Source organism: Canis lupus, chromosome 9 (genome assembly GCF_048164855.1).
Source record: "Canis lupus baileyi chromosome 9, mCanLup2.hap1, whole genome shotgun sequence".
NCBI classification, from domain to species: domain Eukaryota; kingdom Metazoa; phylum Chordata; class Mammalia; order Carnivora; family Canidae; genus Canis; species Canis lupus.
In genome coordinates this window covers 56,123,441-56,404,453 of record NC_132846.1, presented here as the reverse complement: position 1 = coordinate 56,404,453, position 281,013 = coordinate 56,123,441, and the positions used below count along the sequence as shown (strand labels likewise).

Here is a 281,013-nt window from a genome sequence, read left to right as displayed (position 1 = left end):
ATCTATATAAACTTATATACTTAAGGCTATATATATGTATATATGGCTTATATATATATTTAAGGCTATATATGTATATATAAGGCTTATATATATAAGGCTACATATATAAGTTTCAGTGTATATATATATATATGATCAATTCATATATATATGAACATAATGATTCAGTGTGTGTATATGTGTGTGTATATATATATATATATATATATATAAAATAAGGCTAGTTAACATCTGTAACACACATAGTTACAATTTTCTTCTTATGAGAAGTTTTAAGATCTATCCTCTTAGCAACCTTCAAGTATATAACACCGTAGGGGCGCCTGGGTGGCTCAGTCAGTTAAGCATTTCAGCTTAGGTCATGATCTTGGGGTTGTGAGATTGAGCCCTGCGTGGGGCCGTGAATCAAGCTCCTCACTCATTTGGTATCTGTTTGAAATTTCCTCTGCCACTCCCCCACTCACACCTCTCTTTCTTTCTCAAATAAATAAATAAATAAATAAATAAAATCTTTTTAAAAACTCAACTATATGATACAGTATTATTAACTATAGTCACCATGCTTTACATTACATCCCTAGGGCTTACTTATTTTCTAACTGGAAGTGTGTACCTTTTGACCATTTTCACTCATTTTGCTTACTTCTTGCTCTTCATCTCTAATAATTACCAATCTGTTCTCCATATCTGAGTTCTTTTTCTCTGTTTTGTTTTAAATTTCACATATAAATGAAATCATATGGTATTTATCTTTTTGTGTCTTATATCACTATGGTGCCCTCAATGTCCACCCATGTTCTTGCAAATATATGTATATAACATTTTATTTATCCATTCACTCACTCACACATCCATGGGCACTTAGATTGTTTCTGTATCTTGACTATTGTAAATAACGCTGCGGTGAACATGGGAGTACAAATATCTTTTTGACTTAGTGTCTTCATTTTCTTTGAAGAAACACCCAGAAGTGGAATTGCTGATCATAGGGCATTTCTGTTTTAATTTTTTTTTGAGGAAACTCTGTACTGTTTTCCATAGTGGCTATAACACTTTACATTCCAACAGTGTATAGACAAGGGTTCCCTTTTCTCCACATCCTTGCCAACACCTATTCTTCTTGTCTTTTTGATAATAGCCATTCCAATAGGAGTGAGGAAACATCTCATTGAGGTTTTGATTTGCATTTCCCTGATGATTAGTGATGTTAAGCGTATTTTCATGTACTTGTTGGCAATGTGTGTGTCTTTTTACAACCAAATGGGCATAAAGGAGCTTTTTAAAAATATATAAAGTTAAAAAGGAAGAGATAACAAAGCACATAGTTGTGGTTTAATTGGTAGTATTTCACCTTTTAGCAATGCATAAAATAATAATGTGTCTTATACAGGCATAATTTGAAGATATTTCAGGTATGATTGCAGACCACTGCAAGAAAGCAAATGTCACAATAAAGTAAGTCAAATAAGTTTTTGATTTGTTTCCCAGCATATATAAAAGTCATGTTACACTATACTGTAGTCCATTAAGTGTACAATAGTACTGTCTCAAAAAACAATATATATACCTTAATGAAAAATATCTTACTACTAAAAAAATCTGAGCTTTCAATGAATTGTAATCACTGATCACATATCACCATAACAAATGCAATAGTAATGAATACGTTGGAAATATTGTGAGAATTACTAAAATATGCACATATACAAATACTATTGAAAAAAATGATCCCAAAAGACTTACTCCATGCAGAGGCTCTACAAACCTTTAACTTGTAAAAAACAATCCCTGCAAAGCACAATAAAATGAGGTATGCCTGTAATTGATGATATTACACAATTGATGGAATATGCTAAATCCATTATTTCCTCTCTCTTAGGCCATCCACCCTCTAACTTCAACATTGGCCCGTTTTTGCATCCTCCATCAACCCTTTCTAGTTACTGCAGTTGCTTTTTCCCCCCACTTCCTGATCATACATAGAATTATCTGTCCTATCCATGAAGGTTGTGTGTTATATTTGATTTGGCACACTGTGGCTTACTGTCTTGCATGATTCTTATTTCAAGAATCATGGAATGTAAAAAAAAAAAAAAAGAAAGGATCATAGAACCAATTTAGTGTAACTGTTTAATTTACAAAGACATTGAGATCAATGGAGTTTAAGTGTTGGTGACAGGTCTGAGACTGTGTGACCATCTCTCATAAGCTAAATGTAATCCCAAAATTAGATGTGATTCTGAGCTTACAAGAGCTTACAAGGATCTGGTAGTATGTTCCTGTTTTCTCAAAGCATGTTATTTCAAATATACCAAACCTTCTATGTCCTTGAAGGATGTTTCATTGTGCCAGCTATTGTGCCTCCCCTACTATCTAGCTGTTTACTAAATGCTTGTTTGGTTGAATTACATTGAATGCTCGTTTGGTTGAATTAAACTATCAAAGAAGTTTAAAATGTCTTTAAAATGACAGGCATGGGTGAAGTTTGCAATACCTCAAACCCTGAACAGCCTTATTTTAGTTGTCAGGCTTCTCAGGCTGTGTGCTTTCCCCCCACTCCCAAAAAAGTGAATGACAGAGAACCAAGAAGCATAACAAATGAGCTCCTCTAGCCCATTCTGAATGAAAATGCCAAGATTCTCAGTGGATGTTCATAGACATCAGATTCTCTTGATAAGAAAATTGCAACATTGTAACTTGTTCAAGCATTACAGTCCAATCAATGCCCTCCTTGTTTTGAGAGGAAAAAAGATAATAAAGTTTTTGAAGGATGCAGAGGACCATTAGTAGTGACTAATTATAAAAAGATAAAAAAGAATGGCAAAAAAACAGTGATTAAAAAAACACTAAGGGGAAAAATACTGGGATCCCTTGTGATCTGCATAACTATTCTTTTGAGAATGAATTTTTAAAAATAAATAATATTTTCAAACTAAGATACCAAAAAGGACAAAAGAAATTAGTTTCCTCCAACCCTGCTCCAACCTGAGTGAAGGTTAATTCGGTGTTAAGAGTCAAATTGGGGATCCCTAGGTGGCTCAGCAGTCTAGCGCCTGCCTTCAGTCCAGGGCATGGTCCTGGAGTCCCGGGATTGAGTCCCACATTGGGCTCCCTGCATGGAGTTTGCTTCTCCCTCTGCCTGTGTCTCTGCCTCTGTCTCTCTGAGTCTCTCCTGAATAAATAAATAAAATCTTAAAAAAAAAAAAAAAAAAAAAGCCAAGTCATGGTTTGAGTTTAATTCTCCTAAAAGTAGAAGCAATGGCATTATATGTAGTGATACATTTTTTATATGAATTTCTTTTTTAAAAAATATTTAATTTATTCATGAGAGACAGAAGCAGAGACACAGGCAGAGGGAGAAGCAGGCTTCTCGCAAGGGGCCTGATGTGGGACTTGATCCCAAGACTGGGATCACACCCTAAGCCAAAGGCAGACGCTCAGCCGCTGAGCCACTCAGGCGTCCCTTGCAGTGACACATTTCTAAGGGAATTGCCTAACTTGAAACACTAAAATTTGGCATTAAGGACAGAATCTTGAAAGAGGACTAGTCTTCCTCAAAGGAGTCCATGAACATAGTAAGATTTTAGAAGGTCTCTCTCACCAACCAGAAAAGGATGCACCCATGCTTTGAAATTTGTTCAGGTTGAATAAGGAAAGTTAAGTGAAAATGCAAACGTACCAGGCCATAGTTAATACTAATCAATTATATACCATTAGGATCTCAGAGTGATTTCATTCATCAGATGTTGTTGTAAAGAGATAACTAAATAATGACACCATTCTCCAGGATATACTCAATGGATATAATCTCTTAGGAGAGGAATGAGTGAATGGTGGTGAGGCCAAGGGAAGAAATGTGAATCAGTAAGAGTAATTTAAGGCATCAGGAGATCTTGGGCTGACCTAATAAGTGTCAAAAGACATATGCTAAAAGGCTTCTTCATCTACATTCAGTCTTCTAAAGCATGAGACAAACAAGAAAACCAGGATAGGTATAATATTGATGGGAGGGGTGGAGCTGGAGGGAGAGGGGGAAGGAAGCAAGAAGGAGGGATAGGAGGCAGAAAGCTGGAGAGTTTAATTCTCTCTTTAGGATGCTATGAGTCCATGATCTTACCTACTGGCTTTATTGAATTAAACTAACTAACTGGAAAGCCATTTTATTCTCTCTTGGGTAATACTTTCTAATATTCAGTTAATTTAAAAAAATCTGTCTGTAAAAATACTAAAAGATTTCTGTGGTTTAGCTTTTTAAACCCATGAGCAATCGATCGATCGATCTATCTATATACACATAAAACCAAATACTGCACTTATGCAACAGGCTAAGTTGTTAAACCATCACAGATCATTCAGAAACACTGAAGGCTCGTTTCTTGTTGGATTACTCTGTACTAGGCACTTATCAGTATTCTAAGCACCATACAAATATTAACTCATGCATTCCTCACAATAAGCCCATGAGAAAGTTCTTCTCATTATATAGGTGAGGAAGCTATGGTACAAAAATATTAAATTACTTGCCCAAATGAGGAATAGATAATAAACCATGGAGCCAGGACTTTAACTCAAGGAATCAAAGACAGAGAGCCACATTCTTGACCACTGGGCTCCTCTGCCTCATGATCAACACTTGCCATTCCCACCACCCACTCAGAGCTTCTAATGACTCTCTTTATATAGACTAGATCTTTTAGGATTCAGAGATTTGCAAATGTTGTCCCTCTTCCTGGAAAATTTCCCCCCCGTGATGGTTAATTTTATATGTCAAGTTGACTGGCTTAAGGGATGCCCAGATAGTGGGAGGGTGTCTATGAAGATGTTTCTGGGAGAGATTAGAAGTTGATTCAGCAAGCTAATAAAGAGATCCACTCTTAGCAATGTGGACAGGCAACATCCAATCTATTGGGGGTCCAAATAAAACTGAAAAGCAAAGGAAGTGTGAATTCTTTCTCTCTTCTTGAGCCGAGACATCTGAGTTTCTGATGCTCAGGCCTTTGGACTCTGGGAATTATACCAGTGATTCCACGGTTCTCAGTCCTTTGATCTCAGACTGGAGTTATGCCATTTCTTAGACATTTGGACTCAGGCTGAAATTACACCACTGGCTTTTCAGTTCTCCAGTTTGCAGATAGCAGATTGTGGGACTTCTCAGTTTCTATAACTGCCTGAGACAATTCCTATTATAAATCTCTTCTTATCTATAATATGTATAAATATCTGGTGAGAGGAAGAGAGAAAGAGAGAGAGAGAAAGAGATGGGCTCTGTTTTTCTGGAGAACTCTAATACATAATCTTTCTCTGTTTGGTAAAACTCTGACCAGACTTCAAGTCATAGCTCAAATGCCCTTTCTTCTCTGTAGGCAGTCTTCCCTGATCCCTACTGCACCCCCACCAAATAGAGTTAGGAGTTCTTTCCCCTCCCAACTTCCCAAATTACTGGCATTGGCTTATATTTCTGGCTCTTCTATACCAGAGTCCATCCAGTTGACGTTAAACAATTATCTTTTTTAACTTTATCACTTGTATCTAGCACACTGCCTCTCAAAGAAAGAAGTACAGAGAATATTTGCTAGGATTCCATAGTCAGCATATCAACTCAATCACCTGGTTTGATGACACCTATTTTGCAACATAAAGGCTTATCCATTCCACCATTAGAGTTTGTCTTCACATTATTGGTGTGCTTTGAAATATGTGGCATCCATCATGAAAGCTTCCGGTAATTTTTCAAGAACATGAAACCTTATAACCTATAGGATAAGAAGTGTAGGAAATGTTTTTACTACTTCAAACTCAAATCATCAGGCCACTGCACCTCTCTGTTTGAAGTACTAAAAATTATTTATGCTAATTCAATTCATTTGGTTCTAATGGTCAGTCATGAGTTTTTCTGTAAAATCAATGGACAATTCCAAATTTCACAGCAATTTTTGTTCTCCTAAAAATTTTAAGAACTAAAGGTTGGGCTTAAAAGAAGTTATTTGGCTTCCTTGTCCCTATTATATTTATTATGCAACCCAGTGGGAGTAGGGACCTGGTCAGGGAGGTACGTTATTTCCCACTTATCTATTGTTTTTTATGTGTTTGTAGCTGATTTTTCATGCTACCTAGGGGGAAGGAAAGGGGAGTAGTCAGATTTGGGTAGTATTCTCATCCCATTTACCATAGCTATTATTATTATAAAGAGGTTCAAAAATCAGAAGAGAGAAAAAAGTTCATTCAATCAAACATGCCTAGAGAGACTTGGAAGAGGAGTTAATAACTTTCTAATAACTTAGAAAGGCTTTAAGCGATTGTGTATATAGAAAGAGGAGAAGACATTCCGAGTGATGGGAAGAGTAGCATAAGCAAAGCTGTGAAGAAGAAAAGTTTGAGAAATATTTGGGACATATGACTTGGTCTCTTTGACTTGACTGTAGGATACAATTATAATAGAGGAGTGAAATTGGAAGGAATGTTGGAATTATATTATATTATGAAAGGAGTTATAAGACAGAATGAGGAATTTTATTTGATTCTTGAGGACACAAGGAATAAGATACTGTCTTTTCATCCTGGGCTACTAGAACAAAATATCATAGACTGAGTAGCTTCAACAACAAACATTCATCTCACAGTTCTGGAGGCTGGAAAGTCCAAGATCAAGGAGTGGTCAGATTCTATGTCTGTGCGGGTCCTCTTCTTGGTTGGCAGATAGCAATTATCTTAGTGTATCCCGTCTATGGTAAAGAAAGAGATCATCTCTTCAGTATCTTTTATTTAAAGGCACTAATCCCATCATGAAGGCTCCACCCTCACAACCTAATTGCCTCCCCAAGGCCCCACTCCTAATAGCATCAAGTTGGGAATCAGGGCTGTGACATGAATTTTGGGAGGGCACAACATTTAACCCATAGTAGTGATTTTACCAAGCCAAACTTTAAAAGAATTAAACTGATAGAAATGACTAAGATGAATTCAAGTCAGAGGAGACACTAGAGGTGACAATATCAGAATATTAGATAGGAAACTAAAATTTTGTTCTTACATAAGTGACCTCAATTAGCATGACACAAGAGGATTAATGGGAAAACACAGCTTAATGTAATGACTAAACAACTGAAATAATGTGACTATCACCTAGCATTTGTTATTTGTCAGACATCAAGCTCAACATTTTTATATACTTTACACATTGAAACCTCATACTTTATCAGGGTATAATAATAATACCAATAATGGTATTGATCACTAAAAATTATATGATGCTTAATAAATGGAGACATCCTAAACACTTCAAATAAATCCTGAAAACAACCTTAAAAGAGAGGAAATATCAGTGTTTCCATTTTATAGTTTACAAAAGTGAGGTACAAAGAAAGTTAGGTAGTTTTAATCTCTGTTTCATAGATGAAGAATCATGGTTGAATAGATGAAATGATTCATCCAAGAGCAACCATTTAGCAAGCGATAGCTCAATAATTTGAATAGCAGTCTAATTTTAGAGCTGTTCTCTTTCTTTCTGTACAGAAAAATAGGTATTATAGAAAGTTAAGCAGGTACTCATCTTTACTATCATTTTAATATACTTTCACATATATCTCTGTGCATAACTAAATACATTGCTTAAAAGTCCTGGCTTCTGTAACACAGACTTGAAAACATAAGTGGCTTCAACAAGCTAGCAGTTTATTTTTCATACAAGACTGGCATAACCCACTCATGGCTGATACCATGATACCAGTCTTAAAATATTGTCAGAGACCCAGTTAGCTTTCATTTTGTTGCTCTGCTAGTCTGAACAGAAGGATTATTAAATCTGAGATGTTACTCTGTTTCCATCCATAACCCTTGCCAGTCAACCAATAGGCAAGTGGAAAGATTAAGGCATATATTCTTTGAAGACATTTCAGAAATTACACATATACTTCCATTTTACCCCATAATCAGAATTTAAGTAACACCCTTACATCTGGTTACAAGGGAGACCAGGAAATGTCTTTAGAGAGGCTTCCCTTTTCAAGGAAAAGGGTGTAGGTAAAAACTAGGAGCTTTTGCTACATTTTCTTTCATTAATTCAATGTTTAGCTTATCCCCACTGCTTCTAATTTAATTATTAGTTCTGTAATAACCTTGTTTCATCTCTAATTTGCTTCCTTAGCTATGCAATCTCACTTTTCATCTCTGTTTTAGTTTTCTCGGTCTGCTGTAACAAATTACTATAAACTTGGTGGCTTAAAATAACAGAAACTAATTCTCTGGCAGTTCCAGAGGCCAGAAGTCTGAAATCAAGTTCTTAGTAAGATTGGTTCCTTCTGGAGAGTCTGAGAGAGAATCCATTCCATGCCTCTCCCCTGGCTTCTGCTGGCAACTGGCAATCCTCAGATGTCTTGGCTTATAGTTGCATATGCCTCACTTTTGCCTTCATCTTCACATGGCCTTCTCTCTCGATTCTCGATAGCTGCTTCTCCTGTGTCTCTGTCATCTCTTATAAGGAACTGGTCATTTGATTTAGGGTCCACCAAAATCCAGAGTAATCCCATCTGAGATCTTTATCTTGTCATCTCTGTAATAACCCTTATTCCAAATAAGGCCACATTCTGAGGGTCTAGGTGAACATATCTTTGGGAGCCACAACTCAGCACATTATAATATCATTTTGTTGTTTTGTTACCTTTTTGGTTTTTGTGTTTATTAAGTTTATGTTTCCATTAAGTTTTCCTATGGCATAAATCATTCGTTGGAAATTTTTACTTTAATTATTGCATTTTATGTTATTTTAGATTGCATTGTTCATATAAGTTCTCATGCTATTTTTCTTCCTCTCCCCCACCTTTCTCTTTTGGCTGTCGATGGGACTATTTTTCTTTCAACTTTTTCTTTTCTTTTTTGATGGTGGGGAAACAGACATAATTTGCATGGTTACTATGTGATTCTTTTTTCCATCTTCATCTTATAATTCTTTGTCTGGACTTTCTGTTAGTTTTGACATGACATGGATGGTTTTTCTTTCTCTTCCTAAAAATCAGAATAGGAGCCTGTTGTTCCTTCTCCAAGTATTTAATATTTTGTCATTATTTAAGTAATCTGAGAACAACATGGAGGAGGATAAAATAACAAAGTTGTATATACCAATAAAGTTGTATAAATTACTTGACAGAATATTTGGCCTCTCTCCTCTCTTGTGAAGTGTTACAAAGGTCAGGTACCAGGGTTTTCATCCACTGGGAGGAAGGTGAATTCTGATTATCCTTTGCTTATGCTCTAGGCCATTTTTTCCAGTTCAGATCAAGGAGTCTTCTCTTCCATCATAGCACTAGCATCTTTATGGATTTTCGACTTCAAAATTGTTCTAGAAACTCATGCCTATTTTTCCTATACACCCAGGAAGTGCTCCAGCAGAACTCTGTCGTCCACAGGTACAATGGGCATCACCTAGGGATAGAGTTTGATTTGCCTCTCTGCTGCCTCCAAGATCAGCATCTTGAAGCAGCAGGCATTTTCATGTGGTTCTTGCTGATTACATGGCACTTCACATAGGATTTCCATCAAGACTTGGTCCTGCAGGAAGACCCAGGCACAGGTGGCCTTTTAGGATTCCTAAGAACTCAGATCAGACCCAGGCCACTGCCTGCAGGAAGCCTTCCCTAACCAGACTTCCAACTTGGGTTAACCTGGAGGACTGACCCCCTTGGTGTGAGGCTTCTGTACCTTGTTTGACTCCCCTAAGGGGCCAGATGGAGGAAATGCAGAAAATCCACTAAGTTTGCTTTCTCAGGCTTAGTGGCACTTGTTAAGAATTCATAGCAGTTACCATAATGGCTTGTGGGTCAAAACAATGTGCCTAAATTCCGTACCAAAGTCCTAAACCTGTCTCTATCTCTATCCTTTTCTGTCTGTCTTGATATATATGTATGTACATGTGATCTACGTGTGGTTGTACTCCTTTCTTTGATTGCTGAGGATGATTTAACATTTAAAAAAATGTTTATGTTTATTTCATCAGGTATTATGAGAATACTTTGATTTGACATCACTATATGATCTATTGCCCTAGCTCCTTCTCTTAGTTCATGTTTGCTGGTCATGATTCAGAGGGAGAAGAAATAACTGGAATCAAATGGATGATTTCCTTAACAGTTCATTATAAACCTCAAAGTAATCAAAATGCCTTTCTAGAGTTGAGTTCACCTCCTTTGATGTACATATATTTTCCCAGAAAACATTCATTGGTACTATTTTCTGAGACCAAGTCATGGTGTAAAAGAAACTGGTGAGTTCAAAGTTCCTAATATCAGTGCATGTTTACAATGAACTTTCTCTAGATATTAATTTAACATTTTTTTCTGCCAAATGTAAGGTCAAAAAATAATATTTCTGGCAGGCTTAAAACATAATATATTCTTAATGCTGAATATGAGTGAAGCTATAGAGTTATCAAAGTTATGTCGCTGCCTTAGATCACAGGCACTTATGGTATAACAAAAACTATTTCAAGGAAACTTAAGGAAATGTGACTAACTATACAGATTACACACCAAATTGGCCAAGTAAAAATATGGTAAGTTAATAAATATGCTTTAAAATATATATAAAGTAAATAACTTCACTTTACAAGGATAAAGGATGTCGCCAACTCTTCAATAACATATAGCCTAAAGCATAATATCATAAAGTATGCAGAAGATAAGGGAAGAAAAATTATGACAAGTTTGACTTTCAACTGAAACTCAATGGTTTTGAAATTGCAAGGGTGCAGAAGTCATCAACACATGTTTAAGGAAGAGAATTTGAACATTATGTGGGTCAGCATTTGGTTACGCAAAATGGGAATGGAAGGCACCCAGCCTTTAGCCTACCTAAGAACGTCAAACTTTGCATTTACTTAGATCACCATTCCCACATTATCAAAGTATATTGATTCTTTCCTAGTCCTTGAAGAATATCTTAAAATACAAATATATGAAAATAATGTGCATACAGCTTCTTGCTGAAGTTCTGCATTTTTCTTGGGCACTGATATCTAACTCAGAATTGCAGCTCATTTAATTACAGGCACCTCAAATGTCCTCAGATTCTCTAGTCTTGAAAGGGCAAAGATAATGAACTCACTCAAACTAAAAAGTGAGGGTCTGTAAATGGTAAACCTTCTAAAGCAGCACAGAGTCAAAGAAAATCTTAACCCCAGGAATAAACTAGAAGTTTGGAGTCAATTAGGACAGTAAGAAGATCTCAATCTATTAAAACACACACAATTTCAAGGGTGCCTGGGGAGGTCGGTTGGTTATGCATCTGTCTTCGGCTCAGGTCATAATCTCGCCAGGTTTTGGGATTGAGCCCTGCATTGGTCTGTGGGGCTCTCTGCTCAGTGGGGAGGCTGCTTCTCCCTCTCCCTCTGTCTCTGCCCCTCTGCTTGTGTGCTCTCTCGCTCACTCTCTCTCAAATGAATAAATAAAAACCTCCTTTTTAAAAATACACAATTTTAAAGATATTATTCTTTCCCCCTCCCCTTAAAAAAAAAAAAAAGATTGGACTAGACACTGTTTCTCTATGGGGCCTTTGTTCTTGAGACCTTAGAACTAAGTCTGGGGAACAGAGCAGGGTAGTGGGTAAGAACCTGGGTTACAGTGTTTGATACACTGGGTCAAATGCAGGGCACACGACTAAATAACCAGATGTCCTTGGTTAATCGGCTCCCCTGGAACTGTTTCCTTGGAGGTAAACTGATACTGTAATATTATCTGCCTCTTGGACTTGTTGTAAGGATAACATTTGGCAGATAAAGTTAGGTGTTTTGTGTGGAGCCAGACACATACTAAGTGCTCTATAAGAATCAGCTGTTATTTTCATTAAGCTATTTAAATCATTCACTCCTGCATCTTTGAGACATAGGTGCTTGGTAGCTTTTGCTTATGGTGAGGTTTCCACCATGTTATCTTAATGAGAACATACTGGCTCTCAGTGGGTAGTTCTAAAGACTTAAGAATAGTTTTAAAAACTATGAAAGCCAACTGTGTCAAACACCCAAACACAATTGGCTTCTGCAATAAACACCGTGACAATTTAGACATTACTGAGGGGATGCAAAAAAGAGTTAATCTGGAAATAAGTTATTTTTTTTTCTTTTCGGAAATAAGTTTTAATAATAGAATTCTTCAGAGTTACTGCATCACTTTTTCTTTTGTATTCTAAATAATCCTTTATTCTACTTTTGCTATTTGCACGTATTAATTAAGCAAAGATGGCAACTCAGGATTTAATGATAAGTTAATAAGCAAGGTTATTGGGCAGGAAAAATATGCAGAGAAATCAATTACGGAAGATTCTGGATTTCTATAGGTTGGGAAATAGCAAACATGAATCTATGAAGGCAATCTGATTCAGTATTTGTCAGGAAAATAAATTCTGGGTGGAAAATTGGGGCCAGGAACTTTAGTTACAAGGAGATGCTAAGAAAGGAAAAGCCACGGCAGAGTTAGATTAAAAGAAGAAATAATGATTCTAGAGGACTGCACTTCCTCCTTGGAAGGGATTTACTGAGCACTATTTCCCTCAGGGTATCTACTGTAGAGTGCTTCCTGAACAGAGCCATCCTTAACAGAACTCTGAATGCATGAGTGCACCTGCTACTCTTGCCGCTCCCCACAGTCTGTTCAGCCTGCCACAGTTCTCTGACTAGCCCAGGCTCTCCAGTTCCAAGGGACCCATTTGCAATGAGTTAAGGAGCAGGGCTATGCTACTTAGGAAGTGTTGGCTTTGTAACCAAAGGACAAAAGTGAACACATAAAGGAAAAACATGAATACAAAAAAAAAAAAAAATCATTTCAATAGTGAGTATCAGTTTCCAGGTTGCAAAACAAGGTAACTGTTGGTTTGCAATCATCTGGGGGAGCCTCTTGGGTAATATATGAAACTGGCCTCCATGAAACAGCCCCCACTTATGTAGAGGAAGAAGTTGGCCACTGCAGGTTGGTAAGTGGCAGTTTTCATAAGCAAAGGGAGCTTATATTATATACAAGCATGTCTTGGGTGGCAGCAAGATAACTGGATCCCCACATCCACCTTCTTAAACATTTTTAAAGAGGCCCTAATGGGGTCAGTCATGTATACCATGCAGCTATTTTTAACACCACATTATTATCTCAAGGCCATGTCCTCGGAGAAGCCTTTGTGAGAGGGATAGTCAAGTGAAACTCACATTCCCAGGATAGGAGAGTGGCTGAGGAGCTTCTGATTGGCTGCTCCAGCTGACAGGACAATCTGAGGTTGTGTCTTTTCAATGACCTCTCCACTAACAACACAGAAAGAACGAAGAAGGAAAGTGTTATTTTGGTATTCCTTCTATCCCCTTGTTTACTTTCTTCTGATTATAATTACCAATATATATCAGAGATATTACAACTGTTGGATTTTCTGTAACAACATGATTTGGGAGAAGGTGACTTTTCTCACAATGATGAAATTCTCATCAGAAACAACAGGCCCAGATAGAGGGAAGAGAGAGGCCACCTCTAGTAACAGCCAGTGAGTTAAACAGCACAGCTCCTAGCTTGAGTGCTCTGTGCTGTTTTGCATAAGGATAGATGAAAGAATAAGTAAGAACCACTGTATCCCTATTATAAGAAAAAGCCTCGCCTCTTGAAAAAAAAAAAAGGAAAATAGGGATCCCTGGGTGGCGCAGCGGTTTAGCGCCTGCCTTTGGCCCAGGGCGTGATCCTGGAGACCCGGGATCGAATCCCACGTCAGGCTCCCAGTGCATGGAGCCTGCTTCTCCCTCTGCCTGTGTCTCTGCCTCTTTCTGTCTGTCTCTCTCTCTGTGACTATCATAAATAAATAAAAATTAAAAAAAAATAAAAATAAAGATTTTATTAAAAAAAAAAGGAAAATATTCAGACAATGAATGTGCTCTGAGATTTTTAGGTTTTTAACCTAAAAGGACACTTTTGTTCATGGAATTCCTGAAGGCAGCTTTGTTTTGCTGCAATGGGTCTGAAACTCTCCTGTTCTAGTACCTTTTTTAATCTTTGAAAACATTGTTTATGTCATATGATTTTTTACCACAGCAGGGCAGTCTCTACTCTGATCTTTTCCACTTCTTTGTATATTTTCAAAGTTTAGATTACAAGGAAAGAAATTGGATCAACTTTATAGTAATTTAAGTGGATTATTATATTTTATTTAACTCTTCCTGTTGCACTTAATAGCAATGACTGTAAGATCTCTGTAGTGTAGGTTACTTGGAGGATGGTACTTTCTTTCCTTCCTCTCCTCTCTTTCTTTCAATCTTCATCATTGTTCAACACATATTTATTGAGATTTTTTGTAGTCCACATGCCATCCTAGGTGTTGATAATGCAAAGTTGAATATATTAATGATTTCTGGCTATGAAAAAATTCCATATGCTCTTTAAGAAGACAACATCAAAAAAAAAAAAAGACAACATCATGCAACATTAGTAGTAAGCATCTGGTATTAGGGAGATAGGGTAAAAATAATGAGCACATAGCCCAGCTAGGAGGTTAGGAAGAACTTTTTGGAGGAACTATGTCATATTTAATTCTTAAAACTTGAGTAACAGGTAGTCAGGTAGCTAAGATGTGTATGGGGATATTTGAATTACTATCGACAATACAGTGATATGACTAGTTACCTGAAAAACTACAAACAATGTAATACTCTTAGACTGCAAAATTTTATCAAAGGAAAGACAATGTGTGAGTATAGAGTTAGGAAGGCCAAGCTAAGAGCTAGGCATACTTACTATGTTAAGGCTTTTGAATTTTATGTTATATGATATGGAGTGTCAGGGTAATGTTTTAAAAGTGCCTTAATAAAAAAATAATAAATACCTAAATAAATAAAAGTGCCTTAATATCACTGGGTGGCTCAGTCGATTGAGCGATTGACTCTTGATTTTGGCTCAGGTCATGATCTCAGGATAGTGAGATCAAGCTCTGTGTTGGGCTTTGTGCTGAGCATGGAATCTGCTGGCAATTCTCTCTCTTTCCCTCTCCCTCTGTCCCTCCCCTGCTCATATTGTCTCTCTCTAATAAATAAATAAAATCTCTTAAAAAATTCTTTTAAAGTGCCTTAATATACAAAAGTATATCTTTGTGTTAGCCTCACACACTAATGCTTTTTCATTAAGAAAATACACAGTCTCTGAATTTAAGAAGGCTCTCTATTGATATTTTCCAAACTGATAAAGTGAGCAAGTAGTGTCCAAGTGATATTACTAAATTGGTATTGACAGCCCCTAATGGGATAGGCAGCTTCTAAGATAGATCCCAAAGACTCCTACCTACTGATATTCATGCCTTTGTGTAATTCCCTCCACTTGAGTATGCACTGAACTTAGTATTTTGCTTCTAATCAATACAATATGGCAAAAGTGATGAGGTAACACTTCCAAGAATAAATAGATTATAAAAGACTGTGACTTTTACATTGCTGGCATTCTTTCTCTTCCCATCTTATTTATTAGTTCTGTTGAAATCAAAATTCATGTCGTGAGCTTTCCTATGGAGAGACCTACAGGGCAAGGAGCAGAGGGAAGCCTGTGGCTAACAGCTAGCAAAGAAGTAAGAGTCTCAGTCCAACAGCCCCGGGAGTAAGCTGGGAAGTAGTTCTATTCCCATTGACTCTTTAGATGATGGCATCTCTGCCTAACACCCTGATGGAAGACTTGTTAGAGACCCAGCAAACCCAGCTTAGTCATATCAGACTCTAGCCCCAGACATATGGTGAGATAATAAATGTGTATTGTTTGAAGCTGCTCCATTTTGGGGGTAATTTGTTATACAGCAATAGATAACAAATCAGCGACAAACATCTTCCTGTCTCAGCTAACAATGTTCAAAGCTCTAACACAATAGCTTTATTCTCTTGGGTTGTATGTCATTTATCCATGCTAAGATTCAGAAATGAAGACATTAGTAGTGAACAAAATGGGGAGGAATTAAGAGCACCCTAGTCCTTAACATTTTCCTGGACCACCAATGGTTGCTTATCTGTGAAGAACCTAAATATCTTCACCATTGAAGAAAGGAAAAATGTGGCTCTCAGCTACCTGTCATCTGACTGGGCATTGTCTCACAAAGGCCAGTCTCTTTTGAGAGCATATTACCAAGAATTACCAAGCTTTCCATGTGAATTAATGGTTAAATATCACAGGCTTGTTTTGTATATGCCTTGCTATAAATGAGGTTGTGTTTGACATACATAGAGAAAGGGGCCAGAAAAAAAGATAGAGATGACATTTTCAGCCAAATATTTAGCAGGGCCATTTTAGACTGTCTTCTTTGAAACTTTTCTACTTAAATGTACCTACCTATCCCTCTGGGCATTTATTCACTTGTCTATTTTTGCATTTATATATTTTGTGAATATCTAATAGCTAATAGGGGTGCCTGAATTCAATCATTTGAGTGTCGGGCTCTTGTTTTTGGCTCAAGTCATGATCTAAGGGTTGTGAGATCAAGCCCCAAGTCGCGCTCTGTGCTCAGCATGCAGTTGGCTTGAGATTCTTTCCCCCTTCCTCTCCCTCCTCTTCCACTCTTCCCTCTGCTCTAAATAAATAAATAAATAAATAAATAAGTAAATAAATAAATAAATATATTTTTAAAATACCTAATGAATGAAAATACTGTCCCAGATACTATGCCAAGTGCTTTTCACATGTTAACTTGACTTAGTCCTTACTACCCTTTTGAGATCTAGGTGATTTTCAGAAATTCTGAATTGGTCTTGGGCAAAGCCAGAATATCTACATTTCTAACAATCTCCCTAGGTGATTTTGATGCCCATTTAATTTTGAGGATTTTTATATTATGCTGTAAGTTTAAAGTATCGATATGGAACATACCTTTTTAGAGGCAAATATGATTAGTTTGGATGTTTATTTAACACTGTTATGTTTATTAACACTGTTTATTAACACTGTTCAGTGAACATTTGTAAAAAGCACCAAGATAGGAGTGTACCGATTTAGTAACAGAGTGTTCAACTAAACAGGCAAAGAATTAGTTGTGGTTGATGATGACTAATGGAATTAGTGTTAGTGACAAAGAAAATCAGAGACAGCATATTACATCCAACTCCCAACTCTTCAGGGGAAGAAAAGAACAAACTAAATATTCCAGCTTATGAAAAATAATTTGCTACTTTTCAAATATCACATATTTGATATTTGATAGAACTTCAAGAAGTTCTATTTTTCCTCCATTAAATGTATTTATTTTCTTTAGCATGGGTCAATGATTCTGTTTAACTTCACAAATATTTATCAAGAAGTTAGTTAGTTAGGGCAGCCTGGCTACTCAGGAAAAACTATGGAGAAACATCCCTGGCTTTCAGCAGCTTATAGTCTAACAGGAATGCAGGAAGACAAACAAGTAAATATTACAATATGGAAGAATATCAGAAAGAAGTTAAAAGTTCAGAGGTGTGTAGCTCTATCAGAGGAAAAACAAAATCAGAAATAATGCTTACCTTCCCAATTTGTTCTTTTTTCCCTAAGATCTTATTTATTTATTTATTTATTTATTTATTTATTTATTTATTTAAGACAGAGACACAGGCAGAGAGAGAAGCAGGCTTCATGCAGGGAGCCCGACCTGGGACTCGATCCCGGGACTCCAGGATCATGCCCTGCACCAAAGGCAGCGCTAACCACTGAGCCACCAGGGCTGCCCCCAATTTGTTCTTAGAACACAAACTTTACAATCATTCAAACAAATTTCTTCATCATAATCTTTACCATTCCAAACCCTGTTTCTTTTGGGTTGATGCCGAATGCTAAAAAATCGCACATAACCTTCTGTAACTGATTTCTTGTGTAGACAAGAGTTAAGAAAAGTCAAGAAAAAAAAATGCATATGTTGTTCTGTGCACCAAAACAGGACTGGAGGGTTATCAGGGACATTTAAATTTCTCTCTCAGATGACTGAGAGAGTGCAACCAGCTGCACTCAAATTGCATTGAAAATAGATACTTTGCAAATTCTCATCTAAATGAAAGTTTAAATTACCAAAAGCAGTCTGACCGGTTATCTTTGACTAAAGTGGTTTACGATTTGCATATAAACTTCATTTCTTTTTCTAATTATGCTGAATAAAATGCATTCATTTTCTCTGTGATTACAGGCCAGCCCTGCCAAACACCTGTGACTGCCACAAATCCTAATTTGATATTTATTTACTTCAAAGCAATCTTATTATCTAAATGATTTAAAGCATCAAAGGCCTTAATTATTGATAGTCAGTTTGATAGGGTTAGCTTCCGTGTCCTTGGGTGGGGGTTTCTGATTGGCTCTTTCCTTTTTAAGCATTACTTGGCTGCAAGAGGCCATATGATTCTGCTATTAAGGGTACTGGAAATCACATTCTTATTTAATTGGAACTAGATTTAGACAGTTTCAAAGAGCCAAGATTGACAGCTGCAATCTGTAGGCTTCCAGGTAAAATTTTTTAAATCCCGTTTACACTTAGTCTTCAAAATAAGCATTGTATATTATATGTATTCCCCAACTCTATGGAGAAAAGGAACAACTTTCTATTTCTCTGAAATTTTAGGATCAATCCAGGATCAGTGGGAAAAACAGGATAATGTAAATGACATCCCATAAGCAAAAAGCAGGTATTGACAAGGAAGTCATTGATGGCTGGCTATTGTTTCAAAGCAACATCATTTCTATGCCTGGAATTTACAGAAATGGAAGAGATGAGAAGAGTTAAATATAAACCTTTGCAAAATTTTACAACTTTCCAATACGTCCTGTGTATCAATGTCACATAGCTAGTTCACCAATTTCTAAGCAACATTTTATTAGAAATTGATTGAGCTAATTGAAGCTTTGAGTGGAGTTTCAAAACACTTACCAGAGTTTCTTAAAGTGTGGACCCTTTCAGAGATTCCACGATGTCAAAACTATTTCCATATTAATAGTAAAATTCTCTTGCCTTGGGGTGCCTAAGTGGCTCAGCAGGTTAAGCATCTGACTCTTGATATCAGCCTAGGTCTGGATCCAGAATCCTGAGGTCAAGACCATGTTGGACTCCCAATAAAAAATAAATAAATAAATAAATAAATAATTTAAAAGTTATGTAAAGATAAATAAGAATGTTTTAAACTTTACAATTATGAAAAATAAAAACTCTAAAAATTAACTAATTAAAAAAAATCATTTGTCTTTTTCACTATCATTCTCTTAAAAGTGTATGAAGGAAAAAAAAAAAAGTGTATGAAGGAGTATTTCAGAGGCTACACATTACATGTGATATTGCAACAGAGTGATTACAGAAACCAGTATGAGAATCCAGTTGTTTTCCGTTAAGCCAATTGTTAGAAATTCACAAAAATGTAAAAATAATACCACTCTTCCAACAAATTAGTTTTCTTTTTTAAAGATTTTTTTAATTTAGTCATGAGACACAGAGAGAGAGAGAGCCAAAGACATAGGCAGAGGGAGAAGCAGGCTCCCTCCAGGGAGCCTGATGTGGGACTCCATCCAAGGACCCTGGGATCATGACCTGATCCAAAGGGCAGACGCTCAACCACCGAGCCATCCAGGCATTCCACAAATTAGTTTTCTTATAGATATTATAGATATTTTAATAAAAATATGGTATTATATTACCATGCAATAGGTTTATTACTTCTTTTAAAAATAGGTTAAATACATATTTTTAAATATCATATCATTTTAATATGGCAAATATTAATAAACATAATTCATAAAAATGATAGCTTTTTTAAAAAAGATTTTATTTATTTATTCATGAGAGACACAGAGAGAGAGAGGCAGAGACATAGGCGGAGGGAGCCTGATGCGGGACTCAATTCCTGGACTCCGGGATCACGCCCCAAACTGAAAGCAGATGCTCAACCACGGAGCCACCCAGGCATCCCTAAATGACAGCTTTTGAGTGATTGACACTTCAGTAGTTTTTAAGAGTGTAAAGAAGTCCTAAGACTAAAGTTTCTGAGAAACCCTGATTTATGTAAATGAATAAATTATACATCTTTTTAAGATTTTTCATCACCCTCATGTTCTTTGACCAAATTCTTAATTAAAGCTCTCTGTTTACTCTGCTTTGTACAGCTCCAGTAAGAAACAATGAGGATATAGCTTTCAGAAGCATGCAATCTGGTGTTAGAATGCTACTTGCAAAAGATAGTTCTAATGAAACTGATATGCTGTTCAGTTGCTGTGGTAACAGAGATGATTAATATGACAAAGCTCAGCTTGGAGGAGTCAGATGGGACTTGATGGACAATGTCTGGCTTATAGGATTTAACCAACATTAAACCTCTGCTCCTTCCTTTCTTCCTATCATCCTCTCCTCCCCACTTCCCAACCCACTTGGTACGGATCCCCTTAAAAGACTATTGATAGCTCATGTATGACTCCACCCATTAGCCTTGGATAAGTACTTCCAGCATTTCTTCCTGAAAAGCAAACTTTTAATGAAGCAAAGGCATAGGCAGGGGGACACTGGAGCAGGGCAGGACAGTGAAGGCTTACATATCCTGCTCTAGATAAAAGCAGCATCGTCTTAGTGACCACTAAATCAATCTAAATGGCCATGTGCTTAAATCATATTGGCAAAGAAAGGGAGAGGAAAAAAGATTATAATGCTCTTAGGATTTGCAATAGTTGTCAGGCAAATGGTCTGTGGGTTCTTCCTATAGCCCCTGCCAGATCAATGCAATGCTTTATTTATGCTTGCTTTAAGCTATCACTTGTCAGGGGTGATCGCTTGTTGTGTGCTTCAGAACAGAGGTAACATGAACACAATGTGACACTCAATTAACCACATGTGTCAATCAGGAGAAAGCCAATGGATCCACTTTGTCAGCAACCACACTCTGTGTGTGTGTGTGTGTATGAGAGACAGAGCCCTTTCATTACTAGCACTTCCTGGAGGCTTCTTGTTTCTAGGCATCGCCCAGATCAATTCTGTAGACCTGAACTAATGTTTCAGTACGGAAATCTAAAAGGTGAACCACAGGATTTCATTTATCTTCTCTGCTTGTTACATTGCTCAGGCCACAATACAGTGCTGAGAGAGGTACGCAAAATAACTCCTCCTTTTCTCTTCTGCCTTAAACTCGGATTTCTCACCCTTTTAACTGAGTGTAATGATGACATTGATTAGTGGAAGGTAGTGCTTTTTCTTGGGCTCAGTCGAACTCCCAGCCCCCAGCTCCTACTTCTTTTCCTCTGGCCAAGATTGGGACATTACTGCATTGGGTAGACTCAGCCTGGTAAAATGAGATATTTTTAAACTTTTTTTTTTTTTTTTTTTTACATTTTCTTAAATCCCTATCTCCAAGGAGCTGGAAGGAAACCCCAGATGCTATCTTGATCTCTGTTCGCTCAAAAACAATTTTTTGTTAAACAAATGAATGAATCTTAGCACATTTTACAAAAACACAAGTAAAAAAATAAGGACTTTAAATCTCCAGGAACAAAACTTTCATTACATTTAGAAAAAAAAAAAATGTGTTGGCTATTATAATGCATTATTTAGCCCACTTTATACCATTTTCCCACTTGTAGGGATATATAGGTGATACAGATATAGATATATAGATATGGATATATCTATATATCCATATATATATATGGATATATGTTCACTTTTCTAAGTTGAAGACTTTCTCTTTGATTTCTGATTTACTTCCTGAAATAAGACTGAAGAGGTTGGTCTGCCTTCACATTTATACAAGTAAATTATAATTCAAGATTATAAGAATTAACATGCATTAATAAAAGGCAGTACATTGTATAATGATAAGGAGAAAGCACTTCTCTCACTAAAGGTTAATAAAGCAGAAGACATCACAGGATCTAGCAGCTGGAAAGTGTTTCCATGTAGAAGGTACCCTGTGGTAGTAAAACCAAGAATGAAGGATCTAAGACTACTTTTGTTTGAACCCCTACTCTGCCATGTATGATGCGTGTGGCCTCAAACAACTTATTTAGATTCTCTGTGCCTCAATTTTACATTTATAGAATGGAGATAATGCCATTACTGACTTTGGGGGTCACTGTGATTAGCATATGAGTGATTGCATTTAAAACACTTATAACAGTGGAAGAACCATTCTAAGTGATATATGTTTTCATTCTTCTTACTACTCTATCCTTTCTGAAATAACCTGTCATCCAAGGACTACTAGCCTCCAGTATCTTATTAACTCTAATTTTATTGCTCATCATTTTTCAACATATGGTCTTTTGATTTGGAGTTGAAGTGCTTGTCTTTGTAAACTCCACCCATTGTCTCAGTTTCATCTTTTTGTAGTATCCAGTGCAAATAGATAGCTTCTTCTACCTGGTAAGCTTTCAGCCACTTAACTCTAATAATCAGGTCACCACTTAGGCTTCACTTGTCTGAATTAATCATAGGCATATTTGACTTTGAGCTCATAATGATCTGGAACTAAGTTTCCCAAGATCATAGACATGGAATGTGGACACTTGTTTTTTATTTAAGCTTGTCTATTCCTTGGTTTCTTCATTCATAAAATGGGATAATATTACCAACCTCATAGTTTTTATCTTGATAATTCAATGTGCTAACCCATAAAAAATGCATATTATACCCCCTTGAGGAAGTGGGGCATAACTCCCCATCCTTTAAGTATAAATTGCACATAGTAACTTCTTTCCAAAGACTACAATATGAAAAGAGGAAAAATAAGTAAATTTACAGTGGAGAAAATCTAACAAACCCCACCGTGGCAATGTAATCAAGGTTAACATCAACAGTGATAGCTAATATAGATGGTGTTATCCTTAATATGATGTGGTGAGTATGGTACTTCTGTGGTCTTCCTCCCCAAAACCCATAGTCCCAGTCTATTTGTGGGAAAAAACATCAGACAATCCCAATGGAGGGTAATTCTACAAAATACCTGACCAGTATTCCTCAAAACCATCAAAGTCCTCAAAATTAAGGCAAGTACAAAAAACTGACACATAGACGCTTAAAAAGACACGATGAATAGATGTAATATAGTACTCTGGTATCTTAAGACAAAAAAAATAGATTATTAGGTAAAAACTAAAGAAATGTAAATGAAATATGGACTTTAGTTAATAGTAATATATTGGTATTGGTTCATTAGTTGTGAAAAAATTATATTAACATATGATCTAAACAATAGAGGAAACTAGATGCAAGGTATAAGAAAATTCTTTGTGCTTTCTTTGCAACTTTTCTATAAATCTAACACTATTCTAAAATTAAAAATGGAAAACTGGTATATAACAGTGCCTGAACATAGTAAAAACTCAATATGCACTATTATTATTACATTTTTATTAGACCCATTCTCATGTGACATGGATTCCACTTTAGATATAACAAATCTTGAGGAGTGTGTGCATGTGGGCAGGGGGAAGGGACTTGTTTGTGAAAGGGAGGCTTATCCACAGTCATTGACCAGGATTTCAGGTCTTTGCATTGATATGGATCCAAAAGATAATTCTTGATTCGGTATTGTACTCCCCTAGCAAATATTATTATTTAATAATTTTTTTTTCTGGGAGGTCACTTGACTATCCTCTAAGTATTCTGAATCAAAATCTGATGCTCTAAATGAGCGGTGGGATAATAAAATTTTATATTAATGTATTAGTATGAATTTTGGCTCAATGTTGTGTCAAAATTAAAGGTGTACAGTTGACCTTAGAGGTAGAGTTTGAAATGACTGGCATTTGCTCGGCTATAGGCAGCTTGCCGTCATTGAATACCTGGCTGCGATTAATAAGTGCTGGGTTTATATGCAGCTAGCTTCATAAGTAGAGTTCTTCAGGGCTCTCCTGGTAAAGCAGCCTGCGGTAAAAAGATATCCATGCCACCTGATGCTATTGCCCTTACATCTTCTGAAGCTCTCGCATAAATTTATTGTACTTCCTAGGACCTGACAATATAGATCTAGGTCTTCACAGCCTAGATTTTGTCACTTTTTGATGGACAAAAATTCTCACATTTTTTTCTTTGTCATGTGAATACTGATCCCTAGTCTGGAATAAAGGGAAGTATATCCCTGTGCTTTCTCTTTTGGAATTATTTTGTTTTCACTCAATAAAGGCAAACATTATGGAGGCAAATTGTTTCCTGAAAATCTGTAAATTTAGTGACTTCTGCATAGTTATTCTCAGTACTTGTGTTTTTTTTCTTTTCTTTTTTCTTTTTTTAATTTTTTTAAATAAATTTATTTTTTATTGGTGTTCAATTTACCAACATACAGAATAACACCCAATGCTCATCCCGTCAAGTGCCCCCCTCAGTGCCCGTCACCCATTCACCCCCACCCCGGGCCCTCCTCCCCTTCCACCACCCCTAGTTCGTTTCCCAGAGTTAGGAGTCTTTATGTTCTGTCTCCCTTTCTGATATTTCCTACCCATTTCTTCTCCCTTCCCTTCTATTCCCTTTCACTATTATTTATATTCCCCAAATGAATGAGAACATATAATATTTGTCCTTCTCCGATTGACTTACTTCACTCAGCATAATACCCTCCAGTTCCATCCACGTTGAAGCAATTGGTGGGTATTTGTCGTTTCTAATGGCTGAGTAATATTCCATTGTATACATAAACCACATCTTCTTTATCCATTCATCTTTCGATGGACACCGAGCCTCCTTCCACAGTTTGGCTATTGTGGACATTGCTGCTATAAACATCGGGGTGCAGGTGTCCCGGCGATTCATTGCATCTGTATCTTTGGGGTAAATCCCCAGCAGTGCAATTGCTGGCACATAGGGCAGGTCTATTTTTAACTCTTTGAGGAACCTCCACACAGTTTTCCAGAGTGGCTGCACCAGTTCACATTCTCACCAACAGTGTAGGAGGGTTCCCTTTTCTCCGCATCCTCTCCAACATTTGTGGTTTCCTGCCTTGTTAATTTTCCCCATTTTCACTGGTATGAGGTGGTATCTCATTGTGGTTTTGATTGTATTTCCCTGATGGCAAGTGATGCAGAGCATTTTCTCATGTGCATGTTGGCCATGTCTATGTCTTCCTCTGTGAGATTTCTCTTCATGTCTTTTGCCCATTTCATGATTGGATTGTTTGTTTCTTTGCTGTTGAGTTTAATAAGTTCTTTATAGATCTTGGAAACTAGCCCTTTATCTGATATGTCATTTGCAAATATCTTCTCCCATTCTGTAGGTTGTCTTTGAGTTTTGTTGACTGTATCCTTTGCTGTGCAAAAGCTTCTTATCTTGATGAAGTCCCAATAGTTCATTTTTGCTTTTGTTTCTTTTGCCTTCGTGGATGTATCTTGCAAGAAGTTACTGTGGCCGAGTTCAAAAAGGGTGTTGCCTGTGTTGTCCTCTAGGATTTTGATGGAATCTTGTCTCACATTTAGATCTTTCATCCATTTTGAGTTTATCTTTGTGTATGGTGAAAGAGAGTGGTCTAGTTTCATTCTTCTGCATGTGGATGTCCAATTTTCCCAGCACCATTTATTGAAGAGACTGTCTTTCTTCCAATGGATAGTCTTTCCTCCTTTATCGAATATTAGTTGACCATAAAGTTCAGGGTCCACTTCTGGATTCTCTATTCTGTTCCATTGAGCTATGTCTCTGTTTTTGTGCCAGTACCACACTGTCTTGATGACCACAGCTTTGTAGTACAACCTGAAATCTGGCATTGTGATGCCCCCAGACATGGTTTTCTTTTTTAAAATTCCCCTGGCTTTTCGGGGTCTTTTCTTATTCCACATAAATCTTAAAATAATTTGTTCTAACTCTCTGAAGAAAGTCCATGGTATTTTGATAGGGATTGCATTAAACGTGTACATTGCCCTGGGTAACATTGACATTTTCACAATATTAATTCTGCCAATCCACGAGCATGGAATATTTTTCCATCTCTTTGTGTTTTCCTCAATTTCTTTCAGAAGTGTTCTATAGTTTTTAGGGTATAGATCCTTTACCTCTTTGGTTAGGTTTATTCCTAGGTATCTTATGCTTTTGGGTGCAATTGTAAATGGGATTGACTCATTAATTTCTCTTTCTTCAGTCTCATTGTTAGTGTATAGAAATGCCACTGACTTCTGGGCATTGATTTTGTATCCTGCCACGCTACCAAATTGCTGTATGAGTTCTAGCAATCTTGGGGTGGAGGCTTTTGGGTTTTCTACGTAGAGTATCATGTCATCGGTGAAGAGGGAGAGTTTGACTTCTTCTTTGCCAATTTGAATGCCTTTAAAGTCTTTTTGTTGTCTGATTGCTGAGGCTAGGACTTCCAGTACTATGTTGAATAGCAGTGGTGAGAGTGGACATCCCTGTCTTGTTCCTGATCTTAGGGGAAAGGCTCCCAGTGCTTCCCCATTGAGAATGATATTTGTTGTGGGTTATTTGTAGATGGCTTTTAAGATGTTGAGGAATGTTCCCTCTATCCCTACACTCTGAAGAGTTTTGATCAGGAATGGATGCTGTATTTTGTCAAATGCTTTCTCTGCATCTAATGAGAGGATCATATGGTTCTTGGTTTTTCTCTTGCTGATATGATGAATCACATTGATTGCTTTACGATTGTTGAACCAGCCTTGTGTCCCGGGGATAAATCCTACTTGGTCATGGTGAATAATTTTCTTAATGTATTGTTGGATCCTATTGGCTAGTATCTTGTTGAGAATTTTTGCATCCATGTTCATCAGGGATATTGGTCTGTAATTCTCCTTTTTGGTGGGGTCTTTATCTGATTTTGGAATTAAGGTGATGCTGGCCTCATAGAACAAATTTGGAAGTATTCCATCTCCTTCTATCTTTCCAAACAGCTTTAGTAGAATAGGTATGGTTTCTTCTTTAAAAGTTTGATAGAATTCCCCGGGGAACCCATCTGGTCCTGGACTTTTGTGTCTTGGGAGGTTTTTGATGACTGCTTCAATTTCCTCCCTGGTTATTGGCCTGTTCAGGTTTTCTATTTCTTCCTGTTCCAGTTTTGGTAGTTTGTGACTTTCCAGGAATGCGTCCATTTCTTCTAGATTGCCTAATTTTTTGGCATATAGCTGTTCATAATATGTTTTTAAAATCGTTTGTATTTCCTTGGTGTTGGTAGTGATCTCTCCTTTCTCATTCATGATTTTATTAATTTGAGTCTTCTCTCTCTTCGTTTTAATAAGGCTGGCTAATGGTTTATCTATCTTATTAATTCTTTCAAAGAACCAACTCCTGGTTCTGTTGATCTGTTCCACAGTTCTTCTGGTTTCGATTTTGTTGAGTTCTGCTCAAATCTTTATTAACTCTCTTCTTCTGCTGGGTGTAGGATCTATTTGCTGTTTTTTCTCTAGCTCCTTTATGTGTAAGGTTAGCTTTTGTATTTGAGTTCTTTCCAGTTTTTGAATGGATGTTCGTATTGCGGTGTATTTCCCCCTTAGGACTGCTTTTGCTGCATCCCAAAGATTTTGAATGGTTGTATCTTCATTCTCATTAGTTTCCATGAATCTTTTTAATTCTTCCTTAATTTCCTGGTTGACCCTTTCATCTTTTAGCAGGATGGTCCTTAACCTCCATGTGTTTGAGGTCCTTCCAAACTTCTTGTTGTGATTTAGTTCTAATTTCAAGGCATTATGGTCTGAGAATATGCAGGGGACGATCCCAATCTTTTGGTATCGGTTCAGACCCGATTTGTGACCCAATATGTGGTCTATTCTGGAGAAAGTTCCATGTGCACTTGAGAAGAATGTGTATTCAGTTGAGTTTGGATGTAAAGTTCTGTAGATATCTGTGAAATCCATCTGGTCCAGTGTATCATTTAAAGCTCTCGTTTCTTTGGAGATGTTGTGCTTAGAAGACCTATCGAGTATAGAAAGAGCTAGATTGAAGTCACCAAGTATAAGTATATTATTATCTAAGTATTTCTTCACTTTGGTTATTAATTGATTGATATATTTGGCAGCTCCCACATTCGGGGCATATATATTGAGGATTGTTAAGTCCTCTTGTTGGATAGATCCTTTAAGTATGATATAGTGTCCCTCTTCATCTCTCACTACAGTCTTCAGGGTAAATTTTAGTTTATCTGATATAAGGATGGCTACCCCTGCTTTCTTTTGAGGACCATTCGGATGGTAAATGGTTCTCCAACCTTTTATTTTCAGGCTGTAGGTGTCCTTCTGTCTAAAATGAGTCTCTTGTAGACAGCAAATAGATGGGTCCAGCTTTTTTATCCAGTCTGAAACCCTGCGCCTTTTGATGGGGTCATTAAGCCCGTTCACGTTCAGAGTTACTATTGAAAGATATGAGTTTAGTGTCACCATGATATCTATTCAGTCCTTGTTTTTGTGGATTGTTCCACTGGACTTCTTCTTAAAGGGGAATTTTAAGAGTCCCCCTTAAAATTTCTTGCAGAGCTGGTTTGGAGGTCACGTATTCTTTCAGTTCCTGCCTGTCTTGTAAGCTCTTTATCTCTCCTTCCATTCTGAATGAGACCCTTGCTGGATAAAGTATTCTTGGTTGCATGTTCTTCTCATTTAGGACCCTGAATATATCCTACCAGCCCTTTCTGGCCTGCCAGGTCTCTGTGGAGAGGTCTGCTGTTACCCTAATACTCCTCCCCATAAAAGTCAGGGATTTCTTGTTTCTTGCTGCTTTAAGGATCTTTTCTTTATCTTTGGAATTTGCAAGCTTAATTATTAAATGTCAGGTGTTGAATGGTTTTTATTGATATTAGGGGGGGGGGGAATCTCTCTATTTCCTGGATCTGAATGCCTGTTTCCCTTCCCAGATTAGGAAAGTTTTCAGCTAGGATTTGTTCAAATACATATTCTGGCCCTCTGTCCCTTTCAGCGCCCTCAGGAACCCCAATTAAATGTAGGTTTTTCTTCCTCAGGCTGTCGTTTATTTTTTTATTTTTATTTTTTTAATTTTTATTTATTTATGATAGTCACAGAGAGAGAGAGAGAGAGGCAGAGGCATAGGCAGAGGGAGAAGCAGGCTCCATGCACCGGGAGCCCGACCTGGGATTCGATCCCAGGTCTCCAGGATGGCCCCCTGGGCCAAAGGCAGGCGCCAAACCGCTGCGCCACCCAGGGATCCCGCTGTCATTTATTTCCCTTAATCTATCTTCATGGTCTTTTAATTGTTTGTCTCTTTTTTCCTCAGTTTCCCTCTTTGCCATCAACTTGTCTTCTATGTCACTCCCTCGTTCTTCCACCTCGTTAACCCTCATTGTTAGGACTTCTAGTTTGGATTGCATCTCATTCAATTGATTTTTTTTTTATTCAATTGATTTTTAATTTCTGCCTGATTGGATCTAAATTCTGCAGTCATGAAGTCTCTTGAGTCCTTTATGCTTTTTTCTAGAGGCACCAGTAGCTGTATGATAGTGCTTCTGAATTGGCTTTCTGACATTGAATTGTAATCCAGATTTTGTAACTCTGTGGGAGAGAGGACGTTTTCTGATTCTTTCTTTTGAGGTGAGGTTTTCCTTCTAGTCATTTTGCTCAGTGCAGAGTGGCTAAAAACAAGTTGTATTGGGAAAAGGAGAAAAAGAGAGGAGAGAAAGAAGGAAAGAAAAGAGAAAAAGAAAAAAGAAAAAAGGAAGAAAAAAAGGAAAAAAAGAAGAAAAAGAGAAAGAAAAAGAAAGAAAAGGAAAAAAAGGGGGTAGGGAAGCAATCAGAAATCAAAAAAAAAAAAAAAAAAACCACTGGGGAGTGAGGAGTATCTTCTGTTTCTGTATACTTTAAGCCCTTGACTTTCCCTGGAACTTGTCCGTCTAGCTGGTCTTCTGGGGGAGGGGCCTGTTGTGCCGATTTTCAGGTGTTAGCACTTGGGGGAGCTGCTCTGCCCCCTGCCTGGTGCAGGGCTCAGCGGGGGTTGTTTACCCCGTGAGGCCCCAGGAGGAACAACCCCAGTGGCAGCGGCCAGCTCCCCAGCCCTGGAGTCAGCTCCCGCAGTAACTACAGGGCTCTCTGTCTGCAGGGCCTGGAGGCTCTGGGGCGAGGCGCTGACTTGCTCAGCTCGGGGCAGGAGCGTCCTCGCTGTCCTGGGCCCTCCCGGCCTCTGCCTGTCCTGGGGGGAGGCCGGATCCTAGGCTATGTCCCGGCACCCAGTGCTCCAGGGCCTGCGCTGTTGGATTCCGCTCCCGCCCCGCAGCCCCCTCCTCACGGAGCCTCTTCCTCCGCCCGAGCCCCCCCACGAGCTGCTCCCGCCCCTGCGAGCTGCTCCGGTCCCGCCGTGCGCGCTGCAGCCCTTAGGGAGCTCGGCGCACTCTCCCGGGGCGCAGGTGTCTGTTAGTGTCCCAGGGAGCCCGAGGGCATCCCCGCCCTCCTGGGGTCCTACTCCAACTCCCTGGAGCCTCTTTCCGCCTGGGAAGGTTGGTGCAGCTCCTGCTCTTCCGGGACGGGGCTCTCCTGTCCTGGGGACACTCGCCCCGGCCTCAGCCCGGCTCCTCGCGGGGCCCCTCACCCTTGGAGCCCTTTTGTTTATTTCTTTTTTTCCCGTCTTCCTACCTTGATAGAACCCTGAACTCTTCTCACTGTAGCATTCCAGCTGTTCTCTCTTTAAATCTCAGGCCGAATTCGTAGATTTTCAGGATAATTTGAAGGTTATCTAGGTAAGTTGGTGGGGACAGGTGACTTGGGGACCCTACTCTTCTGCCATCTCGCCCTTCCTCCCTCTACTTGTGTTTTTTCTTTGATACTTTAGTTTCTCTCTTGAAATGTGGCAATATTACTACATCACACACAAAAAAGAACTATGATGTCTTTTCCATTTTACAAATGGATTCATGTTGTTTTGACAGGTTTCTCACAGATGCTGATGGTGTATTTACCATCTGAGGATGTGAGGATGTATAATTCTCATCAACCCCATTTTACAGTGGTACTTGTGGTTTCTCATTAGGTTGTGTGCCCGTCTTAAGAGGTGTTCTAGTATTCCAAATAAGGTACATGAACGAGAACATAGCCATCTAGGGGCAGTGACCCAGATTACAGGGTGAGCAATTACCTTAATTTACCATAATTCCTCACTTGCATTAATGTATAACCAATTATATATTGTATCTTTTTTCCCCCAGTAGAGTGTCTCCAGCTTGTGTCTCACATATTCCATAATAACCACTGGCAGGTCCAGCCACACCTGTGTTTGTGAAATCAAGCTATATATCATGGATGATAAAATATCTGACAGAAATTCTCCAAGGTTTTTTAGTCTCTGGAAATTGGTACAGAAGAGCTACTTAGTATTCCACTTTTTAAGTGGAATACATTTTGAACATGCTGGAAGCACAAAATTACTAGTTCTCGAAAAGCTCATAGCAGACTGTGGCGTCAAATCTGTGACTAGAAGGACCAGGAGGTGGTGCCAGGCTGTAGGAAGTACGAAGGGTAGGAAGCATTTTAGGGAGAGGCTACTCGCTGCTTTGTGGAGAAGGCAGTATATGTTTGAGGAATGAAATTTTGAACTGATGATAAGAACAGTAGAGAGTCTCTGTCCTTATGTTACAAGAGTGAACTTCAGGAGAGGGCTGGAAAAGGCTAGGTGGATGATGTTTTATGGCAAGTAATGGCATTGCAGGTGAGCATCAACTGTACATGAAAAACTGCCCATTGGAAACTCAAGGTTATCTTTAAAAAGAATCATGACTGTTCTCACCAAATGTAACACTTTTATTGGCTCCAGGAGGAAACTTTTGCTCAAAAACATTTCCTCTGAAATTCCAACATTAGAGATTTATGCACGTGTCTTAAGAAGCTCGATTTTTAAAATGTCAGTTCTACTTGAGGTTAAGGAGAGCTATAATTCATCCATGGTTTGGTGTGGAGTCCCGTGATAGAGATGCTTTTTTTCTCTTTATGGCTTAATCATACCAATTATGATTGGAAAATGGGAAATTCCATGGGAGGGTAAATGGAAAGGTCACCCTTCCTCTTTGAATTATCAGAAAAGGGATCTGTGCAAAGAACAGGCCATTTCAAGAGGTTACCGAAGGATACCTAGTGAAGAGAGGTAGCTGATTAGAATAATACATGTGAACTCGGTCCTTTCACTAGATCTCTGGCCAAGTATCAATAATTCAGTTTTCTTTTGTCTTCAAATCTTATCAAGATTTCAAAGTTTTTTTTAGATAGATGACTTCCTTTTAATTGGCAAGTCAATATTATATTTAATATAGTCTCTTTATTCCTATAAGAGTGACCTACCTACCCATAAGAAAGACACCATTTGCTGCTAATTAGTATATCAGTAGCATCTTACTGGCAGCATATTATATACTCTAGATAAGAAAGCAAGAAAAAAAAAAAACGTTTATTTCCAGTTTTCTTGTTCATTCACAAGGAGTTACCAGTAACTTTTTATTTGATAACCGGGAATTTCTGAGGATAGAGGGACAAGAGAGTGAAAATGTGACAAATTAATAATCCTAGTGGAAAGACGAATGGTTTGAAATTTAGACAAACCTGAGTTTGAATCTCAGCTCCTGAAAGTAATATTTAGTAAACTCTATGAACCTCATTTCTCACATTAATTAAACTTGAATAATACCGATTTTATAAGGCTGTTGTGAGGAATAAATATAGAAAAATAGAGTCAATCACAGTAGCCTGTATATATTAGGTGATCCACTAATTATAACTAATATAATTACAATAATGTAATAGTGATGTGATTTAAAATGCTATTCAACACTGCCCAATTCTAAGAGTGAAAAGACAGAAGAACAACAGATTTCTGAAAGAGAGGATGTAAACATACTAGTGAATCCTTATAGAGAGTTTCCTGTGGTCAAAAAGTGATTTTACTGTATATTAATTAAGACCTCCCATGTATCAATTTATTGAATTATCAGAATAACCCCATTAAATAGAGGGACTATAATCACTCACCTATAACTAAGGGAACTAAGACATTAATAAGTTAATTTTATCAATGTTAAAGAAAGAAAGAAAAGAAAATATCCACTAAGTAGCAAAACTAGTATTTGAGCCAAAACAATCTGGTTCAATACAGAGCTCTTAAGACGTTGTTCAATAATGCCTCTGTCATATATTAAATTCCCTGCTCATACTCCAAAATTATCTTTATTCTGCATTATATTAACATTAAAACTAATGCAATCATACTATAATTTGTCACTTTGTACATACCCTTGTGGAAAGTATCAAAAGTTAATTTAATTAATTAGTGAGGATACTTGAAATTATGGCACATTTTTATTTAGATTATGCATGACTCAAAACACAGAGATGGCTGATGACTGTTAACCCAATATATATTGCAAACATGTTGAGGAGATCTTTAATGCACACCATCCATTTCTTTTATGTGTGCAATCTTCCTTGTGACAATTAATTATTATTAATTCAGCATATATAACAAGAACAATGAATTGTCTTTGTCCACAGGCAGATGAGAAACTTCACTTCTAAATGAGTGCTTTCCCCTTTCCTCAAAATACCCACTTTTTAAAGCCAGATGGTTATTTCCTCAAGGGTAATTTTCTTCGTTGCTTCTTATTTTATTTTTTAAGAAGCCTACAAGTCTGAGATATAGTTATTACTTTTAGTATTCTCAATGGTAGCAACATTTCCTTTTTATATTTAGAGATAGATACATAGATAGATACATAGATAGATAGATACATAGATAGATGATAGTGTTGGAGGAGGTCATTGAGAAGACATGACTGCTGGTTGGCCTGCAAGCTAGAGCCAGACGATTAGAGGCTTCTCACCCCACTCTCTGCCCTTGGAATTTATGTTCTGCCCACCATTCCCCTAGCCAGGCTGTTGCCAAGGATGCAGCCTTAAGAGAGCAATGTGTTATGAGAGACCGTCTGGATTGAATACATGACTGAGTACCATTAAGCGATCTGTTAAAAAAAAAAAAAAAAAAAAGGTGTCTATGTAAACTTTTAAGATTCTGGCAGGCAGTATGGAGATATATTCATCCTTGTGCCCTCCCAAGACAAGCCTGATATATAAATTCATTAAACTTGCCACCTACCAATCTGGAGTGGCCTGCCTCTTCAGTCTCTCCTAGCCTTCCATGTATGGGGGCCAGTTTGCAAGCCAACAGACAGATAGATAGATATGTGTATGTATACCATTATTTATTATATTTAATTATGATTATCTAGAGTTATATATACTTATATATCCATATATCTATGTCCATAGACCTTTATCTATCTACCTATCCCTCCGTCCATCTTTTTTTCATCCTACATGGCTCAGGTCTTTCTTGTCGGAAGAAAGGTTTGGATGAGATACTGACATAACTTCTGTAGTACTTGTGAATAGTAGATGGATAATCCATGTTTTTAATCATTGTAAAGCACCATATGATGTATTGATGTGCCGTTCCCCTCATATTAGATTCCTAGTGTTTTATATGGATGCTCCTTATCCTCTTCCTCCTCCCCTTCTTCCTCCTCTTTCTCTTAGTATTTATTCTTTTTTATTGCTTTGGATAGGATTTGCCATATAATGCTCGATAAAGCATTTTAACACATTCCCACCTTATTTCAAATCTTAGGGGTAAAGTGTTCAGTCTTCCACCATAAACTATGATATCAACTGCAAGTTGTTTGTAGGCGCCCTTTATCAGATTAAAGCAGTTTGCTGTATTTCAACTATGCTGAAAAATTTTTATTGCAAAAAGATATTGAATTTTGTCAAGTACTTTTTGTATATCTATTGAGGGTTCTCTCTATTTAATCATGTGTACACAAATTACACTAATTATTAGTGAATTTCTGAGAAAATTCCACTTGATTCTAATGCATTATATTTTTCTATTGTTGGATTCAATTTACTGATATTGTATTAAGCCACTTTCTATCTGTATTCATGTGCACTTTCTATCTGTATTCATGTACCCTCCTGGTACACAAAGAGCTTATTACATTCAGTCAGTTTCCAGGGGACTCCTCTGAAGATTGCTAGAGTCCCTTTTCTGTGCAGATCTCTTCTCTCTGATATCCTGTAAGGCTCATTCCATTTTCTTATGCATCCCTGAATTCGAATCTCAGTTTCCTCTGTCAGACAAGACCCTGATTTCTTTTTGGGCTCCAATGTCTCTGCTTAGAAAGTGAATTCCAGACAGAATCTCAGGTGAATATGGAGCTCATCTTATGTATTTCTCTTCTTTTAAGGATCATGGCCCTCCACTTTATAAATGGTTTCTAAATACATTTGTCCAGCTCTATAGCAGCTTGCAGTGGGGGGCTTAACTGGGGTAACCATTGCTGACTCTTGGCAAGCTAGTGATCTCTTACAAACATTTAAGAGCTGATAGAAAAATCCCTCTATTCCACAAAGAAAGTTCAGTTAAAGAACATCTTTTAAAATCCCTTGATTGTGTCTTTATTCATTTCCATTGACTTAAACTACTAGAAGATATTTCTCTAGTTTGTGTTTGTAATTTTATGCACACCCACATGCCATATCTCTACAAAACCCTAGTTTTTGTTTGTTTTTGTTTATATTATTCTTAATACATGATAAAGATAAAAATTAGTGGATTTTTGAGTGGAGAAGATAACTTCATACTTTTATTGGTTACTCAAGAATTTCTCTGTACTACTATGATGTATAAAATAAACTGGGAAAGACTCATATTCATTTTTACTGTAAATTCATATTAATCTTACTCTCCAAACATTTATTTTAGAGCAGTATATATTGCTTAAATGCCAAAACATGTATGTAAAAATTAGAGTTAACTAAAACTCGCTTTCTATTTTACACAGTGCATACATGGTAAGTTGAAATGCTGGCAGTAGCAAAACAGAGAACTGGATGAGCTAAAAGAAAAGAACAAGCTTAGGTCATATCTGATGATTAAGTTATTTCACATGTAGTCAATTTAAAATTTTTGTTTTCTTATTCTGATCTTGCTTTAGAGGCAAACACCAGAATTGGGTCAGAAGTGATTTTTTTGTTGTAAATTATTCTGGTGTTGAAATCCTAGCTCTACAGACATGTATATCCCAAAGGTGCTATATTATTACTGTGAAGTTAACTTAAAATATAGTAGCTCTCTATCAAAATACCAACTGAGAAAAATATGAGGCATCCCTATTAAAAACACAATACTTATATAGTTGAACCCTGTGGATTACCTAACTTTTGCTGTTTAGGAAGATATTTTATTCAGAATGCCAGTGTAATTTATAAGCATATGCTTGCAAAAACAGATGCTAATGTAAAATATTTAGGACATTAAAATTAAATATTTCATGCCTTGACATAGGACTAAGCACTTTCGTGTCAATATTTACGTTATTTGTAGTTAAATGTATGTTTTCCCATATGTTCAAAAAGAAAAAATAGCAGGCATCAATTTTTCTCTTCACAGGTTTATAACACAGCAGGTTGCTGCTTAAATAAAACATGATGAAAGTGGTCTTCTATAAAGTTTTTTTAGTTTAATTTCAATGAAAACACCACACGTGTGAGTTATAATTTGGAAAATACAAAAAGTATAAAGAAAAGTATCAATGCTACTCATAGAGACCAATCTATCACTCATACTTTCTCTTTGTTTGAAAATTGAAGATAAGACCAGACCAGTAAAACTAGGCCTATTATCACTGACTTTTTGATTGCTATCTAAAAGCAGCTATTAATAAAGTTTTAATTTTTTTTCCGATTTCCAGTGTATTTTGTGTATTTGTAGATGGATGTGTATATGTAGGTAAATTTACATGGTTGTTATCTTATTATTTGTTGGGTTTCTGAGGGGTTAGAGAGGACCTAATAAATAGCATTCTTTTTTAAAACCCAAAGGTACACAAATTAGGAAAAATAACGAAGTGTTAAATGCTGACCAAATTTCACTGTTATTTCTGATAAAGCCAAAGATGGCAGGTACAGCTTAGTACAAGAGCAAAATGCATAGAGTATATAAAGCCCCTATATATAGGCAGGTGTACACAGGATTAGGCAGGCGTGACCACAGGTGAAGCTCGCCCAGGTTGCACTTAAGATATTAAGAAACAACATCGAGGAGAGCTCATTCTGACAGGTAGCTTGTTCCTAAGAGAAATAGGGAGTTACCATGGCAAACTTTGTTTTTCCAAATCTACTCTTCCCCATGGAGCAATCAGATAAGTGACTGTACCTGTCCTGAGCCAGCATAAGTAGGGAAAGAAAGGCCAGGAATGTTACACTATTGAGCTTTATTCATACGAATGGAATTATTAGGAGTAGAGAATACACATTCTCCCCCAACACTCTACATGTTTATGTATATATTGATTATCTTTTGTATTTTTCTTTGATTAGAGACCTTAAAAAGAAGGTTCAGAATAACCTTGTCTGTAAGAGATAACTAGGTTGGCAATGATGTTCAATTCATTCTGTTTAAGTGGAGATATGGTGGAGTGAAGGTTTCCTAGTTGTTTGGACATGGGCAAGCTACCCAAACTGTTGAGTGTCTCCTTCAATTATGAAATAAGGATATTAACACCAAATTCATTGAGTTGAAAGAAAGATAAAATAAAATGAGGCACATTGAAACATAGTAAATACTTAATAAGATTTTTAGTTCGTTAGGATTATAAACAAATTGTTTTTCAAGTTTAGTTCAAGCTATTATGGACTCCTTGAGGCTTTAATACGCATTTCAACATACTTAGCAAAATATTCATATAATAAGCAGTAAGCATAATATTCATTAAAGTAAGCAGGTTGTTTTCTAACTATATAAATATTATGGTGTGAAAGAATTATATGATCAATCGAGTAAATACAAATATTTATACTATTTATTTCAATTTTTAAAAACAAAATAGATAGGCTATTTTATTAATCTGATTAAATTTAACAGGTAGTTTTGATTTTTTTAATGGGATATCTTTTGTGACATGGAACCAAAAATTCTTTTAGAGCAGTTGACCAGTATCCATTTTTGATGTGTAGCTTCAGGATCAGCTCTGGAGAATGTATTCATCCTTAACTTGCGAAATGGGTCTTGATCTCATATTTCTCAATGACCAAAAATGTAATTTCCCTTGGTGTTTTAGAGCCCTGGATAGAGGTGTTAATGAAAGCATGCAAGTAGCAGACATGCAAGAACACTTATTTGAATACAGTTAATTATGGCAGCACTTCACTCTTGTTCCATAGAGTGAAATATTGCCAACTCCTAAGCTTACAAGTTGACATAAATATGACCCATTATAGGGATCCCTGGGTGGCGCAGCGGTTTAGCGCCTGCCTTTGGCCCAGGGCGCGATCCTGGAGACCCAGGATCAAATCCCACGTCGGGCTCCCGGTGCATGGAGCCTGCTTCTCCCTCTGCCTGTGTCTCTGCCTCTCTCTGTGTGTGTGTGTGTGTGTGACTATCATAAAAAAAAAAAAATATGACCCATTATAGAATGTTTGGGAATTTGGGATGGGGTGTATGTTTATTTCATATTTCTCTGAACACCCAGGGAAATGTTAATAGGCCAAGTTATTTCCTAAGTGTATTGTTAATTTATTGAATAAGCATTCTTTGATTTTCATTCATTTATTCATCGAATATTTTGTTCAAAAAATATATATTGATCACCTGTTAAGTATCAGACATTCTGTTCTGTTCTTTAGGTGGTAGAAACACAAAGATGATTATCTTTCTCCCCTTGACTACAAAGAACTCATAATCTTCTGGGGTTTTTTTCTCTCTCTCTCTTTTTTTTTTTAATAAGAAATTTCCCCTTTTTTGGAAAGAGAGGGCCTCATATATTTATTTGATTTTATTTTACGAATCATACCTTATATCATTTACTACTTCCTGACACATTTCCATTCAGATGATGCATTTACTCTAAGCAACACAAACCTGTATTTGCATCTTTGACAGCAAAGGAGAGACTGACTAATGGAATTGATGCTTGGTTTGAATAATGTAGGATGTTGTGACAATGACAGTAGCAACGAATCTTAAATAATAGGCCCTACCTGGTGCAATTTAAAAATATGCACACTATTGTCTTAGCTGCAAATATGTTGGATTTCATTGCTGCTTCTGCAGTGCAGCTGAGTGTAATCCATCTCAATGACAGTTGACAAGAGAAACTAATTTCTCTTAAAAGCACCTCCCAATTACTCTCTTTCTTTCTTTCTTTTTTTTTTTTTTTTAACTAAGCACTAAGCAGTCTGAGGTATTTGAGCACAAACTCTTTCCTATGTCTTTTCTCTTTGTACAAGGAGGAAATTGAGTAATATGGCTAGTATTAGGTGTTCCTTCTCTGGCTTGCAAACAGTAACTTCCTATAGTAAGTGACCTGTGGACACTTGATCATATCAAACTTTTGGGTAGATGTGATATACATTGCTAATGAGAATGATTTAAAGGAAACAGATTTATATACCAACTTCCTTTTCACTTAAAACAAATGTATCTTGGAAGGAAAAAAGGAGGGAAGGGAGAGATGGAAAAGGGAAGTGAGGGAAAAAAGAAACAAAATATTTCTTCTCTATCCTGAAAGCAAAATCTCAGAACAAAGTGGAAAAATCATCCTTACTCATGTATATATTCACAAAAGCTGTCCAAAAAATTAAAAAGAAAACAGCCAAGTTTAGTAGCATGCAATATTAGAAAGGTCTGAAGTATACGTACTATATAAGTGGTAATCATATAGTGGTAGTACCCATAAAGATAAAATATGCTTCATCTCAAGTGTCATTGCTTGAAATTTAAATACTGAGAGAATGAGTGCTCCCAGAAAATTAGCAGTCTTAAATATTACTCAACAGACTGCATATATCATTTCAATATCATTTCATTTTGTATATTCATCCAAATTTATATCTATCTTTCCTTGAGAAAGTTATAATTAATTTTGTAACTTACATATAGAATTTGGGTGATCTTTTCCTTCAACTCACAGTGATTTAGCATTAGGGATGAGACTGATGGTATTTTAATGAAGAAAAGAGAATAATAAAAGACTTTAAAAGAAAATGACTTGTTTTGGTAATGAGACATGATATTATTTTGATGAAGATTAAGAGAGTTGGAGCCCATGTAAGGAAAAAAATTCCCAGAGCATATAAAAGGACAGACAACCATAACAAAAGATGAATAAAAGAAAGTGTGCTACTATAATAGCTTATACACAAGAATATGAGATTTTTTCATAGCACAATTCTAAAAATATAAATAACATCACAATATATTTGAAACAGAATACAGATAAAAGTATTAAAACACGTGAGGCATATTCCAAAGGAGATGTTAAAAAAACAACAAAAACATTTAGAATAGCTGATGAACTATATTAGAGGACCTTTGATCCCCTCCCTCAAAACAAAGATATAGCTGATGAAGGGACTTTAAATTTGAGAGAGAATTTTAAATGATTTATTTGAAATGAGCCAAGCTGGAAATCTCTCTTCCTGTCCTGCTCTACCCACAAGGAGGGGGAGGCTGGTTGCTACCTCCAAATTCCAAAACAAGGTAGAAGACTTCTAGGAAATTATTCAAAAACTATATGTAGAAAGATGTGTGGGTGAATTAGGAGTCTCTTCCATTCAAAAAGGAGTGCAGCATTGGAGGTAATCCCTCTTTAACTAAATTAAGAGACTTCCAGGAGAGCATATGCAGCTTTATGTGCACTCCTGAAGTCTGAGGAACACAAAGACTGGAGGATCTAAGAGTCCTAGATAGCTACTTTGCAAGGACAGTGAAGGAGAGATTGTTGAGCTAATTATAACATGTTCTCCAACATTAGCACAAAAGTGGACCGACTGTAGGCCAACAATGAGAGAAAACTTCCATAAGTCATTTTAGGTCTTGTTCAAAAGCCATTCTAGAAGAACAGTAGGCTTTAGTCAGGAAAACACAGAGGTGACATTAAATCTTAGTGATGAAAATGGAGGGACCAGCAGAAGTAGAGGTACATTTAGTTCCTTAGAAGGACAGCAAGTGAGTAATTCCTCTAAAGAATAGGGACATACTCTGAAGAGCCTACAAAAGTGAGTCAGATTTAAGTATCTGCCAAACCCAGAGATAACCAGTCAATCCCCACTAGTCTCCACTGGAGAAGTTTCCTTGATCCCTTACTTCTTCTCTTGTCATTGATCTAGATACTGATGGAAAGGAACAGAAGAACTATAGAGGGAAAAGAGAAAGACAGGTAAGTAATCTGGGATGGAGGGATTAAAAAATGTAAACTGCTGCTTTCTGCCAAATTTCAAGATTCCTTCCAGATTTAAATTAGGAAAGAAAAAAAAGCCACATTGACTTTAAATCAAATTTGGATCTTAATTATCTTCTGAGAATGGATTTTTTTATTACTTGAGATTGTGTTTTAAGACTTAAAGTAACCATAGACTGGTTTGGTGGGGGCTTCTTGTTTTTATCTAAGGGCAAGGAAAAAATTTGCCCTCTGTAGGCATTTAAAATGGAAGAAAACAGTAAAAGGTTCCTCAAAAAATTTAAAATAGTAATACTATATGACTTAGCAACTTTGCTTCTCGGTATTTATCCAAAGAAAATGACAACCTTAACTCAAAAAGATATAAGCACCTCCATGTTCATTGAAGCATTATTTACAACAGCCAAAATAGGGAAATAACCTAAGTGATAGATGAATGGATAAAGAAATTGTGGTATATGTATATATACACACACAACAATATTATTCAGGCATAAAGGTATGAAATCTTGCCATTTGCCACAACATGAATAGACCTTCAGGGTATTATGCTATGTGAAATAAGCCAGAAAAAGACAAATATTGTATGGTGTGTTTTATATATGGAATTTAACTTATGGGTATAGAAAACAGATTTGTAGTTGCCAGAGATGGGGGGATGGAGGATGGAAAAAATGAGTGAACTAAAACGTTTTTTTTAAAAGATATTTTATTTGAGAGAGAGGGAGAGTTTGTGTGTACTTGCAGAGGTGGACAGACGGGCAGAGGGAGAGAATTTTCAAGCAGAAACTTTGCTGAGTGTGGATCCAGATGTGGGGCTAGATCCCGCCACCCTGAGATCGTGACCTGAGCTGATATCAAGAGTAGGATGCTTAACCGACTTAGCCATCCAGACAGCCCTGTTTTTGTTCTTGATTTAGTTTAAATCAATTGAATTTTTTTTAAAAAAAGTGTGGCATATACACATGGAATAAGGTTTGTCACAGATAAATAATTTTTTTAAGCATCAGACTCTTGGTTTCAGCTCAGGTATGAGATTGAGGCCCAAGTCAACTACATGTTGTGTAGAGTCTACTTGAGATTCTCTCTCCCTTTCCCGTCCCTCCCCCACCCTCTAAGATAAATAAATAAATTTTTAAAGAAACATTAAAAATCTTTCATAGTTTCATCAACTAGAAATAATTATTGTAATCATTTTAGCATATTTCCTTCCAGTCTATTTTCTCTGTTGAAATTTTATGTATTTTGTATTCTAAATTGTATGTATTATATAATAATATATTATGAATTTGCGTGCTTACTATAAAGAATTCACATACAGAAATGAATAAAGGAAAAACTAATACTTCCTATCTTCACAACTTATAATAGTTACAAAAATAACTATAGTGAAAAGTTAATATTATCTATTATACATACATTATATATAATATGATCTATTATATATGCTATATATAATAAAAAATGCTTATATATAATATATAATATAATATATAATATATTATATTATATATATCAAGATGAATATATTCTACATTTTATATCGTATATATTATATATAATAATATATTATCAAGATGATATGTATTATCTAATATATATTATCTGTATACTCACTGATGATATTTTTACTGAATTGTTTATACTATACATTCTCTTCTGTAATTTGTTTTTTTTACATAATAATGTATCTAGACATCTTTCAAAGTCCAAATATGTTTGTCTACTCCATTCTAAAAATGGCATATAGTATTCTAATGCATAAACATACTGTACTTTATCTTAATCCCTACTAATAAAGATTTGTAGTTTCTAATTTTTTGAAAAGAAGAAATGGCAGATTAAAATGTATTACACTGTTAGGAGTTTACATATTATTTCAATGAATGACAGTGATCATAAATTATTGAGATTTTTCCATTCTAAACCTGCACCTTGGTCATGGATCTTTCCTTCTCTTTATGTTGTAAAGTCACAGCTACATCTTCTACTTTGTATACAGTAGACTTGCCATTGTTGGTTTTGAAGAGCTTTTTAATTAGCAATGATTTAGTTTCTGAAATAGGAAAACTCTTCCATAGTTATCCCCAAAACCCAAATCTGTGGGTTCTCCTTGAAAGCACACTGATTTTATTCAAATATATGGTGGTACATTTTTGTTCTGACCTTAACAAATTCTATTGTGCTACCACATCCTATCTTCTTCATCAGTAGTGGAAATATTGTTCTCCTTCCAAACATAAATTATTTTGCCCCTAATAAACAATATATATGGATAAACAAAAATCAAGAATACTATCTCATAATAATGGTAACACCAAGTTGATCGAAGAAATACCAGGAAAAAGTTTACATATTCCAGGCAGTATGTATATTGACTGTTACCTAGTAGTTTGTGACATCACTAAATGATTTCTAATTATTTTAGGAAGAAGAAATTCTGATAAGCTCTCTAGAAACCTAATCAGATTAAGAGCAATGGCCTTTTCTAAATAAGTAATGTACTTAATAGCCTAACGTAACCAACAATAAAAGCTCAGAAAGAAATATACCCCCAATTTTAGATTCCTAGTTTGCAATTGGTTCTTCTCACTAATGGACAATTTTTTCTAAAGCATTAAAATGTTTATTTGCAAAATACACAATTGTTGCAAATCACTGTGAGTCCTCTGGGAATATATTTTAGTTCAAGTGCATTAAGTATCTAGAAGCTATTCTGTTCTAAATTTGTTATGGAACAAGACCTTCTGGGAAAAATGAAATAAACATGTGGATTGCTAAGTATTTCCATGCACTTTTCCGATAAAGGTACAAAACAAATGATATATTATTTGTGTGCCCTTTAAATGAAGAGGGACTTGGCCATGAAGGTGGCTCCCATGAAATGACATAAATTTCCGGAAGTACTTGATGTATATGCGAATGGTGACCAGGTAAGTGTGGCTAGACATTAAAAGAAGCCTTAAAATAAAATGCCTGCATGTTGGAGATTTCCTTATTTATTGATTTAATTCCTGAGGTTGTCGATTTAATTCCTCATCTTTCTTCTTACTTTGAATTTTGAATTAGAACAGATTTATCCCCTTCTTCTCATTCAAAACCAAAATAGGTGAAAAACATCAAGATGTCTTTAGTTTACCCACCATCCTTAGAGCACTGAGACTGAGGGACCTATTTGGCCATTGTTTAATATGTGGCACATACAACCCTACCCGGGGAAATGAGAACCAATCAGGGACCTATTTAACATATCCCCACTGCCAGAGAGCATATATAATGCACCTAATAAAACCAGAAAAGCAATTAATAATAGAGAAAGGGCCTGTACAAACATATGAAAAGGGAAAGAGAAAAGTGACTGAAACAGAAATTAACTAACGGGGAGTCTTTCCAAAATTTAATTTAATTTTATTCAATTCGGCTTCCTTGGTTGTGGCATTGTACAGTCCAAGAGTTCTTTCTGCAGAAATGTCTGGTCTCCTCATCGAGGCTAAGTTGTCCCATTTCTCTCTGTAAATCAATTCTGTCATTTGTTTTTGCCAGTCCCTGCATTTGCCAGGATTAGCTCTTTTTCGATTTTAGCTCTTACACTTTCATTTTTGAAGCATATCTGCCAGGGATTTTATTTATGAAGTGGTACACAAGAATGAGAGGCCAGGCAGAGAGACGGCACAGCATCAGGAGTGTTTGGCAGGAGAGAAGGAGGGGAATGCAATGGTGGATGGGCAAGTGGTGCGGCCCCAGGTTGAGTGAGTGAAATGAAAAGATTTCTGTCAAGGACTCTGGAGAGGCAGTATGGTACTTTAGTCACGAGAAATATTGGTGTTTCAATGTAAAACAATGAGTCAAATGAAATTGAAGTATGAGACAAAGAGCCAAACAGAGCAAGAATTCATTAAAGAACTGGTACCTGGGCCAAGCAAGGGGGTCTCCCTAGGGCCAGGCCATCTCGTTTATGAGAATATTAGCCAGAGTTTGAAACAGGGCAGGATCCAAGAGTGCTATGGTGAAATTCAGAAGACGTTACTAACCAAAACACAAGGTTCTTTTCTTTTCTTTTTCTTTTTTTTCTTTTCTTTTCTTTTCTTTTCTTTTCTTTTCTTTCTTTTCTTTTCTTTTCTTTTCTTTTTCTTTTCTTTTTTCTTTTCTTTTCTTTCTTTTCTTTTCTTTTCTTTTCTTTTCTTTTCTTTTCTTTTCTTTCTTTCCTTTTCTTTTCTTTTCTTTTCTTTTCTTTTCTTTTCTTTTCTTTTCTTTCTTTCTCTTCCCCTTTCCCTTCCCTCTCCTTCCCTTTTCTCCTCCTCCTCCTCCTCCTCCTCCCCCTCCTCCTCCTCCTCCTTCTTCCTTTCATCCCAGGTAATCCTCACTTGGGACTATTTTGCCTTCCAGATGACATTTGGCAAATATCTGAAGATATTGTTGGTTATCACATGGACCCAACTCAAAATGTAAATAGTGCTGGAACTAAGAACCCCAGCATTTTGCCTAATCTTGACTAATTCTGAAAATGCAGTTCATTGCTTCCATCCAATTATGTTCTCATTTTTTTTTCTTTCCTCTGCTATTCACCACATTTTCAAATCTAACAAAAAAGAGAAAATTATGAATGCATATGGAAAATAAAGTTAAGGAGATTAGAGACAATAAAAAATAAAAAAGACTGATTTCATTTTCCCTTCATTTTGCTTTACCCAAAGATCTAACTCAATTGAAAAGAGAGATGGTACAAAGGGTGTTAAATTAAAACACACACACATACACACACACACACACACACACACACACATAAAAAGTAACTAGAAGTTTAGAAAATACCACATCAGAAAAATTTTCTTCAAAGAATAATCTGAAAAAAATTACCAAGTTTATAGATTTTACATTTTGGAGATTCAGGAAGATTCTGCCCTCAAAGATAAAACGATTCAAATCCTAGGCCTACCAGTTAATTATCACGTGCTTTTTCTATAAATCTAAATTATCTTAGGTATTGAAAGAGATTGCAAATAGTCCCTCTTGGGGTTGGGGAATGATTTGCAATATTACATGCAATGTTCTAACAAACCCTATACCTGACCCAGAGTAGGCCTTAGAACTGCAAAAACTTGCAGCACAAAATGACTCCATCTACATTTCTGAACCAAGAGACTTAACCAAACTTTAGCATGGCTTCTAGAAGTATAAGGCCAGGTTCCTAGAATGACCTCAGACTTCCCTTAAAATCTCTACCTAAGAAATTTCAACATTGCTGGGTGAATTTGCAGTTTGTTCCAACCAAAACCTGGTAATAGGTGGCTAGGGCCTGGAACGCCCTCTTAGGCAAATTTGTTTAGAAGACTTGCATTGATAAATCCCTTTCTGTCCTTTTGATACAGATCTCCTACCACCCAGCACTGTCTTCCCAAGGACCTAGAGGTAGTCTCTGAAATGCAAACATTCAGGAGATAGCTCTGGTTGGGGAGTAAGGACCCAACTTCAGTGGGCACATTGCTCTAACTTAACAACTACCTTCATCAAAAGACAGGAGACGTCTGTTCCTCCTTTGGATAAGTACCAATTAGCAAACCCAGATGACTGCCTGACTCACGTAGACCCAATCCCCCTCAGTGTCCCTGTGCCTTTCCTTTAGCACACCCCAGCATTTAAAAAGTCTTGTGCCCTTCGTTTTGGTGAAGCTGAGCTCATATACTCTGGACTCTCTTCTCAACTGCAATAGTTATCACCAAATAAAATCTGCCTTTACCACCTTTTACTGCTGTCCAGGTTTGTTTCTCTTGGATAGCCCTTATAAGCAACAACAGCAACCATAGTAGGAACTGTTCAAGTGTGGTGGTTTCCTAAAAATACCACTGGCAGAATAATGAAAAGGATAATGAGATATCTGTGAATGGAAATTTTCTTATAGAATACTGTTCTGACTGTTCCTTTTAGAAAAGAATGAAAAACTCCATTAGTTAGGCTCAGGCTAGATATTGTGGACACTTGTTTTAGAATATATTGTCCATCAAAGATAACTCTGTCCTGGTTACCATGATTGGATCAGAAAAACATTTTATGAAAAGTAAGCAGAATGACAAAAGCCAATTCCTAAAGTGATACAAGCTGATATGATTCCATTTATGCAATTTTTTTGAAATGACAAAATCATAGAAATAGAGCACAAATTAGTTGTTGCCTTTAATTAAGGAAGGGGTGGAAGGCTGGCAAGAAATGGGAGGGATTTTTGTTTTGTTGGAAATGTTCTGTATTGCTCTATTAATGTCAATATCCTTGTGGTGATATTGTATTACAGTTTTGCAGGATGTTACCAGGGGAGCAAAGTAGGTATTGGAATGACGATGGGATGACTGTATTATTTCTTACAATTGCACTTGAATCTACACTTATAACTCAATATAAAAGTCAAAAATTATGGTAAAATAAAGATTTTTAGACCAAAAAAATTTAGTGTTTAAATATTAGTTGAACACTAGTTTTTCCAAATTAAAAAAATCAATTAAGTCTATGATGATTTATAGATAACATTCCTCCACAACTAGATCTTAGGAACAACTTAGTCAATGAATTAATAGCTCTCTGATTCAGCAGAAATCTTTAGGGATCAGTTAGATACAAACAGGAACAGGAAACAAGTGGGAAACAGGGTTGAAACCTCAGTCAGAAGTGGGTTTTCCCACTGATAATTTAAAACTTAGTTAACTCAGTAATTTTCCACATGACAACAAGGAAGGGAACCAAATACAGGGGACCCAAATAGCCAAGCCACAATCTAAAGAGGCCATAAATATCACACTCAATCTCAGTTGCGTCTATTCAAAAGAAGAAAATAGATGAATCTTAAGAGTGGCCTACTTGGAAGCGGTGGTGGAAGAAGAGATTATACATACTCTTTTCTTCCACCTCTGCCTTTTTATTCCAAAATATCTAAACTTATAGACTTGATCTTAGAAAGAATTTGTTATAAGGATTGGTCACTTTAAGCAGTACGGTTATATTAGGAGGAGTTTAAAAGTCTAGTTCAGAACCCACTTTGAAAATTATTTTTATTCAATATACTACGATAATCACTTATCATACCCAAAACTTTCTGAAATCTAGACACTTAGGAGGGGCAGCCTGGATGGCAGAGGAAGGGCAGATCTATGAGTCATAGTTGTTCCACCTCACTAGTAGTTTGCTTTAAGACTTTGAATCTTTACTGACCTACTGAGAAGAGCAAACTGTTCTTGACTGGAACATTCTTATTTTTCAAAGTATAGGAATTTGAAGATTAGTGTTGAGGCCACTGGAATAGGAATGGAGACCTAAACATAAAATTGCAACTATGCACTTGCTAAAGACTTCTAAGAGCTAGATCATTTCTATTTTCATCTTCATATTCTTCTATGATTTTTATTATAGGACTGCTTTCCAGAAAGGGAGTGAAGCAAAGAAACAATTATAGACTGTATAAAATTAAGTCTCCTTTTATTTTTTTAAAGATTTTATTTATTTATTTATTTATTCATGATAGAGAGAGAGAGAGAACTCGGAAGCTAAGCAGGGTCGGGCCTGGTTAGTACTTGGAAGGGAGAGAGAAAGAGAGAGAGAGAGGCAGAGACACAGGCAGAGGGAGAAGCAGGCTCCATGTCAGGAGCCGGACGCGGGACTCAATCCCCGGACTCCAGGATCGCGCCCTGGGCCAAACGCAGGCGCCAAATCGCTGAGCCACCCAGGGATCCCCAAGTCCCCTTTTAAAATAGAATAAAATAGAATAGAATAAGTACAATCTCATGCCAAAGATTAGAGTTCATTAAGGGATTACATAGATTAAGGGATGACATATGGTCATCTATATTTCCTCAGCTCTGCTAGATTTTAAAATAATTCAGTAAACCGGATTTTTTTTCAGTAAACCAGTTTGTATTATTCTCTGAATACATTAATGCATACCTAGTGGTTAATAATTAAAAAATTATTTTTAAATATGCTACCTCATTGGATCCTCAATTCTTTGACAATAGCCAGAATTATATGTGTGATCAAACCACTGTTAATACTCTCCATTACAGATTAAGGATGTTCAACTTTGTCTAATGGTGTGGAGAGGCTTAGTAAGAAAAGAATCAAGAATTAAAGAGATTGTATAGGATAGAAACCCCTGGTACTTTGAGCGATTGGGGGAGGGGAGACGATTAAAGACCTGTTCAGAGTGAACTAAGACAGGAATGACAGATGAAACAATTGAAGCAGCTGATATAGACAAGCCGTTTATGAAGCTCTTCTCTAAAGGAGAGCAGAATAATAGTGGAAAGCAAGTAAAAGACATGGAAACTAAGTAAGGGAATATTATTGCATTTTGAATGCTGATGGGAATGATAAAGTAGAGGGAAATTTGCAGAGGTGGAAGGATTAACTGGAAAACCCCTGGGAGAAGTAGACTTTAGCTAAATTATGAGTTCTCATTGCATATGTGGACATGGCGTCTGTGCTGAGGAGTTCAAGATCCTATAGAGTATGAGCAAAAGTAGAGAAAGAGAAGATTCTAGGGCTTTTCAGAGCTAGTAGGAGCTGAGCAATCAGATTTATTAAAGGAAATTTCTCTCACCAAGCTTAGTCTCCTCTTAGAACGTTGCTTTTCCATATAACAAAATCCTTCAGTCCAGTTAAAATGTTTTGGGAAGTTGATATAGTGGTGCACAGGATCCATTTAGTAAGAGGAGGGAGGAGGAGATTCTACTGGCCTGGCATTTTGACAGTGGTATAACCTAGGTTTGCCCTTCCCTGCTCAGTGTTGACTAACTGGGCGCTTTGAGGGGAGAGTGGAAGGTGTGCATGAGGAGTTCAGGAAAAACAGCCCCAAATCTTCACCAGGGTTAGGGAGCAGAACACGGACATTTGGTTAAACACTATGCAATCTGAATTTCTTGTCCAGAATTCAGCTTATCATGTTAGTAACATCCCCAAAGGCATTTAAAGTTAAAATGTTATAGATACTATTGGGCTCTACACCATCATTATGCATGAGAGTTTTCAACGGACCTAATACCTGTAGCACAATATTAGAAACGGACCTGTGGAAAATGATGTTCCGTAAAATGAGGAATATGCTTGCCCTATTCATTTCCCAGTATTCAAATATTATCCATTCAGTTTACAACTTTAACCCTTATGTCAACTGGTACCTACTCAACTTTTGGCAATTTCTATATAATCAGTTAGGAATTACTTCCATAATGTATAAAAACCCAAATCTCTTCCCAAATATTCTTTATTTCCTTTCCAAGACTTATGATTTTATGGTCAAGGATCAGCAACAACCTATGCTACATTTGCTGTCTCTCTCATCCCTGTAGTGAAGGTATCACCCGTTTCATCACGTTATACAAAATTATACACACTTCAAAACTCCCCTGGTTTTAGGGACAGTACTGTGTCTTTGAGGAAGAGCAGGGCAGGATAAGCCATATGTGAAATCACCCTCCTTGTGCTCACTGGAGTTTTCTCTACATTTTCTTCCTCCCTACTTCCTCTATTATTCTCTTAGTATCCTCCATCCTTCCCTGAATGCCCCACATCCTGCATGTTCTTCTCATTTGTGCATTGTAATTGTCCTCACTCAGAAATCTAAGTGTAAGTTGACTCACCCCAAACAGGCTTATTATGCTATTTTCTCAATAAAGAAGACATTTTCAAGGCACTTGGGTGGCTCAGTGGTTGAGCATCTGGCTTGGGCTCAGGTCGTGATCCCACGGTCCTGGGATCGAGTCCAGCATCAGGCTCCCCCAAGAAGCCTACTTCTCCCTCTGCCTATGTCTCTGCATCTCTCTGTCTCTCATGAATAAATAAACAAAATCTTTAAAAAATGAATAAAGAAGACATTTTCATATTCACCTCCAAGACCATAGAACTTTCCGTCTTGTTACTCAACTATTACGAAGAGACTATCCTCAGTGTCTTCAGTTGCTATAATTCCTTTATAGATGTGTAGCTATTTTCAGGTCAAATGTAACCCAAATATTCAGGAAAAGGAATGGATCATATGACTCTGTCTTTTTCTTCCTCTGAAGCAATATGCTTCATACCATCTTTCCACAGGTAGAGAACACAATGACTATTCAAATCTCAGACTGGAAATTCCAAGTGAGGAGTCTGACTGGCCTGCCCAGATCAGAGGTGCATGCTGGGTCTCATTCTGAGCAGTCTAGGGGATGGGTTACATTGGCTGGCTGGTCCTAGCTCATTTATCACATCTGTGTAGCCATGGGACATTGGGTACCATGACTGACCTCTTGACTAGAACACAAGACATGGGGAAAAAATCAAGTGGTGAAAAGAAATATCATTGGTAGAAAAGAATGATAAAGAATGATAATAGGTTTCTCGTGCTATCCAAAAGTAGAATGTACCTATGAAAACTTTCGTAAACAGACACGATGTAAAGCAAAGAAGACATTACCATTAATTTACATGGAAAACATTTTGAGCATTCCCAGATCCCAAAAATAGCCTCTTTTAGATTTTTCTGATACCTTAGGACACATCTTGCTAACTCATGCACAAAATAAATCAAGATAAAGCACAGATGCTCACAGACACACTTCAAAGCTCTGGCAGCTTGCTGCTGAGATGCTGATGTAGTTCCCAGAAGGAGCCTGATGGTGCCACTCTTGCTGCTGGGGGTGCGCGCTGCCTCTATCACAGCTCACTGTAAAACAAAGCTTAAAACTACTTTTGGTTTTTGTGTTTTCTCGTAAGATCAAAAATCCTCTCTGGATTCTCTTTTGATTAGCGAAAACAGGTTATGATGCAGGTCTTTTGTAAAAGCAAAGTGGCATAACACCAATTTCTAAAAAATGGAGGGTGCCAATAGATAAAAGGTATAGTTACCACAGTTAATACAGTGAAGGAAATTTACCCTCATTTACAAAATTTACAAAAGAGGCTAGAACTTGCTAAAGTACTAAAAACATTTTATATGTGTAAATGTAAAGAAAGATATACATATATATGCACTTTATCTTCTATTTATTTTATATGTATACATGTATGTGTATATATTACTTATATACTATATATCCATATAACCTACTATTCATATGTATTATGTACATGTGTTTATACTTTCTAATGCATAAATATATGTTTCTCTACTTAAACATTTGAAAATTCTAAAAACCCTAAGGCACTTCCAAAGAGAAGTATAAAAAAACCTTGAGCAGATACTTGCCATTTCTAACTATTCTGCAGTCCTCTGAAACAAGTTACTCACACAGCTCTATGTCTTTGAGCACTTCTAGAAAATCCCATTAAAGAACATTGTTCCCTCTTATAACCCTTTGGCTGCGAATAATTGTAATAGGGAGAATGACCTGTGTGTGCATTTCTTACTTATGATGGCATATGTGAAAGTCAGAGGAGCAAGGACCACGTCCTCTGTGTTCAAACCTTTACTTTCATTATTCTTAGTATTATCTTTAGCAAAGAATAGCTCTTGCAGGAGTCATATTCCTGCCTTTAGCCAGGGGCAAGTAGAGATTTTGAGATTAGCAGCTGAGATAATACATGATAGTTAGTTCTTTACCTGGGTTGGTTTATGTAAGACTGAATAATGATGGCAGTTGCTGTATTAAGTGCTTTGGGGCAAAGCCGAGGTCATTACTTAGGGCATGAATACTACTGGACAAATCCCAGCATGCTCTTTGTCTGATTAATCCAGGTGTGTGTGTGTGTGTGTTGCTTTGTCTGCTTTATATGAACCGTAAGATTCGTTTGGAAGGGAAGCAAAAGGTAGAAGAAATTATAGAAGGGAAGGATGCAGTTTGAAAGTGGAAAGTTGAATTAAGCATCGAATTGCCTTTCATTTTATTCAATTATTTGTTCATTTAATCATTGTTTTATTAAATTTACTTTATTAATTGTACCACTTAGTGAAGTTTTGCTCAGTAGCAGCTAATGTACACAGTGATGGAAAAATATTGCTAAATAGATAACATTGGCTGTTCCCTTCTTGTCCTCCTGTTTGGCTCCTGGGTACCAGTTAGGTCTTTTATGTCACAGCTGGTGAAGGTGCTTTGCCATCCTCTCTGGGCCACTCTGTAGTTCCAGCTACCAAAAGTGATACGCCAATGCTGGGAGTCCCAAAACCTGACACTGTAGTGCTTCTATTAGGTGTATCATCTGGTAAATATATTTATGAATATAATGAGAAAGATTGGCAGTTAGGACATGTGGCCCTTAGAGACATGGGGTAATGTATTTCATAGATATATTCTTGAAATGCCTTTTCCTATTGGGGTTGAGTTTTGGGGTCTAGTCTCTGCTTCCCAGCGGTAGGAAGGGATACATTGATTAAAAAGAAATAAAACTAAGTGCTATGATCTTAGTTTTTAAGGAAAACAAAAAATCCATTTTCCTTTAAAATAAAAAAGGGGGCATCTGTCTTTGATTTTTCATTGCTAACTTAATGCTAATACCCACATCACACTCAAAGTGACCCTGGCAGATGTTTGATAATGAGTCTGCTTAGAAATTCATCCCAGAAAGTGAAGTCTGCAGGGGAAATCCAAGACTCTAGCATGTAGGAACTAGCTTCAAATAAGCCCAAAGCCTGATTGCACACTTGCACTTGTGCCGAGGTTTCCATGGGCCAGTTACTAAAAATATGAGTAATTGAGAGCCAGATACTTCCCCGGTGCCAGTCTTACCACAGGGACCAATATAAACTGTGCCCTTTATTGAGTGCGTGATACAATTAAAGACGATATTGAATCTAAGGAAACCATGGCTAAATAACTTTCTCTTCATAAATTAGTTTGAAAATCTTTTACATAAAATGAATGGCAATTTTTAAAATTTAACAGCAAAGCATCGGAGAGACAGGGAATTGGACAGGCTGGTTGTTTGTAGTCACACATGGATGTAAACAAGTATATAAAATAATAGTAGTAATAATAATAATACAATGAGCCTGTGGCAAGCATTTCTGTAGAGTTTTTGAATGTCAAGGACATTTTGCATATGTTTTTCAAATCGTCATGTGTTTATTGAACCTATGACTCTTTTTTGGTTCTCTTTGCAACAAACACCCTACTGTACCAAAGTCAGAAAACAAGGAGCAAATAATTAGGGTTCAGGCAAGGCTGAGTCCATCATGAACCGGCAGAGATTGCTCTGAAATGGCCCACTCACTCTCCCATGGTTTGCATGAGCACTAGAGCCACACACAGGTAGTAGTGAGAATGAGAGTTCTCAAGTCAGATCAGCTGGGCTTTGTTCCCAATTTAATCACCACCACCTTTAGTCTATTATTTACCTTCTCCAAGTCTCCATTTCCTCAAATGTGAGATGGGAAATATAATCACATTTCCCTCCAAAGCTTTTTGCAAGGATTTACTAATTGAGGAAAATAAAGCATTTGGCCCAATGCCTGGCATACTGCAAGCTCTCTACAAGTGTTAGTGGTTGCTATTATCATAGACACATATATTGCATTCTTGTAAATGAAAGAAATCTTTCCACATCCACATATTGTCTCTGGGATTTGCTCAGATGGGAAGGATGCTTTCTTAGAAATGAGAACCACAGTATATCTTAAAAAAAAAAAAAAAAAAAAGTAGGAGACTGTTTGAAACCCAGGATAGATGAGCTTATTGTTTTTTTGTTTTTTTTTTTTATTTATTCATGATAGACATAGAGAGAGAGAGAGGCAGAGACACAGGGAGAGGGAGAAGCAGGCTCCATGCAGGGAGCCCGACGCGGGACTCGATCCCGGGACTCGAGGATTGCGCTCTGAGGTCAAAGGCAGGCACCAAACCGCTGAGCCACCCAGGGATCCCCGAGCTTATTGTTTTGCGTAGTACTTTAGCAAGTCTTAAAATATACACTGTTGTTCTGGAGCGTGGTAGAAGAAGTAAGCTAAAATACACTAATAATGAAAAACAAGGATTATATTTTTTTTTAGAAATGGAGGTGGAGGGCAGCACCGGTGGCTCAGCGGTTTAGTGCCTGCCTTTGGCCCTGGGGCGTGATCCTGGCATCCTGGGATCGAGTCCCACGTCGGGCCCCCTGCATGGAGCCTGCTTCTCCCTCTACCTGTGTCTCTGCCTCTCTCTCCGTCTCTCATGAATGAATAAATAAAATTTAAAAAAAAGAAAGAAATAGAGGTGGAGACAGTGATGTTGATGCAGGAAGAAATGGGAGGAGAAGAAAGATAAAAGAAGGATCCAATTAGACAACTGGAAAGAATTTCCAATAACTTATTGGCAAGTAGAAGGCTAAACAGAACAAACGACAGTATGAGTTTGTCATATTAGACAAGACTGAGGGGGGCACCTGGGAGGCTCAGTTAGGCCTCTGATTCTTGATTTCAGCTCAGGTCATGATCTCGGGGTCCTAAGATTGAGCCCTCCTTTGGCTACATGCTCAGTGGGGACTCTCCTCTCCTTCTGTCTCCCCCCAACCCCTGGCTCTCTCTCTCAATAAATAAATCAATCTTAAAAAAAAAAAAAAAAAAGGAAAAAACAGTTACTTCGGGATGGGGATTTTTGAGACTGTTACCTTTTTTGGATTGCTTATAAGTCTCAGTAAAAATCTGTTTCATGAACCAACCGTGTGTTAGCATGCGTTGTGCAAAAGCAGGGAGCAGAGGCAGCCAGTGGGGGAAGGCAGTGGTGTGGGGAGGAAGGAAAGCAGAAGCCACTGGAGGCTTCCCAACAATTAAGGACAGAAACCCATGGGGCCAGCTGCTGCAAACATGCACGCCCATCGGAGCAGGGTCTGAATGTCCAGGGTGTACAGAATACAGAAATCACAGGAAATAATGACCCCAGAAGACCAGAGGAGGCGGAGACATCTGAGTTACATGCTCGTAAGGTACACACACCCATTAAAGCATGCATCTCACATATCACATTTTTCATACAATTCTCACACAATTTTCATACAAATTTTTATGTCTGTTGTTTTCTATTTAGTTTGATCAATTCATTAGTCCTTTATGATACCAATTTAAGAAAGCAGAAACATTAGGAGGCAGAAAAATGTATTTGTTTCCCAAAGTTGTTTGTTCCCTCTGGATTTAAAGGAACACAATGGCCAGAGTTTCATGTTGCATTCTATTTTTCTTTTTTTCTAGACTTTATCTTACTCTCCTTTGCTATGGTATCAACCCTTCTCTACAGATGTGTGTTGTGACATTTAAGAGCTAGTGGCACTGTGGATGAATAGGCAGGAGAGAATGAAGCAGCTCAGCATCTCCCCTTCCTCTCCTTTCTCTCCCCAGGAGCCTACTCACTGAGCAATCAGTTGTGCCTGTGCTCAAGCAGACCTCCAACTGGATCTCTAACTCGGCTTTCACAGCAGCTGCCCACGTGCCTGGTTTCTAGAGACTTCTGATTCTTCATAGGCTAATAGTTAAAGGCCCCACAGAGTTTCCTACAAAATGCTAATCTCATTTATATTAAATAAAGCAACTCAATCTGAGGCTTTTTAGAGGTCGAAGCTACAGCTTTCATCAGATGGACTTAATCTATAGGATACTGTCACTGAAGTGCTTGAATTATTTTGCTCTAGAAACCATGAAATGGTGCACACTCTTAGTGTTATTATCTTTATTAAATTATACCATATTTCACTGTTGCTAGCACTAAAGTAGTCCATAATCTGCATCAGATAATTTGCCGGTAGGGATTATTTTCACTACAACCCTGTGAGGTATAAACTCATATTTGCCCCATTTTAGGGATGATGAAACTAAGGCTAGCAGGTATGATATTTTCTAAACACTGTGTCACGGGAAGGTGGCATAATCCAATTCAGAACCTGTGCTCTCGGGGTGCCTGGGTGGCTCAGTGGTTGAGCGTCTGCCTTTGCCTCGGGTTGTGATGCTGGAGTGCCTGGATGGAGTCCCACATTGAGCTCCCTGCAGGAAGCCTGCTTCTCCCTCTGCCTGTGTCTCTACCTCTCTTTCTCTCTGTGTCTCTCATGAATAAATAAATAAATCTTAAAAAAAAAAAAAAAAAGAACCCGTGCTCTTTACCACTATTCTGAGCTTGCAGAGCCTAGCTGAACAGTAATGTCACCTGTCAATTCCATTCCACTCTGTGCTTGTAGAAGTTGCCTCCAGAGAGAAAGTGTCACCTTCATTCCTGGGGCCCAGATGCAGTACCTTGCACCTCCATTCTTGCCTAAGATCAGAGAAGAGGGAGGAGGTGGAAGCCAAAAAGCCCCACATGCAATTTCATCCATCTGATATGCCAGACCAGCCTGTATTGCGTGTCACTCCACATCAGGCAGAAAGCGAGGTCGAATTAAATCCGTCTGTCAAGACACCCAGATTTGCAGCAAGTAGAGATGCTCTTTACTCTTTATGTGAAAGCTCTGATTGAAAAGACAAAAAGAATTTAATCACTCACTCCACATTGCTGCTCTGGTAGTTCCAAAGTTTTTGACTTGCCTTCTCCCTTTGCCTGCCCCCCTTTCTTTGGAAAACCAATGTGCACTGTTTTGTTTGGGATAAGCCTCCCCCCCCTCCCCCAGCTAAGCTTCAATAATTGGATTACTCACACACTGTGTGAGTAGCTCTTATAAGTCAGCCGTTTATGGAGCTGAGCAAACAGACAGGTGCTGGACCAGAAAGGGCACACTTTTCCAGGGTTGGCTCAGAGTCCTCACGATGCTTTAAAGTTTGATGGTCTGAAGCTGAAATGCCAGTGCAACCTGCAGGTGATCAAAAAGGACAGTCCAGGGGTGCCAGTCACTCGGGTAGAGGGACCCAGAACCAGAGGGCAAACAAGCAGTTGGAGGACTTGTGGGTTTTTGCCTGAATCTCTCTGAATATCCAGTGAGATTAAGGTCAGGAGATTATAGAAATACATTACCAGAGGCAAAGCAGCCTCCTCTTAGCACAATGGACTCAAATGAATGCCCTGGTTTGGGCGACCTTGGTAAAATCTAAGGGTGTAAATAACTATTTGTCACAAGTCATTAACCGGCTATGTTGTTGAACTAAAAGAAATGGAAGTAGGGGCCATTCATTCCAACCGAGACTTTTCTGTCTGGGACGAAGTGGGAACCCCTGAAAAGCTGTTGACCTAGATGAATCCAAAAATGTAGTGAGTCTCTCCATTACCGCACATGGAAACGCACACAATTCTTAAAGGGTCCCTGCTCCCTATCTAGATGTCACTGCAGTTATTGAAGTAGAAGATAAGACATGCTGGGTTTGTGCATCTCAGGTGGATTCAGGACATCTCTTAAAGAAGTTTTCACCCTGTATTGCATTGCAATTATATATTGCTTTCCCCCTCCATGAGACGATGATATGAATTCCTCTTACACGTGGCTGCTTCTTTTATCCATCTTATCTCCCTAGTGTCTGATGTTGTTTTGTAGACAAAGTACTGAGTAAATACTGTGTATTAAATGACACGAAAATGACGATCATATTGGGGGCATCTTTTTCAAAAGGGCCTTACACGGGTAGTCTCCAATCCTTAACAGCAACCCTTCAAAATAGCTGTTTTCTGCATTTTACAAAACAAGGAAATTTAAGCTAACACATTTTTAAGCGGGGTATGGAAGGCTACATAGCTCATGAGAGGCATAAGAGAGAAGTCAGTCTGAGGTCATAACAAGAGTTATTCCAGGAGAAAGTTAGAATGATGAAGAAAGAAAGGAAAAAGTGTCCAAAAACGTTCATTCGCTAGAAACCCCTGTTGTGGCCGTCTGCAAAAACATTTAACCTTGACTGCCTTGGTTGTATTTCTGTAAAATGTGAGAATTACCCATCGCCTACAGGTGACAGCTAAATTAGATAATCTCCTGAGGCCATTTCAGCTATAGAAAAACAAATTTTGACCATTGCTATTTTTGGATTAACATGAAGTATTAACTTAAAACAATATTGCAATGCCTTTCATTTTCCAAGTAAGAGAATTATATTGTGGCATAAACATGCTGTAAACCGCTCAGTTTGTTCTCTTGTCTAACTATTTTAAACACATTTAGCTGAGACTTGGAATTCTTTAAGGGAGCACCAGGTGACTCAAGAGATCTGAAGCAGGTGGACAAAAGCTCTGGAAAGCCTGCTTTCTTGAATGCATTCTTCTTGTTGGCAATTAAATATCAGTGAAGGCAGAGGCTTGAGAATGACCAAGTTGAAATGACATATAAGCCGGTGTTCAGATTCCCATTTTCTTGGTACAGAATCATGGTGTTTTGAGCAAGGACCAAATAAAAACAGAGGAGAGCTAGTGAAAGGAGCTTATTTTTCTTTCTTTTAGGAGACAGGCAGATTTTAGGCAAGATTTTAGGCAATCACTAAAGGCAGGGGTCAGGGAAGAGGTGAGGCACAGAGCTCAGTGGAAATTGCCTTCAGGATCAGATCTGTTGAAGAGAAGCGATGAGAAGAATGTAGCTCAGAACTCATTAGAACACTGAGGTCTGGTCTTTCCCGTTGAATGACTGGGCTCTCCCTAATGGCTCCATTCCTCACTCCTCTTTTTACTCTCCTTTGAAACCCTTGCAATCTCTCTTCCACTCCTACCATTCTAATGAGAATTCTGTCTTCAAAATTACTCTAATAATTGTAGTTGAAAACTGCAACATGTCCTGTAGGGCAAAGCATTTATACTGCTCTGTGTTCCCCAGTAAACATATAAATATTTGTTAAATAAATGAGTTTAAAAATGGAGGAAGTAGACACAGAACAATGCAACAAATGCCAAAGTGCTACAGAATGAGTTTACTTCCCAGCATCTACATTTTTGAAACAGAAGCCACATGGAGGGATTCTAGGGCTCCAGGAAGCTAGAGACTATGCTATCACTGCCCAAAAAGCTTAAAATCAAGTTATGGTTACAAGGCCATTGACCTCTTCTTTCCTTGCTTATTCAGAATCCGATGAAGATAGGTCTTCTGCACACTTGGCTATAAGTGCAGGATGCAGACTGGGGGAGAAGAATGAAGTTGGATGCAGAACTAAACCTATGAGTGGGAAGGAGATGTGGTGTCACAGTTTTGCATGGTGCCAGGCTGTGTTCCACAAAGAGCCATACCAGTTCAGAAGGTCAGGAACCCTCCTGTGTCTTGTGAGTCGCACTATCTGCAGCACCGAGCATGTAAGTGGATATCACATAAATATTGGGTGATTGATTAAAAGAATTAGTATATGCATGAATGCAACTGGAAGTATTTATTCTAGGACAAATGACACACACACACACACCCTTCCACACACACACAAAACCTAGAGTGAGAACATCTTTAAATTATGGTTTGAATCTGAATAGAGGCTAATCAGTGCAAAAATAAATGAAAAGTGATATAACAAATTTAGGCCGTGATTGCATGGTCTACATTTCCAAGGAAGGCCCTGATATTCATCAGACAAATGTGGCCTCAGGCTTGAAAGTAAATGCCAAAGTAAGCCAAGGTGTGCCATAGATTTTACTGGCCTCCTCTGTCCTTTTCCCAGAGGAGTAAAATATATAGACTTATGTTTTCTCAGTTTTAACTTTAGGGCTGACATCCATCACTGCTCTTAGATGGCTTACGGAGAGGAACTCTGTAAAGGCACACCATCCCTTTTCTCTTTCCTCCTCCTTGCCTGTGCTTTGCACTTTTGTAAGTCATTTTGGTCAAGGTGTGATAGATCCTAGTTTGGCTCAATCATCAATGAGACGGCGCTAAATAAGTCATCCACAGGACTGTCCCCAAGCCCTGCCATCTCCCTCCCTCTCCTCACATATGGGAATGACTATGGAGGGATTTATGTGGAGATGCCTTTGGGCTTCACAATCAGCACTAAAGTGTACATTCGCAATGTAGGATTTGTCCAACATTATCAAAATTCACCCACCCTGACAAAATATGGCTTCTACTTCTGACTGAAGTTTATTTTAATTCTAAGAGTATAAATAGAAAATGAACAGAAAAAGAGCCAAGATTTTCTTTCTTTCTTTCTTTTTAGAAGAGGCTTACAGCTCTGATACTAATCAGTGTTTGATAAACAGAGATGGCAGTGGAAAAAGGATCAAATGACGGATGTAAAATCCATCATTAACACACAACCATGTGAGATTATTCACTTTCTCATCCTGTCCTAAAAGTGTCCAAGTAAACCCTGGGCTTGTGAGTAAGAGTGATTGTTGATGAGTAATAGGAAACAATTAGGAAAGGCTTTTCTCCAAAAAAGAAGAAAAAAAAAAAAGGAAAAGCTTTTTTCCCCCTTTTCTTACTTCTCCATTTGTGAGTTGGAAACACTGTCCATGACAACCCATAAGCATTCCATCAGATTCCTTACTAATATAACCTGATTTTATTCATTATAGCAATCTACTCAGCCCCACCATCCCTCACAGCAAGGCAGACCATTAGATGTCCAATGAGATGAACTGGAACTTCTTGGAAAAACTTTCTCTTTTCTAATAAAAACATTCAGATGTAGGTGGAACCTATCTTCCCTCTTATACTTACTTTAAACATGAACATGATGACTGAAGTTGTGATAATGACATGGCAAGAGAGTGTCATCAACATGGTAAGCATGGCAGAAAGCTCCAGATGACATCACTGTATGTCCGAAATCAACACCAGTCAATGTCTACCTCTTATCACTTCAGGAAAAATAAACAAATAAACAAAAGAAACAGAAAACTTGTTTGCCTAAGCCATAATTTATCTGTTACCTACAAAATAATACAAACTAAGTGAAAGATAAGGTATGATTCCTGACAATGGCACTGAACTTGGAATAGTCAATAATACAGTTCTTTAAAATGGCACATGGCTATGAATTTCATGCCACAAGTTCAGGTGTGCAAATAATACAATTTCTGTCTTATTCCACTAGCAGACTAAAAATTAACTTAGCCTTTCCCAGTTTTCCTCCCAATCAGGTTTTTTGCAGTTTCAGAGTCCCATGCTATGCCAAGGTATAGGATCAAGGAGTAAGGGAAGCTCCCTGAGTTCTCATTCACACAAATGGATTGGAAATGTCATTGGGCCCTTCAACATGGCCTCAAATCCAGGGAGTTCGGCTGCTTCTTTACCCACTGAAGGTCCAAGAATTTCTGTGAGATGGCCTATGATTCTATTTCCCTAGATTTATACCACCTTTGTTCCTTTTCAGAGTCTTGACATGTGCCTGGTGGTGTTTCTAAGAAGCAAGGTGTTTAATGCCAGTTTTTTTTTTCATTTGAAACCCACAGAGCTCTACCAGCCTCCTGCTCTCCCTCTCCATTTCTTTCCCTCCTTCTCTCTCACTGTCCCCGGGGAAGACGTTTCCAGTTGGTAGAAATCCTTCTCCTTTCCTGTATCATCAAGGGCCTCTCTCTATGTCTAAGAATCTCATTCTTTCTTCCTTGTACCTCATCGATGGAAACATGACTCTCAGTTTTCTTAACCAGTTAGGCTTTAGAAATAAAGCCAAAGGATTATGTGCTCCTCTGGTTTCTATTCTTGCCTCATCCCTCCCCTAGGGTGATGAAGCTTGGATTGAACACACTGTCTGAATAGACAACAGAACATGAAGATATGGAGAGGAATTAAAGCAATAACAGCAACAAAAGGATTGTTATTTAATAGGTGAAGATATGGTGGGAGGTGGAGGGTGGGTTATACTTCCTAATGGTGCCGAGCATCTAAGCATTTTTTTGTGTGTGTGTGTGAGTGTCTAAGCATTTCTAAGCTGGTCCAAACAAACTCTAAAATAGCCAATCCCCAGGTGGTTTGTATACCTAAGGTTGTCTATCATGCAGCATTTGGGGCTATTGATGGGACAGTAGCAAATATGAAGAATAGGATAAAAGCCTTATTTAAGGAATTAGGATGTATTCTTCTAATTAGTTAGCATTTTGGTAAGTCAAAATATGCCCATCCCTATCTTAGACTCTTAAGAGTAGGGGTAGGTGGTAACAGTGAGAAGATGAAAAAATAGTGAATAACCCAGCCCCTGTTTTGATTTTTCAACTTCCATACAAAATGAAACAGCTTGAAGATAATACAAAACAACTTTTGATCATGTAAGGCAATCGATTTTTACTGATTTGTATGTGTGCCTGTGTCTACACACAGAATTTAAATATTTCGTAGTTTGCAGCTCATGCTATATAGATCCAAATTCCTCCCCTTCTTTCCATCTTGAGTACCAACACTCTAAACTAGACCATGATTCTCTCTTCTTTTAGTTACTGCAACAACCTTCCTCCCTCAATATGATAATTTCTAGATTTAAATTCTAAAACACTTTCATCATATTGAAACCAGAATGTTCTATTGAAAACATGGATCTAAAAAGTATCACCTGCCTACATAATTCTCCTCAAAAACATTCTCATAGCTCTTACCATGAAGTCTGAATGTCTTCAGGGGTCTGCAAGGCCATTCTCACCATCTGCCATCCCCAACCTGCTGCATTCCACAGTTTTCACATGGCACCCTATTGTTCCTTCTAGGTGTATTCCTCTAGGCCTCCATAAGCCTCCCACTTGCTGTTTCCTCTTTGGCATTTTAATCTTAATCATTTTCCCATCTCAGCTAGAACTGACCTCACCTGAAGAATGGAATATTTTGTGGCCTCCCCAGCATCCATCCCTCTTACCTTCTTCCCCAGACTCAAATCTGGTGAAGCATTGCTTTTGTTCAAATGTCCACCTTGATCCTACAGGACCCACATGCCTCCCTGGAAGACCCCTCCAAGCTCCTGACGTGGCCTGATCTTAAAACAGCCATACTATCTGTCTTTCCAGTGAATGATGTGGGAAGCTAGGCTTAAGTGGATTATTCACAGTATTCTCTTAGCCAAGGATATTGTTTTAGAGGCAGGCATATTACTTAATTGGGGCTAATGAAAACAATGTGAAATTTGTGAAAGATATCCGAGAATTTTTTTTTCTTCCTTTTAAAGAAATAAGCATTGAAATAGATACTTCTTTCTTCCTCTCCATGTTCATTGTAGGCACAAAGCTACAAGTTGCCACAGTCATTTACCCCCGCATGAGGATAATGCTGTCACCCAGAAGGGGAACAAATAACTGAGTGTGGAAGAAAGAAATGGAAAAGCATCCATCGAGTTAAGCTAACCCTGAACTCTACCTGTACTTTGGACTTGCAATTATAGGCTCTGTATTAGTTTCCCAGGGCTGCCGTAACAAATTACCACACACTGTGTGGCTTAATACAACAGAAAGAGTGAATTTCCCAGTTCAAGAGGCCAGAAGTCCCAAATCAAGGTGTCAGCCAGGTTGATTCCTTCTGAGGGCTTTATGGGACAATCTGTTCCTTGCCTCTCTTGCTTCCAGTGACTGCCTGCATCCTTGATGTTCACTGGCTTGTTGCTGTAACCCTCCAGTCTCTGCTGCCATTTTCATGCAGACTTCTTTACCTCATGTGTATCTCCGGGGGGGTCTTGTCTCCAAATCTTTCCCTCTTTATAAGGACATCAATTATTGGATTTAGGGCCCATCCTCATCTGGCCATGATCTCATCTTAATTTGTTTAACTTGGTTACATCTGCAAAAATCCTGTTTCCAAAGAAGGTTCATAGATACAGGACTTAGGACTTCAACATTTATTTTTCAGGGACACAATTAAACCCACATAAACCAACATATTTCTTATTTTTTTTAAAAGAGTCATTTTTTTTTTTTAGAGAAGGAGAAAGAGATAGAGAGAGAGAGAGTGTGTGTGTGCACGCGTGTATGTGTGAATAGGGGTGAGGGACAGAGGGAGAGGGAGAGAGAGAATCCCAAGCAGGCCCCATGCCCAGTATTGAGCCCATCGTGGAGCTCATCTCACAACACTGAAACCATGGCCTGAGCCAAAATCAAGAGGCAGCCACTCCACTGATTGAGCCACCCAGGCACCTTATTTCTTATTTTTAAAAACATTTTCCATCATGGTTTCTATTATTTGCAGCTGAAGGTATCCTAGTCAGTACTCTTCTCCTGACCTTGCCTTCCAAATTTTGGGCACCCTTTCTTATTCTTGCAAAATCTGGCTTACTTCATCCCTGAACTTCATTCATCGTGCTCTGGTTGCTTTTGAATTGTTTTTCATTAGTCCTTGCAAACAGCTAACTCCCTTTGCCTGTCTCAACACTTAGCAGGGAACCTGACACATATTTTGTACTCTCTAAATATTTGTTAAATGAATAAATTAAATAGAATTTGAGGAATATATGAAAGTAGGAGATACTTTTAAATCGTCCAAAATATTACTACCAATGTAGAAATACTGCAGACATATTTTTGTAAATCTTCCTAGCATTTTATGTAAAGGTTTTTCATTCCATAATTACCATACCGATATATAAAATTGTGTGCCCTGTTTTTTTCACTGTATATAACAAACATTTTTCTATGTTATTACAATCTTCACAATTTTTTTAAATAGTCATGCAAATTCTACTGAATGATTATACAAGAATGTACATGAACATTCCCTGAGGATGGGGCATTTGGTATATTTTTGTCCTTTTTAAGATTTTCTTAAATTTATCATAATTTATACATAAATATTTTTCTAATAGCTAAGACTATTTCCTTAGCATTAATATAAAACTTGGTTAAATTAAAGCTTAACGCTCCTGAAGGGATGTAGGAATTCAGAGAAAGGAGAGGTCTATTTTATGAACTGGAAAAATTAGGAAGTTCTCAAGAAGCTGAAGGAAAGCAAGCAGACCATGGACACTCAAGAAGAGTGAAGCAGAGAGAGTGAGAGCCTGGCTTCCCTCCTTATAGCCTCATTTCTCCCTGTGGGATATGACTTTCATATGTCAGGCATGGTGTCAGAACTCTGGCTTCCTAGGTCTTATCTGGCTCCCAAGAAATCAAAAAGGGACAAACTCAGGTGTAAGACATAATGACAGAATGTACTACAATTTTCTCTTCCCAGCATCCCTTCGTTGAGTGAATTTACAATAACATACATACTTAGCTTACTCTGGGGACATAATCACAAGTAACCTACAAATAAGCCATTGAAATGCCATCCTAAATAAGGGGGCTTTGGTGAGACAATTCATAGACAGAAACTGACATTCTCATAATAAAGTTATCAAGTGGATTAAATACAAAACAGTGGAGTTTGGGCTTTTTCTCTAAGGAAGAGCAGAAAATAAAACAAAAGCCTCACTTGATAGCATTATTTATTCCTAAACATTTCAAATGTTTGTATTTTCAACTACACTGTCTGCTTTCCATCTGTAAACCAGTCATGGCTGTTAAGGAGTGCTACAGAGGAGTGAATTCAGTACTAGAGTGGAAAGTGGTTCTAGTCTGAGCTCTGCTATTTCCCTGCTTTGTGATTTAGAACAAAACATATTGCAGCTTCTTTCCCCCAGGATTTGCAGAGCCCTATCCCCCATTCACAGATTGAAATGATTGGACATGATAATTCTTTAGATGCATTGCCCTCTAAGAATCTTTGGTTCCAAGCATGCATGATGTAAAGCTAGACAACAAACTTAAATTTGTTGACTATTGATTATATCCTGGCAGTGAGTTAATAAACCATAGCTCCAAAGAGTTAATTTTGAAGAGTAAACTTTCATTCAATTCACCCAAAGAGCCTGGGCTGTTGGCAGGCAGATAAATGAAAGCTGAAATTGTTTACAAGAAAAAAATCCAGACTCCTTGAAAGTTTTCCACGGTTTATCCTAAAGAAAAAAGAGTCTTTCTGTAATCCATAGATTTCTTCCATAATGGAGATAATTTGGACCCAACTGTATATGATCACATTGCATCCGTCAGAAGTAAAATGTTAAGGAAGCTTTTGCAAATACTTCTTACGAATATCATAGAAATTAAAAGGCGATTGGCACCATGGCAATGGAGAGCAAAAAGGAAAGCAATGATATTGTATTAATCAATAAATTGTCCCCCCATTCACACATAGTCTGAGCTCTACTGACTTTACTGTACTGAACTGAAGCATTTTACTGTGAGATTTTTGTTCTACCTCTAAGACTTTAAGGGAAAATGGACTCCAAGATTATTACTGTTCTAAAAAAAGAGGACACCAGGAGTGAAGTTGCTATATTTCCAGAGTCTGCATTGGCAGATGGCTTGCTATGTGTATATTGCCATATATTTTTAGTTCTTTCTTCTTGAGTCTTTCAGTGATGAATTTTAGAGAACTGAATGTTACAAATGAGCCTAACATTTCTGAAAGAGTGATGTTTCTAACACTTTACAGATATTGAGGGCCCTGAGGACCTCAATAGCATCCAACTAAAAAATGTTGGTAATTATTTTAGATAGCCGGTTATGATTTAGGATCCTGGAAAATGCTAATATTGGTTCTATAGGCCATCAGGTAGACTCTAGAATTTTATTAAGAAGTTAATTGTTAGTGGGGGAAAAAGTTAGATGTCAGCAGTTAACTGTCCTTTATCTGCTGTTGTTCAGCAGATGCTATGCTCTATTCTGTGACTAACCCCAATTCTGCGCCCTCCCCTTGCACTGCAAAAGTTTATATATTAGTGAGCTAAATAGAGCCAAGGCCAGCCCTTGGAGGAAATAGGGAGACCTGGGTTCTAATTGCAAAATAAGTACTTGCAAGTAGTTAGCAAATTCTTCAACATTTCTGGACCTCAGTCTCCTGATAAGCAAAGTGGGGACACTGACAATCTCATGTGGTTTCTATGAGGATTGTAAAGCAATGTATATGTAGCATCTAGCACCATGTCAAGAAGCATATCCAAGAAGCAAGGCCGTGTCTGAGTCCCTGCCCAAGGCTTTTTCCTCTATTCTTCATTATAATGTCTGAAGTTTAGCGAACTCAGTCACAAGCAAGGTCACATGACCAATGATGATCATAAACAGGACAAATTCAGTGAGAGATCTTTAAGTTCATTGATCTTATGACTTAATCTTACATATAAAACTGAGGCAGAAATGCAGTTTGTTGAAATGAAATGCAGATTTCTATATTGGGATCTGTAACTGGATCCACTTAGTATGTAGGGAATAGCCAACCAAGGAAATGGAGTATAATTGTTTGACTGTGGAGCAGTTGCTAACCACTCTCCTCCAGTGACAGTCTGGATTTTTCTCTCAGTTACATTGGAGTTTGGGTCATAACAACTTGCTGTAGAATAGTCCATCTTCAAGAATAAAAAGCAAATACAAAACTAAAAAGCAGAGCAAAACAAACATTCAAAGTAAAGCATAACCTCACTTGATCCTACATCCCCTCCGGCTACTAACTACTTTCTCATTTCCTCTTTATAACAAAATCCCCCAACAGAACTATAAATACTTGCTACTTTGCCTCTTCATCTTTCACTTTCAATTAATATTTTATCCCAAATAATTCAACAAAACAAGGCAGAGCCCATCAAGATGGGGAGGACATTACCAGGATTGAGATAAAAATCCTCAGACTTCGATATTGAAACAAGATGTACTGGTGAAATGGCCAGGTTCCAACCAAATGATTTGTTTGCTATTAGGAACAGTGGACACATACCCTGGAACACCGACCTTATATTTACTTTAAATACTCTCTGTTATAAGATTTATAAATATAAGAAACTCTACCTAATAATATTTGAGAGAAAAATTGTTGTAAAATACACATGTAATGTACTGCATGCATATCTTCTGTACATGATTCAAGCTAATAATCCCCAAATCAGTGGATGCTCTTCCAATGATTTTTCTCCTCCCAATTATGCAATCCTAGCCCAATAAACAATAGGAGGAAAATGACAATTAAGTCATGCTTACATTCACTGTACTATGAATTCTGTATTAAATAATAAGAATTGATCAATTTGGTGAGATTAGTATAAATCAGCTCTTCTAGCAACTTGCATTTTAACGTAGGAGAATCAGGGTGCTGGAGCTAAATGCTCACTTGGTAGAGACTTGGCATTCAAGATCAAATTCAATCCAAAAGTGTCTCATTTTCCCACAACTGCTTCTAATTCCATTGCCTATTAGCAGCTGAAACCAGTTTAGCTCCCTAGAAATAGAAGAAGGGGGTAGGTAGGAAGCACGAGATAAACAGCTCTGCCTACTGCATAATATCACACCTTTAAATTATGAAAATTCTAAGGATAATGAAAGTGTTAGAAGGCTTTAAAAATGCAGGTCACATGGAATGACAAGAGAGTATTAGTTGAAAAAATTGTCACATTACTTGTTATTTATATATAAGATCAGATATAAAATCATGTGTTGAAAGGGTATGGGATTCTGTTTGCATTTTGAATAGCTCATACCATAAACACTGCACTAAACCTAGAAGGAAACTGTCCAACTGCCATTTACTTTCAGCCGGAGATATCTGAGGTGGAGACAAGTACTTAGCTTTGAGAACATGCTTCAAAACCATACCACCAGGTGCTTGCATGTCTCTTCCCTGAGCATGCCCACTGTCCTCAGCTAATAAGGTATAGGAGGAAGATACTATTAAGTATGAGGCTCAGAACTCCATACTGTGGGTTCTCAGACCAGACACAATTTCTTGCCAGATCACTTTGGTCTTAAAGGTAGGAGCCAAAGATTTTAAATCCTTCCCTTGAACTTTCCCACATGACGTACAAGACTCTCCTAATTGAGGTTTTAAATCCATAGAATCTCTGTGCTGACTTCCAGGCTTCCCCTATGTAGAGCTAGTATACTATGGGAATTAGAAGTACCATGTAATTGCCCTGCACAACAGAGATAGAAGGCCACTTGTTCTTTTCACCTGAGATCTGGAGACCATGAGGAGCTTCTAGATGAGGCTAGTTGGGACTGTCAATAATTATTCAGTTACGACTGCGAAATTTTGCATAGATGAGGACTGTCTTTTGCCTGTCTTCTTGAAACTTTTCCCTATTTATTTCCCGTACATAGTAACACCTATTTTAGTGCTGCCCAAGATTATTTCCAGTGTTAAACACAACTTTTGAAATATTAGAGTTCTTTCTAGAGCCTATAAGATTAGAACACATTGCTAAAACATTACATATGATATAACATTTCAACTTCGTGACATAGAAGAGGTCTAAAGAGAGAGAGCACCACAATTAGGTTTCTTCCCTCTGCTATGAACTGAATTATTTCCTCCCAAAATTTATGCTGAAGCCCTAACACTCAACGTGATCCTTTGAGAGGATGAAGCCTTTAAGGAGATACTTGAAGTTAGGGATCCCTGGGTGGCGCAGCGGTTTGGCGCCTGCCTTTGGCCCAGGGCACGATCCTGGAGACCCGGGATCGAATCCCACGTCGGGCTCCCGGTGCATGGAGCCTGCTTCTCCCTCTGCCTGTGTCTCTGCCTCTCTCTCTCTCTCTGTGACTATAATAAATAAATAAAAATTAAAAAAAAAAAAAACAGTTTAAATAAAAAAAAAAAAAAAAAAGGAGTACCTGAAGTTAGATAAGATCATAGGGATGGAGCCCTGATCCACTATGATCAGTGTCCTTGTAAGAAGAGACACTAGGCTGTTTGCTTCCTTGCTCTGCCTTGTGAGGACATGGCCAGAAAGGGGCCATCTGCAAGCCAGGAGAAGAGGCCTCAGAAGACTCTGAATTGGGCTGCACCATGATCTTTGACTCTGGAGCTTCTAGATCTGTGAGAAGATAAATGCCTATTGTATAACACTCCCAGTTTGTGGTATTTTGTTATGTCAGCCCCAGGCAGACCATGTATTCTCTCTCAACATTCATTGTTAGATGCCAAACATTATTTTTGATGGTTAAGACCTTCACTGGTATTTGCATAAATTTATGTAATTGCCCATTAATTGGGCTTCCTCTAAAGTCTCTGCTTCCAATCTGTAACTAACATCTGCTCTAATTTGTATCTCTTGTCACCTGCAGACCCTTCGTCTCCCAGGCACTTCAACTTAAAGATATGGAGACAAACATGTAGAATCTGATTATCATCAGATTTCAATCCTTTTTCAAACAAATATATGAGTCAAGGTCTTCTGTTTATCAAAGATTTACATGGTGCTGCATAGCCTGAAGAAATAGTTGGGTTTTTTAAAGGATTTATTTATTTATTTGTGTGTGTTTGTACGTGCATGTAAAAGAGAGAGACAGAGTACACAAGCTGGGGGAGGGACATAGGAAAAGGGAGAGAATCCCAAGCAAACTCTATGCTGAGTATGGAGTCTGATGCAAGGTTCAATCCCTAACCCTGAGATCATGACTTGAGAATCAAAACCAAGAGTCAGATGCTTAAGTGACTGAGCCACCCAGGTGCCTCAACCTGTAGAAATATTTGAATTCACTTAACTAGACATGCAAAGTTTGCCCCATCTTTCTTCAGCCTACATTTCCATATGGCCAGTGTATCTCTATCCCACAATCACACACTCTAAAACATAATAACATCTACTTTCCTACCTTTATTCCTTTGCTCAACTGTGCCATTCAGTGTTGATGTTCTTGGCTCCACAACGGATACAATATCTATATTGTTTCTCCTTTCAACTTAATTTTAAAATTTTGGAGAAAAGAGATCATCGGCCTTAAATAGATACAGATAGAGATAATCCACAAATAGTTATAAAAACAACTAGGGCAAGAAACCAATATATGAGGCACATATACACACACATCTGTATAAAAGAACAGTTAGTTAAATTAGAAAGAAGATGAAGAAGAAGAAAAGGAGAAAGAAGAGAAAGAGGAAAAAAAGAAGAAAATGAAGTAGAAGAAAGAGGTGGAAGGGGGAGAAGAGGAAAGGAGAAGGAGGTGGAGGAAGAGGGAGAGGAGGAAGGGTAGAAGGAGATGGAGTAGAAAAGGAGAAGTACATGGAGGAGGAGGGAAAAGGGGGAAGTATTTAGGACAGAAAAAAAAAAAAAAAAAAAGCCTTACCAGACCAAGGATTTTTACTAATTACTCATGAAGATTTGGAAATATCTCATGAAAACATCATGGGAAATGAAAATCAAACTATTACTACATCATAAGCATAAAGGCAGATACAGAGAAACTGTTATATAATTCACAATTCAAAATATTATTTTAAGTCATTCTGCAAAAAAACATTTCTTAGAAAGTTACAAATAAAACAGAAAGACTCTTCCAGCTTTTCCTAATGGTAGATTTAGGGGCCCAAGGAAACCATGTATGACAACCTGAATGAAGAGGTTGACCCTCTCACACTTTCAGTGCTCAGACCAAAGAGAAAATTTATTTTATCCAGGCACGGATTGTTCTTCTAAGAAGGGAGAGTGAAAGAAGATCCCTTCTTATTCCACTAGGTTAGTGGCACTTTTTCTTATCAACACAACACAGCCAAAGGCTGTGGATTTAGAGTCATCTTGGGAGCAGTTTACAGATGAGAATAAGGAGCAAATTTTAAGGCTGCCAAAGTTTTCTGAGTGTTAATATCCAATCAACGCCAGGACCAGGAGGAGGCAACCAGACGTCTCTGGCCGTCAGAAGGGTATAAAGAGATCTTGAACGTAGCTGAGCTGCCCTTCATCTCCTTCTGGAAAAGAGAATTCAATGACAATCTTTGTGCTTTTGCTATTGCAGTGGATGGGTGTGGGCTTTCATGGTTTTCCTGTCTTAGCAATGTGAAGTGCAGTGATACACAGAGTTTTTGTTTGTTTGGTCTTGTCTTTTGAGTGCTCTACTTAACCAAAACAAAAGCAAAATAGTTACTCTGCCCAATCATTTAATTTCATGTATCAAATAATCAATTTTTCTTCTTCTCCCATGAAGAATACTGTATATTAGTATTTCCCCTGGTGACCACAAAAGCCAGGTATCTACTTTCAGGGATGCAGACAGCAAACATTTCATAGTTTTCCAGTGTCATTTCAGATGATGATGATGGCATTTGATAAGATTTTCCAGTAATTTGACAAACTGCCTTTGATAATTAAATCTAACCAATATGCAATATGAATTTTTAATCAGACTTACGACCTTACTAATAGTTTCAGCCACTTCTAGCTAATGAAATCAGTCTTCTCCCTTTGACAATTTCCTGCATCTGCATCCATAACCTCAAGCTTGGACAGCATCCTCCATGCAGCAAACACACCTTTTGGAAGAAATTCACTTTAGTTGTGCATCTGATCTTAATTGGCCAGACATCCGTGGAGGACACACTTAGCACTGATCATTGAAGAGAAGGGGAGATTAGACCATTTACAAGCAAAGTAGAAGGAATAGATGATCGCTTCCCCTACTTGAGATAAGGAAACTATATGATATATTATCATGTAAAATGAATTAGAGCAGAACCTAATAATCTTTCCCAAATGATTGATCACACAGTTTGATTAAAACTAGCATGTCTGTGTTGGCCAATATTCTGAGCTGTTTCATCAACATTCTTTTTTGGAATGATATCCAGTGAAAGTACTGTATCTCCCTCCTTTGGAGTAAATCATACCTACCTCTTAATGACTCATAGCCATTGTGGGAATGACAGACTTATTTCTACCCTGGCTGCCATTTTTTACCTATGGTTTAAGTAGGCTGTCATATAAGACATATTTTCAAAGTAGCCTAAAAGGCTTTTCTGGGTTACAAAATAATAATTTCCTCACCGACTATCAAGGTGACCAAAATGTCACTGCCCATCCAGCGGACAATTCATTCTTCATTCATTCATCAAACAGTACTAAGTACCTAGTATATGCCAAGCCCAGCTAGGATTAGAAAAAACAAACAAACAGAAAATGAAAATAAAACATAAAAACAGAGACAAAAAATAGTGCTTTTGGTTTCAAAGCTCCAAATCTAGTATGAGAAGTGAGAAAATATGCGTAACCAAAATACAGTGAAAAAAGGGCTTTGATACACATAAGAGGGGGTGGGATTACAGCATCATTAAGGACTTTTTACTTGAAATTGCAGTCTTTTTTTCTTTATAAGAATCTTAAAAAAAAAGTTGTTACTAGCTTTTGGGAGAGATGATGCATTATTAGATGGACATTCACCACCTAATACTTCATACAAAAAAATCATATTCTAATAGTGATTGAAAAATCCACATTTTATCCTGATGATGTTTTCAACTAACTGTGGAACACTAAACATTTCAGTGTATATAAATAATATGTGTTCTTCATATATATATATATGAATATATGACATCTGTCTATCTATCTAGAAAGCCCTATTGTGGCCTTATCATTCTTATAATTCATGTAAAATATGGATAAGAAGAAAAACAAAATAACGATAGAGTGAGAAAAACCAGATTTTTCTTCTCAACTTTATTTCAAATGGAAATACTTTGGCATAGTATTTAGTTACCCTGGTATCAAGTCTTTTCTTGCAGTGCTGTAAGAATTTATGAAGATATGTAAAGTATCCAGTGTCCAGTATAGGGTCTATCACCTCACTTGTCATCAACTTATGGCTCCTCCTCCTCTCTCCCACACTTGCACACACATGCCTTATCCATCTCCCCCTTATAGCTGAGTGAGGTCACTTCATAGATAAGATCCAAGATAGTGAGCACATGCTTTGTTGGAATGAACTGAGTTAGAATCAGGGGAATCTCTAGACATGAAGAGGGGGTTGGCCAAGGAAAGTCTAGTGACTCTGAGCAGTCAAGAATCACACCAAGTTAAGATGTAGTTCAGATATGAAGAGAGAAAGAAATGGAGTTTGCAAGATTTATCAAACTATATTTGTCATCTTATAATTTTGAAGTTTGTTTCACTTGATAACAAGTGCATATTTATTGTCTTTTCTGTGTCCATTGGTCTTCTAGGCATTAGAAATGGAGAATGTAAAACAATTCCCCCAAAAGTTTTAATTATGTAAATTGACCATTTCACTCATGACTAACAATGGGTTTTATATTCTTCATGAACAGTTCATCATGTGTACAATAAAAAAAAATAGGTGTTCTTGTGTCTATGTAACAAAGTAAGGATTGAACAAAATTGCCATTGCAACATTAATTTTATGTACAGAAGAGTTCTACGTGTACGCATGAGATTATAGATGTGAATATATATAAACACACACAGTTATTTTTACCTTCTTATCAAGATAAATCTTACATAGTAAAGTGTACTGTTAAACTTACCGCTTGATAATTTTTTTACATCTGTATATCCTGTATAATCATCACTCAGACCAAGGTATAAAATATTTCCATTTATAATAGTGTTTTATCTCTTATTAGTTGTCTTTACTATTTTTCATTTTAGGGAGGGCAACTTGATTCTTAACCCTCTGTATTCTTCTGTAATAATAAAAATGCAAAAACCCTGAGATATTCAAAGAAAAACCTCTGTTGCTTAACAACCTAAAATAGGAAACTGCAGAAAACTCTATGTTCTATTCAAGCTCAGTTATTCAGAATACTAACAGTGGCATTTGTAAAAATAGTAGAATAAAATTCTAGAGTTTAGACCAAAATCTGCCAATTACTGCCTATGGCACTAGACAAGTATTCTTTTTGTGTGTCTCAGTTTCATAACCTGTAAAATAATGAAATAATAATCCTTAGCTTATATACCTTACAGGAAAATTGTAATGATCAAATGATAAAATGCATATGGCAATCCATTTTAAATTGCAAAGGACTATAACAAACTGTACTACCTGTTTTCTCAGACAAACTAGTTTGGAACATTTTGAATTTAATAAATCAGTCTGATTTATTCCCAAAGGAAATAGTTCCTATCTCTTGATTGGGAACCTATTGAAGTTTTTTCTAATAATCAACTGTTTATACTTCATTTGCCCTTATTCAGTTTCATCCTGTTAACAAATATCTTCCTTCTAAATTCTTTCCCCTTGGGTATTTATGCTTCTCTGGCTTTTCTGCCACAGCAGTGATTATCTGTGATATAGTAGAAGGAAATTTTAGTGGAGTAATAAGACCATGATTATTGAGACTCATTCAGAGGTGTCTTGCGAAAAGAACTAGTAAGCATTTTGCAATATACAGATGAAAGTCCTATGAAATGCAAAGTTGATTGTAAAAATCACTCATCCTTTCAAACTTAAAACTTTTAAATAGGACACATTTGAATTATGAAAAATATTATTTGATACAAATGCCATTTATGGTAATTTTATACAAATCTCTGTTTGAATCCATACACATTTATTTTCCAAAAAACATTCTTGTTTTCATTTTTTTCTATACACTACACATGCTGAGGTAGAGGACTAAACTTTACAAATTGTATAAGCATGCCTCAAAAAAAAAAAAAAAACCTTCTGAGTATGGGGGGAAAATGCTTAGGTACTGAAAAAATGAGAATCAATATCCAAATCAAATTATCTTGTTCTTCACTCAAATAGAGTATTTTTCTTTCATTTTCTGAAAGAAAAATGAACAGAAGGTAGAAACGTGTGTTATTTTGGAAGTCCAGCTGCTTCAGATAGCAAAGGTTTATTATCATATTGTAAGGTGAACAAAAATAAGCTGGGTGCTCATCCTCAATACTTCAGTGAAAATTCTTTACTATACTCATTATTTTTCTGGGAAATCCAAACATCCTGAACCATTTGGTCAATGTAGCATTTGAAAGAAATCTAACTAATGAAAAAAGAGCTTCCCCTTTTTAATAATAACCCTTATAACCCTTATAAACATTAAACGCCAAAGAATGAGAAATTCTCTACACAGACGTGTAGGATAACCCAAGTCTGAGTGTTAACAGCCACTTACTACATATAAAAAATCGACAACATGAATGGACCTTGAACACATTATGCTAAGCAAGATAAGCCAGATAGAGAAAGACAAGTACTGCATGATATGATTTATATGTGTAAATCTAAAAACATCAAACATGCAAAAAACCTATCCAAATCCAAAAAAAACCCAAGACTAAAACAGTGGTTACTAGAAGATGGGTTGGGAGTATATGATTGATGGTGTTTGAGAGTACAGACTCCTGGAGCACTTGGGTGGCTCAGTCAGGTGAGTCTCTGACTCTGGATTTCAGCTCAGGTCATGATCTCAGGTCTTGAGATCAAGCCATGCCTTAGGCACCATGCTGGGTATAAAGCCTACTTCACATGAGCTCTCTCCTTTCCCATTCTTCTGCCCCTCCCCACTGGCTCTCTCTCTCTCTCTCTCTCTCTCAAAAAATAAATAAATTCATAAAAGAGGACAAACGTCATCAGTGCTAAAACAGCCATAGAGACAATGTACAATTTATTGAACACAATCATATGTGCTATAAGTATGTAATGTGATCAATAGCATTACAAAGGCAACTATATTACAATATACAAATGTATGAAAGTAACACAACATACACCTTCAGTTTACAAATTGTTATATGGCAGATTTAGTGATAAACAAATGATTAAGCCAAAAATGATCTGAGGCTTACTTGTCTCCTACCATGTCAACCAGGATGCTTTCTGCTGCAAGTGACCAAATGCTAACTAACTAAAGGAGGCTCTAGCAAGTGTGTGTGTATGTGTGTGTGTGTGTGTGTGTGTGTGTGTGTGTTGTTTGTTTGTTTTTGTTGCAAGCTGTACAAGCCTGAAACATTCTCCCTTGTCCCAGCAAGGGAGCAAAAGCAGAAATTATCACGAGGGAGGCTGATGTCAGGGACGGACAAGAGCCCAGAGCAGAGCTTTGCCAGTACTTTTATTCACTCAGGGTTTGTGACAGAATTAGAAGTACGTGTTGGAATCAGCTATCATTAACAGAAGTGCAGTTTCATTCAACAAGTAAGTGACAATAATTTCTCAGGGATTACAATCCGTGACATCAGAACTGGTGAGGCATATATTCTAGTTATAGATCAAATCATACTGATTTTGTTTTGACTCTTGCTAAACTTGGGTGTTTTCGCCCTGGGAGATAATTTTCCATCTCCAAGGCAGTTTTCCACCACCCTATGCCTTTGTAACCCACTTATGCAAACGCATGGCATTCTTAAAGCTATCTCCCACAGTTTTTACATAACAAGAAATCTAAAGGGAAGAGCCTCAGAGTTCTTTCTGTGCTCAGATCTATTTTCATCACTGAGTGCCCTGACTCCTCCTATCTTCGTGCTCTCCATCCTCCTTGTGCTGTCAGAGTCAACTGTTTGAATCAGAAGATGGCTGTAACAGTGTAGGCATCTCATTCTCACAGAAAAACTGGGAACAATGGGTTGCACTATCTTATTGGCCATCTCTCCCCCCTTTTTTTTAATCAGAAGGAGAATCATGCCCACACAATTCCATTAAATGAGATTATATGTTCATCCCTAGTCTCAAGGCAGCCTGGGTAAGAGTCTATTATTCTCAGCCATTATGGTCCAAAGTAGGCTCTGCTGGCAAGGTTAAAAGGAGAAAGAGATGGCTATAGGGTTGACAACCAGCAGTATCTGTCTACCACAATCATGGAGGCTCAATCAGGTCGCATGATAGCTACATCATTTAGTTTAATATCTTGAACAAAGTAAATATATTGAAAAGTATGACCTTATTCATTTGGGACTTTGGAACTACTTTGGGACCTTATAATGTAAGAATTTCATTTGTCTCATTTTTTATAAATATCTGGTTCATACCTAAAGGTATATAATAGATTACATATTGGAGAACAGTATAGATTATGCCTATTCTCGAAACTGAAAGAACCCTACGATTGCCAATTTTACAAATCACCAATGCATTTGACCAGATGACTAGTTCAACTTTTTTGATATTCAGTGAATTCATTGACCTATTAATCAAGCACATCATCCTCTGGTACATATAAAATACATGTCCAATATAACTATCTAGGCAATGGTAATTATTAAGTTTTTTTTTATTTGTTAGGTTTAATAAATCTATAATCATAATTTCTGGAATCACGATTAAGGCCCTTATCCCTGACTTCTCACATTTGATATTTTTCCCCTACTATCATAGGATATTCAGGATTTAGGTCTGTTCCTGTTCATCACAGTATCCTGTCAAGTCATCTTGACAAAATACTCTGACAAATTTTAGTAATTCTTTAACCCTGAATCTAAATGAACTTTTTGGAACCATGTGTGCCCTCTCCCACATCTAAGATTTGATATGAATCCTTGAAGACTTATAAATTTTAGATATGAGATTTCCTTCAATCATTTCTTGTGTGAGATATTTGATGTTGGCTTTAATCTCTTACTTTAGACTAAGGGAGGAGATCAGTCTTTTTAGTGCTTTGGTAATCTGATGTCTAAAGAGGGGAAAAAAATGCTTTCTTGCTTATATCACATACAATTTAACTAACAAAATGAAAAGTAAGTAGCAGAAACTTTGTTCTGGAAAAGAATTGCTTCATCTGATTTGAAATCTGTTTCATAAGTTAGTAAGGCATGGGGTGTTAATTTAGTAGTGTTATATTTAAATATGTTACAATGTAAAATTAGATCAAATGAAATGTTCAATTCTCTTGTTAATATGGTATTGGTTTAAATTTCTGGTATTTTTTTCTCTTATTGACATCAGTAAAAATTTAGATAAGTGCTTTACTTATAGGAGGAATGGTATTTACTGGTATCAATTGCATTTGTCAACTAACACTGTTCATTTCTCTACAGCTGATTCTCAAAATTTAACCTGTTTTGCAATGCTTATGAAATTCAAGTCATATAAACCTTCAATTCATGAAAGATTTACTGAACAGGGACCCCTGGGTGGCTCAATGGTTGAGGTCTGCCTTGGGCTCAGGTCATGATCCTGGGGTCCCGGGATCGAGTCCCACATCCAGCTCCTTGCACGGAACCTGCTTCTCCCTCTGCCTATGTCTCTGCCTCTCTCTCTCAGTCTGTGTGTGTTTTTCATGAATAAATAAATAAAATATTTTTTTAAAAAAAGAATATATAGATGGAATAATAGAGTAATAAGGGGAAAATATGGGCACAATAGGATTTTAAAAAGTATAAAAATAAAAGTTTCAAAAATGGTTTAAGCATTTCATTTGGAATTTTATTTTGAAGAGAAAATGCTAAAGTCTCATTTCTAAGGGTGAGATTTCTAAGGGTGGGAAAATATGACAAGTTTTAGAAGCATATCTATTTGGTTTTACATCAAAATATCTGAACAGCTAATAAAGTTTTACTTATTACCTGGATATTTGCTTACCTGCAAATACAACTTTAACCATTAACTTTATAAACTTCATGGCTATAATGCAGTGATATTTTTATTATATTCTCCAATCTTTTTATTCTCCTTTCAGAATAATATTGAAATTCACATCTAAAACATAATGTTCAGGGATCCCTGGGTGGCTCAGCAGTTTAGCGCCTGCCTTTGGCCCAGGGCGCGAGCCTAGAGTCCGGGATAGAGTCCCATGTCGGGTTCCCAGCATGGAGCCTGCTTCTCCCTCCACCTGTGCCTCTGCCTCTCTCTCTATGTCTATCATAAATAAAAAATAAAAAATAAAACATAATGTTCATTTATCCAACAATGGAAGGATAATACTCATTATTTCATGATATAAACATTGTACTGACCCATATTAAATGTATCTCCAACTTTAAGATAATAAAGTAAAAACACCTGACCAAAAAGTCACTATTTTTGTAATGTCAGCATTGTCTGATTATGAAACAACCAAAAAGCAAGAATGAAGGCATATTTGCTTGCTAGGAATAATGAGACATTATAAATCTATTATAACTTTCTTAAAAAGTTCCAAACCTAAATATTTTCTTACCTTGCAATATACATGAGCTATATGATTTTCTACTATTTTGTCATATGGAGAAATTAACTTAACAATAATGCTAGAGATATGATCATATATATGAAACCATGTACTCATATGGCAAGACTGGATGATGTTGTAGAAAGAAAACAAAACAATATATTTTGGCTATGTCTTTGTAAATGTGTCTTATTTATTAGTGATCATACACACTGTTAAGGCCAAACTGTTAAATCTTTCACCTAGAGAATACACAAAACTTATGTATTGAAAAATCTATTTTGCAATAGGCACTATTATGGATATTCAGAATACAGTATGCACAAAATCTGCAAATTCTTCCTCATCAAAGTGAAAAAAAGATTAAAAATATATATAGGTAAAAAAATAACAGGAAAAAATCAGTTAATGGCAGAAGTTATGAACAAAACTAAAGGCCCTCAAAAATGTCAGTCTGAGGAAGTGATATTTGAGTTCAGATGTAAAGTATGAAAAAGAACCAATCACCTTAACAGCGGAGGTTGGAGGCAGAGGTGGGGAGGGAAGGCATGTTGTCAAGAGATGCAACAGTAAGTGCAAAACTGACTCTGGGGATTTATTATAACAGAGGGGAGAGATGTTTGGTGGGAATCATGAGTAAGAGAAATGTATGTGTTCAGGTTAGAAGTTGGAGGGAATAGTAAGAAAACTGGAATTTATTATAATGTCATTAAGAAGGTATTTAAAAACTAGACACCAAGTAGTAATATGATCTGGTATATAGAGGTTACTCAATTAAACTCTGCTGGGGACGTGGGAAGGATACAATTAAAACTTTCCTCTTTTATGTTATGTTGATGCTTTATTTTATATTTTAAGTAACTAAGTGAACTCTACCTGTGATTATACTAAGTATGATAGGACCAATTACTTTTCATGCCAACATTTGGTCAGGATTCTCATGGAATAACTGATCTGAAATATTTATGAAAACATTCTTATTAACATTCAATGATAAGGTTGGATTCACTTAAGCATTCACATTAGAGTCTTAAAATTTAACAAAATTTTCATTTTTTTGAAAAATGATTCCTACCATTTATGGGTATCATAATTTCTGAAGGGTTGCTCAAAGAATTTCAAAATCTGGCAGTGGTAAAAGCTGCCCATGGCACAAAAGCAACCAAGAGAAACTAGAAATGTTATTTAATATATTTGAATTGAAGAAATATAATAACTTGGTCTCCTTTAAATTCTTCTTTTGTGTTATTTTTTTGTTTCTAACAACAACAGAAACCAAGAAATGAATTTTATGCTATAGAGAGACATGGCAGGCTCAGGATTTCATTCAAATAATAAAAAGGTATACCACATCCAAAGCATTGCGTTAATAGAATTTGTAAAAAATGTCTGCTTTATCGATTAATGTTACATTTGGTGTCCCTTCCCTTGGTGAAGTCATCCTCATTTGTTACCCAGAGTAGTTTATGCCTTGCCACTCCAATAAGCTAAAATCAGCTCTTAGATTCTGCAGATCTAATTCCAGGATGGATATTTGGAGGACTTTGACGATAATCATTTCCAGAGTACCTGAGAGAGTGTGATGGCCACAGCACGTGTGGATTATCTTTATTTTACACAAAGGACTACGATCCCTGCCATACTAGCCCTCCATTCCCCACAGCTGTGGCCACTTGTGTCCCATACATAGGTCAAAAGCCAACTCAGGCTCTGAAATTAATCTTCTCCTAATCCAGGGGAATTTAAACTCTAATAAATAAAATCGGAGCAGGCTGGAGTACTTCTTACCTAGAGACCAAGATCCATTAATTCAAAAAAATTTTTTGCTTATTCCTGCGATTGGACTTTGACCTTCTACTTAGTTCTAATAACAACATATTTTTTGTTCCAATAAAGGAATTTATCTTCTTGAAAAGTTGCCAGAATCTCAGTTATGTCAACAGATCTCTCTGATTACCAAACTCTCTCCTTTTCATGTATTCCCCTCCCCCTTGGTAAATGACTTTTTTTTCACTAATAAAATGAAGCATCTGAAAGTCTACAGGTAAAATCTTTATAAACATTGCTTCCTAAGAGAATATGTTCACTCTGGCCAAGTTATATGTTCTAGAAGTTCTTAGGTCATTCTCAGATGGATGCTCGGCTTGAAGATTATTTTCTACATGAAAGGAGAATGTTATACTTGGCAAGGGCTTACCAATATACACAGGATGTGGAAGGAAAACATTAGTACAACTGGGGAGCAACACCTGGAGGAGAAGTGGCTCTTGCACGCTCTAACAGAGACTACAGCTGCTGCTTGAGTGACTTCAAAAAATCCAGGGAATGGAGGAGAGAATGACGTAACATTCAGCCATGTCTCTATGGAGGAACATATCATACAGGATTTGTTCCAAACCACCTGAACAAATAGGCTCCAGGTAGGCTTATCTATTTGCATCAAAGTATAGGGAAAAAATTTAACACCAAGGCTGCCAAAATAAATAAATAAATAAATTTCTGAGAAGGTTTTCCTAATGATAATGTGGAAGAATGAAGATTTAGAGATGTTGGCTCCACAGAACATACTGAGCTCTAAGGTGAAGGAATATTTTACAAGTACCTGCTTCATTAGAGGGATGTTCCTTCCTTCCTTTTTGTCACACTTGTCACTTTTCCCCTTACCTGATCCCCTTCCCTCCTTATTCTGATGCCCTGAAGATGACTGATAATTAACTGACAGGAAGCATACAGTGGCCATATTTTAGATTGATTTGTGTATCTGCATTAATGGAGTCTCATTAAAAGCCCTAATCAGGACACAGATTCTTTCTTTCTTTTTTTTTTAATATTTTATTTATTCATTTGAGACAGAGAGATACAGAGAGAGAGAGAGAGAGAGAGAGAGAGAGCATGAGCAGGGGGAGAGGCAGAGGCAGAGGGAGAAGCAGACTCCCAGCTGAGCAGGGAGCTCGACCATGTGGGGCCCAATCCCAAAACCAGGAGATCATGACCAGAGCTGAAGGCAGATACTTAACTGACTGAGCCACCCAGGTGTCCCAGGCACAGATTCTTTATTCAGTCTTTTCTCTCACTGCCTCACATTCCCTTTTACTCTTGTATCTACCCCGAATATCTTTGAGGGTGTGTCCCACTTCAAGTATCTGCAATTAGCCAGGCCTGTAAAGAGACTCACAGAGATACAGATATTAGAACTCAGAAGACAGTCGTGGAAGTTTGTAAACATGAGCAGAAAAAAATTGAGTCTTTAAAGCGTTTGAAGTGACATTCGAGTCAGCCTCCATTACAGGTTAATTTTGATCTCTGATAATTTACGTCTTAAGACAGCATATTAAATCAGATCCATTGTTCTTTTCTTTCTAATTGCTGTTATGAACTTTGTATTCAGCTCTGTATTCTCCATACCTCATATAGTAACTGGGTCATAGTAAACTTATTAAGTACCAAATAGAATGAAATTGAAATACGCATTATTTTCGAAATATATTTCTTTCATTTATTTCATCTTCAATAATAAAAAATATATTTTGTAGCAGTTCATAAGGAGCTTGCATTCTGTAGCAAGCTCAAGTCTGAATTACAGACTTGAGTTCATTTTTGTCTAGGCAATTTGGACATCTTTTTCTTTCCCAGCCTCCCTCCCTCATATAATGCACTAAAAAAAACCCAATTCTTTTTAAATCCCCCTTTATTTATTTTTTAAACAAATGATGAGGGAGCAAAAGGAAAGCTGAGGGCAAAAACAAGCTATGCCCTCGCAACCCCCACGCCCCAAGGTGGGATATGTGTGACATTCCTCAGGCACTCCTGGCTGCCCAAAAAATAAAGGAAAGGGAAAAACAAACGGCTGATAGAGGATCACAGTCATGCAGGACAGGAGTCTTCATCAGTTTGCAACTGTCTTAATGATTCAGAAGAAAAAAAGCAATCTCCAGAAACCTATAGGCTCAATTTCCTGGAGCCCTAATATCCCCCTCCCCTCCACAGGATAGAAAATCTTATATAATCAGTCACTCCTCACCATTCCACTGCAGCTTTTCTGCCCACGGGTCCTGTCCCCATGCTATAATAAAAACACCCTTTGGTACCAAAAACGTCTCAAGAATTCTTTCTTGGGTGTTGGCTCTGAACCCCACCACTTCAAACTACATCACATAGACATACTAAGGGAGAGTTCAGTGTTCATAGAGCTTGAGAGAAATAATACCTATTATTTTTTGAGAATGATAAATAAAAGGCAAAAAAAAATGTGAAAGAATAATCAAGGTAAAAATTGCACCCTATGGGGGCACTGGGTGGCTCAGTGGTTGAACATCTGCCTTTGGCTCAGGCTCTGATCCCAGGGTCCTGGGATGGAGTCTTGCATCGGGATCCCCGCGGGGAACCTGCCTCTCCCTCCACCTATGTCTCACCTCTCTCTCTCAGTATGTCCCTCATCAATACACAAATAAAATCTTAAAAAACAAAACAAAACAAGAAACAACTGCACCCTATGTATTTGGAAAGACTACATACAGAGATGATCCCTTGACCATTTGTGATCCAGAGGTACAGTCTAGTTCCTACAGGGACATATAGGACATGAGCATATGACAGGAGCACATGGAAACACATTTTAAATTGCCACAAAGGATGACTTAGTATTGGAACTGCAGCTTGCCAAGAGCACCACTCAGCATAAGAGGGGAGACGGATTTGGGCAGGAGAAGGGAATCATCTCCCTTCTCCTGGGGAGATGGCTATTCCAGGCAGAGGGACAGCATCCACAAAAGCTTTTGTGGCTTTTGTTTGATTTATTTTATTTTATTTTATTTTATTTATTTTATTTTATTTTATTTGTTTAGTTTAGTTTAGTTTTTTATTTTATTTTTAAGAATGACCTAAGAACTAAATGCCTTGCATATTCAGAAAAATGCAGCCAGCTCTGTGGAGCTAACTTTTGCAATACCAAGCACCAAGCACAGCAGTAGAGGCCGAGTAGAAAGTCGGGTCTAATAGTGATTGCTTATTTGATTTTTAGCCCTGGAAAGGCAGCCTCAAAAATCCCAGAACTCCGTGGGGCCTGCCCTCTGAATCGGACCACACTTATACATAGAGGGCTGCCCACACTGCCTGTTTCCAGAAATCTTACCCAAACCTTTCCTTCTTTGTCATCCTGCATTTTGCTTTAAGTACAAGCATTAGAGATCAGCAGAGCGTCTTCCTTAAAATAAACAATAGCAGCAACAAAACACTTTCCAGAGAGTCATGTATTGAATTTACCAGCCCATCAATCAGACCTCTTTCCAATCTAACAAAGGAACGGAGGAGAGGAATGATTTTAGAAGCTGGGGCACTGGCTCCAAAAGGCAGTCGTGGGTAGGTGGCAGAGAACTAGTGAACTGGAAATGCCAGGCTGCGTTCATGCAGAAAAGCGGGCACAGGAGCCTTGGACAAAGGGGCATAAGTAGTCAGGGAGATGGGTGGACATGGGAGGGAGGATGGGGATCCACCAACAGGTGAGGTTGAAGGTGGCCACAAAATACAAAGTGATGCAGTAAGCATCTATTATTCGTGCTGATGCGGAGCCTTGTGAAAATGTCTGCATATTTTACAAAAGTGCGTGGGACAGAGCTATGGATGATGCTCTCAGATGATGTGCTCTCTTAACGCAGAAAAACATGGGGAGACCTCAAAGCCGAGATGGTACATTACTGAATTTCCACTTTGGTATTATGTTTTTGTTTTTGTTTTTTTCCCCCTGCATTTTACCTTGCCTTCTCTGTTGTGTGAGACACATGAACACTTTCAGGACTAGGCCTTGTGCTGCTTTCCAAAGAGGCACCTTGGAGCAGTGACTATGGGTATTACGGTCCGCCTGCTGTTTCTCAGCTGTATGACCTTCATCAGGTAGGTTAAGCATTTTTGCCTCAGTTTTTTTCATTTGTAAAGCGGGAACCATAGCAGGTACCTTCCTCGTAAGGTTGTTGGAAGGGTAAATGGTTTTAATACTTACAAAGTCTTTGGAGAGTGTCTGACATGTAATAGGGGCTATAGATGTGTTAGATGTTACTATTTTACCCAGAAATTGCAAAACTAAAAGGAGCCACATGAGCAAAGCTAGCAGCATTCTTATGTGACTCTTACAGAAACAATTTAAAAAAGAAAAATGAGTTTACTTTTTAAAAATTTCTAGCTACTTTTAAATGTTATACATGCCCCCAATCCAGTAACTCACATAATAACTTTTTAAAAGATGATGCTAGGCCACTCAAGCCTTAGCTTAATGCTGTGCTGCTCTACACATCAGTGCAAGCAAAACCAAAAAAATAAAAGCAAACAAACAAATAAAAATCGGATCATGGCTCCATTACAGACTTCTACTCTGTTCGAAAGTAAGTTCATAGCATAACCATCGTTAACTCTGTTCAGGTGACAGTGGATGTCTTATTATTGATTTTTATTTTCTATTATATTGAATTCTACCCCAGGAGAATCATTATACCTTTACCTCCTAGCAGGAAAAACTCTCATCCCACTGTGACTCAGGAGGCCACAGATGAGTCTAGGACATCTGTCCTGCATTTGTCAATTTGCTCAACTGATCTTGTGTTGTGAGGGAATTCTGATAGAAATGGCTTGAATTGTCGGCCTTTCCACCCACCCAAACTGAAGCAGTCAGCACTCATCATCTGCAAAGTACAGTAATCCCCTCTTTCTCCACTTATCTGCAGGGGATATGTTCCAAGACCACCAGAGGATGCCTGAAATGAGGCAGTACCCAACACTATGTCCATGTGTTTTTTTTTTTCTTTTAAATGCATACCTATAATAAAATTTAATTTATAAATTAGGTACAGTAGAGACGCTGGATGGCTCAGTGGTTGAGCATCTGCCTTTGGCTCAAGTCGTGATCTTGGGATCAAGTCCCACATCAGGTTCCCCATGGGGAGCCTGCTTCTCCCTCAGCCTATGTCTCTGCCTCTCTCTGTGTCTCTCATGACTCAGTAAAAATAGTAAACAAAGTAAATAAAGATTTTATTTATTTATTCATGAGAGACACAGAGAGAGGCAGAGACATAGGCTGAGGGAGAAGCAGGCTCCTTTCACGGAGCCTGATGCGGGACTCGATCCTGGATCCTGGATCCTGGAATCACGGAATCATGCCCTGAGCTAAAGGCAGACACTCAACCGCCAAACCACCCAGGTGTCCCAAATAAAATCTTTAAAAAATAAAAATAAATAAGTTAGGTACAGTAAAAGATAAACAACAACCATTAATAATAAAATCGAACAAATATAACGACATACTGTAATAAATGTCTCTCTCACAGTACCTTATTGTGTTATCGTCATCCTTCTTGTGATGATGTGAGATGATATAATGCCTATGTGATGAGATGAAGTGAAGGGAATAATGTAGACACTGTGACGTAGTGTTAAGCTACTATTGACCTTCTAACCATGACTCAAAAGACGTGTCATCTGCTTTCTAACTGCAACAGACAGCAGGTAATTGAAACCACAAATGTGAAACTGTGGGTAAGGAGGGACTACTGTACATCTACTTCCCTCATCTATAAAATGAGAAGTCCTATTACATGATCCCATAGATCTCTTTCAACACCAGAACTCCATAATTCCATGCTCAGAGAACCATTTGCTTAGATGTGAGTGGAGAAGATCAAACTTTTGCAGAAGAGGGGCTGACTTAGCTGTATTTTTTTATATTCAAAAGTTTTCACAGTTGAGTCCTCAAAACTTTTACTTGTCCCAAAAACTTCGAATAATTTCTTAGACTTCTCTCTTAATTCTCCTCCCATTGCACAGTGTCAGTGATTCTAGTTTTTTACTGATTGAACTATTATTATCATAAAGATACTGCATACACCTTATACGAGCAAATGAAATTAAAGTGTATACAAGAATAGATTTTCTCTCTAAATCCAGAAACATTTGTTTCTTGGATATCCTTGCAGAAATTTTCCATTTATTTTAAACACACACACAGATACACATACACATATGTTCTTTAGATACTATTTAATACTTTTGTTATTAATTTGAATTAGCAATATGTCTTAAAAATCTTCCTATGTAACTACATAGCATCTATCACATTCTTTTAAATAGTGCTCTATGTTTTATTATTCTTAGTTTTCTGTGTGTGGGTAGTTTTTATTTTTATTTATTTTTATTTTCTTCTTCAGAAGACTTCAATGACTTTTTTATATAGAGGAGTTTGAAAATTTATTATGCAATTACTCATATTGCAATTACTGAATGAAATATATGTAGAATTTAATTTGAATGAAGATGGACACAATACCCTCCAACATCGTACAAATTTATATACTCACAATCACACATTTGGCAAGCCTTATGCTATCAGACTAATTTTTCCAATCTGACAGTATAAAAGTTATTTCATTGCCATTTAATTTGAGGTTCTTTAATATTGAATAGATTCTTTAACCCTGAAGTCAATAGATCAATTATAATATTTCTCAGAATTGATTGTTCTGGATTGGCTTCCCAAAGTATCCAGTGGAATTTACAATATGAAAGTTCATATCTATCATGAGTTCTGGAAAGTTTTCTTAGATTATAACTACAGTCTACGGCCATACCACCCTGAATGCGCCCGATCTCGTCTGATCTCGGAAGCTAAGCAGGGTCGGGCCTGGTTAGTACTTGGATGGGAGATTATAACTACAAATACCTGCTGCGTTGTGTTGCTTGAGTTTTTTTCAGTGAGTTTTTTTCCCTGCCTTATTGAGATATATAGTTGACAAATAACATTGTATAAATCTAAAGCTTCAATGTCATGATTTTGTATATGTATATACTACAAAATGATGACCACAATAAGCATAGTTAATGCATCCTTGACCTCACATAGTTACCTCGTGTGTGTGATGAGAACATTGAAGATTTAACTTCTTAGTAATTTCAATCATATGATATAGTATTGGTAACCATTGTCACCATGCTGTACATTAGATCCCTAGAATTTCCTTTTTTTTTATTTCAGTAATTTTTAAGTTTAGGTGTTCTTTCTTTTTAATTTATGCTGAAGGCATGATTACTTTTGTCTGTTTTCATTTGTTTTCTTGTTTTTTTTTTTCTACTACAAAAGTATTTTGGACTCACTGAGCTGCACATAGACAAAGAACCCAATGGAGAAATTATCACTTGCTCACTAAAAGATATTTCAAACTTAGAAAATCCATAGAGGTATTTGTAACTCAAAATTAGTCCCTAAGTATGGCATGGTTAGCACTCACAAAATTAAATCCTTAGTTTCTAGACTGGAAATGAATTGAGACCAAGTTATTAAGGATCATGCTGCTGATGACAAAATGTAAATAACCCCCTGTCACGAAATGCTCCCCACTAGGAATTACCAGGAAAGGACTCCTGGGTGAGATTATTTGTAACCTCAAACATATTTTTTGTTTTGTTTTGTTTTGTTTTGTTTTGTTTTGTTTTGTTTTTCTGGACTAGCCAACAACAAAAGTAAAGCATGTCTAGTCACAGGACATTATTCTAGCCCACATGAAGACTACCAGCAATAGTAAAAGATGTAGAAGTATTTATAAACCAAACCAAACCAAAAAAACAAAACAACAAAACAGAGCCTGTTTCAAGATGTTCATGCTCTTTGCCTAACCAGTTTACTAACTTGGGCTCCAACTTCCTCTCTGTCCTAAACTACTGGTATGAGGACGCTTGGGTGGTTCAGCAGTTGGGCTCCTGCCTTGGGCCCAGAGTGTGATCCTGGAGTCCCAGGATTGATTCTCACATTGGGCTCCCTGCATGGAGCCTGCTTCTTTCTCTGCCTGTGTCTCCACCTCTCTCTCTCAGGGTCTCTCATTAATAAATAAATAAAATTTAGAAAAATAAACTATTGGTATGAATTCTGCTAACATGGCCTCTTAGTGCTGGGCATCTTACCTTCTGATTCACTCATCTGCCACTTTCCCTATTTCAGCATTTCTGGGTTCAGGGACACATCCAAGGATTAAAGAAAATCATCCCAACTCATGACCAAGTTTTAATTTTTTAAGAGGATGATATATTCATATTTTATCACAAAAGCTTGTCTTCCTTCACCGTGCGCTCTCCCCCTTTCATTGCCACAATTCACAGGGATGGAATACCACTATGGAGCAGGTGACATAGAACAAGAGGCCTTGCTAGGTCCAGCGAACAACAGTGCCCATTGTCATTTTCCAGAAAACTGAGGTTAAGAAAATGTTCTCTATAGCAAACGGTCTCAGGAACACGACCAGTGCAGCCCAGATTTACGTCTTCTTTCCCAGTAGCCACAGGGACTTCTTTCCCACAGTTTTGAAGAGGTTCATTAAGTGTCACAATCCTTCTAAACTATCACGTAAACCCCTCATTATATTCCTGATAACTCCTCTAACCCTTACAGTACAAGCACCTCTAAGGCTACACCTAAAGTAAAACCAAATTCAACAGCACTTACCGGTACGGAAGGAGAATTATCCCAAGAAGGAGCAGTATCTTTTAAAGACAGAGAGTGAATGTTCTGGGCGCTGGCAAATGTTCTCTTTCTAACCCTGTAGGTCAGGCTGCTCTGGAGGCCACACGTGCTGCAACCTTTTTCACTGGGAAATGTGCCTCGCTAAGGGAAATGCACTGGTAGACACAGAGAATACTTGTACACTTGCATTGAAACTCCCTGCAGAGGTTGCTTCTCATTTGGACACAGTTTATGCTTGGCTACTAGTAAAACTCAGTTTATCCACATTTCCACTAAACTTTACTAGCTGCACGTCCCTTGGAAGGATTTACATGAGCCCCTTCACATGTGAATTCTGGATGCCCAGAGAACCTTTAAAACTTTTCATGTCATTAATCAGAGCATGTAGGTTGATATGTTTTGTCAAGGTACTTTTTAAAGATATTTTATTTATTTATTCTGTGAGAGAGTGAGTGAGCAGCAATGAGCATGGAGCCAGACGTGGAACTCGATCTTATGCCCAGGAGATCATGACCTGAGCAGAAACCAAGAGTCTCAAGCTTAACTGAGGGCGCCACCCAGGTGCCCCAAGCTACTTTCTTATCTGGATTTAATTTAATTTTAGGGGAAGATTTTGGCCAATCGGCCACAAGCAGAAGAAGAAGAAAAAAAAGTGAAAAGGTGAGGGAGAGTACAGGGCTCTGTAAAAGGTAAAGACCAAGAAAATTAATATCACAAAGCTTTCAGGTTGCTATATTTTATTACTCTGCTACTCTAAGTATACAGGGTAAGCAAGAGTTATCATTTTGTGTCAAACTTCGGTTCATCTTTTCCCAGACTCTATCTCTGTGAGAAACGTTGCCAGAGAGATAAACTTACTCATCTTCAATTTATCTCAGAACTGAGTACAGTCTTGTATTTCTTACATTAATGCAACCAAAAATTGACAGATGTGTTCAGCCACTACTGATTCTTGATAATTGAATGAATGTGTTAATGAAGTAACATACACATGGCAGTCACTGTTTCTGAGCTTAGCATTTCTTGAACTTCAAAGGGATTATTTTCTAGTATTTAAGGATTTCCATTCAGTGTCGTCTCAAAAATATCGATCAATTTCCCTTTTTTCTTGTACTTCCTCAAATGTTTTTACAACCTCTCTACATACACATAGTATACCCTCCAAGAGGAAATTGTTTGGATTTTGAGATACCTGGAATGAAATGAAATATGACTGTTGAAATTGAAAATCCTATTACTATCCCTAAAAAAATTCCAAAATTAATCATTTCTTACTATTGTATTTGTATTTTATTTCAGAATAAGGTTTCAATTAAATATCTTCCAAAGACCCCTTCGGATAGCTATGAAATCTCCTCCCAACGGAATAACTCTCCACCTTTACTGTTTGCCAACAGTCTTTGAAGAAGGCTAGCATATTTTCAGTTTGTTTTAAAAGTAGGAGGTAAAGTTCTCTTGTTGATCTTTCCAGTATAATTCCATGCCATGTTAAAATGTCATCTTCTTGCATTCATTAAACCGTGAGTTATTTTATGCTGGAAAGGGGAGTGCAGATAGGCTGCTTGGAAAGATCTTTAGCTATGCAGCTGTGTTTCCCATTTTCTGCCCCCTAATCTATCAGAGAAGGAAGAATGCTTTTTTAGAAAGGAAACTTGTTGGGGCTTCTAAATTTAAGAGAAGATTAAGGAAACTTTCAGAGTCACCAGCAACTTGGTGCACAAGTTACTCCCTCACATAAACAAGAGCTTCATTTTGATTGCATTTGGAAGATTATATTTGTTTAAGGTCAGAAGGCACTTTTGACATTAGCAAATATTTTCAGGGAGAGCTCCAACTGATTTGCGTCTTGAGAAAAACATCTAATTGCCAACTGGTAACAATCTAGATGGATGGTATAGCATGACTGCCATTGAATGACTTATGCTTTCCCATGTAAACATCAGTGATGTCCCGATTGACAGGCTTGCCTTGACAATTGATCATAAAAAGATGCTCACTCTTGGCAGGGGAAGAGGTAAAACATCTGGTTTAATAGCTGTTGATGCACCAGCAGGGATGTCAATCATCTTAAGATTGAATTGTTTGGATTTGATGCTAAGTGGAAATTTGCGGATCTGATTATTAAAATGGCAAAGCAATCCTTTATAATGGCCACAGGGATAAACATCATTTGGAAAATAGGGCAAAAGCCAAAGTTTTAACAATGTGTAGTTGTTCAGAAACTCAATCCACTTTCTTCAAAGTGAGAGGTAAGTAGTCTTTTTTTTTTGCCCCCCAAAATGATTCCCAGCCCATGAAAAATAACTTTTTAAATGTGATGCACATTAGTGGGCCTTATATCCAGAGCTTGAGTTTAAAGGAAATTTTTATTTGGAGATCTTTACAAGGACCTGAAAAGCAAATAACCACTTTGACATAGCGTTGTAAATTAACATTCAAGCCATCCAAGCAAAATAATTAGAAGAGGTGTGTAGTAACGGTGCTAATTTGAATGTTTAGGCAGAAGTAGAGCTGTGACAGTTGCACTTTGCTCTTTAGCTGCATTTAATTTTGTTTTACACACATGTAAACATGTCATAAAGAATGCATCAAGATAAGTAGGAGTAGTCATATTGGAAAGACATATTTAAAAATTCCAGCAACTTCAACCGGACAGTTTTTTGAGGTAAATGAGCAAACTTTTCTCCTAAATTCAGATTCATGTATTGCTAGTACCAATAGTACCAGTTCTTAAAATTCTGCGTATATGTGTGTGTTTCAGAGAATTCTAATCCCAATATATTAAGTACATTTGATATACAGAATTTCTCCCTAAGTTAACAGATACCTACACAAGCATATTATCTTTTCTTGTGGGAAAACATACAAAGATGTTAGATTTCTCATAATTTTCAAAAGCCTCAAGATGGTCTAGAGATAGTCCTTATTATGATAATTCTCCACGAGGTTTCCCCCCTTCTCCCAATAAGCTGTCTCTTTTGAGGCCCTAATATCACTCAGTGATTCATTCAGTAATTCACCAAACTAGCATCATTTATTCAGTAGCCACTGTGGCACACCCTGGGCTACACAATAAAGGGGAACTAGTTAAAGGCAGAATTTTTTTCCCCTTTTGATTCACTTTTCCATCCCTAACATCAAGAAAACTGCTTGGCAGATGGTAGATGCTCAAAAGAATAATAGCTGAATGAAAGAATTAACAAAGAATGGGTAATTAATATAGGATGCCTGTCTCCAGGAGGTTCTATCTTATTTGTGTTTACAAGAGAAATAAAATAATTGGAGACATTTGTAGTCTCTGTTCATATAATTAAAGACATAAGGAATTTACATTGCCTAACTAGTTGAAAGGTGAAAATCCATGACTCTAATATTTAATCCCTTAACATAATAAACTAGATATCATTTTACACTTTTATCACATACTTTGCTATTCCTATTCTGATATGCAAAAATGGCGCTTGTGCTATTAATTAAATATTAGCTGTGTTTAGAGACATGTATACGATATATTTCAGAACAGAGACTGGCAAAACTTTTCTTAAAGAACCGTATAGTAAATATTTTAGGTTTTGGAAATCATGAGATCTTTGAGGGAACTCAACTCTGTCATTGTACTAGGCAAGCAGCCATAGGCAATATATAAATGAATGAATGTAATTCTGTTCCAGTAAAACTCTATTCACAGAAATAGGTGAAGGACAAGATTTGGTTCATGGACTGTGGTTTTGATCATCCTTGTTTTATTTTTTAATTTTTATTTTTTTTCATCCTTGTTTTAGAAAGTGAAAAAAAGCAATTTCCAGAGAACTTCTCTATGAAAAATTGGCACATAAATAATACTTCTGGATTAAGTGAGTTAAAATATCTCTCTTTAGACTTGTCATGAATGCCCTAGCCACACTGAAGAAAGACTCATATTAAGTTGACATCACTTCCCATAATTACTCCCCAGGATTATTCTTAGTACCTCCTCATTTTGTTTTATGTTACAATTTTCTTCTTAATTTTATTATGTGCTTTTCAGCATCTCTATTGCCTTTTAGGTAAAACTCAGATATCTCTAATCCTTCAATAATACCATAGAAATACAATTTCAGTTCTGCATTATGTATCTTAAGTGTTTTAACCGCTTTTGAAATGGAAACCAAACAAAATCAGGATTTTTCACTATAATTTTAGCACATAGTGACTTCTCCTTATTAGCACTCTCTCCTTTGGATTTGAGCCAGAACAGTTAGCACGTTGTTCTTCAGACATGGAACTGGAGTCTAAGAAGTTCAGGATACCCTGCCATGGTTAGGCCCAGCCCATCAATGCAGGGCTTTCCAGTGGGATCAGGCTGCTTCTTCCCCAGGAGCTTGGAAGCCCCACTATTTTGCATGTCTCTCTAAAAAATTTATATAAAAAAGTCTTGCAAGCTCTATTTCCATTTAATTAATTTTTTCCCTAGAGAATTATTTTCCTTTCTTTTCCTTTTTCTTTTTCTTTTTCTCTTTCTGTCTGTCTGTCTATAGAACTACTCTCTCTACATAAGAAAGCATCTGAGTATGTGGAAGAAAGAGCTCTCACAGAAGCTCTGGCACATGTCCAAACCTTGAGAACTGCCCCAAGTAGAAGATATATCGAATATCGATATTACCAAAATGGAACTAAAAAAGAAAAAATAAAAAGTAGAAAAGAATATCTGTAAAGTAGGTAACCATTTACCCTCTCTTCCCCAAAGTGTAATAATAACCCTAATCCACTGCCCTTTTTTCTTAAAGTCCAATTGCCCCTCCCCTACCAACCTTGGGCCTCTATAATAGTAAGTGCTTTTTAGTAGAATACTCCAGCATCTCATTAATTTCAATCTGGAATTAGCTAAAAAATTATAACTAACATTAATCTGAAAGTTTGTTTTTTGCTTCTGTCATGGATAACTCTACTCCCCAGTTTAAAGCTTATGCTTGATGCCTTTTGTATTGTTCTTGAAAGACACCAATGCTCCTCACTGCAGTGTAAGAAGGTGATAGAAAAGTGGAACAAAGTTGAGAAGTTTCCATAAGAGGGATTATAACAGTTGAGTTTATAGGAGGGAAGAATTATATGTGCAGCCAAAAAGGAAATCTTTAGAATTTACAGTCAAAAGAATGAAAGAGAATTAGTGGTACTTATATGATCTTTGAAGAAATCTTTGGTTTAAGAAACTAGTTTTTGCCTTGATAGTTATACTGGAATTAATCCCAGGACAAAAAAAATAGATCTATGATTGTGGTGTCATAGTGTCATTGATCTGGGTCTTTATTTTGCTTTGCTGCTTACTAATTAGTTGTGTGGTTATGAGGAAAACACATAATTTACCTCATATTTTTGTATAAATGACATAATATTTACTTATGATGTTTCTTATGAGCACAAAATATGATACTGTAACTTAAGGATTTTGTCAAGCAAAATTAATGAATAGAAATTAGAAATAAATGTTTGCTCTTTATATGTAGAGCACACAACAGCATTTTCAAGTAGTGTTAATCTTAAACCTAGGGCTTTGTTAAAATTTATCAGAGGCTTCTAGATGGTATTGAAGAGATGAAGAGTCAGGAATCAGGGCCCCCAGCCCTCAACCAAAGTAGCTCAGTGTTTGTTTTATATTTTGGGTTTTTTAGTAACAATTTGATCCCAAAAGGGTGTCTATTTACTTAAAAACTTGAAAACCACTTAAATAAAAAAAATAATTCAGTTATGATTTAGAAGATCCATACTGCAGTCACAGGTTTGGAACTTCTCAGCTATGTGACCTAAAAAGTTAAACAAATCTATCTAAAAATGGGTGTCTATTTACCCATGGTAATTTTGTAATAATTTATTCTTAGTTTGCTATGGATGCAATTTTTCCTAATTTTAAAGGCTAATTTGATTATCCCCTACAGTTCTGGGCTCAAATTTTTAGTAGCCGTTTTGTCTATTTTCTTTGGCAGTCTCTTCTTTGTTCAAAGTAAATCTGCATTTCTGAAGCTCCATGTGTTCTCACATTAAACACATACACAGTCACAGAAAAACAGATAGCTTTAACCTTATTTACCAACTAACAGTTTGGTAATATACTTTATTACCCCCTGAGGAAGGTCTTTAAGAAAGTATCAAATTATTTGAAGAGTATATTGATTAAGTACAAGTAAGAGTATATTGATTAAGAAATTAATTGTAATGAAAGTATTATAAAGTCAATTAATTCATGTCAAAAATAGTTATTTTATTCAACATGAGGTATATTTGCTGAGACAGACCTTATACCTTAATCTTAAGAAGCAGGGGCAGCAGGCACTTGAGTTCCATAAAACACAAATGTGTTTAGATCACCATTTAAAAAAATGCATTGTTTCTGAGTGAAATGCATAAGCCCTATATGCAGAGAACAGTGTGTTCTCTTCTAGGCAGATGGTATTGAGTTTTACCATGAATTTGAAACAAATGCTAAAAAACAGTGAATCTGATAATCACCAGGAAGACTACCTCAAGATTTTTTTCTCTGATTGATTTCTTTTTTGCAAATAATAAAATTGATAACTGTTGACATTGAGTACTTATTATGAACTAGTCACTATGTTTGGCTAATAGACATCAATGATCTCACTTAATCCACATAACATCTCTGTCAAATGGATATTAATACTATTATTTTGCAGATGAGGAAATAAGTTGGAGGCAGTTGAATGGTCTCTCATCTAGGAAGAGGTGGAAATGGATATGGGGCTCCATCACCCCACTTCCAGAGCCTATACAAGAACTCCTCTGACATTTAATTGTTTTATAACCAGCAACTTGACAGAGTGGGACACATCACATCAAGGAGTTCATTTTATTCAACATCAGGGAGTTACACTTCTTACAAGTAGATGTCTCCTGGGTAAGGGACTGCAATCCCTCCACTGGCGCTGTGAAACATTGGTGGTCATGACTGAAGGTTTGCTGGCAAAGTTGTTGCTGCATCCAGCCAGAGCATTCCAGAGCTGACGGATGTGTCTGTGACAGACTATCGTTCCTTCAGAGTTGATTTCACTCCAGTGGGGTGCGTGTTATGTCTGTGACTTGAAAAAGTATTCCATGTATTGCATGGATAATTCAAGGGATGGAGGCCACTTTATTTTACTGTGTTCCTCCTATAAAAGGGAGACATTTTTTTGAGCCCTCAATACAAAAAAAAAAAAAAAATGTGCATTTCCTGAGCAGCAACTGGCAGTGTATGTGTGTGCATGTGTCTGGGTCTGTGATGGTGTAATGAGAATATATATGTGTAAATGAGAATATATATGGATGTGTAAAAGTGAGTGAGAATGTGTGAGCACGTGGACTGGAGAATGTGTGTGTGACTCTGTGTTCTTAAGTGCATGCATGGTCAATCTTAAATTACGCTTTTTTCTTGGATTTGGCGACTAAGGTGCTCTGAATTAAATTTTTGTTTCAATTCTAGTAACTGCACTAATGTGGTGTCTATTTCATAAGCTAATTTTACCTTTTACTTTATCTTACAGTACTGCTATTGTTTATTCTATTTGTCTTGATTTCTTTATCTACCTTTCTCTTTTGGTGTTGCATGCATTTCCGTAGTGGAGCTCACTTTTTTTTTTTTTTTTTTTTTAATCTCAGGGTAAAAAGTCAACTTATAAGTAAATAAATTCCTTGAGACACAATATTCTCTTTAAAATGAGAATTAAAAAATCCTCTTTGGAACAACTGAGGGAAGTGTAAGAGTGTTTAAACTATTAAGCTTTATTCTACTATAAGGAATTATTGTTTCACAGTTCCTGGATACATTACCTTATGCTATTTACAACTTTAGGATGCTTTCCTGAGGTAGAGCCTTTATTCAGTACTATAAAATAAATATTTATTGGTACTGCATGCCAGGTACTGTTCCAAGCACTTAATATGTATTAACTTATTTGAATTCCACATAACCCTACTGGGCAGGTACTACTATTACTCCCATTTTACAAATAGGGAAACTGAGCACAGATAATTTACATTAATTTGTTTAATTTTAAAGAACTAAACTTGATGAAGTCATAATTTAAGACCAGTGTTATCAGCTTCTTTGTATTACTTTGGCACATGTGCTTGTTATTTGAAGAGTAGATATTATCTTTTCCTTTTCCTAGAGTTATTTTATTCTTACTATGTTAATTATTTTATTCATTTATTGTAAGATTACAATTTTCAAGAGTTTAAGGCCAAAGATGTAAATGATATTCAAATATGCCATCATAAGGCTGCTATTTTAAGTATCCATTAATTAGACATAATATTTTCAAATACAACATTTTCCTTCTTTTCACCAAAGACACCTACCTAATTTTAAAGGCTGAAATAAAATGCACCTCAAGTGGCATCTACTAGAATATTTAGAGCCACGATATTTGTACAAGTGCAAACACAAATGCCCATAAGCAAAATCATTAAAATGTGATATATTCACGTTGTAGAATACAAGGCAGCATAAAACTGATCTACAACTACACACAAAAATATGAATGTACTTCACAAATACAATGTTGTGAGAAAGAAACCAGACAAAACAGTATGTGTAATGTCGTTCAACTTCTCTGAAGGACAAAATAGGTAATATTAGAGGTCAAGATAATAGCCACCTTTGAATTATTTAATGGAAAGGAGCATGAGGAAAGCTTGTGGGTTCTGGTAACATTCTGTTTCTTAATCTGAGTGCTAGTTTCAAGGGGGCATTCTTCCTTTTTGTATTAAGGCATTAATTTTTTAGAGAAGTTTTAGGCCCATGGCAAAATTGAGAAGGTGTAGAAATTTCTCCACATATCTCTTGCCCCCACACTCGTGTAGCTTCTCCCAATTATCAACATCCACTACTGGGGTGGTACATCTGTTGCAACTGATGAATCTACATTGGCACATCATAATCGTCCATAGTCTGTAGTTCACCTTAGGGTTCACTCTTGGTGTCGTGCATTCTGTGGATTGGACAAATGTATATTGACATGTATCAATCACTAGAGTATCATAGAGAGTATTTTCAATGCCCTAAAAATGCCCTGTGTTCCATCTTTTTGTTCCTCTACTTCTATAACCCCTGGCAACAACTGATCTTTTTACAATCTCTATAGTTTTGCCTCCAGAATATCATATAGGTCGAATCACATAGTGTGTAGCCTTTTCAAATCAGTTTATTTCACGTAGTAATGTGCACTTAAGCTTCCTCCATGGCTTTTCATGACTTGATAGGAAATTTCTTTTAGCACTGGATAGTATTCTTGGATGTAACACAGTTTATTTAGACATTTACCTACTGAAGAACATTTTGGTTGCTTCTAAGTTTTGGCAAATGTAAATAAAGCTGCTATAAACATCCTTGTCCTGGACTTTGCTTAGGTATGTTTTCAATTCTTGAAAAAATACCAAGGAGAGTGAGTGGAGTATTTGGTATATTTAGCTTATATTTAATTGCTTTTTTTTTTAGGATTTTATTTATTTATTTATTTATTTATTTATTTATTCATGAGAGATACAGAGAGAGATGCAGACACATATGCAGAGGGAGAAGCAGGCTCCCTGTGGGGAGCCTGATGCTAGACTCAATCCCAGAACCCCTGGATCAAGCCATGAGCCAAAGGCAGATGCTCAACCACTGAGCCACCCAGGTGCCCCTCAAGTATATTTAGTTTTTATAAGAAACTGCCAAACTCTCTTTCAGATCGGCTGTACACTTTTCCATCGCCTTTAGCAATGAATGAGAATTCCTGTTGTTCCACATACACACTAGCATCTGGTATTGTCAGTGTTCCAGATTTTGACCATTTTATTAGGTCTGTTGTGCCGTCTTGATGTTTTAACTGGCATTTTCCTGATGAGATATCCTGTTGAGCATCTTTTCCTGAGCTTATTTGCCATCTATCCATTTTCTTGTTGAGGTATCTGTTAATGCCTTTGATCCATTCTTTTATTGGATTGTTTGTTTTCTTACTATTGGGTTTTAAGAGGTCTTTGTATTTTTTGGATAACAGTTCTTTATCAGATGCGTCTTTTTGAAACATTTCCTCCCAGTCTGTGTTTGTCTTCATATTCTTTTGAAAGTATCTTTGACAGAGCAGAAACTTTTAATTTTAATGAAGCCTAGTTTATCAGTTATTTCTTTCCTGGATTGTGGTGTTAGTGTTGTACCCAAAAATCATCACTGCACTCAAGGTCATCTAGGTCTTTCCTAAGTTATCCTCTGGCAATTTTATAATTTTGCATTTCACAATTAGGTCTATGACTCATTTTGAGTTAATTTGGGGGAAGGATATAATATCTGTGTCTGTATGTATGTACATATATATGTATGTACGTGTGTGGCTATCAAATTGTTCTAGCACTATTTGTTGAAAAGAGTATCTTTGACCCATTGTATTACCTATATTCCTTTGTTAAGGGACTATTTGTCAATTGACTATATCTGCATGGATCTGTTACTGGAGCTATATTCTATTCCATTGCTCTATTATTTCACCAATATTCTACTATTCTGATTACTAACACTTTATAAAGCCATGATTTTAAGTAGCATTAGTCCTGTGACTTTGTTCTCTTCCTTACGTAATGCGTTGGTTATCCTGAGTCTTTTGTTCCTCCATATAACCTTTAGAAATGGATTGTCAAATTCAGGAAATAATTTGCTTGATTTCTTGGGATTTTTATTGGGATTGTGTTGAATCTATAAATCAAGTTGGGAATAACCAACATCTTGACAATATTGAATCTTCCTATCTATGAACATTAAATATCTCTCCATTTACTTTTTCTTTGATTTCACTTATCACAGTTTTATAGTTTTCCTCACATAGGTATTGTACATATTTTGTTAGATTTATACTTGAATTTTTCATTTCTAGGAGGTGCTAATGTAAATGGTATTGTGTATTTAATTTCAAATTTCGTTTGTTCGTTGTTAGCATATAGAAAGCAATTGACTTTTGTATATTAACTTTGTAAACTGCAACCTGCTATAACAGCTTGTAGTTCCATATATTTGTTGATTCTTTCAGATTTTCTACGTAGATAACCATGTCATCTATAAATAAAAAGTTTTATTTCTTCATTCCCGATCCACATACTTTTATTTCCTCTTCTTGTCTTCTTGCATTAGCTAGAAGTGCCAGTATGATGTTGAAAAGGAGCGGTGAGAGGGGAGACCTTTGCCTTGTACCTGATTAGTGGGGAAGGTTTTGGTTTCTTTCATTAAGTATAATGTTAGCTGTGGGTTATTTGTAGATATTCTTTATCAAATTGAGGATGTTATCCTCTATTCTTGGTTTACTGAAAGTTTGAAAAAAACAGTGCTTATAAGCACTGGATTTTGACAATTTTTCTGTGTTATTGATGGATTACATTAATTGATTTTTAAATGTTGAACCGGCCTCACATATCTATGGTAAATCCCACATGGCTTTTGTATACAATTGTTTTATACATTGTTTGATTCAATTTGCTAACATTTTACTGAGGATTTTTGCATCTATGTACATGAGAAATGTTGGTCTGTAGTATTTTTTTTCTTTTTTTCTTTTAATGTCCTTGTCTAGTTTGGATATTGGGATATTAGAGCTTCCCTCATAGAATGAGTTAGGAAAGATTCCATTTGCTTCTATCCTCTGAAAGAAATTATAAAGTTATCTATATATACTGATGTAAAAAGATATTCCTTAGAAATAAATAGGTTGCAGAAGAAGATGCATGGGATTGCATGTGTTATGATCCAATTTGTGTTATAAATAGATTTTTTAATATATATTTCCAACTCTCCCTTTAAAAATGTATTTTGAAGTGGTTATACTCTCCAGCTCTTTTTTTGAGTACTCTGAAAATCTGTACCTTGGGGTGTCTGGGTGCCTCAGCTTGTCAAATATCTGACTTTTGATTTTAGCTCAGACCATGATCTCAGGGTCATGACATTGAGCCCTGTTTCTGTCTCCACACTCAGCATAAAGTCTGCTTAAGATTCTATCTCTCCCTCTCCTTCTCCTTCTGCCACTTCCCCTGCTTGCTCACTCTCTCTTTCCTAAATAAATAAATAAATAAATAAATAAATAAATAAATAAATAAATTCTTAAAAAAAAATCTGTACCTTCTCCACTCCTTGGTAGGTAATGCATACATGTGGACAATGACTTTTAAACACTCAAAGATATTAATTATTTCTGTGTTAATCTTTTCTCCTCTCCCCCATTTAGGACCTTCTTCAATCTGGAAGCCCGCAATGGAGAGGGAAGATGGGGTCCTACTGGATCTGTCTTTCACTCTGCTTACTTGTTTCCTTATTTTTAGCTGTCTGTTCTTTTCCAGATTCACTAAGGAGGTTGGGAAAGGATAGATGAAATGGAATGAGCTATAAAGCACAATGGGCCTGGGAGGTGGTTAAATGTGGTTCTTCCTTAAGTCCTGAGCATCATGTGATGTCCTGCAATGTTTATTACTGGAGTCACCTGGAGTCTTAGAAAATCTTAATTTTATCAGACCCTCAGGGCCCCCTAGGTGATTCTCTCATTTATGTGTTCATCATTGCCAAAATAATCTCTTTTCTAATATCCTGACATTCTTTCCACTTTCTCCATCTTTGTGTATTCTTCAGGTGAATTATGGGGTTTAAAAGTCATATCCTATTCTTCTGTGTTCTGTAATATAGTTCATATATGTACTGTGATCTTTGGGATTCTACAACATTAAGTTTAACATCTTGGTCTCTATTTTGTGAGCAACTCATCAGAAATGAAGCAGAGATAACATAATACTAGTATCATCTGGTAAACATCTAAGCATATATACACTCCACTACAAAACTTTGTGGTTACATTCTTGATACTGGTTACTTGAGTAACATTGCATAGAGTCTGCAGCACCACGGAAAACTTTTACTTACTTACTTACTTACTTATTTATTTATTTATTTATTTATTTATTTATTTTAAAGATTTTATTTATTTATTCATGAGAGACACAGAGAGAGAGGCAGAGACACACAGAGAGAGAGAAGCAGGCTCCCTGTGGAGCCTGAGCAGAACTCGATTCCAAGACCCCAGGATCATCACAAACTGAGCCAAAGGCAGATGCTCAACCATTGAGCCACCCAGGTGCCCTTTACTTTTTCAAATACCATTTTGGACACTTTACACTATATTTGCACCTTGAGCATCAGTTACTATAAACATCATCATCTTCGTCATCAATTGTATTTTAAAAATAAAAATAAATGAATAAAAATATGCAGCCTTTCTAACAGTTCCTATGCTTTGAGTCTCAGAATTATGCTATTGTTAAGATCTACACCCTCTACTTGTTTGGTGAAGAACAGCTGTGCTGTATAATATATTCCTCTGATCTTCCTGCTTTTATTCTTCAGGGAACCCTTGGGCAAATGACTACTGACAGTAATTCTCTCTTCCTCTTTTGGAAAAGGACCATAACTCAGCCTCTATTGAAAATTTTGTCTTCTTCACCTGTTATTTTCATTCAGCCAATTCTAACAATTGCCCTCCTCATTTTGTTCACTCTGAGATACTTCAGCCATTCTGTAATCACTCTATAGGTTAGACATTGATTGAGACTCACAAGGATTCAGTGTTACTCAGGATTTTCACAATTCAGGAATGTATGTCAAAGGTCATGAGACCCAGCATGATGATCATAATAGTAATAGACTTCTGTTTCAAGCACTGTTCGAAGCACTTTATTTATACAATTCATTTAATCCTCACAGCAGACCTATAAGGAAATAATTAAAATATTTTCATTTCACAGAAGAGAACTGAGGCACAGAGTGATGAAATACTTTGCCCAAGGTCATAGTATTAGTGGAGGAAGTGATTTCCAGCTGGTACTTAGGCAGTCTTGCTATGGAATATTTGCTTTTCACACTGAGGCTATACTCTCCTCAATATAGGGGACATTTTGTGAATCTGCTTGTCCTAACAGTAGAGAGACATGTAATGAGTATTTAAGTAAATGTCACTGAAGGTTAGCATACCTCTATGATCAATATTTTCCTCAACTTGTATGTGTAAATATGACAAGGTGAAAAAAACAAACTAATCAGTAATAAGTAGCATTTTCCAGCTCAAAGGTTATATCTCTTTTGGGATAGAATGAATAATTTCAAAGCACATGACCAACAGCGCATATAGATTTAATTTTTTTTTTTTTTTTTTTTAGTTTTTAAATTCTGCAAAGCAAGTACATTTAATTTCCTCTCAGGTTTTATGTTATATCAGTTAAACAGCTGAAACAATGTTTCATGAGAGTATTATTTCAACTGAGAACATCTGCAGTGAACTGGAACATCTTTTTTTCTCCAAGAGTTCATGTAAAGCTTACAAGAGGAATCCAACACTTTGTTCCATATCTGTAAAATATTTCTGTATTATTTAATGGCTTTCATGTATACCTCTAGTTTTAGTAATAATCTGGTTGGAAAAATGTCCTCAAAACTTTGGCATCATTACAGATAGGATATTATTTAAATAGCTGATGCTTAGGAAATACCTTTTTAAGTACTTTTATCTTGGTCATGTTTCAAATTTTCCGTAAATAAGCAAAATTATCCTGTGATGGTTTTCTTGCCTTTATATGTCATTGATTCGTTTTTTGCTTTATTACTGAGCTCAACACTGTTCAAACAAATGCCATTGAGTAAATTGATAACTTCATCTAAATCCAGTTTTATTTCTCTTGACTATTTTAGCTATCTCATGTTTTCTATCTGACTGATTCGTGGCATAGTTAAAGGCTGGCTTTGGAGCCAAATATTTTTCTCTTGTTGCCTGTCTTGGAGAATTCATTTATTATCTCTCAGTGTTAGTTTCCTCATTCATAACATGGAGGAAAAATTCTACCTTGCAAGGTTATTTTAATGATCAGAAATTTTTTATTTCAAATGTACTTCACAGCACCAATATATAGTAGGAATCAACTGGTAAAAACTATCATTAGTTACACTATCACAATCATCATTATCATCATTATCATCACATCGGGTTCAAACTAATTTCTTCATTATAATATAAACACAAGAGTCTTTTATTCCATGAAAAAATGATGTAAAAAGAGCTATTTCCATGCTAGATTTCAAAACATGGATGCCTTATCATTTCAAAAGTTGAGAGCAATAGTCCATACCTTACTATAAGCTCCATACTGTAAGAGTCAAGTAATACCCAATAAAATCAGAGAAAATGGCCAAAATAAATTGATACTGAACTTAAAATATTAAGAAACTAATTTGGCAACAGATAGCTATTTGATTCTTTTAATTTCATCTGATTTCATGTTGTCATGACATTAATAAAACATCATCTGTATGACAGCTTGTGTTTAGTTCCTATTAAGATGATTTATGTGATATAAGAACAACCCTGAAGACTACAGCTAAAGGTGAGATTTGATTATTCTTTTAGTTGCAGAGTGAACATGAAAATATTGTGCAGGTTAATTTTATATAGATGCAATTGACTTGACTATTAGAGTTATAAGATGCAAGAATGAAGCTAGAATATTTTATTTAGCATTTTGAGGCCCCTTGGGGACATTTAAGTTTTCCATGTTCACACAGATTCAGTTCATGATGATCTAAGTCCTCAGACTCTATATTTCTTTGGCATCTTTCCTTTAGTGCATTTTTATGTGAATGATTATTTCTGAGAAAACACGTTTTATATTTCAAAATATCCTAAATTGAGATATCCAGATTTGGTTATAGGTGTGTATATTAATGATTTTTTTTTAAAAAGACTTATTTATTTCAGAGAGAGAGAGAGAGAATAAGCACAAGAGGGGAGAAGGGTAGGGAGAGGGGGAGAGGGAGAAAGAGAGAGTGGGATGGGGAGCCACCAAGGGGCTCAATCTTACAACCCTGAGATCATGACCTGAGACAAAATCAACAGTCAATCACTTAACTGACTGAGCTACTAAGGTGCCCCTATTAATAATTATTTTAAGTTTGAAACTAAATTATTTTAATAATTAATATTAAATTAAATTAAATTATTTACCTATTTGTGTGGTTAGATATCTGTAATCTAAAATGAATACTGACTATCACAATAGTATTAAATACTTCACAAAACACTCTTGAGTTAAAGTGAAGGATCTTGAAGTAAAAACAAAACAAAACAAAACAAAATCCTTTTATCTCTTTAGAATCTAAAAATCACTTCTTCTTACTTTCCTGTTCTACTGGTTAGAATCTGAATGACATTATAAAATATTACTTTTATCTTTTTTTGTTTGTTTTTAATCTTTTTAATATTATGACCATTAAACTATTTCTTCTACAAATTAGTATATATTTATTGACTAAAAAAGAAATTGTCTAGTGATTAGAGGATTATGTTCTTCTAAAACATTAGATTGTATGTCAAAAACTTACAAGATGAAATTACAACCAGAACACAGACAATTGTAAAAGGCATTACTAGGGTTTTGTGATTCACTTTTGGAAACACTGGGTAAATATTTTATTTTAAAGGAAAATTATACTTCTAGTTACAGGCATATCATGATCTCTTTAAGCAAAATATTCAAGGCAATGATTATGATTTTTAAAATTATTTACAATAACTATCTTTTAAAATAATTTATCTGGTTAAATTTGCTATTTCTTTAAGGCAATATCAGCATAATGCCAAATTTAACATGAAACAAAATCATGAACTAATAATAATTATTTTCCCCTTCCTCAGGAAAAAAATAAATGATTATTATCTATTTTTAACATATTCTTTTAAAAAATTAGGTATGTTAGGAGAATATCCATTTAAGTGAAATTTTGTGTGTGGAATATCTGCTAGTTCTATATTATTTCCATTATTAGAGATACCGCAAATAGTTCCAATTATTTCACAATATTGTGGCATTTCATTATCTTAAACCCTATATTTCTATACTCTGTGTTTACCAGATAGGTTTATCTCAGAGAATAATGGCACTATCTCTTACAAATACAAATTGTCACATAGACATGCATAGATTGTAGAGCCGAGTGAAAAGGATGATCAGAAATGGGGAAAAAAAATTCTTCTCTCATTCTTAATAGTGCTGTAAAAGAAGAAAGCCATGAACAATTTTTTTTTTTGATCCATTTTTTTTCTTCCTAACTTGGAAACTTTAAATGAAAACTTATAGCTGGAAGTCAACTTAATAATATGGTTGAGAGATATTTCTTGGCCTTTCTTAAATGAAAATAATATAATAATTAATAAATTTTCATATAGTCTTAAAGATTTCAACATAGTTATTTTTTTTTCTTCTTCATAAGGCCTTAATCCCAAACTATCGAAGTCACTATCTTTGCTCTGTGGCCCTTTCATCTTTTTTAAAAAATTAATTTGGTCATTTTGGGATTCTGGGAATCTTTTTATTTTAATTGCATGTTCTATTGTTAAGCCTTTACTTTCATTTATAACAAACTACTCTTTTTTAATAACACAAGGAAGGCTCTGAGGAGCAAGAGACTGATTGGCTCATTACTGCTGGTTGAAAAGCACTGTGATGCACAGATTTCTCAGACAAGGGCAGATGATTTTTCTATAAAACCTCAACCTTTCATGTTCTACACTCAACTTTCAGAAGAATAGATAGGAAAAAAATTCCACGATCCCCAAACAAATAGCAGAGACGAGTTTGTAGAGGAAAGCACTCATTATTTTGTCTGCTCCTATTGTTTATTTCAATGAAAAGAATGAAAGCAACTCTGAAAAGAACTTAGAATTGTATGTAGAAAACAGAACTGAAGCCAGAAGAATGGATAATTTTTATTGACTTTTGACATGCACTGTCAAAAGTCCCTGCTTTAGTGGGACTAATTATCTCAGAAGTTTAGAACTTGGCACACTGAGGTTAAGAGATTGACATCTAAGTTGGTCACCTAACTTTGTTCTTGAACCACAGGGTAAACTTCGAACTCTTGCCAAGAAATATTAACTATGACATCATTTGGGAGCTAAAACAGCCTCTTTTATTTTTCCATGAAGTCTAGACAGGTTAAGTTACTTGCCTCAATTCTTAAGTTAATTCGGGACAGAGTGAGGTCTAGAACAATGGTCTGTTGTTATTACATAGAACCTCACTTACTTCACTCAAAGGACCAGAAAGGATTGAGTGAGTGAGTGAGTGAGTGAGTGAGTGGAGAGAGTGAGAGAGAGAGAAAGAGAGAAATCTAGAAGGTCCCTGTCAAGTTAGCAGGATAGTAATAGTTATTCATTTATTCATTAATTGGAAATGTCTATGAAGTTCCTATAACCAGCTATACAGTGTGATAGGTGTTCAGAACAAAGAAATAAATCTCTGACTTGAGAAGATCTTAAATGATCAGTTGCTATCAGATGAGAGGGATTTTGTGATGGATTTATTTATGAGAAGAGTATAGTTAAGTTTCTTTTGAAGAGTTCTTGCTGATGCCCACGTTGAGAATTCTTAGTAGTTTGTCTATGTGGGGCCTACTGCGTAGATCATCAGCCTGTAGATGTACCTCTCTGGAGTAGAAGAAAAACAGTTGAGCACTTTGTTTCTATATTTTTCAGACTCTTTAGGGAATTTAACATTGCTGTTACAATGTTATAGACAAAGAGTTTAAGTAAATAATGTCATCAAATGTGTAAGTGGTAAAATCATAAGTAGAACCCAGATAATCTGATCACTGGCTCTGTGCTATTCCTCTGACACTATTCTGATATAAGAGTGATGTTAATGTCTCCCAATGTGCTTTCTTCTTTTTAAATAAAATCAAAATATATTTTAGTGAATTAGAGCTATATGATTCAATAATATTATCCATTTATTTAGAGCATATTTTACCAAGTTTCTGTGCTAAGTATTTTATAATAATTATCTAACTTAATTATTAAAATGATCCCGGAAATACACATAAATTATTCACCTGACTGTTCAGGGATTTCAGACTTAGAGAGACTATGCAACTTACTAGTTCCCTGGTTTTGACCACTGGTAGAGTTAAGGTTTAAATTTTGATCAATTCACTGCCAAAGACCATGCTCAGGAAAAAAAATGCAATTATTTTAGCTCTTTCAGGTATAAACCACTAGTGTTGTCTGTAAATGTCATGCCAGTGTAAAACATTGCAAAACACCACACTACACATTTTCTTTCACACAAAAGACCAACTGAGTAGAGCAAGTAAGTTATTAAATGAAGCGAACAAAGAACAGAGTGGAAGATGAAAAATGAATTCACAACTTCAGTAGTCAAGAAAGCTATGTCAGAAAAGACAGAAGACAGGCAAGGAAGAAGACAGAAAAGCTATGTCAAATGGCTGGGGATGCTTTTGCTCATGTGTAGTGAGAGGATTTAGCTACAAACTATGTTCACTCTGGAATAGAACACATCTGGGAAGACATTGAACTTATTTCCACATATTTAACTTATTTCTATATTTTACTGCTCAATAATAAAAAAATAACTTTGCAGTACCTTGAAAATAAAAGGCAAGTCTATAGAATAATGAGGTTGTCAAAAGGACTTCACTCCTCTACAGCGAATCAGGAAAATCCAGTGTTAGTGTTGTTGACATGTTCTGAGGATTTGTTACTTTTGACAAAGAATTTTATTTTGTCATATGGTATCACAAGCAGAGAGCTTATAGAGCAGCACAGCTCCCAAATCATTCTTCTTCTTTAAGTGTCTAGTCTAGTCACCCAGAAAACATGGCCCATAAATTATCGTTGTTAAAATTTATAACCTAAATATTTTATATTCTGACTGAAAAGTAAGCCTAAGTCCTGGAGACATATAACTTTTATGTCTGTAGCTCTGGTCTCTTTGCCAATAATGGTTCATTCACATTTTGTTTCATGTTGGTATATCTGCTCAGAACCTTACATATAGAGAAAAGAAGACTTTCTAACATTTAACACCTGTTTGAAGCCAAAGAGGGGCAAGATACAAGTAATTAGATTCCAGTTTATATTTCCACAAACATTTTGACAGATAGTAATACATATCTCCCTCTATTTAACCTGTTATCCAGGGTATTTGGTGATGTGGCAACATAATGACAAGACTTTCAATGCAGGTATCTGCTCATTGTTAGAACAAGGAAAATGAAAAAGATCACACTTAGCCTCAATCCTGGCATTAACTTCTACTTGTTGCACAGATAAAGGACACCATCTTACCATGATACCCCCAACTTCTCTATACACATACACATACACACATAATTCTTAAACAAGGACAATACAAAAGTATAATGAATCAGTAAAAATCTACTTGGAGTACCTAGGACATGGAACTGACCTGAAATATAATAATAACAACAAAAAGAAAAAAATCAGTAATTATCATATTTCCATCCATGAATGCTATTAAATATTTTATAAACATGTCTCGTATGTTCTTTGTGACATCCTCACATGGGCACTATTTATATCCTCAATTTAAGCAATTTAAGCAATTTATCACTTGTCAAGTCTCTGGCAGTGGCATATCCAGATTGAAATTCAAAGTTGACTATTTCCAATTCCATGTTCTTCCATTCCATACCATTTTGCCTTTAGGAATGCCAGTATGCTAATAGGGACTATAATGTCACCATATTAGGAAGTGAAGAAAGGCATTGATGAGCTACAACCACAGAGGAAACTCATGGTGAAAGAGTAATAAAATGGTGACTTAAAGATTTTTGGAAAGATTTAACATTAAGCAACTTCAGTGTATGAAAGAAACTAATGAGTCATGAAAAGGAAGGGGCAAAGCTCTCTTCGAAATATCTTTAAAGACTATTTATTTATTTGAGAGAGACAGAGCCATGGTGGAAGGGTAAAAGGAGAGGGATAGAGAGAATATCAAGCAGACTCTGTGCTGAATATGGAGTCAGATGATGGACTTAATCTCAGAATTCTGAGATCATGACCTGATTTGAAAGCAAGAGTTGGATGTTCAATTGACTGAGCCACCTAGGTGCCCCTAAAACATCTTGATCACTAATTTTTAAGAGACATTTCCTGATATTAAAAGCAGTAGATAAAGTAGATCATCAACAGTTGAATAACACAGTGCAACTGGTGAGGCGGAATGAGGAGTATTCAATGAACTATCAAACCCAACACACTTAAGGATAAAGCCATATTTGACAATGTGAAGATGTGTGACTGTTTTCTCATAAAGTGCATACGTCTTATAGATAGCATGATAGAGATCTAAATTCTAGGGTAAATGTCTCAGTAGTATTTAGACTTGGGATTTTATATATTATTGTTAATAATTGCTGCAATTTGAGAGATTAGAACTCTGGAGCAGGAGGAAAAGTACTAAGCTGATAATAGAACAGAGTGGATTGCTTGTCTAAATTAGGAGAGGAAAGGATGCTCAGAAATAATCAGGGATCCAAGTGGTGTTATGAGATGTAAGAGAAGTCATAGCAGAGAGGGAATGGTGGACATTGGCCAAGGCACAATTCAGGTCCAGAAAGACAATGACTCGGGCCCATGGAACTTGAGAATTCAGAGGTAATAATGCTCTCAAAGAGAACAGTTTTGTTATGAAGACAAAGGCCAGAATGCAAGGTGTGATAGGGAGATAAGGAAAGACAAATTCCATGTGCAAGAAACTATTCAATAAATTTTAGGTAAAAACAAATGTTATAAATAATGGAAGATATATACACATAGATAGATATAGATATAAATATAGATATAGATATATGATATCCAGGAAGAGGAGAGAGGAGGGGAAGAGAGTAGAGGGAGAGAAAGAGAGAGAGAGAAAGGGCATAATGGAGCAAGGATCAATTGCTAAATTATGAATCATAAAAGGATATTTGAACCCTTCATATGAAAAACTGAAATGACTATTGCATAATCAGGAGTCTGAATTCTTTTCACAAACTAAGTGGATCTTATTCTTGTTACCTCTCAGAGCATCGATAATGCACAAACTGTGATAATGCCTACTATTTGTCATGCCTTGCTGAATCATCAGACCTGGTGCCCCTGACAAGATATAGGATGTCTATACAAGGGTACTAGACATCAGGGCTTGCCTGGAGTGGAAAGAATATCTGAATATGACAACTATCTTTTAGTCTTTCACCATCTTTTTTTTTTTTTCCTACTGTAACAGTTCTAAGTGCTTCAGGGTACTCTTAGATGAGACCAAAAAACGAAACTGATACTTTGAAAATCTTCTATCCTTAGTGATGGCCACATGATCACCAGCCACAAGAGAAAGTAGAATTGGAAAAAAAAAAAAAACCCAAAAACAAAAAACCTGATTAGTATTCCAGGAACAAGAAATAAACTGCACTGGAAGGCAGAAAAGGGACTGGGAATATGAACCTATGGATGGTGTCCAGATTTAATTTGTTCCATTTTACAAGTTAAATCATGATCTTCCTAATGACCAGCTCCCTAGGCAGATACACAGATGTATAGCCATTAACGACTGACAGGATCTGGGATGACTTTTTAGCCTCAGCTTAGGCTGTTAGTGCCATAATATTTGAAGCCACACGGCAGGCTGCTAAACACAAAGCCTGAACTTCATTTTTATTGCCTATATTCTATTTTGAAAAAAGTTGAGGGAGTACAGGGCCAGACATTAAATGAAAAATCTGTGATGACAGATGTAAGAACCTTTACAACCTTCTGAGTTGTAAACTACCTCATTCATTTATTCTTCTCAACGGCTTTTTGAGATCTGTAGCTTCCACTCCGTTTTTGGAATTAAGCAAACAGGAGTATATCCATGATAATCCCTCATGTGAGTTCTTCCCTTGAGCTTCTAGTTGTTCTTTGTTCTTCCTTACAGCTTCACCTTCTTTTCTGGCTCCTTAAGTGTTGCCATGCCACAGGAGGCCTCTTCGGTCCTCTCTCATTCTAACTTCCCTGGTGAAGCTCCTAGTTCTAGGGTTCAAATTCCACAAATATGCCAATAACTCCTAAATCAGATCAGCTGAGATCTAGACATTTCTACATAGTATATAGCTCAAAGATTTAACATCAAAAGTTAATTTGTTATATATATCCCAAAGCTAGCTCCTTCCTCCTCCTGTATTCCTATCATTACTGCAATCTACCTGGTTTCTACATTTTTTACTTCTCTCTCTCTCCATCAGGCCCTTCTGCCAATTAATCTAAGACCTGTTGATTCTTATCTAAATATTTCACAAGTCCATCGCCACTTCCTTGTTCTGGATCACTATTGTCCTTTCCTTGTACTGTTGCTCCAGCAGGAGTCCCTGCCTCTGATTCATTTCCTACACTGACATCAAAAGAGCCTTCCTGACATGCATATCTTATCAGGTCATGTTTTTGCTTGTAAGTTTTCAGAAAATTCTGACTAGGTTCCCCATTGATTCAAAGCTGGTCAGTGTCATATGCAAGGCCCTTCATGATGTGACTCTTGCTTCCCTCATCAGCTTCATTTATTTCCACTTGCAATGCTCTCTCTCTCTCACTTTAACACACCCTAAATTCTATTCCCAACTGAACATACTATGCTCTTGGCACCTCTAAGTGAGAACATCTGTTACTCCCTATGTCAAGGTGATCTTTTCTCTATTTCTGCCCTGGATTAATAAATACCACTTACCCTTCAGGATCCAGCTCTACCATTTCTTCCACCTTGAAGCCTTCCCTGAGTGATTCCTCTACAAGCCTCCATGGCATGCAACTCTATTGCAGGCAGCACTTAAAACCCAGAAGCACTCTGATTTTCTCTCTATTTTTCTTTCTTTGTGCACTTTTGAGAGCACAAGAACAAAACCAGTAAGTTGCAGAATCAGAATTCAAATCTAGTTCTGCTCTCTCTCTCCATTGGGCCATACTGCTTGAAAGTCATCCCATGGTGTGTGGCAATCTAGCCTCCTAACTAACTTCCTTGTAAGTTTTAGTTGTAAGGGGTCAGAAATTTCCATGCATACTTGTTCTTACTTCATCATATATTTATTAAATCTTTCATCACCGGAATCACCAAAATAATATGGATGATTATGGTACTCTACCAACTTTCCCCATTTGAACTGATACACATGCACCTTGCTTTGTGCTCATCTCAGCCTATCAATAACCAATGCTGTAGTTTGACTGGACCTTGTGGTTCTTATTATGATTGCCAAATATCCTTAAGCAATAAACATCAGGAAAATTTGAAAAAAAAAGGGGGGGGGAATGGTTTTATTATTCACCAATCCTGGAAAGCACATGGCACACCTGCTGCCACACAGTGAGGTCATGGGTAGAGAAAGAGAGAGAAAGCTTGGGCCTGCAATTGTTTTAATTTGGGTAGAAGGCGGAGGCCTAGGATTTTAGAGGCTCACTCTTTATTGGTGAATTCAAAACATAACAGCAGAAATTTAGATCATGGGAAGAGGAAAAACAGGAAGCCCAGAGACAGTTGCCAAAATCAGCCAAGATTTCTAAAACAAAGGAGCCTGGTGTGGAGGGGGTTTGGCTAGCTCTTTATCTAGTCCGTGGCTGGCAATGTGTTTATTTGAGATAGCCATCTTTGAAGTGGAAGCCTTTTTGAAATGGACACCTTGACAATCAAAGCTTAAGTTAGGCACTTGCATTACAATAAAAGAAAACACATCTGTCAGGGCTTACACTAAAACTATTAGGTTTAAGGAGACTTTAGGACACTAGTTCTCAAATTTGGCTGCATATTGAAATTGCCCCAGGAGTTTTAAAAAATACCAATACCTGGATTCTATCCTCTGAAGGTTTGATTTATTTGTTATGGGGTACTGCCTAGGCATCAGGATTTTTTCAAAGCCTATGAGATCATTCGAACATGCAGTGTTGTTTGAGAACCACTGCCTCTGAAAAGATCTAGCTTACTGGCTCTTCTCAAAAGTGAAGCAAGTATAGAGAGCTTAAGGACTAACTTGAGGTTAAATGATACAGATCATATGAGTAATTAGTCACATGTGATTGATTCCTGATTTGAAGATTGGCTGCCCATGCAGTTAAAATTAGGTAGGATTTTGGGACTCTGTCCCCACTGCAATGATGTTATATTGTAGGAAAGGGAAAAGCCATCTCTTTTCTAAGATATCTCCGCCCTCTTCTGAGGGCTAATAAAACATCAATACCCTCCATCTGTTTCATGCTTGTGATAAATATGTTCAGATCTATTTCATCAAGTATGTCCTTTATTAAGTACTTCATTAGGTACTTTCAGATTATATAGTTTTTCTACAATTTTGAGACAATTTATTGATCTAACTTTTAAAAAAATATAATCAGCAAGCAGTGAGTTAGAGTTTTGGGCTAATAAATATTATTTAAAAGGTATGTAGGAAATCTCAGTCTAGACATGTACATAATTCATGGGATTAAGAGGAGGGGCTTTGGGATCAGCCAGTGTTGAGTTTAAGTGTTGCCCCTGCACACGAGTTTAATAGTGTTGGGCAAGTCACTTGACTTTTCTGAATCAGTTTCCATAAGGAGGATAGTAACCATGCTGTCTATGGTGATAAATATCAGCTCCTATGAATTTATTGTTGCAGGATTTCTTTTCCTTCGGTGCCTGTGGTTCTTGGTCAAGCCTCTTCGACGAATTAAGAGGTAGACCAGATGAAGAGTGGTGGGCAGCAAAGCAACGTTTGTTGAGTGATAGTAGTACAGAGTTCCCAAAGAGGGAGGGACCAAAGAGAGAGTTGCTACTTTAGTTTCTAAGTCTAGGGTTTTTAAGGGCTTGTTGGTGGGCTGCTTTAATCTGATTAACCTTCCATGCACTTGTCACCCAACCAGGGTTTTGTCCACACATTCATCTACCTATCACAGAGTTGTCCATGTGGGAAAGGGTGGAAGGCTCCTTCCAGGGTGGTGTAAAATCCTTTTAAGGAGGTTTTCTCTTAGGGCAGGGGCCCCTTGGCCCTGCCGACTGTCTTAAGACTATTATTCTTCATTAGTATTATACATATGTGAGTGGCATGTTGGTGATACAAAGAGGGAGTGGTCACTATGATTTGGCAGCAGTACTCAGAAAAGGTTTTATGAAGGAAAGTACAAGATGAGTTGAGTTTAATGGAGGAATTGGTATTCTGCAGGGTACGTATTCCATATTTTCCTAAGTGAAGACACTAAGACTAGAGAAGTTAAGTCCCGTATATAAAGTCAACATATTCAAGGTGTTAGAGGTGAGCTCTAATTAGACTCAGTCCTCTCTCCACAATGTTCTTGTTTATTTAGGCTTAACACTCAGAATGTGGCACAGATCTCCTTACATCCAACTTCCCCTTAACATTAAAATTACTAGCTAGACAGCACTCTTTCCCAATTTGGGCTAAACATTTTTTACAAACCAAGGACATCTAAGTGGTGCCAACTCTCCTGGTTGAAACTTCAAGTAATGAGGCTCCAAGGAATTGGGAGTAACCCTTGGAAACAAAATAGAAACAAGACTGAAATGCCAATTAATAAAAAATACACTAAATAAATACATATTAAATATACACTAAAATATACACTAATAAAACATACCCTCTGAGAGAGGGCAACAAGTATGGTTGCCTGAGGCATGTTTTTTAACTCTGAAGAACATGTCTTTCTTCTCCCCAGAGTCTGAGAGCCAAAACATCATCTTCCTCTGTGATGGAGAACTTGGCTGGGTTTTCATGCTTCTGGTAGTGCAAACTTGACAAATGTTGAGGGAAGCCACAGCAAAGATGTGACCTAGGCAATCTGAGGCTCCTCACACCCTTCCCTGTCTTTGGAATGTGCATTCTGCTTGCCTTCTCCATTCCCAGAAGCTGCCCTGAGGACATGGCTTTGAGATAGTGATGTGGTTAAGACTATCTAGACAGTACATATGATTAAATCTAGTGAAGGCCTCTATATAAACTTTTAAGATTTGGTGGGCAGGTGTGGAGATCTACTTGTCTTTCAATGACCCAAGACAAACTTTGTATGTAAGTTCCCTTCCCCATTAAGCCTGCCACCTACCAATCTGGAGTGGCTTGCCTCTTTCTTGGGTCTCTCCCTGTCTTCTATGTTCAGGGGCTAGTTTCAGGTTACATCTGGTGAGCTCCCAAGGAACTTGTGAACCAACTGACACTTCTCAGTCTTCCTGTCACAATTCCTTTATCTTCACAATGGATGGATAGCAGCTATTTTGTAGGGTCAGCACGAAGTTTGACTACAATAAAGCATGCAAAATATTTTGTAAACTATAAAGTTTTGTACTGGTATCGATATTCCTACTCTTACCTGAAGTACAATGACTGACTGTTCCAGGGTAGATTGAAAGCTGTAAATATTTTCTCAGAGCAAACATTTCTGCTGCAGGGAAACTGGCATTTTGCTTCATTTTCCACCCTGCACTTGTATTGGAAGTAGTTAATGGTAAATCCTTGGTCGTGTGAGGTGATGGATGATTACCTAATTAAGAAGGCATTCCCTTCATTCTTTCTAATCTATCTGAAAAAAACATTATCTGCTTGATTTTATGCTCAAATTCATTGTTTCAGGGTATATGGGAAGCTAGTAAAAAAAACAAAACAGATGGGAAATAGTGAGGGGGCCAACCAAAAGTATTTTGGAAATCTTTAAAAAGATCTAGGAAGTAGAAGAGATTTCTAATGGGATCCTGGGCTCCAATTTTCTGTTCTCAATTAGTTAATGCATTTCACTCTTTCATCAATTACAGCCCATAAAATGCCTGCTATTATTTCCCACCAGGTCTGCTTTTCCTCTCATGCAATAGGATCCCAGAGGGGAGAATAAAACAAACAAAAAAATAGTGTTTCTCAGAAACAGGATGGATGTGCTCTGAGAAGTACCACTGGTAGCAAACAATCCCCTTCGTAGGGGAAAAAAGAATTCCCTACATCTTTAGAATCTTAGAATAACTTGTAAATCAGCTGATAGGAGAGGGCCTTAAGGGGAGACCAAATAGGTTTATCATTTCATTGCCCATCATTTTTCTTGCTTAGTAATGTCCATCTCACTAGATAACCCTTCTTAATCCTTTGCTTTGATTTTTAAAATGTCTTAAAATGTATGTTAAATTTACAAGTTAAGAATCTAAACACATTAATTTGCATGGAAAAAGAGTAAGGCACTAAAAAATACTATCCTGAGACATGCACTTTCTTGCCTTAATAGCCAAGTTTTTTTATAATGGTATTTTTATAGTATCTTATAAAGGTATGTTTATAAGGTATGTTTGTTTGTTTGTTTGTTTATTCATGAGAGACAGAGAGAGAGGCAGAGACACAGGGAGAGGGAGAAGCGGGCTCCCTTTTTAGGAGCCTGATGCAGGACTGGATCCCAGGACCGCGGGATCATGACCTGAGGCAAAGGCAGATGCTCAACCACTGAACCACCCAGATGCCCCGATAGCCAAGTTTTAAGTCAAATACAAGTAAGCAACTAAGTAGGGACTATGTGAATGCTTTTAATTTAAGGACCCACCAGGGATCTGGGTTGTTTTGGAGAATACAAATGAATGTATATTCATAATCTTCATAATTTTCCCTGCCTTCAACAACTCAGAAATGCCCTATGCTTAAATGGAATTAATAAAATATCAAAATATTAAGAGATTTATAGCTACCCTTTTAATAGATGAGGAAACCAAGGTCAAATTAAGTGATCTGTTTGTTTGGCTTAAATAACCAGTTAGGGATGCTCATGTGGACTATAGTAAAAGCCTTTGGCTTTCATTATATTCGCATGTTAAATTACCAGAATATAGAACTACATATATATATATATTTTTTTTTTTTTTCCCCATAATACCTTAAACCTGGCCCACAAAGTTTATTTGGAACAAAGAAAAAGAAAGTTGTTTCTATTGCTGGCACAATTCATTGTTTCTCAATTGAAATTCAGCTTCTAAAAGTATAGTAAGGGGAACAATTGGGATATGAGGGAATGATGAACTCCAAGGGGTAATTATATAGAGATTTATTTGAATCTTTCACTTTTCCATTTCTACTGATTCTGATTCTAGATAAATATATCTGTGATCAGACCACAGAAGCGTCTGGTTACAGTACTTTCTAAGCCCACATGACAGCTACTCTCCCGGTCTACCTGGAGTCTAACCACTGGTTTGGGGATATATAAATTTATTCTCTTGATAGCTATTTCCTCAATTGCTTTCAGTCCACAGATGTCTCATTTCAAATAATGATTGGTTTTATTTTTTTATTTTTTAAAGATTTTTATTTATTTATTCTTGAGAGACAGAGAGAGGCTGAGACATAGGCAAAGGGAGAAGCAGGCTCCATGCAGGGAGCCCAATGTGGGACCCAATCCCAGGACCCTGGGATCATGCACTGACACGAAGGCAGATGCTCAACCTCTGAGCCACCCAGGCTTCCCACTGATTGGCTTTATTATATGAAATGTGTGGGGTGAGCAAAAGACGACTGACTGAGCATTTTTTTCCTTTTTTTTTTTTTTTTTTTTTCAGTCAGGCAATGACTCAAGATGAGTGATTCCTTCACAGTATGCCACTTACAATCCTATCATGATGAACTGGTTTGCCAGAAAGAGAAGATAGAGAAGGAAAAGGAGAACAAGAGGAAGAAGAGGAAGGGGAAAGGAAAGGAGAAGAGGAAGGAGGAGGAAAGAATTACCCTATCTCATTTTCACCTCCAGTGGAACACTTAAGACAGAAGTCACTCATTTTAGTTCTCGCATTAGTTACAGTAAACATAGAATAATTAAAAAAAAATCTAGTGCAATACCTTACATTGCTAAGGTTAGTTATTGATACGGGAGAGCTTGGCTCTTATCTCATGGAGTCGAAGAATGAATCTCGCAGACACAGGAGAGTGAGTAAAGGGATAGAAGTTTATTAAGCAGTAAAGATACAGAGAAAGCTCTCAGGAGTGAGAGGGGTCCTGACAGTGTTGCCACTGAGGGCTTGTAGGGTTGGTCTTTTATTGAGAGCCTAATCAGGGAACCTAAATCCTTTTTAACAATATCTATTGACATCACCATTGAGTAAGGATTAGTGATAACATCTCTAATGGCTTAATTCCTTTTTAGAGTCTGATGACTTTTTATTGGTCACAGATGACTGCCATAAAAAAGATGCCCTCCCTGCCCACACCTAGAGCAGGGTGCTCTGGCTTGTTCCCTTATCTCTGGTTTCCATACACCTCTGCATTTTGGGGATTTTTGTGAGCCTGCTTCCATGGCCCCCTACCTAGCCCAGCCTAGCCCATTGGTCCCTAACTCATTATTACCTTTTAAATCCAGGCATAGGACTGAGCTCTGTATACAGAATATACATACAATTTTCTAGAATTATTATTTTTAAAGCACACGTCATCTGAGTTTTTTCAGTCTCACAATGCCCTGTGTGTTTTTCTTCTCCCTCACTGTCTTTGCTGCCCCGTTGCCTTCAGTTCAGCCTTCTTATTTTTTAACTCCCAGTCTTAGCACACAATGCCCCTTTCGTGAGCCACATGGGACCCTCAGTTCTAATCTTTTCATTTTGCACTTGGCCTATCATCTCCACGCACAGGAATTGAACAGTTCTGGATCTTCCCCTTTTGCTGTTTCCCATTCCCTCCTAAACTACATCACTGCCATCTTTCTTCACTCACTCTGCACCAATTGGCTTTTGTACTGATAAGGCTGAGCATGTGCTGGGGGACATTAATCACAAAGGCATACGATTTCTTAATGGCTTCAACTTTATACTGTACCCTCAAGTTATTTGTCCAAATTTGGCCCAAATTTCTCTAATACTTACAGGGAATAGAGATAAGAGACTTATCTTTAAAAATATATTTTACTATATGCCATTTAAAATCTTAAATTCCTGGGACACCTGGGTGGCTCAGCTGTTGAGCATCTGCCTCTGGCTCAGGGCGTGATCCCGGAGTCTGGGGATGGAGTCCTGCATCTGGCTCCCTGCAAGAAGCCTGCTTCTCCCTCTGCCTATGTCTCTGTCTCTGTCTCTGTCTCTCTCTCTCTCTCTCTCTGTCTCTCATGAATAAATAAATAAATAAATAAATTTAATTTAATTTAAAAACTAAAAAAAAAAATTCTTAAATTCCCTAATTTCATTAAATCATATGTTTCTGCTACTTTTCCTCTTTTCTTCTGGATTATTTCAGATAGGTTCCATTCTTCTCATCACAGACCATCATTTCTGTGTAAATAGGAATTATCTCCATATGTATTTATCTCTGTATGTGTAGCCCTGTCTTCGCATACTATAACACAATAATTTTCCAAATTTACTCCTCTAAGCTGTATAACTGTAAATTTTGCTAAGCAGAACTTGATTTCCTAGCTGTCCTGGTACTGCTGTAATTTTGCTAAGTGACTTTAGACAAGCCATCTAAATATATGTGTTTTCACGTGTCTCTTTCACATTGAAGACTTGATGCATATGAAAGCTCTTTACAAATGTAAATTTATAGTCTTATAAATGCCAATTCTGAATCATCTCCTCCACAGTGCTTTCTGGGGCAATCTCGATACCCTTCAGTATTTTTTGAAGGACAGGCTTTGAAGGCTGATAAATCTCTATCTAAACAGTAAACATCTGGTCCTAAGAGATTCTTCTTCAGAAGTTGAAGTGGGAAACTGAAAATCAGGCAGTTTGTGGCAGGACAGGAAGCAAAATAATCATGAAGTAAACATACACCAAAGAGTCCACCATTTACCATTAGTGAAAAAATTAGTGGAAAAATTATTTTTCCAAAAAATTAGAAAACCAAAGTTATAATTAGATGCTATAAAGAAGGATATGATAAAGGCAACTAAAAATGAGAAAATTTAGAAAAAAAATGCATCAAGATAGTAGCTCCTTTAAGTTCAAGGTTTTGTGCTGGGTTGTTTCTATTTGCTTTTTCAAACATACATTTCAAATTCTACTGACCTAAGTTGTTCCCAGGGACATTATCTATCTGTGGCTGGCACCACCCAGGCTGCTTTGCCTTTGGCTTCTGATTGAGCATCATCATGGCAGGTGTGGGTGGGAGATTGAATGGAGATAAAGAGAGATACAGGGGGTTATATTCCCTAAACTTCCCCTCGGCAAAGCTGCAGGGGGGGCAGTGCTACAAAGGACGATGGCCTCAGATGGGAAGCACGTTGCTAAGCCACAGATCTTGCTGGACTTTAGTAGTCACTCCCTCCCTTTGCTCTTTTAGGCCTATGGGTGGCCATGGCTTCCTTCTCTTTCTAACCCCATGCTGTGTCACCATCCTCCGTCAGTTTTTCTTAACCTCTTCACATTTGTGTTAATATTGCCTTCAAAAAATCCTTCTTAACCAACATTTTAAAATATGTCATCTCTTTCTATCCTGAATCCTGCTGAAACCGGTCTTAACAGAGTGGATTTGTAGCTACTCATTGCCAAGACACCTTGGATATTGAATCTTTAGTTTTAGGCCTTGTGAAGTTCACTTTCTTGCCCATATTTTGCAACTCCTCATCAATCCAGTACAGTTTGGCTTTGCCTGCACTTCTCCAGTGACTCTGGCAATGTCAAGGTGTCCAAAGACCTCTTTGTTGCCAACTTCAATGGGCAGTTCTTAGTCCTCATCTGACTCGACTCAGCAGGCATACTCACCACCACTCTTTCTTGATTGTCCTTCTCTCCCGCAGATTTTTCTGAATTGTTACTGTTACCAAAATGACACATGTTATATAATTTTATAAGTTTTACATATAATAGTAGACTCTTGCATTACCTTTCCCCTTTCCCAATTCCCATTTTTCTAGAAACAATGTCTTTCAACTCTTTTCAAACTACCTTTCCCCAAGCCATAGCCTAGTATTTTTCTCCTAATTTCTAAATATGTTTAAAATATTTTTGCTTGACATTTTTTGTTTTAGAATAATCAACTTCCTGTTGAAGATGCTACTACAATAATTTCTTACATCACTCCCACACATTTACACACATGAATTGCTTTTTTCCTTTCTGCTTAATAAAGTTATACTATAATTGTTAGTTGAATCACTATGCCCCTCTCTAATGATTATGGCTAAGTAAATATAAATGATTCATGCAGTGTATTTTTAAAATATTTTTGTCACATTTTTTATTTGCTTTTGTTTTTTCTGGACTCATTCTTAATGTACTGTAATAAATAAAATTTCCTGTCATTAATTTTAAGCACTTTTTTTTCTTGGTGGTTTTCTTTCTAGAGATTCTCATTCTCTTTCAGTATGGTTGCTCAAAGGACATCATCTTGAGATATTTCTTTGCCATCATCCTGGAAATTCTTTTCCCCTTTCCCATATGTGAGATCCTCAATTATCTAGATACCATTTCCATTTTTAGTACATTCTAGATGTGATTTCCACTTTCTTAATTTTCTCCTTTATCTTAGTGAAGTATATTCCCCAGTAGATTTCTGGAAAATGGTGCATATGAGGAAAGTTTTTTGAGATCTTGCACATTGTACAGCATCTTTAGGTATAGAATTCTGGTTGAAAAGTATTTATCCCCAGACTTTTGATAGCCTTGTTTCATTTTCCAACTTCCTGTGGTGCTATTGAGCAGTTTGATACTTTTATGATTCTGTGTCCTTTGTATACAAGTCTTTTCCTTTTCCTGAGATTACATAGGATCATCATGTTGTCCCATAAGCTTCATAATAGCATATGATTTGGGATGAGTCTTTTAATCCATTACACTGGCAATTGGTGTATAGGGTGACCAACTCTTTCCAGTGTGCCTGGCACTATTATTGGTTAAAACTAAGGTCCCTCACCCTAAGGACTCCCTGGTTTTAGGCAAACCAGGACGTTGGGTCACTTTACTGATGAGTCCTCTCTATTCACAACATCATGAATTTCAGTCATGGGAAGTTTTCTTAAGCTACTTAGTGATTATCTCCTTTTTTCTTTTAATTTTTTTCAGACTCAACATTTTTTAGATGCTCAGTCTCTGGACTGAGAAGATGGCTAATTATATCTCTTCTAGTTACCATATTTTCCTTTCTTCCATAAGTTTTCTACTCCCACTTTTGTATTTAATTTTATGTCTGTTATTTTACTTTTATTTCACAAGCTTTATTCTTTCTGAATATTTGCATTTTCTATAACAATCTATCCCTGTTTAATAAATGTTATTTTCTCTTCTGTCTGTATAGATTTTCTACTGCCTTTGACATACTTTATTCTGAGTACTTAATATTTGACATTTACCTTACATATTTGGTAATCATTCAATGTCTGTCATATCTAAAACTGATACACTAAAATTCTCTTAAGAAGATACATGGGCTGGTTCAGTGAAGATTATTTGGCTGGACTCTTCTTGGGGACTTCCAATTGTCAGTTATCTGAAGGTTCTTTCTGTTGAAGTTATTGGTTTCCCCAGAAGAATTTTTCAACTCCTTCCTGGACAGTGTAAGCCTTGATGCCACGTTCTTGGAGCTGAGTAAAAGAAACTCAGGGCTGTCACTATTTCATATGTAGACTTTCACATTATCTTCGTTTATGAGTATGGTTTCCTCCCATTTCTCTGGGGTCCTGAGTTGATAATTTCTTAGGTTAACCAATCTCTTTAGAGAGTAAATCCCTAATGTTCTGTGATGGTGAAGGACATTCAATTACTAGTCTGAGGTTAATGAGGAAAGGGATTTAGGAGTTCAAATCTTTCTTATACAAATTTTCAAACAGTACTTTTATCTACAGCACAATCTATATTTCCATTTTCAGAAGTACCTTACCTTTGATTTTTGAACATTTGTGGTATTTTGTGTTGTAAATCATCTTTCAATCTACCTACCCTAATAGCTTTCCATATGTCTCTTTGATCCAATTTAACCCACCATCATGTCTCTAGAAAATCAAATCAGATGTCTCACTTGAGAACCCTTCATTGGCTTCCCAGAACACTTAGAAGAAAATCCAAATTATCACATAATATAAAAAATCCTACATGATCTAGCTTTTGCTTATTGCAAACCTCATTTTGTAGAATGTGCCCTTTTACTCACTTAGTCTAATTACATCATTATTATGCCAAGCTCTTTCCTGACACAAAGCCTTTGCATATTGTGTTCCCACTCTGGAACACTCTTCCAACAAGTACATGAATATATACACACATAGTACAGACACACAGCCCACACACATGCACTTTGCACATGACTAGAGCCTGCTCGTCTTTCATGACTCAACTTCAGTGTCACCTGTTCAGCAAAATCTTTTGTGACCACTTGTTCTGAATATTTCATCCATCTGTAATTCCTACTTTAACCCTTTGCTTAGTTCCTCTTTAGCACTTCCCTCAATTTCTAATTATTCTCCTTATTTCTTTCAGGAATACAGTACAGGGGTATTTTCATGAATAATTTAAATATGTGATGTAATTTTGCATTATTAGGCAAACTGCATTAATCTTCCTGACCAGTATGTACATCAGATTATTTTCAGAAATTGCATTGGCTCATATTACTCAGATGCCATTATTTTCGGGCAATATATTGCAGTACATTTACAGGTTACTGGGAGGCATTTTTATAAATACAAACTAAACCACACTTGTCAAAATAAAAGAACCAAGTGTGATGAGAGTTGACAGTTGAGATTAGATATTCCCTTCACTTGAGCAGTCAGAATATTAACCTCAGGGGGTTAAAACTGGCACAGAGAGATAACTGGAAGATATAAAACCACAAGAAGTAGGGTAAACAAAGAGCATTTCCTGAATTCAAGTAATCTAGAATACATTTCTCATATACAAAATGAGAGAGGTAATGAAATTGATCCAAAATAAAAGGCAACATCAATGAGCTAGAATAAAATGACATCACTGTTTTTCTTGTAAAAGAAAGCTTGCATTATTACATTTTGGCAATTATAAGATAGTATTAGGTGCTATAATATCAATATGCTTAGGGTCCATAGAGGACTATACAGGAAGGAGACACAAATGTAATAAGAAGAAAGCAGGAGCCATCAGAAGATAAGATTATGTTCTGTAGTCTAGGTTTGGAAAGAACCTTAGAAAGATCAAATCTAATGTCAATCTTTTCTCAAATGAGGCATATGAAGTCTAAATAGTTGGAATGAATTACTCAATTTCTTTTTTAAAAAATTTTTTTTGAATTTTTTTGAATTATTCAATTCAAACAGAAACAGAAGTTGGAAGAGGGCTTGATATCCCAGGTGCCTAATTTAAAACTCTCAGGCAGTCCGGGTGGCTTGGCGGTTTGGTGCCACCTTCAGCCCAGGGTGTGGTCCTGGAGACCCCGGATGGAGTCCCACGTTGGGCTCCCTGCATGGCGCCTGCTTCTCCCTCTGCCTGTGTCTCTGCCTCTCTCTCTCTCTCTCTCTCTCTACTTCTCATGAATAAATAAATAAAATCTTAAAAAAAATAATAAAAATAGAACTCTCCCTATTTACCATGAATTAACACTTCCATTGTTTCTGTTACAGGTTGTAGTATGTCCCCTTAAAAGATATGTTTAAATCCATGGTATCTGTGAATGTGACCTTATTTGAAAATAGCATCTTTGCAGAAGTAGTTAAAATGAGGTCATCCGAGGTTAGGGTAGGCACTCAATCTGATGACTGGTATCTTTGTAAGAGAAAGGAAGGAGATTTACATAAAGACTCAGGGGAGACACAGAAGAAAGAAGGCCATGTGATGAAAGAAACTGAGGTTGGAGTGATGTGCCTACAAACCAAGGACTACTGAGGTTCCCTGACAACCACCAGAAGCAAGAAATTGGCAAGGAAGCTTTTCCCCTTACAGCCTTTATAGGAATCTTGGCCCTGCCGGTACCATCATTTCAGACTTTAAGCTTCCAGAACTGTGTAAGAATAAATTTATGCTCTTTGAAGCCACCCAGTCTATAGTAATTTGTTACAGCCACCCTAATAAGTGAACACACTGTCCATCAGTAATAGGCAAATCTAACCAATCATATTCAGTGAAAGATTATCCCAATTTCCTCCACTGTGTCCTGCCAACAAGACAGAATCACATGCCCCACTGATGCGTGCACTCCCAGTAATTACTCAACTGTGATTTTTCTGTTTATTTCTCTGATTATCCAATCAGCTCATCTGCTATGAGAGCAAGGATAATGGTTTGTTTGTTTTTACCATTTGCGATGGTTAATTTTATGTATCAACTTCACTAGGCTAAAAGATGTCCAGATAGCTGGTACAATATTTTTTCTGGGTGTGTCTGGGAGGGTGTTTCTGGAAGAGTTTGTGTTTGAATTGGTACTGAATAAAGAAGATTGCCCTCACCATCGTGAGCAGGCATTGTCCAATCCATTCTACGAGCAGGCACACATAGAACAAAAAGGTGGAGGAAAGGTGAGTTTGCTTTCTGCCTGAGCCGAGACATTCATCTTTTCTTGCCCTGGGACATGGATGCTCCTGGTTCCTGGGCTTTTGGTCTTGAACCAGAATTTATGTCATCCATTCCCTAGTTCTTGGGCCTTCAGACTCAGATTGGGACTTACTCCATTGCCTCCTCTAGTTCTCAGGTTTGGACTGGAACTATACCACTGGCTTTCCTGGGCTTCCAATTTGCAGAAAGCAGATCATGGGGCTTCTCAGCTTCTATAATTGCATGAGCCTATCCTTGGTAATCTCTTCCTATATACCTCTATATATCTTATTTTGTTTTTCTTAAGAACACTGACTAGCATCCTATTGTTTTCCTAGAGTCCAGCAGAGTGTTATGCTCACGATTGGCAATCAATAAATATTTATTAAATCAAAAAGAAAAATTAAAGTGAACAAAAGATATGGACAGGAACTTGAACAAGGAAAATGTATAAATGGTGAGTAAATCCAGGAACAAGTGCTCAATAGCATTAGTCACTAGGAAAATGTAAATTAAAATCACAAGATACCAGTAATTACCTACCAGAAAGTTAAAGTTTAAAAAGATGGACAACAACAAATGTAGGGATCCCTGGGTGGCGCAGCGGTTTAGCGCCTGCCTTTGGCCCAGGGCGCGATCCTGGAGACCCAGGATCGAATCCCACGTCAGGCTCCCGGTGCATGGAGCCTGCTTCTCCCTCTGCCTGTGTCTCTGCCTCTCTCTCTCTCTCTGTGACTATCATAAATAAATAAAAATTAAAAAAAAAAAAAAAAAGAATCTACAGAATTCAGAATGCTCTCTTCTTGGTGAGAGTGTGAAATGTTAAAAACCATTTTGTAAAAAGGTCTGGCTGTTTCTTATAAAACTAAATATATTTCAATCCTGTGATCCAACAATTTCACTCTTATGTATTTATCATCCCTGCCTTTACCTGCCCAAGAGGGAATATATTTCCACAAAATACTTGTATAGAAGTATCCATATAAACTTTATTAATACAGTCAAAACATAAATAGAATAGGTTTCTATCAATAAGAATGATAAACAAATTGCAATACATTCATTTAATAAAACTCATTACTCAGCAATGCAAAGAAATGAATTATTGACCCACACAACATAGATGTATCTCAAGAATATTATTTTGATTAAAATAACTCTTAAAAATAAATAAAAAAAATAAAATAAAATAAAATAACTCTTAAGCAAAAGAGTCCTTCGTTATGATACTATCTGTACAAAGTTCTAGAATAGGTTTAACTATGTTGACATAAATCAAATCCATTGCTTCCTTTGAGGATATGGGTGTGGGAATTTCTGGAGAGGGATATAAGGAAACTTTCTGGATTTCAAGAGGGAATTGGTTTACACAGGTGTATGCTTCTGTCAAAGCTCAATGATATAACTTATGTATTTCATTGTATATAAATTTTACACCAGGAAAAATGAACTATGAACTACAAACTATAAATACTGATTATGCATTTACATGAATAGATTAGTGATATCTGAAATTTAAATTTCATCAGTTAATATTAATATTATTAGGAAGGTAAATGGATGAATAGATACATGATAATACAAATAGAATGAATGTAAATTGTTGAAAGTGGAAAGTATGTATATGGGTCTTCATGGTCAATTCTGTAGATTTAAGCATTTTTATAATAAGATGTTAGTGAAAACTCCATAAAATATAAAAGAACTAAAAATGAGTGAATCAAATTATAACTTAAAAAACAATGTGGATTGGCAAAATAAAACTAAATATAATATTCAAAAAGTCATAAGTACTGTGATATAAGTCTAATGTAGGGAATCAGACTTTATTGTTGAAAAGCCTCAGGCTGGACTAGAACCCAAGACAAACACTATTTAGCCCAAAGCTTTGGTGGTAGGGTTTGGGACGAAACAACCACATTGCCTGACTTAAAAATCTTCTTTGTTAGAACTTGGGCTATCTATCCATCTCCTTCAGCTAGCACTCAAAACCAGCAGACAATAATAGATGGCTTTGCTTTAGCTGAATTCTAAGTGAAAATAATTCTAGCTGCAAGAAAAATACATCTCTGCCCTATTAGGCTTGTCTTCAGCCCTGCCTAGGAGAATTTGGCTGTGGTATAGGAAGGGCAGTCCTGTGGCTTGAAGGCTCCTGTCTGAAGTGAAAGATCCCTCTGCCTTTGAATTGGAAGCTCGCTGCTACTACCTATAGAGAAAGAGTAAAAGAAAGACGAATAACTACTTTCTAAGAAGGAAGAGCCTGTGTGAAATACTAATCATCTGGGGAGACTTCCTGCTCTCTGAAACCCTGCTCCCTTTGGTATATGTTGGTTGTGCAGAGACTGAGATTGTAGGACTTGTGAGGGGCCTGTATTAGGTCTAAGACTTTAGCTATTGAAGTTGGGAACAACCACCTGTTTCCGAATCCCATTCCTTTTCTCACAAAAGAAAAAGGAGAAAAACACCCTTATCTGGTTTCTGCATTCAACTGTTCCTGGTGGAGAAGAGGTGGAGAGAAACATATAATCTTTAGCACAATTCTTTAATCACATAATAGAAAATGGCTCATGAACATTTGCAGAAGTATTTGCAAAATAAACAAACAAAAACTTCTCTCAGAGTTATAACCAATTTTCAAGTTGACTTTTTTTTAAGAACTCCGAGAATGCCTAACCAAGCAATCAGCTATAAAGGAAGGTTAATAAACCTTTGGATTCAAACTCCAAAATCCCAAATTTACATCCTGGCTCTGATGTTTAGCAGTTTTGTTATCTTAGGCAGGTTATTTCTAGTGAAGTCAGGTTTTTGTTTTTAAGCCTTATTTTGAAAATATAATGTCTGTCTAATTTGGGATATTAAATTTGCAAGTAGTTCAACTTAAACTGGCTTACACATGGGATGCCTGGGTGGCTCAGTGGTTGAGAGTATGCCTTCAGCTCAGAGCGTGATCCCAGAGTCCTGGGATTGAGTCCCATGTTGGGCTCTCTGCATGGAGCCTGCTTCTCCTTCTGCCTGTGTCTCTGCCTCTCTTTCTCTCTCTCTCTCTCTTTATCTGTGTCTCTCAAGAATAAATAAATAAAATCTTTAAAAAAATTGGCTTACACGCAAAAGGAATTTATTAACTCTTAATATTGAAAAGTCCACATTCAGGGCTTTAGCCAATGACTCAAATCATAGGAAGAGGACATTATTTTACTCTGTTTCATGCCTCTTCTTCTTGGTTTTGGCTTCTTTCTCAGCAAACTTTTGCTATCTTGGTCCAACATAGTTTTCAAAAAAGGAATGAAAGAAAAGAAAGTGGTGACAATAACAACGATGAGCATCATGATAATGACACAGTAGGGAAATCTAAGATCAAACATAGTAAATGCAATACCAGACATGATGCCCTCCTGCTTTTCTCCATTACTTTAATCATATCTGCCGGGGAAGCAGACATTGTGGGACCTGCCTTCCCTCTTCAGATTTGCCCAGGAGCAACTTAGGCTTGAAATATTCACTGATAAGGGGATGTCAGACTTTTTCTTGGCCTCTGATTCTGCTTCCTTCTTAGAAGGAAGTTCTAGGTATACAATGAACTTCTTTGTATTCCTTAAGTATGTGATTCATATGGCAACTGGTCAGTTCTACCATTATATTTGCATGCTCTGCTTTCCTCAATTGCAGGAAGGGAGTCCTGTCTTCACAGTAGTAAGAGACGGGTAGGTATAGTCTATCATCCTGCATTCACTATCTGGAGGGAGCCATCGACCATGAGAAACCACCACACACTACAGATACTGATCTTGCTGCATCTCTTCTCTTCTCTCTGAGTAAACTGTTGTCCCAACCTGTTCCTAAGTGTTGAGTCCTCTTTGGTGACTCCCAATCCATGTACAGTATTGGGTAGAGGTCTGTGAGCTCCTATATCTGGAGGTTGACATTGTTATGATCTTTGCCATCCTTCATGGGGTGGGAATCCTTACTTGGGATTAGTTGCTAGATCCTCCTGCTTGACAATATCCAACCCAGAAAAGCATTTTTTTCAGTAGTTCAGGAGAAGAGAAAACAAGCTTTTTCCTCAGAGTCCTTTGAAAAATCTACACAAGAAGTCCTTGCGCCCAAATGAATCCAGTGCCTGAATCAGTAAGTGGGGCCACATGGATGAAGATTTTTAGTGACATATGGTGCTGGTGTTAATAAAATCATCTTGGCTTAATGTGAGAAAAGAAATTCAGTACAAAAATTGAAGTAACCTTACTAAGAGGAAGAGGAAATGGATCCTAATCGTCCCAAAGAGATAATATCCATGACAAAGTCAAATGATTGTGAAGCTCATGAGATAATGGATCTGAATACATTTCATCAACATAGAACCACCTGTATTTTAAAGTAATGTGTCCTTGAAACCAAAGAACAAAATAAATTAATGGGTCTTGCTAAACAAGTCGTGCTGCAGTAAAAAAGCAGTGTTCTTAGATTCCATTCTTTTTTCCTTAAAAATGGAAATATTTGAGGCAATTAGAGCACTTGAGAGTGGCTTGATTATCTTTGAACTACTTCAAGAGTGTTTTGATTTGTTTTCCACTAAATCGTTGTCCTCAAGGCAGACACAGATCTTCAGGTGGGGGACATCCTGTGCTAAAGCCTAGAAGACAAGCCCTGACTTCAGAGGTGCCAGTGTACTTAGCCTGAGTGATATAGTTCTGATAAATGCTGCTAAAGCAGAATGTCACATACATCTGTAGCAACCTTTGGGGAATTCTTGAAGTAGGCATGGTTGCATGGAAACCATGCAAAATGGAAACCCATTTTTAATATTCTGTTTGCTGCTCAGGATCCAGGGTCTCTCATTCTTTCCCTTAGTCTTTACCGGGGGTCAGCAAACTTTCTTTGTTAAAGAGCCAGACAGTGTTCTTTTGATTCATATAGAATAAAAAGAAGCAAACAAGAAAAAACAACCTTGTGGACCAAATGGTTTCAGACAGACTATTTTAAAGAGATGTTAATATCCCTGAACATGTCTCATGCAAAATATACTCAAAGGTGTGTACCCAGAAGTAGACAGGTTGGATCACAGGCTATGGGTATTGTCAATTGAAGTAGATTGTTTCAACAATTTACACTTTATTTGCAGTATAGAAGAATTCCCATTCTCCATAACGGACATTTAGCTCCTTTGCTCCATATTCTAAGTAATACCTAGAGTGTTAGACTTTGTAGTTTCAATAATATGATAGGTGTGAAATTATGACTTTTTGTAACTTTATTATTAGGCATTCCTTGGTTGCAATGAGGTTGAACAACCTTCATATGCTTATTGTGTTTCTTTACTTCTTTTTTTGAAGTGCCCAAACAAGTTATTTGCCCATTTTTAAAAAAAGATTTTATTTATTTATTCATGAGAGAGAGAGAGAGAGAGAGAGAGAGAGAGAAAGGCAGAGACACAGGCAGAGGAAAAAACAGGCTCCATGTAGGGAGCCTGATGTGGGACTCGATCCTGGAACTCCAGGATCATGTCCTGAGCCAAAGGCAAATGCTAAACCACTAAGCCACCCAGGGATCCCCTATTTTCCCATTTTACTATTGGATTTCTCAGGTTAAAAAAATAATTTTTATTATATGTTTATTTTGCACATGATTTATAAGTGATTCATGTATATCACTTATAAATATATGTAAATATGCCCATACACACACACTAGAGGTAAATGTTTAGACATACAAATGCATTTACAGATGGTAGTGCAAACATTATTCACATTTGGATAGGGATAATGAATATTAATTTTCTCTTACCTCTGTAATTCACTTGCATGATAATGGGCATTAATATTTTAAAACAAATGGATAAGCCATTATTCAACTCCCCCATATGTAGATTTTATAAATCTACCCTTAAGTCAACCCCAAGATGTTGTGATTGAATTTTTTAATATCCTATCCATTCCTATCATCTTTTTCTCCTTGATAGTCTTCAGCACATTACTCATCTATTCTCCGGATCAACAATATCCATTTACAAATTCTTTCAGATGAGAAGCAACTTTATTAGAACTAATAAAGGTCACAGAATGTCAAGCTGGAAGAAAACCTAGAGCCAGCCTCCTCCCTTGACACAGAACCCTGAAGCTGAGTGTGTGTGTGTGTGTGTGTGTGTGATGTATGTGGTGTATGTGTGCAAGAGGGTGGGGATGGTGTCAGAGAGTTGCCTGAAGCAGCAAAGTTACTTATGGTCAGAGACAGAAAGGAATTAGTCTTTTTTTTTTTTTTTTAATGCTCATGTCTCTTCACATCTCTTGAAAACATTTTTCTTATGATAGCAGAATATGAGAGAGAGAGAGAGACAGAGACAGAGACAGAGAGACTGGGTAGTAAAGAAGAATGGAGGAAGCCTGTCTTCCTATCTACCATGTGGTAGTGTGGCCACACCTGGTATTTCTGTCAAATCAGTCATAGCCATATGTCCTGGAAAATTACTATTTCCAGAAAAGAGGGAAGGACTCAACAAAATTCCCATTAAGAATTTTTTTTTTTTCCTTTTCACCAATCGAGTCTAATTCTCTCATGACTTTTCCTGGTTAATAGGCTGACATCACCTTGAGATCCTTCATCTCTGCCTCAGACATTCAGGGCTCTGCCAGGTAATGGGGAACATAGGATAGGAAGTGGGGCCAGTTTTAGGGCACTCAGCTTCTGTTTCTCACTTTCCAATATAGCCTTATTGTGGCATCCTTAATGCCACTCAGAAATGCAACTTTATTGGGAAAAGGTGTTGCCATGTTTGCAGAGTAAAGCGAAAACATTCCTTGGACACCAGTGCAATTTTAGAATGTCCAAAAATATTCACACCTCCGGAAAGACCCATTCTTCTCTGTCCTATTAAAGCCACATGTTTCAGTCCCTGGAATGTTCTCTGTGACTTTGATTATCTAAGGTAAAACTTTGATCATCTAAGGTAAAGGCAAGTCCCACGTCGCGGAGGAAATTCAGTATGCTCTTATGATAGAGCGAATTTCTCTGTCTCAGAGTGGTGCACGTTTCCACAGAAATGCATAATGTGATTGAAAATAATGGGCAGAAAAAAAAAAGAAAAGAATGGGCAGAAATAAGCTATTTGATGATTCATCATGATGACTGGTATAATAGCAGAGCCCTAAAAGACCTTTAGAAGCTAAATCAATCTGATGAACTGTGGATAGCAACTTCTTAAAAATATATATGCAAAATATGTCTTAATACAATAATAGTTATGTGAATTTAATACAGTAATAACTGTTATAAGTTACATGTGTAAATTATATATAATATAAATGCATATATAAACTATACAAATTATGTATAAAATACTATATAAATTATATTCGTATAAATCATACATTTATATATAAATTGTATATATATATGTGTTTTAATCTTTACACTAACCTTATGAAGTAGTAATTATTATCATGATTTTATAGCTTAGGAAATAAGGCACAGAAAGGTTAATAAATTGCTCAAGGTCAAGTAATTTGTAACCTAACTCTAGAGTCTGCACTGCTGGACATTTCTCTAAAATCCCTCTTTAATAGGAAATAGAAAAGAAGTGTAAGGCCTTTAAAATTTTGGTTTGGGGATAATCTGGGGAAAATTATGTTGGATTTATAATGTATTCAAAATAAATGGCCACGCTTTTCTTCTGGAAGCAAAGTGTTTTAAGTAGTTGAGTACCTCAGGTCTATTTTCTTTATATTTTCATACCTCTCATTCTGACAAATGCAATATGTTTGCCATTGAAGGACAGATAGACTATATTTGATGTCAGAAGTCTAGCTCTGACACTAACTTTCCGGGTCATGTTAGTGGTTTTAGGTAGTCAATATTCTAGTCTGCAAAATAAAGGTCCTTTCTGGTTCTTGAATTTGAGATTATCCATGGATAATTTGCATAAAGCCCTCACTGCGTGTCAAGCAGAATGTTAAGGTGGAAGTCCTAGATCATGGTGCTAGCAGATTAAGTGTCTGCTGAGGGCTTTCTTCCTGATTCATGGACAAGTCTTCTTGTTGTGTCCTCACATGGTGGAAAAGAGCAAGAGGGCTCTCTGGGATCTCTGTCAGGAACTATGATGTCTGTTCATGAGGGCTCCACTCTCCTAAAGGCCCCATCTCCTAGTACCATTATATTGGGGGTTAGGATTTCCTTCTTTTTTTCCAGTTTTATTGAAGTATAATTAATAAAATGTTACTATATTTAAAGTGTACAACCTGATGATTTGATATAAGTATGCATTGTAAAAGGATTTCCCCATGTATTAATTAACACACCCATTACCTCATAAATCTAATTATACAAAACAGTATTATCAACTTATTTTTTAGTAGATTCCACATATAAGTGATATCATGCAGTATTTGTCTTTCTCTGGCTTATTTCACTTAGCATAAGGTCTTGCATGTTTATCCATGTTGTTGCAAATGGCAGGATTTCCTTATTTTTTAAGGCTGAATTAATACAAATATAAATATTATATATAATATATAGTATATATCACATTTTCTTACTCATATATCTATCAACAGACATTTAGGTTGTTTCCACATTTTGATCATTTTGAATAATGCTTCAGTGAACATGGAAGAAAAGATCTCTCTTCAATATAACAATTTTGTTTGCTTTGGACAAATAGAAGTGAGAAAACTGGATCGTGTGGTAGTTATATTTTTAATTTCTTGGGGAACCACCTCATTGTTGTCCATAGTGGTTGTACCAGTTTACATCCCCATCAACAGGGTACATGGGTTCCCTTTTCTCCACAGTGTAGCCAACGTTTATTATCTCTTGTCTTTTCGATAATAGATATCTTAACAGGTATGAAGTAATACCTCGTTGTGGTTTTGCTTTGGATTTCCCTGATGATTAGTGATATTAAGCACCTTTTCATGTATCTGTTGGCCATCTGTATGCCTTCCTTAGAGAAATATCTAATCAGATGCTTTGCCAACTTTTAAAATTGGGTTATTTGTTGGCTTTTGTTTGTTTAGCTATTGCATTATGTAAATCACCTGCATATTTTGGATGTTAATCCCTTATCAGATATATGATTTGCCTTTATTTTCTCCCATTCCATAGGTTACTCTCCCAGAGCTTTGTGATTTGGGAGCCAGTCCCCTGGGGCTGGTGGGGGCAGCCTTAACAGCTGGGGTGCTACATGCCTGGATGTGCATCTTCTAGGGAAAAGCTGGAGACTTATAAGTTAGAGAGAGCCAGAGGGAGAAGGCAGGGGAAGTATCTAGATCTTTCAGATTCTAGGATGATCCCAGTCAGCACCTAGATGCATACTAATTAGAAGCTGGACTCTAGAGGAGCAGCCAGTAAAGTATGCAGTCAAAATCCTGATGGGGAAAAACTTAGGAGATGGGCATATTTTTCTGCTTCCTCTGTGCTAAACCAGCATAGATTGGGTGAGGGGATAGTGGCTGGGTGTGCTACCCAGGCCTGCATAACAATTGCTCCTTTGTTTGCTATAGTCCTGTGGGATTCATAAATACAAGCTCCAATTGGCTGTCAGATCTAGGTGATTTGGGGTCCTGTTTCTTGGGTGGCAGCTTTAAACACTGGGGCTCTGCATTGTGATCCAACACTCCACTCTTCAGGGAAGTGCTGAGGATTAGGGCTCTCTCTCCTTTGTATGGCACTGTGCCCAAGGCTCAGTTTATGTCAAGAGTGTGTCCTAGCCTTTCCTAAGGCTAATGATGTGGTCATTTTCTTAAAACCCAATGCATAGGAGTCACCCATCTAGTTCCTGGATTTCTTTCAAAGGAAATTGATCTGGGTAGCTGTATAGTCAATGCATCTGTAGGAGGAGGCAAATCCAGAAGCTTCCTAAGTCACCATCTTGGGTAACATCTCTGGTGGTAGGATTTGAATGTGTAAAATGTAGGAAGACATAACTGTTTAGTCTATTGCTAATATCTCTTCTCTGTGCTAAGTTTACCTTGCTATTATTGTCCTTGAAGTCATTCAAGACTATTACTTTTTTTAGACAGGATGTTGGTGGCAATATGTTCATAATAGGAGAAGCACATACTTGGATGGAACCTTGATTTTGTTTTTAAAAGTCTTACACTAATTATAACCCCTCTGGTGGCTTTGTTATTCTCATCCTTACTTATAGGCTCCATCACTTTATCATCCTCCCATATGTCATTATTTTGTGCATAAAAATCAATGAGGCTTGAAAGGGTGACTGGTGGAGATTTCTCTCTTAATGGACTCTGCTTTGTACCAGGAATGGCAGCTTGGATGTACAGAATATGCCCACAGGGCATTTTATTTGCAAATGTTGTCACTTTGTTCTCTTTCCATTTCCCCAAAAGTGCTTGGAGAGTTTCAGCTGAAGCTGTGTGTATAGCTGTCATCCCTAGTGCCCCTGCCTTGCCCTTTTCAGATGCTCCATTTGGTTTTGCAGCATTTGTCATACAGCCACTTAGCTGTCTGCCACAGTCTTTGGATATCTGCCCTCGTGTAGTCTCTAAGATTTAGTATCACCAAGTATCATGGTGCAAGTTGCATGAGAATTATTGAGGTAAGCTACAAAGATAAATAACATATAGGCCATGCCCCACAAGGCTCTAACCTTCCATTAGGAAAGATGGACAGAAATGTAAATAACAAGAGAAGATTCAGTAAAATAGAATGCCCCAGGATAGTACAGGCAAGTGGAAGCAATCCACTTCTATATTCCAAATTGGATCACTGAGGCTATACAATACAGAATCCACTCTAAAATCTTAGCACCTTTGGGTTTGATTTTCTCATGTGGAAAGAACCCAATGGTGTCTAGATTCCCTCTCACACCTCAAGTTCTCATGTCTTTGCAAACCAATACACCTTCCAGAGGCTGTGTTTCTCCATTCATAAAATGGAATTTTAATTACCTAGCTCAGGGTTCGCTTATCATAGGTAATCAGTAAGTGGTGGATATCTTTGTAATTTTATGCATTGTATGGCTAGACTTGCTGGTAAGATTTAAGGGACTAGGTGCAGGGTTTCTTGGCCTCCATAAATTCCATTGTTCTTATTGTATTATATGTGTTTCCTTGGAATCACCAAAACTCAAGATTTTAAGGACTTATCACTACAATGCTAGTGAGATGATGCTATGTGCTTTTGGTTGATAGGAATAGTGATACCTTGAACCTGAAAACTAGTATCTCTGTTATCAGTTGTCATTAAGTGGAGAAAATAAACTAAAGCTTCTTGTTCAAGCTAGGAAAGAAAAGAAAGAAAGAAAGAAAGAAAGAAAGAAAGAAAGAAAGAAAGAAAGAAAGAAAGAAAGAAAGAAAGAAAGAAAAGAAAGAAAGAAAGAGGTGTGTGTGTGTGTAGGAGACTTGGAAACTTTAACTTGGTCAGTAAAGTGAGAAAAATAGGAGCAAAATTCCTCACAAACAACAACCCCTAACCAACTTTGCTATTGGTATTAATCCAAGGGTCACACACTCCAATGCCTATGGTGGGCCAGGAATGATCACTTAAGGGAGAGAAATCCATAATGTGAAGATCTAGGAGATTCACGGAGGTAGATCTAAAGGGAACAGTAGAGTAGCTTTCATTTCTGAGAATTTTTCACTATGTGGGAATGAGTTCCCAATGCTACCTGATATTTGTTTGTTTGGTGGTTTCTAAAAGAAGTTGGAAATCAGGATACTTATAAGAAGTTTCCAAATATTTATCTATTTTGAAGATTTTTATTTATTTATTTGACACAGAAAGAGAGAGCACAAGCAGGGACAGTGGGAGCCAGAGGGAGAGGGAGAAGCAGACAGAAGGAGAGGGAGAGAGAGAAACAGACTCCTGAATGAGCAGGGAGCCCCAGAGAGGGGCTCCATTCCAGGACCCTGGGGATCATGACCTGAGCTGAAGGCAGACACTTAACTGAGCCACCCAGGCTCCCCATCCTAATTTTTAAATGTTGGAAATTATTAAATGATTAAAAAATCAATACCATAGTTTATACCTAATGAAATGTATACATTTGCAGTAACTTTGCCCGGAGTGTTGTCAGGCAGGCACCTCTGAATTCAGTTTTCAGGCATGTTACATGGAAGCAACACTGACTAGGGGAGGAAAAGGAAGGTGATGGGGTAAGGAGAAGGAATCTCTTCAATCTAAATCACTGAGGAACACCAGGGACTTTCAGCCACCCTTCCCCCAACATGGAATGATCCTAAACCATTAACACTTCACTGTGTACTGTGTACTGCTTACAGTGCCTGTGCAGAACATCTTGCATACACAATCCTATCTCTCACCAGAGATGCTCAGAGGAAGGCTGAAGGACACTCTCTAGCCAAAAGACATGACACCCGGAATTGTCTTTAGAATTGTCTAATTCAATTCACTCTTTACTAAACTGAGTTTCAGAGAGGTTAAGAGATTCAGTTGTTTAATTGCAAAGCAGGTACAATAACTCACACTTCTTAATTTTGCCTGGAGGGAGCCCATAGCTTCTTGATTCAGATTTATTTATAAACTACCCACTTCTCCAAATCGGAGATCACAAAGTCAATCCTGTTGGTGTTGTTAAAATCACAATAGCTCGTAGGCTCATCTTCAGGGGTTTCACCACATGGGTAGAGGCTAGCAGCACTGATAAAATGGCTCTGGATGGAGCAGCAATGATTTAGAGCTTCACTGTAGCCTTTGATCACTGGCACACTTTGGCCTGCTGTGAATTCCACCGATGGAGTTTTCTCAGGGAGCTGTATAACTTTCTAGCTCATGGAGTTGAAATAAATCTCTTGTAAACCCAGTTATTTTGCTCTCCTGCCCACTTCTTTATTAAGCACAGGTTGCAAGGCCCTTTGGAAGCTATTCCCCAACCAAGTTTTGTGTGCAGTACGCCACTGCCCTCTGCTGGTGGGACTATCTTCGTGCTGTGTTTAGACCACATTTACCTCTTAAAGGGTAAGTTACAGGCAAAGTCTTGATCCTTCCTGCTCCAGGACATTCAAGTAAAGGAATTAAATTTGGTAAGTGACTTTCACTGTTTTCTGTGCTGACGCTACCATATCCTCTGCAAAACTGGGGAAAGGTGTGTGTGTGTGTGTGTGTGTGTAGGGGAGACATCAAGGTTCAAGGTTCTAGGAACAGAAATTAAAGCAAAAGACGGGTTAAATTATGCCAGTTGCTCTTCCACAACTAAGGGGGGGAAAGTTCTCTGAAATACTCACTGGTTTGTTTCAAGTAGAGCTGGTTCTCAGTCCCAGACTTTATACTTCATATGTAGTTAATGTGATCTATTCTGGCTTGAAATATTAAAGACTTTATATTTTCTAACCGGTTGGGTATGTCAGTTGCCTTCCTTTTGAAATAGTGGCTCATGAATAGTCAAATGTGCTCTCTCCTGCTTTCCATTAATGCTAAGCTGGAGGGGAGTAGGGGTTTTTATCTATATTTATAGCATATGGAATCATACACCAGAAAAGCTATGAGCATGAATTTGGCAGGGAAGAGAGGATATCTCTGTCATCATAACCAGGGTCTCAGCAGTTTCTAGGTTATTAATGTGCCTCAAAAATTTGTAGGAGCTGCATATGTATTGAGGCAGTGAACATTTTTCCACCAGCTGTGTGTATTCCTCTAATTCTGGGTTCAACCAGTTTTCAACACATAGTGAAAGAAAAGTAAATATTCTTACATCTGGCCTCTTGCCATGTGGCAAAACTCAGACTTGAAAAATGTATCAGAAGCCAAAAGAAATGCTTGACTTATTCGGGAGAAAGACTATTTTCCTCAACAAGGTTATTTAAATGTGCTAGTTAGATGGATGCCAGGATTCTATTTTTTTTTTCACAAAATTTTACACAAATCCTTGTATTTCTAGACTGATACAAATGAGTCTATGTGACTACAAAGATATCCCCCCACAAACATTCAAAATACCACTTGATAATAAAATCAGAACTCAAAGATATCTCAAAAATAATAGTTTATTTTACAAGTATTCTTATTATCATTTTGGTCTAGTCACCTATCTGTAATCCATCATCTGTCTAATAATTAGGTAGATTATAGATATGTCCATTTTGAATCTCATAGTATTCAACAGGTTAGAGAAGTTGGAAATAACCAAGGTATATTAAGTCTCTCCTGCTTTAAAAACATTCTGTTAAATTTATGACAGAAATGATTTTAAAAAAGCTAAATTTCTATTCTACAGGTGAAAAAATAGTTATTATCCAGCTTTCAAGTATTGAATGTATAATTCTTAGTTCGACAACTTCTCTGAAAATATTTCATTGTTTCAAACGTTTCAAATGAATCATGTCTGTGTCTTTCTGTGCGTTGATGGTTGCCTTAGTCATTTATTCTTTTTTTATTTTATTTTTATTTTTTTATTCTTTTTTTTAAACAGCTTTATTGAGATATATTTCATATACTATATATTTCACTTGCTAAACTTGTAGAATTCAATTAATTTTAGTATTTCATGGAGTTGTGCAACTATCAGCAAAATCTAACTTTGGAAACATTTTGTCATCCCAAAGAGAGATCTCATTCAAATTAGCAATCACCTCCCTACCTTCTCCCCTTCTGCTCCCCTATTCCCAGCTGAGGGAATTAATAATCTACTATCTGTTTCCATGTATTTGCCTTTTCCGGACATTTCATATACATGGAATCATACCATATGTGGTCTTTGTGCCTGGCTTGTTTTACTTAAGCACAATGTTTTTGAGGTTAACTTATGTTGTAGCATATCAGTACTTGACTATTTTTTATGGATGAATAATATTTCATTGTATTTATATATTTTATTTATTCATCAATTAGATAATGGACATTTGGGTTATTTCATTTTTTGGCTATTATGAACAATGCTGCTATGAGCATTCATGTACAAGTTTTATATTTCTCTTGAGTATATACTTGGGAGTAAAATTGCTTGGTCATATGGTAACTCTATGTTTAACTTTTTAAGGAAATGCCAAATGTTTTCTAAAGCAGCTCCACCATTTTATATTCCTTCCAGTAATGTGTGAGAGTTCCAATTTCTCCACATCATTTCCAACATTGCCATTATCTATCTCTTTTATTATTACTTTCCTAGTGGATATGAAGTGGTATCTCATAGTTTTAACTTGCATTTCCCTCTTGGCTAATGCTACTAAACATCTTTTCATATGGTTACTGGCCATTTGTGTATCTTTTTTGGAGAATGACTATTTAGATCCTTTGCCAAATGTTTAATTGGGCTATATATCTCTTAATTATTGAATTTTAAGAGTAGTTTATATATATTCTAGGTACTAATTCTTTACCAGTTATATAATTTGCAAATATTTTCTCCCATTTTGTTAGTTTATCTTTTTACTTTCTTGGTATGATTTGCAACAAAAAAGATTTCAGTTTTAATGAAGTCCAAATTATCTAATTTTTCTTTTGTTTCTTGTACTTTTGGTGTATAGAGGATATTATCTAAACCAATGTCACAAAGATTTACTTCTTTCTATATATGTTTTTAAATAGGCTCCATACCCAATGTGGTGCTTGAACGCACAATCCCAAGATGAAGAGTCTTATGCTTTACTGGTTGAGCCAGCCAGGTGCTCCTACTTCTATATTTTTTAGGATGTTGTTTGTTTGTTTAGTTTTAAGAGTGGTTTTTTTGTTGTTGTTGTTTGTTTTTAGTTTTAGCTCTTACATTTAGGTCTGTGATCCATTCTGAGTTAATTTTTGGATATAATGTAAAGAAGTCATCCAACTCCATTCCTTTGTATGTTGTTTAGCACGATTTGTTGAAAAAAAAATTTCTCCAAGTTAATTCTTATGGTATCAGTGCTGAAAATAATAGGCTATAAATGTAGGGATTTATTTCTGGACACCCCCCCCAATCTGTTCCATCGATCTATATATCTATCCTTATGTTAGCACCATACTGTCTTGATTATATTTTACAGTAAGTTTCAAAATTGGGAAGCATGTGTCCTCAACTCTGTTCGTTTTTAGGTGTCAAAAGTATGTTTCTTAATTGGATAACTTTACTGACAATATTTATGCTTTAAAGTGTTGAAAGGGTGGAATGATCAAGTGTTGTGGATGTTTCTTCCTATGCATTTGTAGCTGCCTTAGTGATTTCCATCTTGTTCTTTTGAATGAAATAAATTACTAGTTTTAATATTATGTCCCACAAATTTTACTATGCGATTTGAAACAGACTTGAATAATTTTAAAAAGAATTTATCTTTTTAAGTTGTATTAATTTTGTTTCCAGAGCCTTTCCCAAGACAGAAACATATTGTGTCGGCTTCTCGGGTCCAGCTGGGCAAAGATCCAGGATTTTAGCTATAAGTTTTTAGCTGGCTCAGGTCAGTAGCCACATGTTGGAAGCTGGGGTCCTCTATATGAGAGGAAAAAAAATGAAAGGTGTCTAGGAAGAAAAGAAGTGAGTACCAGTATAACCAGAAAGGAAAAACAGCAAGTCGAGATAAATTAAATCCATAGTTTTTTTTTTTTTTTTTAATTTTTCCTTTCTAGAGAAGCATTAAGTTTGATTTTTAGAACTGTATGATGAAATAAAATTTTGGTGAAAAATTCTAATCAGTTTACTTATAGTAAAGAGGAAGATATAGGTTCTAATAAAATCTAGAATAAACACATAATTTTCAAGGAAGATTTTTGACTATTTACTCCAAAGTGCTACATTTGAAGATAAGCAAGAAGATGAGAAAGAGACCTTGACCAGAATTGTCCAAACAGCAAGTATCCAAGTCAGTCCTAAAACCAAGATCTCTTGGCTCCTAAGTCTGACTTCATCCTTCAGAAGAACACATTATAATAAACATGACTTACGTTTAAGAAGAAAAATTGAGGGAGGGTAGAAAGGAATATCAGAGGAACACTACAACGTAATACAAATTTTGTATTTCTAGATTTTCTGTATGTGGCACAGAATGACACTAGTATTCCATGAAAGTTCTTAAGTCTCCTGAGGGAAACATAGGTTGCCTTCATATAAGTCTTCAATCAGATTCAGCCTATATACAGGAACTTGAACGTAGAAAGGCAATTGCTTACATATAAGCTATGTGTACATTCAGACTCTAAATGGTCAATTCTGCCATTTGTGGGACTGCAATCACTGTGAAACTGCCAGGATCTACTAGAGAAAGCGTGGAATTCCCCATTTCTTCTTTTCCCATATATGCAGTTAGGTTCCTGATTTATTATGATATAAACACTAGTTCAAGTTCCATAGATAGTGACAGGAGAATATTTTGTAACCTAATCTTGCTCTAAACAGATGTAAGAGACTTCCTTAGTCCTTCAAACTAGAACTTTAAGTAATTCCACTGTATATGTTCCTGATTGTTTTCATCTTGTCAGAATATAGATCCTTTACCTTATACCAGTATCTGAAATCACCTTTTATTACCACTACTGGACTTGAACCACATTGTTTTGGGAAAGGCTGACCTCACCCTATTGCAAAGGTATAGATGTGACCTTGATCTTGCTAAACTATTGTTATGCATTCCCAACTGAGCAATTGGTCCATGATTTTGGTAGCTAGAGTGAACAATAATGGTACCTTTTCTTACCCAATGGACTTAAAATCCTAATGGAAGTCAGCTTGGAGTTATTCATTCTCTTACCATTATGAAATGGTAGAGAACCTGAGTGAGGATTATGCCAACACAGAGAGAAACAGAGGCAAAATAACAAGAACAGGTTCTGTGTTTGAATCTGGTTAAGCTAGTCTGGGTTGGGTTTCCTGTCACTTGCAATCAAAAGAGTCCTATAAATATATTACTGAATGTGAAACTGTGACTCCCAGAGGAGAGAGTAAAGGAGGAAAAGAGAGAGTAGGGGGAAGAATTCCTAGATCATCTTGAATTAAAAACAAAAAATATGAAACACAATTTCAAAAATACACTGGAAGAAATAGCAATGTTAGACTGAAATAAATGATCCTGGAATTCACAAGGCAAATTGCTAGAATGATCTTTATAAGGCTCTTTTGAAGAGTTTGGTTCATGAAGGAACAAGGTAAATGGCTGCTCCAATAAAACAAAAAGAAAGGGTAAATAACCAAAGGAAGTCCTTTACGAAAGGACTTTCTAATCAAGAACAATATGCTTAATACCTCCATTTCTCATAATTTTCCATTCTTTTGTATAGGTTTAACCTTTCTTTGCCTCTTTGGAGATTAGTGGGGGAAAAAAGAATAAGAATGTAAGAAGCTTAATTAAGGCTCTTTGCAAATGAGCTTAATCAAAGAGGTTAAGTTTATTTTCTTATCATTCAGTCTTCATGTACACTGTGGCTTTTTTGAAAGGACAGGAAGACATGCATTTTTTAAAAAAAATTCCTTAAAATGCATTAATTCATTGGCTTGTACTTTCCAAGCCTGAAAATATCTCTGAGATGATTTTGAAAAGAAGTTATCAAAGGCAAATATTTTTCTTCTTTCCCCAAATTCTCAAAACAGAAATTTGTCTCTTCACATCTCTGTAAGTACTGCTTATGAAGAAGCCTCTTGAGGGGAAAAGGGGAACAAATGAGAACTGAATTTGGCTAACAAGATTAAATTATAATTAGGAAATGTGTTTCAGAAAGTCCAAGGTCATCAGCCTCCCCCACACTGCTCTCTCAGGCTTTGCTTTTGCACCCAGCTCTCCGACTATTGAAATGGTGTTGCATAGGAAGCCCAAGGACTTGGTGACATCTTATCAGCTTTTTCTTCCTTTTTGAGGCTTTCAGTATTTCTCCACCTTGGATGTTAGCAATTGATTCTTGCCTGAGAAGTGTTCCCGCACCTTCATAGCATCTTCTCAATTCTCACTCCTACCCCCAGTGTACTTGCTTCTTAGTATTAGTTGAGATGGGCTGCTTTCTTTCTTAAGATCATGATTTTCCCATGTTCTCCCATCTTTCTTCCTGCTTGAATTCAATTTCCTATTAATGAAGCAAATGACTTCTTTTGGTCCAAGACCCTTGCTCTGTGTACCCGATTGGGAGAGGAAGAATAGATATTACGGAGGAACTACAATGCATAATATGCTTTATAATCATGAAAAAAAATGAAAAAGATAGAAAAAGACAATTGATGATAAGAGGAAACATCTTTGTGTGTTTCCTTAAGTGGAAGAATGATGGTAGGTTATCTGCCTTCAAGGATCCTTTTCTTCTGATATAATGAAATAACAATTTTGTTTGAGCAATGGGTCCTTCACAAGGATTCAACTTCTGAGACTTCCCTGAAGCTATGGTAGACATAGGCCTCAGTTCTGACCAATGGGATGTTAACAAAGGCAAACCCCTTTGACACTTTACCTTTTACTATTCTCATTTTTTCTTCCCTGCGTTAAGGACATGATTCATAGGATTCAAAAAATTATCTTGTGATGTTGAGAAAGAAATCATAGGATATTGTTGGTTAAGAAAAACTACCTGGACTGCTAACCACAAACCTTTTGACACATGAGAAAAATACCTCCCCCGCCCCCGATTGTGTATGCCACTGAGTATTAGAGGTATATAAATATAAACTGAATATGTTTGTGTATGTGGAGATATGTGCTTGTGTGTGCATAATAAATTATAATGCAAACTCTACTCCCAAGTCAAGGAATAATTTTTTAAAACGTAGCACAAAGATTCATAAATGGATATACCAACATTTATTTAACCAGTGCTCTCTGGCAAATGTTTAGACTTCCACATCTCAAAGAGCAGCAATGTTATTCACCTGGGAGATTTTACATATATAAAATCTCTCTTTATATATGTATTAAATATATATATGTATATATAATGTATGTATGTATATATGTGTATATATATGTATATGTGTGTATATATGACTGTGTGTGTATCATTCTGTGGGGTTAGTGTGGGGGCATTTCTGACATTTAATGGATGAAGGAAATCAGTATTAAATCTCCTGCAATGCACAAGCCAGGCACATAAATAAAATGTATCCACAAATGCCAATATTACCCTGTTAAGAATCATCAGTATAGGTGGTTACTTTTTGAATATTATAAGTAATGTAAAATGTGTTAATTTTACACAAGCAACTAATGATTTTCTTAGTGGAAATTACCTAGAAGTAAAAAATACTAGGTCCAAGTTCAGTTATTTTAAGATTTTAAGAAGATGAATGTATCTATGTATAATTTTTTTCATACTGTCTTTCAGAAAATCTGAGCCAATTAGAGTTCCAAATTATTTATTTACATTTTGCTAATACAAGTAAATTTGGCTTTTAACAATAGAAGTTGCTTAACATTGAGTTAACCTGTCCTTAAAGTGGGTCATCTCTGCCCTCAGGTGTGTGCCATTGCTGCTGTGTAAACTAAGATTAAGACTTCTGGTGAAGGCATGGGTGTGGGGGATACTAATCTCATTTCTTAAAATATTTTGCTCCTTTTCTCCTAGAAGCAGTGAAGTCATTCTCCCAAAGATTGTAACAGTGAAAATGCAAGAACACTTGCATAGACCTTTCTAAAATTACATATTCCATGCTTAAGTGACCCTAGGAGGTATTTTCATTATTTTAATTTTAGAGATGAGGAAATGGGGATATTAAGACTTGCTTGACGAAGGAAGGAAGGAAGGAAGGAAGGAAGGAAGGAAGGAAGGAAGGAAGGAAGGAAGGAAGGGTCTTCTTAGAAATTGCTGTTATAAAATGAGCCCAAACATGCTCATTTCTGAATGAAACATGCAAATTTCTGAATAACAAAATTGTCCTATAAAGTGATTAATAAATCACAGTGGTTTTGCTGTGTGACTCCAAGGCTTAAAAAATGTATTCTATATATAATTTAGGAAATAGAAAACACTTTAACCAAGGAATTTAACATCATGATCTACAGTTAACAACTATTAACATTTTGGGGTGTTTCACCTGTGTGTGAGTGTTTGTGTCTGTGTATTTGTGTATATATTTTTATACAAATCAAAATAAATATGTACTATGATGTATGGCATAGTCACCCTTTTACTGCTTGTGTTCAGCACAGGAGGTCCTCAGTATATCTGCTGAATGCTGGGCTTGAAGGAAGAATGTCATGGTTCTTTTAGATTTTGTGTCCATCCATCTGTACAACATCGAGATCAGTCTTCCTAAGTGCTGAGTAGCCGCTTGCCTTACACTGCAAAATATTCCTTCTCTTTTATGGATGAAAATACTCAGGTTCACAAAGTTAAATGGTTTTCTCTATGTTACACTGTGAATAAATTGCAGAAATAAAACTTGAGTCTGGAGGGCACCTGGGTGGCTCAGTGGTTGAGCTTCTGTCTGTGGCTCAGGTCATGATCTTGGGGTCCTGGGATCAGGTCCCATAGGAGCCTGTTTCTCCCTCTTTCTAGGTCCCTGCCTCTCTCTCTGTGTGTCTCTAGTGAATAAATAAATAAAACCTTTAAAAAAATAGACAAGTCTGGACCTCCGTATTTTAAGTTTTATGTTTTTACCTTTTATGTTCAGTACTCCTCTAGATACATCACAGTTGCTTCAAATTCCTTTTTTTTTTTTTTTTTTTGGTTAGAATTACATTAAGAAGTAAAATACAACTTATATTTGTGGACTTAATACTACAATAAAAATGAATGCCATATATATATATATGTATATATATATATATACAGTTAGACTAATTTGTTTTCTCACATCAAATTTAATAACCTTCTTATAGATGTATACATTGTAATTGCTTGGTTACCATGAAACTATGTGGATTTTTGTCTATAACCATATATATTTCTGAGTAGTTATATCATATGCAGATGGAATGAAGCCTGACTTTTAGATGATATATTGTGTTGGGAGAGAATGTTGTAATGGTAAAATTTATATACAAAGTATCTCTTAGTGCTATCCACACTTGGGAATACTAATTGTGCCTTTAGAAATAATGCTGCAATAATGTGGTTTACTTGGATACAAAATTAGGAGCCTTAACATGGTGTTCCTGTAATTTGTGTATCTCCTTGCCAGTATTATCTTTTTGTTTGCAATTTATGATTTTTCAAAGTATTATATTGTTTCCTTTATTTTTAATGCTTGCCCTAAATGGCATAATTGCTGACAGGAAGAACGGGAGTAGAGTACAAATCCATTTTCCCATACTGCTCCTCACTGACCTAAAAACTTCTAGCCTGGCTGCTCATCACTACCTCTTCAGCCTTTCAAATTTCATCCCTGGCTTCTACAGCTGACTTGTGTCATAGCATGTTAATTTCTTAAACACAAATCTAAAGTAGGTGCATTTGTCTTCTCCATTTGACCTAGGAACAGTGAGAGGATATTAAACAGGATTGATGAAGAAGAAATTGCCCCTAGTTTACTGCGGGAAAATAAGAAGGAGGAACCAAAATCCAGGCCTTTCAGAGGAAACAATTCAAACTATTGCAAAAACTAAATGAGTCACCAACTTTGCGTTCAACTGAATATTGGAAGAAATGAGTAGCAACCATGTTTTCTGAACCCCTAAGGAGCTTTTGGACTCAACCCCTAAGAAAAAAATACAAAGGAGATTCATAAAGACTCATTTTTAAGTGCTCACATAAGAAATATAGATAGGATATTTGGAAAGAGTTTGAAGAAGGGAGCAATCAGTAAAATTTAGAAAGACACATGATTTGATTAGGTCTAAGAGTATTTTTGTATACCATACATTGTCACATAGCCACACTTTCCTAGGCCAGAACAGTCTCAAATCAGAATTTTTTTTCCTTTTCTTCTGTTGATAAGAATGAAAAAAATCCCCAGGCCTTGCCTTATTCTGGTGCATCCAACCACAGGGAACACACTGAGCTGCTTCCTGTGTGGATCTCTCTGACTTACTCTTAGCGATATCCACATAGAGACCTACATAAGGAGCTCTAGCCAGAGCTTCCCTCCATCCTCACAGGGAGGTGAGCACTAACTGGGGGTGTGGCACACATATGTCCTGCTAGCAGCTAGTCATGGGTTTATATATGGGAGAGTCAGGGTAACTCTCCCAAATGTGTGAACATGAACACATTTGTTGCTTCAGCTTTCAGCTCTGTGATTTTCAGTGCTATAGTCCTTGCCTTTTACAGCTTATTGATAAATGTTAGGCCCTCCTGTTCCCGCCTAAGGTAGCTTCCAGACTATGTGACTTCTGTAAGTCATACTGGACGAAGGAAGCATCAGTCCATACCCTATGAAGTACTAACTCAATTTTCTTTTTCTATGAAGTCTGGAAAGCCACATTTTTATGAGTTGCAAGCTAGGAAGCTTACTTACAACAATCCTCGTTCTAAAGTAAACTCATATTCAGGTAAGGAAAACATTGCTACAATTGCAACGTTGTTATTCTTACCACTTGTGTCAGGGACCTTAGAACAATTTGGTTTGCATAAACATGGTACACTCTTTGGCCAATAAAATAAAACTAACACTCCCTTTAGCCAAATGCAAATTGTTAGGATTAACAACCAGGGAATCAAACCACAGAAGTGAATGTAGCAGCTGAGAATCCAGGAAATACTGATTATATAGCTTAATGAGGCATAAAAGATATAATTTAAGACTTTATAATCATATTAATTTTAAAAAAAATCTTTAGCTGACATATTTGATTTTTCCAATATGTGGTCCCCTACACAAAGTCTGGAATAAGTGACTGCTTCTTCTAGTGGGAAGCAACACACCAGATCCCTCCAGTGTATCTGCTTGTGAGAACTGGACCTGTAACAGCAGCCCATGCCAGAGTAAGGGGCTAGCCCCAAATCCCAATCCTTAGCAATTTTAACAACCAATAGTTCCTTACTACTTCCTATTTGCCAAGCATTGACTGTTATACCTCTTCTACAGTTAAACTCAATTATTGTGAACAATATCCATTCATAAATTTGAGAAGTTTCTGAAGGTTAAAATGAGAGTATATAAGACAAGTTCAGGGGTACCTGAGTGGCTCAGTGTTTGGGTATCTGCCTTTGGCTCAGGCTGTGATCCCAGGGTCCTGAGATGGAGTACCGCATCAGGCTCCTAAATAGGGAGCCTCTGCCTATGTCTCTGCCTCTCTCTGTGTCTCTCATGAATAAATAAATAAAATCTTAAAAAGAAAAAAAAGAGTTCACTCAACTCTAGGAAGGATAAAATTGTTGTACTGAAGAAATCAGGCACTGGACTGAAATAAATATTAAGGAAACATATTTTACATAGTGGATTTATTTTTAATGTTAGGAAAAGAACAGACAATCCAACACTGGACTAGAGAATTAGGATGTAATTAATAAGATTAAGATTACCTTTAAAGTCTGCATAAAGACCTGAGCCTACAAAGGTTGGGAATCTATCATCACCAGGCTTTCTCTTTAAATGGGGAGAAACGGACAGCTCAGGAGTACACAGTGTTTGTATCACTGAATATGGGCCAGGTTTAATATAGTGGTGCCCTGGATAATTGGAAACAATCCTAGTTTGTAAATCATCTTAATCCGGTTGAATCTAAATGAAATATATTTATCTGCATTATATAGGAAGCTAATACAAAATGAAGAGTCCATAAAGTTGGAAATTAAACTCATAAAATGAATTCCAAAGCAAGCATATTACCCAAATTAATAAGAATTTAAAATGCTCTGAATCTGCTAGGGGTAAAAATAATCCATACCAGCCATTTTTGAACTCGTGTTGATATTGTACCAGTGACATTATTTTACTGATCCTGCACTGTTGAAAAGGCGGAAAGACAAAGACCTCTTTCTTTCATGTTGCCTTGGATAATGCACAAATGTGAAGATTTCCAATACCAGCAACTAAGATATTGAATTATATGACATGTATTCTATACATCAGGTTCTATTCTGAAAGCCTGGCATAAGTAAACTCATTTAATATTTAAAACATCATTAGTTTTGTTTCAGATGATGGAATATGCCAGGGGACCATGAGCAGTGCTGCATCAGCCTATAGTGATAGCCCTTAGGTATTTTCCTTTTGGCAATGTTTGCTTCATTTATGAGAAATCAGATTTGATATACTGTCACTAGGAGAGCATGATACCGTAAGGCTTAATCTATTTTACTGTGAGATATTGTTTATCATTTACAAAAGATGAGGAGGGAAAGCATGATATGATTTCAGTTATATATATATATATATATATATATATATATATATATATATATATATCTCCTTCTTTTTTCTAAAAAAAGAAAAAAAAAAGGATAGTGATGAGATTGTATCTATAGGGTTAAATGATGAATGGTCCTCTCTTAGTCCACCTGCTCAAAGATGATGGGTAGATAAAATGGTCAGGGGAATTCTGGTTCTGTTCAGGTCTTTGAAATAGTTCAAGGAAAGGTAACCCATTTAAAGATTTGCTAAAAACAATTATAGGTAATAACTAATTATTAACTGTTATTTTAGTCATATAATAAAGGATTAGTTGAATAGTCTTTTGAATAGTGTCTTTTGTAGATTTCTGAGCCATTATTTCACTTCCTTAAAAAAAGCACTTATTCATATGGCACCTGGAGAGGAGTTGAGAGTTTCCAAATCCTTATAAAAATTCCTCTAGGGCAAAAATTTAGGCAACAGGACTAAATGTTAATTCCAAGTCAAAATATGGTGCTTGTTCCATCAAAGAGCAACTAAATTCAAATAAACCACACACTCTCTAATTAACAAAAATTTAAAACTATTTTTCTGACATCTGAAGAGATATGGACTCCTCAGACTATTTATATTAGAAATGAGAGAAGTGCTTATCAGTTGTTCTTGATGGTGGTATGAAATCTTAATGTGTAACTGTCAGTGGAGACCCATTTAGTTATTACAAAATATTTCCCCCAATGCATCCTACAAGTATTTACACAAAGAAGTCATCTCTTTTACCTTTGCTTGGTTGAAATACAGCCAATAAATTACTGATTAATGAAGGGAAGTCCAACATTTTAATAATTTTAACGTTAGCTTAAAATGACCAAAATTGTAGCGATAACTTCATGAGTCTTATCTCAACAGACTTCTTTCTGGTGCCTTAAGAAAACTGAAGGAATGGAGAAAATATCTAGCTGGAATAAAGTTTTCTTTTCTCCTCCTTCTCCTCCTTCCCCCCTCCACCTCTTCCTCTCCTTTTTGCTACAATCGAGTCAGATAGGAAAGCAGAATCTACAGCCTTCCCGGCCAGTGGTAGCATGCTACTGCAGAAATGCAGGAGACAATCTTTCTAGACAAGGCAGTTGAGAAGAAGGGAGTGATCGGAAGGGGGGTTGGTTTGGCATGCACGGTGCACTTTGGGAATGTTATTGTGCATGGAACAGCTTCCTGTGGAAAACTATTGCCCAGAAGAAAAGATGTTTTTGGTTTTCATAAGCCAAAGATGTACCGGAGTATAGAGGGCTGCTGTATTTGCAGAGCTAAGTCTTCCAGTTCTAGATTCACTGACAGTAAATGCTATGAAAAGGACTTCCAGAGCTGTTTTGGGTTGCATGAGATTCATTCAGGAGACACTTGTAATGCCCATGTCCTGCTTGTGAAAAGATGGAAGAAATTGCCAGCAGGATGGAAAGAAAGAAAGAAAGAAAGAAAGAAAGAAAGAAAGAAAGAAAGAAAGAAAGAAAGAAAGAAAGAAGAAAGAAAGAAAGAAAGAAAGAAAGAAAGAAAGAAAGAAAGAAAGAAAGAAAGAAAGAAAGGAAGGAAGAAAGGAAGAAAGAGAAAGAAAAGAAAGAAAGAAAAAAAGAAAGAAAGAAAGAAAGAAAGAAAGAAAGAAAGAAAGAAAAGAAAGAAAGAGAGAAAGAGAGAAAGAGAGAAAGAGAGAGAGAGAGAGAGAAAGAGAGAAAGAGAGAAAGAGAGAAAGAGAGAAAGAGAGAAAGAGGGAAAGAGAGAAAGAGAGAAGGAAAGAAAGAAAACTGGAATCACGTGGTAGGACCACGTGGTCCTGCAAGGGCAGGACCCAGTCTGAAGACTACACTGAAACCAAAGAAAGTGAAAACTCTATCTGGAAACAGAATAAAAACTCACCAGATCAGTAAACTACAGAAGGAATTTAAGTGTCACAATGCTGATGCTCATAGTACCACCTCAAGGGCCTCCTCAGCTCAATCTCCTTGTTGGAGTAACCAGTGAGATGATGGCTCAGACACAGATGGCCTCTGGCTCTAACACAATGCCAGTTTTTCCCTTTTTAGATCTCACATACTAGAACAGACAGAAAATGTGTTGTGGGATTATCTATAAAGGCCATCTGGGGAAAGTCCTCATTGACACACATCTATTCAAGCTTGGCTGCAGCAATAAGAGAAAGCAGCTGCTGAGAAACGGGAGGAGCAGGGACCAGAGCCTTTGCCCATCTCCACTCAGGAGTGGTGACTGAAGTTTAGGTAGAAAGGGCACAAAAATGATTTAAATTTTGGAAAAAAACCAAAGCAACAAAACCCTCCTATTTTTAACTTGCATACCTGCTATTCTGCCAAAAGACAATTTCTAGAAGAGTTTTGAATGGGGTTTTTTTCTCCTCCAGTTCCACAAACTCTGAAGCCAGTGTCTAACTTACTAGAAGAAAAAAAGAAATGTACATAATATTTAAGATACTGAATGTTTCACAGGAAAGCTGAATTCTGCTCTAATGTGCTTTATAAGTCTTTTTTTTTTTTCTAATCCCCTTCTAATGAATGAAACTAGGGGAATTTCAGGGAACAGAGATGGGATTTGTTGTATGATAAACATATGTAGTTTTAGTCTTTCTATAGTGAGAAGCAGTGGTTGGGGCATTTTTTTAAGGTGGCTGGGTATACTTGTTTTCCTTCATGACAATAAATTTGTCGTGACTCAGTAACATGGACTTTCCCCTAGAGGTAGTTGTTAATAATTCTGAAAAAATAAGGTCTTGCCAAAGTTCTGATGATTCAAACCTATATACTATATACTACTGAATACAAGGCAGGACGGACTAAACTCTGGTGCAAATACCATGAAGGGGTAGTCTCTAAATATACAGAGAGGTAACCTGACTATATATGTGTTGCATCCCATGTCACCTCTCTCCACATTGATATTTGATAAAAGCTTTTAATCTATATTGAAACTTCTAAAGAAGAATGCAAGCTCCTCTGGGGAAATGTCAAGTTTTAAGATGAGCAGTTACCACATGGTAGAGATCACGTTCTATTAAAAAGGTTAAATTATCTGAAAAAATGTGCAAGTCTTCAGGATGTCATACAAAGAAATAAAAGTTAATGCTTCTTGGGGCACATTCCTTAGAGGGCTTGCCTAGTGTGTAAATAGTTGACTTTTGTTTGTGTTACATGACTGGAGACTTCAAAAATCTGCACAATTCAGCTTTAGCTCTGGATTAATTCAGTTGACTTTTGTGAACGTTTTATTTGTGTCGAGTGGTTGGCTTGTTTTAACCTATTAGGATTTCTTTTTTTTTTTTTTTTTGTCGTTGTTTTTCCACTCTGTATTAAAATAAAATTCTACTAAAAGGGAAAAAAAAGTCAGATAATATCCAATGGTAAATATATTGGCAGACCCTTATTTAAAATTCAATTCTTAAAAATAGAATTGTGAAGAAGTTAAATGCTCTTGACTTCCTGGTCTAGAATACTATTTATGAGATGCCAGTGACTCTTTTTAGAAAATGGGGATATAAATTTTATTGCTTGTCAGGACTGGTAATTATTATAAGACCTAGTATTTTTGATTTGCTAAAAATAAAATTCAAAGATTTATTCATTTAAAAAAATATTCAACTCATATGAAGGTGAAGGTCCGAGTTTGCAACTGGGCATCCCAATTCCGAAGCAGTTATTTAATTAATTTATTTTTTTTTTAGATTTATTTCTTTATTTGAGAGAGAGAGAGAGAGAGAGAGCAAGTGAGAGAGTGTGAGAGAAAACATGAGCAGAGGCAGGAAAGCAGGAAGCCTGATTCAGGGCTTGATCCCAGGACTTGGAGATCATGACCTGAGCTGAAGGCAGATACTTAATTGACTGAGCCACCCAGGCACCCCTAAAATTACATTTTAATCTCCTCTTATGTTTTATTGTTTTTGATGTCACCGTTGACCTCTTTTTGTGTGTTCCTTAATTGATTATTACAATTAGTTATTTTTACTACTTTTGTTTTTTAACCTTTGTATTAGCTTTATAAGTAATTTATCTACTTTTACTGTGCATTTACTTTTATCGGTGAGATTTATATTATTATATAATTTCTTGTTATTAATTAATGCCCTTTCTTTTCATTGTAAAACTTTAACGTTTCTCATAAGGCCAATTTAGAGAAGATGAACTCCTTTAGTTTTTTGGTATTATTTTTTAAAAGATTTTATTTATTTATTCATGAGAGACACACACACACAGAGAGGCAGAGACACAGGCAGAGGGAGAAGCAGGCTCCATGCAGGGAGCCTGATGTGGGACTTGATCCCCAGTCTCCAGGATCATGCCCTGGGCTGAAGGCAGGTGCTAAACCGCTGAGCCACCCAGGGATCTCCTTCTTTAGTTTTTTCTTAACTGGAAAATTACATCACTGTTCAGTTGTGAATGATAATCTGTCTGGATAGAATAAACTTGGTTGGGAGTTTTTTCTTTATTTTCTGTCCTTTGACTGTATTGAGCTACTCCCTTATAGCTTACAATTTTTTTCACAGAAAAATATGCAGATAGTTTTATGGGGATTCTTCTGTATATAACAATTTATTCTTCTCTTGTTTTTCAGGTACTATCTTTAACTTTTGACATTTTAATTATAATGTGTGTTGATGTGAATCTTTGGGGTTCTTTATTTGAAACTCCCTGGGATTCCTGGCTTTGGATGCCTGTTTCCTTCTCCAGGTTAGTGATATTTTATTTCTTCAAATATATATATTTTTAACTTTCTCTCTCTCTGCTCTTTCTGGGACCCCTATAATAGGAATGTCATTCTGCTTGATGTTATCCAATAGATCCTTAAGCTATCTTCACTTTAAAAAATATATATTTTTAAATTTTTCTGGTCTGTTGGGTGAGTTTCACTGCCCTGTCTTGTAACTCACTGATCCTTTCTTCTGTTTCATCTAATATGCATTTGAACAACTCTAATGTATTTTTTGGTGCAGTTATTGTATTCTCCAGCTCCATGACTTCTGTTTGGTATTTTCTTATATTTTCTTTTTTGTTGATGTTCTCATGGTGTTCATCCTTTCTTTTCTTAAGTTTGGTGAGCATGTTTATGACTATTACTCTGAACTATTTATTAGGTAAATTACTTATTTCTAGTTCATTAAGATTTTTTTTTCTTGAGAGTTTATATTTTTTCTTTCATTTGGAATATATTCCACTGTTTTCTCATTTTGCTTGACTCTCTGTATGCTTCTTTCTGTTAGATGAAATAATCACTTCTCTGAGTCCTGAAGGAGTGACCTTATGTAGGAGATAAACTGCCCTAGCTCATGGTTGTCTCTTGTACCTTTGTTATTTAAGCAGGTTGATTTTTTGATAGGTTGCAGGTATTGAGGGTATGCCAAGATTGCCAGGATTCCAAAGGAGTCTCAGTCAGCACCTAGTTTCAGGGTGATATGAAGTCAAGACTCTCAGGCAGTCTTTTTAAATTATGCAAATAAACGCAGTCCCATGGAACTGCAATTTAAAACCCTGCTCTCCTTGAGACCAGGTGGTCAGAAGATGTCTCCTGGGCAGCAGTAGCAATAGTTGGGGCTTCAGACAAATGTATGAACTCTTTACTGGGAGGTACTGGTGAGTTGTACTGAAGCTAAGGGAGAGCACAAAGATGGTATTTTCCAGCTTACAATCCCGGAGAACAACTCTTTAATCTTTAGCTATGTGGAAAATCTGAAGTCTGCCTCCCACGTTACAGTTCCAGGAAAAACTAATTGTCCTTTTACACAGAAAGACTTGGGATATGTGTCAGTCTACTGTGTCATGCCCAGTGGGTGGTAGACTGCCAAGAATTATCTCTCTGATTGTTACAGTCCCCCTGGGACCCATGAATGCAAGTCCTCTTAGCCACAGAGCCAGTGATCAAGAAGCATCCTCTGTGTAGACTTTATGTGCCTGCTGCTTTAGAGAGATAGTGGGAGAGCACAGGGCTAGGGCACACTTGCCATCTTTAGCAGAGTCATTGGAGTGTGCAAGACCAGGGTACATTTGCTGGTACTATTAAGGTTGAGGGAGAACACAAAAATGTTGTCTACCAGCATCTGCATCCTTAGAGTTTCAACAGGTCCCTGTTCCTCCAGCAGATGCTTTGAGGTTATCAGATGTATCTCCACGTACTCTATGGGTGCTTTTCAAAGTCCTATCTTTGTATTGGCCCCCATGGTGAGTGAGTTTGTGCGAGGCTCCTTTAAGGAAAAGTATCTAGGTTCCCTGCAGCCCTTTGTTTTGCCTAGACGTGAGTTCCATTGTTTTTTAAAACCAGACATTTTGGGACTTATTTCTCATCGAAGGCCTCAAAGAGTTGGGGTGCATGATGTGGAGCACAGACTCCTTGCTCCTCAGAGAGAAGCTGTGGATTTTTGAGATCCTTACTGATCGTAGGTTGTCATGCCAGAGTGGTCTTTGTAGTGAGACTGAACCTCTGCCTCTCCTACCATCTCAATGTGGTTCTTTTTTTTTCTGTTTGTTTTGAAGGAGCTGTTTAGCTCATTTTCAAGTCATTTTGCAGAGGGAATTAATTTTTCATATGTAGCTATAGATGTGATGTGTTCATGGAATGAATTGACTTTAGAATTTCCTACACCACCATCTTGGACCACCCCTCTGTTACTTTTAATTGGATATTACACATTTTATATCTTATCCTCTTAGGAACTAGATTTTTTAAAATTCTTATTAGTATACTTGAGTTTTGTTCTGAAGTATAGTTATGTTACATGGAAGTAGTTTGATCTGGCTAGAAAAGATGGTCTTACTCTTAACGTTTGTTAAGAGGGACTAGAGTTATCATCACTCTAAGACTATTTTCCCCCAGGACTGAGACAAAAAGAATATGTGGGTTCTATCCAGTGCCCCATGAATCATGAGGTCTTCTAGTCCAGCTGGTGAAATTAATAGTATTCCAGGAATTATGTGAAAGCTAGGCATTTTTTTCCTGCTAAGACTTCCAGGTGGCTCTTTTCTCAGCCTGGTGTAATTTTCTCACATGCAAGTATTGATCAGTATCAGCTGAAAACTCAAGTGGAATGTTGCCTATTTCCAGACTTCTGTCTCTGTTTAGCATTGTGTGGTATGGTTGGATATACATACATCAATTGTCAAAGATTCTTTTTTTCTCAGTAGGGTAATTCCTACAGAGCAACTAACTTAGGATTTAGTATGCTAAAAAATGACTATTTTTAATATGCTATAGTATTTACAGCACATAAACCATCATCGTAGCTCTTAAAATATTGCAACAATGATATCTGCTTACCTGCTCCATAAGCTGCACATCTCATCAGCCACCATCATAACACAACTTTCACCTTAAAAAAAAAAAAGACACTGTATTTCCCCATTATCCTCTTTGTTCAGGTTTACTTAAAAAATTTATTTTGAAAAGCTGTCAGTTGCTTTAAATCTAGCAATACAAAATTAAGAAGCCGCCATCAGACACCTACATTTCAGGGATTTTATAATTTGGGTTAAGAAAGGGAAATGTATTAATATTCCTTCTTTATTTTTTTCTTCAATTATAAATGCAAACATGCCTCTTGTGACAAGTGACAAGTGGTGTAAAATGTATTTCTCTACCCTCAACCTCCCCAGGCTAAAATAAACCAAGTACTCTTATAATGGATATATTTAGTCTGTTATCCTTACACTGTTAAGTTGTAACTATAACAACAACAGAATCCTTCAGAATCCTATGATGTCACCTTTCTTCTGCAACCAGATCCTTTCTGTCTCTAAAAAGCACTTTTGGACCTAGCCATCCAACATGTTGTGCAAACATGCAGGTGATATATATATATATATATATATATATATATATATATATATTTATTTATTTATCTATCTATCCTCTGAATGTATGGCTTTGGTGGCAAGAGTCTACCTTGATTGAAATAAAGAAAATTTGCCCTCAGCAAAGCCATTAAACTTCTAGCTATACATAGAAACTCAAGACTTGAACCTTGATCTTAGAAGCCATGTTTGAAGCTTAAAAACAATACAGAAAGTCTTTGATTTCTATCTCAATTGTGAGAACTGAAGAAGTCCATTAGTAATAATTCCTGCACTAAGCAAGAAAAGCAGTCACTCTGCAGTGTTTAAATGTTAGAAAAAGAGGTGAATAAGAGGACATGGGATAAAATTTAAGTGAAAAAGAAGATCCTCAAAATTCAGATGTTCTCAGACCCATAAAAGCTCTGTGATGGGGCAGCCCCGGTGGTCAGCTGCCTTGGGCCCAGGGTGTGATCCTGGAGAATCGGGATCAAGTCCCACGTCAGGTTCCCTGCATGGAGCCTGCTTCTCCCTCTGTCTGTGTCTCCGCCTTTCTTTGTGTGTGTGTGTCTCTCATGAATAAATAAATAAAATCTTAAAAAAAAACAAAAAAACTCCGATGCTGCAGAATATAATATTCTTTTTAATTCTCTAACCTATGGTGACTGAAACTTATGAGAATGAGAAATAGATCTTGATTCTTTTCCTGCCACAATCTGGGTCTATCTTAGTGACATATCTATTTTCAAAAATGTAATTTCTAATATAACAGCCATCAGAAAACAATCCATGCCAGCATGTCTCAATAGGTCTCAAGAATCATTTTCTGAGATGTTTCCTGGTTAAAAAAAAAAAAAAAAAATCATTGTCAGAAAGGCTTTGGATCATCTGAATGCTAGATAATTTTCTAAAGACATAAAATGCACATTATCAAATACTGAAAGATCTTAGAGAAGTCAACCTCTATTTAACTCTACAATTTTAAATCCTTTTAACCAAAATTATATTTTTCCTATAATGTGTAACTACTATTATTGGACATTCAGGGAATGTTGCCTCAAGTCCTTCTCAGTAAAACCATTTCTTTGTATTGTTTTGTTGTGTTTAGTGTTTAATTAAAAGGAAGCTGAGAGCAAGAGGGAGGTATAGCTTGAGAGGCACTGGTTGGGCTTGAAGGACTCTTGGCTTATTATACTCAAGGCTGCCACTGCTTGACTCATTCACAATCCCCCTGCAGGCCCCTCTGGCCAGGAAGCTGAGGACTTCAGTCCCTGTCACAGCACTGACTTCACTCAGTGATATTCATATCAATAGATTGAGAAGTTTCTGACTCTGAATTATCCCATATCTGCCCCATCTAATTTCTGAGTTTAAAAAAAAGTCAAATATCTCTCTGACAATAATATTGTAGATTCCAATATGTGTTGTCAGGGAACTTGTGGGAAATTTAACCTCTTCCTAAATTTTTAAAAATATGATCTTATGTGGCTTCTATAATGAGAAAGTATAATCTCCTATTTCAGGATATGTGGAAGAGAGGATAATCTATATTCTTAGATTTGTGACTCAAGAAAAAAGTTGTATAGGAAAAAGATATGGGAGAGAAAAAATATAAGATAAAAATGACATACTGAACCTAAATTTTTGAATTTGAGTATCTTGAATGGGACCTGTGCAGATTTTATTCAGGGCTTGATGTCTTCACATAGGTGTTCTAAAGAGCTCAACCTCAACCAGTCCAAAACTGAACTTGTATTTTTCCTGTAAATACTTTGTTTCAAACAGAGGTTCATTCCTTACGGAATAGTACCATGATTTAGCTAACTGAATATGCCAGAACCATAAAGCAGATCCTTAAAACTTTCTTCTTCATGTTCATGCCTCACATCTAGTCCAACACAAAATTTGTGACTATAGCCTACTATGTATCTCATAAACATATCCATGCCTGAAGTATTTATTAACACGTCTTTTGAGTGACTACAAAGTGTCTGCCATTGTAATAGATGCAGAATATACAATTCTTTTTTAAAAATTTTATTTAAATTAAATTAAGTAACATATAATGTACTTCTTGGTTTCAGAGGTAGAGGTCAGTGATTTATCAGTCTTATATAATACCCAGTGCTCATTACATCACATGCCCTCCCCAGTATTCATCACCCAGTTACCCTGTCCCCCCACCCTACTCCCATCCAGTGACCCTCAGTTTATTTTTTATGATTAAGAGTCTCTTATGGTTTGTCTCTCTTTCTGATTTTGTCTTGTTTTATTTTTTTCCTCTTTTCCCCTGTGTACCTGTTTTGATTTTAAATTGCATATGTGAGTGAGATCATATGATAATTATCTTTCTCTGATTGACTTATTTCACTTAGCATAATATCCTCTAGTTCCATCCACGTTGCTGCAAATGACAAGATTTCTTTTCCTTTCCTTTTTGTTTCTTTCTTTTTTTTTTTTTTTTGATGGCTGTAGTATTCCATTGTATATATATAGCACATCATCTTTATCCACTCATCTGTTGATGGACATCTGGGTTCTTGCCATAGTTTGGATATTGTAGACATTGCTGCATAAACATTTGGGTGCAGATGCCCCTTTGGATCACTATGTTTGTATCTTAGGGGTAAATACTGAGTAATGCAATTGCTGGGTCATAGGGTTAGCTCTATTTTCTACTTTTTGAGGAACCTCCACGCTGTTTTACCAGAGTGGCTGCACAAGCTTGCATTCCCACCAACAGTGCAGGAGGGTTCCCCTTTCTCCACATTCTCACCAATATTTGTCATTTCCTTTTTTTTTTTTTTAAGATTTTATTTATTTATTCATGAGAGACACAAAGAGAGAGGCAGAGACAAAGGCAGAGGGAGAAGCAGGCTCCTCACAGGGTGCTCGATGTGGGACTTGATCTCCAGACCCCGGGATCACACCCTGAGCCAAAGGTAGATGCTCAACTGCTGAGCCACCCAGGTGTCCCTGTCATTTCCTGACTTGTTAATTTTAGCCATTCTGACTGGTGTGATTTCTCATTGTGGTTTTGATTTGTATTTCCCTGAGGCCGAATAATGTTGAACATTTTTCATGTGTCTGTTGGCCACTTGCATGTCTTCTTTGGAGAAATGTCTGTTCATATCTTCAGCCCATTTCGTGATTAGATTATTTTTGGCGTGTTGTGTTTGATGAGTTCTTTATAGATTTTGGATACTAACCCTTTATCTGATTTGTCATTTGCAAATACTTACTCCCATTCTGTAGGTGGCCTTTGGTTTTGTCAACTGTTTCTTTGCTGTGCAAAACCTTTTTATCTTGATGCAATCATTTTTATCCGTTTTCCTTGCCTTTGGAGACATCTCTAGTAAGAAGTTGCTACAGCCGAGGTCAAAGAGGTTGCTGCTTTTGTTCTCCTCTAGGATTTTAATAGATTACTGTCTCACATTTAGGTCTTTCATCTATTTTGAGTCTACTTTTTGTGTATGGTATGAGGAAATGGTGCAGTTTCATTCTTCTGCAAGTGACTGTCCAGTTTTCCCAACACCATTTGTTGAAGAGACTGTCTTTTTTCCATTAGATGTTTTTTCCTGCTTTGTCAAAGATTAGTTGACCATAGAGTTGAGGGTCCATTTCTGGGTTCTCTATGCTTTGGTTTATATGTCTCTTTTTGTGCCAGTACCATACTATTTTGATGATTATAGCTTTGTATTAGACCTTGAAGTCTGGAATTATGATGCCATCAGTTTTGGTTTTCTTTTTCAACAATCCTTTGGCTCTTCAGGGTTTTTTTTGGTTGCATACAAATTTTAGGATTATGTGTTCCAACTCTGCAAAATAAGTTGATGGTATTTTGATAGGGATTGCAATGAATGTATAGATTGCTCTATGTAGTACAGACATTTTAATAATATTTGTTTTTCCAATCCATGAACATGGAACATTTTTCCATTTATTTGTGTCTTCCTCAGTTTCTTTCATGAATGAATGTTCTATAGTTTTCTGAGTACAGATCTTTTGTCTCTTTGGCTAAGTTTATTCTTAGGTATCTTATGATTTTGGGTGTGACTGTAAATGGGCTTGACTCCTTAAAATCTCATTCTTATGTCTCATTATTAGTGTATAGAAATGCAACTGATTTCTGTGTATTGGTTTTATATCCTGCCACTTTGCTGAATTCCTGTATGATTTCTAGCAACTTAAGGGTTGAGTTTTTAGGTTTTCCACATAGAGTATCATGTCATTTGCAAAGAGTGAGAGTTTGCCTTCTTTGCTGATATATGCCTTTTATTTCTTGTTGTTGTCTGATTGCTGAGGCTAGGACTGCTAATATTATGTTGAAAATCAGTGGTGAGAGGAGACATCCTTTCTGTGTTCCTGACCTTATGGGAAAGGCTCTCAATGTTTCCCCATTGAGAATGGTCAGAATATACAGTTCTAAACCAAACAGAGTTTCTGCAATCATGAGTGTCCATTTTAGTGAAGCAGAAGTCAGGATAGTAAGCAAATATAAACATATATAAACCGAAGAAAAGTGCTAGTGAAAAACTAAAGTATAATACATATGATAAAGAATGACCACTACACAGGCTCATATAGCAGTAGTCTTCAACCTGTAAATTAGAAGGAAATTAAATCAATTTAGCAGGTCAAGGATAGTATATTAATATATGTGTACAGGCATGTGTTTTGTGTTTAATTTGCAATTGTGTTCTGAATCATTTTTTAAAAAAATATAATTCCTTCCATGAGGAATCAGTAAAACAAAACCAAAAATTGAAAAGAAAAAGACTATATTGAACAGTAATGAGTGAAAAATGCCAACATGTGGGAGAAGAACATTCAGGAAATGGAACAATTTTGTGTAAAGATACTGATACTGTAAAGTGTGTCCTTGGAACATTCAAGATCTTGACAGAGCTATAGTGCATTGAGAGAAGATGAAGAGATGAGAGGATATGTGGTTGGAGAGACAAGCAGGAGATAGATCATGAGGGTCTTGAGGCCAGAGGAAGGTCTTAAGATTTTACTCCAAGTAAGTTGAAAGTCATTAAAGGTTTTGAACAAAAGAATGTCACAGTCTTACTCTGTGACATAATATTCTGGCTTACATATGGGGAATAGATGTAGAAGAGACTGTCTTTTTTCCATTGGATGTTTTTTTCCTGAGAACTGGCTTGAGACATGATTATATTAAAGTAAAAGCAAAGACCAGCCTTGAAAATTCCCTGAAAAGACAAAACCAGTTTAGTTACACAAATGAAGCTTAATTTAGCTTATTCTGCAAGGCTTACTTGACGGGTCATTTTTTGCTTATGTCTCAGAAAATCATAAGTAAAACTTAACTGTTTTCAAAGGTTGATATGAGGTAGGCATTGACCAATTTTTATCATTTAATATAATACTAATATTATATCAATCATTGTGAAGAATAGTCACTGCTTTCTTACTATATAAGATGTTTTATAATAATACACCCCTGAGCATCACTCTGTTTTGATTAAACAAAACAACGGTGTATACACTGGTCTTTTTGATGTATGCACAATAAAATTTTACTAATTAACACTTCAGTGAGTCATTGGTTTTATTCTGTAAGTATGAACTTTAGATAATGGTATTTATACAAAAATTAAGAAGCCATTTGATTCTAGTCACATGTTTAAAACATCAACAAGAAAGATTTGCTAATGGATTGGATATGGAAGAGAAGTAAAGGACACCAAGAAAATTTGACCAAAAGTTAGGAGAATGAAGTTTCTATTTACTGAATAACTCTATGAAAGGGCAATTTTATAAGCAATGGGGGAGATTAATGATCAATTGAGAGTAGGTTTTGCATTGATGATTGGGCACATGGACTTAGTATTCAGGAAAGTGATTTTCTGGAAGTCGTCAACAACAATAATAACAACAACAACAAAATAGGTGGTATTTGAAGTCTTGATAATGACCAAGAAGCATGAGAAAGTGTTTGGCAGAGAAGGAAAGAATAGGAAAGGGAACAGAAGAAAAAGGAAAGGGAAAAAAGAAAAAGATCTAAGGATTGATCCTTGAGGTAATCTAATATTTAAAGGTTTGGAAAAGGAGTCAAAAGATCAGCCAATAACAGAAAACAAGACAAAATGAATTGCAGAAACCAAGAAAAAGTAGTATTTTGGGAAATTTCATTCAATTTTTCCAAATGCTGATAGGTCAAATAAGAATGGATTATTTTTAGCGTGAAAACTATTGGTGACTTTGATAGCTATCAGAATATATTGGTGGGAATTAAAGTAGCTGAAGAGAAAAAGGAAGATGGATAGTAAGCAGACTTCTTCTAAAGCTTTGCTAATGAAGGGATCCCATAAATGGAAGGACTGATGGCTAATGGAGGGCGTGGAAAGGAGATTTAAAGAACAGATAAAGGAATTAGCCTTGGGTAGGAAGAGGCAAAGAATACTGCTATTGACTCATGTAATTTAAAAGGTGATGATGGAAGTGGGTACATGTTTCTTTTTTCTTTTCTTTTTTAAAAAATCTTCTCAGTGAAATATAAATCATGGTCATCAGGGTACATGAAAAGGAACAAGGGGGTGATGGAGGTTTAAGAATTACTTATTGGGTTTTTAAATCCTCAATCAGTGTCCACTCTTGTTCCTCATTAAAGTCTTTTCTTCCAATTAAAAAAAAGTCACTCTGATAATGGTACTAGGTAGCTTAAAAACCTAAAAGAGCTCCCCTTTGTTCTTTAAATACATCTACAGTATTTAATTGCCTACAAGCCCCTTCATGAATTGGCTTCATTCCCCTGTCCAGAGACATCTCCTACTTCTTATCCCTGCTTAGGTTTCAAGATAGACTGATTCTGGAATATGATGCACTACTTTTTACCAAGGCCTTTGCAAATGCTACTGCTTAAGCTTAGGAAGCTCTTTAGTCTCAATTGTGCCTAATGAATGTACTCATCCTCTTTAGCTCAATACAAATGTTACTTTCTTGGGAAGTTCAGTTGGGAAGTTCAGAACTTGGGAAGTTCTGAGCACCACCACTACCTTCCCACTTCCGAGACTAGATTAGATCCATCTGTTTTATTCCTTGTTGGCTATTTAAAAAAGAAAAAGATTTTATTTATTTATTCATGAGAGACACAGAGCAAAAGAGGCAAAGACATAGGAAGAGGGAGAAGCAGGCTCCCTTTGGGGAGCCCAATGCGGGACTTGATCCCAGTTACCCCAAGGATCCCAGGATCCCAGGATCACAACTTGAACCAAAGGCAGACGCTAAACCACTGAGCCACCCAGGTGCCCCTCCTCGTTGGTTATTTTGTTTTTTTACCTTTAGTCCTCAACAATTTAAAATTACCTACTTTTCTCAAGAAATGTTTATCATTTCCTGTGGTTCTGTGGGAGCACTGTCCATGTGTCTTGTATTCAACTCTGAAGTCTCCAGTTAGCCTGATATACAGCATTTCTCTTTGTCATTTGAGTTATAAACTGACTGAGAAATAAGACAAAGGACCAAGCCTTACAGAGGAAAATATCACCCATATCATTGGTAAAGATTGAGTTGAAGGACATGGCTTATATCTATAGGCATATGAGCCCTTTAAAACCTACCCCCAAAACAAGGCAACCTCACCCAATCACGGTGGATCTCTCGCCCTCCCTCCCAACACACATACATACACACAGAAACAAAAAGAAACAAAACTTCATGGAGCAAGTCACTCCCAGGTATAATGGAAGAGGAAGAGTCTAAACTATATATACTCATTTTTTCATTCCAGAATCACTAATCAGATTAACTTACTGCTCCTCTTTTGAAAGGAATCATTAAGAGAGGAAGGACCTCCCTTAATGTGGAAGGAAATATCATGAGTAGAGAATCAATATTCCATATCAACATTCACCAATGAATCACTAGATTTTACCCAAATCAGTATTTTGTTCATAGTTTACCAGCAATATAACTTGCATGATTACTGAATCCATGAAAATCAATTTTTGGCTTTCTGGTTTTCAATTTTTACTCATTTTCAAAGTCTTTTTGACATCCTCAAACCCTAAGTCCATTTGTACAATCATCCCAGTCCATATTGATTTGTACTCTCTCGTAACTTAGAACAAAGATGAAAAACTGTTGCCCAAGTGCCGAATCTGACCAACCACTTGTTTTTGCAAATACAGCTTTATCAGAGGACAGCCATGCTTACTGGCTTATGTATTGTTTATGGCTTCTTTTGGACTATTCTTGCAGAGTTGAGCAGTTACAATAGAGATAGTGTGGCCAGCAAAGCCTAAAACAATTAATCTCTGCCCCTTAACAGAAAGAGTGTGCTGACATTTGCTTTGATTCCATAAAGCTGCCTAGACATGCACTTTTAACTCTTCTTTGTTAAGCATCACTATTCATGTAGCTGAGAGATTCAAACAAATAGAGAAGTTTTCTTTTTATAACTTTGTTTATGATAATGTTCTATCCAATTGTGTTCTTAGTAATAATATCCATGCCAATATCTCTAAAGGTACCTTTTTCAAAGAAATTTAAAAATAGCAAAACAATAAAAGTGTATTTCAGTACACCTATTCACCTAATTATCTCATTCTATAACAGGTAAGGTGAGTATCTGTAGTTTCTGTTGTAATACACCATATTATTATTTTTTTAATAAAAAATTATCTTGGAATCATTGTTTAAGCCACAGATCATTAATAGTAATACTGGACTTACAAAGTATCTCAGTGCTTTGAAAGGATGTAAATGGGAGTTGCAAACTCAGAAAAAAATAAATAATAGCTAACATTATAAAGCACTTAGAATATTCCAGGTAATTATCTAAGTGTTATCTCAGTTAATACATATAAAAAAAACACACTGTAGTTACCCACATTAAAGATAAAGATAAAGAAACATGCCCAGGACTATACAATCACTCGGTAACAAAGCTGGGAATTAAACATCTTATACCAGAGGCTCTCAGACTTTCTTTGTTCCTAGAGCCCTTGGTGTTCAACTAATTTTTTCATAGTGTCCTTGGTCAGAAGAAATGGAATACACAGTTTTGTTAAGTAGCCATGTACAAGATTTTTACTAAGTATATCCTATGAATTTAGTAGCTACTTAAGAAATAATAAACATAAATTGAAAAAAAAATACTCCATTCTTACATAATTACAATTACCTACTAATAGGTGGTGTACTCCTGTTGAGCATTACCTAGCTTTCCAAAGCTGAGAATCTGGTAGGATACTGCAACGCTAATTTCTGCTCTACATTGATTTTCAGAGAGTGCTTAATTTTTATCTCAGCAACTTCAAAAAAGTTCACAAAGTTATAGTTTCACAAGAAAGGAAGTAGTTCGATATGATCTTGAAATTGTAAATAACCTGGAGCTAACAGTGCTTGTGTGTCCAGAAGATATTGCTGTGTTTCTTTGGGAATTTTAAAATATCCCACGGTGATCTGTGAATTCACCACAGCCCCCGAGGACGCATTAGAGCATAGTTTGGGAACCACAATCTTACATTGTTTTATAGCCTCATGTAAAGTGCTCTCTGCAAAGAACAGAGTATTGAATATCAGGGATCCCAAGGACTAAACACATAGTTCTTACTTTCAGATTATACAGGAAGCTAAGAGTGTGTCTGACAGACACAATAAAAATGGGAAAATGATGGGAATGGTGCATGATAAGGAGCAGAAGCTTGGAAGTAAGTCCTAAATTTGCAGTGAGGCTCTTAATTATACTACTGCTGCTCTAAGCACAAATACGTGTCAATTCTTGCCACGTTTCAGAGGCATAAAAAATATTTATGTTAATAAAGGTAAATAATAAGGGTCAAATAAATGGTAGAGGCTATCAATGATATCCTGCCATTTCCACCTTGATAATAATTCATAAATTCATTTCACTTTGTGCCTTTCCACCATGGTTATTTAACTCAAACACATTACTTTTTGCTCATGTGGGGATGGAATTCTGGGGTCCTAGGAACATAGTTTTTATTACAAGACTACTGAAAATACATTCTGCAGACTACTGTCAGTTTGAAAAAAGTTTGTTACACTGGTCTGTGACAAGATAAGGGCATAAATTGATTTAAGAGTTTAGACACATAAAAAAAAGAGTTTACACACTTTTGTAGCAATTTGGTGAACTAATTTAATTTCTGTTGAATAGTAAAAAAAATGGGGGGGTGACATTTTATATGTTAGCTTTTCAGATTTAATTTCCCCTAGTAATTCATTTTTATTATATTTTACAAAGTGTGTGTACATGGAAGATTGAAAATTAGAGGGCACAACAAAAATGGGTTTTTCACCACAGATAGTTTGAGAAGCACTGGCCTAAAGGAGTATATTGGGTAAGCAAAGTTTTCTGGCCCTGTGGACTTCTGACCTCATTGGAAGGATCATGACTGGGAGAGGATGAGATAAGTGTCCTCTAAAGCAGTGGGCCCTTGGGACGCCTGGGTGGTTCAGCGGTTAGGCTTCTGCGTTCGGCTCAGGGCGTGATCCTGGAGTCTTGGGATCGAGTCCCACATCAGGCTTCCTGCATGGAGCCTGCTTCTCCCTCTGCCTGTGTCTCTGCCTCTGTGTGTCTCTCATGAGTAAATAAACAAAATCTTAAAAAAAAAAACAAAAAACAAAATAGCAGTGGCCCATGATAGGGCCCCAGACACCCAGGCATAAGGGCTGCACATTTTATGATCATTAACCTCTGATGGGTAACATGATACAACAAAACTCATTTCTGTCTTCTCAGCAACAAGTACTATAACTTGTGCCTTAATGGCACTACATAAATCATATGTAAATGAATAAACAAATACAATGATGAGAGCACTGATGATGATGATGATGATGACGACATTTTCTATAATTTAATTGTGCACTGTGCCAGGAGCTGCATAAAACATTTCATCTAAATTATTTCTGATCTTCACCAGAACTACCGGGATAAGTATTAGGTCCTCCACTGAGAGATGAAATCTCCATTTCACAATTATGAAGAGAGTATGCACTTTTGAAAGAAGGCCTGGGAAAGTAGAAGGTAGCTTTATTGAAAAGAAATATGATTTGAACTGAGTTTTAAAAGATGAACAGAGCTGTTGGAGGCAGAGAGAAAGAAACATCCTGGCCTAAGTAGAGAGAATTGTACCAACCAAAGAATGTAAAGCACAAGGCATACTCAGGGTAAGATGGATAAGAAATACATGAAGAGTCTAGATATAAGATACCAGAGACTGAGGGAGCTTGTGATCTAAGAGAGGATGTTCACTTAAAATTATTCAGATTTATTTTTAAAAAGCAGAGCAAAACAAACAAAAACAAAAACCAAGAGAAACAAATGTCACTTAACCAAAACTCTTACAGGCTTCATGTCACGCTGGTTTTCTGAATTGTTATATCACCTCCGAATGGAATGGGCTTTCCTTACCTCTGATCTGTATCTTTTACATTGTCCTGTTCAAATTCCCTACGCAAAATCTACCACTACTTGATATGCTTTGACGTGGTATTTTCTTGTGCATATATTTATTTAGTTTTGCCATTTTCTACTTGCTAGGCTTTAAATGCAGCAAAATCAATGTTCTTATCTTTTGAATTAATGAATACCTGGTACCTAAAGATAGATCTATCACATGTTTAAAGTATCAACTGTTTTTCTACATAACAAACTAATACTTACCAACAAATAATAAGTGGTTTAACATAGTATTATATTATTAAGATCATCATGACTTAGGGGGTGGAATGGGCAGTTATTCTGCTGGCTTCGCACAGGCTTACTCCCGTGGCTGTGCTTAGGAGGAAAGTTACCCAAGTTGCAAGTCCAAAATGACCTCACTCATGCATGGCAATTGGTACTGAACTGTCAGCTAAGATGCTGCATACATCCTCCACATGGCCTCTCATCCTCCAGTGAGTTAGACTGGTTTCTTTATGTGGTATTCTCTGGGCCACACTCCAAGATGGTGATAAAAGAATCTGTGAAGCTCCTAAAGCACAGCCTTAGAAGTTGTGCAGTATCACTTCTGCTGCAAGAATTGATCAAAGCAGGTTATGTCACAAGCCCAGATTCAAGGGATGGGTAAACCATCTCTACTTTTTAATGGAAGGGGCTGCAAAATATTGTAGCCATGTTTTTAAATCAACCGCAGTGGAGGTTTGATAGGAATGCATTATCTGAACAAATAAATGATGTGATTAAAGGCATAGCCAAGAAATAATATAGCAAATTCTTTAGCTTATAAGCAATGGGTAGTCATGTGGATTCTTGAATATGAAATGACATGATCAAAGTGAAGTTTTAGGAAGATTAATCTGCCTATCGCTGAAAGAGGAAATAAATTGGGGAGAAACTAGATGCAGGAAAGTCATTTGAAGCCTGCCATGATAAAGCAAAAGTAATGAAATAAGGAACTTGAAGATTCATCATAAATTCTACTCCTATTTCTCATTTATTTACTTGGTTTACAGCAATGTATGAGCATGCACTATGCTAAATGATTGCTTGCCTAGGGACAGATGCTTGGGACCTGCCAGTATATGGCAGGAGAATAAAATGCATCCGAAAAAGAATTAGGATGACACTGATATCTGAGTGGCTCCAGCCAATTGTCCACATATCTACAGGTTTATTTTAATTTATTGGCAACTCAAGGTAGTTTGAATAACTCAAGGTAGGATGTGAGATCTGTTCTTCTCAGAAAAAAACTTCCTTGGGATATATTTTTTTTAACTCCTGAAAACATTATATTTGGATGTGGCACTTTGTATGCTAAAGTTAACTTAAACCCTGATGGCCATTTACTTAGAACTCACTGATAGTAAAGAAATCGAAATATTAACACATAACAGCATTTCAGTTTTCCTTGGAGATATCTGAGTTCTGTGTCTACTCCAGTTGCTGAAAAATGAAGAAGCTCATATATTTCAAAGTATTTTCATTCTGGATGGTTGTGCTTGTCAGTACTTCTCCTGTTCAAAGATAGATTTGAAAAGCACCCCATTTTTAGGCATGTTTTCCTCTAGGAAAAAACTATTATTTTCTTTCTTAGAAAGGCAATAGGGAAAGAATTCAAGCTTAACAGAAATCAAGTTATCAGTTTATCTGGAGAATGCTGCCTTTTATATACCTCACCATAAAAAAAAAAAAAAAAAAAAAGAGGAATTGATTGAAATGTACCTGATTCCTATGCAAAAACATTATGTTTTGGAGTTTGAAAATGTATGTCATTTTAAAAATTTGTCTCAATGCACAATTAACAGAAAATAAAATCTCAACTGTAATATATTGAGCAGCAGCCTAACAATTAAAACACTTTATATAATTATGAACTCTTCAATGCCTAAAACATAACAAACAACAATGGAGATTTTCAATAAACTTTCACTAAATCAGCTCTCAAAAATAAAGGTCCTTAAATTCATAAGTATAAGAATGAGAAGTTGGCTTACCTTTTATGTATTACTCACAATGAAATTCAATTATAGCTCTAATTTGTTCTAAGTATTTTTGTTTTAAGTAGACTTTGACCTTCTGTAATAAAAAATAATGATTCAGGATTTAGATCTTATTTTTTTCCATAATTCCAACTGCCAATTATTCTACTTTACCTGGTTGAATGGGAGAGTTTTTTTGTTTTTATTGTTGTTGCCTTTTAATTATTTTTCCAGAGACCTTTAGGCCAGTGTATCTATAAGTTTGGGTGGTCAAAATCTGTATTGAAATCATCACTGCTTCTACTTCAAACATACAAAATCAGCACCTCCAATTTGTGACTTTTGATCTTTATTTTTAATAAATTATTTAGGTGACTATTTTAAACAATAAAGTTCAGATACCTGCTCTAGATTTGATGCCTAATAATTTGTTTGACATATCTTTGATTTGGTAAAAGATAGTAACTCTTTTAAAATAAAAGTCATCTCTGTATTTTATAACTACTTATTTGGTACTTTCCTTATGCTAGAAAATGCTCAAGGTGTTGGGAATACACCTTGGGAGTGTTAGATTGATTTCCTGTTTTCAGAGAGCTCTAGATCTAGAGAGATAAGGAAATTATAATACAATTAGGAAAATACCAAGAGATATGCCAGGACACATGAGAAATTCAGGGAAGACGAGGCATAGGAATATTAGGAAACATAATATGAAGAAATTAATATCACTTCCTAGTCTTAAAAGAAGGTTCTAAGAGATGGGGAGTTTTGCATTAGTGGTGAGAGGTCATGGTATTTTCTGATTCTACAATTTGTTCTTTATTACTGGAAAAGAAGGTATAAGTAGAAACAAGAGATAAGGAAGAGAAAGAGATAACAGATAAAGCTGAAGAAGGCTACTAGGGTCTCTTTCGAAATTTTTTGTTCTATGTTATTCTATAAAATTTCCTTGAAACTCATTTAGCCAATAGACCCCAGTCTATGAGGGTAACTGATATTAGTCAACTAGATTTTACTACTGTATTTCTAGAAAATATCAGTATTTTTGTTAGAAACATATTGCTACAGAGTATGGCCTTGCTTCTAAAATGAATCTTTTGGTATCTAAGAACAGCTTTTGTCCCCACCCCCCCACCCCCCTTAAAATGAGTCCTCAAGAATTTCTCATTTTAGAAAGTAATCATTCTTGACTGTGATCTTAATCTCATACCTCACATACACCCCAACAACAAATCTTCCTATCTCTACCTTCATAATATATCCAGAATTTGATGCCTTTCACTATTTGCATCATCACCACCTTGCCCCCACCCATTCTGTTTCTTATTCTGTAATTATTTAGAATGACTGAATGGCTTTTCTGCTTTCATCTGTGCCCGCCTATAATTTGTTCTCTATGCAAGAGCTAGAATAGGGTCTGATAAGGCTTCTGTCACATAATAAAGAATAAAGGATAAAGAAGGAAAGTTTCTGGCTCTCAGTTGATTCACCTGAGGGCTTTTTGCTATTCTTTTCCCCTGTTTTGATGGCAAATAAACAAATGTTGCAGGCATGGCTTAAGAAAAGCACGGTGAGTAGAGCCTGAATTCTTGTTAAGGAAGGTCTGTGTCAGCCCAACTATGTAAGTCACACAGATCAACAAAGCAATGAACAAAAGCTGGGGGAAATCTAGAAATTATGGTAAAGGAGGGAACACTGAGAATCAGTTGTGTTCTTATGGCCAGCTTGTTATAGGCTTCCAAACTACATATTATGGGATAGACCGATAACAATTAGTTGTTCTTCAATGTGCCTTTCCTCTATAATAATAGAATTTAAGACACCTACAATAATGAAAAAAAGTATCAGTTTTCCTTGTAGCAAGACAGATATATGACCAATTGCCAATAGGATATAACTGGGTTTCTTATATTATCTTCTTAGATTGCCTTTAAGGTTCTACTGTTGCTTGTCCTCTACTAATTCCCCCATCCCCCCATCCCCTTCATCTCTGTCATCATTGAACTGTCTAGGACACAATCTTGGACCATAAGATGATAAGGGTCATATCTAATGTATTGTGAAATAGTCAACTGAAAGGAAATTGGGTCCCTCTGGACTTCAGAGTCCACTTTTAAATTTTTTTTTTTTTTTTTTTTTTTTTTTTATTTATGATAGTCACAGAGAGACAGAGAGGCAGAGACATAGGCAGAGGGAGAAGCAGGCTCCATGCACCGGGAGCCCGACGTGGGATTCGATCCCGGGTCTCCAGGATTGTGCCCTGGGCCAAAGGCAGGCGCTAAACCGCTGCGCCACCAGGGATCCCCAGAGTCCACTTTTAAATGCAATAATAGATTACTTACCTTTATTGATGTAGGCAATAAACATACTCTTTCAGGTTTAGGCTATAATTTTTGGTTTCTCTTATACCCAACTAAATAGAATATTAACTAATTTACCTAATTTAGATGTTTAGCAGAGGAGCCAAGTTAATTTGCACTTACTATTTCCTACACTATATTTTCATGCAAAATTAATGGAAAAAAGAAAAATGAAAATAATAAAACTCAAAGTAAATATTCTGTCCTCTCACCCACACCCAATTTCCTAGAACTAGAATTTGCATTTTTTAAAATATGTAATTCATTGGTAGACTGTGCCCTGTTTGAGAATTACTTTACTGAGATCAAACAAACACTTTGGCCCAAACTCCTACTATAAAAATTTATGATAATCTTATCACCTTCATTTTGTTGATGAAGTCATGTAACTCTTGACACAGTATTGATTGAATGAAATATAAAATCATGAAAGGAGTGACTTTATGTGAGGGCTATAGCTGGTGGTACATAGAGGAGTGACTCATGCTAGCGTTATCCTTTTCTTAGTACCATGTTGTTTTCCACAAGTCAGGAAAATCCTCAAAATGCAGTCTTAATCTTTGATTCCTTCCTAAAAGGTAAGTAAAATATCACCTGGATATTTAAAAAAGGAGAATGGGAGCAAGGCTGGTATATATCTTTCTCTTAGTCTTGGAAATGCTACTAACTCACTTTCTCAATCAAAAGTAATGTTTTAAAAATGCAAGAACTTGCCTGAAGCCAAACCTCTGTCTTGACTCTCAGGAGTCCTTAAAGAGCTTAAAGAGTATCCAAAGCCTGGCTATGCCCAAGGCATTTCCCGTTTTCTTTGGTCAGGGACCTTCAATAAACAAGTACCTTTCTTCTTACATTAATATTATTTATAAGGGAACTTGTCGATAAAAGGGGGCAGCCAAATTCCTTCAGGAAGTAACAATCAATATTTGCTATCTAAACAGTCAATGTATTTTATTCTGGCCCTTCTCACACCTGCAACCCCAATCACATTTTCCAAGTTTAATCTTAAGAAAATGTCACTTAGATTCCAAGCTTAAAAGTTCTTAAATTTTTATTTTGGCTCACCATGCATATGGATTTTGGTAAAGTGGAAAATGGATCCTTCCTCTACCTTCTCTCTTCTCTCCTCCAATATTTTTCCTTTGACTGAGTGCCCACCCTAATGACTCAACAATTTGAGCAATGGTGTGGGTTATCTTGCATGATGATAGCATCCAGTGGTGCACATCTTCGTTCTTTCTTGGGGTTCTGCTCTGCTGTCATTACTTTGTTTCTTCAAATCCCTGTGTATCTACATATGTTCACACATGGGTGTGCACACTCAAGCAGAATGATCTGTTTATTCTGGAAACAGTCATAGCACCATATTTGCCAATGTGAGATCACTGGAATAACTTTTGCTGATGTCTTCCACATGTTGGCTGACTATTTGATTCTAGTTTAACTAGTGTGTGCAATCTCTCAATTCCCACATATGCTGAGGAAGGCTCTTATTTAGAAGGCAGAGGAATTGCCAAGCATCTAACGATAGCATTCTGTGAAAATGTTGCTTTATCTGAAACAAAATGTGTCCTTAAGCAATCTGAGATCTCCTATTGTTAAACTAGTCATATGTGAAAGTAACTCGGATCTATAAAAACTTTTCCAGATTTCTTGGATTAGTAATAGGCAAAATTGAATGGAAGAAAATAAATAAATCTCACGATCTAAATAATTATATCATCTTTCCTCAGAGAAAAAGCTTAATGAGACTCACGAGGTATTAATTAGAATAATTCATTGGCAGAACCTTGTTTCACATTTTCTTCTATCTTGTCTCTATTTCTTGAGTAACTATTTCTTCTATTTCTTTCATGGCCATTTTTTTGCTTGTTTGTGAATAATCAGAAAGTGATAATTCTGCATGATCATGCTTCTCTTCAATTGGATTTATCTAGGTTTTGTATGCAATTTAATGTGCCATGACATTGAAATTATCTGGTTTTGCCCATTGGCATATTATTTATAATTTGCTTCAGGTCCATGCCCCAGTGATAAGGTGATTTACTTCAAAATGGGATGGTCACATTATCCACATATTTTAAATAATGTTGAGTTGGAATTTTTAATGTTTGGTATTTTTTTGGTTAAGAATGATACAGTAGAGATCTAGAGCCACATATGGCAGCTGACTCTAACTTCAGATTTTCATTGAACTTTTAATTGATTTTTAGAAATCATACTCAATTTCTTTCTGCCTATATCTCCTCATAACTCAGCTCATGGAAATTTAACCCTTGATCTTATCATTGGTAAATATCTTCTTGTTATATATTCTTGACTTTTATCTGTTAAGTTTGTGCCAAGTTCTATTTAAATAAATTACTTGATAGAAAAGTGAGATCACTATTAGAAGTGATGTGATCCTAATATTTGGAGACTAATATTATTTATGGTGACCCAATAAACTATAGAATTTCTATAAAACAGAAACACAAATTGTGGACTCTCTGGGTTATATAAAAATTAAGAGGTTACTTTAGTTAGGGCTATAATGGTCTTGGGTTGTGAGTTCACATACCTACCCCTCTCATTTGAAATAACAATACAGAAATATTGAGCATATGGTAAAGCAAAATGAAATTTATACTTTGCTGTGAATACAGAAGCTACCATGTCAGGGGCTCTCAGGAACTAAAAATACTAAAGTTGAAAATCATTTTAAAAAACAACCCGCTTAAGGTAAACAGTTATTTATAAACTCAACAAATCCACAAATTTTCCCTAAATCACTAAAGTTAAGATTAAATAGAGTATATCCATGTCCAGGACAAAAAAAAAAAAAAAAATATATATATATATATATATCCATCCTTGATGATAAAGAGCCCTTCGTAGTTTTTTTGTTTTGTTTTATTCTGAAGACACTGGTAGATAGAGGCAATGTCATGGTAGTGTATGGGCCTTTGCTGTATAGGCAACAAATAAATTCTTTACTTTTCTGAGTAACCTTATGTGTAGTCAACTACTCAACCTAGAACATATCTACTATTGATCCATTCACTCAACTCTAATCCCCACTGAGATCATAACGTCATCACTATAGTAGTACAAAGATGGTGGGAATCATGTGAACAGACATCCAGTGTTGACAACAGATGAGTACTATTTTTTTTTTTTAAGATTTTATTTATTTATTCATGAGAGACAGAGAGAGAGAGAGAGGCAGAGACACAGGCAGAGGGAGAAGCAGGCTCCATGCAGGGAGCCTGATGTGGGACTCGATCCTGGGTCCGCAGGATCAGGCCCTAGACTGAAAGTGGTGCTAAACCGCTGAGCCACCCGGGCTGCCCCAGATGAGTACTATTGTAAGTAATTAGAAATACTACTCAATTCTCAGTCTCAATTCCAGCATAACAAACACACTAGGATATTTTTTAAATTTTAGTGCACATCAAATATTAATGCTATTTACTAACACTAGTGGCAAAAATAATACTAATAGTGCCATTTAATTAGCATATTCATGTACCTTTGTTCATAAAATTATTTCTTAGTATATAAATAAAGTTATTTTCTTAGTATAAGGTTTTAGATATAGAATTGCTGGCTCAAATAAATCATCTGTAGGGGCGCCTGGGTGGCTTAATCATTAAGCATCTGCCTTCCGCTCAGGTCATGATCCTGGGATCCTGAGATTGAGCTTTCTGTTCAGTAGGGAGTCTGCTTTTTCCTCTCTCTGTACCCCTCCCCTTGCTCATGCTCTCTCTCTCTATCTCTTTCTCTTTTTATACTCTCTGTCTCTCAAATAAATAAAGTAAAATCTTGAAAAAAAAATCCATATACCCTCAAGGATTTTGATACAGCTTCCTGATTGTTCTCCAGAAATACACTATTTTATTCTCCCACTAAATACTTGATGCCTGTACAGCAGTGGGCTCAAGATATGCAGAATGCTGTGCTTTGATAAAAATTATTTTGACATCATGTGAGGAAGCAGAGGGAAAATTATTTTTTCTATCTTCCTCATAGCAAATCCCCCACTTATTTCTTGCTTATGTACCCTGATTTTGCTTATCTGTTTCTTTTGCATGGGTATGTACTTAGGGAAGGTTGTGGCAGGGGGTCCTATTCAGTTGAAAAGACAAATTATGATTATTCTTAGTCAAATATGGAAATCTCTTTCCTTTAACCAGTAATTAGTTAGGCATGGCCATGAAATATAATATCACAAAAGAAGAGGGAAGTCTACTGGGGTGGGACTCTTATGAAATTGTTTCCTCCATATAGCAAAGACATTTATGAAGCCAGTTTTTTCTGGCTCTGGATGTATACCACTATGGCAGTTCTTTTGGAAGCATGAAGACCAATCTACTACAACGTCAATATGCTGAGGATAACCAAATGGAAGATAGAAGAAAATCTAGGACCTCAATGTCCTATAACAATATTTTTTCTATATTGCTTAACCAACTTTTTTTCTTTCTTCTTTCTTTCTTTCTTTCTTTCTTTCTTTCTTTCTTTCTTTCTTTCTTCTTTCTTTCTTTCTTTCTTTCTTTCTTTCTTTCTTTCTTTCTTCTTTCTTTCTTTCTTTCTTTTCCTTCCTTCCTTCCTTCCTTCCTTCCTTCCTTCCTTCCTTCCTTCCTTCTTTCATGTTATTTGATGCTGAAAGTAACTTGACTCATACCTTACTTTTAGCTTCAAACATCAAGAGTAAATTTGAATGCAGATTTTCTAGATGTCCATATTAAAGTTCAGATAACTATAGCATACTTCTTATTATCCAAGTGAAATACCAATAATATGGTGCAGAATATAAAAGGAGCCCTGGAGGAAATGTGATGATATAAAGTGTTCATGGGCTTTACAAATTATGATAGAGAGTTGGAAATGTGCAAAAGGGTACAGTGTGGCATGAAAAATGGAAATTCCATGATAAAGCTTATCCTTCCCAGATACTACCCACCAACCTCACTGTGTTGAAATAGGGCACTAAAATTCATTTTTCTGTCCTTCCCCATGCTTGTCTCATGCTCTATAGGAGAAAACACATCAAATCCAGATCATGCATCCTCCAGTGAAGTAGAACATATTTTGGTGGCTTAAAGAAGTAGTGTGTGGTAGGTATGGCTCTGTTTTGGGTTATTTGCTTAGTTTAATGCCAGATAATTTAATTATGGATTGGAAGATGAAGGAGAGTACAGAATTTCAGAATAGACAGGCAAGTTTACTACCAATTTCTGATAAGCAGAGTTATGAATGGTATAGTTGGTTTCAATAGTAGCAGTTAAATCATTTTACCACAGTACTTTCCAGTTGCCTCATACTATAATCATTATTAGGTAACTATTAGGAGGATTAGAAAAAATGACCCTATCTTAGGTCTATTTCATTATATGGTCTTTTTCCATAAGGATTATTATTTGTTTAAAGATTTTGCATGGCTTAGGTTGAGACTTCTTGATTTTTCCTGGTAATCAGCTACTCAAAAGAATGCCATCTCTCTATAATATTAGGAATCTTATGGTTTAAAATCTGTGAAGCAATTCTTGCTCGTGGGGCCCCAGTAGAACTAAATGACCTAGTCAGTTTGCTTGAGTTTGTCTAGGGTCCTGTCTGAATTTTAGCAGTAAGTCAATCCAGTGGAGGAAAAGTTATCAGCTACATGAATGACTGCTTTGAGTGTTCATTAAATTTGTAAGAGAGGGTTAGAGCCTTTGCTTATATTTCTTCTCTATTTCATGTTGTCTGTGGGAAAGTTAAATGAAGTTTCTGATGAGTGTAAGGAAAAGGCATTCCATGTCAATCTCTCCAGATAGGGGTTGTAGAGGTGCTAAGGGGGGCTGGAGCTCAAGGGGTGGAGTTGTCTTTTCTCATGCAAGTGAATGACTGTGAATAACAATGACCTTTCCTGGAAGGCAGTTATAATTTTGACTTAAAATTTTTTATTTTTACTCCTAACATACTTGTTTCTAACTGGAGTTAAGTTTACTTATACATACATGCACTCACTCATCCCTATTCCTGTCTGGCACACGTTTGCTAATCACCTTTTCCTCTCACTCCATTAAACACAAAAAGAAAGAAAGTTGAAACAATGGAAAATGGGACTGCAGTTCTTTGTCACAGATCTGGCATTAAGTCTTCCAGAATTTCTCTCTTTCCTGGCACCCTGTGCACAGTTCTGTTATGCTCTCACATCCTATTTATTTATCTACTTCCCATCTAAAACTATGAACTTTTTTGAAAGCTGAGCCGGTACATTTTATTTCCAGAAGCACGGTGACTGCTACACAGTAGGCATTCAAGAAAAGTCTGGTAGAATTACATAAAAAAGGAATATTTTGAAGGTATATGAATGGCTTCACCTAAGATAGCTTCATTCAGAAATGAGGATGGTTTCTTCACCGAATAATTTATTCTGACACAATATGAAGAAATAAGGATGGTTTCATTATATTTCATTTGGCTTATTTAGGAAAAGAAACTTTGGCTCCATTGTCTGAGATATAAGTAGAAAGAAGATCAAAACACAACAAAACAACAACAACAAAAATAAAACAGCAACAACAAAACCCGAAGCCTCTGTCTTAATTGACTTTGTAAAGAAAGGAATTCTAAGATTAAATTTTTTTTTGTTCGATTCTTTGAAGGGTCCTGTGCAAACGGGTAAAACAGAAATTTAAAATAAACTCAGGGGTGCCTGGGTGGTGCAGTCAGTTAAATGTTTGACTCCTGGTTTCAGCTCAGGTGGTGATCCCACGGTCATGAGATGAATGAAGCCCTATGTCTGGTTCCTTGCTTAGCATGGAGTCTGCTTAAGACTTTTTCCCTAAACCTTTGCCTGTCCCCACTGTGGACTCCCCCCATCCCCCCCAAAATAAAAATCCTTAAAATAAAATAAATAAAATAAAATAAACCCAGAGGTTGGACATGACATTTGACGATATGGGTGAAATTGTTTATTTAATTCAAGATGTGAGAACTGAGACAAATATTTGAGCTGTGCACTTTATGAAAAATTCATTTAAAAAGCACTATATCACTATTTGTTATGGAGGACAATCAATCTCACTCAACATAATGTAGTTACTAATGTACCAAAAAATATCGTCATTAAAAGGTAAAAACCCTCTCTGTGATTGTAGCTATGAATGCAACCCAAAGATATTTTATGATAATTGCTAAAGTATTTGAAAAGGTGACTTAATTTACAGTTATAGAATAATGACTAATGAAGAAGGGCTGACCAAAGTAATGAATAAGCATATGTACCTATCTATGTCTGGATATTTGAGTTGACATAATTTTCTGCCATTAACAGTCTGTGATCTTGGGTAGAAAGTATAGCCAATCATTTCTTCATTATCTTTTTTTTTTTTTTTAAAGAGAATGATTTGGATAAGTTTTTATAAATGGCTTTTTGAAAAATATAGTTATGACAAAATCTTAAAAGATTTAATACAATGTGAGTTCTCTGCTTAAGAAAGTGAAACATTTGGAGATTGGAAGATAGCAGTAGAGTAAGATCCTAGGCTTGTCTTGTTCCATGAATACAACTGGATAACTATCAAATCATCCTAAAAACTCTAGAAATTGGCTTGAAGACCAGCAAAACAAACTCCACAAATAAAGATAGAGAAGATGCCACATATAATAAGGTAGGAAGTGCAAAGACACAGTTTAGAAGAGAAATGGATTATGGCCGCTGAGGTGGGGAGGGAGCCATGATCATCAGAGGTGATAGACTATCACTCAAGGGAGCACACAGGGTAAATGAATCTCCATTGAATTTGGTTTGAAGAGTGAAAGTGGCTGAATTTTGTGACATCTGGCAAGCAGTGGGTCTTAAAGCCTGGAGTTTTAAAGGTTAGCAGGCTCTGTTGGGATGGAGCCCAGAGGTCAATCTGCTGCTCTTGGAAAGAGAGAAGACAAGTAACTTGGGGTCCTACAGTGGGGAAACTGACCTGAAGAGTGACTGAGACACAAAGGGGGGAGGTTATTTGCACATCTCAGAGCATGTCCCAAGGGGCAGCATTCAGGGAGAGATCCCCATGGGAAAAAAGGAACTGGCTGGCTCCATTTCCCTCCCTCAATCCTCAGCACAAGCACAGGGTCACCTACAGTAACCAGCAATAGTACCCACACTTGCTACCTAACTTACTTATACCAAGCCCCACTTCTCCTCCCCACCCCACCTCCACCCCTCCCTGACTTTGTTGGAATAGCCCTTCCCAGTCTCACTTGCCTCAGTCCCAACTTGGCAGGCCCCAACCCCAGAAGACTGGCTCAAATCCCTGCTCACACTGTGTCTCTCAAATCAGGAGTTTTATGGAGTCTCCATTCTGGGGCTGTGGTGACAGGTCTCATTTCACAAGCAGATGAGAATACACCTAGTTAAAATGCATCACATTCAGGGCAGGAACCAAAACACTGCCCACAACAGTCAAAGAGAACCTTGCAGATGACTGGCCTGAAAGATAAAGTGGCCAGGACGAAACAACAGAGGGCATGCAGTACACATTAGAGACACTTTAGGAAGCACCAGGTTCTGGGGAACAGGGCACAATCCATAGCAGAGCAGTACAGGACCTCTTCTTCATAAGGCCATTACCCTTAAGAACAGGAGATATAGCTGACCTTCCTAAACAAGGAAACAGAGACTTCCTAAAACAAAGAAACAGAGACCTAGACAAAATGAATAGTGAAATAAGAAAGAGAAATTTCTATGAAATGAAAGAACAGGACAAGGCCACATCCAGAAATCTAAGTGAAACAGTAACATGCTTGATGGAGTATTTAAAGCAATGATCATAAAGATACTTACTGGACTTGAGAAAGGAATGGAAGACAAAAGGGAGATTCCTAACACAGAGATAAAGAATAACATAGAAGAGATAAAGAGGTCAATAAATGAAATGAAAAACATGATTGATGTAATAAACAGCAGGCTGAAGAAGCAGAGGAATGAATTAGTGACCTAGAAGACAGAGCAATGGAAAGTAATCAAGCTGAGTACAAAAAAGGGGGAAAAAAACCTTCTGCAAAATGAAAATAGACTTAGGGAACGTAGTGCTTCCATTAAATGTAATAACATTCGTATTATAGGGGTCCTAGAAGAAGATGAGAGGAAAGAGGGAAGGACATTTGTTTAAAGAAATAATAGCTGAAAATTTCCCTAATCTAGAAAAGGAAAATATTCAGATCCAGGAGGCACAGAGAATCCCCAACAAATTCAACAAAGGCAGATCCACACCAAGACATAATGTAATTAACATTTGCAAAATATAGTGATAAAGAAAAACTTTAAAAGCAGCAAGACAAAAGAAGACAGTAACAAAGGAAACCCCCATAAGGTTGGCAGGGCATTTTTCAGCAGAAACTTTCCAAGCCAGAAGAGAGCGGCAAGATATATTTAGAGTGCTGTATGGGGAAAATCTGCAGCCAAGAATACTCTATCCAACAAGGCTATCATTCAGAATAGAAAAAGAGATAGGAACACCTGGGTGGCTCAGCAGTTGAGCATCTATTTTGGTTCAGGTTGTGATCCTGGGGTCCCGGGAACAAGTCCCACATCTGGCTCCCTGCATGGAGTCTGCTTCTCTCTCTGCCTGTGTCTCTGCCTCTCTCTCTGTGTTTGTGTTTCTCATGAATAACTAAATAAAATCTCAAAAAAAAAAAAAAAAGGAAAAAAAAGAGATAAAAAGTTTAAAACTAAAGGAGTTCATGACCACTAAACCGGCCCTGCAAGAAATATTAAAAGGGACTCTGAGTGGAAAGGAGAGACCAAGAATGACAGTATGAAGGTAGGAAGCCCAAAGCAGTAAAAATAAATATTTCCTTAAAAAAATTAGTTAAGGAACACACAAAATAAAAGGGTGTAAAATATGACAGTATCTACCTAAAATATGGGGAGAAAAAAATTAATAAAATGTGGGGAGGAAAGGAATAACATTCTCCAGAATAGATCACATATTAATCAACAAAATAAGCCCCAACAATTCAAGATTGAAGTCATGCCATGCATTTTTCCTGACCACATGCTATGAAACTAGAAGTCAACCACAGAAAAAATTCTGGAAAAACCACAAATACATGGAGGTTAAGTAATATGCTACTAAGCAATAAATGGGCCAAACAGGAAATTAAAGAAGAAATTAAAAATTACATGAAAACAAATGAAAATGAAACACAACAGTCCAAAACCTTTGGGATACGACAAAAGCAGTTCTAGGAGGGAAGCTTATAGCAAAATTGACCTACCTCAAGAAGCAAGAAAAATCTCAAATTAACAACTTAACCTTATATCTAAAGGAGCTAGAAAACAAAACTAAAACTATCAGAAGGAAAGGAAAAATAAAGATTAGAGTAGAAATAAATGATATAGAAACTAAAAAAAAACAATACAACAGATAAAAGAAACCAGAAACTGGTTCTTTGGGGGGAAAAAATCAATAAAATTGATAAACTTCTAGCCAGACTTATTTTTCTTTTAAAGATTTTATTTATTTATTTGACAGGCTAAGAGAGAGAGATGGATCAAGTGCACAAGTAGGGGCAGGGGCAGGCAGAGGGAGATGGAGAAGAAGGTTCCCCATGGAGCAGGGAGCCAATGCTGGGCTTGATCCCAGGACCCCTGTGATCATGACCTAAGTTGAACTCAGATGCTTAACCAACTGAGCCACCCAGGCACCCTGCTAGCCACACTTATTAAGAAAAAAAGATAAAGGACACAAATAAATAAAATCACAAATGAGAGAGGAGAAAAAACTCACACTACAGAAATACAAACAATTATAAAAGGATACTATGAACAATTAAATGCCAAAAATTGGACAACGTAGAAGAAATGGATAAATTCCTATAAAACATATCAACTACCAAAACTCAAACAGGAATAAATAAAAACTTTGAACAGATTGATGACCGGCAAAGCAATTAAATTAGTAATCAAAAAACTCTCAACAAACAAAAGTGCAGGACCAATTGGCTTCACAGGTGAATTCTACCAAACATTTAAAGAAGAGGTTATATCTTTTCTTCTCAAACCATTTCAAAAAACAGAAAAGGAAGGAAAACTTCCAAATTCATTCTATCAGGCCAGCCTGATAAATATAGATGCAAAATCCTCAATAAAACACTAGCAAACCAAATCCAACAATATATTTAAAAATTCATTCACCATGATCAAGTGGGATTTATTCCTGGGTTGCAAGGGTGGTTCAATATTCACAAATCAGTTGTGATACATCACATTAATAAAAGAAAGGATAGAAACCATATAATCATTTCAGTAGACTCAGAGAAAGCATTTGACAAAGTACAACATCCATTCATGAAAAAACCCTCAACAAAGTAGGTTGAGGGGAAATATACCTCAACACAATAGAGATTTTATTTTTTATTTATTTTTATTTATTTATTTATTTTTATTTATTTATTTATTTATTTTTATAATAGAGATTTTATATGAAAAACCCACAGCAAACATCATATTCAATGTGGAAAACCTGAGAGCTTTTACCCCTTGGGTCAGGAACAAGATAAGGATGTCTACTCTCACTATTGTTTTTCAGCATATTACTGGAAGTCCTAGTTACAGCAATCACACAACAAAAAAATAAAAGGCATCTCAGTTGGTAAGGAAGAAGTAAAATTTCACTCTTTGTGGATGACATGATACTATATAGAGAAAACTTGAAAGACTCCATCCAAATTCAGTAAAGTCACAGGATACAAAATAAATGTACATAAATCTGTTGCGTTTCTATATACTAGTAATGAAGCAGCAGAAAGAGAAATTAAGAAAACAACCCCATTAACAATTGCACCAAAAATATTAAGATACCTAGAAATAAACCTAACCAAAGAGGTGAAAGACCTGTACTCTGAGAACTATAAAACACTGATGAAAGAAATTAAAGATGCAAAAAAATGGAAAGACATTCTATGCTCATTAATTGGAAGAACAGGTATTGTTAGTATGTCTATAGTACCCAAAGCAATCTATAGATTTAACGCATTCCCTATTAAAATATCATCATTTTTCACAGAATTAGAACAAGCAATCCTAAAACTTGTATGGAAGCACCAAAGACCCTTAAAAAAGCCAAAGCCATCTTGAAAAACAAACAAACAAATAAAAAGTAAAGCTGGAGGCATCACAATTCTAGATTTCAAGTTATATTACAAAGCTGTAGTAATCAAATGGTATGGTACTGGCACAAAAATAGATACATAGATCAGAAAACTTAGAAATGAACTCACAACTAATCATTGACAAAACAGCAAAGAATACACAATGGGATAAAGACAGTCTCTCCAATAAATTGTGCTGGGAAAGCTGGAGAGCAACAGGCAAAAGAATGAAACTGGATTATTTTCTTATACTATACACAAAAATAAATTCAAAATGGACTAAAGACCTACATATGAGACCTCTAACCATAAAAATCCTAGAAAAGAACACAGGCAGTAACTTCTTTGACATCAGCTGTAGCAACTTTTTTCTAGATATGTCTCCTAAGGCAAGATAAAAAAAATAAAATAAAATAAATTAAAAGCAAAAAGAAACTATTGGGCCTACATCAAAATAAAGATTTTCCACACAGCAAAGGAAATAATCAATAAAGCTAAAAGGCAGGGCACCTGGGTGGCTCAGTGGGTTAAGCATTTTGCTTTGGCTCAGGTCATGACCACAGGGACCTGGGATCAAGCCCATCAGGCTCCCTGCTCAGTGAAGAGCCTGATTCTCACTCTCTCTCTCTGCCCCTGCCCCCTGCTCATGCTTGCTCTCTTTCTATAAATAAATAAATAAATAAATAAATAAATAAATAAATAAATATCTTTATAAAAAAATTAAAAATAAAAATAAAAGTCAAGCTACAAAATGGGAGAAGATATTTGCAAATGACATATCTGATAAAGGGTTAGTATCCAAAATATATAAAGAACTGATAAAACTCAACACCCCAAAACAAATAATCCAATTAGAAAATGGACAGAAGACATGAAGAGATATTTCTCTAAAGAAGACATACAGATCGCCAACAGACACATGAAAAAAATGCTCATCATCATTTACCATCAGGGAAATGCAAATCAAAACAGTAATGTGATATTGCCATACACATGTCAGAATGGCTAAGATCAAAATACAAGAAACAACAGGTGTTGGCAAGAATGTTGAGAAAAAGGAAAACTTGTGCTATTGGTGGGAATGTAAATTGGTGTAGTCACTGTGGAAAACAGGATGGAGCTTCCCAAAAAAGTTAAAAATAGAACTACCATATGTTCCAGCAATCACACATATTTGGTATTTACTTCAAAATATAAAAAAAATACTAGTTCTAAGGGACACATGCATGTTTATAGTAGCATTATTTACAATAGCCAAATTATGGATTCAGGCTGCATGTCCATTGATGGACGAATGGAATATTACTCAGCCAAAAAAAGAATGAAATCTTGCCATTTGCAATGACATGGATGGAGCCAGAAAGTATAATACTAAGTGAAATAAGACAAATGGCATATGATTTCACTCATGAGTATAATTAAAGAAACAAAACCAAAGAACAAAGGGGAAAAAAGAGACAAACCAAGAAGCAGACTCTTAACTGTAGAAAAATTTTACCAGAGGGGAGGGGGTCAGGGGATGGGTGAAATATGTGATGGGGATTAAGAAGTGCACTTGTGATGAGCACTAGGTGTTGTATGAAATTGTTAAATCACTATATTGTATAACTGAAACTAATATAATGTTGCAAGTCAACTGATTAGAATTAGAAGAAAAACTAAAAAAGAAAGAGAGAACCGTATATAAATTTATGGGTAGAAGCATACGGGAATAGCCTTATGCTTAACTCACTGAAACTACACTGTGTATTAACTGTCAAAAAAAAATAAAGCTAAACACTCATATTTACTGTAAGACCTACTATGCAGTATGGCTCTCTAAGGCAGAGACTACAGTATATAGCTCCAAAATTGCATGATTCTATCTGACATTAAGCCAGTCCTGGTCACTTTTCAACCCTAATTAGACTAATTGTATAAATCAATGTAAAGAAGTACTAGGTTTTCAAAGAGGCTTACAGAGCTCAAAACCTTGCATGAGTGGAAATCATCTTTCATTATCACTTTCAAAACTATCACTTTCACTATCACCCTTCACTATCGCTATCACTTATCAAGATAAAGATAAGGTCGTATCTCCATTTGTTAACAGTTTTAATGAGCTAAGGATAAATTAGGAAAAAATTATTTCTTGAAGGTATAATCAGAGCATTGTTTTTTAAATGCACTACAATTGAATGAGTTTTTCTTCCCCTTGAAGTATCTACAAGACACTGAAGTAGATTTCACTTATTTTATTATAATCTGCAGCCAAATGTCCTTGTTCCCCAATAACATCACAAACTACAGAAAATGCAAAAGACCAGACTTGGTAATTCAGAACATAGGAAACATCTGAGAAGACCAAATACAAATATGTTGACAGGTAAGTTTATGATTTGAGAAGGAATAGTTTTGCCTAGTCTAAAACTCAAAGTGTCCTTCTTCATGCATAAACAGCAATAAATAATGGTTGAACAATGAATTTAAATGCTAGGTACACAGTTAAAATGTTCAGAAAGGGCTTCCTTAAATTTTATTAATAAAAATATAAATAACAGCTTTCTTTTTATGCCCTGACAATAGTGCAGGGGAATATTTTGTAGCAAATAGGTTTCAGTGATGTTTTACTAACATTGATTTCACAGAAGATAGAAAAATGGACTAAAAATGTAGACTAATAGTAAATGTTTAAAATCCAGAGAAAACAGTGACCATGATGAGACCTTGTATATAAAAGCCACTGTCTAAAGGGGCCATTAGTCATTCTCAATTTATAAGTTCCATTTACAATAAGTATAAAATAGATTAGAATTTGCTGTCACAGGAAAGTTTTACATTAAACACTGAAAGGATTATAGAGTAGGATGGTATTTCATTGAAAATAGAATCATTGCTAATAATCAATATTTATTGAATGTCTACAAAATCCATGGCATTAGACCCACAGGAGAACAAACTAACTCTGGCCTACTTTACACTTAAGAGAAATATTTAGTTCACAGTCTTTGAATTAATTACCATCCTCTCCGGAGCTTAAAGAAGGATCTAGATAAATTACATTTCTTCCCAGTTCTGACTCTACAATCCTTTTTTCTATGATTGGTGGTGTTAGCCTCTGGTGCACTATTTTCATTCCAAGGGAGTAAGTTCTTTCTAATAAAATTCCCCTTGCTTGTAGGGCAATTCTTCAAGCATTCTGAATCTACAGAATGGTCGTAAGAAGGTAGTTCAGCAGAAGTCATTTTTCTCCCTGAGTGCTGACTGATAGGATTTCAAGAGCTATGTAGTCTTAGGAGCACATTAGAAACATAGGATATGTTACAGAAAATTCTGTTCTATAAAAATGAAAATAATGCCCTTGTAGAATGATACTTTATAGGAGCATCTCCTCCTATTCCTTCCATCCACTCACTTGTGGAGTAGGCTTTCCCAGTTTTGGTTCCATTCAATATATCCCACTCCATTTTCCTCAATCATCACACTGCAAACATTATAGACTGTTGTTTCAGGCTCAGGCATGAAAAAATGAAAATAGTCAGTAACAGGGTCTTTGAGTTGTTTGAATCTGGTAAAACTGGTACTGTCCTAATGATTTCAGAAAACTTTATTGCTTCACTTCAGGAAATCAGTGAGAATCTAGTTTTAGGAGAGAGAGAAGGGGCTGGATCATTTTTGGGACTAACTTCAGTAAAGTTTTCAATTGTATTTTGGTTCAAACAGAAGTTCACCTCTGTCATGAAAACACCACAATCAACATGCCTAAGAAAGGCATGGTTCTAAAATGCAACCACTTTGTAACAAGTAGACAGATTCAATTAAAAATAAGGAAAGAAACTTTACAGCTCTCTAGTGTCATGGGAATATCAACTCAGAAGACAGAAACTGTTGTTTAAAATGCATTTTTAAAACCTTAGTACAATATGAATTCTGAACGAGTATTACCTAAAGCAGCTATTGCAGTACCCAAGAGACCGCAGAAAACTACTTTGATAAGTAATCATTTGTGGTTCATTGAAAGGAACAGCCAAAGGGAAATTATAGTAAATCTTTAGTTTTATGAGGCCTATGTAACTGCAAAAGAGTAAGGACCTTAAAGATTTCTTTAGGTACAGAATAAACTAGGTTCTTTAAAAATAATAGTTCCAATCATTACTGGGCAGTGGGTAAATATTAAATAAAATAATAATCCCTGTATCCCCTAATTATGCATAGTAACCAAGTTTTCTGAACAAAATAGAAATCCAGAGCTATGAGTGACAAAAATGTTATTAGCTTTTCAGCACATAGTCAGTTCATTATATTTAGTAGATTCAATGATAAAGTTTTTAAAAACATTTTAAAAGATTGAAAAAATAATGATACTATATAGGCTCCATGAAAAAGTATAGAAAAGTATTTTTAAAAACCCAATACTTTACAATAATTTACAGTACAATCACCATCAAAGACAGACATTTCTATTTCCTCTTGCTCTATAGAATATTTTGCATCTTTTCATAATTGATATTATACTGTTTATAAAATTGTATAGCCTTTTTTCACTATAAGATTTTTATCTATTTAAAACTTATAAGCATTGGGGTGCCTGGGGGCTCAGGCAACTGAGCCTTTGACTCTTGACTTTGGCTCAGGTCATGATCTCAAGGTACTAAGATTGAACCTACATTGAGCTCCATGCTCAGAGGGAGAGAGAGAATGAATCCTCAAGTAGAGGATTCCCCAAGTCTGCTTGAGGATTCTCTCTCTCCTTCTCCACCTGCCCTTCCCTCACCCATTCTCTTTCTCTGTCTCTCAAGTAACTATATCTTTAAAAATTTGAAAATAAAAATTACAAGCATAATTTTAATAGCTGCATAGTATTCCATGATACGAGTATGCTGCAATACTTAAATGTTTCCTGTAGAAATAAGCATTTATATTGGGTGAAAGTAGTTTTATCTGTGTATAAATCTTTGAAAAAAATAGTTATCCTCTTCATATTTTATTCTTAGAATTACTGGAACAAAAGGTGTAAACATGACTGTTCTTTATTCAACTTTCTTTATTCATAAAGAATATTGCTGAAAGAACTCTAAGATATATCTAATTTGTGGACGGTAAGCAACTGAATTACTATACTGTCCTGTTTTTCACCAGTTGGATTAATTCTGTAAATAATTGTTTCTCAAGAATTTTATATACAAGATATTTTTTGGATTGTTTGATTACTGCTATTGTCTCTAAACTTTTATAAATAAAACATTTTTAATATTGTTAGAGACTAGCAAATTACTTCATATTGCCTTTTGTATTACTATGGTTTAATTTCATGCAATAAAATTTATCCTGAACCTGAAACATTTAATGTATATTCCAACAGTGATCTTTTATTGATTTATTAATGTGAATTTGAGTATATCATGCAAGTTTGTCGCATAGGAAGTAACACCTTTTCCCTGGCACATGGGGAGACAAACACCCAAATGCCTAACTTTATAGAATACTTTGCAGGAGTGAGAAAATCTGAGAATGGAGAAACATTCCAGGTAAAATACAGGCTGAAGGTCAGATCAGCATTTGCTTTCTCCTTGAGGAGCACATCTATAGAAGACCTTAGTGCCAAGTATTCTATTGCTTCTATGCTTTATTGTTTTAACAATAAAAAATTACTACATTATAGGAGAAAATGGATATTTTCAATATAGAGATGTTAATTATTTTGAGATAATTCCACCTTTAGGTGTATTATTTTATTCTGAATGTGCAGAATTCTAGGAGAGTCCTCTATTATTAAGTGAATAACTAATAATTAAAGTATTTCAACTTAATCACCTAGGCAGTTGGGTAATAAATATTGTTTTAAGCATTAATTTCCTATAAATATGCTCTATTGTCTACTTACATATTTTGGGATTATATTAAAATAAAAAAATGTTTTGGAAACTAAATATTAAAACTAAGTCAACTGGGAGGATTCTGGGAAGATGGCAGAAGAGGAAGCACTAAGAATTTGTCTTCCATCCAGAGCAATTGCACTAGAATTATCTGTCTGGTGTAACTGTTTTAGAACTCTGGAATCTGTTGAAGGCTTACCACTTCCAGGGGAAGGAATAAAATTACCTCTGCGGGAGATATCACCTTATATGTAGAAAACCCCAAATATTCCACACACACACACACACACACACACACACACACACACACAAAAACAACATTTAAGTAGCAGGATATAAAGTCAACACACAAAAAACAATTGCATTTCTATGAATAATGAACATATGAAAAGGAAATTATAAAAAACAATTTCATTCACAATAGCATCAAAAGAATAAAATACTTTGTTATTAACTTAACCAAGGAGGTACAATATAAACTACAAAACACTGCTGAAAGAAATTAAAGAACACATAAATAAATGGCAACATTCCTCATATTTGTAGCTTGGAAGACTTAATCTTGTTAAAATACCAATACTGCAAAAATTGACCTACAGATTCAATGCACTATTAAAATCCCAATAATATTTTTTGCATAAATAGTAAAATGTATCATAAAATTCACATGGAATCCCAGTAAATTTTTAATAGATGAAATCATCTTGGAAAAGAAGAACAAAACCAGAGTACTCAAAATTCCTGATTATAAAACTTGCTACAAAGCTATAGTAATCTAATATATATATATAATATTATTATATTATATATATAATATATATAATCCCAATGGAGTAGATAGAAAACAGAGTATAAAAATAACCTTCACATATATTGTCAAATGAGTTTTTATAAGAAACAAGAGTGGCAAAGTGCCAAAATTATGCTGTAGGGAAAGGACAGTCTTTTCAACAAATGATGCTCAGAAAATAGGATATCCACATACAAAAGAAATTTGGTCCCTATCTAACATCATATACAGAGATTAACTCAAAATGAATAAAGGATTTAAATTTAAGGCCTAAAACAATAGAACTCTGAGAAGAAAACATAGGACAAAATTTAACAACTTCGGATTTGGTAATAATTTCTTGGATACAACAACAAAGACACAGGTAGCAAAAGAAAAACATAGACAAATTTAAAAATTTTGGTCATCTAAAGACACTATCCACAGAGTAAATAGTGACTCATAGACTGGGAGAAAATATTTGCAAATTGTATATCCAATAGAGGATTAATAACCAGAATATACAGAGAACTTTTAAAACTCAACAACAAAAAACAACCCAATACAAAAATGGAAAAAGGATTTAAATAGACATTTCTCTGAAGAAGATATATGAATGGTCATCAAGCACATGAAAAGATGCTCAACTTCACTAATCATTAGAGAAGTGCAAATCAAAACCAAAGTGATATACCACCTCACACTCATTAGGGTGACTACTATAAAAAACAAACAAACAGAAAGCAATGAGTACTAGAAGGATGTAAAGAAACTGGAATTCTTGTGCCCACTATTAGTGGGTAGGATTATGAAATGATGCAGTCATTGTGGAAAATAGTATGGTAGTCCCACAAAAAATTAAAAACAGAATTCCCATATAACTCAGCAATTTCACTTCTCGACATATATCAGAAAGAATTGAAAGTAGGATCCCTGAGAAGCATTTGTACATTTATGTTCATAGCAGCATTATTATTCACAATAACTAAATCAGGAAAGCAAATCAAGGGGCTATTGACAGATGACTAGATAAGCAGAATATGGCATTGACATATAATGGAATATTATTCAGCCTTAAAAAGGGAGATTCTACAATATGTTACTACGTGAATAGACCTTGAGGACAGTATGCTAATTTAACAGACCAATACTAAAAAAAAAACCCCAGACACTCTATGATTCCATTTATATGAGGTAGTTACAGTAGTCAAACAAAATCATTAAGACAGAAAGTATAATGGTAGTTGTCAGAAGCCAGGGAGAGGGGAGAATGGGGAGTTATTGTTTAATGGATACAGAGTTTTAGTTTTATAAGATGAAAAGAGTTATCAGGATAGAAGATGGTGAAGGTTACATAATATTGTGACTATACTTAATGCCACTGAACTGTACACTTAAAAATTATTAAGATAGTAAATGTAATGCTATAAGTATGTTATCACATAAACACAGAGTTCTACTTACTACTTCTATATCCTACTGCTTTTAATTAATTTCTACTACTTCACCACTTTATACAACTTTATGAAACTTTCAATTGCTTTCTAAAATTTACAAGTACTGATTTTCTTTGATCTGAATGATAGATACAAACACATTACACCCAAATTTTAGTTTCCACAACTGTTAAAATACACTGCAGGGAACTATGAAAACACTGTCTACTAAATAAATATATGTTGATGTTTCAAGTGTAATTACTTCCACGGGGACACTAAATATATTCCATAGATTGTAAGGCAATCATAAGTTAGAAGAGGCATCGAGTGTCTAAATAATGTAAATGCTTGTCTTGAGTCATGGGGGAAAACCCCAGGACCATTTTTCTTACCATTATTTCAGCAGCCCCTGCTTTTGTTTGTCTGAGAGGCGAATAATGGGAGCTACCTATGTATATCTGGTTATTTCAGAATCCCTGTGCCCCTGTCCAGATGAAACCACTACACATCTCAGCCCTTATTTATGGGTTTTTGTAATAGTGGAGTTCCAATGACCTTGGGAAGCAGTAACAGTCCCAGGGAAATATTTCTATCCAAAGAATTAATTCACTTTCGGTTATCTTGGTTTTAGTTTTGGGGAGTGTATGTACAAGCAAAAGTATTTGTTTCATGCTGCCAAAGGATTTTGACTAAACTCTCACCCACAGTTAAAATTGAGAAAAAGCAGGCTCTAGCATTTAGAAACTTAGAGCTAGAAAATTCTTTACAGAAAAAAATAGATAATTGCATTGATAAAAAGTAATAAAATATAATCAACATTTTCAGCTCATAATTTTTGTAGGCATTTACATAAAGATGAATAGTTATGTATGATGTAGTATAAGAAAAAAAAGGTGAAGCAAACTGGATTCTTTTTCCTCAATTTGGTCAATAAAACAAATATAAAGTGATATTAGATCACAAATCAAGGGGTTTTTCTTCCATATTATCTCACTTAAATCATTACGAGTCGTATAGCTTCTTTGTATTTCAGTTACATCATCTGTAAAATATGGAAGAAGCCAGAGACTACGTTAATTTTATTTTCCACTAGGTCCTAAGATTTCCTACTGATAATATATCTATATTCTACCTCAATCCTGAAAGATTTGCTGTGCCTTGTGAAGGTAAAAACCCAAATCACATTTTTAAGTAAGGATTGAACAAGGAAAAGGTAGAAAAAATAAGGCAGGATCAAAGGTAAAGTCAATGCACAGTACTTACATTTTCTTTGTGTATCTGAATAATTTGCAACCTCAACACAGTTACAATGGACAGTTATGTGACATGCATATGCCAATAACTGATCTTTGTGATTACAGAGTGATTTAAAAACGGAATTTTAGGGAACAATTTTAATGTTACTCTTGGCCCTTAACATTCATTATGGCTTCTTCTATTTTTTATTTCTTGTTAATAGATTGCATGAAGGCCTCAATTCTTCAGCCCTCCCGATGAAGTTGACCTTTGCCATGTAAGTTGGTAACACTTCCCACTAAAGTGCCATTTCTCTGCTCCTTATATGAAACTCAATCATATGACTTTTGGCCAAGAGCATGTCGGTTGGCATGATGTTACTAGAAAAAGAACTTCCATAGAAAATAATTGTGCAATTCGACTCACTCTTGTATTTTTGTCATGACTAAGAGATGGTCATACTTGGACTAGCCTGCTAGGGAGAGAATAAGGGATATAAGGACCAGAACTGCCTAGTTGTACACAGCCTAGATAAGACAATCTCATACTGAAAGCTGCAGATGTGTGAGAAATCAATTTTTATTGATATATATATCACTGAGATTTCCAGTACTTTGCTAAGCAGATTAACATCCGAGTATACCTAAGAGAGCATTATTATTTTTCATAGCTAATGGTACTCCGTGGCTCAGATTCACAGAGAGGTAAGTCAGTCATGTCTTCTACCTTAAAAATAACAGCCAAACTTGGAAACTGTACAGTGTCAAGAATGAAATAAATCTGCTTCCCAGTACTCGTGTTCTACATTGGAACTGAATACACTGAGTTTTTAGAGGGCCCAGCCAACCCACAGACCATTTTTTGAATGAGCTTAATTATAACAGAATATAGGCATGAGAACACCTCTTTATCACCTGCTGCTTTTATTTCTATTACTCTTGCCAGGATTTATGTTCTATTGGGATTCAGACCTACCACCAAAGTCAGCCATGAATGTTTAATTCTTAAATATCAATGTTTTAAGTAATGAAACAATTGAACATGTAGACTTTTTGATCTCTTAGAGTCATGGGAAGTAAGCCAATGAAAGCTAAGCACCTGCTTCTGATAAAACAGCTTTGTAGAAAAGAAGCCAGAGAGAAGCTGGTCCTTCCCAAAGAATGGTAACAATGTGGTTGATCAAAGCCATAACACCATTTTACTCCTTTCTGAAATGGGATGAGCTGATGGTCTACTCCAGCAGAACTGAAGTCCAGAAATAACAAATATCACCTTGTTTGGCACCAACCACATTTCTCCCACCCAGAAGCCAAGAGAATGCTACCACGGGACCAGTGGTGAGGGGACAGATGGCTAACAAATGTGAATGGATTGTTAAATAGTTCATGACATAAGCCATGAGAGCCATGACTCACATAATTTTGTTCTTTGACAGTGTGGAGAAAAGTCACATTTCTTCATGATTTTTTTTTAAATCAAGAGTTTTACTATGTAAAAATTTAACATGTTAAAATGATCTGTGCTCCCCGTAATGTTAATTTGGGTTTATGAAAGTATCTCATGACAAATTATAATTTGAATTTGAGTTACTTTCTAATTTGGCAAAATATTTGGTTAATATTTAATATGTAAGGAAGTATCATGACATTTAGCATCAGGCAAGCTGCAATTCAAATCCCAGATCTATAATTTTCTATATTGACAGCTTGGGTCAATCAGTTAACCTATAAATCATCAGTTCTATCAGCTGTAAAATGTTTTCTGAAACCACCTCACAGGGTTATGAAATATATAAAGATATAAAAAAAGCTTAGCATACTGTTTAGCACTATTTCTAGAATTATCTTAAGTTAAAATATTTAATCTTCTAGATTTAATAATTTACTATTTACTTAAAATCGAAGATGGACTTTACAAGACTTCAAAACATGAGAATTTCGCATGATGTTTTTTACCATGAGATTCAAAGATTATGAGTTTCCTGTCTAAATGAAAATCATATGAATTATGAAAGCTCAAGATGGCTAGAATAAATATGACAGAGTAACTGAAAAAATTGTTCTAATTCAGTGTGTTAAAAGATAAACACACTGAATTAGTTAGGTATGTTAAAGATGTTGAGTTTGAGCAAAAATCTATCCAATAAAGGCAGCATCAAAGAGGAATTGGTTAGGAACATTCTACCACAGGACATGGAGGAAAGACTTTTATAGAGAAGAGGTGGAAGCAAAGCAAGGAAATTATTTCATTGGCTTAAGTGGCTCTCTTATTTGGGAAAGCATAATTGGCCGTGACTGGTTATCCTTAGGTTTCAATTTCTTAACCTTGAGGCATTTACAAGCTTAGATTTTTGATCTGCTTACATAGGCTCTCAAGGCATTAGAACCACCTCAGTCTAATGGTCTCTTTGTTTAATTAATTTAACAAGCATATCCTTCTCCTCTACTTTTTTCTCCCATGGCATTAATTCATTTCTATCATATTCTTTTTCTGTTGAGTCTATTCATTATTCCCCCTTAGATTCTTCGTTAACTTGATTTTTGTCCAGAAAAACATGTTCATTGCCAGATTCCATCACCCTCCAACACCTTAAGCTAGTACTAATGAAGATACCTTTTTTTTTTTTTTTTTGGAAAAATATTTAGCTTGATAACCTTTATCCCAGTCAAAGGCATTCATACTGGGAAGATGTACCCCACACCAATCACAAAGAATGATACCATGATTATCCATTCTAGTGGCTACAAGATAATTAATATCTAGTGATAGACACATACAAAATTTCATTAATTATATTAAAGCTTTTAATTAGGTTCCAATATACTTCTTCCATTTACAAAACAAACTGAAAGTATTCCCCAGCTCGCTATCTCTTGTTATTTATCTTCCAGGAAAATTTATCAAATGTTATGAAAGTTATGGATCAGAATTAACTTGATCTTTGTTTTCGTAGCTTCTTTCCACCTTCCTACTCCACCAATAGAATATTAATAATGAAATAATTTCATGCATTATTTACAGTGGCCTGTCTTTCATTTTTTGTTCATATTGAGACCGGTATGCTACCCAGTGAATTAAAAGCACAGAGCTAACTATCATCTCCCTCCTGGTTTCTTCAAACTCCCCAAAATAAAAAAACCGCACTCAAAGTTTTCTTTTGATACTTAATAATCATGACCAAATTACTGTGGCACTGCTGCTTGTTTCACTTAGGAAAGAAAACAGAAATACTCTCTGCTAGTTAGATTTGCATGATTTCCTTTAGAAGGAAGAGAATAATTTCTTTTTAAGTGAAGTGAGCATTAGCCTAGAGGGCTATGATGGCAGCCAGGCACACAGAAGGTTTTTTTCTTTGCATTTCACACAGCAGAAATGAGAAATGAAGGTGGAGAGTCCTAGACTCTACCTTCCCATTAATGTGCTTTGAAGCTTTGGCCACAAAATGACAGGTTGACCAGAATTTAAAAAAGAAAGTCATTAATTTACAATTTCTTTGTAATGATCAAATAGAAAAAATAACGATGTAGTGGAAATGGCACTAGCTCTGAAGACTTATTATAGCCATCAACCCAAACTATCCATTCAGATATTGGGACAATGAATATTTTTGGCTTCAGCGTCCTCATTTATAAATTGGAAAAATTCAAGATGATGCCTAAATCTAAAATTCTCAATTTCTATAATCACAAAGAGATGAGTTCTTGCTGAATCCTTTAACTCAGAGTGTAGAAGTTGTCTGCTTTCAAGAGATGAATGCCATCCCATTCTCAAGAAAGGTCTCACCTTTCATTTTCTTTCTCAGCTTTTCTTCTTGATTTGTAATAGGACATGCTGTGTGAGGTAGGTGAAACACTGAAGTGATTAAGAAATCAGATTCTGTAGTCAAATTGCCTGATTTCATATTCAAGTTTTGCCACACATTGCTGTGAACTTTAGGGGAGATACTTAGCTGTTTGCTTACTTAGTTTTAGTAGAAAAAAATGGGGATAATCTTAGGGCCTGCCTTTCAGGATCTCTCAGTGTTTTGCCTGTTTCAGTACATGTAAAGAGTTCACCAGAGCCCTTGGCACATAGTAAGTGTTTCACATATACTCATGCTTTTTTAAGGTTAATTTAGTACAAGGACTAATATAGAGTCCTCTTTTAGGAGAAAGTCCTTCCTAATCATTCAAATAAAACTTGGGTAACCATCCCTAATCTAACAAAAGGCATTAGCTAAGCCATCCATCATTATAAAAACAAAAGTGAATTTCCCTTTCTCTCCAGTCCTTTTTCTCTGAGGACTATCCCCCTGGCACAGGTTGAAATGTACAAAATGTCATTGAGTTGAATTATCTGTCACTTACCTCTCTACCTTAATCGAAGGTAGAGACTTATTCTGGGGTGTGGAGTTTTTGGGCTTTGCTTTCCCTCTATTTTTAGAAATAGTTTCTGCAAAATATTTATTAAAACTCCACTTTTCTAAGCATATTAAAAGATGCACAATATCACTGGTCATCAGGCAATTCAAATTAAGATAACAATGAGGTACCAGATATATCAGAATAACTGAAATCCAAAAAACTGAAGAGACTATGGAGCAGTAGGAGCTATATTTCACTGCTGTTAGGAATTCAAAATGGCACAATCTTAGGGGGCACTGGTGGTATAGTGGTGAACATAATTGCTTTCCAAAATTGTACACCCTTTTGGAAGATAGTTTGGCAGTTTCATACAAAAATAAACATAGGTGTACCATACAACCAGTAATTGTGTCCTAGGTATTTACTCAGCTCAATTGAAAATTTATGTCCACACACACACAAAAACCTGCTTGAGAATGTTTACCATAGCTTTTCTCATGATCACAAAAACTGGAAGCAACCAACATTAACTTTCAACAGATATGTGAATGACCAACTTGGATACATCCATACAATAGAATATGATTCAGTGAAAAAAAAGAAATGAGCTATCAAGACATGGAGGAAACTTGGATGCCTATTTCTAAGTGAACAAAAAGGCTATACAGTATATAATTCCAAATATATGACATTCCAGAAAAGGCAAAACTATAAAGAGAGTAAAATGATTTGTGGCTATCAGGGGATGAGGGCAGGAGGGAGGCATGAATAGGTGAAACACAGGGGATATTTAGGTCAGTAAAACTATTCTGTATGATCCTGTGATGGTGGACATATGACATTATAGATTTGTCAAAACCATAGAACTTTATAGCACAAAGAGTAAACCATTAATGTATGCAGATTAAAAAAATTCTTTAGGAGGTCAGTAGATCACAGGAAGGTGTGCAGTTATGGTAAAAGAATCTAACTGTATGACAAATGTATGAAATAACCTCACTGAAAGGGGAGTGGGGAAGAGGTATTGACCTAAGTAACTTTGTAAATGAGTGAAATCTGTAAGACTAAAGGCAAAAGGAACTGCTCAAAAGCACTACATTCTAATTAATAAAATTATGTCCTGGGGACACCAGTTAACAATTCTAGAACTACTACAAATGTATACAGAACTGAAAATTAGATAAATGAATGGTGGAGAGTTGGAGTCAGGTTTCTCACTGTTGGAGAATTTACAGGTAAGCAAAAGAGGGAGGCTACATCACTCATGAAATAATAAATTAGAGTTGGAGACACCAGTATGCATTCAAGTTTAGTTTAATATAGATGCATATGGTTACATATAGGAATATCTATGGATATGTGTATGTAATAGAGGAAAAAAGGTATGGTATATGTGAAATCCTCTGTATTATCTTCTCAAATTTCTGTAAATCTAAAAAAATAATTATTCTAAAAAATAAGAATACATTTTTTAAAAATTCTGCTTTTTATATTGCCTCCATATTTCTTCCCAAACTAATCCCCTCATCTTCTTCCTTTCTCCTTTCTATCTTATTGGCCTATATCAATAAAAATAAAATCAACATCAGACACATTATATATTTTACTTATTGGCTTATTGTACATAATTTCCATCAGAAAAGAGTATTTGCTTATTTTGCTCACTACTGATTCCCCAAGGTCTTGAATGTTGTCAGATTAACAATTGATTTTTTTTAATTTCCAAATATTACATGAGAAATGTTTAATGGATATTACTTAACAGTAAAAGAAAAATCATTTACTCGAAATTCAAATTCAGTGGAGTGTCCTGGATATTTGTCTTCTGCTTGATTGGTTGATTTGGATTTTGCTTAATCTGTTAACCCTACTTGCAATTTATACAACTATGGAGACTGTCTTATCTCATATAGGCTGCTGTAAAAAAATAGCATGAACTAGGTAGCGTATAAGCAATGAAAATTATTTCCCATAGTCTGGAGGGTGGGAAGTCCATGACCTACATGCCGGCATAGCTGTGTTCTAGTGAAAGCCCTCTTCTGGGTGCATAGCTTGCATCTTCTCTCTGTGTCCTCACATGGTGGTAGGGATAGAGGCCTCTTTGGAGCCTCTTTTATAAGGCACTAATCCTATTTATGAGTCACTCTCATGACTTAACCACTTTCCAAAGACTCCACCATCATCCTTTAGGGTTCATATTTCATCATTTGAATGAGAAGGGGTAAACATTCACACCATAGCATAGATCCAGTTTATAAAAAATGAAAAATTGAAAATTTGTTATATAGCCCAGGAATGGATCCATTCAAATGAGGATCTCAAAACTATATCAGGTTAAGCTTTATTAGCTTCATGGAATATCTGCTTGTCTGTAGGACAACAGGTGCACTTCTTTACTTCAGATGAAAGTTGTAGAAAGCAGATCAGAGCAGCTTTACCACTTCTTTCTGGTACCATTAACAAAAATTTCTAAGAAGCCTTAAAATGTCAATTTTAGAATTATTCTTTTGGAGACTTTGTCTTGACACATTGTAAATTAAGTTCAGCTGTTCTCACCATCAGGTCCATTATCTCTTTGATGACCACTTAACTCCAATAAATTAATGGAAACTATGTGCCACATCATCAGGAGGACAGACCTCCTTAAAAGTCAATTAGTTTCATAAAATAGATGCCATCTAGAGAGCAGAGCCAAACTGTGATCTCATTGGTTTATACCAAGTTCTCAAATACTGGGAACTACGAACAAAAAGTTTGTACTAGGGAATTTCAAAAGATATATTCTATGTAAGGGGATATAGAAGCAAGTATTAACTTTGCAAAGGATTTCTGTCAAAAGTAAAAATCTCAGTTTTCTGGAAACAGCAACCCAAATATCCTCCAGAGAGGTAACAGCAGCAGAGGATAGGAAGCAAGACTAGGATGGAAGAAAAGCCTGGGGGATAAAGAGGATGCTTCCTAGGCCCAGTGTCTAAAGAACTTGTCATTTCCGGAATGACCTGTGGGAGAAGGGTCTCCTCCCCTCTTGGGTATAAGCCCTCCTCTTGGGGCTATATTAAATCTCCCTAGTATTAAATCTTGCTTCCTTAGCTACTACACAGTTCACAACTGAGAGACTTTCTAATAACCTATGTTCTACATGTTTAATACTGGTGTGAATATAGATTACTAAAACAGTGGAGGTTTGTGTACGTATGCATGTGTAGTTTGTGTGTGTGTGTGTGTGCGTGTGTGTGTGTATTTAAAAATTGTTTAAAATCTGGGAGCCTATTTGAGCTCAAGAAAGAAAGGAAAGAGGTAACTGTGTGAAAAAATCTTCATGGGACTGTACACCAAGCTCACTACAAGGAACTACCTACTTATCTGAAATTCAATGTCCATGTTATAGAGTAAAAACTTCAATTTTCTTCTTGGAACTCTTATCCTGTTGTCCTCCTTTTACTTCCTCATTCTTATTTTTTAAAATAACTTGAGAAGATGATCTGAAGTCTTAGCATCAAAAACATAAATCAATCTATTGAAAATGCTTTATCTTTAAATGGAATGTCAGATTGGTTATTTAAAACAAAAAACAAGTAGTGGTTTAAGAGTCAGTCCTATTTCAGTTCTTCAAGATGTTTATTTTTTATTTTTTTAAGATTTTATTTATTTATTTGAGAGAGAGAGAGCGAGCATGAGTAGGGTTGGGACACAGGGAGAGGGAGAAGCAGACTCTCCACTGAGCAGGGAGCCGATGTGATGCCGGGGCTTAATTCCAGGATACCAGGATCATGACCTGAGCAGAAGGCAGTTACTTAAACAACTGAGCCACCCAGGCACCCCAAGTTCTTCAAGATGTTTTTAGTTTTTTAAAAAGGTTTTGTTTATTTATTCATGAGAGACAGAGAGAGAAAGAGAGAGAGAAGCAGAGACATAGGCAGAGAGAGAGGCAGGCTCCATGCAGGGAGCCCAATGTGGGACTCGATCCTGAGACTCCAGGATCATGTCCTGAGTCAAAGGCAGATGCTCAACTGCTGAGCCACCCAGGCGTCCCTCTTCAAGATGTTTAAATTATCATATTGGGGATCATAAATTTTAACATATTTCTTTCTCCTTTTCATTCTTTGGTATTTGGCTTCCTTCTTCGAACTTCAGAAACTGTACCTCCCTATCTGTACTTCCACTTTAACCAATTAGAGTGGTAGTAAAAAGATGAAGTTCATGGTCTTGAAAAATGTTTCCATTTGTTGAAGCTTTCTCATTCTTGGCTTGTTGGCTGGTTCATTCTCCTGACTGGTTCCAAAGATGTGTCTGGGTGACACTTAGAGCCATTCATTTCTCAAATTTTATGAAAATTAAAACAGTACTCTAGAGAGTTCAAATCAGATAAAGAAAATAAATGAGGGCTAAGCCCAGCATCCAATGGGCTTTTTAAATTTTGGGGGTACAAGAATTGTATATACATGGTTACTGTGACTCTGACTTGATACAATCATGTGAGTTCCTATGCATCCAGAGGTAGAGGTCGTGTAAGAAGCTCTACCAGGCTAGAGTCACGTTCCATATAAGGCTAGAGTCCAGACCTGTGAGGTTGGTGAGTTTGACTTCTAAATCTTCAGCACGCAAAAATGTAATTTCTCCGCCCTGTTCACTTAATGTCATCTTCGCCAACTTTGCAAGTTTGATTACTTCCGTTCATCATAACAATCTTCGTCCTGGCATCCTCATTTAAGACTATCCTCAAGGCAACTAGGCTAATTATTGTGCACTTTAAGCAGCTGAGTTAAAATTAACTGCAGCCAAATATTTACCAATGCCAACCAAACAGATTCTTGTTCTTTTTTCTCCCCATGTATTTTTTTTTCTCTTTCTCTCACCAATAGAAAACAGCATGGTATAGTTGAAAACTAAAAATTTATGTATGTACCTTGAAGCAGGGTGCTCTGGTTTTGAATTGCTTTCAGCAATTACTAATTAAATGGATTCCTGGTAAATCACCTAATATCTGTAACTCACTACATAGCTCCTGCTAAATGTTTCAAAAGAGAAAAAGTATCCAGCACTGAGGTAATGTTTAAAAACAATGTCTATAATTCAATCTCTGATGACCCCTCCTTTGTCACCTTCATTCTAGTCTGCTTTAACTTTGATTGCTAGCATTCTTACTTCTTGTTGGGAAGGCATTTCCTTTTTCAAATATTAGTTAAAGGCAGCAAAACTAGAACAGAATTGTGCTGCAAGCCTATCCAAAGGGGGCTTTTGCACCATTTTGGGGCTCTTAGGCTCTGTCTCTAACCAGGTGTTCCATTAGTTGTACTTTTCACTACACTCTTTTTAAAAGCCTCTCACACACAGGCTCCCCTCTGGGAAGCCTGATCTGACAGGGCTGAAATTGAGGTAATAAAGTTTAATTATTATCAGTGATGATGATATTTAATAATTGTGTTCTCACTGGGAACAAATTTCTGAGAGAAATCATCTTGCTTCATTACAATATGTGAATGATGAGACCAATAAAATCTTACATGAGAAATTTTAAAACTCTAGGATGAAAATTTCCCCAATAAATGTTTATTGTATTTATGTAAGTCACAAGGGCCTTTTGTTTTGGTCAGAAGAAGATAGCAGATTTTGGATTTTCTTTGGCACTATGGTCACACAATATACTCGGTTCCCATGGGGGAGTAAAGGGTAGATTGGTGCATCCAAGGGGTCATGGAAACGGGACTCATTTCACCAGAGAGTGAAGTAGAGGGAGGACAGACTTGTATATAAACTAGTCTTAAATTTAGAAAACAGTCTTCAATCTTTGGATTTTTTCCAGATTCCAAATCATTGATATTTTTTTCTCTCTTCATTAGAATGAGTTTTAGTCATACATATAGGGAGTTGGCTGCTCCTCTTTAACATGAAAACGAAAAAGATGCCAACTAAAGAGTATGTCACTGAATCCTATTTTGGAGAAGTTAACCTCATTTCTCAGTAGCAAAATTAAAGCTCAGGTCTTCTTCAGGAAGTAAGATCCAATGCTAGTTTTCTAGCTCGTTCTAGGATTCTTATAACTGATAACCCTAGCATGCTCTGGGAGTGATTCCAAGTGAATGTTCCTTATGTGTGTGTGTATAAGTGTGTGTGTGTGTGTGTGTGTATAATTTAAAACGACACATGTAAGGATCAGCATGTCAAATTTTGACTTTTTCACATTTTATGTTATCACCCTTGTTTGGGAACTACACTATGTTGAGATGCAGAGATATGTATTCAGATCTTTATCTTAGATTGACATGCTTAATTTTAATATTATTTTTCTTTGAGATGAAGTTCTGAAAGGAATACTTCAAGCATCAGAGCATGATTCCAGAATTTTAGTTAAGATTAAATATGTGATGAAAACATTATCTTAGCCCATTATGGCTCTCAGCAGATGATAGAAAAAAGGAATTACACTTTCAGGTATTGCCACATGATTCTTACTTCTTTCTATCTTTCTCTTCAAACTAAGACAAGGAATGGAGATGTCATTGATAAAATGACAAGGGGGCAATAAATATTTTCTGATGTTGGAAAATCAAGCCCTGCAATGTCATGCTTGAAAAGTGAAGTGTTCCTTCTGAAGTGGAAAAAAAAAAAAAAAGATCTGGAAATCAAAGTCAAGTCACATCTCTAGATAGATGATGACCTTCACTTCCAGGAAGGTCTTTTTGTGGTTGTGAATTTGATGTTCTTTAAATGACACCTTGTAACTTGGGTAAGAGCAGTTTCTCTGTGCACAATTGGTGGCAGCTGGTTTGACAGAAGTAGCTGGTGGAGAATTTCCTCGAAAATGCCTTCCTTGACAGTGTTTCAGTCAAAAATTTTCCCTTAGGCATTCAGGTCTTTATCTTAGATTGACATGCTTAATTTTAATATTATTTTTCTTTGAGATGAAGCTCTGCAAGGAATACTACCACAGTTAGAAAAAATATTTAATAAGTTCCACAAAAAAATGGAGTAGTTGCATGGCCAGTAGCCTTTATTCGCAAAGGAATAAAGTTAGAAATTATTATTTTAAAAGATTTATTTATTTATTTATTTATTTATTTATTTATTTATTTATTTATTTTAGAGAGAAAGAAAGCAATCACAAGCAGGAGAAGCAAAGGGATAGGGCTAGAGAATCTCAAGCAGACTCTGCTGAGCATAGAGCTTGACATGGAGCTTGATATCTTGACCCTGAATCACAACCTGAGCCAGTACCAAGAGTTGGAGGCCACCCAGGTGCCCCAAAGTCATAAATTATTAGTAACAGAAATGGAAATAAAATGAAAATAATTTTAAAAAATCTAAAATGTTATCACTCAGTAATTTAAAAATAAAAAGTAATCTTAAGCATCATCACCACTGGGTTCAAATAAAACTGAAAACCATAATTGCCTAGTATGAATAAAGTGATAATAGTTAAGACACTATAAATCAGATTATATGAGAAGAATAAATAAGGACAAAAGGAAATTTGAGTCTTAAATGTATGTACTAAAAAGCTTGAAAGAACATAAATAGTAAATATCAGACTTCACGGAGTACAGAACCCCAAAAAACTCAAGAAAGCTAGTGGAAAAAGCAATACAAATAAAGACTTTAAAAAATCTTTAAAACTAACAAATTTCTAAGATCTGATTCACTGAAGGGGTAAAATACAAGAATTCTGAAATAATAAAAGGAACAGGGGAAGAAAGCATAAATATACAATATAAGATACTATAACATTGGAATTCTAAAAACTACAGAGGAATTTAAAAGATCACCAAGGACAATATTCCCAGCTTTATGTAAATCCATTTCAAAATCTGGATGAAATATATGATTTTCCAGGAAATAGAAATTACCAAAATTTACCTTATGATAAACAAAATTCCAAAAACCAATCATTACTAAAGGAGGAATGGAAAAGAAATATGGTCATAAGTCTTACTGAGTTATTTTTCAAACATTTTCAGAACAAATATCTTGAAGTATAATTATTTCAATGAGTAATAATGTAGGAAAATGTGCTTTCTAAAAAACAAGTAGCATAACAATCATACCAAAATCCTACAAAAGTAAAATAACACTGACATAGAAATCCTTAATAAACATTAAGACATAGTTTTGTTTTGTTTTTTTTTTTTACAGATTTTATTTATTTATTCCTGAGAGACACACAGAGAGAAGCAGAGACATAGGCAGAGGGAGAAGCAGGCTCCCTATGGGGAGCCCGATGTGGGACTCAATTCCGGATCATGCCCTGAGCCAAAGGCAGATGCTTAAACGTGGAGCCACCCAGATGTCCCAATACATAGTCTTGACATACATAAAATAAATGACTTGCCCTCAGTCAAACTTGTTTCCGAAATGAAAGGTATCTATTGCAATAATATACATGTAATAGATGAATTTGAACATCTTCATCTGTGTAACTATAGAAATGGTACTTAATAAAATTCAGTAATATATCTTAATTTCTAAAAATATTTTTGACTCTTGATTATATGAATATTTTCTATCTATACTCATATGCAGTTTATATGTAGTTTATCCTATGTAGTATATAATAATATACACACGCCATGGGTACATACATATATATTATTTATAAAAATGCTGATCTATTAAATTCAACCAATCAATCAAGATATAGACATATCAACTCAAAGCAAGTATGATGTGTAAGAGGGGAACTGCCAGAAGCATTCCAGATACAGTCATAGAGCAAAGAGGATTTTTATGCTATTATTGCTTAGTTATCCTGGAAGTATCTGCTAAAAAACTTAGAAACAGCAACAAGAGGGTAAATGTAAGAGAAAGATGAAAGAAATATACTCTTGGCTGAAAAAAGTTGTTTGATGAAAACAGACAATTGCTAATCCAGGAAAATAATAAGTTTGAGAAGTGGAAGGGTAAAATTTCTTATATACACAAAGAAAGAATTTTCATATAGTCAAATGTTGAGCAGGGAGAAAATATACTGAAGTAAAAGATTGTATTTTCTATAGCGACTTAGGAAGAGCTGGTGAAATTTTAAAAACCATGCAAAATCTCTTACGACTAAGATTATACTGAAGGACAAAAGACAACATGATCAAATAAAAGACCATGATTCAATAGAAGAAAATAAACAGAATAAACACAATTATTTCTCATAAATCCATAAATCTAGCAACTTCCTTCCAAAAACTACCAAGAAGATTTCAAACTTGTCCAAAGGATCCTAAAGATGATATGGGAAAAAAATAACATGTAAAAACAGCCCAGAAACTGCTTACAAATGAAGGGCAATGGAGAGGAATAGATGGGGACTTGATCTGAAAAGGAATATTAGTATGAATTCTAAATTTTCAATGATTAAAATAATGTCATGTCAATGGCAGAGAAAAACAGATCTAAAGGTACACCCAAATCGATATGGAAATAAAGCACAAAAATCAGTTTCATAATAGGAGAGGTTAAAAGATTTCTGAAAAATAATTTATGGGGACAAGTGGGTAAACATCACAAAAAATATAAAATTTAGTCACATGTCTAACCTTGCAGCAAAATAAATATTTATAGATCATATATTTAAATCACAACAAAATAAAACATGAAATTTAAGAGCAAACTATAGGAAGCTTAGTCTCAGAAAGTGGAAATTTTTTCTATGTAGTGCATACAATGTGAAAGCAGTAACTAATAGGTTAATAGATAAGGCTGCACAAAAGTAAAACATGCAATTTTGCATGGAACAATGTAAAAGTTAATATATATGTGTAAATCATTGCCGAGGAAAAGGAGTAAATTCTATTATAAAGAGTTACACAAATTCTAGAGACAACTTAATGGAAATAACAGTCAAAGGGTATGAAACAATGGTTAATACAACACACAATTTTGCTTATAATGAAAGAAAAGCAAAGTAAAGCCGTATACCATGTTAGTAAGCAGGCTAGATCAAGAAACAGGTATAAAAACATGTTAATGTTAGGATCTAGGTAGTAGTTATATGGATATTCATTGTAAAATTATTTTAACTGCTCTGTATCTTAAAGAGATTTTCATAATAGAATGTTAGAATAAAATATGCAGTACTTGTTTTTCAGCTATTAATTAGAAAAACAATAGAGAAAAAATTAAAACAGTACTAGAGAGCATATGAGAGAATAGGCACACTTACACATTTTTATGGGGAACTTGACAATTTCAGCATTTACAAGTTACATACTCTTTAAAGAATGTCACATTTAGTACCCATTCTATGGTTCACTAACTTAGTTGAAAAATTGCATATATGTAATGACCCCCATTCTGACACTGGATGTAATAACAAAAGCTGTTAGACATTTAGGTTATAGTCAATGGATCAATGCTTAAAAAAAAAAAAAACTATGGTAAAACCATAGATGGAATATTATGCAGTCATTGAGTTTATGCTGTATATATACTTATATGGACTAAAATCCAAGTCTTGATATGGTCTTTATGGCATGCCAACATTTATTTAAAAAATAACAATAAAAAGGAATACATGTCCATAAAAATTACATAAAAAGAACAGATATGCTTATAGAATTATATATGACAATATTTCTACAACGGCTTTAGAAGAATTAAAAAAGCAAAAATGACAAAAGCACCTTTGAAGAAATTTGGATATGAGAAATCAGGTAAGTTCAGCACGTGGATGTTACTCCTATAATTTTTAATGAATTCTTAAATATACAAAATTTATATTTCCCCAAATCATGGTGTTAGCCCATTCTATTGCTAACCAAGATATTAAAACAAAGTTTCAGATCTACCATGACTAAGCTCAAACAAGTAGATTCTCATAAATCCTTACATGAAATTTGTTAATTCTCTTGGAGGCTTAAAAAGGCCTATTGGGAATATTTTTTTTTTTTCATAACATGACTGGGTAAGAAGCAACAGATACTCACCTATCAGGATAAAAACTCTCAACAAAGTAGGCTTATAGGAAACATACCTCAACGTAATAAAGGCCATACATGAAAAGCTCACAGCCAACCTCCTACTCAATGGTGAAAAACTGAGAGCTTTTCCTCTAAGATCAGGAACAAGATAAAGATGTCCACTCACCACTTATATTCAACATAGTACTAGAAATCCTAGCCACATCAGGCAGACAGAAAACAAACAAACAAACAAACAAAAAACAGGAAGGAGAAGACATTCAAATTGGTAAGGAAAGAAGTAAAACTTTCATTATTTGCAGATGACATTATACTATATATAGAGATCCCTAAAGACTCTACCAAAAAAATTACTATAATTAATAAATAAAATCAGTAAAATGGCAGGATACAAAACTAATGCATGGAAGCCTGTTGCATTTCTATGCACTAATAATGAAGTAGCAGAAAGAGAAATTAAGAAAACAATCCCATTTACAATTGCACCAAAATAATAAAATACCTAGGAATAAACTTAAGAAAGGTGGTAAAAAATTCATACCTCAAAAACTACAAAATATTAATTAAAGAAATTGAAGATGACATACACAAATGGAAAACTATTAGAAGAACCAATAATGTTAAAATGTCCATACTACCACCCAAAGCAAGCCATAGATTTAATGCCATTCCTATAAAAATGTCAACAGGAGGGATGCCTGGGTGGCTCAGCAGTTGAGTGAGTGTCTGCCTTTGGCTCAGGTGGTGATCCTGTGGTCCTGGCATAGAGTCCCACATCAGGCTTCCCTCAGGGAGCCTGCTTCTCCCTCTGCCTATGTCTCTGCCTCTCTCTCTCTCTGCCTCTCATGGTTAAATTAATAAATAATCTTTAAAGAAAGGGAAAAATACCAGCAGTAGTTTTCACAGAATTAAAACAAATAATACTAAAATCTAGAATGACTAAAGACCCTGAATAGCCAAGCAATCTTGAGAAAGAACAAAGCTGAGGGTATCATAATCCTAGATTTCAAGATGCACAGTAATGGGTCAAGAAATGACATGCAGATCAATATCATATAATAAGAGAGCCCAGAAATAAATTCATGCTTATAGGGTTAATTAATCTATGGCAAAGGAGGAAAGAATATATAATATGGAAAAGACAGTTTCTTCAACAAACGGTGCTGGGAAAACTGGAGAGCTACCTGAAAAAGAATAAAACTAGATCACTTTCTTACACCATACACAAAAATAAAGTCAAAATAAAGATCTAAATGTGAGATTCCAAACCGTAAGACTCCTAGAACACATACACAGTAATTTCTTTGACATCTGCTATAGAAACATTTTTCTATACATACACCTTCTTAGTCAAGGAGAACAAAAGCAAAATTAAGCTACTGGAACTGGATCAAAATAAAAAGCTTTTTCACTTTGAAGGAAACCATCAACAAAAGAGAAAGACAACCTGCTTAGTGGGAGAAGATATTTGCAAATGATATATCTGATAAAGGGTCAATATACAAAAAATATAAACAACATTCACAACTCAGCGCGCACACACACACACACACACACACACACCCCAACCTAAACTGATTAAAATGCATACAGGACCTGTATAGACATTTTTCCGAAGAAGACATACGATGACCAACAGACTCATGAAAAGATATTCACTATTACTAGTCATCAGGAAAATGCAAATGAAAACCATGATAAAGTACTTACACTTGTCAGAATGACTAAAATGAAAAAGACAAAACATAACAAGTGCTGAAAAGGATGTGTTGAAAAAAATGCTGGTGCACCATTGGTAGAATCTTTGGAAGACAGTTTCAAGATTTCCCCCAAAAATAAAAATAGAACTACCCTATGATCTAGTAATTCTACCACTGGGTATTTACTCATAGAAAATGAAAACACTAATTCAAAAATATATGCATTCTGATGTTTATTGCAGCATTATTTATAATAGCCAAGATATATTTGGAAACAACCCAAGTATCCATTAATAGATAAATGGACAAAGAAGATGTGGTGTGTATAGACACACACACACACACACACACACAAACACACACACAGAGGACTATTACTCAGCTGTAAAAAAGGAGATCTTGCCATGTGAGATATATATGAACCTAGAGGATATAATCTAAGTGAAATAAGTCAGAGAATTACAATTGCATATGATATCACTCATATTTGGAATTTAAGTAGCAAACATTAACAAACAAGGGAAAAAAAGAGAGATAAGCAAAACCACAGACTTAAATACAGGGAACAGTCTAGTGGTTGCCCGGGGGTGGTGGTGAGGGGGATGGGTGAAATAGGTAAAAAGGATGAAGAGTACACTTAGCATGATGAGTGTTGTGAAATGTATACAATTGTTGAATCATTATATTGAAACTAATGTAACACTGTATATTCATTATACTTCAATTAAAAAGGAGAAGCAACATATATTTAACACTCATGTGTAGTTCTAGGTACTGTAGAAATAGGAACAGACATTTTGGGTGAAGGACTTTTTAAATTGAAAATACAGAATCAAACAAAAGTAAATATTTTAAATGAAATAAGAAATAACAGTTTCACATTTAAAACTTGATAAATATCATAAACACCCAAAATCCAGAAATATGACATTAAAATCTTATTATAACTGTCATTGTCAGTTAAATGCCTGGTACACACCTCTATATTTTCCTATATGTTTTGGCTACTATGTTTTTGCCCCTTCTTACAATGATTTCATAATATTTCTATTAAAACATAGATAATTCAGTCTTCCTGCTAGCATAGTTGATCAAATTATTATTTTTGTTAGCTCTTCTTCAGCTACTCAGTTTTTAGACTTAGGGCAATTCTTCTCAAAATGTCAATCCTCTGATCTTCAGTGGAGCCAATGCCCCACTGGGAGGGGAGGGACAGTGGCAAGAGGAAGTTCCAGAAAAGAACTTCCAATTTCATTTAAATATTAGTGATTTTGAGAAGTATTTTAGGAGAATTTTTCCTTTTACAAAAAACTATGGCTCTCCGCTTCTTGTGATTGTTTTGGTGGTTTATAATTAGTTGTTTGTCACTTCCTTTGATATTATTGAGGATTTAGTTGATGTATGTTGCATTAGAAGGACCTACACTGGCACCTAAAAGTGCTTCTGTGGTTGATGGATTTCATGATTAACTCTTTAACTGATATTGTTAGTCATATAACAGCCAATATAAAGCTCATTACATTTCTGTCCTCTGAGTTTCTTTGTATATCTTCAGTAGTTTTGTGACATAGGGTTAAGACAGAAGCAATGGTACAAATGCGCAGATTTCCTCTTAACCTAATGGGTGTGTTTATAATGTTCTCTGAATATATCTGTGATAAGCAGAAATGTAGGATGATATTCAATGATACTTGGCCTTTGACCTTTTGTGATTCCTAGATTTTAATGTGGATAGAACCTGTGAATATGCTGATATATTCCCATGTGTGTCACATCTATGACAAAAGAGATTTTGCAGATATAATTTAAGGTCCCAAATCAGTTGATGGGGAGATACTACTGGGTGAGGAGGCTTAACCTAATAGGCTTAAAAAGCCTGGAACTTTCCTAATGACAAATATTCAGAGATTCAGAGATTTAATGGAGAAATATGATGTTGATTCTAGAGTGAGAAAATGCTCCGTCATCCCTCTCAGTGACTAGAAATGTTCACTAGTTGAAAAACATGTTTGATATTTGCATTAGTCATTTTGGGCTCCTAAAAAATATCATAGATGGGGTGTCTTAATTAACAAACATTTATTTCAGTTCTGAGGTTGAGAAATCCCAAGATGGGGTGCTGTGATTGTTTTGGTGGTTTATAAGGTGCTGGCAGATTTGGTAGCTGTGAGAGCCTACTACTGGGTCATAGACAGCCATCTTCTTACTGTGTCTTCCCCTGATGTTGGAGGTGACGGAAATCTCTGGTCACTAATCTCATTCCTGAGGGCTTTAGCCACCTGACCTAATTATCTCCCAGAGGTCCTACCTCCTAATATTATCATTTTGAGAGTTAGGATTTCAATATATGCATATGGGGGGAAAGAAGATAAACACAGTCCAAATGTAGACTACAAAGTAGTCCAATTTGTATACCTTTTCTAATAAAAAATGGACTATTTAGAATTTTTTCTCTGATATTCATAAATTTTTAGTGGAGGGTATAAGAGAAATTATTATAGAATTGCTAAAGACTGATGGGACTAGCAAATATAGAGTGACCTCTTTGACAGAACTACTGTAACTTTTCCAAATATTTTGTTCATTAACAGGAAACTCATAAAGGTGGTGTACTGGCTTTTTCTTTCAAATTCCACTTATTTCCTATATAGATCATTGGTTTGACCTCCCCCAAATGCTTCTCTTCTGTTTGGAACTTTCTTTATTTTTTTCCTAAACAGAAATGTATTTGCTGCCTGGTAAATGTAGTGTTTTCAAGGACTTCTAAGCTATTTTGCTCTAAGGAGGAGATATTGGTAAATAATCACACATCTTGTTAAAGAATGAAAATTTTGCTATATTTAAATGAACTAAGACAGCAGCATTACATTCATAAGCAATGTTTTGGAACATGGCTGCTCATTAATAGAGACACTATTCATTTTTAATTTGTGAGAATTTAGAGTTCAGTCCTAAAGAATGCAGATGGTATCATAGAGTTAGCAGGTGATGTTAATTGAATATAATACATTTTCAGATAAAAACGTTTTAGACTCCTGAAAATGTCTAACAGAGTTTTGCACCAACTTGACCACCATCAGATATTTTTTTCTAAACTTTGTGGCAGCTGCACTTAATTGTGTACCTGTGCCTTCTCTGTATTGTTGTTCTTTCTAACAGGAGACACACCAATCACACACTCAACACTTCCCCTTTTGTTGCTCATTGGTCACACTGTATCTTTTAACCCCAGTGGAATCCTCAGTTTGGAATCTATAGGCATGTCAGTTAGAGTGAGGGAATAACGGGCTTACATGTGAAAACACATGATGATACACATTTTTGTCACTTTTAAAATTAAAGATTATGAAGAGAAGAAAATGAAAGATGAAGGGTTTATTAACTTTAGAAGCTGCTTCCTAAATAAATTGATCAGTGAACGATCTTTTCCTCATGCCAGCACGTTTGCCATTAATATGAACTGTATAAAGAGCAGCATTCCTAATTTGAGAGGAAGATGACCATTGTTGAGAACCTGAAGATTTCTCCCTCTTTTCCAATAAATAATATAGTTATGAAGATCAAATTTAAGCATGGATTGCTGGTGATCAAGTAAACAGCAAGAAAAAAAAATGTCCTTAGCTTTGTATACAGATTCTTAGCTTCCTATCCTCAGGGTGTGACTCTACAACCTGTCTCTAGTCATTCTCCTTCTCTTTCCCACCTTCCCTCTTTCCTGACTTCCACGGATTTTATGTTAAAAAGTAGAGGCTCCAGGTCAAGGCACTTGGTTGTCAACTCTAGCTACACAACATATTGCATAATTAGTTTTCCAAAGGTGGTCCCCATACACATTTCTTTCCCAAGCTCATATTCTTGTATAACCCTCTTGCACACTGGGTCTTGTCTGAGCCTTTCACAATTGAATCTATTAAAGTTCCAGGATTAAGCCTTAAGAAAGTTTGATAGCTTCTGCTGTTGTGCTTTTGGGAGTCCCGAGTTAACCATGTGAAAGATCTGGTTCCTCTGCTTGAGAGACCATGTGGAGACATCAACTGTAGGGAGAGGCCACTTGGAGCTGAAGAAGCCCTGAGAAGGAGGCCCCACCTTGCAGCCATGCCCACAAAGACACCAAGTATGTCAGTGGGCCACCTTGAACATTCTAGCCCACTCACACTAAATGGATTCTCCTGCTGAGCCCAGTCATGCCACAGAATCATGAAAGAAAATAAAATGCTTTTTTTTTTTTTTTTTTTTTAATTTTAAGCCTCTGAGTCTCAGGTTTGTTTGATAGCAGGAGATTATTGAAAGACATGCCGACTGTGAAACCCTGGGAATTGCTTGACCTTATTGATCTTTTCATTAGTAAAATCGGATTTCTAATAATAATACTTGATTCACTGAATTGGTGTGAGCATTAAATGAGCAAGACATGCAAAGCCCTTGGATCTATTTCTAGCATGTAGTAATCCTCAATTAAATATTTGTTTTTTACTGGCTTTTCCTAGTTCTCCAAATTTTGCAGACATTTTGCAATTTTTCCTTAACCCCTTGAGAACTCTATGCTTGACTTGGTCTTATCTTCCTTCTCTATATATAGTGGTTAGGAGATGAAGAATATCTGTGAAATCCTGAGTTTATATTCTGACTCAGCCATACACTAACTGTTTAAACTTGTGTGGAAGTTTCATTGATCCTTTGTCATGGCCATAGTGACATCTGTCTCTGATTCCTGGTAGGAGGTTTGAAAATAGTAATATATGTCAGGCGTTTACATATATTAGTAACTTAAGAACAATAGCATTTATTAAATAGGCACAAGTATTATTCTTGGAATAAATATCACCTCTATGGTGAAGTCTCTCTAGATTATTATATGCAGAATTCTTTCCTTCAACCTCTTTGACTCCAAAGTAATCTGTGAAAGTTCCTATGATCTATACAATAGTACATTTTGATTTAGTGGTGTGTATGTCTAAATGAATATTAATTTCTAAAACAGGGGCATATTTTAGTGATTTCTGAATAATGTGTCCATGTTATAGACTGTTTCTACTAGTTGATAGCTGCCATTTTTTGTTTGTTTGTTTGTTTTTTGGTTGATTTTTGTTTTGGCTGCCTGGGATGTGATACTCTTCTGCTCCTGGAGAATCAACCATTGATCAATCATCGTATGAATCTTGGTTCAAGGCAGAACCTCATTTCTTATTTTAAAAACCACAAATGCCCGTTATTCAGTCTCCTTAACTCTTGGCAGTGAAGGAATAAACAGAGCTTGACTGGTTGGATACTTATATCCATGATTTTAATTTTGGACTAAGTGACCCATGGAGGAATAAAATTTCACTTTTGTGCAAGGAACAGTGGTGCCTGCAGCAGATAGGGTCTAGAGTAGCAATGCGGTAGTGACTGTCATGGACTGGGGATCCAGTGGCTCAGACAATAATGTCCCAACCTGATTGTCTCTGCAAGTGGTGGGGGTGTGGTGCTCACTATCTCAGGCGGTGCTCACTATCTCAGGCCACTGAGTCCTTTCACAGCCTGATACTCCAGACCTCCCTGAACCCCTGTGAGGTCTTCATTTTTCTCTCTTAAATTCTTTTTCTACTTAACTTCATAGAACTGGCCTCTGCTGTTTGCAGCCAAGAATCCTGACTATAGTACCCTTGACAAGAGAATCCTTGGAAGACTGGTTATAATAAGAATCCCTAAAGGAGAGAGCTGGTGACATGTTGGCTAATGAGAAAAATTGAGAAGAGAAAAAGATAGTTATGGCAGGATGAAAAACTAAAGGCTATTGCCTCGCACAAATCCAAAAAGGTTTTTTATATTAATCCATGAGGTTTTTGGAGAGCAAATAATTCAGCTGGAAGAAAAGTGTGGCTCTTTATGTGGTCTTCAAATTTTGAGAATGTGATTAATGGAGGAAATCACAGCAAGGGTTCCAGAAAGGCAGTCCTAGCAAAGAAAGCAAAGGTTCATGAGTAAGAAGTTTTCTCATCTTTAAATATCTCAAAAGCAGCCAGGATCATGTCACTAGTAAAACTAGAAGAAATACAGTGGAAAAATTCTCAGATTGATTTTTTTTTTAGCATTTTTATTGTTTAACTTTACTGAAAATATTAAAGAGTCTACCAAATCTGTGATCTATTTCCCAAAAGTCCTTTATGGCAACTGCACAATGGAAAGGTGACTCAACAAACTGCTTGATCAATGTACACTCTATTGCTAAATGCTTTTATTGCTTTTCTATTAACGGTCTGGAATATACAAGAAAGACATGGAGGTAATCCCTTACTGGAGAGTTTTTGGTTTGGTCAAGTCAAAACCAAAGTTCAGTGAAACTGAGATTTTTAGGTGTATTTTAAGAGGCATATGCAAGTAAGAATTGATAAAAATCATGAATATATGAATTATTCTGTTACAACTCACAAGTGTTTTTCGAAGTTAAATGTTCAGACCCACTGAGAAGAATGGTATATAGAGAACTGTGCTTATAAATATCTTTGTTTTCTTCCCAAAGATTCAGGGGGCCTGCGGGGTGTGGGTGAAAGTGCAATGAGGGAAAAAATTACTGAGTCACAGCATATATACATTTCTTCTAACCCCAGAGAGGACATTCTTCACTCTGCTTAGCTTATTGATGTGATATTTTTTCCTGCTTTGACTTTCTGGAGCCCATGTCGCTCTTATTAATACAGAAGAGAGCATACAATACTGTGATGATTTGTTTATGTTTAATGTCCTCAGGCTCTTGATTTAAAATGTTTTTATCACCCAATAGTACAGGTAATAAAAAAATTACACAGTAACGGTGTTGTCTTACTAATTGACAAATTTTTGCCAAGAGTCAGAAAAAATTTTTTTTATTAAAAGATTTTATGCCTTTACTTGACAGAGAAAGAACACAAGCTGGCAAAGTGGCAGGCAGAGGGAGAGAAACAGGCTCCCACCAAGCAGAAAGTTGGATGTGAGACTTGATCCCGGGACTCTGGGATCATGACCTGAGCTGAAGGCAGATGCTTAACCCACTGAGTCACGCAGGCAGCCAGAAAAATTGTTTTTAAACTCAATTTAAATATTCACCTCTCAGGGTTTAGAAGTACTTGCAAAGTGATAGGCAATTTGGAGAGGAAGAATGGCATTTAAAGAAAATTGTCACTTTACTTACAACAGCTAAAAGTTTCTGTAGGCTGATTTAATTTTTTTCTATAACTCCAGTTAACAGGAGAAATTATATGTCTACATGGTCTGTCTCTAATTTAAGAGATGCAGCATTTGGCCATATTTGTTTTCCCTTGCCTTTAAAGCAGTTGTCTATGTTGGTTGTGATGAACTGTTTAATATCAATAGTGGACAGCATCAAAAAAAAAAGCATTATACAAAACCACCTTGAGCCAAGGCCTTTCGACTTTGATGTTACAGAGCCAAGTACATTAATTCAAACACAATAGGCACTTAATAAATATATGTTCGTTTACCTTGCAGCAAATATTACTTCAGATACTGAATATATACACTGTTTTAAACATAAAAAAGAAAAAGGAATGGATTACTTAACTCTTTTTTAAATGATGCCATTTCCCCCCAAATGAAATAATCCAGTATCAAAAATGAACAATTTTCTACTTTATTCGATTTTAGTAAATAAGAATGTTCTCCTGGCAACAGAATGTCTCCTAGTTATTCATAATTTGATCCTCGTCTGGTCTATCCTGATGTGAAAGACAAATGGAGATTATGCAGGTCCCTGGGCTCTCTATTGCTTCTTGCTGTAAAAATGCTTATCATGTCCACAATTTGAAAAGCGATGGGGCATCACCACTCCATTTTTTGGAGGTCAAACTAAGTCCCTTTTAGCATGGTTCAGATTAAGTAGAGTAACTTCTTTTTCCATTATTTCTTCATGTTAAATGATCCAGACACCATCTAACTTCAAGGACTGATTATTTCTCAGTAATACAAATGAGAACTGTTACCCTAACTTGGCTAAGAAGCAATTGAGTATTAGCAGCTGGTGGTTTTCTAAAGTATCACTCCACCATCCATCCCTAAATTCCTGTGCTCCAGGCAGAAACAAAGACTGTTGAATTTCTTATCAAAGGAAGAAAGACAGACAATGTGGCAGGTATTTGATATATGAAGGTAGGGACTCTTTTTCACACATATATTGAGGGACATCTTTGACCAGCTGGAAGAGTAGAGAGTATGTAAGAAAGAGACATCATGATCATTGTTGAATAAGAGGTGTTTTTTTTAAAGATTTTATTTATTTATTCATGAGAGACACACACAGAGAGGTACAGACATAGGTAGAGGGAAAAGCAGGCTCCCCATGGGGAGCCTGATACAAGACTCAATCCCAGGACTCCAGGATCACAACCTGAACCAAAAGCAGATGCTCAACTCCTGAGCCACCCAGGTGCCCGACAAGGAGTTTCTAAGACTAGCAAAAATAGAAAAGTAGGCCTACTCTGATGTCCCATCCTCCTCTACCTCCTTCTCTGACCAAAGTATAATTTAATAACTATTATGGTGGCATAGTGTATTTGCTCTGCCCTATTATGAGTTGAATTTTGACCCCCCCCCAAAAAAAAGATATGTTGAAGACTTAATTCCCAGTATCACATAATATATAAATAGGGTCTTTACAGAGGCAATCAAAGTGAGGTCATGAAGGTGGATCCTAATCCAATAACTCTAGTGTTGTCATGAAAGGATCAAAGTGGACACAGAGACAGACACACAGAGTGGAGACAATGTTGACAGCCTGTGATGACAGAGGCAGGAATTGGAATGAGGCAGCTGCAAGTAAAGAAATGCTAAGGACTTATGGTTGTCATCATATGGGAGCAAGAGGCAAGGCAGGAGTCTACTCAGAGTTGCAGAGGGATTATGTATGTGCTGGCCCAATGGTTTTAGATTTCTTTTTTTTTTAATATCTTATTTATTTATTTATTCGAGAGAGAGAGAGAGAGAGAGAAAGAAAGAGAGACAGGCAGAGGAAGAAGCAGGCTCCATGCTGGGAGCCTGACGTGGGACTTGATCCCGGGTCTCTGGGATGAGGCCCTGGGCCGAAGGCAGTGCTAAACCGGTGAGCCACACGGGCTGCCCTGGTTTTGGATTTCTACTTCCAGAACCATGAATACATTTCTGTTGTTTCAAGTCATGCAGGTATCGTTTAAGTCATGGCAGCCCCAGCAAACTAGGAAAGAATACTACGCTCTAATTTAATGCTCTCTTTACACCATATGAGTAGATGAGAGAAATGAGGTTACTCCTAGATACTGGGATCCGCAAAGTTCTCAAGGCTGAAGTAGATATTTTTTAGGTAGCTGCACACATCTTTCTCTCCAGCACATGGCTTTCCAGTTGTTTCTCAGTGATCTCTATTATGAGCTTTGTAGAACAAGGATTTGTCTCCCTTTGGTACAATTTCCCAATGCTTTGTAGAAGCATCGGTGTGCTATTAGGTAACTGTATTTGGTTTCTGATATCAAGATACTATTCTTGACTTCAAGAGGCAGCTTGAATACAGAATACTGTGTTTATGTTGCTGTGGACGTTCAGCCACTGTGTGCTGTCATTCAGTCGTTAGAATTTCCTAATCTGCCACATTAGAAGAAATGCAAAACAAAATGTCAAATAAGTTATAAACACTTGTTTCATAAGTCAATACGAGTGTGGAATATTAAATTTCATCTCCCCAAAAGATTTAATGGAGAGAATTCCAAAAGATGTCAGGGTGGCAGTAAGGATCCTCTAGTTGTTTGTGTAAAAATGTAAAGCGAGGGCTTGGAAGTAAATCAATGTAAATTAATGTTTCCATCTTTTTGATTAAATTAAATTGATATTTAACCAGTTTCTCATAATTACTTTTTATGGGCCTTGTTTCCTTATCGTTATCAAATGTCAATGTCATTCCACTTTCATGTTTATTCTTCCAGATTTTACTGTTTCAAAACTTATAATTTGGCAGACAAAGCCACATTGCAGTTACAAGACTCAGCTTTGGAGAGAAAGAGGAAAGAGTTAAATACTAGATGAGTTTATTTTCTAGCTATGCCATCTTTGGCAACTTCATTAACTTTATGATGCCTCAATTTCTTTCATCTGGTCATGGGAAATTCATATTTACCTTATGATAATTTTAATAAGGGTTTTGATAAGAATTAAATCATGTAATGATCATGTAATAATACTTATTATCACATAATTCGTGAAAGCTCTTATTTTCTTTTTTTTTTCATTTTCTCTTCTTTTTTTTCCCCTAAGAGGCACTTATATTTCTCCAAAACAAAACCAAAAAAAAAAAAAAGTTTAAAACTTTGGTGTGAAGCTCATCCATAGGGTATTGCAAATTCCTAAAGAGACTGATTAAAGTTAAAGAAACACTTTCATACTAGAACTTTGGTTGCACCTGATATAACTCCTTAATTCGTTTTCTATAGATACAGCCTAGATTATTTTTTGTGCATAAAATCTAGTAAGGATGGGATGAAAATGCATGTATAATGATATCTAGCCGTGTGGACCCCTGAAAGCTTTTCCATTATATAATCCCTGTTTTCTTTTCCCATGAAAGGCTCTCATTACATCATGCTGTCTCATTCTTTGAGTCGTTCCAAATCAAACATACTCAGTTTACAAGTCAAATAATTTCCTCACATGCCAGAGGCATAAACACTGACCTTAAATTAAAACAAAAAATCAAGTTGTTATTATTCTGTCTTTGAAAATCAATGAGTTTAGTATTAGGAATTAGTTTTTCCTTACCACCAGTACCAAAGAATCTTGTCAGAGCTCTTCTAACATGGTTTTGATGTTGTACAAAGCAGAAGGGAATCAGTTCACACCCCTGCGGCTATTTGGCTCTGCTTGGATACCTGGGGAAAATCATGGCTCTGTTAGTGCAACAATTAGAGAGCTCTCATAGGGAGCACCTGGAAAAACAGTCTGAAGCTGTTTTGTCATTGTCACTAGGTCAAATATTAGCTCCCTCTTGTACCTCAAGACACATAGACAAGAATTTATCAACAATTCCATATTTTGCAATACAGAATCTGTAGCATCCTCTGGTGTAGGGAGGAGGAGTGGTTTGCACACCAGCCATTTGGGCAAAACTCCAGGGACTTCAGGCAGCCATCCTGCTGGCTGTAAAATCACAGGAAGACAGAATAGTCAAATGCCAGCCTGTCAACCTCCTTGAAGAAGATGGATGGAACTATCAATAAGCCAATAAAGCAAAGGCAGACTGATGCAAAGCAGTGGTGCCTGTGACAAGGAGCTAGCTGGAGGAGTGACAAGGAAGAAGTCAATAAGGCAGCTTATTACAGCCAAAGCTGATAAGTGATATCATCGTCAATAAGTAGAGATTGAGCCACCTGGGAGAATTCATGTCCCTTCAATCAGGAAAGTCAGAATGGGTGGCAGATGCAGCTCTGTGTCTCATCCTAGGAAGGGTGTGTAAACTCTTTCCCTATGCTCTGTGGACAATGCTTGTTCAGAGAAAGGAGTATAGAACATATACTTCGAACCAAGGATTTCTCGACTCCATGCTGCAATGAGGGCTGGAAGAAGTGTTGCCTGCGGGTGTAGCATCATGTCACTCTCTCTAGTGTACTGCCAAAGCAATGAAAATTTTATTTGCTCAAGATTAATTATTTTTTAAGAAGTTTTTACCTAAGAGCACAAGCTGGGTTAAAATGCAATCCCTTTGCAATCTATTATAACTTACATGGACTTGTCAGAAATCATTAACCTATCAGTGAATGATGATGACAATATCTCATCGTCAAGACGCACAAAATTATTTCACACGTGACTATGCATGTCTTTCTGTGCATCAAAGGATAAAAGTAAGATCAGCAATAACTGAAGAAAGGTTCATATAGGTTGTGTGAAGTCAAGATCACTATGATCTAGACATGTTATTTCTTTGAGATCTCAAATGATTCTAATTATAGGATAAAACGAGACCATATAAAATATTTTCAATTATGTAATACACATATATTTGTAGATGACCTTTCTATTGTGTTATGTAGCTGAACACACTGAAGAGATACCTAGGGAGGAAGCACATGTCAACACAGCATTTTCTACCATCATTATTAAGAAATTATTTTATAAAACAGAGTTAGGTAATTTAGGTTCGTTGATATATTGGTAAGGAACTTTTTCCACAATCAGAGGATTCAGACAAATTTGTTTCCAGAGAGAAGTCTGTATTAAATTCTATAACTCTGCTGAATATTTTATTCGACTAATTCTAGCCAGCATCACCAGGTTTACCCTTCTCTAGGGCAGTAAGAAAATCTCAAGAGATTTAATGTCTCCCAGGCCATCCCAGATTACTAACCCCTATAATCATGAATTAACAGGAAGGAAGGGATTGGTTGAAAGTAGAGTTGCCAACAAATATAACATAGGACTCATAGTTAATTTTGAATTTCAGATAAAGAGCAACTTCTTTGGGCACCTGGGTGGCTCGGTGGTTGAGCAGCTGCCTTTGGTTCAGGTCATGATCCCAATGTCCTGGGATTGAGTCCAGTATCCCGCTCCCTGCAGGGAGCCTGCTTCTCCCTTTGTCTATGTCTTTGCCTCTTTCTGTGTGTCCCTCATGAATAAATAAATGAAATCTTTTTTTTTTAAGAGAAACTTCTTTTTTATGTTTAAGTTTTTACTTGAATTCTAGTTAGTTAACATATAGTATAATATTAGTTTCAGAAGTAGAATTTAGTGATTCATCACTTAGATATAACACCCCAGGTTTATCACAAGTGTTCTTCTTAATACCCATCAACCACAAGTAACTTCTTAATGTAAGTATGTCCCATGCAATATATAGGACATACTTATACCAAAACATTACTATTTATCTGAGATTTACAGACAAGGTGCCATAATTTTATTTGCTAAACTTGGCTACCCTAAAGCAGCTTTCTGACCTGCCAAGCAAGGGCAGAAACTTTATTTTTCTGATTTGGGCTTCCTGCACTTGTCTTTCACAGACCACTTGAGAATTCTCTAATTCCCAGCTCTCCTGACCCACTGCACATAGGCACTTTATGCGGTTTCAATTGCCTCCGTCAATCTTGCCTCCGTCCAGATTTAATTTAAACCTCAGGCTACACTGCAGCATTTGTTCAATTGTTCTCCTTCCCGTATATAAGTCATTCTTTGGCACGTTGCTCAGTGGAATTCCAGGTAAAGATATATATGAGTATAACCCAGGATTAGGTCAGTTATCCTCTGAGCTAGTTATTTCCTCATTTTCTTCCCGCTCTGAATCTACTGCAATGTGAATACAATATTAAAATCTCGAGCATCATGTGAAACCAGACCAGCAATAAAAAGAAAACCATCCATCTAATAATCTGTCCCATTACAATAATGGAATGAGATCATCCAAACAGTAACTTTTAATGGGATGTTTCAGCGCTCAGCAGCTACATCCCCCATTGCATTATGTCTGCCAGAACTCGATGTTAATTTCCACCTGTGGCTCAATTCACTTCACTCGCCTCCCTTTTGCTTTGTTATCCTCACCTGCCAAGGCCTGACTAAGTTCCCAGAGCCGCTGCCACGGATAGGAACTGGAAGCCTAGATTGTACTAGAAAACAAAAGGCAATACTAGAGCTCATCCTGTTGAATACTAACACTGTTTTGCCCCTCCAAGCTCAGAAGAGATTCCTTGCTTATTGTCTGACAAACTGCCTTTCCAAGTAAAGTTTGGATACAATATATCATGGGCCTGTTGCTCAGAGAAGTCAATAATCAGATGAAAGAATGCTTTAGCACAACTGGTTAATATTTAAGGAGAAAGGGAGTTCAATATTTTTCATTGAGTTTTTTAAGTTAGAAAACTGTGATCATGATTCCGTAGTATGAATTTTGTCTTCCATTAAATGCTCATAAAATTGTTGTTGGCCTTTTTCATTTATGGCTTACAAAAAGTAAGCCTCGAAAAAAAATGTTCTCAAATGAATGTGGTCTTCAAATATTATAATATCCTGGTCATTAATAATTTATATATATATATTTCTCTTCTAAAACAAAATATCCTTGGGGCACCTGGGTGGCTCAGTGATTCAGTGTCTGTCTTTGGCTCAGGTCTCAATCCCGGGGTCCTGGGATGGAGTCCAGCATTAGGCTCCCCGCTTGGAGCCTGCTTCTCCCTTTGCCTATGTTTCTGCCTCTCTCTCTCTCTCTGTGTCTTTTATGAATAAATAAAATCTTAAAAAACAAAAACAAAAAACCTCAATATATTCTCTGCCTTTTAATTTATTTTCTCAGAAAGCCAATTATTGTTTCCAAAAATGAGGGATACTATTTTCTGTCAGTATTTTCCAAATTCCTATAGCTAAAGAAACAACAAAACAGGACTCTTAAGAACTCTGTAATGTACAAATAAGAGCTGGAGTAGTATTTTCAATATTCCAAAAAGTTTTGCAAAACATCAAGAAATGAACCCAACATAAGATTGCCTACAACAAATTCTTAACTTTAAGCTAGTATACCATCAAGTCAAATAGCTGCTACCTAATAACTATTTATGTATATGCTTTGACTAAAGTGGCTATCCTAACAAATGGCTGTTGGTCATAAGGAAAGAAAGCTTTCCAAAACATTTCAGTAAAACAGAAATAAAAATTACATCTTTACTTTACACAGTACACTAAAATCAATTTAGGTACTATAAATACTAGAGGAATCTATATGTGAGTCTTATAGAAACATGAGGATGTAAAGAATTTTCTAAAGGTGACACCAAGGCAGCCTGGGTGGCTCAGTGGTTTAGTGCTGCCTTCAGGCCAGGGCCTGGTCCTGGAGACCCGGGATGGATTCCCACGTCGGGCTCCCTGCATGGAGCCTGCTTCTCCCTCTGCCTGTGTCTCTGCATCTCTCTATCTCTCTGTCTCTCATGAATAAATAAATAAAATCTTTAAAAAATAATAATAAAGGTGACACCAAAGGTAGGAACAGTAAAAAAACATTAATAGATTGACTGTATTTTACAAAAGGATTATTTGACAAAAAAAAAAAAAGGGTCTGTGAATAAAATTAAAAGGCAAACAATCACAGGTAAATGCAAAATGACAAAATGTTAAGACAACACAACATAAAGAATTTTTATAAATCAAGCAGAATGATATCAACAGAATAGGAAAATCACAAAAAAGGCCAAAAGCTGTAATTTTCAAATATAGCTCATCAGTACCAACACAAATTTAAAATGAAATTCTTTTCCTCTGATCAGACTAGAAATTATTTTTAAAAGTGATCATGTCTGTATTTTGGGGAGTAGGTGATGGAGGAATGTTCTCCATTCTGGGGCCAGAAATGTTATTTTAGAGGGAAAGATAGCAGCAAGCATCAAAATTGAAACAAAACAAAACAAAACAATGCAATTGAAACCTTGCTTTAGTAGCTTCACTTTCAAAATTTCTCTTAAGCAAGTAATCAGGAAGGTGAACAAATACAGAGACTGCCTATCACATATATTTGCAAAAAATATTCATAAAACCATTTTTTATAATGAAGAAAATTATATAATCTGAGTGTCCAAGAATAGGAAAGATATAAACTGTACAAAGATCAATGTGTTTATTGATGCTGTGCACATCCATAAAAGAAGTATTTATATCAAAATTTTCTAGATAAGACTTTTGGTGCCACCCAAGCTGGGAAAGACCCACTACAGCCTCTCAGTGTCACTGATCTAAAATCTCTGAACAAAAAGCAATTATCTTGGAATCTGAAGAGTAAATAATAGTATTCAGAATGGACATAGATGCTAAACTTGATGGCCTTAACAGGTGAAATTACTTGCTCTATTTGCCCAGATTTTACCTAAAAGCAGCTCTTCTGTAGTACTCTACAGTGAGTTTGGACAACAACCATATCCATGTATTCTGGCTAGAGAACCTGGAAAAGGATTCTGTAAGCAAGAAGGATTAGAGGACCTTCCCTTTCCTTTTTTGTTTCCTTTCAATTCCATTCCATTTTGTTTTATTTTCAGTGTAATTCAATTTATTATTTCTACTTTTTCTTTCAGGCCTACCCTGGTGTCCTTAGTCGCAGAGCTGCTTTTGCAGGGGAACGTAAGCTGTGGTATAAAACCCAGAAGATGAAGCAAAACAAAACAAAACATCTTCCTGTACAGAGAACTAAAACAAACACAAAAACAAACAAACAAACAAAAAACGTGACCAAAAGAGTGCGGGATGTCTATTATTTTGGTCCTTGTCCGTTACACTGCATTGTCCAAATGACAGTCACAAAAACTGAGAGACAGTGCTTAGGGATACAGCTCTGAGGGAAAGAAACAAACAAAAACCATACAAATAAACCCCCCCGCCATTAGAGGCAGAGGCCTAGGAAAAGTTAGCTCTGAAGGCAGATATTTTTGAAAGAATACTGAAGCAAAGAAACCTGGAAATGGGGTTCCCTGATACTGAGTATGAAGCCACCTAAGTCCTGGGTTTCTGACTGAGCTTCAAATATGGGGGGAAGGCTTAATGCAGCAGAACAAAGGCTTGGAAAATTGAACTGACGTTGAAATGGCCACTCACAGGAGGCAAAACTGTTTAAATCCAATGGGCATGATAGGAATAAAGATGGAATCAGCACTCTGAAAGGATCTAGAGATTCAAACATAAAACTAAACACATCTAGGGCACAATATAAAGTTGCTAAATATACAAAGAAAAAGAAAACTATGACAAATTCTCAAGGAGAAAGATAATGATCAGGTGCTAAGCCAACCCTGAGATGATGCAGATATTGAAATTATTAGTCAAAGACTCTCATAGCTAAGATAACCATGCTACATGAGGTAAAGATAAATGTTCTTGAAACAAATGAACAGAAAGAGTTTCTTGGCAGAGAAATGGAAGCTATTTAAAAGTAACCATTGGATGTATTAGAAAGAAGAATTATATTTGAGATAAAACAATAATGACAACAAAACCCCACAAGAATGGTCTCAACAGTAGAATAGAGAAGACAGGAATGAGAAAAAATATGATTTAAAATAAAAAGAACAGAACCTTAGAGACTTGTGAAACAACTTCAAATATTGTACTAGTCATGTCAGTGGAGTCTCCAAAAAGAAAAAAGAAAAATTGATGCAGAAAAACATTGGGGTAAATAATGAACTTGCAGGGCACCTGGGTGGCTCAGCGGTTGAGCATCTGCCTTTGGCTCAGGTCATGATCCCAGGGTCATCAGGGATCCCTGATCAGGCTCCCTGCAGGGAGCCCGCTTCTCCCTCGGCCTGTGTTTCTGCCTCTCTCTCTCTCTGTCTCATGAATGCATAAAATCTTTAAAAAATAATAATAACTTGCAAATATGGTGAAAACATAAGTGGACATGGTGAAGGAGCCCGAAAAACCCTCATCCATTTATACTATAGTCAATATGCCCAAAATCAAAGATAAAGAAAAATCCTTGGACAACTATAGAAAACTAGTATCTTACATGCAGGGGAACAAAAATTTTAGTGACTGCAGATTTCTTACCAAAACAGTAGAGGCCTCAATTTTATCAACCTTAATATAAGGATTATTTACTTAATAATGAAATTGGCAGATACTACATGTTGATGCTTAGAAATTTCTAATATAATGCTTGGCAATTAAGAAATGCTTAATAGATGTTTGGTATTATTATTATCATTACTATCCTAAATAACTACAAATATAAAAGAATGTATTTGTTTAATTTCATGCTTATCTGAAAAGTAGGCCACTCTCAAAATGGCATGAATGCAACAGATTTGTTTTGCTATGATCTCCTCTCATTCAAGATAGTAGTTATATTTTTCAAGTCACCTATGATATTTATTTTGCAGAGACCAACCTTGTGATTTATTAAGCAACATAATTATGGATAAAATATAAACTAATCCCCTTTACCCTCTTCATTTCTCATGATTTCCAGAAAGATATGAAACCGGTTCTACATTTATTCTGAGAGGAAACGGTTTTAAAATAAATCTAGAATTTCAGCACAATTTGTTTTCCATACATTTCACTAAGTTGAGTAAAGATGTGTGTCTTAGAGTAGTATCTTATTTAAAAGGAGTACTTTTGTCCACCGAGAGAATCAGACCCTAAGTACTAAGAAAGTCCAATTAGTTGCCTCTGTCATCAGAGAACTTTACCCAAGTACACTGGATCCTCCAAGGGCCCCTAATAGGGTAAATCCCCTTCAAAAATAACCTGGAAGTGTAGTAACCAACTTAAGGCAATAGCTCATGGAGATCAAATATTGGATAGAGATTCTGCAGGGGAAATTTAGGAAAGTTCAATGTAATTGTCCTTTTCTGAATATTCCTAGTGTGTTGACTCTAGGGTAAAAATCTCCTCAACACCTTCTATATCCTCTCCTAATCCAAGTGACTAGTTTATCTCAGTCCATTTGAGCTGATTTTTCAAGTTCGTTTCAAGAGAAAAGAATCAAATGACTTCCCCACAGCTCAGTTGGAGAACCACTGTAGTAGAGAAGACAGTGATATACAGTTTTCTGGGAGTTAAGGACAATCTTTGAAATGGAAAGTGATAGAAGAGGGGAAAAAAAGAGCTAAATAATACCCACGTAGCATGTCTACTAAAAGGAGTTTTATCTTTAGCCAAAGGGTTGGTCACGATGTGAGCTTCATCTGTTACAATAGCTATCTCAAGAGAAATAAAAATGTACATGCAGTAGAATTATTTTATCCTATCTTCCATTTGCACAGCAAAAAACTTATCCACCCCTTGGTAGAAAATGAACTTTAATATCAATCATTCTAACTACCAGCTGTAACCTAAATCCTACTGTAATTAATTAGTCTTAGAATATTAAATATGACCAAATTTCTTTGGAATTGTTTCCTGTGGGAATAAAAGCCTGCAGATTTATCCACATCAAGGGCAGACAGAAGCATTTGGAATCTTTGCTCTTCTGGCAGAAATTGTCAAATGACAATAATCTTGAACAATATTGCAGCCTTTTCTCATCTTGCAGGGTCAAAGTTACAGGAAAACTATGAAAAGTTTAAAATCATTTTTAAGTTTTTCTTCCAACAGCTGAAAGGCAAGTAATAAGATCACCGTTGGTGACAAAACAAAAACCACAGCCTCATCCAACACTTGCTTCTGTCCTGTTTAACCCACAATATTAAAGGTAAGAGAGCTGCTAACTTTAGAAGTACAGCATAACAGCCATTCATTAGATTCTGGAAATACAGCTGGGCTTCTGTCAAGGTGGGTTAGCTGGATCATAAAAGACACTGACAGATGTGTCAGTCAAGTGAAATTGCAAAGATGAGTTCTAATTCTTTCCTCCACCCGGAGACCTCTTTTAGTATTAAGGTCACTGAGCAGTTCTATCTCTGGATGAGAATTACCAGGTTTTATTCTGTCTCTTGGAGGACCCCTCACCTCCTGACAAGATTTGGCTTTAACATACGTGATGTTAATGTTTGTCTTTTTTAAGGTCTGTACTCGGTTGAAATTGGATGTAACGCTCAATGGATTTATGATAAAGCTATGTTTTTTGTGACTAAGAAGAAACAAATACATTGAAGATATCAGCAGAAGACTAGCTTGTTAATAGAAGTTTGTAGGGAAAATTCAAACACGTCACACCTACAGACGTGCACACGTGCACATATATGTGCACGTGCACACACAGCCCATGCACTTGTCACCTACTCCATATCCGGTCCGTTCTTCCATAAAATGAGAGGCTAATATGTCCATCATGCTTCTCTGTCACAGACTTTTGTCAGAATGAAGAATACCACAGCTGGATGTGATTGATTATCCCCTGAAGTACAGCTGTACTTGGAAAAGTTACTTGAATAGCTTGATTCTCTTCCAACATATTTTATTAAGTTGATGTTTGGGGTTATATCTGGACAGTTTAATGACATAAAGCCATTTGTGCTGTTATCTGAGAAGAGCTATTGGTTTGTCTCTGGGTTTCAACTGATGGCATTTGCAATGATTTTTGGTGGTAGACTTTGTTTCTTGATACTCTTAATTTCTGTTTAATTTCAAATAGTCTACTAGAATTCATTTATTTTCCATAATTCTCATTTCCTTCATATTTTAATTATGATTGAATTCATCTCATGATTTGTAAATTAGGCAATGAAAAATTTGTCTTATTTAGAAAGGAAAACAAAATTAACTAAATTATAAATTTTATATTAACTATTTCCATCACTATGTAGTGCACAGTAGCAATTCTCTGTTCAGGAATATAGCCTCTCTTTTGTTGAGGGTATTCACATAAAAATGAACATAGTGCTCTCATAGCAAAGTAGACATACTCTAAGTTACATATGGGGAGGATCAGACAAAAAGGAATCTCAGGCAAGAGAGAAGTGTTCACCCAAGAGTAACACCATTGGACTCTAATTACATCCCTTATAGGAACTGATGTAAATATACATATATTCTTTTTTGTTAAGGTCTATAGAATCTCTTCAAGTGTTTCAATTTAATGGAATTGAGAAACTTTCAATTGTACTGTAAGCTTTATATATTGAAGAAATGTTTATAAGACAAATGAATTATAATTGAAGAAACAAAGAAAATAAGTTTCTTGTTCAAGCTTTACAGCTAACTAGTAGCTGTGCTGATATTGGAAGGGGTGTGATTTTTTCCATCACAAATAGGTATTGTTAAATTGTGTTTTTATATATTAACTTGTGTTGCTTTATGTAAGCAAGGATAAAAGACACATGGTGTCTTCATCTTCTCTAAGTACCCTCAGAATCCAATTCTGTGTTTTTGATACAGTACTATTTAAACACTTACTAAATATGAATGACTGGCTAAGTGGGTTAGGTTAAGGCTCTACATTCTATCAGTATATTGAAACAATCCTGTTCCTCTGATAACACCTTTAAAGTGGCAACAAAGTAAGAGTATTTTTCATGTCTACAAATGTAAATATTTGAAAAACATTGTGAATTCTTGAGTACAAAGCTAGCATTGGTCTTTGGATAAGTTCCTACCCATAGCAGCACCAGTAACTGAAAGAACACCTTACTTTTAAAATTTTTTCTGTGCTAAAATAATACAAAATAAAAACAAATTACCTGATACATTCCATTTGAGAGAATTTGAAAAGCTGAATATCATTGTTTTATGTGAAATTAGATGAATTTTAATTTGTGTATCAAATTACGATTTCCTTTGATTGCGTTGAGTGGCCTATAAACTGCTTTCTGCAAAGTGCTTACAGAGTATAGGTGAAAGATGCAGAATTAAGATTCGTAACTCACTTGAACTAAAGATTGACCTGATTTACGATACACCTTACCACAAACTGCAGTACAAACAGGAATCATATTAAATTTGGGACTTCTGACCCAGCTCCACAAGGTGAATTTGTACAGTTTTGCTATAATCTTTCATGGATTTGGCTCTAAGTTGTTAATTGAGTTACACAAAGAGGAATACCTCTCAGCTAAGACCCAAATCTCCACTTTTAGGTGCACCTTAGGTTTACATGGCTGCCTTTTTAAGAGTAGCAGGTAGAATCAAGAGTATTTTTAAATGAATTACTATTTTGTGTAACAAGTGTGCAATTTAGAGAAAACATTTTGTATCTATAGTTCCAAAATACATGCCAAAGCACACGAGTAATTTATGCTCCCTCAAGTGGCATATCGGTAATGGGTTCTAATGTCACAAATGTTTGTATCATTGCACATATTTGTTTAAAAAAAGGACAACAAGAATTTATTATCCCCTTCACTTCCTCTCTCCTACTCCCTCTAAATATATATATTTAAATATATTTATATGTTATATATTTTTACATAAAATGTACATAAATGTATGTGTGTGAATTTATATAGTATGTCTCTGACTTCCTTTGGTTGATATGTTCATATTCTGGGAGACTTTCATTCAAACGTTACAATGATATTCAACAGAGACCCAGAGCCATCATCTTTTCAGCATTTTTTTTTACATGAAAGTTTTTCAGGACAAAGAATAAGTGATTGATCTGGGAATTAACAGCTGTATCTTTACTTCTAGTTTACTCCCTATTTTTATTCCTAGTTTTCTGCTGAATATTAGCCAATTCTACCCTTTCTGTTGGAGATCTTCTTCTCAATAAAGACTGACATGGATCAGATGTAATGAAAACATTAGCTTTTATATTCCTCTATTTCTCGGCTTGCTGAATTCCCCATTTGCCATCGGGCTTGCTGAGTAACTCTCAGGAACTATATCCTGAACTTCATATATCCTGTTACTGTAAGCATATTCTGTTCCATCTGGACTTAATTACTAGAACTTCACCTGATCATAACCCAGGATTGTTAATCATTAAATTTATCCTGCCACTTTCTCAAACAGTCTAAATTTCACTCTCTTCTTCATTAACTGTTCCACCTTAGAGTAACATCCTAAATTATCATTTCATTTGGTTTTTTGTTTCTTGAATGTTTATAGCATGCTATATAAAATAAACACTCAAATTTAAAAGAGAGTACTTTCAGGAAAAGTCATTTAAGATACAAAGCCTTAAAAAACATTCTTTTTATAAGAGCATGATGCTGAAGAAAAAAAAAGCAAACAAACAGTAGCCAGAAGGGGAAAAAAGATAATAAGTGCATGACAAGAAATAACCAGGTAGATTTTAGAGAAAGAAAGGGAAATGACCAAAGATATCCCAAGTTGTAGGTATCATTTTTTTTCTAAAGGGCAGTAGCCTGAAACATGTAATTAGGATAATGTAGCTTTGTAAGTGGGCCTTACCACAACCTATTACACTCTGACACCAAGCATATCAGATTAAGCAAAGGTGACACACCTTGTGGGTAGGAAAACTGGACTGAGACTGACCCTTGAGGATCTTTTAAGTTCCCTTCCTAGAACTACTATCCATAAAGGATGAATTTTGTCCCGCATAACCATTTCCAGTCTCTCACATGAATGTGTATTTCTGGGGTCATATTCTGGACTATAATGGCAGAATTAAAATCACTAGAGATATCAGCTTTCCACAGAAAACTTTTTTTTTCTGTCTTTCACAGAAACACACACACACAAAATTAAAATGGATAGAGGATATACTTGGATTATTTAATTTTTTGTAAAAGATTGGAATAAAGGTGTCAAAATTTACACTGAACCTGTAATAGAAGATCTCAATCTTGGGAAGAATGAATAGAGTTCAAAAGTATTCCCATAAATTTTATGGAGAATTGAGGCAGGTGACATATAACCTTAGAAGGATCATGATTGAAAATGAGGTTTTCTTATTGTTGTTGTCCTCCATTTTCATTACTTTACCTCAGAAGGTTTCATTCTTTTTATGCTTTCCCGAAAGTAATAAGGGACCACATGTTTGAGTTGTATCTACTAATAAAACAAAGTGCAATATCTGCGGTAGAGCAGAAGCTCATTCTCCAAACTTTATTCAACTACTGGCCTCTGTAAAGCCACCGAAGGGCCAATTAATGTCAAATAGGAGAGAGATACACGGACTTCTGGAATCAGAACAGGTCAGTTTATTTGTCAAGCCATAATTGCCAAACAGCAATTGACCTTTAAGCATTGTGCGGCTTTGATTTGAACTACTAACACAGGGTGAAGGCTTCGAATATCAATGTCAATCTCATTTTCTCAGAAACCTCCATATTTCCTGCATTAAAAAAAAAAAACACCTAGTATGACTTCATAGTATCTCTATCAGCAATCTGTCATTGTTGTGAATCTTTATTTTATATGTGAAAAGACTCTGTTAATAAATAATAATCATGAATTGCCATTCTGCAAAGAAGGTCAGATCCCCAGGGGAAAGAATTTCACATGCTGGCCTAGAGTGGTTATACTTTATTCCCAGAATCATTACCATGAAATGACTTAACAATTGCAACGAAATGTATGATTTTTTTCTTCAAAATACTGGTGAATTTTGTGTTCTGCTTTGTTCAGGAAAGTAGGTGGAAGGCATAATTTGTGGCAAAAAAAAAAATCCTTTAGAATTAAGGTTCATAGAAAACAATTTAGATGTTACAATTTTGACATGAACTTGAAGGTGCAAACAAATTGCTTGAAAATAAATACAACCACAATAAGATTCTTTGACTAGAGAGATTACAGATGGAGATTGAAAGGCAAAGAGAATTAGCCAAACACTTTAGATGATTAGAGAAAAAAGAAAATCAGAGACACAACTGATTTAATGAAAGATAGTAGGCTTTATCACTCATGACAACCTTTTCATTCCATAAACTGAATGAAATATTTTGATGGCCTTCATTGCATGTTTCAGGTGGATATTGTCAGAGTGAACACTCAGTCTTTTCTGTGTGGTCATATTTTGAACAGTAAAAGAAAATGCACAATAAAGTAGAAAACAAAAATAATACTATGTTTTTAACTTAAATACTTTCCAGAATCTCAATTTAATAAAAATCAAATGACAGGCATACAATGAAAAAGCAAATGCCTGATTACTGGGTATACCAGGTTAGAAAATAATTATGAAAATTTTTATTTGATTAATTAAATGTTAATGACCCCCAGTATATCTCTTCTATTAAAATAAAATATGGATGCATATTAACATTGACCTAGCAGGGATTCATCAAATATTCTTCTATATTCTTATAGATATTTCTTAAACCAATTGTATCAATATGAATCACTACCAACAAATCACTGTAATTACTGTGCCTTAACACATTCGTTTTTGCTTACATGTTCTTTGGGTAAGTAGGACAGTTCTGCTGATCTGGGCCAGGCTTGGGTGTTCTTGGCTGAACTTATTCATATTCTCAGGGTCAGCTTGGCGGCCATCTGCTGGACAAGGATGGCCTTACTATCATATCTGGGAAGTGCTTGTCAATGAAAATGATGGGGTAAATAGGCAGTATGTTTCTCATTGTACATCAGGCTCGTCCCAATTTATTTAGGCTGGATTCCAGGAGACAAAGGGAAGCACGTAACTGTTTGAAACCTAAGCTTGGAATTGACTATCACTTCTGCTTCATGCTATTGGGGAAAGGTCAAGAATTAGGGCAAAATTGTTAGGCAAAATGAATTTGTGACTATTTGGTGAATAAAAGGAAATGTTGATATTCTTATCAAAAGGTAAGCTTATCTGTCTAACTCAGGGATGGGTTATGTAACCATAATTATTTTTCCTGTATGGATTTGGCCAAGTACTAGAACCAGATGGGATTTTGGGAAATTGGCAGATGAAACCATTTGAACCAGCACTACTGGAGTTATTGCTTCTAGACAAAAGCTACACAGGAATTCTGACCAAATATAAAATGGTCCTCTGACATTTTCATGAAAAGGACTAGCATTATTTGAAATATTCTTGCAATTTCTGCATAGAAGATTTTATCTTTTGCCAAATGTGCCCCAGCTGCTTCATTTGGATGCTGAGCTTAGCTTTCTTGTTCACATCCCTGATCAATTTAAAATTTGTTATACACAATTAGGATACAAGAATCTCAGCCATCCAATTTTTTCTCAAGATAATTGTATAAAAATATTTGGAAATATCTATATAAAATTGCTATGCTGAAATATAATTAAAACTACACCATTTTCATGAGGGTGTGGTAGGCTGGATAATATCTCCCTCCTCAAATTCATTTCCACCTAGAACCACAGAATGTGATCATATTTGAAATAGCATCCTTATTAGATGTAATTGGTTACGATCGGATGGATTGGGATGGGCCCTAAATTCTAAAACTAGTGTCCTAGAACATTCAGAGAGAGAATGATCTAGCTGATACCTACCTGACTTCAGACATCTAGCCTCCAGAACTATGAGAGAATAAATTCCTATTGTTTTAAATTACTAAGTTTGTGGTAATTTGTTATGGCAGTGCTGGTAAACCAACACAAGGAAGATAAAGTAACTAATAAATATGCTTGGCCTTCTCTTCCATTAGCTTCATATCTCAGATTTTTAAAGTTAGTATATGTTTTATTGAGGTATAATTTATGTATAGTAGGAATTACTCTTTTATGATACAGTATTAGGAATTACATGCTACAGTCCTGTATTCACCATGAAATCAAGATTATCCAAACTTATTCTATGGTGCCCCTTTGTAGTCATTCTCTCCAACCATCACCAAGCACCAGCAATCCCTAGTCTATTATCTGTCCTAATGTCTTGCTTAGCCCATCATGTAATATGAAGGGAATCATACAGAATACATGATTCAGGCTTTCACTTAGTACATTGCCTTGAAATTCATCCATTATTGTGTATATTGATAATGCATTCTTTTTTTGCATTCTTTTTTATTACTGCATAATATTCTGTTGTATGGGTATAAAACACTTTATTTATAGGTTGAAGAATAATTTTGATTTGTTTCTTAGTTTGGAGACTTTATAAATAAAGCAATTGTAAGTGTTTTGTATACACGTTTATGTGAACATAAATTTAACTTCATTTGAGTAAATACCCAGAACTGAGATTGCTGGGCCATATGTAAAATATTTGCTAGACTTTTGAAGAAAGTATTAACCTGTTTGCCATATTCTCTATACTCTCATTCCTACCTGCAATATACGAGAGTTCCGGTTTCTCCACTTCCTCATTATTACTTAGTATTGTCAGTTTTTTTTTCTGTCTTTCTTTTGTTTTTTCTTTTTAAATGTTTTAAATTTATTTTCTTGTTGTTTACAGGAAACTCAAATATTTTTAAAATTTTTTTATTTAAGTTCAATTTAGTTAACATATAGTATATTATTAGTTTCAAGGGTAGAAATTAGTGATTCCTCAGTTGCATGTAACACCAAATGCTCATTACATCAAGTGCCCTCCTTAATGCCCATCATACAGTTACCCCATTCCCCTCCACCCATCACCCCTCCAGTAACTCTCAGTTTGATTCCTACAGTTAAGGATCTCATAGTTTTCTTCCATCTGTGTTTTTATCTTATTTTATTTTTCTTTCCCTTCTCCTATGTTCATGTGTTTTGTTTCCCTAATTCTCATTGGTAATAATACAATAATAGTAGCAGGCTTTAACACCCCACTCACAGCGATGGACAGATCATCTAACAGGAGATCAATAAGGAAACAAGGGCTTTGAATGACACACTGGACCAAATGGACTTAAAGATATATTCAGAGCATTTCATCCTAGTCTTTTCTTCTTTTAGATAACAGGTGATAAGAGTATCTGTTGTTCACACTAAGTTGCATTTATCTAATCACTACTGATGTTGGGCATCTTATCGTGTTTATTTGCCATCATATTTCTTTTCCAGTGAAGTGTCTATTCAAGTATTTAGATCATTTCTAATGATTTAAAAATTTTTAAAAATCATATTTGAATGCAAACTCTTTTTCAGATACTTTACCAATATTTTCTTCCAGTCAATGGAATGTTTTTTCATTCTTTTAGCAGTATCTTTTTTTAATAATAGATTTACTGAATTATAATTTTTACACAGTAAACTGTACATATTCAGACAATTTGATAAGTTTTGGCATATATATACATCTGTGAAACCATAACTACTATTAAGATAATGAACCATTCATCATTCCCAAAATTTTCCTCATGTTCAGATGTTATCCTCTCTCTCCTGGCCTTCCACACTGCACTGCACTCCAGTCCTATCCTTAGACAACCACTGATTAGCTTTCAATTAGGTCCAGACTGGCTACATAACCATATGAAACAAAAATGTACTAGTCAGCTCTGAAGCTTATGTTTCTTAATTCAAAGGAATGTTTATATTTTAATTTTAGAAAATATGCCTACATATGTTAGGTTTAGTCAGACTTAGATACCTGTGTCATTTCTGGATTACACTCTAACCGAAGTAATTTAAGCAGAGAAACTGTAGCACGGGCTTTGGGATCAGATGGAATTGAATTTGTATTACTTCTATCAAGTCAGTAACGTGGGACCTCAAGCAAGATATGTAACTTTCCCAAGCCTTTGTGTTTGTGATTCAAATGGGGATAATAACGGGTTAACAGTGTTGTAAAAACTACATCATTTAACAACCTGATTAGAACATGGGCCAGTGACTTTAATAGACACCTCACCAAAAAATTATCCAGGTGATACAGGTGACAAGAAGTATATGGAAAGGCGTTCCACATACTATGCCATCAGGGAAATGCAAATTGAAAAAAAAAAAAAACAATAAGATACTACTACACACCCAGTAGAATGCCCCAAATCCAGAACACTGACAATACCAAATGCTGATGAGGATGTGAAGCAACAAGCAGCAACACTCATTCACTGCTAGTGGGAATGCAACATGGTACAGCCATTTTGAAAGATAGTTTGGTGGATTTTACAAAACTAAATATGCTCTTCCCATGTGATTCAGCAAACACACTCCTTGGTTTTTACCTAAAAGAACTGGAAACATGTCCACAAAGAAACCTGGAAACCTGCACGTGATATTTATAGTGACTTTTTTCATTATTGCCCAAACTTGGAAGCAAACAAGATGTCCTTTGGTAGATGAATAACTGTGGTACACCCAGATGATGAAATATTATTCAGCTTTAAAAGAAATGAGCTATATCAAATGATGAAAAGACCTGAAAATTCTTAAATGCATCTTACTAAGAGAAAGAAGCTAATTTGAAAAGGGTACCATACTGTGTGATTTCAACTATATGACATTTTAGAAAAGGCAAAACTATGGAGACAATTTTAAAAAATCAGTGGTTGTTAGGGGTTAATGGGAAGAGGGGAGACAAAGAGGAGGAACACAAAATATTTGTAGGAAAATACTCTGCATGATATTATAATAATAGGTATATATCATTTCACATTTATCCAAACCCATAGGATATACAAAACCAAGATGAACCGTAACACAGACTATTGACTTTGGGTGATTGTGATAGGTCAATGTAGTTCATCAGTTGTAACAAATGTACCATTCTGGAGGATGTTGATAATAGGGGAGGCTATGCATGTTTGGGGGCAGGAAGGTAGAGGATATCTCTGTACTTGCCCTTTGAATTTTTATGTGAACCTAAATCTCTTAAAAATTTGTCTTAATAAAAAAACTCACCCTCTGCTTTAGGTACTGCATCTCTGAATTATGCAAAGCAAGGTTGAAATTTAACAAGCATTTGCTATGGTCCTGCTTTATAAGTTACCATCCATTAAAGGCACAGTAGTTTTTTTTTTTTTTAAGATTTTATTTATTTATTCATGAGAGACACAGAGAGGCAGAGATAGGCAGAGGGAGAAGCAGACTCCTCGCAGGGACCCCGATGTGGCACTTGATCCTGGGACTCTGGGATCATGTCCTGAACCAAAGGCAGACACCCAACCACTGAGCCACTCAGGCATCTCAATTAAATGCACAGCAGTTCTGAAATGAAAAAAGTGCAATCTTTGCCTTAAAAATCTAACAGTTGGATGGGGGATTTTTGGAATTAGAAATACATCTTGAGTTGTCCTCAAGTTTTTATAGCCATTATGATGATGCAAGCAAGCATTCAAAAAGGCTTAATGAAGAGAATGTGTAATGGATAAAGGTGTTAATTCTGTTTTTTTTTTTTAAAGATTTTATTTATTTAGTTGAGAGAAAAAGAGCTTGAGAGTGAGTATGAGCCAGGGGAGGGTCAGAGAGAGAAGCAGACCCTCATTGAGCAGGGAGTAGAGCAGGGCTTGATTCCAGGTGTTAATTCTACTTAAGAAAACTCCAGCCTTCAGTTTCTGTGATCCAAGCTGTGTAAAATTTTTAAAAATCCCCATCCTTGAACTTCTACAGTATTTGATTTCAAATTTTGGACACTATGAATTCATTTCTTTACATTAAATGATAAAGTCACTTGCCCCTTTCCTCTTTTCTTCCCTCCCTATTGTAAATAGCTCATAAGCTAAAATCTAATTTCATTATCTGAATATGCAGTTACCGAAAACCATATATAGTGGAAGGATGAACCTGAAGCCTCTAGTCTGGGGAAACATTGATTTTGATCTCAAGTTTACAGAGAACAATTAAGGAATTCCATATTTATCTGGCCAAGTGGGATTGATAAATAGGCACTCAGGGAATGCTCAAAGATTTATAAAGTGTCTTGAAGAAAATGTATTTTTATCTCAAATTATATTTCTTTTTACTCCTCAACTTCACCCTGTTGAGTTTATATTTACACACTTCCTGATGAAGTCCCCTGGTGGGAGTCTGTTGTGCCAATTAGTGAATAAGCATTTTGGGAAAAAGAGAGAAGCCGTTGATTTTTCTCATGGGATTGTAAATGTTCGTTTTTATTGTTTATTGCTGAGTGTAGAGCACAATGTTTAAAACCTACCCATTTTCTTTTGTCATTTTTTTTTTATCTCTTGGGGTATATTATTTAAATTAGATCTAAACAGACAGATCTAAGTAATACATGTAACTAAAGGAGGAACATTGATTTGGCTAATGTGGCGCCTTGAAATTCTACATTTAATCCTAGGCTTTAGAACAACTGATACTGGATAGTTTGTGCAATAAACTTCTTGAGGTAAATTAGGGACAGACCTTATCTATCTATCTATCTATCTATCTATCTATTATCTATCTATCTATCTATCTATCTATCATCTATCTTCCTTATTTGTTTGAAGCCAGATTAACATAAAATATCTATTAATAAATACACTTCAGTGGTAGCAGAAATAAAACCAAGAGACACAATTAAACATGGATAAAGGTTATCTTTTTCAACATAATATATTGTAAGGCTATACTAACAAGCTACTTAGCCTGGTTTCTGCATCTGGAAAATGGGGCTGTTAATAGTTATTAAAGAGAATAAAATGAGATAATGAACATAAAGCTTCCAAATATAATATACAATGAATATTTTCTTCTATACCATTTTGCATAATTTCAGGTGATTAGAAAATAATAAAGTTTTCAAAAGAATAAGGAAATATTTAAAATATTGTGCAATGCTATGAAGAGTTTATTTCATGAAGAATCATAAAATGTTAATCATATATGATCTGGTTATGAATGATAATTCAACTATATATAATTAAGTCAATAGTCAGTTTGAATTTCTCTCTATAGAAGTTAATTACCACTCACCTCTAAGTTTATTCTATCAAGAATCATAAATAAGGTGGTTTTAGAAATTTTGACTTTAATGATGGCCATGGAAGTGGGGCTATAATTTATATAAATACATTTGTCATTTCATTTATCTGTGGTACATGAAGAGGCATAAAATAGAATAAAATTGTAAAAATAAATTTCAAGGGATAGTTTGGGGGATTTTAAAGTGGACCTGTAACAACAGAACTCTACTTTTAATAATGAAGGTAAAATAACTTAATGGCATATATGGTTTAAAGAAAATGAATAGGGCAAAATTAAATAAAAGGAAATGGAAATTGTTTTTTACTTTTTATTTTTATTTTTTAAAAGATTTATTTATTTAGACAGACAGACAGAAAGAAAGAAAACACGAGTGGGGGAGAGGAAGAGAGAGAGAGAGAATCTCAACCAGACTCCTTGTTGAACACAGAGCCCAATATGGGGGTCCATCTCACAACCCTGAATTCATGATCTGAGTCAAAATCAAGAATTGGGCACTTAACTGATCAAGCCACACAGGCACCCTGGAAACTGTGTTTTAGATTTCCAGTTTTTAATAGATGTTCCTAATCAAAATGTCTGATCATCTTCCATGTAAAATGATGGACATGTCATAAAAGCGATTTTCATAGCCTTTCCACAGTATTCATCTCCAGATAAGTGTTGTGACAACCAAGTCTTTTTAAGATAACACCCACTATAAATAATTGCTATGAATTTTCTCTACCTTAATGAATATTCCTTCAAAACAACTAGTTTTATTTTAAGGTTTATCAAAACACCTCTACTTTTTCTTTTGTATATTCAAGAAGCTCTTGGTCTCCAGATTCCATTTTTTAAGAATCTGAATTTAGTGTAAGAATCTTGGAAAACTTCACCTTTTTGATTTAGAAAGCATTTGTTTCATCTGTACTCCTTCTATCCTTGTTGTAAAACAGTATCCATTTCCTTCATTTGTCACCAGGTACTCTTCTTTCCGTCTTTTTATCTTCATTCACTTAATGCTACTTTGTATATATGTGGGTTTTTTAACTACTATTTTTAATAGCTATATCTGCATATATCACGTAAATAGCTCAGAGACAATTTTTAATGTCTCAATGACTTATTTTATTGATATTCTTTAAACAGTCTTCAGAAGATAAAAGCTATTTAATAGTCAACTAGATGCATTAAAACAATCTCTTCTTAGTAAACAATGATGCTATATAGGAGGGTAGGTATCTTAATTTCTTTTTACATAATAACATATTTGCCCATGTCTGGAACCTCATAATAACATGTCTGTCTAGTTTCTTATATTCCTTTAACGTGGACTTTGAATAACATGTAAATATCACCATGATATTAATAATTATATTCAAAAATACTTGGAAGCCAGGGTGCTTATTAAATATTATTGACATCTTATGGTTTGCCAGGAATTTGTACACTTGGGTGTATTTGACTTATCTACTTTAGCTTAACCTAAATACAAATCATCAGATAATCAGTCTTAAAATATGCCACCACATTGATGAACTTTCTCTCTAAATAGAAATGTGTTTTAAAATAATCTCTCCCCTTCTACAGAACTAAGAAAGCAATCAACAAAACTAAAAGGCAAACTACAGAATGGGAGGAGATATGCAAATAACACCTGATAAAGTGTTAGTATCCAAAATATATAAAGAATCGATACGACTCAATACCCCAAAAACAAATAATCAAAATTAAAAATGGACAGAAAACATGAACAGACATTTCTCCAAAGAAGACATACTGACAGTCAACTGACACATGTAAAACACTCATCATCATTTACCATTAGGGAAATGCAACTCAAAACTGCAATGGGATATCACCTTATACCCTCTGAATGGCTAAAATCCAAAACCCAAGAAACAACGGATGTTGGCAAGGATTTAGAGAAAAAAGAACTCTCATGCATTGTTGGGTGAGAATGGAAACTGGCACAGACACTGTGAAAAAAGTACATAAATTCCTCAAAAAGTTAAAAATAGAACTACCTTATGATCCAGCAATCACACTACTGGGTATTGACCCCAAAAATACAAGAACAATAATTCAAAGGAAAATATACCTCCCCCATATTTATACCAGCACTATTTACAATAGCTAAACTATGTAAGCAGCCCAAGCATTCATAGATTGGTGAATGGATAAAGAAGATTATATATATATATATATATATATATATATATATATATTCATATATATATGAATATTATTCAGCCATAAAATGAATGAAATCTTGCCAATTGCAACATCATGGATAGAGTTAGAGTATAATGCTAAGTGAAATAAGTCAGAGAAAGACAAATACCATATGATTTCACTCATATGTGTAACTTAAGAAACAAGCAAAGGGGAAAAAAATAAGAGAGAGACACAAACAAGACTCTGCTTTCTGAAGAAACTAGATTAAGATAGCTGGTAAGGGTAAAATCTGTATAACAGAATCTAAGGACAAAAAGATATCGCTTGTGAAAAACCAGTATTTGTGCATGTGTATCACTAGAGATAAATGATAATGCTGATGAAACATTTGTTATATATACATAAATAATTTCTCTATTTATACTGATATTTAAAATACAGAAAGTGAACAGAACTAGCAGAGATGAGCAGTCTGCACATTTCCTAAATCTTTTTACATATGATTCCAAATTCCTATAAGGGAAAGAGAGAGAGAAAAAAAATAATAAGATTTTTGCTTTATGTCAGCATCTGACTAAAATGTGATAACTTACTTTAGAACCAATCTAATAACATTAAAAATAATAACAGTACTATGAAAAATAAACAGCATAGGTAACACCAACCAACTCATTATATAAGAGAAACAATCTCTGAGTAATACACCAGCTGTCCACATTTTCCTGCTGTCTACTTCCTCTCTGAGAATAGTATGGAGGAAAATGAATATAACCTACATGTCTCCCCTATTAGATCTGTAGGTTTCACTCCCAACCTTTGATTTTCCAGTTCCAACCCACTCCAACCTTGTAGTTGAGGAGTTTTGAGGAGAAGATTTCTGTTTTCCTTTGAGAGGGAGAAACTAACTATACCAATTGATCAGTCCCTGAGAATAGCATTAACCAAAGACCAGGAAAGGAATGAAACAATGAGAAGGCTATAAGCATTTATGAATAGTAGCCATCCAACCAATGGGACATACCTCTTTCTCTTATTTTTATAGGCAATGACCCATTCAAACGTACTTTAAGTAACACAGAAAAGATGAGAAATTTCCTTGATCAAAGGAAATATATATATATATGTATATATATAATACATAATATATAATAATATATAATAATATATAGGCACTGACATATTTTAGTACAACATGTCTTCTCCATGTTCAATGGAGTAACTAAGATTATTTAATTATTAGAAGATACCAACATGAAAAGATGTGAGCCACACTAGTGGTTAGTCTACTGCAAAGATTTATGAAGCTAGACCTGGCATGGCTAACTCAAAAGAGAATGCCTTGGGGCATTTGGCTGGCATTTGGCGACTCTTGATCTCAGGGTTGTGAATGTGAGCCCCATGTTGGAGGTAAAGATTACTAAGATTAAACAAAATAAAATAAAAGTGAATTTAAAAAGAAAGAGAGGATACCTTTTTGGATACTATGGCCAGAATGTCACAAAGACCCTTCCTAAAGAACTTTACTGCCATTAAGCTTTGTGTTGCCACTTCCCAGAGCTCAAGTTGTCTTTATAAACTATGAAGTCTAAACTGGGAACCTGGACTGAAGTACTTCCTTTATCGGATTATTGGTATTTGGGAAGCAATATAGATACAGGCATGCACAGATAGCCCAAAATAAAAGAGAATTTATTCTGAATATAATCAAGATAAGATTTCCATTTAAATAGATCAAGCTATTCATTTGAGAGTAATTTCTGCACACCGAGTCATCAAAAAATCCATACCAAAAAACAAAGTCATTTAAAAGTAATATAATTCTTTAGTGAATACCTACCTAAAGGAGTTACAACAGTTAGAGCAATTTTTTTTAAAGAAAAGTTTTAAAATTCCTTTTTGTATATATATTTTTCTTTCCCAAATTCTGTACCTTAAGGAAGTTGACTTATATGATACCCTTTAAAAATCAAAATCAACTCACTTCTCCAAACTCCTTGATCAGAGCCACTAACTTTCATAGTACCTTCAAAAACATGTATTTAATTAGTCACTTATGACTTCTAATTTCTTATGCAAGACGGTAAATTTCTTGAGGACAGAGGTAGTATCCTGTAGTAAAAAAAAAAAAAAAAAAAAAGTAATAAATTCCTAACTACAGCATAGGCTAGGTAATAAAGAAGTTATCTATTATTAAATAAAAGATAATCTAAATTTCTGATTGGCATGGGATTTACATTCCAGGAGTTGCAAACACTTAGAAATAAGATTGGGTCATATCAAATTAATGCCACTTATTTTTTTTTTCTGATAACTAATATAAAATATACATGTTACTGAATTAGATTTTATAATTTTTTGAATGTTCTCTATGGAAAACTTGGCATTGGTGGTCCACTTTTACATGGGAAGTTTTATTCAGTAAAATACAAAGCACTAGAAGGAACAGATGGAAAGCTATAAGAGAAGCTTTCTCCTAAGTAGCCAGTTCCATCAAACACATACCAATGAACAGTGACATGCCATATTGACATGAGAGTTCTTTAGAGTGGTGTAGCATTTTAAGAAATTCTGTTCTCAATTCTGATAAGATGAAGAACTGGTGCCATCTGGATGGATTTATATCTGAATAAAGGGTTTTATCCAAAGAGTATAAATTGTGGATTAAATTGTATATGATTTCATCTAAAACTATGATCTCTTGAAAGAATTTTAAATTATAGATTAAGGTAAGAACTGCTAAAATACTGACCAAATTTTTGAATGATATAAAGGTAGAAGGACTTACCAGAATCCAATAAGACCTTTATCAAGTAAAATTATGGGTTAAACTTTAAAGATAAATAGCATTAATGAGAATATTTTTTAGCCCATCCCTGATCCACCCTTCACTATCATCTAGTAGTGCTGCCTTTGACATTCCACAATCAAATTTCCAATTCAATATGGTAGAACTATGGCTTAGAACTATGTGAAAAAGACTTATAATAAGCTTCACATGAGTGAAAATTAGATATTTTTATGTATTTTAAATATTTATATATTTATATATACATTTACAATTATATGAAATATATAAACAAGATACATTTAAATAATTTACATTTATATACTAAAAGTGTTAATGCAAACAGACTACTTCAAAGAATGAACACATTCTGTCTTCATGAACAGACATTTCTCTTTGCCACAACGTATAATGCACACAGAATAAAGTGATGACTATTGAGAAGGAAATCAACCCCAATGTATGAGGAATAGGTGGAGGAACCAGAGCTTTAAACCAGAAGGGCGAGTTACAGGGAAACTACAGGGTAGCCCATAAATGCTGATGGAGTTGTCACTGAAAGAAAGTTTAAATATGTACCCTTTGGACATAAAGCCACACCTAGCATTAGGACAACCATTTAGCATAGGGTTTTACTTCTACATAGTTATACTTTTACTGAGCACTCTGGAAGTGTTCAAACTCAACTGAAAATTATAGAGGACATTTAAGCAATGAAATGGTGGTTTATTTTAGGTGACCTCCAGAGTTTTAGTCTATCTTGAGAATCTATTGTTCTACATATTTATTTCCTACTTCCAAAGCTCTGCAATAGAGATATTTTTTCAAGCATGGATCAATAAATTATTGTTTGGGATAGCTTCAGGTTTATGTGCTTATGATTTAGAACTTCTTACTCTTGGCAGAAGGCTAGAATAGAGAACATCTTGAATTAATATTCTAGACCAAAGATGATTGCAAGTAAAAATAATCTCAAACTCATGTAAAGAGTCTAGGTTAAATTATTTTTAGAATTATATAGTGGAAAAAGGAATATATGTGCTTATAATTCATCCATATTTCTACTCATATATATGATGATTTGTAAACCATCCATAAACTGAGCTACAAAAATATATCAAGGGAAATATGCAAGTCTACATTTTATGATAGGTTTCAGAAAGCTGTAAAAACCTCAAGTGGCTCCAGAGATCAACATTTGACTATATTTTGTTTACAATACAGTAGTAAAAAGTCAGCCACTAGTAAGACAGCTTAGGCTGAGATGAAGCAAATATTACCATTTGCACTTAACTGACATCTTTCTCTGGCTGTTCAAATATACTTGATCTTATAAATATTTCTATTTGCCATTGTATGGGAAGTTAAACAGGTACAAGGCATAGCTTAGAATATCTCTTCTTTCAATAACACACCAGTTCATTATTTGCCTCTGAAAAGAGCAACATATTCAAATGGGAACTGGAATGAATTAACAAACATATGAAATGCTATGTTTTCCCCTCAGCATCGCATGAGAAGAGAACAATGAAATTTTCAGGCCATTTGAAAGAAATACAGAACAAAAAATGTGTTAGAGAGAGGGAAAAGGTTGGCCAGGTAACTGGCTTCCTGAAAAATGGAATGACATAAAACCCTAAGAGAAATAAATGTTTCATAAGAGCTAAGTGGGATGAGCAGTGTGTGACAGTCACTTGTGGACAGTTCAAAAGAACACTTCCTTTTCTACTTCCTCTTAGATTGTGGCCACTGAGAAAACTTCAAATTAAAGCCTGAGTCCTACTACGTGGACAAAAAATAATAACAATTCATTAAAGAGGCTCAACAGCAAGAAAAAAAATTAATCAGAAATGGCAAAAAATATATATCAGATTAGCAAGGACGTTGAGAAGGAACAAGACTAAGGATGCCTGAGTGGCTCAGCGGTTAAGCATCTGCCTTCCGCTCAGGGTGAGATCCTGAAGACCCAGGATCGAGTCCCACATTGGGCTCCCTGTGTGGAGCCTGCTTCTCCCTCTGCCTATGTTTCTGCCTCTCTCTCTGTGTGTCTCTCATGAATAAATAAAATCTTAAAAAGAAGAACAGGAATTAAAATTGAATTAAAACTAATAAGAATATTTAGTAATATCATTTTTATATACACTGGTAGGAATGAAAATTGGTAAACCACTTTAAAAAACTGTTTGGTGATATCTTCTGAAAGTAAAAGTGCCCATCCTCAACGGTCTGGCAATTTTACTCCAGAATTCCAATAGCACATATGTGTTCCATAAAATATATACAAAATTTTCAGCTTACTCATAATAGCCCAAAACTTGAAGCAACATGGGTGTCCATAAATATTAGATTAAGTAAATGTTTTATTGATGTATGGTTTATTAATGCAATTGAAGAATATACAGAAGTGATAAATTATTGCAATGAAGAACAACATGGACAAATCCTGCAAACATAATACTAAAAGCCAGACAGAAAAAGAAGTACTCACTCTACTCTTCTATTTATAGGAAATTTTAAAAATCAGATAAAGTTACTCAGTGGTGGCTGGTCAGAAAGGTTGTTTTGGAAGGAGGGCGTTGACAATGTGAGAGTATAATGGAGGCTTCTGGGATAATGATTCTATATATTAATCTTGTATTAATTATAATTTGGATATATATGTAACATTAATTTAGTGGTTTAAGATTATGTGCTTTCTATGTGCTATACTCCATGGCAAGGAAAGAAGGAACAGACAAGATGATTATAGATTTTATTTTATAAATATGCAATATTTATATTAATTATATCTATATTAATGTATCATAAATATAGCTTCCCCTTGTCCTCTGTAAAAATACCTCTTTCTAGATAGAGTTTAAAACCTTATTCATTATTAGAGCATTTTATTGGATGGTTAGAAAGGAATATGGTTAACCTCAACACAAAGAGATAAAAATCATGAAGAAAGTAAGGTATCTCGGATATGCCTAGCATCTCTAATAGGCATTAAAAGGATTTAGGAAGTGGGACACCTGGATGGCTCAGAGGTTGAGCAACTGCCTTTGGCTCAGGTCATGATCCTGGAGTCCTGGGATCGAGCCTGCATCATGCTCTCCTCAGGGAGCCTGCTTCTGCCTATGCCTCTGCCTCTCTCTGTGTGTCTCTCCTGAATAAATAAATAAAATCTTTTTTACAAAAAGGTTTAGAAAGCTCCGGAGTCCTGGCAACTTTTTTAACTCTAAGGAGAAAAAGAAACAGTTTCAAGCGGAGAAATGAATTAGATTACAATATTGGAAATAAGAGGACAGAATTTATATCTACAAATTATTTATGTCAAAATAATCTCTCGCTAGGCTCTTTCCAACCAACATATTATCTATCTGTCAGGACAAAAAGAAATGTTTGAGGTCACTCTGCCTATTCAACTGAACAACAATCAGGTGCTTAGAACTGCCTCTCAGGTAAAATGCATTGGGAAGAATTGATCATTCTATTTACTGAGCACCTACCATCTTCCAGGATCTTCCAGAACTTGGGTAGTCATTTTCACATGCATTGCATATTCATTACAGCAAGCCCCCCTGCGTCGTTGAGTTAAGTAACTTCCTATATTTGTATGAATATTAATTTAGGAGGCAGGGATCTAAGCCAGATCTGCGTAAATTCTGACCCTGAGGACATCTTAGCTCTTGCCCTTCCCCACCAAACATCATACCCCACTGCTGATATTTCCTTGATCATTTTAATACAGGCTTCATTCCCTGATGAAATGCTGAAATAAAGTTATCACTGAAAATGATGATCTTTTAAACTCTTAGCTATTCTTTCCTAAGGGGGACTATGAGGGAGAAGAAGAAGTAAACAGCAGATTTTGATAGGAGGGCATGGAAAAGATATGTATTGGTAATAAGTCTAGGAAAATCCCATCCTATGCTTTCAGTAGAGTAGGATTCCTACAGACAGAGAAACCCAATGTGTCCTGAATCTTCTTAATGCCTTATTTCCACATGTTCCATGGTCCATACTATCCAAATTCTTTGTGTGACTAACCAGCAATTGTTTCTCAAAATACAGATATAACTGTTGCACTGAACCTAATGTTGACCAACAAATACACATTAGTTGTGTTATGGAAATAAAATTATAGTTTGGGTGGGGAAAGGGATGACACATTTTTCTCAGTGAATGATATATTAAACAGTAGTTGAACCTAAATAAAAATATATTTGAGAGAAGACACAGGGAGCTTTCAATGATCATTCTGCAGCTGGAGCATTCGCAAAACACGTAACAAGTAATTAGGCAACAAAGACAATTTATCTGTGGAAGAAAGGCTGTGAATCTTTTTTAAAGTTGAGGTGAAAAGACTTACTATGGGCTGGCCATACAAGAACAGGACTCTTTTTATCATCATCATCATCATCAACACTGCCATAGCTGCCACCACCAGAGCCACTGTGACTGCCACAACCACTACCACCACCAGAGTCTTCTCCATCCTCCTTCCCCTCCTCCTGAAACCTCCTCCTCATCCTCATGCTCATTATTTCCAGGAAACTTAAGGGAAAAATCATTCATCTTGTTTGTTTTTTTAACTCAAGCATGGATTTCAAGCATGAAATCTCCCACAGCAGTCACTACTTATCAGAGGGATGTGTGATGCTGCCATGTTGCATGGGTGTAGGGCTCTCTTCCTAGTTTTCCTCAGCTGTCCCAGATCTCCCATCGCCTACCTCCTCAGAGATCCTGGAACTCTATCTAAAATGTGTGCATCTTCACATTTAATCCAGGTTTCCTATAACCCTGCTATCTCTTCTTCACAGGCCAATTTTAATCATTAAATTCCAGGAACCAATCCAAAAGAACGTTAGTAAGAGACAAATCTCAATAGTATTGGGGTTTGCTGCTGGAGAATGTATTCTATTTTTTTCGTTATATTTGGTGAAAGAACTATTTGAAAATACTTTGAATTTTATAGTTGCCTTCTGCAAAGGCAATCTGTCCCAAGTACATTATCCTATTAATTTAAAAACCAAATATGTATTTCAAGGGAAGTTTTACCTCTATGTCTGTGATTAATTCATACTAAAGTCATCAAAATACAGTCAAGTGAGAGCTATTTGATGTCCAAGTGCCCTTTTATGAGGCATTTCAATCCTTCTCCTTTAATCGAGAAATTAAAAAAAAAATTCAGCCATAAATAAAATTCAACCTCTAAAAAGCCTTGGCTTTGCCTTGAAATGTAAAGCCTTATAGAATCAGGGAGATTTCAAGTATGTTCTTTTCTATCAGTAATTCTGATTATTCTCTGAAATATAATTCAGTGTTCTTAAGATTATAAAATTGGTTCATTTATCTTGAGGGTAAGAGAATTAATGAGGTGATACCTGGCCAAGCAATTTCAACTCAGAGGCAGACTCTAAAAGCGTGATTCATATTTGTCATTATTGCTGGTTGTTGTATTTGCTTTTATAGGTACGATGAATCTGGTTTTAATTTATTATAGTAACATTGACTGTATTGCCATACTGAATCATTGGGACAGATATTGCCATATGATCCGCATATCTCTGAAACTCTGCCTTTTTATTGACCAAAGCATGGTAAATTCTTAGATTTATTTTTTTAATGTATATGGGGTATTACTCCATAATTAATTTTTACTAGTTACAATTATTGAGAGCCATGTGCCAGCTACTATATTAACTGCCTTAAAAAACACTTTTTTTTAACTTTTAAAATTACTCCTGATAATACCTCCATTCTTGCAAGCTAGATACTTTCTTTTAAACTTCTTTAAGTTCTACATTAATTCTCTTGTCTTAGTCACTTACTTTGCCTCTTCTCTCATACCTAATAGGATATTTTTAATAACAATATTTGAAAATTGGAAAGTTTTACATAAATATAAAATACTTTCCCACCTATGTAAGATTTTATTTATTTATTTATTTATTTATTTATTTATTTATTTGAGAGAGAGAGAGAGAGCATTTGCACTAGCAAGCTGAGGAATAAAGGGGGAGGGAGAAGAAGGAAATAATCCCAAGTAGATTCCACACTGAGCATGGAGTCCCATGTGTGGCTCGATCTCACCACCTATGAGATTATGACCTGAGCAGAAGCCAAGAGTCTGAGACTCAACCAAATCAGCCACCTAGGTGCCCCCCTTACCTGTATCTTTATTTGAATATTTAAACTATCCTTTTTGAAAGACCAGAAAGAATATTATTTTTGTATTTTTCTAAAAAAGAAACTCAGGTTTACCAAAGGCAAGTCACTTACCTACATATAAAAAAATCAACAACAAAACTAAAGTGCAAATCAAGACTTCAGGTGAATGAGTAGTAATCCTGCCACCATATTCTACTCTCTGGAGATATTATCTTTTTCCTTAACTGTACTTTAATGATATCTCTCTAATAAATATACTAGAGTATACTGTATACTACATCTATATCTACATACTTATATATAGTGTTCTACACTGATTTACTATCATTCTATATTTGAGTTAACTAGAATACGCTTTTTTTCTTTTTTAAAGATTTAACTATTTATTTGAAGTTGGGAGGGGCAGAAGGAGAGAGAAAAAGAGAGAGAGAATCTCTAGCAGACTCTCTGCTGAGCTTGGAGCCCAACATAGGCTCCATCTCAGGACCTTGAGATCATGACCTCAGCTGAAATCAAGAGCCAGATGCTCAACCAACTGAGCCACCTGGAATCCCTGAGTTAACTAAAATATCTTAAAAATAATGATAAGGACTACAGAAATAAATACTTTAGTTCTTTATTATCTGTCAGTTTCTTTGCTATATGACTTATGTAACATTTCTAATAAATCCCGTGAAGTACTGTTCAACACATAGGATGCTAAGGACCAGAGAGGTTAAGTCATTTGTCTAAGGTCACCAGGACAGTAAGAAAGGATATAACATATTTATTCCTTGGTTCTAAAAACACTTAACATTTTATGAAAGCATATTTTATATAATTTCTATCTTTTTGTAGCAATTATACTAAATGTTCCCTTTTGGTTTGAAGTTTTGCTAGAGATAGTAAAGACGAATTATTTTACTTAATAGATCTCCTTTCTTAAATTTACAGAGGTTATATTTGTGTGCCTGACAATTAAAAAGTCAATGTTCATTTTTTCCTCCTGTTTCCCAAGGGGCTGTGCTTGGTTTGGCAGTACATATGCTATTTCCCAAGGGATATGTGCTTTCATTACTTTCATTATCTTTTTTTTTTTTTTTTTTTTTTTTAGACAGGGGAGAGACAGGGGAAGAGAGAGATGGAGAAAATCTTAAGCAGGCTCCACACCCAGCATGGAGTCCAGCATAAGGTTCATCTCACCACCCTAAGATCACGATGTGAGCTGAAATCAAGAGTCAGACCCTTAGGTGACTGAGCCACCCAGGCACCCCAGTATCTTTTGTTAATCTTTAACTAGGCTCTGCTGCAATTAGACTCAAAGTAGATAAACCCAATATCTTCCATCCAGTATTGCCTTAGAAATGTAACAGATGGCAGCTGAGAAGTGATGTTTGTGTTCTACTGGGGACCCATCCCAGCTCACCACTGCTCTCACCATCACACACATACACCCATACACTATATTTCACACCTCCCACAACTGAAGAAAGCATGATCATTATCATATTGATTCTGGCCAGGGTTGCACTACAGAGTGAATTGGCCATTAGATAACCTTGATTTTCAGCCTTTGTAAACTAATTATATCTATTAATCATGCAAGCTCCAGAATTTGTCTCTTCCAGTAAAACGTTCCCAAAGAGCATTGTTTTTCCAAAGAGCAATTTAAACCTTTTTTTAAATCTCATTTTATGTTTATCAATCCAAAGTTTCATTTGCCTAGTTTTCCTGAGTTAAACATTTCAAAAACAATTATTCATGAAGGATTCAGAATGAATACACTTGTATTTATTTAAGCACCTTAAAAGTTTTTAACAGCAAAAATCATAAAAATTTAAGTTTAACAAAAATAAGAAAAGTTAGAAATACAAGTTTGTGGTGAAACAGAGATAAAATTAATGCATCTATATGATGCTTTGCCTTTAACCCGAGATATTAAAATTTCCATTAAAATGACCCTTATAGGTGTTTCCCCAAGATGTCTCTTTCTCTTTTAAGTAAACTCTACTCCCAACAGGGGGCTCAAACTCATGCCCGAGATCAAGAGTCACATGCTCTACTGAATGGGCCAGCCAGGCACCCCTCACCAAGATGTCTTTTAAGTAGTATTGACAATAATATTTGTGACAATGTTTATCTTTCATTGAGTTCTTACCAAAAGATAGATATACTTAATCCCTGCCCTGAGATACTGTAATGCTTGTGATTCAGAGCCACATCAAGAGCCTTCAGAACCTTTAATCTTAACCTCCAATACAAATACAATCATGAAGATTTCTAGAATGGCCATCAAGGATCATCACAGATGTAATTATGTCCCTTCTCTGTGAACCTCTTTATGATCTAGTGACTAAACTTTCAATTGAGAAGTTTTCCCCACCTCAACTCCACTGTCTAAAATTTTAAGTGCCCTTTAATTTTAAATGATCTAAACTATATGGCCCAGTATGGCAGTCACTAGAAGTATGTCTCTTGAACACAGAAATTAGCTTGTGTAATCAAGCAACTAAATTTTTCATTTATTTTTTTTCAAATCATAAATTTTACTTTAAAACTTAAAACATTGAAAAATGCATTTTATTTTAAATACAATTTTATTGTTTTGGTAGGTCTTCATTTCACTTTAACCATTACATCACCAAGGACATCATGTGGTACTGCTGTGTAAGTTAGGCACTTGCATCATATATAGTTTGCACAAAAACACATCATTGATCGAGCCAGTGTTTATGGATTGATTCCATCAAATAAATTTTCCTGTATACTGATATAGTACTGTAAACTGTTTATTTGTATAATTTATACAGAGATCTTGAGTTGTAATTAATTTGTGTAATTTTTAATTCACATTTAAGTTATAACATTAGTTTTTAATTATAATTATTTTTCTAATTTAAAAAACAACTATAGGATGTGTTTAGTAATAGACCATCAAAATATATGAAGCAAAATTGACAGATTGAAGGGAGAAATAGGCAGTTCTACAATAATAATTGGAAATATTAATACTCTACTCTTAATAATGGTTAAAAGAACCAGACAGAAGATAAAACAAAACAAAACAAAACAGAACAGGACTTAAATAACACATTGAACCAATCAACAGACATATACAGAGTGCTCTGTGTAACAACAGGATACACATCCTTCTCAAGCATACATAGTCCATTTTTCAGGAAAAAAACATATATTAGGCTACAAATTAAGTCTCAATATCTTTAAAAAGATGGATATCATACAAAATATCTTCTCTGACCACATTGAGATGAAGTTAGAAATTGATTAGGAATTGATAACAGAGGAAAACTGGAATATATCACAGAATTGTGGAAATTAAAAACACACTCCTAAACAACTAATGGATGCAAGAAGAAGTAACAAGGGAAATTGGAAAACACTTGAACAGGAATGAAAACAAAAATAAAATATATCAAAACTTATGGGACACAGCAAATGCAGTGTTAAAGGGGAGATTCGTAGCTATAAGTTGCTTATAGTAAAAAACTAGAAAGATCTCAAATCAACAATTTAACTTTATAATGTAAGGCACTATAGAAAGGACAAGCTAAAGCCAAAGCTAAAAGGGAGGAAATAATAAATATCACAGTGGAGATAAGTAGAATAGAGAATAGAAAAATAATCGAAAAGGTCAATGAAGTTAAAAGTTGATTCTTTGAAAAGATCAGTAAAATTGACCACTCTGGCTAGATGAACTAAGAAAAAAAAAAATGACTGCAACTGCTAAAATCAGGAATGAACATTTCTACCAATTGTACAGATTCAGAAGTACTATCAGAGAATTTTAAGAATAATTTTTTGCCAGCAAATTTGTAACTTAAATGAAATGGACATATTCCTAGAAAACAAAACTTAGCAAGAATAGGCAAAAAGAAATAGGAAATGTGAATTAATGAGGAGACTGAATCAGTAATTAAATATATCCCAACAAGGAAAAGCTTTGGACCTAATGGCTTCACTAATGAATTCCAACAAACATTTTTAAAAAGAACTAATACCAGTCCTTCTCAAACTTTTCCAAAATATTAAAGATGAGGGAACAATTCCTAACTAATTAATTGAGGCCAATATTACTCTAATACTAAAACCAAATCAAGAAAACTACAGACCAATATCTCTGGCCAACTCTGATGCAAAAATCAAAACAAATTACTGGCAAACAAAATCCAGTAGCATATTAAAAAGAGTTATACACTATGGCCAAGTAGAGTTTAATCTCAGAATATAAGAATGGTTCAACATACAAAAATCAATCAATGCATCACACTACATTAGGAAAATGAAGTAAAAATAAGAACAAATGCACAAAATAAAAACAAACATAATCACCTCAATTGATGCAGAAAAAATATTTTCAAAAAATTCAACACCCTTTCATGATAAAAACATAATGAATTAGAAATAGCAGTAAATTATTTCAACATAATAAAAACCATATGGAAAGCAGAGAACAAACATTCTACTCAACGTGCAAGATTGAAAACTTTCCCTCTGAGACCAGGAACAAGGCAAGGATGCCAACTTGTGTCATTTCTATTCAATATAGAAGTTCTAGCCAGAACAATTAGTCAAGAAAAAGAAATAAAATGCATCCAAATTGGAAACAGAGAAATAAAATTACTTCTGTTTACAGATTATTTGTACAAAATCTTAAAATTTCACAAAAATTTTTAAAACCAAAGTTCTCAAATTTCTAGATATCTCTGAATCTTTTACATCTTTCTAAAATAAAAATAGTTTTATCACAATAGACTGAAGTCTGTCTTATTGCTTATTTCACTGCATCATGCATACTGAAAATATTTTTCTTTTCAGTTTTCTGCAACAAATTCTAAGAAAACTGTAATGGAGATAATTGTTAAGCTGTTAAGAATATAGGTGAAAATGCTATGAATGCTGTGGAATTATTGATAGAAATAAAATGAATTAAGGATTTTGTGCTCTGAGAGAATGCTTATTCAGTGAATCATAGAAGAGTTTTACAAAATTACTGTTAACTAAATTTCAAATCTTTCTTGAAACAAAAGAAATATTTTCTCAATATTCAAAAATATTGCACAAAATGGCAGTGTGAGTTATATTTTCTCATTGATTTTAGGTGACATATTAAGTGAACTAAACTTGAAGCTCCAAGAAAAGGAAAATCTTCCTTATGAGTCAGCTGAACAGGTAAGTGAATTAATTTACATATTTTCTAATAAGAATCAATATTCAGATTTTGATTTTAATCAACATTGTTATGCAAATTGTCTGAAGAACTATAAAAAATTCATTGATATTAATAGTTTTAGACTTATTTTCTAATTTGTGCAATAATAGTCTATCAGTATTAGTGTTATCGAACTGACACAAGAGTTAGTACATTTATGTATTGTAGACAGATGAAAGTTTGAAAATAATAGGCTGTTGATTCAAAACTAAATCAAGTAAAAAAGGTGAACCAGTTTTGTCAATGTGGATAGAAGCAATAGCATAGAGACATCTGGGTGGCTCAGTGGTTGAGTGCCTGCCTTCTGCCCAGGGAGTGACCCTGGAGTCCCAGGATCCAGTTCCACACCGGGCTCCCTGCATGGAGCCTGCTTCTCTCTCTGCCTATGTCTCTGCCTCTCTCTCTCTCTGTGTCTCTCATAAATAAATACATAAAATCTTAAAAAAAAAGCAATAAAGTAAAATTTTATTATTATTTTAAAGATTTTCAGTTTGCGTGTAACAGTTTGTGTGTACCGGCGTGACAGTGGGGAGAAGGGAGAGCCCAGAAGAAGGACTTGATCCCAGAACCCCAGGATCACAACTTGAGCCAAAGGCAGATGTCAACCACTGAGCCACCCACCCAGGTGCCCCAGGAAAATTATTTTTTGAGCAAATTTCAGTTCCTGGAATACTTATAGAAGTGTTTAGAACAGCCTGAATAGGTGAATCTAATTGTTCCAATCATAATTTTAAGAAATCTAAATAAAGATAAAGTGTTTTCAATAAAAATTTAGAATCTGAATTGGAAATGTGCTATAATTATAAAAGGAATATCAAATTTAAAAGACTGGATAAAAAATGTAATCTATAATTTTATACTTACTACATGTCAAAACAGTATGTCAAATAGTTTGTGTTAAATAAATTTTTAAAATTAAATTCACTCTTGTTTTACTTTTTAATGTGGCTTATAAGAAAATTTTAAATTACATATATAGCTTCTGTTATATTTCTATTGGACAGCACTGTTCTGAGAGTTGTTTTTTTTTTCTGTCGTTGTTGTTGTTCCATGCAGAAACTATTATGAAGTCTATACAGTTTGTTTTCCTGCTCTCCTGATAAGTTGAAAGTTTCTTGAAATTCTATAATGCACTTACTATTTGCATATCATTAAATTAACATCAAATTCAATTAAGAATTACCAAGTAGTGAATTTGTTGAAATATTTTCTCTAAGAACTTTTGGTCCTAGCTGCAGGATTCTACTGTCATTGGCTAAATTATGCAAACATTTTGCCTACTTGTGCCCAATGAGCTGATTCACATTTTGCCTAATCCCTATGTTCTATAGAACAGGTTGTAAACACCCCTCAGAATCCCATATATAAAAATTATTTCACAAGTGGAAAGTAGATTTCATTTTACTCTGTCAATGCTTTTCTAAAAATGTTAAGGGCAATATAATTTTCTTCTTGCTAATGGAAGTCACACCATTAAAACAATCATATAAAAGAGCTATCACAGCTTTTTCCAAGGTTAATGCATTTCAGCCATAAAGTAATTCTTTGTTGTTCTCTATAGTGTCAAAGAAAAAGAAGAAAGGGAAAAAAAAACTAAAAAGGAAAGAAGAAGCTTGAAATCTCTCTATTGGCAAGCACCAAGCAAAAATAATACTTTTTAAGGCAAATTCCATCAAATAAAAAAATTCATGCACAACAATGTTTCTCCTAAGCAAAAAACCTAGCATATACAATTTACTTGCTACCTATTTGTGGAATGAATTAATGTCTTAGCCAAGTATTTCAAACAGAAATATTCCTGATAATGCCTTAGATCTTCTCAGTCCTACAGATTGAATTTAATAGACATTTCTAGCTGATATATTTAGAATTTAAGATATTCTGAAATACAACCGTAGGGCAGTGATGGTCAATTAGAAATAAGTAATATTTTATTGTCATTAGATAATTTGTCAGGAGTAGAATCAACTGTGAGTGTGCCTAATTTCCTCAAATGCAAAATGGGGAATATAATAGTTTAATTTTATGGGGTTATTGCTATAAGGATTAAGTTAATAAGTAGATAAAGATGAATGCAAAGTACCTGATAGAGGGTAAGCATTCAGTAGCTATTACCTACTATTAAAAAAAAAACTTTTTTTAATTTTCTAATTTAAATTCAATTAATTTACATATAATTTTAGTTTCAGAACCATTACCTGGTATTATTAAACAAATTTACCCCATCCTTCAAGGCCTGGCATGAGTCTCATTTCCTTCATGAAATCATCCCACATTCACTCACTGTCTTCTTAGACAAATATGGTTGGGTTTTTTTTGGTCATGTTTCCCAGTCTAGATTTTAAGTTCCTTTAGAGCAGGTTTGCATCTTCGATTTTGGTGAGTGGTGGGTTCAGATCTAGGATCTACAACTTGATACCTTTATTCTTATTTGAGTCTCAGTTTTCTTTTTGCATAAAATAGAGATAATAGAATGTCAAATTTTGAGGGGGGGATTGGATACAAATATAGGCAAAGTACCTAGAATAGCACATGTAGCACATGTTCAGTAAATGTGTAATAATTTGCACAAACAAGCTTTCACATGGCCAGTCATCAGTATCACATGAATGTGATCTACTTCTGCAGTTTTTCCTGAAAGCAACCACATGTCTACTACTACTCTTTAATATATACATTATAGTCTGCCAAAATACTGTTGTTTTTTTTTCATAAGCCTTCAATTCATACTTGACTGCATTTTTGCTGTCCTTGTTCCACAAAGATCTTTTTTCCCCCTGCCAATTTCCCAAATTAATTAGGATAGTGTTCACTCACTCACTGGAATATACATAAAAGAATATTTGTGCAGAAATCCTGGCTTCAAGTGTAAGGAATTGCCAAACTAATTAAAGTTTAGCATTTATGACAGAGGAGCAGAGAAGGCAATCAATTACTTTTGTGGATGATTAAATGGTGAAAGTTTAAAAGCTGAGACATTTGATTAGGACACGAGTCATTTCGTTGAATAAATTGATTATAATAGACAAAACTAAAGAAAAAAGCAGGCATTATATTTAAAGAAAGAAATTATTTTTCCTGCTTGTTGAAAATTAAAAAAAAATACTATGGTAATTCATAGAAACCATCACATGGCAAGGGTGTGATCAACATCATCACTCGTATTAGGAAAACATGGTGGTATTTAACTAAAATGCATTTATGTTGTCAAAATTTATTTACCAGGACAATTATTTCTTTCTAGTTCACTATTAACACTAGTGTAAACACAAAAGAGGGAATCCCTGGGTGGCTCAGCGGTTTGGCACCTGCCTTCCACCCAGGGCATGATCCTGCAGTCCCGGGATTGAGTCCCACCTCAGGTTCCTTGCACGGAACTGGCTTCTCCTTCTGCCTGTGTCTCTGCCTCTCTCTCTCTCTCTCTGTGTCTCTCATGAATAAATAAATAAAATCTTTAAAAAAAAAACACAAAAGAAACATAATTGGGACTCTATAACTCTGATGTGAACATTACAGACATTTGTCTTATAAGTGGCTATATTAAATGGTCATTGTTTCTTTGTACATGTGTTCAGAGACACAACAGGCAGAAAAGAATGCTACATAAACTTAAGTATGCTTTGATCAATGGACGGATTCCATCATTCTGCATGCGTGTTTTGATTGATTATGACATCAAACTCTGCTTTACAGCTCCAGATATCAAGGCCTAAAACAGTAAGGACTCTGCTCTGGTCTAAAAGAGATAATAAGTAAACAAATGGATACGTGCTATAATTTCAATGTGTATAGCAAAACACACAAGACATGGTAAAATACTAGAGAGTGTTTTGGGAAGTGAGGTGCTATTCTAATTAGGCTGGAGTAGATATTTGGGAGAAGCATTCATGAAGAATAAAATTGCTTGAAATGCTAGGAGGAGAACATTCCAACAAAGAAAGAGGAACTGCAGAAATTCTCAGTTGGAAATGAGTTTGGCTTATTTGAAGACTAACAGGATGGCCATGGTGGTTGAAGCAAATAAACTTGAAAGACACTGGAAGAGGAAGACTCAGAGGTAGAGCTAGTCAAGGGAGAGGAGTATAATATCATTCTAAGTGTGATGGGAAAAACTTTTGACTGGAATATGCATGTATATATCCCGAGATTTTTTAAAAATCCTATTATAGAAGAGATTTATATCATTTTTCTCAGAGATTTAATATATTTATTTGGAAGAGAGAGCATGGTGAGGGGAGGAGCAGAAGGAGAGGGAGAGGGAGAGGGATAAGCAGACTCCCCAATAAGCAAGGAACCCACTGCCAGACTCAATCCCAGGACTCCAAGATCATGACCTGAGCCTCATGACCTGAGCCAAAGTCAGATGCTTAACTGACTGAGCCACCCAGATGCTCAGATTTATATTATTTTTAAGCCATTATAATATGCATTGTATCTGTAACATTCTTGTGCATTTTCTTTGATCCTTGAAACCACCCTACCAAATAGCTACTATCTCTATCTTATAGTTGAAAGAACTAAGATTCAAAGAAGTTAGTCAACTTTCAAAAGTCAGTGTGGAGCTTCTGTCACAATCTGAATTTGTGTGACTCCAATCTGCATTTTTTTTTATCCTTTTAGCTATTGCACACTGCCCTCCAAAGTTACAATATGTCCCTGCATCTACTAGAAGAATTTTAAATGTATGAAGTCAAGTTAAAATGGAAAAATACTTTTGTAAGGGAGCTGATATGATGTCGGGGCTTCCATATTCATTATTAATTTAATTCTCACTAAAATTCTGTAAGATGAGGGGCATACTTTTTTCTGTGTCATAGGGGAAACCAAAGATTGTATACTGTATATAATCTAACCAAGGTCACATACCCAGCAGAGTGAACTCAGAAGAGAATTGTTGATCTGCCTGATTTCCAGGCTCATGCTGCTTCACAAGGAGATAAGGAATCTACAAAACATACAGGAATGATGACATCCTGTCCATTAGGTACACTTCTAATAGTATTTGCACTGTCTGGAGTGAATTGCTATAACAGAGAAAAACTAAGTACCATTGCTAAAGTAAGAAGTTGTCAGATCTGTGTTAAACTCTAAGCTTCTTTGAAATGAGAAGAATTTTGTGCTGAGTCGGTTCAGAATTTCCCCAAAGGGCAGTGAAGTTATGGGTTGGAGACAGACTGAAAAAAGGAAGGACATTTAGAAGCTCTTTTGAGAACCTTAGCATTGTAAATATTTGCATGAAGTACTACTTTGTCCCTTATGGAAATTAGAGATTGGACAAAGCTCTCACTAGACTGATAACTAGGAAAGTATGATCTTATCTTGTCTTGGGCAAATCAGAAGGAATGAATTATTTTTATGAGATAATCTCTGGTTCAGTGTGAAAACTTTCATTATATCCGAATAAAGCTTAAATCCTGAGTGATTTCTAATATTCCATATATTTTAGTAAGGAGTTCTCATTTTATATGTAAGATGGTGGGATTTTATTGCCACTATCAGCAGCATCAAAGATTACTTTCCTGCTTCAGACTTTGTTCGTGTTTATCATATGCTTCATTCTGTCTCTGATATTTATCACTTGCATTTCCCAGAAAGAACAAAGAAACACCATTATCTGGCATCTTAGTGCTAAAAGCCCAGCTTTTTTTCTTTCAAATCTTGCTGAAACATTCTTCAGTTCTCATGTTTTCTTTCCAAAAATGTTACAGTTAAAGTGAAACATGAGACTTCATTGCAGAAGTCACTAAGGCAGTTTCTACAGCAAATCAGAACATTGCAAAGACATAAATCCTGTTATTTTGAAACCATGAAGGAAGCAAAGGTCACTGAGAAGTCTGAATATTTTGCCTATCTGCTTGGAATTAGACTCAAAGGATTGGGGCTAAAATCAAAGAGATGTGCTTTAGGATATAATAGCAAGCATTAATTGTGATGCCCCCTCCCACCTCCCTACCTCCGGGAGAATAAATACCGAAAATAAGATGAATACTTGAAAAGACTGTCAGGCATACAATGTTTATAAAGAGCATGTAACTATTAAAGGGTCAAGCTAATCAACCTAAAACACTCAGATAAGTTACACTCATAGGTACTTTTGGTAAAGAGGTCAAAAATAAACAGTGAAAGTGTACATAGGTAAAATTTCAAAATAAGAAATTTCCAAACAAATATTGAATTTTGGGGAGGCACCTGGGTGGCTCAGTCAGTTAAGTGTCTGCCATCAGCTCAGGTCATGTCCCAGGTTGAGCTCACAGTTCTACAGGGAGTCGGCTTCTCTCTCTTCCCTCCTGCTCATGTTCTCTCTCTCTCAAATAAATACATAAAATTCTGAAGAAATATTGAATTTTTAGTGGCATATGTCAGTGATTTATAATACTTCAAAACATTCTTATAAAGTAGAAAAAGAAAATCTAACTATTGACCAAGGAAAAGTGCATCTCTTTCTATATTCTTACATTTTTAATTGTTCAAGATTAGTTGTCTAGTTAAAGAAAATGGAGGCTGGACAAAAGAAGAATCATGAAAAATAATATAATGTGGTGATATGGACATAAGAGCCAACAAGTCTTTTCAAGGGCTAACTGAGGCAGGAAGAGAATAAATAGAAAATATGAAAAAATCAAAATGTCAAAAGCTGTAGGATCCCATTACTCAACAATACCACTCTAGGTATATACATAGACATTTCTCTTGTGATAAATGAATAGATATGTCCACCAAAAGATACCTACAAGAATGTTTATACATTGTAGCCTCAGACTAGGAACACCCCAAATGTCTATAAACAGGAGACTCAAGAAAACAAATTGTGGTATATTTATACAATGGGATAGGTTGCAGGCATATAAAGGAAAAGCTACCAACACACAAAACATCTTGGATATGTCTCATATGTACTTTGTGGCATCAAAGAAGCCAGGCACAAACAATACATACTGGAAGAAGTAAAAATTGACTAATGTTAGGAGTCAGAGTAACAAGGTTACCTCGGCCTGTGGCTGGGTATTGACTGGGAAGTTAGGAGTCTGAGGGGATAGTTGTGAGTGCTCAAAATGCTTCCCTTAATCTTGATGGTGATTATACATGGGTGCAGACAAACAAGAAACCCACCAAGGGGCACATGGGTGGCTCAGTGGTTGAGCATCTGTCTTCAGCTCAGGTCATGACCTCAGGGTCCTGGGATCAAGTCCCACATCGGGCTCCCTGCAGGGAGTCTGCTTCACCCTCTGCCTGTGTCTATGCCTCTCTCTTTACGTGTCTCTCACGAATGAATGAATAAAATCTTAAAAAATAATAATAATAATAAAATAATAAAAATAATAAATATATAAATAATAAAAATAAATAATAATAATAAAGAAACCCACCAAGTGTACATTTGAGTTCATTTTTTGTACTTTTTGCAGAAATTTCAATTTTTAAAAGTAGGAAAACCTATGAGAATGCTTATATTCAGAAAGAATGACATAGAGGTCTATACCTCCCCAAAGCAGCATGTCTATAAGCAAATGAAATTCCCCAAAGCAGCATGTCTACAAGCAAATGAAATGGTGTTCAGGGTCAAAAAAAAAAAAAAAAAAAAAAGAAATGGTGTTCAGGGTCTATAGAATCCCTGTCCAATGATCCTTGGGATCCCTGATCCTTAAAAGGTGATAAAAGCATTTGATTATTTTGCAGCTAGTACATTTCCATGATACAGCTTCCTCCCCCAATCCTGCCTCGGACATGGATTGGTCTTTGTCCCAGACACCAGAGCTAGAAAGGACGTAATTATACAGCGCCCAGTGGATATGCTCATAGCGTGACTCGACATGCAGCTAAATATTTTTTCATTCATTCACTATTATTTAGCACTTTCTGCGAGATAGGAGAAAAGGGTAAAGCAGAGATTGAAGCATGGAGGCTTTATGGGAGCTAAAAGCTCTAGGATGCTATTGAAGAGTTCTAAGCAAGTGATGGAATCAATCAGATTTGTAGTTTAGAAAGAAGACTACACTGGCAAAACCGTGGGGGATACCTTTGATGGGAAGAAACCATGGTTAGGAAGATCATGTAAGAGAAAATGACAGAATTTCCACCAGTGAGTTGTCGGGGCCTGGATCAGAGTGTTGGCAGAGGAAATTTAGGAGAAAAATAAGTTACAAAGTCTGCAGAGTGGAGAAAACATCACAGGACACCCCCACCACCACCCCACTTATATACGGTACAAGATACGTGTAGTTCAAAACTAGGTTACTCTGGGCTCTGATTAACTAGCAGCTGTCTTAGTGTTTTCTATGGATTGAATCTTTTTACCCACAAGCAACTCTGTGAAGAAAGCACTAACACCATCCTTGCGTTATGAGGGCACTGAAACACAGTAAGTTTAAGAAACTTAGCAGTTGAAAGTAGCAAAGTTTTTACCTCCACCAGCCACCCCAGGTCATGTGGTCACCATGACTTAAAGAAACCTCCTGGTCTAGACCAAGAGGGGAGTCCTGGTAGATCAGGGAAGGGACAGAAAGAAACAAGTAATGGCCTGTGAGCCATCTGGCAGGTGTAAGAACTAATGTTAATTTGTTTTGCGTGGAGCACATGCAGAAGAGTGAGGGCTGCTGGGAATCAGAAGAGACGGTACTGATGATGGAGGAGCCTTTCCCATCACTCCAAAGCCGTTGGGCTTTTCCACAGAGAATGAACATAGCCGGACGATTGACATTATGAAGGTTTCTCCAAAAGACTTTAATTTCTAGAAGATTTCGAGTATCTACACTGCCCAATAGGATACTGGGCAAGTTCCGTAGTCTCTGATTTCACTAACTTGCTTTCCAAGTGGAGGCAGAATTAAACATAAAGGTCTTTGTCAAAGCACAAACTGTCAAAGCATTCTCGTTATATATTTATACTCTGCCTTTTCCTAGAAAGGATCCGTGGTATGAGATTATTTATGAAATACATATAGTACAAGACAAAAAGTGAAAAACAGGCAAAAGCTTGTTATTGTTGCTTATGCCACCAAGAAAAAACACAAGGATTCCTTGATATCAGGCACAAATCTGTAGCTCTCCTTTGCTGCATATTTTGCCTCTTTAGTTCCAACTCCAGAAGCGCTTTATTTGCCATTCCCTTCTGGATGTGATGTAGGAAGGATTCACAGAGGGAACTTTTTTTTTCCCCTTTGGAACAAGAAGCTGGAATCCATGACCAGTTAGAGATGAAATAAAAGCAGATGCAGAAAGTACTAAGACAGGAGGCTTGCAGAACAAAGAGTGGGAAGCAAGCAAGCTATACCCCAAGAAAATTTTTTTTAAAAAGTGCTTTTGACTTTCAATTTCCTTCAGGAGGCTGAAAATAACGGAACCACTAAAATCTTGCAAAGCCTATCTGATCCCACAGGGAGAGTAAGTTGAGTTTGTTCTCTCTGAACCTCCTTCACCAGAATGTATTGACATTGTGATTTTAGGCAGGTGCATAGTGATGCTCCCCTAGAGTAGCTCCAGTGGAGCAGGCGTGAATGGTGAGGTTAAGAGGAAGCAAGTAGAGGACATGCATCTCATTCATACCATTGGTGAGTAATCTTGGATCACTCAACAGTATATTTATCATTGGAACTCTCTGATAATATCAATTTGGTGCAGAGTAGTTCATGCAACTGTATAAGCTACTTTGTTTTTGTTTTAATGGACTAAAAACACTTCCAGGTTTAAACTGGTACTTCTTTAAAAATAAATAAAATAAAATAAAATAAAATAAAATAAAATAAAATAAAATAAAATAAAATAAAATAAAATAAAATAAACTGGTACTTCTTTCAGTTTTAAACAGGTACTGCTTATACACTGTCAGTGAGCAAATAAACCGGGTCCCCGTACAGACAATCTGTTTTCTGACCAATAAACTGCCTACTGCAGCCAAATTGTATTATGCAATAGTTCTGTAGACAACCAAACTTAACAGACTACAAGGTGTATTTTTTTCAAATATATGCATAATGGCCACTTAATATGTTAAATTGATCAGTACACCATGCTGATATCTTTGATTGGTAAATCGCTTGCAGGACCTGTGCATTGTTTTCCTTCCTCTTTGCATCTCTTTGCCTCCCTTGCACTTGCTTAGTTACTCAGGTTTTCCTTCTTTTCTCATTCTTTACATTCCCCTGTGCATGGAGGCATGCAGACATTCAACACGTCTAAGTGCTACATTTGTTGGTTTAATATCATACTGTGAGACAGGCAGTTGGCAAACAATGCACCAACAAGACAGACAAATCATTTGCTTCAAGCGCACTGGGACAGAGGGGAATGTTTCCTTAGGCAGTCTTGGGGCTGGGGTGGGCAGTGTGTGTACAAAGTTGTGGGGGATCATGTTAAGGGAAGATGTAGTCTGTAAGGTTTTTTTTTTTTTTTTTTTTTTTTTTTGCAATTTCCAAGTCACTGGCTGAATTATATTTGCCCAGCGTGGGCCTAGACAATTTTGCAGTACTTCTTCTATGTAGATCAATACAATTACATCCTTAAGCAGAATCCTGTTAGCAAAGACATTCGGCAAAATGAATGTTTTAGTAATACAGAAACATAAATTATATATTTCAAAGACTCTAAGGAAGAACTCTCCTTGGTAAAAGTGTAACAACAAAAAAAATCAAGTTTGCATATCTCTTACTTCATATTCATTTTGATCCAGGTTTCAGCTGCCATTTTGACAGCAGAGGGCTGCAGGGAAAGAATCTGTCTCTGCTGTCTGAGTATCGAACATTGGATGAATTCTACATCTTATCTCTCCAGCTGGAGACCTGGATATTGGCAGGAGGGGACGCAGGAGAAATTTTGTTTGCTGCAGCTATCTTACAGTTCATTAGCGCCTACTGACTAGTAATCTCACTTCATTAAATGTGTTTATTTGGTAGTGTCAGCTTTCTTTTTGGAATGCCCTTAAAAAAAATTAAAAAAAAAAAAAAAAAAAAGAAAGAAAAAAGAAAAAAAGATCACCGGTCCCTTTAAGGCTGGTGCTTCACCAAAGTGAAGAACAGAGCTGTGCTGCAATAGACAATGGTACCCCAAGTGTTTTCTTCTAAACTGAGTGAACCAGGGCCATTTGGATATTTCCGATTGAGAGATTAAATCTCTTATCTCATGCTGTGAAATGTAATGCAAAATTTGCAGGCTACTTTTTGAGAGCTCATTTCTGATGGATTTTTATGACTCGCTAAGCCAAGGAAAAGGTCCCTTATTTTTATTTTTTTTCTCTTAGATTTAGTAATAAGCCCATGACATCAATGGTGAGAGTAAGGTGAGAATAGACACATTATAGGAAAATAAAAGCAATGATTGGTAATCTCTGCCAGATGTTATGTAAAGATGTATGTAAAAAAGAAAAAATAGTTACCACTCACTCACTTGTGAGCATTTGCCTTCCAGGAACTCAGAATATGTGAAATTATCAAATCCTAACACTATAGTAAAAGTTTAGGGCTCATTGTAATATGATTCCTATCCCCTCTCTGATAGTGGAAATTCACTGTTTTATGATAATTATTAATTATTGACCTATATTCTCAAATAAAAGGTAATATAACCAATACTAAAGCATGTGCTTACCCCCAGAGACTCAAAATGAAGCTCAAATTCTTTGGATTTGTGTCAGGACCTGGTAATAAACATGGCATTAGATTTTTTTTATTCTTTTAGTGAATAATGTAGGTCCTAGTCGATCTCTATCCTTGATTTCAGTCACCTCAAGGGGAATCAATTTAACTGATACTTTTCAAATAAAAGCATTTCAGGAGGTAATTTTCTCTTCTGTTTTCTGCTGCAGTTTATGCAAGGTAAAAATCTATCAAGATATTTTAATAGAAATCAGAAACTAAACTACTTCTGTATTATAAATGTGTTATCTGACAGAATGTATTTACTGGTATTTTAATTTTATCTTCTCATCTATAATTTACTCAAACTCAGATTTGGTAGGAATATCACCAATCATTCTGAATTATATGCATACACACACACATACAGAGAAATTTATAATTTCAGAAAATCTCTGGTAAGTACATCTAACTCCATAGCAGCTTTTGTCTTTTTTTTTAATATTAGTAATAGGTTGAGATAGGATAGTGATGGAATATCTCCTTATCATAACAAAAAAAGTTAGCATTGTAAAGAAACTAAACCCGTATTACCAAAAAACGTTAGGACATACTAGTGACATAATATATAGTTATCTAGAATTAAGTTGACACATTCAAAATAAAGATGACATATTTTAATGGACCTGTCTGTTTTGATGGAAATATATTGGCTATTCATTCACTTAGCAGATAGTCAGTGAGGGTCCACTATGTGTGAACCACAGTTTATAAGCTGAGAATCAGAGAAAGTGTTAAGACAACCAATAAAATCCTTGATCTCATATGAAAAAAATATATATTGAGGGAAAACTTCTTGTGGATATATGTAGTACCTAGTGACAGACCAATGTTCCTACTGAGAGCAACCACAATAAAAAACCCAAATAAAATAAAACGAAATACTACATGGAATACAAAAATATCTGTTTGAAGAGCAGAAGGATACAGATATAACCAGAACAAGGAATAGGTTGGCCTGAGATTCCAGAAAGGGAAGAACCTCAAAAATGGTGACCTTTTGTCCTTCAGGCATTTTCTGATTATGAGAACAGATAGAAAGCTGAAAATGTATTCACTGAGAGTTGCTGCTGTTATTTAAAATAAAAGAGCAAAACTTTGGATAGAGACTTGGAAGGGTGAGCTCAAGAACGTAGCAGGCTGTTGCCCTATTGGTCCACTGGTCATATTCTGAAGTAGCATGGGTTGGAAGACTAAAATTCTTAAAAGAAAGACTAAAAAGATGAATGGAGATTTCAATGGTTTTCTGAGATAAAGGCTATAATTTCATACTTATTGAGCTTTAAAAACCCTAAGGAGGGATCCCTGGGTGGCGCAGCAGTTTGGCGCCTGCCTTTGGCCCAGGGCGCGATCCTGGAGACCCGGGATCGAATCCCACGTCGGGCTCCCGTGCATGGAGCCTTCTCCCTCTGCCTGTGTCTCTGCCTCTCTCTCTCTCTCTCTCTCTCTGTGTGACTATCATAAATAAATAAAAATTAAAAAAAAACCCTAAGGAAAACAGACTATTGAAAATCTGGATGGCTGAGTGATAACAAGAAGGGTACTAAGCCTTACCAATAGAACAAGTTAGTCACTATGTGACACAGTCTCTGGCTGGATTAATGGAAGCAGTCACCAATGTATGAGTATGTAAATGGAAGGCTATCTCCTTTCTAGAAGATCACCTTGCCTACATGTTTTTTTAATAAATGATTTCAGATTTAATTAGAAATTACCTCACTTGTCACAACACAGGCAACATGTCTAAACTCTAAGATAAATATCAGACAATAGAAGCAGATTCACAAAATTCCAGATATTATATTTAATCATGAAAGATAGTATAATTATGATTAAGATGTTAAAGAATGTGGAAAAAAAGCTTGAAGACAAAGATGAAATGTAGAGAATTGAACTAGGTAATTGCAATCTTTGAAATAATCAAATGGGAATTTTAGAATGGAAATATTCCAATATTTTAAAATTAATATAATTCAGCATATCAACACACTAAAAAGAAAAAATAGAGATCACCTCCAAAGATGCAGAAAAAGGGGCACCTGGGTGGCTTAGTTAAATGCTCGACTCTTGAATTCAGCTCAGGTCATGACCTCAGGGTCTTGATTGAGCCCTGCATTGGGCTCCACACTCAGCTCAGAGTCTACTTAAGATTCTTTCCCTCCCTCTCCCTATCCGGTCCCCCTGCTCATACATTTTTTTGCTCTCTCTCTGTTTCAAAAAAAATATGCAGAAAAAGCATTTGGCATTATTATTCAGCATCTATTGATAAAAATTCTCAGAAAAATAAGAATAAACCTGAACAAGGGAATCTATAAGAACTTACAGCTAACATCACATATGAATGTAATGAGATAATGATAGATCCTCTCAACACTTCTAAAACATTATACAAAAGTCTTGTGCAATGTTATAAGCCATGAAAAATAAACAACATGTAGACAGATTAGGAAAACAACAAAAGTTTCTCCATTCCATACCTATATAAAAAATTCTAGGGAATCTACACAAAAGGTACTAGAACTAACAAATGATTTTGCTTGGTCATAGGCTATAAATTATTTACCCAAAAATCAATTGTATATATATATCTACCTATAATTCTCCATTTGTTCATTACTAATATATATGTATATATGTATAATATGTATACATAGTATATATGTATATATATTAGTAATGAACAAATGGAGAATTATTAAAAGTAGCATTTACAATAGCTCCAAAAAAGACCATAAAATACATACATGAGATCTAACACAATGTGTGTGGGGTTTCTATTATATAACTACAAAACATTTGTGATAAACATCTGTAAAAGAGAGATATACCTTGTTTATGATATCTCTTGTGTAAAAGAGAGATATATCTTGTTTCTCAATAGAGAGGCTCAAGATTATTAGAATGTTATTTTTTTCCAACTTAACCTTATAGATTTAATGCAATCTCGATGAAAGCTCACCCAAAATTTTTATATTAAAAATAGTTAATACTGAGCTTTATATGAGAAGGCAATAAGCTGAAATACCAAGAACAGTCTTGAAAAAGAAAATGAAACTTGAAGGACTCACTATACCTAATTTAAGACTTAGTATAAAGTGACTGTAAGACCATATATTATATTACATTATATTAATATATAAGACTAATTAATATACAAGACCAAAAATTTATAAAACTGTGTTAAGATAACTTAAGAGAATGGTGAGATATTTTAATCAATAAAAGAAGGTACAAAAAGTTTAACTGCTAGAAATAATATTAGATCAGATGTGTGTATATTTCTTTTTTTTTAAATTTTTATTTATTTATGATAGTCACACAGGGAGAGAGAGAGAGGCAGAGACATAGGCAGAGGGAGAAGCAGGCTCCGTGCACCGGGAGCCCGATGTGGGATTCGACCCCGGGCCTCCAGGACCGCGCCCTGGGCCAAAGGCAGGCGCTAAACCGCTGCGCCACCCAGGGATCCCTGTGTGTATATTTCTTAGAATACCAAAATCTTGGCATATATACAATAAAAAATGTTAAATTAAAATTCATAAAAAATAAGAACTTCTGTTGGTTGAAAGACACCATCAAGAAAATTAAAACAATCCAAAGACTGAGAAAATATTTGCAAATGACATATCTGATAAATAATGGTATACAGAATATATAAAGAAGTTCTAAAACTCAATAATAAGAAAATAAATAACCCATTAAAACAATTGGTTTACAATTTAAGAACAGTGTATATATATATATATATATATATATATATATATATATACAATTGTTCACTGTATACAGTGAACAATTACAAAAAAGTTTCTCAATATTATTAACCATTAGGGAAATGCAAATTAAATCCAACATGATACCAATACATACCTATTAGAATGGCTAAAACGAAGAAGAAAAACAACATATGCTGACTACACCAATTGCTGGCAAATTTGCAAAACAAATGGAACACTCTTATATTTCTGGAATGAATGCAAAGTAGGTAAAACTACTTTGGGTAAACATTTGGTAATATCTTAATAAAGTAAAACCTAGAGGCACCTGGGTGGCTATGTTGGTTAAGCATCTGACTCTTGATTTCTACTTAGGTCATAATCTTGGGTAGGGAGATCCAGCCTGTGTAGAGCTTCAAGCACATTCGGAAGTCTGCTTGAGATTCTCCCCCTCCCTTTCTTCCTCTCCTGCCGCTCATAAGCCCTCTCTCTCTACAATAAAGAAATCTTAAAAAAAAAAAAAAAATAGAGTTAAACCTATTCTTATCACAAGACCTAGCAATCCCACTACTAGGTAGTTACTTAAGTAAATTGAAGTTGTATGTTCATACAAAAACAAGTATGTGGATATTTATAGAGATTTTATTATTTGTTATTAGGAGATATGGGTAATGAGTGTGCATGAAAAAGGATGGAATCTATTGTATGTAAATGGTATCTTAATTTATAAAATAAATCAAACCACTGTATTTCACCATTTTGTAGAAAAAAAAGAGACAATAAGAGATTTGAAAGAATTCAATATCCATGAAAGAATAAAAATTAACAAACTTCTTAACATACTATAATTAGAAATGAACTTTCTTAATTTATAAAAAGCATCTACATTGACTTTTAATAAACATATGACTTAATGGTGAGCTACTGTAATCAATGAGAAAGAAATAGAGTTCAATTATTAGAAAAGTAGAAATAAATCTGTCACAATTTTCATTTAATATAATGTATACAAGTAAAAATTTAAAGAAAAGATGACATTTAATAAGTAATTTTTTAAAAAGATTTTATTTATTGTCTGATAGACACACAGAGAGAGGCAGAGACAGGCAGAGGAAGAAGCAGGCTGCCTGCAGGGAGCCTGCTGTGGGACTGATCCCAGGACCCTGGGATCAGGCCCAGAGACAAAGACAGATACTCAACCACTGAGCCATCCAGGCATCCCTTTAATAAGTAATTTTTTAAATAGTAATTTATAAAGATTTAAAATTACAGTGCAGATATGGACAACTCAGCTTTGTTTTTATATATTACTCACAAAGGGAATTTAAAATTTTAAGGAATATATATAATTTATAACATCATCAAAGGATGTCAAATATTTGCCAATGAATCCAATAAAAGATTATAAACCCTCTATATAAATGATCCAAATCTCTATTACAGACTTTAAATATCTAAGTAATTAAAGAAATACAGCATGTTCAGGTAATGGAACACTCAGTTTTGCTAAGAAGTCAAATCTCCACTCATGAGTGATGGAGCCAATCTACTCCCATTTAAAAAAAAAAAAAAAAATCACAGCTTTGGAGAGCCTGGGTGGCTCAGTTGGTTAAATGTCTACCTTAGGCTCGGATCATGGTCCCAGGTCTTGGGATCAAGGCATGCATGGTGCTCTCTAGTCAGTGGGGAGCCTATTTCTCCCCCTCCCTCTGCCTGCCACACCGCCTATTTGTGTGCACTCTTTCTCTCTGTCAAATAAATAAATAAAAGCTTTTAAAAAGTCACAGCTTTTATTTTTCTCTTTTTCTCATGTGAAAATTAGACAATTGTAGAACTTGTATGAAAATAGGCAAGGCCCAGATATCCAAAAAATCTTAAAGGAGAATAAACGTCAAATAACTACATATAAGATATAGTCTTTATTTTAGATGATGTCAATTAAAGCAGTAGAAATACAGCAAAGTGAACATTTAATAGACACTGTTCCACATGTATATAATAAACTGAGGTACAGGAAAGAATGAATGGCCTTTTTATAAAATGATGCTGGGAAAATTGAATTTCTACCTAGACTGCACATCTTACATAAAAGTCTATTTCAGGTGGATTATAAACATAAATGTGCAAGGTTACACAATAAAGCTTTTAGGCTAAAACATAAGAAAATATTTTTATGACCTCAGGTCATCAAAGGCTCCTTGCAAAGAACATGAATGCTAACAGAGGAAAAAACAACAAAAGATCAATGGAAGCTTATTAAAACTAACAACATCAAAGGACAACATTAAAAATATAGAAAGTAAATCATAAATTGGAGGAATATATTAGTACATCACACAGTTGAGAGAGGATTGTGTTTAGAATATAAAAAGAAATCCTGAGAATCAGTATTTAAAAAGCAGACTAACCAATGGATAACACAGGAACAACTTAATAGGTAATTCATAAAAAATAGGATATATAAATAGCCAATGGGCACATTAAAAAAAGAAGTTCTTAAAATAACCATCAAAAGGAAATTCAAACCAAAAAAAGTTACTTTAAATTCCAGCTAGGATGAAGTCATTGAGATAGCTTTGCCTTCGTACTAGAAATGACTAGAAATCTGAAAAAATATATGAAGTGACTATTTTCAACTGTTGGACAAGACATAGCACAGGGATGTGATTCCTGAAAGGCTGAAAACATTAAAAGTGCACACTATGATCTTTGCTTTCTGTTGGAAGGCAATTTCTAGTCCACAGCACAAGGCAGGGGATACTCAAACAAGACTTGACATAAAGACACCTGAGAGGAGGTGAAGTATCTGTAATTTGTGGGCAGAGTACCAGAAAGAAAGAAACTCCACAGAGAAAGAACTCCAAAAATCTCC

At 35.9% G+C, this 281,013-nt stretch overlaps 2 long non-coding RNA genes and 1 pseudogene across 6 annotated transcripts; 2 read left to right on the top strand and 1 right to left on the bottom strand.

The window, feature by feature from the left end:
* Positions 1 to 45,444: 45,444 nt before the first annotated feature.
* LOC140639466 (uncharacterized) lies at positions 45,445 to 161,140 on the bottom strand. 5 transcript variants are annotated; one of them, XR_012036180.1, is made up of 8 exons: positions 160,967 to 161,140; positions 160,780 to 160,831; positions 155,823 to 155,916; positions 118,085 to 118,277; positions 57,647 to 57,799; positions 57,163 to 57,460; positions 51,674 to 51,788; positions 45,445 to 45,686 (listed from the first exon to the last, which is right to left on the bottom strand). It is a non-coding gene; the product is annotated as an uncharacterized lncRNA (long non-coding RNA). The 5 variants fall into 5 exon arrangements; XR_012036177.1 differs by having other exon boundaries at positions 160,780 to 161,140; XR_012036179.1 differs by lacking the exon at positions 155,823 to 155,916.
* Positions 154,574 to 155,733, top strand: LOC140640621 (SIN3-HDAC complex-associated factor pseudogene; annotated as a pseudogene).
* A 16,408-nt stretch (positions 161,141 to 177,548) lies between the features above and the next one.
* On the top strand, positions 177,549 to 198,760 carry LOC140639465 (uncharacterized). Its single transcript, XR_012036176.1, has 4 exons — positions 177,549 to 177,648; positions 182,088 to 182,166; positions 191,435 to 191,549; positions 198,707 to 198,760. It is a non-coding gene; the product is annotated as an uncharacterized lncRNA (long non-coding RNA).
* Positions 198,761 to 281,013: the final 82,253 nt, after the last annotated feature.